Below are 219,246 nucleotides of genomic sequence, written 5' to 3'. Positions count from 1 at the left end.
TTGTGGCGACTGTGACGGTGCCCCAGGCCACCCATGGACAAGCGTCACGCAGTCATGCTGTTGTGCAACAAGGAGTTGTCGGAGCGGCAGGCGCTGCCGTGGGCCCGTTGCCACAGGCTGGTTCCCACGGCCAGGCTGTCTCGGGACCTGGCCAGCTACCGCAGCCCACGCACTTGGTGAGGCAGAGGGACGTCCCGAGCCCAGGAGCGGTGGCCTGGCTTTGCAACGAGGCGTGGGTTTAGCTGAATTACTGTGGAATTTCCTCGCCCACTACAACTTCTCGTTGCAAATACAGTAAGAAGTCCCCACAGAAACGGTTGGGTGATGTTTCTTCTGAGCACCTCCCAGAACTTTTTTCATTGATTGCAGTGCTCCAGCTCAGACCCTCAGCAGCGTTATGTCGGCAGATCCATGCTTGGCACCTTCTCACAGCAGCCCACGGCTGTGTTTCCTTCCCTCCCTGTTTCTCATAAGCCCTTCAGCTTTCAAGCAGCGCATGGGTGGTACGGAGCTGGGCTGTGGAGGTGTTGAGGCCAGCTCAGAGGAAGAGCAAGGGCACAAAATGATGCCATGACTTAACCAGACCCTACCAGATCTCACCGCAGAGCATCACACAGGAGACGACTGCACCGGAGCAGCAGCACCCGCGGCTCTGCCACGGCTTGAGGTGCTCCTCCTCCTCATCCCTCCCTGAACCCTCCCATCTGGGCATCTCCACCTCTGCTGCAGCACACAGGCTGAAGGACGTATCTGGTTCTTCAGCTGATGCACGTGCAGTTCAGCCAGCTCAGTGCTCTTCTGGCGTTGCTGCTGCTTTGGGCTTTGCTGAAGGCTAAACCGGAGTGCTCAGCTGGGACGGCGAGAGCTGGGAACTGCGTGGGAAAGGGGAAGCGCGAGGGAGGGCTGTGCAGGGCTGCGGGCCCGGCAGGTAGCTGCAGGGGAAGGGTGGCTGCACCAAGGGTTGAATGGAAAAAAACCACCCAGAGCGGAGGAAGAGGGGAGTTAAAAGCCACAGCAGCCTGGCCGCTCTCCGAGAATGGGGAGACAACGTGGAGGAAGGCTGAATGGGGCTTCTCAGCTCGTTTGAAAATGGCCCAGGCTAGTGAAAAATGCCCTTTGGGCAGGGGAGGCAGCTTAGTCCCTGTGGAAACTTGCTTTCTGAATGCCCCGGGGTGTCCGCGGGAAGCCAGGGACAGCACTAGGAAGCAGGCCCCGCGGAGCAGAGCACGCGGTATCAGCTCTCCCCGCTGCGCCAGGGCTCGGCTCAGCCCGTCGGCCACGCTATCCCCAAATGCCAAATCGGGCTGCGGAGGGTATGGGGGGGGCACGGCTGGTAGAAACCGATTTTCTCTCCGGTGAGGTGTTGGTCCTCGGTGAGTGAGGAATATAGTTTTACTTGTTATGTTTTCTTATTATATGCTAGAGATATAAGCTGCCCTTCCAGAGCTTGCTCAAACATACAACAGAGAAATACCGAACAGACTTCACTAGCAGGTGAAGTTAATGTGTTTACATACATTTATTAAGCGGGACTAATTGACGAACTTCATTATGTGCGAAGAGATTTCCATCCATCAGAGCCCTCCTGTACTCCCACCCCTCACGGCTCCTGCGCATCCCGCCTTCGTTTTCATTCAGCACCACCCTCCTGCCTCAGAGACGGAAGAAAATTGGGAACGAGCACAGATCTTGGAAGCGCCTTTGATGCCCTGCAGCGCCTGCCGTTCGCTGCGGGTATCGGCAGAGCCCGTGTGGCTGGCAGGAGATGAGGGGAGAGTGGAGGGTTTTGAGCTTAAACCCCCCTGAGAGAAAGCTCATTGCTTGTGTCAAGATTGGACATAATCTTCACAGTTCAGCAGTGAAACACAGGACCAGTGTGGCAGAAAATATTTTAAGGTTACAAATGATGCTTTCCCCCGATTTGGTTCCTCCAGAACCACAGGAAACCTTGTGGCACTTTTCCGAGATGTCTGTTGACCCTGACACCATCCCACACTGGTAATGCCACAGCAAGGGATGCGAGTGGAGCTGTATCCTGCACAGGCAGTGTCCTCCGGGGGCCTTTTCAGGCTTGAGTTCATTTAGGAAGCCTGGCCAGGCCTTTGGGAGAGAGCATTAGCCATGTCTCTGGAGTCTCCTCTATTCCTCATTGAAGCTGGATTTGCCATTGCTTTGGGAAAGGGACTTAGGAGAAGAAACTGAGTATAATCATGTTAAATGTAAATTTTTAGTAGCATATAATGGGGTAAGATGGAGTAAGAGTCTGCAGCGGTATCTGATTTGCTTTGCAAGAACATCTATAACTCTAGCTGGTATTGCAGGAAACAGCCTTGTTACAAGTGTCCAGGGCTAGATTTGTGCCGTGGTTGAGCATGTCAAAGGCAGCATAAGTTCAGTGAAAGGAAAGCAAAATAGACGCTGTGCAAAGCCTTCCTGAGGGGAAGATTTTCTCTTTTGCTTTTGTTTGACCACAGAAATCACTTGCTTCTGCAGCACCTTATGCTGCTGCTGGACAAGAAGAATTGCTTTCACTGTCATCAAAATTGCTCATCCGAGTAACCCTGATGGCTTACAGCCAGGGAGCACAGCCCAGCACCACGCTGCCAGGAACACCGCTGCCCAGTGGGACGTGGTCTCGAAGGTTTAATCCCACATATAACTTCCATATAAATATACAAAAACTCCACGGAGTGATTCAGTAACAGTGCTCTCTGTGAGTTTGCATCTCTGATTACTACTGAGATGAGCAAGTCTGAGATTTCAGCAAGCTATGCCCTGTACAAGAGAGAATTGTTGAGTTAGCATTTATTTAAGGGAGTGCTTTGTGCTGCCAGGAGCAGCCCCACGTGCAGGCAGTGCCACCGTGCTGGGTGCTGCACAGCCGCCAAGCAGGGCAGCTCCTGGCCCCAGGCGTTTCCCTTTCGACAAAGGTGGGAGAGTTGGGAGCCTTCCTCCAAGCCTTCAAACCAGCTGGTTGGGGGAAAATCATCTTTCAGACAGCGATTTTACATGCCTTCCCCTCAAGGACAGCCTACTCCAGGGCCTTGGCTAGGCTGAAGCACACTAGTACCAAAACAAGAGAGGTATGTAAAAGATATAAGATTATCTTTAGAGGTAAGAGGTGATAAACAAAGCCATATCTAAGTGCAGAGATTGCTGGAAGCTGATTTGAAGCTGTGCCACAGAAGAGATGGACTTGGCATTGGACTATCCTGAAGTGGTGCCTGATACTGTTAAAAAGTGACTGTTTCCTGCCCTGAGGCCAAGAGGATAAATTCATAAAGCCACTAGGAGAGCAGCACTCCTGCACCCAGCCACCCCTGCTGCCTGCAGCCCTCCTGTTCTTTCCTGGGACCTCCATGGGGATGATGGGCTGAAGCTCGCCTAGTGCCATCGGGGATCTGCCAGGGCTGGCAATGTGGTCCAAGGCCCTCCAGGGCCGGTTGCTGGAGACCAGGCAGAGCATTTCATCATTCCTAAAATGATATCAGATCATCATATCTAGATAACTGCCACGAGACGTGATACAAAGCGGGAGCAGGTAGCACCGCTGGCTTTTGGAAGCTTGTTCTTTTGAGCAAATTCTTTTAAAGACCAACATGTTTTTCAAAGGAAGAACCAAAATGTGTTGAAATGAGGTGGCAATCTGACACAGCTGCACAGAGGATAGGGGCAATTTGCAATTCATCGGGAGAGTTTTCCTCATTCTTGTTCTTTTGAATGCAGACTGTGTAACAGTTTCACTCTGAACTCAATGCCTCATATTTTGCAACTGAAAATTTGCTAATTGGTGGCTCATAACACTGCAGCCTTCAACCTTGAAATAAAGGAATGGAAATGAAGAAGCAATGCTGGTTATTGGAGGTGACTGCTGAAAAGCTAGATGTCAATATGCAAGCCCATATTTTAGGCACCTTACTAATCCCCTTGGTTTCCAAAACTTTGTGCACATACTGATTCCAAAGATGGCAGGCGATTTGACAACCAGCTCACTTTTCAGGCTCTCAGAGAAGCCCCAAGAAGCTTGATTCCAGCCATCTGTTTTAGTGCCACAACACTATGGATCACTGGGGACATGAAATGTCCTGGAGCATGGCAATTTATTAAAGTTTGATGAAATTCTCATGAAATGAAGTCAACCAGGCCACAGTTTGTGCTCAGGCACCTCAGCCCTTCGTATTGCTTCCCAAGCACTGGAACAGAATCACTGAATCTGGCTTTCTTTGCAGATGAGGACCAAAGAATTGAATTCACTGGAAGAGATGTTTCCAATGTGCAAATGTAAGGATGAAAGAAGTCCCACATTGCTGCACTTTTCCTATTTGTATGCTGTCCCAGTCTAACTTTCTGTAATTCCTCATCTTACTTAAAAACACAGGAAAAATATGCTTTACTTGTGCGAAGAGATAGAAGCCAACTCTGTAAATTCATTTCCCCACAGAGAATTTGAAAAAAAAATCATTTAAGTCAACAAAAAGTTATGCTTGAAGTATAGTGCAAGATCCTAGGAGGAGGGAGACGAGGGCAGGTGACCAGTGGAGGAGAACTGGCAGCAAAGTGCCTGCTGGAGACGCAGCCCGGGGCCGCCTGCTCCTTTCCTGGTGTGGTGCTTCCGTTATGGCTTAGCCGCAGAGATATGGCCAGGGAGATATTATCTTGGACCGGGGGTGATGCCTGGCTTTGATGTTAACTTACCCTTTGAAGCAGGTTGAAAAACCGAAATGACCAAGTTCAAAGGCTGATACCTCTTCTTGCGTTAGTGAAAAATATGTCCTGACCATTCAGGCAGCAAAGCAGGGACTCCGAATGGCAGCAAGGAAAGAGTCTCAGACACGACGCTGCAGAGGGCTTTGCAAGGCTGGTCTCAGCTGTGGTTTCCTTTCCCCATGGGAGAGAAAATGCTCCACATGCCTGATCCTTTGTACTCTGTGCTTCCAGGGCATTTGGCAAGGCAAAATTTGCAAACTGAGTTAGATGAGAGTGCGTGTGGGAACTTTGGTCCCCCTGGCCATGTCCTAAAGGGGCACCTAAAACCAGCCTGCAGTTCCCTTCCCAGGAGCCGATGAGGTTGCACCCGTTGGCCCCGGCTCCCCGGAGGCCGGTGGTCATGCTGCGCCCGCGCTCACGCAAGGAAGGAGTTTGCTCCCCGCGCCCTGCCTCCCGTCCGCCCGAGCAGGGCACCTCTCGCCCCAGGGCGCTGGTGGCAGCAGCACGGCGCCGGCGGTAAGGCTGCTTCTGCCGCTCCTCACCCCACGCCACGGCTTGGGGCATGGAGCGACTGCACACAGTGGCAGAATTAGTGGGTAAGGCACGGTCGTGCAGCACCGAGGCACGGCGGTGGGTGGACTAGAGGCACTTGCCACTCTGTGGCAGCAAGGACAGAGATGGAGGCTTCAGCCAGAAGCACTCCTGCGCTTCAATGCCCAGGAGACGGTAGATCCTACAGAGCAGTTGGTCCCTGAGGTACATTTAGCTCATCACCAAGCGTGTGGGAAATCACCTGGGACAGAGAAACGCTGGGGGCAAGCCTCTGCTTCGCTGTGACTCCCATGGGCGCATGAGAGCTGCGAGGCGCTTTGGGGCTGAGATTGCGGGAACAATACAAAACATCTCCCGTGGAAAGGTGGGCTGAGGCCCGATGCATCCCAAAGCCCAGCCCTGTTCATTTGCCCTGACTGATTTGTTTTTCCCTGCCTCTCAGCTCCTCTGTCCACCCCATGGGACACTTTGGCTCTTTTCTTATTCCCTAACCTCTACCTATGTAGAGGGGTTCAGAGTGGCAGGGGATTTCGGTAGCCTCAGCAGGGCCAGCGCTCTTCAGCAAAGCCTGCCCAGTGCAGGGGTGAACTGGCCTGGGACAAATGAGGTTGTGTTGACAGCCCCTTTCAGTCACCTTTTTTGATGATGCTTCAAACTTGGCTGTGTACAAGTAGGCGCACGGGCCAGCAGTTTGCAGACACCGTCATGCACAGCACAGTGCCAGGGTTCGGACTCTCTAGTCTTTCAGACACAAGCTCAAGTGAGCACCTGGATATTTGTACCAGCACAGCCGAAGTACTCAGAACTTTCGACACCCCCTCACGGACGTAGTGCCGCTGCCCAGACGTTTCTCCTGGCTTGGCGCGGCTCACGCACCGCGGCGCGACCCCCTGCACCCGGCTGCCGAGCGAGGGCAGCCTGGCTGGGGCTGGACGCCGCCTTCTCACCTCCGGCGGCGGTGGCGGAGGCAGGAGAGCCCATGCTGCCCCGCAGCTCTGGCGCACGCCTGGGGCAGGTATCTGCCAAGCGAAGGCAAAGCCCTGCTGCCCCCCGGGGCGTTCGGTCGCCGTGGAGGGATGACGCCCTCGGCGGACGCCAGCTCCGTGTCCGGATGTGCGCGGGTGCTGCCGAGGGTTGCTTTACGCTCCAGGTCTGCGAGAAGGGAGAGCACAGATGCAAAGGCGGCTGCACCCCACTCCACGGCAGGGTTAATCCACTACGTATCGCGGTAGCCGAGTGCTTGTTGTTACAGCATTACAGTGTTGACATTTAGATGCCACAGAGCCTGAAATAACTCATAATTACAATCAGATTATTCTGCCAGCGTTTTCTTCTTTCATAACATCGTATGTAGAGCTTTTGTCTCCCCTCTGCATGGTCTCTGCTGCTGCTCCTGCAGGACGCCCCGGCAGCTCGTCCACACTGATCCCTGTTTTCAGGAACGGAGCATTTCTGGCCCCAACCCCATGTGCGTTTTGCCCCACGTGCTGCCTGCGGGACGAGCACGGGGCAGGCAATGTGGGTCGGACGTGATGCAGGCAGCGCCCAAAGGACAAAAACCACGGATGCCCCATTTTGAACATTCAGCCGCGCTTGGCAAAGGCTCAGCTTTGGTTCACCAGCCACGGGCTCCTCTCAGAGCCACCAGTCCCTGCACTGTGGGAGAGGCTGGGGCTGCTCCTCGCCCGCAGGGCTTCCCCACCCCTGTCCTGCCCTAACCCTCGGCTCCGCTGGGTTTTTAATCACCCAGGCAGGATTTCTGTCCAGTCTGTGGTGCCTGGCAAGCGGCAGGGCTTACGGGACAGCGGTGTTGATGCACTGTGGGTGATTCCTCGTGCCCTTGCCCACGGCTGCCGGCTGTTGGCCCCCGGCTCGCGCTCCTCGGCCCCCGGGAATTTGTGTTGTCGCTGTAGGATGCGTCCGCGTTTGCCGTCAGGACCGAGCCACTGGCTTCAGTCCTCTGCAAACAGCCCGATTCTGCGTTCCTTGGCGTGCAGGCCAGGCCGGAGGAGACCGCAGCTGGGCTGCTGCTGCCACGGCAGCATCCTGCCCTGGCCACTGAGATGCACCTTCTTCTGGGTCAGGACTCAGTCATTCCCCGTGCGATACTTTGTCCTGGTCTGGTTGTTCTGTGTCTTTTTTCCCCTCAATTATTTCTTTAAAAACTGCCAAAATTCAACTGCCTCCCAGAAAAATAGGCGGGAAAAGCAGTGCGCGGTGCCTAGGACCAGCGGAGCCCCGGGCAGGAAGGCAGCGCGGCGCGAGGGAGGGGCACGCTCGGGCTGGGTGGCACCCGACGCCGCGGCAGGCAGGGCCAGCGGCGCGGGGACGCGGCGGCGGGGAAGGCAATCCCCCAGCACGCAGGGTGACATCCATTTTCCAAGCGCTGCAGAGCTGCCCTGTGTGCAGCGCGCGCTTGGCCTTGCTCATGCCGAATGCCTGCAGAAAGGAAGCTTTAAGAGTGAGGGGAAAGGGGCAGCTCAGAGCTACTTACCTATTACTGTGCTAAAAATTGCAACAACATATTTCCGTTTGGCTGCTAGGGTGTGCTGAGTTTTGCTGTCTCTAACTCAGGTCACATTGGGAGTTCACGGGAGATGCTTCCTGCCCCCTTCCCGTACCTAAGCGCTTTGCACTTAAGTACATCCTTGCTTGTCTTTGAGCCCAGTTTGGTTTTCGCCCATGGAAATCTGTACCACTGGCCTTCTCTTCATCATCTACCCTTCCCTCAGCCTGCCCTTCCTCCACACGGTTTCTCCGTAGTGACCACGGCTTGTCATCTTCGAGACCACCGACAGCAGATGTGATGGAGCACGGGTCTGGGCAGGCCCCTCTGGGCTCTCCCAGAGCTGTGGCCCTCCAGGGATGGTTCCTGGCTTGTGGGAATATTTAGGAAACTCTCAGCTAGCTAATTTTTACACGCATGTAGCAGATGCCCCTGTTGATTTTGCATCTTTGTAATCTTATGATAGCTGTGTCTTTGCTTGGGTTTGATCTGGTAGGACATTAACCCACAAGCACCCAAAGCTATCTGCTCTAAGCTGTGACTCTGAAACAAGTCAAGGTGACTTTGACAGACCTTCTCCCTCCTTTGTCTTTCTGAGCCAGCAATAACTGTTGATTTTTAATAGACTGACTCATACCCCTCTCTCTAATGGCACTTGTCAACAGCAGAGCTCAGGCTGCTCTGCAGAGCAGACAAGCACCTTTTCTCTGTTTCTTGCTGAGAACCAGGGGTGCAGAGGTGGGAATAACTTCCTCATGATTGCTCAGCAATTCAAAATTTGGCAATTCTCCCCAGATTCTGTAATCCACTCAAAAAAACCCCATTTGTGGCATTTTTGTGATTCATCTTCTCTCCTTTCACCAGCACCAAGCTCGGTGTTCAGAGGCAGCCTCTGTGCCCAGCTCTAACTGCAGAAGTTTTATGGGTTTAATATTTGTAGGTTATAAAGCACCAGAGAATAGAGAGATGTTTATCACAAATTTGGGCAAGAGAATCGATTTCTCTCAGCTTTGTTTATTAAACATGCTAAGCCTCAAAGGTTTTTTTCTGTCGATAGAGCTAAATAAACTGCTCACAGATGCTGCGTTAGAGAAATCAGCTTTATTAGGGGTGAAGGAAAGTAATGAAGTCGGGTTTGGACTTCAATGAGCACCAGCCAACCTTGCGCAGGGGTCCGTGTACCCATCTCGTTTCAGAAGCAGCCCTTGCCAGAGCTGCCAGTATGGGCCAGGTCATGTCCTGAAAGTTATAAGCTACTGAAAAGAGAAATTATAATGGGAACTGTTGGTCAGTCTTTACAGAAAACCTTAACATTTTGAGAATGTGTAGGAAATACTACACAGCTGTGCGTGCTGCACATAGACATCAGCCCTCCTATACACACTCGTATATCTACATGCAAATTAGATACCTCTTCTGGGACTCAGGCGAGAAGTGAGTTGGGTTAGCCAGATGATATAATGTTATTATTACTGGTGTGCTAATAATTATTGACTTGTCAGTGACACAAAGCAAACTATCAGGGGAAATAATTATCCACAACGATCCTGCAAATTTTTCTAGGTTTGAACCAATACGGAGTGTTTCCCCAGTCTCTGCAGGAGTTCATTTTATTTCTGCTTCCTGATCCCAGACAGATGGTTCCTGGAACATGTTTGAGGAACCAGCTGAGATGAAATACCCCCTCATGACATTTACTCAGGGTTTTGTGCCTCCTTCTCCTCCCCTCTACCATGCATTGCCACGAAGGCTGCAGCTCTGCCTTCCCTGTGTTTTGCAGTAGAAGATGTGCCAGGGATACGCTGCGGAGATCTCCCAGCTAGGAAGCATGCATAACATTTTGTTCGTCTCTCAGTACCGCTCAGCCGACTGCTCACAGCTCACAGCAAAGGTCTTTGTGCAGAATTTGTAGCAGGCTGCTGTGGGGCGTCCGATTCGGGCTCGGCCTGCTGGGCTGTGTGGCCACGTGATGCTGCCGAATGCCACGTCCAGGGCAAAGGAAAGGTGAGGAAAGGGGAGACGCGGCCCTGTGGGTCAAGCACAGGACTCAAGCCGGCTCCCACAGCTCGTCAGTTCGGTAGGCGGCGAGGTTAATAGGGGGGAGAATCCTAAATCTGCTGGAAAGCAGAGGGAAGGTGGGGATAGGAAAAGAGTGAGCTTTGTGGAGAAGAATAACCCTAATTTGAAATAAGTAGTGATCATTTTTAATTAACTCATGAAAAACAGGCACTAGTGGTTTTATTCCTGAGGCTTTGGTTGTCTCTGCCGCGATCTGAATTTGGAGGATCCCCCCAGGACTGCTAAAATACAGCAACAGTCTGTTTAACTGCTGGAAGCCCGTTTGTGCTGGAGTCACCCTGGAGTAATGGGAGGATGTAAACCCTTGAATAATGCCAGCAAACATACGTGCCCACACTCCCCCGCCTTCCCACAAACACACGCAGTAAGATTAAGTCCTGTCATTACTCATCTATCTTCTGATACTTTCTGCTTGAGAATTAACTCTCTGTGCCACCAAAACAGCCAAGACCTGTTTCTGGCCATGGGGCTGCTCAGATCCGGCTGTTTCCCGGCAGCCTCCGCCGCGGCCGGTGCAGCCCGGGGGGCTGCCAGGGACATCAGGCTATTTTCTATTGAAAATAGCTGCACAGCGGCCAAAATGAGCAATATGCGGCACAGGGTATTTATTCAGGCTGGAGAAGGGTCGAGGCAGATGACAGCTACAGTGGGACCACAGGGCAAGCTCTGCAGAGGAATAATGTGTTAGCTCCGCTAATGGCGCAGGATAAATAACCACAATGCTGCAATTGTAATAAACAGGTTGTGTTCTTGCCAGAGGACAGCAGTGCTGCTTATAATTTTTATTGTGAGTGATAACTGTAATAGTGCCTTTTATCTGACAGCTCCAAAGCATTTTCCAAGCCTCAAAAAGTCTTGTATGATGGACACCACAGAACCGGCTCCTTACGCCAAGATAACTGGTATTTGCACACTTCTGCAGCGTGTACTGTAGCTGCTGCCAAGCCCAAGCGCCGGGGTGGGAAGGTGCGCGGCTGCAGCACGGGCTTCGCTCGGCCTCCCTGCACGAGCGGTTCCCACCCCGGCCTCGCTCAGCGTGCCCCCCGGAAGGAGGGCGAGCAGCCCGTCTCCTGGTGGGGGGCTACAGGACGACGCAGGGAGAGAAGCGGGAGGATTAAGGTTGTCCAGGTGACTAGATCTGGCACTAACTCCAAACAGGGGACTACAATCTAGACAAGTGAATATAGCCTAAATAGTCTCTAAACATCTCTAATTACTTGTGAGATTTTAAAGTGCACATATAAAAAGGCGGAGGGGGGAAGGGAGAACAAAGCGCATCCTGAGGAAGACCATAAGGGCAGGGAAGGGACCTGCCACCTACACAGATTCTCCTCCATGGAGCAAAACAGAGGCACAAGGTTTCCACTGAAAAGCAAAAAGGATTTTCAGCCCCAGCAAGGCAGACAGCCCAGGGACCAAGCTACTGTCCCTGCAGAGAGCAGAAGGAGGTGAGGCATACTGCATTTTATCCACACCCACTTGGTAAAGCTCAGGTGCAGAAATTGGCCTTTAAAACCCTGCGCTTGAATCACCTGGCCCCAGGATGATCCTTCACGTTTTGGGTGTGGTGTTAATGGGTTGGCTTTGCTGCTAGTCGAAATCCAGCCTGACAGGGGAGCGAGCTTCTTCTCCTGCTCCTTCCCTCTGCCCTGTAGGTTAGGGGACTGTTAATGCTATCTCTACAAACAAAACTGCTCTTTCAATCTGAAGATGCCTCTTCCGAGAGACTCTGCAGATCCTGTGGAGGTGCCTGGGGCAAGCACGGAGCTGACAGCAGATACTCGGGCTTTCAGGTATTATGCTGCCCGCTGGGCAACGCTCTTGCTGGATGGTCCAGCCGCAGGGCTAGGTAAGCTCTTCCCCAAGGCCTGACCCTGGTGTGCTTGTTTGGGAGCCAGGGTGGTGGTAGGAAAGATGAGGAAAGGAGGTGGTTACCCCACATTTAGTGACCCCCAGGGAAGGGTCCTCTAAACTTGCAGCCCCAGCCCAAGGGAAACGGGAAAGGCCATGGGTCCCCCTGGCACGGCTGGTTCCCACCCTCCTGGGGATGAGGAGGGGAAGGTGGCCTCAGCTCTCCCTCACTGGAGAGCAGTGCAGCCTGAGGCTCTCTCGGCAAGCCAGGACGCCTGGGTCCCCCGAGCTAACCCCCTGGTTGCTCCGGGTGTCCCGGCGCTCCGGCACCCTCCAGCCCCCCCGGGAAGAGGTGCCAGGCAAGCCCCTGCCGCTGGGCTCCTTCCTCCTCCTCCTCCTCCTCCTCCTCCTCGGCTCAGCGGCGCGCTAGGACCCGGCGGTGCGGGCGGGGGAGCGCCGCGCCCGGCCAGGCGGCGGCCCGGGGGGGTCCCGGGGGCTGGGGAGTCCCGGGGGCTGGGGGCGTCCTGGGCGGTCCCGGCCGCTCCCCGCCTCTCCCGCAAAGGCGCAGCAGCGGGCAAGTTTGCACGACGGCGGAGGCGCGGAGCCGGCTGCGAGAAGGATTTGGGGGGGGAATCGGGCAAAAAGGCGAGGGAGGAGCCGGAGCCGGGGGCGCGGGGGCCGCGGGCGGCTCGGCGCCGAGCTCCGCCCGGGAGCGGGGCCGGGGCGCGCAGGAGCCCCCGGCCACGGCGCCCATGGACAACGGCACGGCCCGCCCGGGCCCTGCGCTGGGCCCCCCCGGCGGCAACCAGACCCTGGGCAAGATGCCCCAGCCCCCTCTGGAGCTGCAGGTGGTGACCATCCTGCTGGTGCTGCTCGTCTGCGGGGTGGGCATCGCGGGCAACGCGATGGTGGTGCTGGTGGTGCTCCGCACCAAGCACATGGTGACCCCCACCAACTGCTACCTGGTGAGCCTGGCTGTGGCCGACCTCATCGTCCTGCTGGCAGCCGGGCTGCCCAACATTTCAGAAGTGGTGGCTTCTTGGGTGTATGGCTATGTCGGCTGCCTTTGCATCACCTATTTGCAGTACCTGGGCATCAACATCTCAGCCTGGTCCATCACCGCTTTCACGGTGGAGCGCTACATCGCTATCTGCCACTCCATCAAGGCGCAGCTCCTGTGCACCGTGTCCCGAGCCAAGCGCATCATCTCCTCCCTGTGGCTCTTCACCTCCCTCTATTGCCTCATGTGGTTCTTCCTGGTGGACACGTCCCAGGTCACCTTTTCGGATGGGGCGCAGGTCAGCTGTGGCTACCGGGTCTCCAGAAACCTTTACATGCCCATTTATTTCTTGGACTTTGCTGTCTTCTACATCATCCCGTTGGGGCTGGCAGCTGTCCTCTATGGGCTCATTGCCCGCATCCTCTTCATGAGCCCGCTGCCCGCCACGCTGCAGCACGCCTGCCTGGGCTCCACGCACCAGGGCGGCTCCCGCAACCTCCCCTGCCGGGGCAACAAGGGGGCCCTGAGCTCCCGCAAGCAGGTAGGGGCACCGTGCCGGGCTGGAGGCAGCGCTGAAAGGTCTCTGCTTGGGGGGGGGACCCTGGCAGGGCTTGGGCACCCTGGTATTTTACTTCCCTTGGTGGGGGGTGCTGGGAGGGGTTGGTTCTCTGCAGAGAGGCACCTCAAAACCCAGCTGGGACCTGGCGGGGCAGATATGCCCCCCAGCTCTGGCTGCGCTCCAGGGAGCAGAGCCGGGCTCTGGTGTGACCTGGGAGAGGCAGGGCAGCAGGGCTCTGTGTCTCTTGAAGCAGGGATGATTGCTGGATAATTAATGATTAATTGGCCCCCTGATGAAGGGAGTGTTAGGTCATGTTATGCTAGCGGGACTTGTTCCCCAGGCAGGGTCCTGCGCAGGTAGCCTGCGATATAGAGGAGCAAAGGGAGAGCTGGCACTAACCCCTCCCTGCCCTCCGAGCCCAGGCACCGCCACAGCCCGGGGCTCCCTGCAGCTAGGAACGCGTCTCTGCGAGACAGCAATTCGTTTTTGCTCTAAGTGACTCCTCTGCTGTTTGCCTGACTTTTTTTTCCTCTATCTCTTTTTCTTCCCACGTTCTTTTGCTGTTGTTTCTCCTGTCTCTCTCTGCCACATGGACAATTTACTGTCTTGTCCCCATCTCCTTAGGGAGGAGGCCAGGCTGTGGAGATGGGACTCTCTTGCCTGTTAGCTGGCAGCTTGCAGGGGACCTTCCCATTCAGGTTTCAGACTTTGAATAAGCTGAGACGTGGGCTATTTTAAAAGAAAGGCATGGATCTGGGAGTTTGGCTTAAGCCTCTGACACTGTCCGTTCTGCTGTGATTCTGAGCAAGCAGGACCCGATTTCCAGCCAGCCTTGGATAGAGCCCTCTGGCTTAGAGCTCCGACTTTTACAGTTTGGTATTTCATTACCTACCTAGCACAAGAGCCTCCACTCCCTGGGAGAGACAATTCACTGAGAGGGAGAGAACAGCTCAGCAAATGTGTGTTTCTTTATGGACTTCTAAGTCTTTCCACTTCAGCTTTTTCTTTCCATCCAGCACAAAAGGCTTTGTGCAAGTAGTGATTTCTCTTAAAATGCTTGGCTGCTCCCCTGTAGTCTCTGGCTACTTTGGTAGACTGGGCATGGTGTTTGGCAGCCAGGTCTCTAGTTACTCCCAGGCAGTCCCAGAAGGTGTGTGTCTGGAGGGTCAAGAAACCTGCTCTATTTTCTGTTACACCAGGGGTTTTCCTTCATAACCTCCCAAAACATCTGGATGTGCAAAGACTCCCTCTGACTTGCCTTACATCTCAGAGCTAGGATCATTAGCAATAGATATGTTATTGAGCTTTTAAACTGTAAAGCTGGAGGTTTTTTGTAAAGGTGGAGTCTCATTATCTCCATTATACGATCTGCGCCCACCTCTCTATATCAATATATGTGTGTAGTGATAGTATTGATTATCATAATCAGTATTCTGATCATATCAATGAAAGAAAAAAGAGACAGAGTCACGGGGCGCCTCAGGTGAAAAAGTCCAAGTCGTTGCCAGAGGCTGGCAGTGCCCGGCTGAGCTTTGCCGACCCTGGCGGCCGTGCAGCTCTGCCCCGGGGAGCCTGGGAGGGGCGGCGGAGGGTCGTCTCACTGGCCCCAGATCAGGCAGCGAGCAGTGAGACTCCCTTTGGACGCAGCGTAGGTCCTGCTGCACCGTTACACGTGCTTTTTCTCCCCTTGCTTTTCTGGCCAGCCTTGATGGAGGTGAGCTTTCACCTGGTAAATGAAAAGCTCTAGCACAAACTTGGCAGGCTCTTGAGAGAGTTTTTTATGGTCCTAATTACAAAAGTCATCTTCTCAGTCTAACTGAGCAGATGCAGAGGAGAGCTCATACAGGACAAGCATCAAAGCAGACAAATTTGGCTTTTAACTGATGTATTAGAGTCATTTAGCAAGATGTGAAGTTTGGTGGGATGCCTCATGCTGCCCCAGTCCCTTCTGTGGCTCTGCTGTTGTTCAGTAAGCCTCCGAGATGGAAAACCTCCCCTTCGGTATCTAGCTGAGAGCCATCCAGCTTTAAGCAGCAAATTGCTAGGGCTTGATTTGATTATTAGAGTTTACGAAGAGAAATGGAGGTGAGTTATTAACCCCAGAAGCAGGGAGCTAGGTGTTGACTTGTGGAATTAGTCTCTAGCTTTTTTTTGCTTTATAAAAAGCCCTGCTGAAGCACCTGAGAGCCTGCTGTGAGGCAGCCGCTCGTCTGGGGGAGAAAGCAGCGGCTCCCTGAGAGCCCTGCTGTAAATCTGTTTGATCCACACCTTTTAGAGGCAGTCCTTGGAGGCGGGTGTTTGGAAGCACTTAGCTCACTGGAGCCCTTTGAAGTCCAGTGATAAAGAAGCAATCTAACTTGCACCCAGTTCAGGACATGTTTTTAGCAGTCATAATGCAGTAGTGACCTCAGACCAGCCTCCTGTTAGATATTGTTACTTCTTTGATGCTGCAGCAGCTGTCAGCGTAAAATAAGTGAGTATCCTGGACCCAAACTAGTTGTTGTCTATCTGTGAAGCACAAATGCCAGCTAAAATCCTGCTTGGCAAGATGGACCAGAACATCCTTTCCCAAGCTGCTGACAGGGCTGAGTCCCGGGTGGCTGCTCGGTGTGGTAGGAGGTGAGGGACCATCCTCACGTGGCATCTGCGGGGGCTGCGAGCTGCCTGCCTGCCCCAGCCCACTGGGGGAAGCGTGCCCATAACTGAGGACTAATGCCAAAACTGCGCACGTGGCCCAGGGAGCGGGATTTCCTCTGAAGGCTAAAAAAGCCCAACCAGGCATTTGTGAATAAATGCCAGCATATGTGCAGCACTCCAACCATTTCTGTATCCCCCGCTGAGGTATGGGGAGACTTCATGCCACTGCTGTCTCTCCCCATCTGGCTGCTGAGGAAGCTGCTTTGCAGGAGGGAGCGGAGGTGGCGGTTTTGTGCCAGCTCCACAGCAGACGCTTGTTTGCTTGGAGGACCTGGGGGCTGCCGCAGAGTGCTTTGGTGCTGGTTCCTTGTAAATGTTTCTTCTTGCGGTAAAGGAAAGCAGAGATGTGCGAAAACCTGTGTGTTGGGAAGCATCTTGTGCCAGACTTCTCAGACTGTTTTATTTCCCAGGGCTTCCAGCCACGTTTTGTTCAATTCGTACTGCTGGCTGCACACCTGCAGCTCTCTGAAGCAGTCTGTGTCGAGGCAGCAATGGGGAAAGATCCACGACCGTGCCATCAGCCGCTTATCCCGCGGCCGGGTGACGCACTGGTTGGTCTGGGCCCTACAGTCTTGCTAGCGAGAGCTTGAAAGGTGCTATCAAAGTCTGTGTTAGGATAAGTCAAAGCTAAAATTTACTGTTGTTTAAGCAGTGCTTTTGTCAGGAAAGCACAGTGACCCTGGTGCCCAGCTGAGTTTCTGTTCAGATTGCTGCTGCTGTGCCTTGCCCAAGCCGTGGCATCTCCCCCCACCCCCTCCAAAAAAAAAAAAAAAAAAAAAAAGGAGGAAACACTGCTGCATCTCAGGTCGAACCATGGATGCTGCTTTACCATAGCTGACGCTGGCTTAGGAGCTCATAAGCATGTTTACTTGTTCATTAATCACTTGTGGCCAGGGTAGAAAGGAAAGACCCACATGTTGGGCGGTGCCTTTGCCTGGCCCACTCTCCAGGGGAGTGCTGACAGCCCCTGAAAGCCTCACCGGGAGTTTCCATGGGGGACCTGGGTGAAGAGCCATGTCGTGAGTGTCAGAAGGGTGGATACGGCGTCGGCAGCTGCTCTGCTAACAAATCCTGGAGGTCTCCAAGCCGAAAGGGTGATGCGGAGGCTACAGAAGTGGCACGTGTGCTACCGGTGAGATAAAAGTGACCAGTAGGATTAAAATGCCTTTCCTGTAGAGGGTGTAACTCCTGTAAAAAGGTGACTACCATATAGACTGAACTGCTAAAGACAACGTTAGAAACTACTTCTGCAAGCTCAGCTGCAAAACAGCAATACTGCCATTGCCGTCTGGCAGGAGCCACAGGGGTAGTGAGTGCTTCTCGGGGACGTGCAGACGGCAGGTTGTTTCCCAAGTGAGGTGACACAGCAGGAGCCTGACCCTGCAAACGGCTGTCCGAGATATAGACACCCCATATGCCCCGGTCCGCTGGCCTCTCTAGCCAGTGGGGGACAGGCTTGTCCAGGCACCATGCAGAGTCCCCAGGAGATGCCTGGAGGGGGATACCCCAGAGACGCCCTTTTTTCTCCATTGACTATACAGAGCCAGGGTGGCTGGGTGTGTTTTGCTGTGGAGATCTAGAGTTCAGCCGTAGGACTCGCCCTGTGTGCTCCTGGACAGTCCCGCTGTCACACCGCTTGATTTTTTTTTGGGTGTGAAGATGCTGGCTTTCCCTCACGGCTGCCTCTAAACCACCCAGCTCCAGAGCAAGGCAAGGCCCAGGTTTCGCTATATCTGTGGAAATGAAGACCTACAGAAATGAAGTGCTGCAGATGTGACCACCAGACACCTCCAAACGTGCATTTCGTCTGCTGGTGAGGGCCCACTAGAGGGAGCAGGTTTGCTTAAAAAAAAAAAGGATGCTGAAATTCAAGATGATGGTGTCCTGGCCGAGGAAGGGTGACACTGGTGGGGATGGACATCTGTGGCCTCTAGCAAGGCAGGGTGAGGCTGCATGAAGGCAGTTTCACATGCACACTGTAAAAAGGGATAGATCTAAGGACTGTAGTGGGACCCAAGCTGCTGATCACTTTGTCCTGAGAAAGGCTGATTGCAGGGGATTTGTTCCGGGAATTGTACCTGGCTTGGCCCATTGAGCTGCCTGGTGGGCTTAGAGCTGCCCCTTAACTTTGGCATGCAGGATGTAGTCAGGAATGTGTACACATTACAGCAAACACCTTGGTCATTCAGCATTTTAAAATGCTGGCCTGCCTGCTCAAGTGTTTTTTAGTTACATCAACTGATCTAGCAAAATATCTCATCTTTCTCTACAAAACCTTGTGCTGCTTCTCTTTGTAGCTCCTTTATTGCTGTTGTAACTATGCACCACCTAACACAGTTGTAAAATAGTTGTTGGAAAAGTTGCTCTCTGCTGAGCTGGTGCTTCCCTGAAGGATGCTTTGAGGCTACAGTAAAGGTCTGGCTTTACTGGATCATAATGCAGGACTGCCCTACATAGGGATAAATGTCTTCATGTTCTCCCAAGCCCATCCCAGTGCTGATTAGGTTTATTTTTCACTAGAGCACTAGAAGAGGTTAGGAAGTCCTAGATCATTATGGTTCCTCAGGACACTTCTTTGATGCTTGTGTGGTTCCCCCCCCCCCCCCCCCCCCCCAGAAAAGTTCTGCTTTCCTCCATTAGCCTAGGAAAGGACATAAATGAGCTGCCTAAAGCATAGCCACAGCACAGCTTAGCTGAGGTGTGCTAGAGTTATTCTCCTTGTTGAGGCAAAGTGAGGTAAGGCATGGAAACAAGTTTCCAGGCATAGAGACAATGATGTTGGAGCATTTCATTCCCCTTGATGGAGATGTGAAAGTGAGTTTGGGATAGACTACTGTGTTTTAAGCAGAGGAGGCGTACTGTGTCATATACAACTTTGCTCAGGTGACACCCAGGAGAATGTGGTCTGTATCGACGGCGGGCTTTAAAAGGCCCATTTCAATATTACAGAAGGCTCAGGGCAGGGATGCCCATCTCATCTTGCAATCTGGATGCAGTGTCCTAGGAGAGGACTGGATGCATTTAGTGAAAGAAAGGTAATAAATCCTTATAGTGTTGTTTCTGCAGCCAGTTTCCTCTCATGGGACAAAGATAACATTTTTGAAGGGCTTTAGGATGTGTACTGGGAAGTACTTGTTTGATCACAGAGCTTCTGTGGTCTGAAAGTAGGTGCTCTGGGAACAAACGGATGCTAAATCAGGCCGAAGCTGCGTGAGTGCATGCTGGGTCTGCTGGCATTTCCATAACAACCGGCTGAAAAGCAGGGGCAGTTACAGCTAAAAGGCAGATGAATCACTAGTTCTTTTACATACTTAACTTCCATTGGTCTCAGAAATTACTGAAACCAACTTACTTTTCAGCCTTATTAAGATACCCTCCCTCTGTCGCTGTTGCTACTATTAAGCATGCAGATTACTGTTCACAGATGTTGTGGTTCTCTGCTCAATAAAACAAGGCGGAGAGTTACAAGAGTCAAAAAGTCAAAGATGTTTAAGGCTCACAAGAAAGCATATGAGCAGCATTAATCTATTAGCGTTAAAGGAGCCATTTCAGCCCTACAGAAAGCTCTTATTCTGAAGTGACACCTGCCAGAGAGCAGAGCTAAGGGCACAAGTCCAGGAGGTTACTCTGCGCAGCCCCGAGGTGGGTCATTTTGCACCTTGGGCACCAAGACAACTGCTGTGGTGAGTGACAAGTGTCTGTGTTTCAGTGAGGATCTGTGTAGGTGTAGTATTTCGCTTCCCTGGGACATATTTTGCAGTAAACCTGCTGCTGAGGACTGCTAAAGTTGACAGACTCTCTCCTACCTCTCCTGTCCCAGAGATGTCCCTTTGACAAGGGGCCACTTCAGGCTGGACTAGGGGGCCTGCGGTCTCCAGATCAGCTGGGTGAAGCATGGAGCCTGCCTGAATCTCCCAGGAGAATCAGTCTGGATAAGTTCCTCAGCGGAGGGGAACTAAATGCCAACTGAATTGTACTTAGGATTGCTTACGATGGGTAGTTGGTTGCATTTTGCTGTAGGGTTCAGCTGATTATCACCATTTTGTTCAAACCGGTTGCATTCAGGTTCTCGGGTGTACCAAAATATGGCAAAAGCAAGTCTCTACAAACCTGAGAAATGGGTAAACATAGCTGGGTTTGACGGTATGGTCTGAGCTCTTCTTACATAGACAAAAACAGCCTCAATAGCTCTGCTGTGGGGTTGGGTCTCTGCACTCAACTGCTCCCTGTCCGTCTCTTCCAGACTAATTTCTCACAATAACCATTACTTCTCCCAGTGGTGTTTAGCCTCTGCCATGTTGTGTATCTCTTTCCATTAACTGATAACAATTTTTCTTGTGGTTATTGTATTTTTTCTTTTTAACCGTTACAAACCTTTAGCATCAAGTTCATCAGCTTCATTGTCATTATCAGTAAAAACACCCTGGGTGACATCTACAAAGACACATCAAGATTGCTATGAAATCCATCTCATCCTCATCCTCGAGACATCATTCCTCTTCTGTCACCAGCTGGGGTAAATAGCATCTTTTATTTAAAGCTTTTGTATTTATGCTGGATGGTCCATCACTGTCATCCTATATGCCTATTTGCTATAATCGCAGAATCACTGATAAAGATGGTTGGAGAGAGAAGCAGAGCACGTGGGTCCTGATCACGCGTGCTGCCTGTGCAGCGTACGGAGGCGAGGCAAGACCTGCCCCTTGCTGTGCTGGTTTGGCACCTTGGTGCTCTCCGTTCCCAGGTCTCGCTGTGCAGACTGCAGCGATACGGTCTCACCACCGATGTGAAGACACCCCTGCTCTTGGCACGGGGCAGTCGAGTCTGCCTTGCCCAATGTGAGCCTCGCTGGTTACAGCCACGCTGGCAGTTAGAGCTGGTCATGGTCAACTGTGCACCAAGTGCTGCTGAAGCCGCTGCTGTCTGCTCCCGCAGCTATCTGCTGAGGAGTATTTCTGAAAAACAGACAGGCATCGCCATAGCAGTTACATGCCAGATAGGATGTCTTGGAAGCAAAAGCTTGCGAGATGGCTCTCACTTTTGTGGGTCCAGACAGCCCTTACAAGCAAGGCACTGAAAAGCTCTGAAGTTACTTTTTACTGACACATCTTGTAACATCTCATATCTTTCCCAAAAGGCTGCCTGTGGCAGCAAGCACATTGCAGTCTTAGCAACAGCCTAAGAACTCACGGTATCCTTGTAATATCTTATTCTGGGAAGTGTCCTCACATTCCCAACAAACCGCACACAGCAAAACACTTCTATTTTGGCTTCAACTTGACAACAGTCCCTCTTTCTTGTGGGGAAAGTTTTGTTGCCTCTGCCAGACACCCCTGATTTCCACTCAAAGCATTACAGGAAAGCATAGTTGCTTGTAACAGTAAATAAATGTATTACAAGAAAAGCTGAGAGAGTATGAACATGATCTAAGTGCTTATTTCCTTATAGAGAATTGGAGTCACTGCACAACCCCCTTTTTTGACGTTTGAAATGCCAGTGCCTTAATATGCATGAGGCATCACTGTTTACTCGTGCTTCCCTCCCTGAGGACATGTGTATGGTGTATTTGCTAGAGGATGATTGTCACCTACCAGAACTAGCTATCAAAATTATTTGGATCACTGGAGTTTCAGTGCAAAAAACACTTTCTTAATCAAGCTTGAGTCCAGCTGAGGGCAATTACTGCCCACTTCTGAATTCTCAATGTCTCCTTGTTCCTAATATGTTAATGTAGTACTTCCCTAGAGCACTGCAAATTAAAATAACCCATACCAATTAGCTAAGTATCTCCCATACCAGCATGAGTGAGGAATTTGTGTAGGACTCCAGGCACTCTCGTCTGCTGCCAGCGCTGCTGCTCTGCACCGGGAGGCTCTCGATGGAAACAGCGTAGGGGGTGTAGCAAGTCAGTCGACCCAGGACTGGGAGTTGAGACGTACTCTGCAGTACCCCCAGACCTTGGGATCCCGCCTTTGCACAGGTTAGCTTCTCCACTGATTTCTTATGGGCAATCTTCAAAATTGCTTTCTATTACAGAAATTCCCTTGATTATTTCAAACTCATTTCCAGGCTAGTGGATGCTTGTCCTAAAGCATTTTAATAGCTCAAATGATAGGTGAAAACCCATCTTTTAAGGGTTTTATTTAAGCAAAATTGGTTTCATGGAACAAAATAGATCCAGAGGGGAATAGAGTCTGTGCACCCATTTAAATCTTATTTATTATAAATGCTTAAAGAGAGATGTGAGTGCTACACAGACTTTGAGTTAGCTGTCTGCACAGTTCTTTCCAGGTGGAAAGGCTCTGCTGGAGATCTAGCCTCATCTGACTATTTTTCTTTTTGCATAACCGCACCTGAAAGGTGACCAAAATGCTGGCTGTCGTCGTGGTCCTCTTTGCCCTCCTGTGGATGCCTTATCGCACGCTGGTGGTGGTGAACTCCTTCATGGACCCTCCGTACCTGAACATCTGGTTCCTCCTGTTCTGTCGGATGTGCATTTACCTGAACAGTGCCATCAACCCCATCATTTACAACCTGATGTCCCAGAAATTCAGGGCTGCTTTTAGAAAGTTATGCAAGTGTGAACCGAAGAGCACTGAGAACCATCCCCCGTACGCTGCCCCGGTGTACTACAGCGTTATGAAGGACTATTCTCACAACAGCTCCGATCACAACGCTACTGAACAGGAAGATCTCAACGGTCTCCCTGCACTGGCAAAGAAAAGCAAGCCTGCCAAAGAAGCACCAGGACCCTGAAACAACCCAGGCAGTGGGAGCTATGTGGCTGTGTGCACTGTGTTGGGAAAGCGCCAACAGAAATTGCTTTGGCATTGCAGCAAGCTTAATTTAATACCTCTCTAGGGCATTTAAAACAGATTCTTACAGGCAAAATAATTTGCTTTTCCTTAATGCTAATTTATTCTCGCTTGGTGAAGTGGTAGGCACAGGTCAATGTTTAGCATCTTTAAAGAATCTACAGTTAAAAACAGCATTGCAACGCCATTCTGTGTTATGTGCAAATGCAGCTACTTGCTCAGTTGGGCCACGGTGCTGAAAGGAAATCCAGAAAGAGAAAAGCTTGCCTGGAAAAAGCCCTTTCTACCGGACCAGTTTTTTTTATAGGGTGGGATTCACTCATCCAGATTTAGATGCCTATAACATAAACTCCCATGTGAGCTGCTCCACTAGAATCCTGCTATAGTTAACGGAGATAATTAGGTGCTTCCAGAAAGCGGCTCGTCTCACCTCAGGGTAGTCTGAGGAAGGTACCTGCCTTAGGAGATTCCTCCTCCAGCCAAGTGACTCCCTAGAGGTGACTGTTTCTCTCCGCTGACTGTAAAGGAACCAAGCTGACCGTCTCAGATGGAGAATCCTGTTTGCAGGTCTGACACTGGCTGTCCTGACTCTCACCCCTGACTCTCACTTCTGGGAATGCTGCCGTGCTGGGAGCATGTAAACCCAGGGTCCAGACTGGCTGCATCTGTTACAGGAAAAGCAAGAAACTAATACTAACTGAGCGCTCCTTAAGACAGTAGTAATATTTCCAACATCTTAGTCTAATTTTTTCTGCATAATTTTATCTTTTCTGCCTGAATTCCTGCAGTTGTTCCAGTGGGACATTGCAGCTCTGTTCCGCTCGACGCGGTGCGGCAGCACACCGCTGCTCAGGTGCCGTGCTCTGCCCCAGGTATAGTTGCATTACAGTGGCAGGTGAAGCAATTTGCTTATTTTCTGAGAAGAACTTGTGAAAATTTGTAAAGTGTTTTGTGATAAGTGACAGTCTAATACAAGACACTAACAATACACATTGATGTTACAATCTAATAAGCATAGTGGATGCTCATTACCCAACACATTCAAGAAACCAGCCCAAGGACACTTGCCCCAGACTTGCAAGAGACTATCTCGACTAGGAGTAAAATGTAAAAGATTACATGTGAACCAAATGCTAAGGCTCTTGCCAAATAAAATAAATGTCAGCCACCAGTAACCCTGAAGTGACTAAAAAATTCTTCCCAGAACAGTTAATTCAGCCTCACTATTTAACGTTGTTTTTAGCGTTAATTTAGCATTAAATGATCTTACAATTTTACTTCCACTTTGGAAAAGACCTGTGTGATATTTTTAAGAGCATAAGGCTTCAGATAACCTTTGTATCTATGGAAAATAACTTGTGTGAGTCAGAACAAGACCTACACTTTCCACCAGGGAGCAGAGAACTGCTCAGGATCTATTGCGGTTTGGTGTAAGGTGAGTTTGCATGATTCGTATATTGTGACTTACCAAACTACCTATTCTGGACCCAAAATAATTGTAAGGTGAAGAAAAAGAATATTGTTTTTGCAGATGTATGTGAAATACTGTTTGTTGGGAATGTAGGGATTGATGTCATTTTTGTGCTTTTTTGCATATACTAGGACTTTAGGAAAAAAGATCCCCTTTATTGTTGTTAAGGGAGCTTTGCACACAGATTTGGGATTTGCTTCTTGAAGAAAAAGAAGATGTCGTGGCTACAGCATGAGACAATCATTCCACTTAGCAAAAGAAACGAGGAAAAGAAATGACTTGCTGGTGACAGTCTTTTCTCTAGTACAGACACTTTTTCCCTTAGCACAAGTTTTTCCTCAGCAGCTTAGAGCAAACCATTGGCAAAAGTGTCAGCAGCCAAAAAAGCCTGGCAGCACAAGGGGCACCTCGACGTAACGCACAGGTTGAGGGTAGCACGGGGAAGGGGAGCCCAGGGGCCCATTGCAGGAGCCTGACGGGGCCCATGGCTAGATGCGCCTGCATGCACCATGCACGGTGATGGATCATTGCCGTGTTACAAAACTATAACCACAGCACAGACAAGTGGAGATCTGAACTGTGAACTCCCGTATCTGGGAGATGATCCCTGCATTGCTATCTAGGAGCTGCTTTTTGCCCCCTTTAACAGCCTCTGTCTAAACATATTTGACAGCCAGAATGGCAGCTGGGTACTCCACCTCTGCAGCTCAAATAGCGGCTAAACTTGCATTTGTGAGGTTGAAAGTGAGCAGAAAGCCACTAAAATCAAAAGGACCTTTAAGTGTCTGGAGGAGTTGCCTGACTTGAGTTATACCCCACAGCATCTGTGCTGCCCAGCTGGCTGAACAGCTTACAAGGGAAGTAACTTATTTGTACCATGTGAATTAAAGACTACACTTCAGCTCAAAGGAGGTTAAAAAACCTCTTGGTGAGAGGTTTTTCAATGCAGCAACCTGAGAGAGGATCTCATCAAAAGAAACCAGATTTCTAATCTATCCCACGGATAAAAAGCACTGGGCCGTTTGCCCTGTGGCTGCGTGAGCCGCTGTTCCCGAGCGTTGCAGCAGCTGCAGGGGATACGTGCCAGCACAGTGCGTCTCCTAAGCCCTGGTCCTGGGGGGTCCTCGTGGAGAAGCAGTTTTGGGTAGAGTCGTATCAGAGAGCCTGGGCACACGCTGGCCTTATCCAGCCCCAGGCGCCCGGGGGCAGCAGGGGAGAGCGAGGCAGGGAAAGGCCGAGAGCAGCCGCCTCCTCCCTTCCCTCCCAGCTCTCCAGCAGACCCACGCTGCTGTAAGGGAGTGGGGCAAGGAAAGGGGGCAAGAGAGGGGCAAATGGGCCCTTGCTAGCAGTGTGGTAAATTGGCAGTTCCCTGTGAGCCTGGCAGGGTGGCAGAGGAGAAAGAGCTGGGACTCTGCATCCCCCATTTGTATTTTTTTCACACAATAAATAGGTGACAGCAGGAGAGCAGCCACCGGCCCCCAGCGCAGCAGAGCGGAGGGGACGGTGGAGGACAGCACCTGCCCGGAGGCATCGAGCGTGCGGCCTGTCCCTCCAAGGACGGGCTGTTCTGCCCCTTTATCCCGCCTGATCCTGCGGCAGGTGCCCAGGGAAGAGCAGTAGGAAATCCAGCTTGGTCCTGTGGTCGCATGGGAGGAGGATTTAGTGTCCAGGCCTGGGAAGCCTTCTGCAGCCTGACCTAGGGCATTCCTCAGGCGTGAGATATGCTGCTTGACAGACAGCTCCTATCTCTGTCAAACCAAGTGGCAGCTCGGTGTCAAAGCATTTCCAGCAGGATCTTTTCCATCTCCCCAGTCTTTGCTGTTCCCCTTTATGCTTTTTTTCCCCAGACAGTGACAGAGACACTCTAAAAATACTGTTCTCTTAATTAAATTTCGGCCTCAGGCCAATGGCTAATTGATGGTCCTGAAAGTTTTGTTCAACATACATGGGATTCAATTAAAAAACAGTCCTCTTTTCCCCTTTTTGCCCTTATCTGCCAAATCCTGGGTGACCCTTTGTTATTTCTCGAGGAGTAATTGGCAGATAAATTCCTCCAGCACCACGAGATCTCCAGCAAACGCGCCGGAGCATTAAACTCAGTGGAGCAGCAGCGAGTCCGTGCTCCTCCTCCTCCTCCTCCCCACGCTTATTCTGACATGACAGGAGGGTTTGAGAGCGTTTTAGGGGGAGGTCGTGGAGGAAGGTCAGTGTGCAGCTTGCTAAGGAGATGCTGGTTGAGAGGATGGGCAGCTGTGTGCTGTCAGGCAATAAATCACCAGCAGAAAGGAATCGAAAGGAATAGCTCTGCTGCTGGAGGCTTCGGCTGATGGCTCCCCGGCAGAGGGGGGTTGGAGGCAGGCAGCCAAAGCTCGAGCTCTATCACACCACTTGGTAGTTTTATACCACCAGCGGCAGTTTAACATCAGCGAAGCTGCAAATCTGCGGTGGTGGATTGGCATGACAGGAGCCAGGGACAGGATCTCAGCTGGGGTTTTTTGGATTCTGTTGGTAGCTGAACTGATTCCTATCCACAGCCAAAGTCACCAATCCAACCTGCTTCTCCTGTGTGTCATTATTGTAAAGTAATACAGACTTTCAAGCAGTAGAGATACATGTGGCTTTGATTTGGAAAGAAATAGAGGTCTCCCCTTCATTCTCCCTCCTCCAAAAGGCACTTGGTCTGCATTATGCATCTGCATAGTGCTGCTTGCTGTTTCTGCTTCTCTTCCTCTTTAAGCCCTGATCCCTCTTTCCCAGTTGCTTGCTGCCAGCCCAAGAGAGAAAGACAGCTCTGCGGCCAGCACTGAAGCTAGGAGGAGCCTAAGCCCAGCCGCCGCAGGGTGGGGGGCTCAGCTCGAGTGTTATTTGCTCCATGCAAGTATGTGAAAGTAGTGTCCAGGAAGGACAATGAGAGAAGAAGAAGATGAAAATCAGAAGTTGAGACACTAGACTGAAAAGCAATAGAGAGAAAACCTAGACTCTGGAACAGCCTTGCAGAGCCCTGGAGCCACCTAAACTGTTTAGAAACTCCTGACACTTGCTCTGCCCTGGTGTTCTGCTGGTTCAGCGAAGACATAGACTTCAGTGTTTTGTTTCCTCTAAAAATCCTAGTTTAGATGAAAGGAAGAGATCAAAGAGGCATTTGAGAAAGAGATTATAAAGCTCAGCCTCCTCCATGTCCACTGCCCAAGCCCCAGCCTGTCCAAGCCGAGCTCCCAGCTCTGAGGGCAGCATCCCCACTGAGTCATATCCCCTCTGGCAGGGTGGAGCTGATGAGACCCACTCCATGGAGATCATAGTGATCCACTGGCCTCGCCTGGGGAACTGGGGCTCCTAGATGGCTTCTTTCAGCTGCAGTCCTGGAGCTCGGGGCTCATTTGCTCACACTGACAAATGCTTTCATTTCCCGGTGTTGATGTGTCAGTAATCAGTACAAGATCTCAGATATGCAATGCAGAGACAAGCCCAATCATCTCCAGAATATATGGCTGTGGTGTCACGTTTGCTGATATCGGATCCGTGTGGCCACAGGTCCCTTGGTATAAACTGGATGTGGATCAGGCAGGAGCACGTGATGGCATTTCTGCTGACTCAGCCAGAATTCACCCTGTGGTGTTTAGCCCCGGGTGCACAGCATCCTCAGCGCTAGCCTTGTGTCCTGCCCCGCTGTGTGTCTGCCCACTGGCTGCCTATTTCTGGCCCAGAGCAACCTTTCAACATCTCTGTTCCAGCCTGGTGGAGGAAACCCCTGGGGACAGGCTGGGCCTTGCCCTCCACCCGGGAAAACGCCGGGGGGATCCCATGCATGTGGGTGGGAAGGGAGGGAGGGGTGGGAAGGAGAGGCTGCACAGGTATGTAATCCCATGCGAAAGAGAGAAAGATAGTATGGTGTTCCCACAGACCTACCTGCTGTAACTTCAAACTTGAGCTCAGAACTATGTAGCCTGAAAAGCCCCAGCGTTCTCATAAAGACTGAAGCTGCGTTTTACTCTGAGCATTTATTTACTCTTGTCAGCACAGATGTAGGCTGCAAGTGTATAAATATGCCACCAAATAAATAGAGACTCTATTACTCCTAAATTATTTACCACACTGAAGTTGCTCCTTGATTTGATCTAACTTGTTAGTTTTTTAATTAAAGCTCATTATTTCTAAAACCTGCCCTTTCAGTGCTTCTTGACGCAGTAAAATGCCATCTGCTTTCTTTAATTACACAGCAAACAAGTCTCCTGGTAGGAGAAAGGGTGCCGTCATGTGGCTCTCAGTTCATACTGAGCCCCTAGGTAGGAATTTGTCAGCAACGCAGGGAGGATGAGGATGGAAGAGGAATGGCTCAGGGGAAAGAGCTGGAAAGGGTACGAGCGAGGTTTATGGACACAAAAGGTTGTGAACCACCCGGGGACTGAGCGCAGACTGGCACGGCTGGTCCCTGGGCGGTCTTGGTGACAGAGGCCCTGTGTGTGCAGCCTGCGCGGATGTGGACAGGTCTCAGCAAGGGCTATTTACTGTTGCATTGCACAAAGATTTAAATAAGTTACTGAAAGGATGAGTTTAAGCCCCGGTGAGGGTGGCAGCTGGCCTTCTTACGTTCCCCATCGATGCGGACCAAGTCCCTTTGGCGGGTAGCCGGCATCGCAGCTGCCTGGTTCAGAGGACCGGAGAGCCTCTCTCCCCTCTGCTCAGAGCCAGCGCCTCGGGCAGCAGCCAGCCCCAGGGCTCGGTTAGAAAGTTGCTCACAAAATGCCAGCAGTTCCCTCTGAAAGGGAGGGAAAGAGCACGCCAGGGACCAGGCATTTCCCTGGAACTGGAGCAGGTTATTGGAGCTTGGCTTCAACGCTGTGGTACAACCCTGCGAAGAATAAAGAGCACATTATTAAAGCTAAAATAGTGATACCTTTAACTTAATGATGCACAGGTCACTAAAGACTGTACTGAACAACTGTGACTTTCTCAGAGGCACAAGCGAGAGTTGGCCACACATTAGGGAATGAAGTAAAATACGGCCCCTTTTCAATCTGGTCTGGCCCCTGGCTGCTGCTTTGAACTAATTAGTTCAAGCAGGCCCCAATCAAGGAGCTGCTAGTAGGGCTCAGGGGACAGTCCTACAGCAGTATTAATGTGATGGCTCAGAAGCTGCTTCTTTCTTTTGCAATCTATATTTTGCAAGGCCTCCTGAGGACTTGTTGGTCAACACTGCCCTCCCGGGGCCCTGCTCCTCCCTTCGATTGCTCAGCGCTTGCTCTTCAGCCCTCTTTAAATCAGGGCATCCATTTCCAGAAGTGATACGCAGCTTATCAAAGCTTGCCAGCCCCCTAGGAGCAATTCGAACAGGGAGCAGTTTAATAAAACAGCTTGGCAGTTTGCTCAAGCGCTTGCACGGCAGGAGAAGCACCCTGCGGTGCTGAGAAATGCTTTTCCACCACCCTGCGCCGTGCTGCGGGAGCTGCAGGAGCCGGGGCAGGTATCCCTCCCGGACTGGAGCCCGGGACCCTCGCTGCTGGCACGGAGCCGGCATCGCTGCGCCGGAGCGTGGTCCTCCTGGAGCAGGTGCCCACGGCGGGAGGAAGCAGTCGCTGCCCACGGCCTCGGTCTGCACGCCGTGTGGCGAGTGCTCACCGGCCCCTGCGCTGCGGGAGCAGCTGCTGCCGTCCTCCAACCGGACACGGTGCTGATGGCTGCTTGGAAGAAATAGGATAATGGCAACTTCTTCCAGCCGTGCTCACATCTCCAGACGTGCTGAAAATCTTGCCGGCCGGGGGCATCGGTTGCTGCTGACGGATCTGCAGGTGCTCCGTCTCCACCCCAAGCGTAACAGGGGCAGAGGAGGATCCATTCCCCAGAAGAGGCGATGCCAACTCTCATCACCTGATACCACCAGGCATTCAAAAGAAAAAAATGTCTCTCTCTGATGGGCAGCGTGGAGGATTTGCAATGCTTCTCAGACAGAAATAGCTCAAACCAAGCCAGCTGCGCACCATGCCGACCCCTCTTCGAATGCCTCGCGCCAGCCCGCAGCTAGTGCTCGGCCCCGTGGGGGGGCTGACCCACCAGCCCCGGCACGTGCGAGGGGTTTTGCTTCGTGCTGGCACGCAGGTACTTGCACATTGCCCGTAGCTGCCGCTTGCCCTACCAGAGAGAGGGGCCATGGGTTAGGATCCTCTTGGCTCTCGCCAGCACCAGGGCTGCTGCTGATACCTTTGCAGGGAGCGACCTCGTCCCACCACCCTGTCCCCGGAGCACAGGGCTGCGAGGGCAAAGCAAAGCCCTTGTCCCGTATTTGCTCTCGTCTGCCTGCCCCACAGCAGCATCTCCCGGCACAGAGACGGTGTGTGCCGCAGGCTTTGCCCACATGGATGGAGGAGCCCAGCTCACATGGAGAAGATTAATCATTAGAGAAATAAAAGATTTGATCTCACTTGAGGCAGGACTCATTTGTGCCTTTTGGATCATCTTTTTCTTTTTAAGTTGGATCAGTGGTTTAAGAAATATGTTTCACATTAGAATCATTTGGAGACTGTCAAAACCCAACCAGCTCCTCTGACTGATTTTGATCAAACTCTCCCAGGAAAGGCAGAGGGTCGGGAACGCTGCTGTGGGACCCGAGAGCCTGCCTGGAGCCCGCTCTGCTCCCCGCTGCTCCTCACCAAGCCGCAGCGCGGTGCTGAGCACCCAGATCACCTGCCAAAGGCAGCAGCACTGGGGAAAGCCGTTCCCCCCCCCCCCCCCCCCGGCCCCAGCACACCCTGAGCGAGGCGCCCGCACCTCCATGGCCCTGTGCTCGCTGGGTCCAGCGTAACTTCTGCTGGAAGACACCTTATTCCCGCCCAAGCCCGGCAAGGTGAAACGTTCACATCCTTTATACCACCATCCGCCTGCCCTGCACCGGGGAAACATGTCCTGCGGATGTGCGGCTTCTCCGGGCATGAGCAGCGCCAGCCTCCGCTGGGAGCCAGGTCTGGCCCAGAGCACCCTCGGGGCAAGAGGAAGCCAAACGCGCTCCCTTTCTGGCCTCTCTTTCCTTTTCCTCTCCGCTTCTCCTTCCCTGGCCTTGTCTCTCCCACGCTGTCTCTTTTTGAGCATGAGCACCCTGATGTGCAGCAGAACTAGGGGAGGTGCCTCAGTTTCCCACGGCGAAGGGCCATGCCCGCTGTTCCTCCCAAGCCCCCCACATCCGCGGTGGCGTTTAGCTCTCCCTCGCCCTGGAAGCTTTGTAATGGCTCCATCAAAGCCGCCCCGGCTCCTGGGGATGCAGGGCAGACCCACGCAAGATGGAGAGTGGGTCCCGGTCGGACACGGCATGCCAGCGGCCCCGGGTCCCGTGGTCGGCACTGGCCGGCTAGAGGCTGTGCCGGCCCCGATGAGCGCCAGCCGCATCTGCCCGCGTCCCGCCCCGACGGCGGGAGGCCTCGTCCTACATGCCGGAGAGACCGCCCGCCCACGGGGCAGCAGCACCCTGGCCCCGCCGGGCACCGGCCATCTGGGGGGAGCCCCTGTCTCCCGTCCTGGCTGCGGGGATGGGAGGGCAGTGGAGGACAGGCTGTGGCCTTCGTGGTCACTCACTGCTGCTTGCTGCGTATTTCTCTTCTAGGATATCAGATCAAAATTTACCCGTCACCCTCCATCTACAGGGTGGGGATTTTCAGTGTGAAGTGGCCCTTACCACTTGCATAAGCCATGTATACACTGTGTAAACGCCCAGCTCTGTGCTGACTGATGCAAAGCTCTGACTTGCCGTCCTGGCTGGTGGCTCAGGTCTCTTCAGCGTTCCTGGTGGACAAGGGCAGGAGCTACGTTACAGCCTGGGGGCCCCTTGCTGCCCCCGCAAGGCCCTGTCAGCCACATCCCTTTGACTCTCAGGCTGGGCTCGGTGGCCGTTCCCCACCGCGCTGACGCTTCCTTGGACCTCATGGAGGTGTCCTCAAGGATGAAGGTGGTAGTCCGGAGCCAGCCACTTCCCAGCTCCTGGGACAGACAGGAGGACAACAACCCGCTCTGCGGTTCCCATCACCTATTTGCTACTGGGGCCACTTTTGCCCCAGCGCTGGTCCCTGCCCTCGCACAAAGAAGCAACAAGGGACGAGGGATGAGAGCTGCGATTGCCTCCAGCGTCCAGCTGCCCCGCTGCCCTGCTAGGGTGGTGGAGGATGAGTCCGGCTGCCTGGGCAGGTCACTCTCGAAGGGCATGGGGTCTCAGATTGCACCCTTCCCGCCACCTCCCACCGTCGGAGACTAACTGCTGCCCTTCAGTCACAGGATCAGACTGGTGCCTTTATCCCAGTTCTCACATATCGGACACCTCGCTCCCTGCACCCAGGGCCACATGGCCGGGAGCAGCGTGGGGGACATCACCCTTGGAAGCGGCAGCTTCCCAGGCAGAAACCTAGCATGGTTCCCCCCTCCAGGGGAGGGCCATGCTTTCTATTTTACAATTATTAATATTTTTGAATCAGTATGTCATTGCTTTTGCAGTAAGCCCACCTCTCTCCCTGCTGCCTCCACCATGCGTGGAGCAGAGCTGCTCCATTCATCAAGCTGAGATTAATGAGGTGCCAAGGACTCAGGTTACCCTGCTGCCCCGGCCACCTCCCCAGCTCCATGAATGAGACGCTGCTGTTTCTTCTGATACCAGGAGCAGAACCAGCACAGAGCAGAGCCCATCGCAGTGTAATGGAGCTCATCTCCTCAAGTCCCCATCAGAGAGTGAATCTTCTGCCAGACCCCCTCACGCCCTGTTGAAGCCGTTGGAAGCGTCTCCTGCCTGCAGAAGCCGAGCCTGTGCCCTTCCAGCCTCTCCGCACCGCCGGGCTGCATTCATGTGAGGCGCTCCAGAAATAGAAAAGGGATTGAAGGTTTCAGCTATTCTGGACTCCTCTGTCCCCCGGACCTGAGCAGCCCTGGCGCTCATCAGCGCTCTCCTTTCCTCCCCCGTAAGCCCCCTCTTCCCCTGGCTGCTGTTTTCTTGTTCCTTACGGCTGCCTTTCCTGTCCATTGGGCAAGTCACTAAAAAATTCAAGGGGCTGAGGCAGAGGACTCTCTCCCTGGCAGGAGGCAATGGGAGGTTGCATGTGGGTGGTTGCATGGAGGTCCACCACGGCTCCAGCACCATCAGAGGACACGGTTTTGCCCTGATGGGGCAGGTTTGCCAGGAGACTGCACCAGCTGCTTTGGCCCCACCAGGATACTCATCCCGCGGCCCAAAGCCTGGAATTCAGTGCACAACACAGATTTAAGGCAGAGAGAGACAGAATTACTCCCAGGAGGATTAGCCGGTGCTGGGGGAGCAGGCAGCGATGCCCAGTGTGACCCCAGCCTCGCCAGGAGCAGTGTCCCCCGGCTGCAGCTGCAGCGCTGCCCCTGTACTGCGATGTTCCTGCGGGGCCATCTCGGGGGCCTTGTCCCCAGTGTCCCACCAGGGCAGGTGCTGGTGGCCTGGCCCAGGCTATACAGCTGAGGAGAATTGGGGAGGAAAACTCAGTGGGGCTGCTGCCCCTCGCGACATGCAAATTTTGGTATTTCATTTTGGTATTTTCATCACATTTCAGTGTGAAAAGCTGAAGCAGATTGAAAGGATGGGACGAAAGGAAAAGCATGAATTTTACTGCTATAAACAGTGAAATAGTAATAAAACAAACTAATCATAACAGTTCCTACTACAGGCCTCTTCCAAGCAGAGATGACAGTATTGGGGCATCGCTGACTCTCGACATTGACTGTTTTTGATACCGATGGGCCTTGATGAGTTTTGATTTCCATGCATTTCGTGAGGGCATGACATCCATAGCTAGTGATGCCTCAGTACACATGGATACCTCTCGATCTTGAGAGGCATTGCATCCTGTCGTTTTCCGTACCTTGCTACGATAGGGAGGGGAGGGATCGGTAACTGCCGATATCAATCCCTGCTGATAGCCATCGCTATGTCTCGCCCTCGACAGGCATCTCTGGCTTCTGGTCTGGGGCCAACGTTGCTCTTGGTAAGCATCGAAGGGTATCAACATGGATCCCTCTCAGTATCACGTGGCATCGATGCCTGTGGAATTCCAGACCTATCGATAGGCCCCAATAGTGCTCATTCTGGACAGGTGTGCATAGCTTTTGGTCTGGGGCTGATGTTGCTCTCGACAGGCACCACTGACTAGCGACCATTTTTGATACCGATGGGCCTTGATGAGTATTGATTTCCATACATATTGCTGGAGCATGACATCCATAGCTAGCGATGCCTCTCGGTACGCACTGATACCTCTCGATCTCGAGGGGCATCATGTCCTATTGCTTTTCCTTGTAGCCCTGGAGAGCTGGAAGACCTCTGGGTGCATCAGTGACATCTCCAGGGAGCGGAGGAAGGGATAGGGTCCAGGGGCCGCCAGAGCGACGTGGCCAGCCTATCCTGCACTCGAGCTACCCTCGCACAACAGGTCTTGCAATTAAAATATCTCCCTCCTTAGGCCCTCTTCTCCTCTGCCACACACATGCACCACAGGTTATTTATGAGAGAGGCTCTGTATACTGGCGCCTGCTTGGTATTTATTGCAAGGGTTTCTGCGTCAGTGCTGGCTTGCGCTGGGCTCGTGTTGTGCAGTGCACAGGGGCTGCTCAGAAAGCACAGTGGGATTTCTGCACTTGTCTGCAAACATCTGGCACCAAACTTTTAAAAAGCCAGAACTGAAAACAATTCTCTTTGAAAAGCACCCCTCTATTAACAAAAAAGCAGATTAGACTAGATATTAGGAAAAATATAAAAATGAACCAGATCCCACCTGTCAGATCCTGGGCCACACACTTGTGAGCTCTCCTCTAAGACTGCAGTCAGTGTGTTGATGCAGAAAGAAACCTTGAGATCCTCTGGCAAAGGTCCACCTTAATACAGTGCGCAGATAACTGTTTATTATTGCACGTAATCCAGCAGAACAACCGACAGAAAACTCTGGACAGTATTATACAGATTGTAGTAAACGGCTTGCAAAATCTGTGATGAAGGTATTTTTTGTGAACAGTGAAATGTATCTGCATCTTTGTAAGACCTGAAAAGTTTAACACCATATCCTAGTCAGTTTTGAAAGCATGCAGTTTGAGGTAAATTTGTTATTCTGCATCTAAGAAAACAAAATCCCTAAGGGGCTATATATTTATTTTTATACATCCATATCTCAGTGCAATATGGATATATTTATACGTCACATAAAAGCAAATCTACCTACTTTTCTCAGAATGTTCCTAGGAGGAAAGCACATAACCGAGTGCACATCACATGCATACAAAACTGGGGTGGGAGGGGGGAATTGCCTTAGCATTGTTGAAAAATATCCATTTTTGTGCTTAGTGTTAAATAAAGGCCCCTCAGGTCTCTCAACAGAAATTGTATTGGTAATTAATGAAAGCAGTTAGCATATCAAAACTGCAGAGCTGGCAAGTATGTGCCAGCAAACAGGGGTAAAGCATCAAAGGCAATAGAGCCTGGGGTTTGCAATACATTTATATCTAAGAAAAGAAAAAGAAAGCAGCAAACTGCTACTAAATGATGCTCTGTGGAAGTGTAGATGATGCTGCACAGCTTTTTCAGGACTGGTACAGCCGCATGGCTTTTGGAAAGGGATTGAATTCACTTCTCCCACAGCTAACACCATGTATTTGCGACTGCAGCAACATTCCTGAGCTAAATAAGGTTAAAAAATAAATGTGGTTCACAAAGAAAAGTACTGAATTATTCTCACTCTCTTATGGCATAATTAGAGGAAATAAATTAGGCAGGTTTTGCCCTGTGTCTCCAGGCAGTGTAAACCGCTGCCTGTCTGCCACACCATCTTTGAAATCCTTTCAGATTGGCATTTGGAGCAGACTGGGCATCTGGTTTTTCCTTATCCATCATTTCCCCACTGTTTACAGTCCCTCAGATTTTCTCAGCCAGTCCTGTGCTGTGGGACTTCAGGATACACAGAGGTGCACAACTGACTATAAATAACATTTCCGATTACCTTAAAAAGAGATATAAAATACATATTGCTTTTAAGAAGAAAGAAACATGTCCAAGCGCTCAGCCTTACACTAAACTGTAACTTCATCTGTGCTGATTTTCTAAGCTCGCACTGCTGAGGATCAGAGCAGATCAGGGTGGAAACATCTCCCTTCAAATGTCGCTCTCTGTCACAGTTCCTGGGAAGGGTCAGTGCATATTGCCAAGGCCTCTAAGTCTCACACGCAAGAACAGCAGCCAGAATTTCCCCTCCATACTCGACCACTGATCAAAGTCTGGCTGCTACATACTTTTCAGCCCAACACCCAAATACACTCAGGTTTCTGCACCTTTTTGCTTTCAGGAATAACCTAACCACTCCCACAACGGTAACCCCACATCCCCTGGCTGCAAAGTCAGCTCACTGCCTTGGTGAAACTGCGCCCGGGGCTTCGACGGGGAGGAACCTGTGGGTGTGTGGGCTGCTTTTCTGTGAGCCACCTCCTTTTAATTATAACTCGCACCATTTTCATAGAAAAAGGGGAGAAGGGGCAAATTCAGCACATCCATTTCCTTTCCAATTACAGTTTGATGTAACCTGCGGCAAGATGCTCCTGCAAGGACAGTTGGTGGTGGCAAGAGGGAGCTGGGAGGGTGCCTGGCTCCTGCGGGGTCCCGTCTCCCTTCAGCACTCCCCGCTCGCGTGGGCAGCCCTGGCTTCACCAGTCCCGTGAGCCCGCACGGCGCAGCCCCCGCCTGTGGCTCCTCCGCAGCCACATCGGGGGATCCGGCTGGAGTCTGCTTACACTTCAACAAGTCCAACTTCACTTGCTCCCCCCTCAGTCCTCTACACACAGAAAACAATTCCAGACGACGGGGAAGAGGAAAGGCTTTTTGTTCGGCCCTTTGGGGGACTTCCGAGCGCGCAAAGCTGCGCTGTCCATTCCCAGATGTCGTGTGGCTCTCACAAGTCATTTTGGTTGCTGTGTATTGCTTCATCTCCAGGACATGGATGATTTTCTTTGGGAAATCTCTGACACTGAGTCAACCAAGGGAGTTAAAAAAACACATCTGAGTGTGCATGGATGAGACCTTCTCACTCACTTTCCTACAGCTATAGATAAATCCCTCATCCCTGGCATGGTAGGACAGTTGCTGGCTTTGGTGAGAACAATTTAAGGCAACTGCTATTTCATACAAATAAGAGAAGGAGGCTGAGTTGCAGAAATCCTGGCTTTTTCTTGGTAGACTGCAGAGGCCAGCCACAGACTGGGAGCAGGGAGGCTGAACAGATCTTCAGGAGATTTCGTTTAAGGTTCATGTTTGCAGTGCAACCTTGGGATCTCAAGCCCTCCTCCTAGATGTTTCCAGGTGGCTGAGAGTTTAATCCCTGCAAGGTCTGTGGTCTCCATCAGCAGCAATGCCTGTTCCAGACACAGATGAATGGAAAAGTCAAGAGGGAGCGAAACACAATGGCCACGTAACCATCCCTGGCTACCAGAGTGTGCTGGGAGAGGAGGGCACCCCGCTCTGCATGGGGCAGGCTGCTCAACACTGTCCTTTGCGTACCACAGGATATCTGTGGACAGATTCAAATGGAATCTGAAATCAGACCCTTGCAGAAAATATTTAACAAATGGTTGGCACATTTAAACTAAGTTGACCACTGAGATTTGCTGCTGATGGAAGTCAAGAGCAACAAAGGCCTTCAATTCATTTCCCCCACGGCTTTCATCCATGCAGTCTGAACACGGATTAATTAGACTTAAGAAAGCAGTGTCTAACTGAGTAGTTTTATTCCCCAGGGGAAGGCAGCTCGGTACCCCGACAGGAGCTTGGGAGGAGCCTCTTGTATCATGGTCCAGTGTGAGGACCAACGGTCAGGTACACTGAAGTTACTCCACAAATCACTCTTGGAACAGACAAGGGATAGCTGAGAATCTCAATGCATATGCAGGAAAATTACAACCAAAACAGAGAAGTAGCACCTACTGAATAAATGCCGCTGCATTTTCATCATCAGTGCATCCATCAGTGAATGATTTGCATTGTCCGTAGAGCTAGTCAACCGTAAAATGCCCACAGTGAAGTCTACAGAAGCCCTCAAATTGGGGATAAAATCTCATTTAGTTGTGTTTGCTCTTCTTACCTTGTCTGAGGGGCACATCATGTCAAAAAATGTACAAATAAGATGGCCAGACCAATGTTCAATAAGATGACCATGCAGATCACGATTGTGTTAGGTCCCTGAAGGAAAAAGCCAAAACAAAGTATTATACACAATTTTTCTGATTTCCAACCAAACTATTTCCAAGCAGTGCTTTTCTAAAGTCACATCTAAATGGACTGCAAGATAAGACTGCAAAATGAGAAGCAGCAGGCTAATAAAGTGTAAGGCTTTACAGGTGTATTTGATAACAGCAAAATGAATTACAGTGATTATTTTTTAAGCCTGGGAAATCAACCTGTGATCTGATACCACGATTCGGCTCATAAGGTTCTCCTATTGCAAAAGAGTAGAAGGTAAAAAAAGCAGCTTTTTTTTTCTGTCCTACATTTTCCCCCAAACTTTTCAGATCTATACTGGTTGGAAAATGGGAGGGAATGGAAGAAAAGTGTGACAAATTTATCATAAGATGTCTCTTTTCCTCAAATTTTGAAATTCCAGATTTACCTCATTGCCCCCACCAGGGAAGTCCTCACTGCAAAGGACACAGGGAGGACTGGATGAACTGTCCTTTAAATGTCCTCCCCAGATTTCAAGCGATTCTCCAGACTGAGCAGCGTGGGAAAAGTTGACTAGCGTATTTCTGAAATCCCCGAGGACCCCAGAAAGCTCAGTCTGGAGCTAATAGGGTGCCAACTTTTCAGTCTCTTGACCGAGCTCTGCGACCCAGCCTGGAGCTCCCTTTGCTTCCCCACGGCTGCACGTTGATGTAGCACCAACGTTTCCCATCCGCCGACACGAGGGCTTCGTCCCCGCTCGCGTCCGGCCGAGCCGGGCTCTGGGAGGGCTGCGGGAGCACGAAGCGCAAAGCAGGGAGCATCCCGGCCCTACGTCGGCTTGCTGCCAGCAGAGGCAGGGTTCCCCTGTTGTATCGTATAGGGGATGTGTCTCAAGGGAAACACAGTTACGTCTCTCCCAGCACAGGAAGGAAGGTGAAAAAACAGCTGGAGAAGCGGAAAGCTGTGTTTTAGTGGAGACGGAGGTTTTCTGTGGTTGTGTGACATTGCTTGATGTTCTCACGCTGCCCGAGGGCCAGAGGAAAACGATTTCCCTTTCCTGCTAGGTGAGGCGAGGGATTGAGCCCCAAAGCCATGGCAGGACTGCCTGGCAAGAGCGGGGATGTTTCTTCGGAAGTTGTCACACCGTTTCCCTGGGTGGCAGGGGCATGGCCGGCTGGGAGAGGATGGGAGAAAGAAGTCCTCCAAAAGGCTTTAGGAGCCAAAAAGAGCCCCTGGAAGCCTCTCCGGCTCGGATCACACTGCCGCCCTGGTGCTCACCAGAGCGCGAGGGGAGCCCTGGTGGCCCTCAGCGCCTGGGACCTTGGGGGAGGGCAGCGCACTGCCCAGGGGTGCCGGGCGCAAACCGTCGGCAAGGGACAAAAGCTCCTTGTCCCCCCTCTTGCCTGTGCTGGGAGGGTGATCAGTGGGGAGAGAGGGGAGGGGAAAAAAAAGCGATTTCCCTCTTAAACCGAGAAAGGACCTGGGACACTGCAGAGATGCCTCCCTAGGGGCCAAACCGCGAGCCCGCCCTGCAGAAAGGCTGCCCCATGTCCCCAGGCGCTGACCAGGGCAGCATGGGACCCGACCCCGCTGTGGCCCCGTGCTGCCACCGCCAGCCAGGCCACGTCCCCCAAGGCCGGGTGGCTGCCCCACGGCGTCACCTCTTCGCACTCCTCCGCCTCCGGGGCCACCGCTGCAGCAGCTGAGGGGGGCCCCCTTCTCGCCACCCCCTTTGGCTCGGCCTTCACCAGCGCCTTGGTCTCAGTCTTTCTCTCAGCCACGGCTTCGGCCTTCGCTGGGGGCCTGCGCTCGGGGCTGCGGCGCTGCCTCAGCTCCTTGTGGTGGGGCTCGGGCCGGGCCTGCTCCTGCTTGGCCTCCGTTTTGGGCACAGGCTTCTCCTCGTGGGTGGTGGCGGCGGTGGGCGTCCCCCCGCGCCGCCGGGCGTCCCCTGCGGCCTCCGCCTCGGCTCTGGGCTCCAGGGAGACGGACTTGGAGGGGGGTTTGGGCTCGGGGAAGGGCTCGTCCTCATAGTCCGCGGGCGGGGAGACCGGGGAGGTCCGCACGGCGTAGCTGTGGTAGCCCTTGTAGAGCTCGACGTCGGGCTCGCGCGCCATGCGCTGCAGGGGTTTGATCTCCATCTGCTCGGCGGGCGGCCGAGCACTGCTGGGCCGCCCTGAGCCCTGTGAGGGGGGACGGCTCTCGCCCGCCGCCTTCCCCCCTGGGGCCGGGGCCAGGGCCGCGTCGGCTGGCGTGCCGGCCCGGCTGCCCTCGCCGCCGTGCTCCTCGTCCCAGCCGCCGGGGCGGAGGAAGCCGTCCTTGGGGGCGCTGGGCTTCGTCCGCTTGGCCTCCGGCGGGGTGGCCGCGGGGCTGGGCGCTGGGCTGGCCCGGCGGCGCGCCGCGTCCTTCTCATGGAGCTGGGGGCTGTCGGGGGGCGTGGGGGGCGGCGGGGCGCCCTCTGGCCGGGGGGGTTCCTCCTCCATGTTGATGGTGTGCTCCGTGTTCTCCATGATCTCCTGCAGCAGCTTCCTCTTCTGGTACTCGGGGCCTGGGAGGGGAAAGAGAGATGCTCAGCGGGGGCCAATGTGTCGGCTCAGCCCCCAGACCTGCCGGGTTTGGGGCAAGAGTGTGCTGCTCCCATCCCGGCCCCACGGAGAGGCTACAGAATGGGACAGGAGCTGGTGGATCCTGTGGTACGAGCAAGTGCCAGACGGGTCTGGTCCCCCAATTCCCTCTGCTGCGGTGAGCGTGTCGGCATTTGGTAGAGGACAAAATACCCCCTCCTCCCCCCGACTCCACTTTATCCAGTTACTTCACTTTCACCTGCCTGTTCCAGCCTGGACATGCCCCCCTTCTTCAGAAACGAATGCGAGTGTCTCACACCTCGTTTTTATAGCTGCAAACTCATTCTGCATACTTCTCCTTTGGGGCCAGATCAAAGGATGTGACTGACTCCCAAGTGACTGGAGCGAGGATGGACTTTCTGCTGTATATCCCAAACCAGAGTGTGTTTTCAGAAGGGATTTCGCACATTACTGGCCGGAGGTGAGGACGCCCTGCTCGTGCCGTCCTCCATAGGAAGAGCAGAGGGAAAGCAGGCAGGAGCTCCAGATGAAAATAAAGAAACAGTGAAAATCTGCAGCCCCATTTTTTGTGGCTTTGAGTTGCATAGATGGATTATCCTGGGCCTAAAGAGGATCAAGCTCCCACCTAAGCTTTTTTATGGCTGGGAAACTGTTCCATGTGGCTTCTTTGGTGTCTAATAGTGTGGCTGCCCTTTCCCATAGTGAGGAGAAAATGGTGATTTGGGTGTCTTCCTCTCTACAGACACCTCTGCTAGAAAATCTGTCCTTCATTCCTCCCTGTGGGAAATGCAGGGCTGGCCGCGAGAGCATGGGCATTTCACAGACCTCCTCTCCGTGCTGATCCTGGCACTCACGGCTTGGACATCCCCTGCAACAGCAGCAAAATCACCTGGCACCATCACACAAAATGATGCAGGGCTTCAGGTTTCATCCTGTCCTCATCTCACACGCTCCTAGCAGCTCTTAGCAATGTTTGCCATTGCCTCAATTATTCACCTGTCTATCATTAAACCTTTTCTTCTTGTTAACCCTGGGCCATGTCTGCAAAGCAAATTACAGCCCAGATGGGGCCAGGGAAGTCAGCCAGAGCCTGGTGCTGAAGATGGCCCGCTCCCCGAGGCTGGTTGGGAGCAAAATCCACCAGAATGACTGGGCAAATCCTGCTGAAAAACAACTGCATGCAGTGCCCTGTGCAGGGGGACCCACACTGGGATGAGGGCCCTGCATGTCCTGCAATGGACGTAACAAACAACAGCAATGAGGGACGATCGTGGGCTCCTTAGGGGCAATGTGGAATTGCAGAGCAGCATGTCTGAAAGAAAAGAACCAGCTTTCGAAAATGGCTTTGGCCTCATTCTGCTGAGCCCAAGCAGTGCTGGGGAGAGCGGAGGCATGGGGCTTGGTCTGTGCTCCTGAGCAGTGCAGACCCTGGACCATGCTGTCCCTGTGGCCTGGCATCTACCTCCCACCTCTCTGTTCTCCCTAGGACCAGCAAAGACTTGAGTTGGGTCTGGAAATTGGATATGGGTGCTTCGTTCCCTCTAATAAATCAATGGTGTGATTTGCATGCTGCTAATGGGCACTACCTCCCCTTTGAGCGGCAGTGGGAAGAAGCAGGAGATTTATTTTAGCTGCTCTCCCCTGCCTGCACGCTCCCGTCAATCAGGAGGCAACCCATTCAGGGCCATTTATTTCTGGCTGCAAGTAGATTATTTGGAAGCCATTTCAACAGTTGTTCAGTCTCCTCAAAATAGGCTGCCTGCAGCTCCTGGCTCCTTGCTATCAGCTGGTGCTTTCTTCTCCTCCTAAATAATTCACACCAGAAAAAAAATACTTTCCTGGAGGGCACTGCACAGCCCTGATCCTCTTCTCCTCCCCACCCTGAGCACTGCCACCTCCACCTCCAAGCACGACATTTCAGTGAGGACTTTGGCTTATGTCACTCCTGCCTAAATTGTTACAGCTGATATCCTAAATGAAACCCAGGGCTAAATAAATGCCTATTAAAGAGCTGAAGCCTGCTGAGCAGGGCTTGTCCTACACCAAACATGGGGAGAGCTGGTGGAATTTATCTGCCCAACGCCATCAGGCTCTCCTGGCTGTAAGACCAGCTGCCACCTGAGTCCTAGCGACATCCAAGGTGGATTATTGTATTTTTTCATGGATGATGCAGCCTTCCAGCAAGACACATTTCTCTTTGTTGAGCTCTGATCACACTGTAAATTTTGAGGTTAAAAAGAATCATAGGAGAAAAATGTGTGCACCAGCCGGTTACATGTCCATTGAAGGAGGCCAGGACTTGAGTGAAGCTATACACAAAAACATGGAGAGCATTCAGGCACCTGAGCAGCAAAGAGCCGAAGACAGGCTGGTCCAGGCATTTTGCAAAGACCATTTCAATTGTCTCATTGAATTGCCATGGGTGGAAAAAATAATCTAGCTATATGTCAAAAGCCTCCCATCAAGAATTCCAGTTTCCTTTGCCTCTGTGCTATAAATACCTCAGAATGCAAAGGGTGAACGTGGAGCTGTGAGTGACAGCTGAGGGGCTTATGTTAGGATCAAATGACGTTAGCTATTGTTAAGCAAAGTGTCACACACTGGCTCACACATGTGCCAAGGCTCTGCGGTGATTCCCAGCTTACAGCCAGCAGAACTCGCTGTGCTTTGGGGAGACGTGGGCAAGCCTCCAGGGCAACGTCTCCCAAACCGTGAGAGCCCGGGATGCGGCAGGAGCGCAGGGAATTTGGGCAAATCTGTAAGCATGACTCTGTCCAGGCTGAGTGCTGGGAATAAGCCATTCCTCTTTCCCGTTGGGTGCCCTGTTAGCACCAGAGACCTGGAGGCACTGAAATCAAGGCAGGAGTAAGCAACAAGTTTTGGTGAGTGGGAAACACAGTGGTGGGATCCTGCTCCCAGTTTCACCACTGGCTAACGTATCGCCCTATGGTCCGTTGTGATCCTGCCTTGGCAGCCCCGGGGCAGTTGTTCCAGGTAACAAAACCAGATAATAAGAAGGACAGGACACAGATGTAGGCATCTGGAACCCTGTTTTCTGCTCTATTCCTACTTTCCCTCTCTGGAAAGATAACTTTCCAGGAAGAACACATCTCCAGCTAGCTAGACCTAGAGAAAGGCAATTCATAATACTGCTTCTAATATTACACTTCCTATCTGCTAAAGCCCAGTGCTTGATATCACAGAAGGAACCTCACAAGTGTTTTCCCAGTCAAATAATTACCAGTGATGCTACTGAACAAATAGGAACTCAGAAAAATAGTATTTTGCATGAGCAACTTTCTTATAGGCTATTAAAGGCACTAATTAGCTCAGTCTGATCATACCCTGGCACAGCGCGGAGCCCCACAGGATAAGGAATATGAGTCAGCTGCGCAAAGCTGTTCCAAGAAAAAGCCACGTCTGCTCGTGGGACGTGTCAGCAGGAGAGCTGCAGATAAGACCTGAGCTCACAGCTCTGCCTGCCTGGCGCTGGGAAGGCTTCAGCCAGACCTGGCTGGCCAGGTCAGGGGCAGACTTTACCATGCACAGATCAGAGAGGACCTGGAGTCAGCTGCGATGGGTAAAAAGTATGGGAAACACAGGGAGAGGTCGAGGGACTGTGGGGTTTTCCTCCAGGACATGTTGACATATTCCAAGAGGTAAAACGTTGGTGTAAGGAGGACAGCAATCATTTATACTCCATGTGCAGGGGCATTGGCTGAGCTTGCAGGAGAGCAGATTTAGGATAGACAGGAGGGAAAACCGTTGAGATATAAAGCAGGGGAAACATTTGAACAGATTCCCTGAGGAAACTGAGAAAGCCCTCCTACATGATTGTAATCTTACCTGGCTGGTAGAAGTCTGGAGAGAGCTCCCTGGCCATCATCCTGGCTATGCCTGACTCGTTGTTAGCTGCCTGGGCTGCCTGCTCGGACCCTTCAGCCTTGGCTTTGGCGTGAGTTGTCCTGCAGAGACAACAGGGGCGACAGTCAGTACCGTCCCAGCTGACATCAGCCTGGCTTGAGCACAGGCTACAGTGTCAGCATCGAGCAACAAAATTAAATCAGTCCATCTGGCACAACTAGACGGAGGCTCTGCTGCTGAAACCCCCAGGATGACTGCGAAGATGCAGGCAGTTACCAGCCGGGGTCTGAGCACTGCGGCTGCTGCTGCAGAGGCACCGGGCGCCTCTGCGTGGCTGCGGCAAGGCGTGCAGGTTGCTCTGACGAGTGACACCGAAGACTGAGCAGGTAGCACGCAGATCCTGCCTGCTGGGACTGAGAACCCAGCACTTGAGGGCAAAAGACGTTTTCAGCAAATAAGATGCACAAATGCTAAAGGCTGGTGTCTGTGAAAGTTGCACTTAGCCATGCAAGGAAATGGGGCAAGTATATTTGCAAATGCGACTGTGTTAGATATTGCAGCTAGAAGGCAGGGGTTGCAAACAGGCTTGCCGCCGCGCTCCTGAGCACTGAAACACTTGCTCAGAGGGAAACCTTCAGCACACACCCTGAGAAACCGAGGCTTGATGGTGGCCTGTGGCACGCGGTGTTTTCCAGAGCTGTCCCCAGCGCAGGCATGTGGCCCCAGCAGTGAAAGCCAGTGTGGTAGAAAAGCTGCAGGTGAGACACAGCAGCTGGACAGGACCTCCTCCACCGCAGGCACCTCGTAGACCTTCTCCATCCCATCCCATCACCCAGAATGGCTTCAGAGCACAAGGCCAGTGATGGGGACAAGGATGCAGCAGCTTAACACCACCAGCCCTGAGCTGTCACATCTAGCCAGCGCCAGCTTAACTGCACACGTGTACCCTCTGCCCAGCCCACAGGGATGCATTTTATCCTGAATCTCTCTCCTGCAGCTCTCCAGCAAACAACACAGCTTGTCCATGGGCTCCTTTCCTCACTCTGCCTGGGGAGCCGCTCTCGTTGCAGAAGTGCTAGGAAAGGCATGGATATCTCCTCCACTGCAACCTGGCACCCCGCGCCTGCTCCCCTGCTCGCAGAGCATGCCCTCCTTGCTCCATACAGCTATCCGAGGTATTCAGCGCCGGCTGTCGTATTCCTCAGATGCCTCGCGCCCGGGACCCTGTGATCTTCATGCTAAGAGCAAGGCTCACTTTGCAGCCCAGCTGCTCGCTGTCTAGGAGGAAGCTGACTTCAAACAGCGAAATCGCACCTTAAAATAACGGGAGGGCGAAGCACCATGTCCCCAGCTGTGTCATTCCACCCATGGCTTGTGGAGACCTGCTTTCCCAGGGCTCTCCCCGACATGTTTCCACAGGCTCCCAGTATCTCCTGCTCTGCACATAATGGAGCAAACACTGGTTGCACATTCAAAGCCGCATTATTTTTGCGTGGACAGTTAGATGTGCAGTTAGCAGCCTCCAAACACCGATTCACTATGAATTACAACCTTTAATGCAGTCTTCTGATATCTGATGAGCTATTTAAATGACACCCAAAGATCTTTTTCAGATTCAGGTTGGTATCTGGTAGTGTTTTAAGACAAAAAATGAGGAAAGATGCAGTTCCCGCCCCTGTAATGAGAATTCCCTGGAGGACAGAAGTCAGCCACAATACCAGGATTCCTCCTTTTGCACATCAGAGAAATGCAGTTCGCAGACAAGAGCAGCTTTAGTCTGAATACTTTACAGGTGCAATGAAAAGTGATGGAAATGCTATTGTGAAACCCTTATAAGGTAGAAGATATATATATATATATATATATATATATATATATATATACACACACACACACACACACACACACACACACACACACACAACTCCGGGTGTGGGGAAAGAATTACGTTTAGGGCATCCATCCCAATTGATAGGACTGGCAACAGTGTGACTTGATGGGGAGCCGAAAACGCTGTGCAGGGCGCTGTGACAGGGAAGCGGGAGCAGAGCTGCTCCGTTTCAGCCTGTCTCGCTCTGGGACACTATCCCGGTCTGCCAGAGACATGATTCACCTCCCTGCCTACGCTGGCGCATTATCTCCCCACTTTCTCAGCAAGCCGAGTTGGCTGGGATTGCTGTCATTCTTGGTCTTTTCATCCAAAATTATTACAGCTCCTGAAACACCCAGAGAGGCTAAGTGATGAGGCAGAAAACAGCAATTTTAAGCCTCTGCTTGCAAGCAGGAGGTCTGAGGCAGCTCGGATCAGAGCAAGCACCTCCTTTTTTGGTAGTATATAATCAGCGTGATTAATTCCACTATAATCTGGCAGGGGCCAAGGGGGATGTTTCTGTGCTTACTATGCCGGGGGAATCAGAGTGGACTTGGCACGTGGTGTTGAGCCCCTGATGAGCCTGCGGGCTGGGAACGGCCTGCCCGATGCCTGCCTCCAAGCAAAACACCCTCACGAGCTCTTCCAAGGTCTCCCTGTTTCATGGATGGGGAAGCCACGGCCCGGAGGGGGCAAAGCAGCAAAGTCCCCTGGGGATAGAGGCAGGTCTCTGGGGAGAGACCCATCCTGTCCATCTCGGCATAGGACATTCATCATATGGCGATAAAATCCTCCCTTTGGACCACTTGCTGAACATTTGCATACTGGACACTTCCCACCCAGACCAGTAGCCACCAGGCTCCTGCTGGGAGGGGAGCAGCAGCTCCTGCAAGCAGAGGGATCCTTCCCCAAAGGGGACTTCCAAAAATTTAGTCTGGGAGCTGACATGGGGCTGGCAACTGCCCCTCTCCACTAGCAGGGCACAGAGCAGGACTCATGCCCATGCGCTACCAAACACGGGGTGCAGAGAGCTCCCCGCCGGCTCTCCCATTGCCCGGGGACGGGAATAAAGCAGAGGAGCTGCCTGAGGGCGCTGGATGTGACACGGCAGCTCCTGACTACACTAATCTCCTGGAAGCCCCTGTCTGGTAGCTGGAGATTTCCTTTCCCCCAGAGAAGCTGGTGGGTCTTGTCCAGCTGCTGTGTGGAGCTTAAGTAACCCACCTTCCGCAGGCAAAGAGGCAGCAGCACCAGGAGGGACCACGGCCGGGGCTGCTGCGGCTGCTGCAGTGATGCCGCAGGTCCTCGTGGGCTGCCTGGCTCGGATGAGCCGAGGTGCCGGTGGCTGTGAGTCACCGTGGCCGAAAGCCCAGTGGGCTCCGCGATGCGCCGCCTCGGCAGAGACGGGCACGGGGCCAGGGAGGCCGCGGGGCAGCTCCCGAGCCAGCCCCGTGCGAGGCAGGAGCTGGCGGAGAGCCTGCCGCCCTCTCCAAGGGAGCGAAGGAGGACCGGGCTCGGTGCTAGGGCAGGGCAGGAGCAGACACCGTCCAGCTGGCAAGGCAAGAAGGGCTGGTAGCTAGTCCTCAGACGCAGCACGGCCGGGCCCCAGTCTCAGCTCCCTGCACCCATCGCAGAGCTGGGCCTGCAAATCAAACGGCATCCGACTTTGGGATCCTCCCTGCTCTGCAGACGTGAGCTACCGCCCAGACTGCCCGGTCTGCTCGCTCTGCGTGACGTGCCTGACCTCTGCTCTCGTCCCACTGGTTGCAAAGTCCTCCAGAAGCTCCTTGTTTTGGGGGAACTAAGATCAACACAGCTACAGCGTCAAATCTGGCACCTCTGCGGCCCACGTGGTGGCCGTGCCGGGCTGCCGGCAGAGGCAGCGGCGCAACGCGGGCTGCCCCGAGCCCTCCTCTCCTCTGCCTTGGGGCCCGGAGCCTCGTCCCTCGGCAGCGATGCTGACGCCCTGCTCTGGTCCCACGGTCACTTAGATCATTTATTACAGAGGCCGCCGGGTGACGAACGTCTGGGTGGCGGAGACATTGCGCTGCTGCCCAAGGCCACTCAAAAGCTCTGCTGAGCAGTTAGTCACACGGGGACAAAGCACAGCCTGCAAGAAAGGGCCCAGCCGTAATAACAGCAACATCCAACTTTTATAGAGCATTTCTGGATTTAGTATTTATTTGCATGCCTGGCAGTGCCTGGCAGCTCACCGCAGAGGAAAAACTCGGTCTCGGCTGCAAAAGAGGTAGAGCAACACCAGCCGCCCGGGGGGAGCCCAGCTCCCACGGCAGGCAGCAGCGAAGCCTCTCCCCGGCCCCGGCCCCGGGGCTGCAGGGCACCGTGGTACAAAGGAGGCTCAGACAGGTCTGAGGGAAGCAGTAAGGTGATGTTTGAACCTTAGGCAGGGAATATATAAGAAGAAAAATTTCTTCTTAGGCAAGATCTACTCCAAAAAAATAGAATCAGCTTTTGCAAGTAGAAATATGCCAGCTTTTCATATAAATTCAACATATATAAATTCAAAGCTTTTCAGGCAGCACTTGAATCAGGGCCACATTTGTTCGTTCAGTGGTACGTGTGCTGTCAGCCCTCAGCAGCAAACAGCCTGTGCGAAAACAAGCAGAAGAGAAAGTCTGAGGAAGGAAGAGGGAAGGGTGAAACCTCAACAGGACCAAGACTTTGACAGCACCCAGCAAGAGGGCTCAAAAGCCTTTTTGCACAGCAGTGCTGGAAAATCAGCCATGAGCGTTAAACACATCCAGCGGAGGACAATGAATACAGAGGGGCCTTTCGAAACCAGTGCCAGAGCTCCCTGCCCCAACGGAGACCGCAAGGGCTGGGAGCAGGAAGCTTCCTAATTTCATCCCTGACTCGCTCCCCCGGCAGCACAGTTCAAAACAGCTCTGGGGAGCTTTTTGGAGGGATGAGCCAGTTGGCAGAGATGGCTGCGGGGCCGCTGCCTCCCCGGGCAGGGGGCTTGAGCTGCGGCCGCACGGGTGGGAGATGGAGGGTTAAACGCATCTGCCCTGTCGTTTGCTCCTCTGGCACAGCTCTGATGCGCTAATTGTTTTTGTATTAGCGTGTGGACAGAGCTCCGCTCCTGTCCTTCCTGGCCGTCTCCCAGAAATGCTGCCCAAATCATTCCTCTGACTGCTACTAAAATCCCATGTGGACACACAAGCCACAGCTGAGCACAGCCGCTAACAGGTGAGACCCAAAGCCAAGCCCATAAGCCCGTCGCTTTGGACGGTTTATGTGGTTTTGCACATCCACATTGGATTAGACTGTAAATGAGACTGGAATTAGTAGAGAATACTGCAAATACCAGACGGGCCTGGGGCACCTACAGATGCAGAGATGACCTTGTAGCTAGAAATAGGGGAAGAGCTCAGCTCTCTGCCCAAGCTATTTCTCATGCACATATTAAGGAAAGGACAGATGCATCCAGCACTGTCCTTCCTTCTCCAGTGCAGACTGGTCGCGGGTTTCTGAGGAAGCAACATGTGCAAAAAGGCAGGTAGAACTGCACACACGACTGCTGCCATGTCCGACATGGATACGTGCCTGTGCCAGCGGTTTGCAAGGGGTCCCTCTCACTGCACAGCCCTGCTCAGCAGTGATCGATACGCGTTGTGCTCCAAGCACACCAATAATGCAGCACAGGAACACAAACAAATACAATGTGTTTCCAAAATCAGGTTTGTGGCGATTTGCTCTTCCGAAGAAATTTAAGACGAATAATTTGTCTTGGCAGAGATATTTGTAGTACTCAGGGATACAAGAAAGATGCAGAAGCGGTTTTGCTAGCGTTAACATGGTCATTTCTGCGTTCGCATTGCAGAAGGAAAGGACACACCGCAGCACATCTGACCAGAGCAGACATGCTTTCTGGTTTCTCTCTTTTCAGCACCATCTTTGTATTCACGTTGCCTCTACCCTTGGGGCAGCCTTTTCCTCCTGCTCACTCCCAGTCCATCTCCCTCTCGCCTCTCCCTCATGTCTGCCTCCGTACACATGCAGATACCAGCAGACCTCCATCACCTGCTCCCCTCGTTTGCCTGTACCTGGTCCACGGCACTGCATCCCTTCTCAGTCCCTTGCTTATCCTGTGGTCAAACCCATCTGTCCATCCTGCCCTAAGAGCTAGACATCTGCTTCACCACCCATTTGCTCTTTTTGTTCTGCCATTTGTGCACACGGTATCCATCCAACTCAGACTCTGCCAGCCCTGGAGAGAGTCTTTGCTGGTTTGCATTAAGTACTTTGCACCTGCAGGGTATGATCTACATAATGAATTACAGCATAAATCAACACAAACCTCCTCCTAAAGGAAACACCCCCATATCACTAGAAAAGAAATCCAAAAAGATAAACCATCCCGACCTCGTGGAACTGCTCTGCCTTCCAGTCGCCTCTGCCATGCAAACAGCTCATGAAATACCCTAGGATTTTCACTCAGTGAAACTCAGCACTTATTTAAAAGTGATGGCCCTGTGTAAATACTCGGGCTACTTGGCTGGATAAATAGGACCTTTTCTCCTTCCTTTTAGCATAAAGGGCAGCGCACAGGCCATTCGCTTGGGAGAAGAGCACCCTTTTCTGTGGAGCGCTGCAGGAGCACAGGCCTGGCACTGCAACCTAACAGGCTCAGCAAGCATTCGTCTTTATGATTACTTGGTGAATTTTTAAAATACCGAAATGCTATCCTCGGCTCTAAATAGCTCAAAGCCACTTGCATCTCTCACCAAAGGATACGTCCCCACGGCACAGTTACAGTGACATTAATCTCCCAGCCGACAGATCGGCAGCTGTCCTCGGCAGGACGACTACCCGAGGATCCCCGTCCCGCACGGGGGGACTTGCTACTTTAACTTTGCGTGGCTCATCCCGCTTGCTCCACGAGCTGAACGATGCCAGGAGGGAGCAGCCGTGGCAGCGTGCGGCCGGGACGGGCCGGGACGGGACGGGCGGCAGCTGCTCGGCTCCTTGAGCCACAGCCCCGGTGCGGAGACCTCGGATTCCAGCTGGCAGCTGCCCAGAGCTGGCTCGAAATGGGTCGGTGCAAGCCGGGGCCTGCCGGGGTGCAAGGCTGCGGGCGCAAGGCCCCACGCAGCCCCCGGGCTCCAGCCCTGCGGCCGTGGGGTGTCGGAAATGCAGCTCCACGCTCTGCTTTTGCTCCTCTGGCTATCAGGGCCGTGCGGAGAGGCTGGAGGCACGCGCCGGGCTGGGAGAGACGTCGTCTCTCAGCCTGGCTGGGAAGCGCCTCGGGAGGCCATCAGCAGAGAGAGCTGCAAGGAAAAGGGGGGATTTGTAGCTCACGGCAGGACTCCCTCCTGCCCCGATTTCTGAGCCTGCTCCTGCCTGGGGAGAGCAGGGAGCGGGACACAGCTTGCATGACCGCGGGACACGGCTGAGCACGGAGGAGCGAGTGGCCTGCTTGCAGTTTTGATCCCCTCTTCAGTAGCTGCCGGAGCTGCACAGAGCTGAGACTATGCACACATGCCGCTGATTTATACCCGTTTATACCACAACACAACAAAAGGGGCCCAGCTAATGCTCTGGAGACCCATATTTAATTAGCTACTGCAGCTAGATCCAAGCAGCCTGCTTCTCCCCCTGATAAACACATCCAGGCTTCGTTACGTGCAGCCAGGGTCTGCCAGCCGTTGGCCCCGGCATACCTGTGCCTGCCCACACGGACCAACGCTGCACTGATTTAGGCTGCTCCTTGCCAAGGGCGGGGGGGATTAATTCCACATTCCAAGAAAAAAGCAAGGCAGCAGCGTTCATCCATTTCATGGGAGCCCAGGCTGACCCAGGAGCTCCTGTCCGGCCACTCTCAGGCCAAGCAGGTTTTACCTGATTGCCAACCTGCCAGTCAGCTCCAAAATGGGTCAGAAAGGGTTTTCTCCGTGACATTGTTTTTCCCTTTAAAAGTTTTAGCAAATTCTAACTCAAATGTATTTCAGAGTTCAGCAATCCAGCCCAAAACTCAACAGGCTGAAAAAAAAGCGGGGAAATACAGTATCTGCTTTGCAATTTTTTTCCCCAGCCAAAACTGAAAACCTGGAGTTTTTTGAGGAAACGAAACCAGGCAGATTTCTTAAAATATTGCATTTGGTCAGAAGCCCAATCATTCATCAAAATTAAAAGCAGAGGAATTTTTCTACCAGTCCTATGAGGCTCTCAAGCTGCAATTCGCAGATTTGAAGCCCAGAAGTAACAATTACGACAACTATGCAGTGAGCCGAGACAGCTCCCAGACCACCGCCCAGGCCTGCAGCGCCAGCATCTCCAGCACGTCCGCGCCGAGAGCTACTGAGGACACGCAGGAGCGGGGAGCCGCCAGGTCCCTCGCTGCGCTCTGCGAAAGCTCACCAGGCCTTACAGAAGCAAAACTAGAAAAACTCATAGTCGGGAGGCCAAAGGGCTCTGGCTCTGTACCAGGGTAGGTTGAAAAAATGCACAAACCCCCCTGCTCCAGGCGGAGAGGGTTTCTGTATCTCAGATTTTATATTTAAATTGGACATTTTACTTAAATATATTTTATTTTTAAAGATAAGCCTGCTTCACATTCCACTGAAATGACGATAACCTCTGCGCAAAGCCTGGTTGAAACGGATGATTTTAAACCACGGCATTTGGACGGGAGTCAACTCCTCCCCGTCCCGCACAGAAGATCAACTGAGCAAGAAGCTACCATTTTCCATAGTCATTTTGCAGATTAAAGCCGCACTTCATTTTTCCTTTTCTTGTGTTAGTAAGCTGTTGAGATAAGGATTTCCCACTAGGTCAGACTTAACAGGCCATTAATTCCACTTTCTCCGCGTGGCTGGCCATCTGAGGCGTATCCATCTCTGGGACCAGCGTGCTGCTCTCCTGACTCTGCTTCTCATTAGAGGAGCGAGAGCCTCAGCTGTGCCAGGTTCAAACCGAGACACCCAAGAAGCCATGGAGAAAGCAGTCTGCTGTCCAACAGATGCTTTGTCCTTGGAGCTTCTGGAAGTGCACGTTCCCTCTTACCCTAATAGGGCATGAACGAGTCTAAGGAAATTCATGCAAAGAGATAAAGCTCTGTGCACCCTCCTCTGAAGGCAAAATGCATCTCGGCGTAATAAACATTCAAGATCAAAAATGTGTCGGCGTTAGTGCTCCGACTCCACAAGAGCCACAGCCAGCTTGGGCTGGAGATGGGGCAGTTCTGGGAAAGAGCTGAAAAAGGCTCTAATACATCGTGTGCTCAGAGCCCCGCGTGCACTTCCTCGTCCGCAGAGGAGCGACGCCACAGAGCCATCGGACGAGTCGCGTGGCTCTGCCGGGTCTCCTGATCCCAGCTCTGCTACCTGTCCCCATGCCCTGCACGTGGAAGAGGACGATGAGCTGCTGACCCCCATCCCAGTCTTGTCCCTGCTGAACTCCAGCAGCGAGAAGGCAGCGGCTCAGTGGCGAGGCGGCGAGGGGCGAGGCGGCAGCGAGGACGGCCGTGCCTGCGCGCCACAGCAAAGGCGAGCCAGGAACCGCCTCTCGGAGGCTGCGCCCTTGGCCGCCTGCAAAGCAGGTGCAGCCCACGTGAGTCTGCTGTGGTGGCAAGCCAGGTGCACGGGGTTTTTTGAAGGGGTACCAAGCCCTCCGTGGGCAGCGTGCACCTTCCTCCTCCAAAACCAGGCACAAAACCAGCCTGCGCATCGGCCGCTGCCCTGTGCCCTGTCCCGGAGCCGGCTGCACGCGACCCCCCTGCACGCTCAGGCCGCCGAGGGAGAGCAGCAACCCCGAAGGCCACTGTGGGCTGGATTGCTAGTGGCATTTAGACCTACAGATGCCAACAGCTCCTATTGTTTAATAACTCCTATTGTCACCTTCATCATGCGCCCACCGGTTCCAGCGAGGGAAATACAGAGTGCTGGCCCCGGGCGTGCTCTAGGGACGCAGCGGGGACCGAGCGGCACGGGCACAGCGGGGGCCTGGGAGCGGAGCAGCCGTGGCTCCCCGCAGCCTCTCATCACGTCTCCGACACCGAAGCCTCCGACGCCTCCTCGCGCCCTTCATCCCGGCCCCTCCATCCCCTCCGCTGCCATTAACGGCGGCGCCAGCGCCAGGGAGGGGGGGAGACGAATCAGCTGACGGGTGGGCAGTGATTTGAAACAGGGGACTATTTCTTAAGAGCTAGATACTGGTGCTCTGGGGAATCCTGAGAGATAACAAAGTATTTCCTGCATTTACTTTTTGCTTTAGGAAACAGATTTCTTATTTCAGCTCCTTTTTTATTGGGGTATGTTACTAAAAGGAGCCTTTGTCACCTTGAAAGCACAAGAATTGTTTCTTGGGATTCCCGGCAAGGTGCTGTTTGCTAAAACAGCAAAAACAAGCCCCAAAGATGCCTGTTAGCCAGGATAGCAAAGCTGCAGTGTCCAGGCCCTAGGTCTGGTCCAGGAACCGGGTGCCCCCATCTCCAAGATGGGTGACACAAAGTTGCTGCACTGAAGTCACCGTTTAGGGTGTCAGGGAGGCTCGTGTAGAAATCCTCCTAATCAAAACACACGCAATGGCCTAGCAAAGCCATGACGCAAGGTGCAGGAGACGTTTGCGTCTGTGCAGAAACACAGCAGCCTGGAAAACCGGGGGCAGCTCCCACAGCCATCGCATCCGATGCTGGCCTGCGGGAAGGCTGGAGCGAAGGCTTGCCTCCTGGCATTCATCCTTGATCTCAGTTTATCATGGGAAGCCAGGCAGAGCAGGTCATTTGTGCTCAGCAGATGCAAATGGGAAAAGATCTTCATTCATTTTGCTTCACGGGAGGGGAACGAGCATTTCTGGCACTAGTGCGGGGGAGGAAGCGGGGGAGCACGGTGCTCCCAGGCACAGCCCCAGCCACTGGACTTCACTCAGTGTGGAAACAAATGCCAGGGAGTGAATTTGTATTAATTGAGAATTAATTAAACAAGATTATCTGCTTTTTAAACACACCAAGTCTTTTGAGAAATGCCTTTGCTGGGTGAGCAGGAGCAAGCAGCGTGCCCAGCCGCTGCAGAAAGGCCACCCTGACTCTTCGGGCTCTCGCTGGAAGGTGAGTCGCAGCCAATATCCTGCACAGGGCAAGGACATGGTTCTGCCCTAGCAAACACGGTCACCTTACACCTCCCCACCTGCTACACGGATACGTTTCTCCTCATTGCACACCCATCCATCACGTGCTATTCAATCCTGCTGTGAAGGAATCGTGAAAATGGGACAGCAGAGGAGGATTAGGCGCCCCTGTGCTGGGGACTGGCCCGGCCAGGAGCACCCAGCCCCTGCTGCAGCACGGTGCGGCCCCCTGCTCTCCCCTCTCCTCCCTGGAGGAGACAGAGGGGGACAGTCACCTGCAGGACGGCCAGCGCTGGCCACCCCCGGACGAGCTCCGAGGGGCGCTGGCGCCGGACAGGGCGCACGTCCTGCACCTGAGAGCCCAGAGGACAACGTTATAGCTGCCTGCCCTCTCCGCTGGGCATGGACCCCTGGAGAAGCCCGGGACAGAGGCCCCGGCGGCTCCCCGGCCGGCGCGGCGGAGCCGGGACGAGCGAAGCCCTGCAGCGGCAGGGGCGGGAGGGAGCCGCGGCCCCGGCTCTCCACTGCCGCGCGGGTGAAGCACTGCTCTGCGCTCCCTGATTCAGGCTGGCCACGCTGCTGCTGCCGGCCACTTCCAAGACAGACCAAAAACCCCCTTGAGCTTCAAAACCAGGCAAGAAATTGTGTCATGAGCGAGGCCTATGTGAGGCCACCGCAAAATGTCAATGCCGAACCCTGCTGCGGCTCTGCGACGTCCTAATGCACCCCCAGACTCACCCTGAGCCATTGCTTGGACGCACTCAGACAAGGAAAACCCTATATTAAAGGATATCAATGCCAAACATTTCAAAATCCAGTTTAGAGACATCTTTACAGACAGCTATTCAAGTGGCAGCATGGTAGGACCTCTGTAGAAAGTACAGTTAAAAAAAAAAATCTAGAAATACACTCGTTTTTGGTTGTGCTCTCCACTCACAAAGCATCCAGCCGCTCGCAGACTTCAGGGCTGGCATCTAAAGATACACAGGTGAGGCACAGCAGCGATTTCTTTATTGCCCCTTACATTTTGACTTCCTTCTGGTCCTACGACATTTGACAGCTATATTTTAGACACCGGTAACAGGATGCACACCCTTCAAATGCTCGCAGGGACTGGCCACATCGCCGCGTTGCAGGATGCACTGCAAAGTCCCCCACTGACCGTGGCCCAAGTCACCTGGCAGCACGAGGAGACACAGATGGAGGAGCCCAGCCAGCGCCAGGCGAGCGGGGCAGAGCTGGGACTGAGATATTCGCACCGCTGACTTCGTTAGTTAGGAGGAAATCCGCTCTTGCTCACGACGCAGCTCCTGAGTGTGCAGATGTCAAAATCTACGTCCATCCCCCCGACCCAGGCTGGCACTCTCGAAATGCAGCCAATCCTGCACCTCCTCTATTTCCTTGTTTCATCTTATTTTGAAGAGACTAAAGCCGACCAGTCCCCAGGTCCCGCTGCCCGTGCCGGGAGGGAGCCCGTGTGCTCTGTGGTCTCAGGGAGCCGCCGCAGTGCAGCCCGCGCCCCTGGGGCATCGCGACGGCTGGGATAGCCCTACCCCACGCTGAACAGTTTCCACTGAAATCATGAAAAAAAACCTCCACTATTCCCTCCGGCTGCAGCGAGGCCATGCCAGCTCTGCCCACCACCCGTTGCACGATGCAGAGAGCAGCTGGATTTCCACCTTGGAAGGAATTTGGGAGGGACCCGGCGAGGCCAGAGGTGTGCAGCCTGGAGGACAAGGCCATCAGCGGGTCCAGAGCTGCAGCCAGAAAACTCAAACCGAGCACGCGGAGGGGAGGACCTGCAAACCAAAGCCCAGGCCTACGGGCACCCTTGCACTGGAGACACCCACAACGAGAGGAGGAAGAGGACGATTTTCTGATGGCCACTGAACACGCGTTCCCGGTCTGCCACCTCGTTCATATCCATCGTCACGCACCAGACACGTGTCAGGCTTTGAAAGCACATCAGCACAGCCGTGCTGCAGAGCACTGCAGCCTTGCGTATCTTCATGTTTTGGTAGCATGCCTGAGATTCCTAAGGTGCAACTGGCAGCGGTTTGCGCAGCTGCCAGCACTCGGGCTTGTTTTTCTCTAGGTTTCTTTGCCTTACAGAGCCTTTTATGGTGCAAAAAGAGTGAATTCTGGTCTTCCCTGGACGTTGCACTCCCAAACAGTGAAAGACTGGATGTCACATTAGTTTGGCTCTGCAAGGGGCTTCCCCAAGTGCCATGAAAATCAACTTTCCTACGCAACAGCAAAGGTGCATGGATTTAGTCATGCTTCTGCTCGGTCAGGTTGCTTGGCCACGGTAATTAGTTCCTAATGATAGTCACACGTAGAGATATGTCATACCTTCCCCCAAGGAAGGACTCGTGTGGCCTCAAAGACGTTTCTTTGGGTGAGGTGATCTGACAGCGGGAGTCTTGGTTGGGTGCTGCTAGCAAAGTGATGCCCAGGGCTCGCAGGGGCTGGGGGGGCAAATCCCCCATTTTGTCTCCTCTGAAATCTTGGCACCATTTACACACACTGGGACTTAATGGACACAGGAATTTGACATGAGCACTGCTTCTCGGGTAATCCTTGAGTCTCAGCTCCTACCTCTGAGACCCGCCAGCCCCAGTGAAACCCACTTCCCGCTAAGGTGAGGCCAGTTGTTCCTCGTCCTCACACACGAAAGATCCGCTGTGATCTGGTGTGTAATGAGTTTATCTTGCCTTGGGTAGCCAGCCCAGCGGTGAAATACAAGTGGCTTTCATCCAAGGACATGCTGGGATGGGCAGCTTCGGCAGCTGGTGTCCACAGGCTTCGGGACACAGCATTTGGGATACGGACGGCGGCTGAGTGGGGAAGGCAGAGATACTCCAGGCAGCTCTGGCTGGAGACAAGGAGGTGGGGGGCGTTCAAAAGCAGAGGTGTATTCTGTAGTTGCCATGGGATTTGCATCAGGAAAGGATTGAGACCCACCAGGGATGCACGGTCATCAGGGCAGGACCTAAAGGACGGGAGCCAGGCTGTGGTGCAAAGCTCCCGCGGCTCCAAGCAGGACGGGTGCAAGGGGAAGCGTTTCGGGCACGCGGGTTCAGCCCGCGCCCTCCGGCACATGCTGCAGTGGCAGGAGTAACGCAAACACCCAGGCCAGCAAACGCTGCCTCGCGGTCAGGAGCCAGGAGGGTGCTGGGGGTAGCACAGCCCTTTCATAAACCTCGGCGATTCATTTCCAAAATCCGTACACAGTTACGTACTGTCCTGGGTGTGGAAACTGAGGGAGGGGCCAAGATCACAGAGAAAGCTGGTGACAGAGCTGGGATTACACCTGAGGAGCCTTTCTAAGCAATATTTAATATATCTACTCTTAACGACAAAGCTGAGCTACAAGAAGAAGGGGGCAGCAGGTGAATCAGAGCTGTAAAAGGCAGCAGGAAGGAGCAGCAGCTCTGCACAGTGCAGCCTGCTCCAAGGCGAAACGCTGCCTGAAACAGTGAATTCAAGTTTAACGAAAGCAAAGGCAATCCTCCCCTTGCAGCAGGTCCGGTACCAGCTGCAGGCAGAGCTCTGCCTGCCGAGGCCCTGGATATCTGAGCAGCACCAACTTCGTCCTGCAAAATGCTTTTTAGCGACACCCGAAGGGGGAAACCCAGATGCTGCTGCCCTGCACCACCAGCCACCCTCCCGGAGCCGCAGCAGTCACCATCCTCAGCCGCACACAAAACCGCACGCGGAGAATGAGGGGAATGCGGTCGGAGGCGATTTATCGCTGGGGAGGGCTCTGTCCTCTTCCCTGGCCTCAGCGGCTGTGTTACACACGGTCTGCGAGGGGAGGACTCCCTGAGGAAAACGGCTGTAATGTCTTATTTCCTCCAGCTCCAAGGCTTCCTTAATAGGAAATCATTCCCAAGCTGAGCTCGCGAGGGCTGCAGTCCCCCGCGAGGGCAGCGGGCGCATTCCAGCCCTAATGCAAGACACTGCAGAACCGCGCTTGATCCAATGTGTAAATAGTGCATAATAAAGAGAGGCTTATATAAACCGACCGAGCTGTCAGGGAGCAGCTTTTGCAGCTTTAACCTCATTATTTATGGCCGGGGAGCAGCGCGGGCGCGCGCTTCGCCGGGGCACCGCGGGAGCCGCTGCCGGGCTGAGCCCGCTCTGCCCCTCGCCGCCCGCTCACGCCGCGGCACGCTGGTGCTTTTATCATAGCTGTCCCTGCACGGCGTTCGCCCAAAATCTTGCCGGCTTCTCTCCGCCGGTCTCCAAGGCAACGGAGCCTTGCTGAAAACAAGCCCGCTCCCGCAAAACTTGGAGCCGAGACGGCCCTCCGCGAGGCAGAGCCGGGCTTTCTCTAAGGGCTTTGTGGAGGGGCAGAGACGGGGTTGCAACAAGGCACCTCCCTGGGTGCAGTCACGTCCCAGGCAGGCTTGGCGGTGCCGCCAGGGTCATAAAACGGCCAGGGGTCGGGCACGTCCAGCCTGGACGGCCCTGGCTCTGGGGGACGAAAAATCGCCATCGCTGCTGGGCAAAACCCGGGCAGGGAAAGGGCTCAACAGAGCGGTGAGATGAAACCGTGACGGCTTTCATGACTGCATCTCCCTGAGGAAGAGGAGGAGCGAGGAGGCTCCGAGCTTCCAGCCGCCAACGCCCCCGTTCTCCCTTACTGACGTCTCCGTCCCCCACCGACCAGGTCGGGCACTGAGCGCCTGCTTTAGCAAATCGGACCGGGGACCCGCGCCCACCGCCTCCGTCCCCCGCGGCCGCGGGAGGAGGAGGAGCAGCCATGGGGACGGGGCCCACCTCCGCTCCATGGCAGCCGCCTCCTCCTCGCCCCGGCACCCGGCGGGCACCTGCCTCCCGACGTCTGACCGGCTGTCCCAGGGCGCCCGTTACAGTGACCTGCTAAAATTAAATGACGATTAAAATCAAATGCCATAAAGTCACCGCCGCGCCGCAGCTGGGGGCTGTTCCTGGCCTGGCGTGCCTACCTGGAAGCCGCGATCTCCGACTTCTGCCGGGCGATGGCGGCTGCCCTCTGCGCCCCCTCCACGCTGCGGTCCACCTTCTGCCGGATCTTGGCGCTCTTGAGGGGGATCACACGCTTCTTCATGCCCTTGACGAGGACGTTGTGGCGGTACTTGCCCTCCTCCTTCTTGCCGTCGGGCAGCGTGGTGCAGCCGTAGCCGTGCCGCAGGTTGTCCAGCCACTCGCCCTCGTACTTGAGGCCGCTGGACCTCTCGCTCACGCCGAAGCCCGAGCGCTTGTCGTTCTTCCACTCGCCCATGTAGGTCTCCGTGGTGGTGGCGTCGATGTCGGACTCGAAGGGGGGGAACTCCTCGCCTTCGGCGCCCTCGCCCAGGCTGACGGTGGAGGTGGCGTCGCTGGCGGCCGAGCTGATGCCGCTCTCGCTCTTGAGGAAGCTCACGCGGCTCTTCTGGCTGGCCAGGGACGACTTGGACTCGGACTTCTTGAGCTTCCCCAGCAAGGAGCCCCTGCGGAAGAGGCCCCCTTTCTTGGGCTTGCCGGCCTCGGCGTCCGCGTAGAGGCTGAGGGCGAAGCCGCCGCGGGTGATGGTGGGCGACATGGGGAGGCTCTCGGGGTTGGCGGCCGGCGAGTCCTGCTGGGGCAGGGTGCCGTTGCTGTGCTCGCTGCGCAGGGAGGAGAGCGAGGTGCGCAGCGGGGAGCGGACCACCGAGGCCATGCCGTAGGGCACGCTCTGCCGCACGCCATAGCCGTGCCGCATGCCGTTGGTGAACTGGCCCTGGTATGTTCCTATGGGAAAGAGGAGGGACCTGGTTAAAAGACATCTTTTCCTTTCCCACATGCATTAATCCAGCAAAAGAAAACGTGCTATGCTGCCATGCCCGCTTCGGATGAGAGGCATCCACCTTTGCCTTCCCTAGAAGAGAGAAGCCCAAACCGCACTATTATTTATCTGTTTGCAAAAGCCGCAGTCCCACGGTGGAGCCCCAAGGGGAGCGAGGACGGGGGATACGAGCCAGAGCAGGTGACAGGGCTCCTGGAGCTCACCAGAGAGGGGCCAGAGCACCAGGCTGCACCAGTGCAAACCCAAGGCAACCCGGATGCACACGGTCCAGGTTTGCACCAGGGCAGCTGGGAGCAGGAGGCAGCTGCGGTGGGGCTGAGCCCGGGCTGCGCTGAGCGGGTGGCAGCAGCCCCGTGCAGCACAGCTCTCCATGGCTCGGTGGCAGTCCCTCCCAGCCCCTGCTGCAGTTTGTCACTCGTGGGCCTGCCGGGATGGGCTCTTGACCCAAGAGATGGGACCTGGCCATCGCCCAGGTTCCCCAGCACACCTGCAGCAGCAGCACCTTCTCCCTGACGTACATTTTGCCCACAGTCCCAATGCCAAGAAGTGAGCCGCGCTGTGCAGAGGGAGAGATGGGCGGGAAGGAGAGGACGAGAGGGCAGCAGCTCTGCCAAGGGCTCCCCCAGCTCTGCCCCCAGCTCCAAAAATTGCAGCCCTGTCCCCCTTCTCCTGACCCAGCTCAGAGACCACGTGTGACGGACGGGAGGCCACAGAGAGGGACATGCTTGCTAGGGGACTGCACCCAGGGGCACGGGACCCCACTAAGAGCCTCCAGCACAGCTTGAAGGACAGGTGACAGGACATTGTTCCTCTGCCGGCCAGACCCTTTCCACATCTGCGCCTTTTGTCAGGGCAAGAAGGCAGATGCCAGTGCCAGAACGGCAAGTCGAAGGCAGCAGCTCTGACCTTGCTCAACAGGACGTCAAGGGACTTCGACTATCGAAACCCTGCCCAAGAAGAGCTCCTAGGAAGGGCTCCTAAGAAGAGCCGGCCAGCCAAGGGGGGGAGCCTTTACCCAGCGGCGGGCGCTGAGACAGCGGCGATGTCTCCCCGCCGCACAGTCTGCCAGGGCCAGCGCGCCCCCGCCGAGCCCGGCCGGCCAGGACTTCCCAGGGCCAGCCCTGGGGACCGTGATGTCCCCCAGCCCCGGGGACCGCGACGGCCCGGCAGCCCGGGGTTTCCACGCTCCGTAGATACAGTTGCCTCAGTAACCGGCAAACCGCCCCAAACAAAAGCGGCATTCAGCTCCGCGAGGCCGGGACGGGCCAGCCCGGCCGGAGAGCCGCAGCCCCAGCCCGGAGGCAGCCCGCTGCGCCACCACGCAGGCACAGGGCCAGCTGCGCGGGGGGCGTTTGCACGGGCACCTGTCCCAAACCGCCCGCGTTTCATCCCGCAGTGACGCTGACGTGCCAGGATGGGCTCACTCCCAGGGCCGCGCGCCCTTCCCGGTGGCGGCGTCCCCCAGCTCCCCCCCAGAGGAAGGGGGTGACCTGGCCTCCAGGCACTGCTTTCCGCACGCAGACGCTGCCGTGAGACCAGGGATGACCCCGCTCCCCCGGGATCGAATCCCGGTCCTTCTTTGGTGGCGGTGGGAGTGCATATTTTAACAGGCTCCCAGGCCACTTCTGCGGCATGATCTCCCAAGCCTCAGGTTTCGTCGCAAGCCGCTTTGGCCCCGTCCGCGGGGTGTTGGCTTACAGCACTGGGGGCCGGGAAAGACAAGACGGGCCCGCGCCCGGCAGCACCTGCTGCCCCGGCCGGCAGCCCCCGGTGTGGGGGCCGTGCTCGCCCGCCCCACGGCTCCGGGACAGGGCTTTCGGGCTCCCTGCGGCTTTGGTCTCCCTGCTGAGCCTACCAAAGGCAGCGGGGGCTCAAGCTGTGCGGGGTGTCTGCACGCTGGGGCCGGGTGCCCGAGGGGAGCCGTCTGCCGGAGCAAGGTAGCAGCGCCCCGTGTCTTGGCAGAGCTTTAAGTATTTCTATTAGGAAAAAGTAAGGAGGGGAGGGCAGCACAGGTTGGTAGCTTGGGCATGAGCTGGAGGCCAAGGACCACCACCTGAGGCGTGCTGCACCCCTCCGGTGTACGCACCCGGGCAAGCTTCGCACCCTCCTGGGCTCCCAGGTCCCTCTCTGCAGAAGGGTGACAACTCATCCTCAGAAACTACAGTTAAAGAGCTGCAAAGAGCACACGTACTGTCCCTGTTTCCCTCCCCCCACCTTCCCCACGTGAGCTGTGAATTCAGCGCTTCATCTCATGCAATGGCTGCGAGCAGGGCTGACGGGCAATAGGGGTGACATTAGAGGCCTCCGTGCCTCTAATGGGTGGGAGACAGGGGCCATGCTCCGCGCCCGGCTCCGTCTGCTCTCGCTGCCGCATTAACTGTCTGGCAGAGGCAATCGGGGACCGTCCTGCAGGATGGGGAGGCTCAGCGCTGCCTCCGCCCTCCAGCGAGCCCCTAACTCCATCCCTTCTTCCCAACCGCTGCCAAGGCCACCTCCCGGCCGCGGGGGAATGGAAAAGCCACGTGGCAGAGTGGGCCTTCCAGCAGCAGAGATTTGGTGCTCCTTGGCACACGGGTAAACCCCGACCGCACGTCTACACGATATGTTGGGCAGATCATGCCGCTAGGCTGGTTTAGGCTGCCTGATTTGAGCCCATATTGGACACGCGACATTTCCTCTCCAGCGCGTGGTGCGACCACAGCTGCCACCACATCTGGCTCAATGGAGGGTGCGGAAACACTGCCGCCCCCCAGGAACGCAGACCAAACGCGGGGCAGGCAGAGGAGACCCTCGGCACGCGGCAAGCAGCCGCCCCCGGGAGCAGCCCGCGGCAGAGCGCCCGCCTCGCCCTCCGAGCGGAGCCCGCCAGCCCCGCGGAGGGGACGTCTCCGCTCAGCCCCCCGTCAGGGTTGCTGCAGCGAAATACAGCCGGTTCTGTGAGGGAAAAGCAGCCGCAGCGCTGGGAGGCACGGCTGCTGGGCTCCAGCCCCGGCGCTCCTGCCGAGTCTCCCAGCTCATCTCATGCTTTCCTGACTCAGTTTCCCACCTGCTCTCCCAGCTCCACGAAGGCTCCGGTGGCTCAGCCGCGAGCTTGTCCCCACCTCCGCGGTGGCCAGGCAGCAGTGTCCAGCCAGGCAGTGGTGCCCGGCAGCGCTCGGCTTCCCAGCCGGACAAAACCGCTGCTGGGGCGAGCTTCATCCTCGCTCTGTAGCCAGAGGGTTTTTCTCAGGGCATGAAGTGTCCCTTGCTGTACGAGCAGGCGGACTTTAAATCACACCTGGGAGCAGAGGCAGGCTCCTAGGTACCAGTGCACTGAGCTCAGTAGGGAGCAGGGCTGCACCCGCTCGCTCCGCATCCCAGACCCGCTCTGAGCGCACCTGCGTGCATCCCACCCCCACCTGCCTTGGGAGCACCAAAGCATTCCGCAATTAGAAATAATACACATATATCAAAAGTTTTGATACTAAAATATACAAGCAGGAGCTAGGACGGTGCAGGTCTTTTTTTCTTTTTCCACCTGGTTCAGAGTTGTCCTGACTTCAGTGAATGCTTTGGTGACAAAGTGGCTCTTCCCAGGAGTTTGATTTTGCCGGGGATAGTCAGCCCGCTCTCCCCTCCCCCAGTGCTCTCCTGCCCCAGCCCAGCAGTACAGCCCAAAAATTTTGGCTTAGAAATTTTGGCTTAGAAATTCTCCCATGGAGTTTTGCCCTCTTTCCATTTTTCTTTAAAATTGGAGCATTACAATGTGCATTTTTATGGCAAAAACACACCTCCCTGTGTCTGAAATGTGCTTTTTGCTTTACCCACGTAGGAAGAGCAAGGAGACGGAGCGGAGGGGTGGGCCGTGAGGACGGCAGCGACAGGGCTCGCTCCACGCGTGGGGCTGCAGGCCAGGCACGGGCACACGGGCTCCAGAGCTGCACATGGCTCAGAAAAGATGATGTCAAATTAGTCTTTAGAGTTGCATAATGACAAAATCTTCTTTGCATGAAAAACTGTACGTAACTGGACTATCAGTTTTGTCCGGGGCACGAGGCTGAAGGCAAAGGAGCGAAGCCCCGGGGGGGTGATGGTGGGGGCTGCGGCAGGGTCTTTCCACCCGGCTCAGTAATGCACTTCCCTCCCTGCCGGGGGGGGATGCTCTAGCACGGAAAGGTGGTCGCCTCCCCACCGCTCTCCCGTGGAAACGCAGCCGGGGCCGGCCTGAGGGAGAGCCGATGCTCTCCGTCTCCTGTATAACGGTGCGCACACCCTTCCCCGTGATAAACCTGCCCTGGGCATGATGTGACGTGGGACGGGCAGGATGCGGAGCTGCAAGCCAACGCGGCCATGCCGCTCACAAGTGGCACAGGCGGCAGGAGCGCAGCCCTGTGCCCGAGGCGCTGCAAAAAAGCGGAACCATATTCTCACGTGAAAAAAACCCTCTAGGCTGAAACTGGGACCGAGCCTCTCTCCCTGCCTCCCCGACCCTGTCTCTCACCGTGGCAGCCCGAGCTTGCACGGGCCGAGCCAACCCGCTGGCAGACGAGGTCTGCCTTCTCCAGGGTCTGCCCCCGAACAAAGCGGGGACGGGGGACCCTCTCTGTGCAGACTCAGAGGACGGGAAGGAGAGCACTGTCCCTGCAGGCTTCCCTCCTAAACACTGATTCACAGCAGACGGGTGGTGGCAGCCTCCCTGTCACCTGGCAGCACGTCATTCCTCCTGGCAGTAGCTCGAGGGCAGGATGAGACGGTGCCCAGCTGCGCCAAAGACAAATGCTTCAGCTCCCGGTGTGCACCCGCCCCGCCAGCCAGAGCCCGCTGACAGCCGCCGTCCCCTCGCCCCTTCCCCGGCTGCGCCTCAGCTCTCGGTGGTCAGCTATGGATGTAAATAATGCAAACAGCAGGGTAAATAACGTAGCAATAGTGTATCACTAATGTAGTGATACTTACTACCACTTGCTAATGCAGCAATAGTATCGCTCTTACAATCACCTGCTGTCACCCTGATGACAGACGTGCTAGGAGAAGGCAGCACGAAAGGCCAGACGCATTGAACCAGTGCACGGAGCCACGCGCAAGCCGGGCAGCCCAGTGAGAGCCTGGTGCTCGGTGGTGGCGTCAGTGCCACCAGGGGAAGGACCGTTGTAACACTGTCTGATGGTTTCTGCTGGGAAAGAAAGGGACAAAAAATGGGGAGAAAGAAAAGACACAGCATTAATTCCCGGGTTAAGTTCAGCCTTGCAGTAGAGCTGCTACAGAGGCAGCCTGGGCTGCAGGACTTCAGATGCCGGACCAGGACACGGGGATTTGAGGCCCTGCTCCATTTCTGGTGCGTGACGTGACCTTTGACAGGTTATTCCGTCAGTCTCGGTCACAGGGAGATAATCCCACCGTTCTCATAAGGCCCCTGGAGATCTCCGGAGGAGACGTGCTGCAGACGGGGCGCCGCCCCCAGCCCCTCGCCAGAGGTGCGCCAGGCCCGGTGGGCTGCGAGAGCGCCCGGAGCCGCCAGCACCCACGGGTGCTGCCCCGGAGCGGCTGCGAGAGTGCAACCGACCCCAGCGACCGCGCTGTCCGCCGGCCACCCTTGGGATAATGCAGCGAGCAAAACCTGTTGCCCTCACTGCTCCAGCTCCAGCAAACCCTCCCTGCCTTTCGCCCCCGGCGGTGGCTCCTGCCGAGCCCTCGGTCTGCACCGCCGGTCCCGTACGCCTGGGCACAAACCAGCACCATCTCAGCTCTCTGCGGAGCATATTCCTGCTTCCCCATCATTCCCGGCGCTGGCTGCCCCCTCGCCTGCCGAGCCCCTTCCTGCAGCGCTTTCGGCCTTGGCCCCGCCGGGGCAGCGTCAGAGCTGCGCGCCCCGAGGCTCCGCGCCGCCTCATTTCACATCTGCGTTGAAAGCACGCTTCCTTCTTTCTTTTCCCCTTTCCTGCGGTCTCGTGATCACCCAGTGGTCCAATTGTTTCCGCACACAGTTAATTGACACCACTATTTTCTTTCAGCTCCCAAGAAACCAAACTGCAGCACTGGAAATAAGAAGTTGGTTTTAGGATGCTTTGATTGAAAGTGAGTTCTCCCCGCCATACATATACGTTTATATAGAAGGTGATTTGTACAGCAAAGCACAGGTTTGGTCCCGAATCCTTTGTTAGCAGTAATATTCTGCATTAACAGTGATATTTTTTTCTGCAGTAAGATTTGACAGGGTCAAGCACTCAGAATCAAAAGACAAAAATGAAATCTTCCTTCCAGTAGAGATAAAATTTAGAAGTGAAAGTCAAATAATTAGATGTTTACTTCTAACTCATGTTGTAAAGTGGTGAGTTCCTTCATGCAGAGCCTTCCAAAACCCAAATCACCTTCTTCTTTAGATATCATATCCTGCCCCTATAAGGGGCTCCAAGCCCTTTCCTGGTAATAGAAGCAGACACACACACATATATTTAGCTTGGATACCTAAAGAAATGTATCATAGTGTTACTGTATCTGCCTGTCCATACCCAGGGAGCTCTGAACCCCTCCCTGATTTCAATCAACTTCACAGAAGGAGAGTTCTTCAAGAGACTGACCTCCCAGGGCTTTCATGAAAACGGGCATTTGGTAGAGGAGAATAAGAGGGTGATACAGCCAGTGACTGGGCTAAACCGTAACATGAACTCACTTCTTACTAAACACCAAAAATCTACATGGGATTTCACAAGAAAAGCTTCATTCCAGATCTGGGCTTTATTTAGACACCTAACACAGCCAGCCACAAGACACAAATCACAGGCAAGCCAGCTTCCTCATACACTGATTTAAGTGTATTTTAAAAGATTAGAATCAGCTGCATCTCCATTAACTCTGCTTACGGCCCAACACTGACCTAAAGCTTCTAGCGAACTGGCAAGAGCCCCTTCTTCCCAGCGACCTCTTTTTGCATGGCTGGCTTCCAAGGGGCTTGTGACTCACATCCCCTACTCGAGGGAGGGCAGATTTCCAAAGGGTTTCCAGATGTTTATCTTGGCAACCTCTGATTCAAACACTAACAGGTCCTATTAACAGCCTGGCCACATCTGGACCTTGCAGATGGTTACTACGCACAGGTGAGAAGACAATACAGGAGCAGGTCCTGCAAGTTAATAAGGTAATTCCACCTCTTTCCCTTATACTTGATGTTGGCCAACAATCGGAAACTTGGCTTCAGATGTAGCCTTCTACATGTTCCCTTCACATCACAGACGTTCGTACACTGAATGAATTGCTCAGACACAGACCAGCCGGGACCTGACCACCCAAAGCAACGAGCAGACGCTTGGCAGCTGGAGCCCTCTCTGTTGTGAACTTCTCAGGCCTCACGAGGTGGGTCTGGTTGGGCACTCGGGTGGCTCAGCTTCCCCACTGCCCACAGTGGCTTTGGCAGGTTACATCTTTACAGGTCAGGGCTAAACTGCCAGCTTAGGACTGCTGCAGGGATCACGTAGACAGCACATTCCTGAGTATCGGACAACACCCAGGGAGGGCTGGGAAGCGTTATGCTGGCAGAAATGCTATCCTATAAATCCATATAGGATAAAATCTTGACTCATGTTTCCCTCTCTTCTGTTCCAAGTGCTCAGTACAAGATCTAATCAAATTCAAACTCCTATGTCAGGTTTTGCCTCTTTAGACTCTCCTGCACAACATTAAGCCGAGATTCTGTAGCACTGTGCCCTCAGAAAAAGATGCACGTTAGTAATCAATGAGGAAATGCCTGTGAAAACGTGTATGATACTTTGAGATCTTCAGAATTAAAGTTATTGCATAGAAGATATTCAGCAGGCAACTGTTGCTTACAGTTATCAGATCACTGCACATTATTAGTCAGACACAGCTTACACGTAACCTACAGGTCTTAAGTCAAGACGTTCAGTTTTTGCAATGCACAAGTGCATTGCAAGTACATGTATGTTTTAGCCTTAACTTTTGACATCTCTGTGCAACATGCACAATTTGAGTGTTTTAACAAATCCATGGCCACATGGCAGACAAGCTAAAATTTAAGGAGCTGGAGAGATGAATCAGTTCTGGTCTGCATCTACACCAACAACCTCAAAGGGCACAAACGGAATGAGTCAACTAGAAGACTATGTTCCCAAGCTTAAAGTTAGCCAAGTACCTAGGGAACTTGTTGAGAAAAATCTATATATGAAAAAGCCTAACTCTGACAGCCAGTATCTTGAATTAATCCCTTTTTCTGATGTCTATAAATCAGATGCTTTTTATTCTGAAGATATATACCATTACTGTTATTTTTCTTTATAAACAGACTCCATTGCATGGCCTGGATAAATATAGTTGCAATTCTGATACATATTTTGAAGGGTATTTCTTTCAAATCACCCTCTTTATTTAGCTATCCTAAATATGGCAGCCTGGAACATCGCAGTATTGAAGAGCTACAGAATTACTAGCACAGAGATTCTTGTGATGTTCCCAACCCAAAATGTGCCACTAATGCAAAAACACAATTAGACTAAGCATTTACGGAGGGTACAACAAACATCTGACTACTCAGTGCATTTGTGTACTAGCAGGGGTTGAGAGTTTCAAAGTAATCTAAGGGGTTTATTTTGGGGAAAGACGTGTGACTAAGCATCCTAAACAGCTTTGATAAACTCAACCAGAATGTTTCAGCAAAGCAGATGTTCAGGCACTCGTTCAGCGACACGCGAGTGGTATTTAATACACAAAGTGCACTACGATGCTGTAGGTGGCTTATATCCAATGTGAAAACATTCACAACGCACAGGCCAACGCGAAAGTTAAGGGCTTGCTGCAGTCGCTAACCAGCGAGGAGTTTCTCGCTTAGTTCAGCCATGAACTGGAATAGTCTATCACTGGAAAATCCGGAGTCATGGACTACATAAAATAAAGAGTGCTGATCTTTACTATCGATCCTGGCACTTGAGAACAGCTCTCAAGTGGGCACTTGAGCAGCTCTGGCGGGGGTAACACTCAGGGCTCCCCCCTCACGTTCGGAGCAGGCAGGCAGCACGTGTTGTGCCTTCCCAGGGGACAGCTACACTGCCGAAATCAGGGCACGGACACACTTTTAAAAGGCAGTTCCACCCCTGTTTCTCCAGCTGAAGCACCCAGCACCAGCAGGGCTGGATGTCGTCCCTCGTGCCTGTCCAGACCTCGCTGGCAGGAACAGGGTCGGGTAACCCCTCCGTGGGGACGGCACGCAGCCTCCGCCGGCACAGGCCAGGAACCGCGTTGCTGGTCGCCCTCTCAGCCCCTCCAGAGCCACCCTTACCTCCGTCGGCGTACGTCTCGGTGCCGTAGCCATCCTGCAGCCCGTTATTCCAGGTACCTTCATACTTGGCTCCGCTGCTCATGCTCTGCCTCGTGCCGTACCGTCCCTTAAAGCCATGGGTCCACTCGCCCCGGTAAACCCAGCGTCCTTTGGTCTCGATTCCCAGGCCGTGCCTCTTGCCTTGGGACCAGTAGCCCTCATAGGTGTTGCCGCTGGGCCACGTGTATATGCCCACCACCTCGAAGCCGTAGTTCCAGGAGCCCGAGTACTCGCCCTGGCCCTTGGGGCCGGTGCAGATGCCGTGCCCGTGGGCTTTGCCCCCTTCCCAGCCCCCGCAGTAGGCGCCTCCATCGTCAAAATCAAACCTGCCTCCGCTCATGGTACCCGCCCGCCCCTCCGCCTGGCTCCTCCGCCTCGAGCCCTCCCCGCTCAGCCGGGCAGCTCTGCCAGGGGCGAAAGCCTGGGCCGAGGGAGCGGCTGCCGCATCGCCCGGGAGCCGGCGCCTGCCTCCCGCCTCGCCTCGCCTCGCCTCGCCCGGCCGAGGGGCCGGGGCAGCGGGAGGAAGGAGGAATTGGAGGGAGGGGAGGGGAGCGCGGAGGAGGGCCGGGCCGGGCCGGGCCGGGGGCGGTGAGCGCCCCGGGCACCGCGGAGGGGGAGCCGCGCCGCGCCGAGCGGAGCCGCTACCTGCCCCGGCGCCGCGCCCCCGCCCCGCCCGCCCGCCCGCCGCAGCGGGGGGGCCGCCGGCACCGGCCGAGGAGGCGGCCCGGAGCCGGGGCCGGCCGCGATGCGCCGCCGCTGCCCGCCCGGCGCCGCCCGGCTCGCCGCCCCGCCGCTCTCCTCCCCCGCCGGGAGAAAGGTCAGCGCTGCCCTAACAAGGCCATCGGATCCCAGGAGCTGCTCCCAAAAATAACCCCCCGGAGCCCGGCCTCCGCCTCGCGGCCCTTTTATGAAGGAGGAAAGAGACACACCACCCGGGCGCCCCCCCTCCGGGCAGGCATCCAGCGAGAGAAGAGGCTGGGAAAGTAAATGTCTGCCTAAAATAGACCCTGGGAAGGGGGCGCCTCGCTCGCTCCGCGCTGCGCTGCCCGGCCGGTGCGCGGAGCGGCGGCGGCAGCCGGGCGGCCCCGGCGAGCTCTCCCACCGCTGCCCCTCTCCCCTCCCTGCTGCCCCGGCGAGGACGGAGCAGAGCCGGGCTCCCGCCCCTGCCCGGCTCGACGGAGCCGTCGAGCTGGAGAAGGGAGAAAAACGCTCCTTCAGGTAGAGCTTCAAGTCAGCTTTGCTTGCCCCTGGCTGAAGAAAGAGTACTTAACTCTGCTGAACTAAAGCCAAGGGTAAAAGCAGAGCGATCAGCCAGATCACAGCGTATATCTTAACTATTCAGCTAGTGTCAGGTGAATCCTCATTCCCTCTTTGCTACATTTAAAGTGAATTTCAAGAGCTTCTTTAGGGTCGTTAAAAGAATCCATGAATAGCAGTCTCCTCCCTCCCCCCACACAAAACAAGAAACGCTACAGAAGATGTCCAGTGTAACAGATGGCAGCATCGCTTAGTGTGTTTGGAGAAAGACAGGTAGGACCTTACCCCTGGGACTGTTACTACAATTCATAACATCAAATATAGAAGGTAGGGAGAAGACAAGGAATGAGATACCAGTGTAACAGTCTAATCCAACCTGGCCCAACTCCTACGAGCCTTATCACAGCAAGACTACAAGCAGACGACTTTCCACGTGCCGTCTCTTAGTATGTGGAAGAAGAGGCACAGGAAAAATGCACTATATATAACCGCAAGAGTAGCTGAATGTGCATACATAGCATATAAACTGTAGTATCTATATATCTTCCTGTGCAGTCAGGTAAAAGGGGCTAATTTGTGCTTTAAGCATTGCAATGCCAAACCTCATGGAAAAGTTAACTGTCCACTACAAAACTAACAGGAAAAGGCCTCGTTTTCACTCAGCCACATGAAGGAAGGAATGGCCACTTAAGTAAGGGACTTTGACAAGACTCAGAAGTGCCGCCTGGCAGAGCTAGCCCTCTAAAACATCTAAGTGAATCAGGTCTTAAAATCAGCCGAAGATGGAATTATTTAGAATGAGAAGAAACAAACGCTTGTTTCCTCATTTCTAAGCCTGCAGATCACTCAAACTGCTGAGGCTCTCTGCACCAGCAAGCATTAGAAATTCAGACTTTCTTAAAGCAAAACCATAGGATTTTGTTTTGTGGCTTCTAAGTAGACCAAAGCATCTTAAAACTACTTGTAGTAATAGAACTGAAAGTGTTAAGGCAGCAGTTGCAGCTATCCAGAGACTTCTACTTCATGGTGTTCCAGGATTTACCAGCCCAAATATGTTGTAACCACCCTAAAAAGACGCCAAGCTCAGGACCATGTAATTATTTACTTAGCAACTCTTCCTAATTACATAGCTGTTTTGAACTGAGGGAATGCTTTGTTTAAGTGTTAGCAAGTTATGCACATGCTGGCATTTAGAGGCCCATATCCCGAGCTGACTGCTGTCTAAACAGTCAAACTTTAGAGAAAACACACATTTCGTGCATATTAAGGCACCACTCAGATCTGGTCTTATTTCTTCATTTTGGCAGAGAAACTTGCAGGCTCCTTCCAGAGCTCAAGAGGCAGGGAGGAGTCAGCCGGCATCCCAGCCAGGCCGGGGCTGACCTCTAGCGGCCCGCCAGCGCTCGCTTCCCCTCCCCAGGCAACCCCGGCTCACACCTTTCCACTCTGCTCCTTTTAGATCACATCTCCTGGATTTCAATCCGCTTTCTAGAATGTGGCATCGAGCACTTCACATGGTCTGTGAGAAACAATCAAAAAAAACAGTGAAAAGCCATGCCAGGTAGAAAGGTATTCTCATCCCCCAAAGTGATACCTGCAGCGTTGCATGTAACAGTGCTGCAGCTTCTACTTGCAGATATTTGGGAATAAAGAGCACTTCTTTGAGGAGTAAGATCATTCACACTTTGGCAGTCCAGTCACATGCAGTCACAAAAGAGTTACCATGAATTCAAGATACAGGTGGTAAAGATACAGCTATCTTAAAGCAGGGAAATGGGAGACATGGGACCCAACCTACAAAAGGTAGATGACACTTTAGGACTTCTGGCAACAACAGCTAAATTAGCAAGGCCCCTTCACCCATGTAAATAAGTTTTCAATCAGACAGACATTAGGTACTGCCTCAGAGATGATGAAGAACAAAAAACAAAACACAGGAACACCAAAGAATTTAGCTGGAAAGTGCTTGTCTCAAATTCCTCTCCAGAGCTTTGCAGGGGAGGAAAGTTTGGGGACAACCAACAGTGAAAACTGAACACAGTTCACCTCCCCCCAAAACAAGTCATATCATCTGATAGCATGCTCCTTTGCTATGCACATATGGATGTATAAAAGACAGATTGTGTTGATGCATATAAACTATGGCAAGTTTCTGAAAATACTTCAGAAAGAAAGCAAGGTTCCACCAATATTTTGGACCTGGATGAGGCATCCAAGATGATGATAGTTTAGAAAAAGAATGGAGGACAGACACAATGCTCAAGACTTCCCTACTTTGCAGTTGTCAGCTATTCACTGTTAATATTTCAATGGTAATACTTGGTGTTTCAGAGCAGGGTGAAAGAAGTTGAAGAGTGTAATCAGTGATCCACTGAAGCTGGCAAATACTGCCTTTGCACCCCTTAAAAAATACCCCAAACTTCAGAGTCCATCATCTTATTTTTCCTTTAGTTAACTCAAGAAGCAATTCCACTGAAGAAGGCAAGGTATTTCTGCTGCTGCAGACAAATCTCTAGGGTCTGTTGGACATTCAATAAAAAGTTAGGCTTGTTTTACATTTTCCACTTACAGGGAGAAAAAGAAAAAAAACACACTGCAGAAATCAAGATAACTGAAATAATCTTGTTTTGATCATCCAAGTTACTTTCTGATCACGCAGCCTAGCAGGCAAATACTTCATTTGTTACCTAACAGCATCTGACTACTTTAACATGGAAGACAGGGGAAGAAAAGTGCCTGTTTAGCCAAACATAAATAAAGCCTCTCTTCAGGCACAAAGAAATAACAATGCCTCTTCCCCAGAAAAGCAGATTCAGTTCCCTGACTTAGCCTAGTGCAGTAATACTAAGAAGGATGGGTAAGGACATGGTCGTACTCCTTTAGGGAATAAAATTAGAGGCATAAGCATCCAAAAATGGAAGCATAAGTGTTACAATCTGAGGTCAAAGTGATTTGAAAGGAGCTGAATTACACCAGTTTCTCACATAAAGAGCTCTAATCACCAAGAGATCTAGAGACTCCTCTCTTTCAAGAAATCAAAACAGGGCTATTTTGAAAACAGAGTAAAATTTCCCAAATGTTAGGTCTCCTAAGTATAAAGAAATACTCTCTAACCAAACTCATTATGTTTACTTCACTATCTATGCAGAGCTTAAACTGTAATGCTTAAGCTAAAGTGTTTGTCCTGCTTAAAATAATGAGCATTAGTTAAGATGCAAAGGAAGTGTTTTTATTGCAAGCACAGTGAGCAGGGAGTGGGTTCCATCTTGCATGGACGTGACAGAGGGCAGAGTTAAACCACACGCCCTTCTGTGTTTTTAGTGCTCATTGCTGTCAGGTGTACATCATTTCTGCCATGTGAGACATTTTCTTTGGAATATACAAGTAATATTCCATGTAGCCTGAAAGATCTTCAATAGTCACATCATCCACAAAGGCCCTGGCTTGCTCAGAGCAAGAGCGTGGAGAACTTGAGGGAGTTCTTGATGGCAAAGGCTGGGAAAGGTCCTCAGCAACTGTTCTTCTATCAGGTGCCAATGGGAGGGCATTCTGCAAGCCAGAGAATTTGTACACTTCCATATCTTGCCATCGTTTACACTCACAGGCCTTATCTGCACATGAACATGGCTTATTTGTGTTTAGCTTAGACACAGATTGAAAGTCAGAAAGCTCCGTAGTCTTTAGGCCTGCTTTGGACACCAGAGAAATGGCAGCAGGAGACTCTTCCGATTTGTTCTCTGACACCAACTCTGTAACAGAAGCTCCCAAAGACTCAACATCAGCTCCCTTCTGATCAAGGTCAGGAGCTATATGGCATCGTTCATGTGCACAAGTCGCCTTTGGGGCTGGCATCCCAAACCCAGTGCTGTCATCTGGGGCATCAATCTGGCTTTTGCGTACCAGTTGGTTGCATGTGGAATGTGATTTTGTGCTGCAATGGATAAACTTTGGAGGATGAAGAATTGGAGACTTGGAACGCCTGCGACGCTGGGTTCTCACAGCTCCTCTTGAAGGCTTCTTCACAGACCTGCCATGAAGAGATAAAAAAGTGATTGCAGAGTCACTAAAAGACTTACCACTGGGTGTCAAATAACATTGGGCAACATCTCAGGTGCATTTATATTGCATGCAGGAGCTTTAAGCTCTGGGTATTTGCATAAGACCCATATCTTGGAATTTGACATTGCTCAAGTCAAGTATTTGTATAAAATAGAGAAGTATCACCTGAGAACTGAAACCTAAAGCTTATGCTTTTAAGGATGGAAAAAGTAAAGCATGAGGGACATTATTAATAAAAACCTTTAAAAGAAGAACACCATGACACCAGTGAAACAATGCAAAAGGACAGTTTTGTTTCAGTAAGAGATCTGAGTGCAAAGTTTTGTGTAGACACTCAAGAAACCAATTCCATATTTTAAACTAATTCGCAAGGCAGCCTCTGCAATGCCAAACAATTATGGAAACAGACACATTCATGATTGTCTGATTCAAAAAAAAAAAAAAAAAAAAAAGAACAGTTCACATTTGTGTTACAGAAACATGGATCATGTTTCTATTCCTAAAACTGAAAAGCATTTCACCTCAGAAAATTGTATATAAGAACAGTCATATGTGAGCAGAAAGGGGGGCACAGTGTATTTTAAAAAGAAATCTTGGGTCCCTCATTTAGGGGCCTAGTTACTAAAATACTTGGCTATTTAAAACTCAATTTCAATGCAATCACATTTGAAGTAGTTTGATAATCCCTAGCTTCTCTTACCCATGCCAGGTTTCCTTAGAACTACACACATTCTTAGGTTTGGCTTCCTCTGCAGCTGTTCGAACTAATGCTCTTGGACTCGTCCCTTCACCCACAGAGAGAGAAGCAATAAACCTGTGAAATGGAGAGAGGGGGGAAGAAAAAAAACAAGAATAAAAAGTTAACAACAGCCTAGACTGTTTTGGGAAAGCAGATTCACGAACTTTGTTATGCTCATAATACTGATCAGAATACCTCAAGTAATTTATGACATTGTCCTAAAAGACCTGCCCACAAAGACCACGCAAATCAGAACAGCATTTACATGTTCACACATCAAAAGCTGGCGTAGCAAACGCTTTTGCCAAATACGATACCAATCAGCAACTAGATTTCGAATCCAAACTTCACATATCAATAATGAAGCACAAAAGCTAAATCCGATTTTCCTGGGGGAGGAGTATAGAGAGAGAAAAAAAAAAATCACTGAACACACACTCCTCTTTTTCCAGAGACAAATAAGCTATTCTTTCCTAAAAATAAATGTTCTTTGGATATAAATAGACTTTGTTTATCAGAAGAACCCTTATGCCTCTGTCTAGAGAGAACGTAAGCTAAAACTCTTCGGACTACTGCAAGTTCAACCACTTGAGCTACAGAGTTGCATCAGACCATCTTCTATTCAAGCCAGAGATCCTGGATTTACTAATGTCTCTGGTGCTACAAATCCATCCCAAAGTTCCATTTCAATAAGCTGTGATAACCTCAGGAACACTTTTTTCCAAGTTGAGATGTCACATGTTGAACTAGATTTGACAAAGAAATTATTTTCCAAAACCTATGTTCAACTGGTTTATAACATAATTTCATTTTTTGGAAAATCAGCTAAGTCTGTGCACACTGTCCTAGGCCAGGGTCAACTAACACTTAATAGAAGCCAAACTATTACTGAAGAATCTGCTATTTTCTATTTAAAAACTACAAACACAGAGCAGCAACACTGAAGGCCCACAATAAAAACTCTACCATAATTAAAGCGTCTGATATGTTGGGGGAGAGGGGGAGTGAAAGGGAGGCAGACTGGAGATACTGATGAGAAGAGAGGCACCTAGCTGGTGATAGATTTCTAATGAGTCTGATCAGTTAAATGAAGGATAATTTTAGAAGTCCCACTATTTGCCATTTAAGTTCTAACATAATTCATATTTACACAATGCATTTCTTTTCAGTCACCAGCATAACTGCACCACTGCCAATTGCTTACTAAAATGCAGTAATATATATGTAACATGCAGTGACACCTGTATACCAGCAGAAAGAGCATGATAGGCTAACTTTTTATTTTAGACGAAAAAGGTTGTCACTAACAGAAGACACATGCTGCTTGTGTTCTATTGCCTAGGGCAGTGAAGTTAAGTGCCACATGTGTCACATCTCCTAGGTAACAAGACAACACAAAAAGCATTCTTCCCCATTTGGTGTTTTTAGTTATGAACAGGAAATACGTTAATGATATCAATGAAAATAGCTGGCATGAAAAATAAGCATTGCATCTAACACCCTTCTTACTAACATGGTAAAAACACTTCTCTGCAGGGAGAAGGGACTTTATATCCATGACAGGCCTTTAGAGCCTTCATAATACACTGACTACAATAGCAGTGCTATGGACACGTCTCTGGCAACCATGCCAAAACTCATTTCATAATGATAGCCAACAGTTAGCAGCATATAAATTTGTTTGAAGCCTGCTGGGAGCTAGCAATCAAACAAATTACAATTCCTTTAGGAATGCAACTTACAACTAGTGAATTTATTTCACATTTGCTTAACTAGCATGAAGCCTTTCAATGCCTAACCTTTTGGAATTATCTCACTGCTTCAGATTTAACGGTGTTTCCTTCCAGTCCATTTGCGACATGTTAACACTGTACCTGCCTACAGTCTTACTTACCCAGCTGTGTCAACTCTTAGCTTTTTGAAAGCTGTCTGCAGGCTTTCCTCTTCTCCATCCTTAGCTTCTGTTTTCATTATTGGGATGGTCAAAAGCTGACAGAGTTACCATATACTGCTAAAAGCAGAAAACAGACATATGAAAATAAGAACCAATGCCTTGTTAAAAACATTAGTTGCCCAGCACCATCATAATACACTAAAAATAAACTCGAAATAGCACACTGAGTGAATAAAGCTGAGGTCATTGGAGAAGAACATTTCTGAAAGTTGTTCAGAACAAGCTTTAAGATGCCCAAGAACGGAACAGTCTCCTGCATAACTGCATAAATGAATTTGCAATTTAGAGTAAAATCTGGTGTGAACAGTGACTTGCCTATCCAAATAAAGTCTAGACAGATTCTTCTATTTGTCTTAAAGCTATTATCAAAATAATTCTAGGAGAAGAGATGGAAGGCAAAGAGATACACCACCACTAGAAACAGCCAACTTCCTACAGGCTGCTCTTTCTCACTTTGGGACCCGGTGCTATAATTTTTTTTTTAATCAGATTTGTCTTAAAACAAGACAGACAAGGTGTTAAGATAAAAAGAATTCTTGATTTATTTCTAGGTTCCAGACATTTGGTTCAAGTTCTCCTCCTCTTACATTACAACCGTTTTACCCAGTGTACTACCTCAGTGGGTCATATTAAAAAAAAACTAACTAATGTGCTCTATGATTGACTGTAACTACTGCCAACATGAAGGTGGAAGAGGAAGGGAAGGATTCTTTTTAGAGTGCGTTAGCTTTTTTATTTAATCTGTTTAAATTTGGATAACATTCTTCATTTTAATTATATTCAAACTACAATAAAACAGTGTGATTGAGTTAAAGTGTAGCTATTCTTGCTTATATACATTGAACTGTTGGAAGAATAATTTCAAAGCAGGACTCAGAAGTTGACAAGTCTGCATGTTGCACTTCCTAGACTTTACAAGAATTTTTAAATGTTAGTACCAATCGAAAGCATTTTCAGGTTCTCCTTACTCTTATTTTCAATTTACTATATAAGATGCAAGTATACAGTTTTGAGTTAAATGATCCAGAAGCAGTAAACTAAGAAAAATAGCTCCCAATACTTGGCAGAAGTGGAATCCATTAGCAGGTAAAGGTTGTGGAAGGACCTAAACAATTATAATCCTCAAAATCACTTATGCCATCCAAAAGAAATTTTCTAACTATTTTGACAATCCAGGCAATCCTGATTTGAAATGATTTACTACAGTTTGTACTTTCCTTCCATGATCTGAAAGCCCATTTAAAGTACTTTAATAAAAGCTATTAAAGTTATTTGTATACATTTCAAGTCTAACCCCTATCCAGTGCAGTTTAGTAAATACCAAGTGAAAAGTCAAAAGTAAGCACAGAAATGTATGAATTTCCATCTTTATGTAGCTTGTATCAAAGCACATTTTATATTGGTGTAATACTCCCCTGCTTAGCAAAAGTAATACATTTCTGTCAGAATATGGTATATGGATGCCAAATGGCCATTAAAAACTGACTGAGGTACTTCAAAAAACAACAACAACAACAACAAAAAAAAACTATCCTGGCCATTATCTACCCTAGTTGCAAAGGAATCTTAAGTCTTACTATATTTGTTGTTCTTCAGTACCTTACAGTTTTGTAATCATTTGCAAATGTTAAATCAGCCATTCTGCCACTGTAAAATATTTCAAAAGGCTTGCTTCATTAACACAGGGTTTGCTTTTGCTGAGCAGCACCCCTGGCAGTGGCAAGTCTCAGAGTACATCAGAGTACCTCTAGAGCAGCATTTGACTAAGTTTACCTGGCTGATCAGTCAGATTTGTTTGCTACTTATTGAAAAGCCTACACTTCTCATCTACGAAGTCTCTATTAATGTGCATGAAAGAGACTTGACACAGAAGTATTTTGTTGCTCAGGTCTCGACAAAATTGCTCTTTAATAGGATACAAATCAAATATATCTTCCTGAAGCTTTAAAATCTCAAGTCATTATGAAGGTAACTATCCAAAAATCAGCAACTGCTAATAGCTGCTGTAATGCAAACACATTCATACAGACCACTAACTCTACCTAATTACAGAGCAGTATACTTATATTAATATTGCTTTTATCAACTAAGTTCTAGCTCTTGTGATCTGGAAAAGAAGAAAGTCTAGGTGAAAAGAGACAAGTAATCAGAACATGAACAGATCAGTTATTTCGGTAGATACAAAATGGTAACTTTGGCCACCTCATATTCTCATTCAAGCCAAAGGTGGTGGCTCCCCAAGCTGTTGTTTCGGCTGCATGCTCTACCACGATTCCATTCCAACAGCAGCTATTATGACACACAGGATGATGCATCACAACAGCTTTAGAGGCACACGCTGTCCAGTGAGTCATACAGCAAGTAAACATGAGATGAGGAGGCTAATATAGAGACTGACAATATGACACTCATCTGAGCAGGTTATTTTTAGATACACTCTTGGTTAAATACTATTACTTTGGTGAAACATAGGGTCTCTTCTTCAGTACAGTTTCTCCTTGACCCAAAATGAAAGTCCTTTGGAATTACAAACTCAGTCTAAGATCATTTTTAAAACATCAAAACCATTATTACATAGACTTAGACAAGAAAACAAATATTTAAGGAGAAAAAGATACTAGAAATAGTTTTAATCACTGCACATCACTCAAAATGTACTATCAGTTCTAGACAAACTGTTTCGTCATGTTACCCTTCATCACTGAAGCAACAAACCCTCAAAAGGATACAGAGTTTACTCTGAGAAAAACCTATTCATTTCGAAAATTAAATATAAGCATATGCATTCCACATACATCAACCAACTAGTACCGATTTCACAGAAAACTCAATTACTGTGCAAAACAACCAATGCTGCTTTGGAAAGTTTACAGAAAACTACTTGTTATTTCTCTACTTTCTAGAGAAGTATACATCTACTCTCCACTAATTTATTTTCAACTATTTCCTAGCAATGCTGGACTACAAACCTATCCTGCACTGCAAGACACCCACACTGCTCATAAAATAATGATATAATGCATAAACACACACATTTCATTTTAAGAACAGGCACACAGACACAAAGGTTATAAAGCTCAAAGAAATTCATAGTCAAGGACTTTATAAGTGAGCAAGTATACTGCACGGGAATACAACTTGCCCCACTTCAGTGGGGCCGCACAGGGGTCAAGAAACCAAAAAGCTAGGAGTTGCAACGAGGAATCAAACACTAGCGGTCTTCCCCTCGGGGGGGGGGGGGACTCTCGCCATCCTCGGAGAGTTGGCGCAGGGAACGGCTGTTCAGGCACTTCACAGCCTTCCGCGTCCCCGGCACCCGCCAGCCCTCGGCCCCAGGGGTGCCAGCAGCACCTTCTTTTCACCTGCCAACCCCGGCGCGGGTCCCAGCGGACGCCCCGTGCCGCAGCCCACGGCGAGCCCCAACACCGCCGCTCGGTGCCCACCTCGGCGCCTGGCCCGGCGGGGACCCCGCTGGCGGCAGAGGATGACTCAGCAGAGCCTCCCGCCCCACCAGGACTCCCCCGAGCCCCCCCCCCCCCCCCCCCACACACACCCCACTGGGGCCGCATCGCCCGGCGACGGCTCCGCAGCCTGTGGAAGTCCCGGGAGGGCGGCCGGGCCTGCAGCAGCCCCGCCACAGTGGCGCAGCGGTTCCGGCCCCGCCACGACCGACCACACCGGCCGGGGGAGGACGGAGCCCCGCGCAAGCGGAGGCGGAGAGCGCGGGAGAAGGCGCCCCGCCGCCCGCACACTTACCGCGCTCGGCCCGGCGGGCACAGCCCCACCGCGTCCCACTGCCGCCGCCGCCGCGCGTAACCCGGATGAGAAACAGCCGCCCAGGAGGAAGCGACGGCGGCCGGGCGGGGACAGGCCCGCGCACGCGTGCGCGCTCGGAAGAGAAGGGGACCGCCTCGCTCGCTCACGCCGCGGGAAGGAGGCCGGGACGAGCAGGGCGTGCGCATGCGCCTTTGAGCGCGGCGCCTCCAGCACTGAGCTCACTTCCTGTTGATCCGCTCGCCCCCCTCGCCTGCCCAGAGCGAGGCTGGGACGCGGCGGTGAGTGACGCACGCGGGGAGGGCCGGGCTCGCCCCCGCGCCGTGCCCCCCGCCGCGGTTCCCCCTGCCTCGGGCGGGCGACGGGGCGGCCGCGGAGGGAAGAGCCGTTAAACGGCCGCTGGCGGCGCGTGACGCTGCGGGGCTGGCGGCGGCCCGCCACTGGGCGCGGGGCTGGCCGCTGATTGGCTGCGCGCGGCGGCGCGCGGGCCCGCCCGGCTGCGGGGCGGGGGGAGGGGGCGCGGGGTGGTGCCGCCCCCGCCCTGGGGACGGCGGCGGCGGCGCGACGCCGCTGCGGGAGGGGAGGAACAGCCAAGCAAGCCGCCGCGCTCAGGGACTCGCTTCTCCGCGGCCGGGTCGGTAACTGCCGGCTGCGTCGCGCGCGGGCCGCCGCCAGAACAGGGCTTTCCGTGGCAACGGTGGTCCTGGAAGCCGCTGGAGAGAGGAGAATGGTGCGGTCTTTCCGAAACGCGGTCTTCGGGGAGAGAACGGTGTGTGGTGGGGGAGAAGGGAGGAGAGAGTACATGTCTTCTAAACTATATGCTAAGGTTTTTTGTATATATAAAGCTTTCAGTTATATGTATGACAAGGAGAACTTGGTGTAATTGACAGAAAGATGACAGGGCTTAAATACTAGAAAAACTTTATACCTGTAAACTCATTTAAACGTTGGCCTTCCGGAGGTTTCAAACCCCGTTGGTTAGACAGTGATCTGTCGCGAATGGCATGGGTGCGCTTCTGTCTTTCAGGCCTTGGGATTAGTTTCTTTGTGCCTCATTGATACACTTTTCAGTTATCAGTAGCTGGTGTTAAGAATAGCGGAGTTAGAAACTATTCAACATGGTCTATCTCTGGCAGCATCTCTTTCTGTAGTGTTATGTGCACAGGTGAAATTCAAATACATATATCTTCTGTTAACCCAAGGAAAAGAGATATGTCAACATTTTTGGCCAAGCCCTTGTGTGCTCTGAGAAATGTAGACTTTACAGTTCATGGTAAAAAGTAGTGGAATCGTTCTAATCTGAAGGCCATGAGATTGACGCTACAAGAGTGGGCAACCATAACACCTTTCAGAGCCCAGTGTGTATTCAGATCTCAACATCAAATCATAATCTCTGTATTTCAGCTTATTTTATATGGCACAGCTGGCGATACGCTGATAGCCTATCAATGGACTTAGATGCTAAAGATGAAGAGGAAGAGAGTCTGCAAACAGCTTTCAAAAAGCTGAGAGTGGATGCAGCAGGGTAAGTGAGCAAGAAAAGTATCATGTAATTTGTTGTTTTTTATTTAATGTTTGTATCTGGTTTTTGTTGTTTTGAATCTCACAACGAATGTCATTTGGTAAAAGGTCTTACACTCCCAGAGAGAATAAGCAGATCACTTCAAGTGAAATGCAGTCGTTATAGCCATCTAATAGGCAAAGCCATACTTTATTAACTAATTTAGACACAATATCAACTGAAATTACACAGGGACTGTAAGAAAACGTGATAGGACTTGCACAAAACAGAGAACCCACTCTTAACAGAACTGTTGTGGTAACTTTAGTCCCCTTGTGTCATACAGAACTTGTTTGTCCATTTCAAGCAAATGCTGGTGTCCTCAGCCACGTTATTAGCCTTTACGGTAGCGCTGGAATACCTGCCCTGAAAGCGTCTGAAGCACAGTACCAACCGTCTGCTCTTCCATAGTGTTCTAGAGAGTCCAGTCTGGTTGGAAATTGTCAAGCTAAATATGAACACTGATAATCTCGTACTTCAGAGGATATCATAGAGTAAAATGTTTGCAGCAGTTGTTTTACTAAAAGGTTCTGTAGCACACTGGGTATACTGACAACATATAGTATAAGCCTGTTCATGTAAAGTATGAGTTAATAAAATTATGCAGTCTAGCAGCTCTGAGATAGTTCACTTGATTGTATGTGAAGGGAAGTTTTTTTAGGCATTCCCAGACATGAGGGAAGCCCTTTGTATCGATGATAACTATATTTTACCATATGAACTCATTCCTGTACATATCAGTATTTTGAACTCATAAGCTCCTCCACTTGTTAAAATATATTTTTTGTCTTACTACTAAGTTTCCTCTACTTGATGAGGTCTGTTGTGAAACAGGGAAAAAAACAGCTTTTCTCTAGATCAGAGAAGCAAGAAAATTTGCTTATAAAACATACTACTTTTAATGTATTACCAATGACAGATTCTGTGGAATTAGGATTCATTCCTATGATATCTCTTCAGGCATACAAAGATCTGTGTTTTGCAGGCATGTATCTTGAACAGCCAAAGTCTAGTGACTAATCCCTTAAAATCAACTTCGGGTGGAGTATCTGGACTCTTCTGCTTGAATCTCAGCCTGATTTCTTAGGATTTCTTTTCCCATGCTGTAATTCACATGTATAGTTAGCATAAATACAGGTTTCTATGCTGGTAGTTTGTTAAATATCTCAGTAATTGCTTGTACTTGCTTATAGAGCTACGCACAAAGCACTGTGGTGAGGCATTTATGTTTGTTGTCTGGCCCTGGAAGTCCCGAAAGAAATTGTTTTTCATTCCTGTTCATCTGGGAAATTTGATAATAAATAAATAATCTTTCCTTTTCTGTTATTGTACCTCACCCACTTCTCCCTGGACTCTTTAGCCTGATGCTTTGTGTTCCTGACCTTGCATTTGAAATGAAGCAGGAGTCTAAGTTTTAACAATTAGTGTCTGAAAAGAACAATTGGAACATGAGTTTACATTCCTTTAACGCATCCCTTTGGTACAAATAGAGCATGACATCAGCTGCTGGACCTTTTGGCTTTGTTTCATCCCACCTATCTTTAGACACTTAGCTGAGGTCAATAAAAAAGAGAGGTTAGTAAAATCTCTAAGATCCTGTTTCTAACCACTAACTATAGAGGAAGTCAAGGCTGAGAACTTAAATGTCTTAGATGAGCATCTAAAGCTTTGAGGCTCAGTCTAGACTTTTGAAACCATACGTTGAAACAGTATCATAATGTGGCATTTTCCTTTCTACTCAGATCTGTTGCAGCTCTTTCTGTGGGTGATGGGACGGTTTTGAGAACACCGATAAGAGCAGCTATGGATGGAGCCAAACAACAGTCTGTCTGCTCTAAAGAAGCTTGGCATGGGTAAAACACATCATTAACTGCACTATGCATGTATTCTTGTTTTGTTTGAGACATTTAAAACTTTCTAATGAAAATTGTTGTTAGTTAAATGGTTCTCTCCTTTTTATCACAAAGCTTTAGCATAACCATTTGATACAATATTTTTAAGAGGCTTTCAGCAAAGATTTTGACAATGTTGCCTCTTCTCTTAGGGTACCTAAAACTTTCTTTTCCACTGATTGCCTCAGAGGTCCTTCTCTTCAAGTTTTGTACCATTGCATCCTCTTTTCACTTCATGTTCTTTTTATTGCTGTATTGAAGTACCTGGATATTCAGTGCAATTCTGCCAGCACCTCTAACTTATATCCAGATTCTGCACTACAGTTCAGGCTGGGGTGACAGTGGCAAAGACCAGAGCACCTTCAACAAAGTATCATTTCCTTAATGCAAAAGACTTTGGGGGAAATATCTTTAAAATAGGGGTGCTGGTATGTATCTTCTCTGTGGGGGAGCCCACATTTCTTCTGACTCCTTCACTGTTCCTGTCAGAGATTTTAAGTGACCTATCATCTGATTTTTGTAAACAGCAAAGTCTTTTGAAACATTTTTAGTCTTATTTCAGAAGCTGTTGAGCTGTGGTGCAGATTTTGGAATTACCTACTTGTTCACCTGTTATAACCCAACAGGTGCTTGAGGAAGCCTTCAAGAGGGTCAGCAAGAATCCCACGTCGCAGACGTTCCAAGTCTCCTGTCCTGCATCCTCCCAAGTTTACGTATTGCAGTATGAAAGCTAACAACCAGCTGAAACACAAAACCCAGTCAGACACTTCGAAGAGTAACGTCAGTTCAGACATTTTTGTTGCAACAGAACATGGTACAAAGGACAGGCATGATTCTCAATTTGAGGCCAGTGATGACAGAAGAACCAGAACTAAACCTTTGGAAGCTTCCACAGCTGAAGAGCTGTTGGAGAATTCAAGGGAGAATTGCCCTGCTCTCTCTTCAGCCTTTGAAACTAGCCTGGATTCTAGCCAAACTTCAGATTTCCAGTCCTTATCCATGCTTAGCAATGGCAAGCAGTGCCCTTGTTCGGACAAGAAATGCCAGTGCAAACAATGGCGAACCATGGAAGTGTACTCTTTCTCTGGCTTGCGGAGCGTCCTGTCAGAATGCGAAAAAGCAGTCCTAGGAGTCCACTGTCAGTCTCTTCAAAACAGATCCCCTTGTGGAGCGGCCACATCAGGTTCTCCTAGATCTTGTTCTGAGCAAGCTCGAGCCTTTGTGGATGATGTGACTATTGAAGATCTTTCAGGATACATGGAATACTACTTATATATTCCCAAGAAAATGTCTCACATGGCAGAAATGATGTATACTTGACTGAAAGCAATAGAGAATCATGAATCAGAGTTTGTGATATTGGTTGGGTTAAATGCCTTGTCAGTGCCATGGCTGTTTACACTGCTGTGTGTTTGATCAAATGTTTCTTTGCATCGTACAGTTTAGTTTTCTAATAAAATGAAAAATGGAATATAGTTTCTGAGCTTAGTTCTAAAAAGAATGCACTAAAGTCTCTGAATACCTTAACAAAAGCACCGTAGATCAAATAAACTCCCTTTGTTTTTTGGTTTGTGCTGTGGATATTCAAGCTCTGTATGCTGTTTTCACTATGTCTGGGAAGAAGAAGAGCTTTTTAAGCTTTGTTCTGAAATTTTGCAGGGTTTGGAAGATTCATTCTTGATGTGTCCCAGTACTTAAAGAAATGTTTTATAGTTCCAGCTCTGTGTTACTCATCCTGCTCCAGGGATTAAAAGGGGAAGGCCTTCAGTATTTTGGATAGGATACATATCCTTGAACACTGCCTGGCTTTTTTTTCATTTCAATCAAATTGTGAAGGCTTCTGCCTCACAATTTTGTTAGGAGGTCAAGAATGTGCTGGAGCATGCTTGGACCCTTTCATAATCTAATTAACTCACACTGTTACATTTATGTACAGATAGTGAAGCTCATAGAAGCAAAAATATATGTCCTTATGTATGCTTTACAGATGGAGTAATTTAAGGGAGAGTGAAACAGGCTAAGAGAATTAAGAATAAAATTTCCTTTGGGCCATGCAGTCTCCAAAACTGAGATTGTGAAGCCATCTACACTGATTATTTCCAGGTATGTTTGATACACAGAACAGGTTGGAAATGGGGTAAACAAGAAGTATATATCATACAGGCTTTGTGGTGTAGAACTACAACATTCCATCTGATTGAAAATACTCAAATAAAACACACTGTTGCCAAGATGTGCATTAATAAATGTTTGTCTAAGCCCAGCATATTTAAAGTATAGCCTGAATAATATAATTTACACTGATTTTACCCCCCCCAAGAACTTTTCTTACTTTCTTTTTTTTTTTAAACTAAAGCATGGATTCAGTATCAGCTATAAATGCATACTGAACAATTGTGTTTGAGTAGGATAGTGCAATTTTTACTTTTACATTTCAACATCTGTGGTCAGCAAGCCAAGGAGTCGCAAGCAGTTCTATAAAAATAGAGAGCAGCAGGTGTAGACAGTTGACCTTGCTTTCTGTGCTAGGGAAGTCTCAGAAATTCTAGATGATCCTCACTTATTTTCTGTAGATTTTATTCTAATTGTCCATAAAACTTACTTTACAAATCCAGGAAGTACAGATTTAAAGTTCAAAAAAATCCAAAATAAGTTAGCATGAGAATACAACAAAAACTATTACTTTGCTGTTAGGTGTTGCCACTTCATGCACTTAGCATGCAGTATGGCATGTTGTCTTTGATTACATTTAACTGATTTCTAAATTTTATCTCACTTTACACATCTTCCCCCACCTACCTTCATATTACAAAACAGGAAGATTGATGTTGTTTGGGTATTTTAAATCACATGTTAGGAAAGGATGACTGTTTAACGTTAACCATTATTCTTGAGCTTTTAGGGTCTTTTTTGGTCTTGTAATCTTTGATTTTGGATAGTGACAACAGCTGTGTCATTATTTTACTTGTAATTTATTGATTACATTTTTCTTTTTACCTATGAGTTACTTTGTTCAAATATTCAGAATTTTGTATGTGAACTTACTTTTCCCTGTTTGGTTAGTATTTTACTGTCCCATTCCCTTCTCCTTCCTCTTCTAGTGCTGTCCTGCATACACACAAACAGACAGACAAGAGTTTTCATCACATTTGGTTGTGCTTTCCTCACTTTGTCCCCTCTTTCTCCCTGCAGTAAATCTGGTATAGTATGTACTTTGCTTTTAAACCTGAATATTTAGTACTAGTTATCTTTGCTACTGCTGTTTTTCAAAGGATATTTCTGCTTCAACGGGGGGTGTCCACTTGTGTTTCTGTTCATGTTTTATTTCTGTGCCCTCTTTCAAAGTGTTTGAAGATATTGTTGCTAAATGCTGTGTATTTCTCCCTTTTAAACCCTTTAAAATTACCCCTGCATCTCAGTGAGCGTTGACCTAAAATGTGTGCTTTTGAAGATGGGGTGTATTTCTTTAGAGTGCACAAATGAAATTCTTTAAAACTGGTATTGGTTGTCTGCAAAGGGAACAAAAAATGCTCCCCTTTGCAGCTGGAGCACTAGCAAGCAGTACAGCTAGGCTCTCCCCTGGATCTGTGGGATGACTGACTGACTCAAGGTCACCTTGATGCAGTTGTTTCTGCTGTGGAATACAGTGCTGCTTCTATTTAATAAAGCATGTACAAAACTCAGAAGTGTCTCGGCCTTCAAGCTGTTGTTACATAAAACTAGTAGTGAACTCAGACAGTGCAAGTGCATGAGACAGTTTTCAGCTGAGGAACAGCTACCACAGTACAGCATGCATCAGGCCTGATGTCCCTGGGGAGAAGGGGAATTTAGGAAATAATGGAAGTTAAACTAGTACAAGATATATCCTGGAGTTGAGGGCTGAGAATTGAATTCAAATTGCCACATGGCCAAGAGGGGAGGAAATAGTATGAGAAAAGGTTTCCCAGTGACATTTTCAGTGTCCTGTGCAAGAGAGAGGTAAGGGGAAGTGGGGGGAGAGGGAGGAGAGACCAAAACTCAGTAGTTTCCTATTCTGTCTGGATTACCATATCTGCTGGTGTTCAAGCATATCCAGTGCTGCCTGCAGTAGAGGAAGGACATGTATCTGGGGTTCTTGATTACTACAGTCATACTTGTAGCAGATTTATTGAAACATTGCTGCTGACATTTTCATCACTCAAACCACCTCTTTTTGGGGAAAAGACAAGTTCTAAATGAAGGGGCCCAGTCTCAAACTTAGCTTCCTTTAAAGCCTTCCCAACTTAGCTCATACGCTCAGTTTCTCTAATAACTCAGTTATTAGATAATACATACTAATAACTCCTGCTTTCTGCCTGACTGAAGCCTCAAGCTTCATTAGCAAACAGAATCTTCTCTGGGAATGTCTGCACAGCACAATTAGCCTGGGCGATGAGCACCAACTCTTGGCCTCAAGCTTGGCTCCACATAAGCATCACTGGGCAAAGCCCTGCCAGCGTTGCTGCTCCTATGCCATTTCTGTGCCTGCATGCATAAGCCGAGGGATTTTTTTTCTGGGCAGAGATGCTCTAGAGTTTGCCCCCAGTCAATCTGCAAAAGAATTTGTCTAAAATTTGAGATGACATTTTTCTAAGAAAGCACTGGTGGGTTAACAGTGCTCCCAGGATTGTCCTTGGAGCAGATTCTACCGAGAGCTGGTTGCTCCTGGGCGCTAGCCACACAAGCTCGGCTGGCTGAGCCCCTCCCAGCTCAGATTTCTGTGCCAGGAGGTAGGACTAAAGCTGACAGTTGAGTAAGAACGTTGGGGAGTGAAACACATGAATAACTGTACTTCCCACTGCACCACAAGGGAAAGGCTCCCTTGGTAAAATCTGAGGTGTCTTCCCTGAGAGCTCTAAAACCCCACTGGCTGGTGGTGACTAGACAAGCGATAAGCTCCGAGTTCTCTTCCCCTTCATTTTTTTTGCTCCAGATTTTAAATCCCTTATGACATCCCTGTTCTTTGCCATTCCACCACACACAATTGAAAATAATGACTGTGTAATGTACGTAAAACCAGTGGCAATTCTTTACCATGTCTCTCTGCTTCCATAGCACAGACCCCTCTGGCCTCTGAGGGCTGGGAACACCTTATCCAGGAGAGACCCGATGCCAGCTGAAGCATGCAAGTATTTTCCATCTCACAGTAGCCTCCGCACTTCCTGCGTCAGCAGAACCAGGATGGTTTTTTTTAGCATGCGTGCGGGCCTGCTCTCCCCCCCCCCCCCGCCCAATATTTTACAAGTTACTTCATTATCTAGTTTCAGGAACAGTTCAAGTGAAGCGTGATGCAGAAGAGCACCCTGGATCAATGAATTTATTTCACTCCTTACAAAAGCTGAACCCAGTCCTGCCTAAGCATTACACTGGCAGACACTGACTCAGGCCACCTGGGAAAAATCAATGCAGCTGAATTCCACAACCTAAGCCCTCCCCTGCCCCCTGCCTTGCTAAAAATGGGACATGTTTCTGCGCCTGGGAAGTCCTGGAATCGACTCTTTTTGTCTTCTTTCCTCATCAAATCTGACACAAGACACATCAGCTAGCAAGTCTGCAAAAAAATCAGTGCCCACAATACCTGCCCTAGTTCATGCCTTCCACCAAGGCTTTGCCAAATGCCAGCAGCCTCAGCGTCGTTGCGTCCCACGAGGCAGCTCAGCGTTGGCCCCTTTCACAGATGGGAAGGCCGGACACGTTCCCAAGGTCACGCAATGTCAGGGAAGAGCTGAAGGAGGCCTGCACTAGTCCTGTCCCTCAAGCCTTTGCTCAGCTTAGTAAGCAGAAACCCAGCTAAGTGCCAACTAAATAAGTGCCTCCAGAGGAGGTGGATGCCTGCAGGATACAGACGCGTAAAGCGACTGTCATTTTTTTTATTCCCAACTGCGCAGCATTAATTCATCACAGCATTTGCCACTAGATGGAGCTTTCTGGACAGCGCTCCACAGCAGGGAGCGTTTTCTGTTTATCCCAGGCTGCTCCTTTTCTTTCCTAAGCCCAAAGCGCTGGCCTTGGTTAATGGTGCCCCTTTCCAGTGAAAAGGGCCCGGAAAGATGCTTCCTCGACAGCGAGTGCTCATCTGTGCGTCTGGCAGGAGGGAAGGCTGATGCAGCGAGGACAGGCTGGCACCACAGCTTGGGTCTTCAGCCGAAGACAGAGTTGCTCAGAGTCTGCAGCAGCCAAGGCCACCACGGTCATTTGGCAGGTGCCCCAGCGCGGCGCCCCACTGGCCCGCACAGCCCCGAGCCCTCAGCCTGGCTCTCATCTGGAAAAGCGAGCACGGAAGGGCCTTTCCCATTAGGACGCCCATGTCCCCGAGGCCGGTGCGGGGAAGCTGGGCAGGGAGGTGGCAGAGAGGAGTGGGGGCAAGCGACTGTGCTGCCCAGCCGTGCTGCCCCCTCCATAACCCCCACCGCACGCTTGGCACTACGGTGAGCAAGGCACTGCAGTGCCAAGGGAAGAGGCTCATTCATTTTCAGCTCCCTGCCCCCAGCAAATTGCTCCTCTCACTATGCTTGTGGGGGCCAGGTGCCAGTTCCCCCCCCTTCCCTCCCCTTCCAAGGGTCCTTAGGCGAAGGGTGGCTCTGTCTCCCTTTGGGAACAGCTCTCGCAAACCCGCTCCTCCGGGTGTTCCTTGCACGTACCCAGAGCCTGCCTAAGCCCTGGGCACACGAAGAGGCCCCACTGCTCATCGGTCAGGGTAAATCCAGCCGAGTTACAAAGGTGCTTCGCTTTGCTAATTCCAAAAATAAGCCTCAGCGTCGAGGTGCAGCCATACCTGCTTTGGTGCAGGACTGTCTCGTCCCGCCTGGACGGGCGCCCCAGGGCTCCAGCGCACAGCTGGGGCTCCCAGGTGCGAACCACGCAGCACCGGTTAGGCAGCAGTTAAGCCGTACTGCCCCCCCCCCCCAAAAAAAAAAAAAAAAAAAAAAATCACTGACTCTCTACAGAAGCATTGCTGCTGCTTTGCAAGCAAGGCTCCGGGCAGGCAAACCTCCTGCTGGCCATTTTAAAGCCGGTATCTCCTGATGCCAATGCTCATTACCTATCTGCCACATGTAAAACGCCCACAAGCCTCAGGCTCTGCTGCAAAATGCTCCTAGCGAGAGGCAGGGGCTGGAGCTGCCCCGCATTCCCGGCTCGGCAAGCAGGCGGCAGGGGCGGCCGCTGCTGACTCGGCTACTCCAGCGGCCCGTTTCCATGGGGGCCCCGAGAGCAGCGCGCCCGGCCGCGGGGACCCGCGCGTGGTGCCGCCCGGCGCGGCCCGGAGTGATGCTGTTGGCGGGAGCCATGTGATTGATGCTGGGTAGCGCGGCCCGCGCCAGCCCGGCGAGCGCGCGTCCTGCTCGCAGCCCGTCATGGCGACTCCCAACAACGTTACTCCCACCAACTGCAGCTGGTGGCCCATCTCCGCGCTCGAGAGCGATGCGGGCAGAGCCAAGGAGGGGGAGGAAAACCAGGACCCGGCAGACCCCGCGCCCGGAGCCCAGGACAGGCTGGTTTTGTATCACTGGACCCAGTCCTTCAGCTCGCAGAAGGTAAACGGCTCGGCCGGCTTCCCCGGGAAGCATCGCCTCCCGCACCCAGGGCGCATCCCGGCCGCCGGAGCGGGGCTCGGCGTGCGGGAAGGACCATCGCTATTTCTCAGGGCTGGCGAGGGAGCAGGCTGTGCAAATAGCGTCTTTTGTACCTGCATTTCTGCATTTTAACAGGATCTGCCCGGGGAGGGGATGGGAGGAGGGGAAGGGGGGGGGAGCAGCTCGGCCAAATCCTGCTTTCACTCTGGGGTCAGGGTTTGGACCAGGAGCCGCCTCTGCTTTGTGATGACCCGCTCCCCGAACCCCACGCTGCTCAGCGGGACACCGAGCGCAGACAAAGGCTGGAGCGGGGGCTGCGGGGACCAGCCTGCCGCCAGCGCCCGCCCGGGCCCTGCGCATCCCGCCGCGCGGCTCCGCTGGGGAGCGGCCGCGGGGCTCAGCCCTGCGCCCGGGAAGGGTTTGCCCCTGACATTGCAGCAGTGCCCTGGGAATCCTATTCACCGGGAGCTTCCGAGGCTGCTGCGCTTGGCACTTGGGGCTGAACAACAAGAAATCACGTTTTCCAGGCAGCAGCGAGTGTTCATTTTGCAGCACGGCGGCTGTGTAACAAAGCTGACCTTCCTCTCCCGGCCCCGAACAGGCCCTGCTGTTCTCGTGCCATTAATCATACGAGGTGGACGGGGTGCTTAGAGGGCATTTAGGGGAGCGCGAAGCTTTCCCCCGCCAAGGGCCATGCCAAGCCCCGCAGCCGGGGCAGGGAGGCTGGGTCGCGGGGCCGGGCGCCCGTCTGCGCGCACAAAGGGACCGTGGCGCCCACCCAACGCGGCAGCGTGCCGGCACGTGGCCGGCTCCTCTGGCGGCAGGTGACTAATGGGCTTCTCCTAGACCTGCACCACCGCCGGGCTCCCCTGGCTGCACCGAGCCACGGCAACGCCTTTGTCTCTCGCTCTGCCCATCTGGCCACCAGCAGCAAGGGGGACGCGGCTAAGCTGCCTCTTGCACGGGGTCCCCCACAGGCAGCCTCAGCGCGGGGGGGATGAGGGGCCCAGGGCACCCCCAGCGCCGCCGGCCAGGCTGGCACGTCGGGCAGGACACCCGCGCCCAGCGTCGGCTTTGAGGTCACTTGCAAGGAAGGAGCCTTCGCAGGAGCCAGGCCCAAGGAGCGAGGCAGGGCGTCAGCGCACCAAGGGCCCCATCCGCAGGGAAACCCCCGGCAGCGGCAGAGTATTGCTCCTGGTCCCCAGGGTTCAGCTTCCCCCGGGAGCTGCTAGATGCCTCCCTCAGCGGGCGCTGGAGGCTATCTTTGGGCAGGCTCCTGAGCTCCTGCAGGGATTTGACCCCTCCTGCACAGGGAGGGATGCAATTTACTGCCACTTTGGGGTTTTTAGAGAAGATGCCTTAGCACAGCATGTGCCCGAGGTGCCAGGACTGGCTGGCACAGTGCAAGTGGGGCCTGGGGCCTTGCTGGTGGGCAAGGAAACAGCCACAGCATCCACAGCTCCTCACTAGGCCAGCAAGGTCCAGGCCTTCAGCTTCTGCTTCTTGATAGTGCAGGGGGACAGGACAGACAGCGGGAGCTTATGGGCTGGACACCCAGGATGGTCCCCATCAGGTTTGGCCATAAGATGGGAGGAAAACACCAAGAGCAAGGTGCAAATGTAGGAACTAGGCTTTTACTTGTTTCACTTTAAAAGAAATAATTAATTTGTCAGGCCTGTAAATAATTAATGGCTAATTCCACAGGAAATTTGAAGTACTTGTAGAAATGCTTATATTTGTTAAGTGGTATTTTTAGCTGCTCCTAGGTGGAAGAAAGCAAGCGCTTCTCCTTTTTCCAGGGGTTCTGTAAGAAGTGGCTCTCTGACGTCCCTGCAGGGTTTTTTTTTTGCCAGTTTGATATCCTTAGTACGTAATGGTCAGTTTTTCTTAAGACCTGGGTACCTAAAATGAGATTCTTGTGTGTGGGTCCAAAGGGCAGAGGGGGGCTGCTTCCCATGGTGGGTGCTGGGCCCTGTGACACCAAGGGGCAGGGAGGAGGAGGAAGAGAGAGGGAAAAGGAGGAAGAAATACCCAGCAGCACTATCCTCACACAGGCAGCTTCCAAGGCTTCCTAGGGCCCAACACCTGCTTGAAATCCCCACAAAGCAAAGCCGTTTCCCTGCTCCAAGTCTGCCCAGCACAGTCACAGAGCCCACCCCAGGAGCAGCACCTACCTGAGCTGCTATCGCTGCCTCCTTCTGCCGGCCGCAGCACCCACCAGTGCAAGGGGAAGCATTGCTGCCGCCTCCTCCTCTTCTGCTCCCTCCTCCTCCTCAGGTCGCACCTGGGCGGTGCCAGGTGGTGCCAGCACCCGGGTGGGGCCCACAGCAGCACCACTGATGCCCCCCAGCTGGGGAGATGCTGCCTCCCCTCCCGCCATGCCGGCCGTGCTTGGCCTGCTGCTGACGGGAGGGTTTCGGTCCTCGAGGACCTCCATTCCCCTCTGGCGAGTCAGCAGAGGGAGGACGGAGGCAGCAGGACACATCCTGCCAACCCTGAGGCTCGCGTGGCTGATTTGCAGCCACCGGGACTGTGACCCATCCTGCCTGTGTGACGGAGATGTGATCCTGCAAAGTTAGGGTGGTGCCTGGGGTGAAACTGCTCCGACCTCACACCCACCCGGGAGGGTGGTGACCGCTAAGGCCCTTTGCACAGCAGCATCTGCAGATCCTTCTGCATCTGGTCTGGGTGCCAGATCCCAGTGCTGAGCTTGGGGATGTGCAGGGCACCCGCATGTGACACCGCTGTGACACCTTGTGCTCGTCGCGCCCGCCACGCAGGGGCTGAGCGCTGCCCAAGCAGCCAGAACACCCTGCAGCGTGCCGCCCGCAGAACAGGCGCGCGGGGCTGTCCCCACTGTGCAGGCACAGCGGACACGCACCAGGACTGCTTGCACAGCCGCCTGCGCCCCCAAAAAGTACCGAGCCCAGGCCTTGGCAGCAGCTGTACAACACACACAACGGGCTGACTTCTGTCGGGCAGGCACCGGGCATCCTTGGGTCTCATTTTTGCCTTCCCTTTGATACCTGGGGGACAGACTCGGTGGCTATTTGCTTGGCAAGTGAGACCTTGGCTGGAGATGACTTTTTACAAGGTAGTAAATGAACATTCAGCTTTCCTCCCTGTGACATGTCCCTCCGCTTCTGGGAATGGAGATACTGGGTGTGCTGCCTGGATTTTGCTGCTGCCCCACGCTACGAGTGGCTTGGCTTCTTGCAGGGAGGGTGGGCAGCCCCATTTGGCACGTCTCATGGCAGGCCGTTGTGATTAAGTGGCAGGTGAGGGACACCGAGATGCAATGGAAGGTCAGTGTGGCAATGGAAGGTCAGTGGGTTGCTTCTAGGGCTTTTGGAGACCTGGTAACTCTTCCTCCACCTTTCTCCTTAGTTAGGAGGGGAGAGATGTGCATAGCGGGTCTGGCTGGCGTACGGGTCCTCATGCATCCACAGCACAGGAGGTGTCCCTGCCCTGAGAGGCAATCGTGGGGTGAACGCCCTGCCCGGTGGTGGGGGAGGCAGGTGGGGACAGTCAGCGCTGGTAGCTGAGTCTCCCTGTCCGGCGGCCTGTGGGAGACCTGGACGCGTGAGACTGAGCTGCTTCTGCCCTGGCCTCCTGTTCCAGGTCCGGCTGGTGATCGCAGAGAAGGGGCTGCCCTGCGAGGAGCGGGACGTCAGCATGCCCCTGATGGAGCACAAGGAGCCCTGGTTCATGCGGCTCAACCTCGGCGAGGAGGTGCCCGTGATCATCCACAGGGACAACATCATCAGCGACTACAACCAGATCATCGACTACATGGAGAAGAACTTCACGGGAGGTAAGGGCGGTGGGCAGAGACGTCCTGTCACACTGGTTCTGGGGGGCTCTGAGGCCTTATTCAAAGATGTTGCTGGCTAAATGCATCCACTTTTTCCTGGAGAATTTCAGCTTCTCCCCAAACAGCAGCAACCAACCAGCTCTCCCCAGACTTTTACATTTTGCTATGAGAAATGAAGGATTTCCACTAGAAATCCCCAAATGTCCTTTTGGAAATGCTGCTGTGGTGCCTTGGAGGAGTTGTGGCTGTGTCTCCCTTTCTGACGTAGAGGCTATGCTCCCAAACCGGACGGTTTCCCACCGGACACCGCTGCTCGGAGACCCCAGGGTGCCCTGGAGCTGCTCACCCGGAGACCCCACCCCGCTGCGCCCCAGGAGGCACAGCCTGGATGAAAGACTTTGGGTTTTGTCCACGTTTTTCCTGACTCCCCCTTCCCTCCCGCGGCAATGTGGAGGTAACACCACATCTGTAGCACAGAGAGCGGCAGGCGCTCAGGTCATACCTGTAAAGTGTGAGCTTGTCTCCTTCCTCGTGGGGGGAGATACTGGCACGAGGAGATGGAAGCAGATATGAATACAACCCCAGTGCCCCCAGTCACAACCAGTTGCTATCCAAACCCTTCTTCAAAAATGTTGGTATTTCTTGAGGTGTCTTGCGGGATTTCCATGCTCTTTTGCTTTTGGCTTGGCTGTAAGAGCTTCTTTTTGAGCTATTTTGGACTCTGATCTTGAGTAAAGGCGTGAAAAACCCAGTGTCTTGCCACAGTTCACCCAGCTGAGGGAAGGTCAGTGCAAGTTTGGCCCTGCTGTCCCTCTCCCCCTCCCTGGGATCGCAGAGAGCCGAAACGGGATCTGGACGCACACTTAAATGTTGCCCAGCTGTAAGACAGCTCTCACTCAGTTAAACCAAAAGCCTGCCAACAAAATCAGGCCAAATCAGATGTTAGCTTTGGGTTTTCCTCACCACAGTGCCTGGGGATTTCTGCCATTAACCCAGAGGACATGAGCACCTACAAAATGACAGGTCTTTTCTGGGGTGTCCTGGCACCCAAGCTCTCTGTGCCGCCAGTCTCCATTTACGCCTGGACGACCTGGCGTGTTTCAGGTCGCCAGCATTTGCCGGCTGTGCACGCGCGACAGCTTTTCCCGAAAAACATTCGTACGGCAGCGGCAGGGATCAGCCTGGGAGGGGAGCGGTGCCGGACGGGGACCGAGGCAGACCTGAGCCCACCAGTGGCGACCAGGGCAGACCCGCACGGGAGCACTGTAGAGGTTTTGGTGCCAGGCCGGGGCTGTCGGCGCTGCCTCCCCAAGCAGCCGCCCTCCCTCCCTCCCTCCCTCCCTGGAGTGGTGCCGCATCGGAGGGGAGGGCTGGGAGGAATCTGCCCCTTCACAGTCCAGCAAAGCCGGCAGCACCAGGCAGCACGGGAGGATGATGTGACGCAAATCCAGAGCGGGGAAGAGCCGGGAGAGCGAACCCCTTTTTCCACCCGCAGAGCCGGGCTGCGGTGCAGTGGCTGGCAGAGCACGCTGCCCTATGTCCCGTGGTGCCTGGTGCACCAGGACACGGGGACGGCACTCGAGGCCACTCGCTGCCCAGCAAGCAGCATCTCTCCAGCATCTCCTGAGTCCTGTCGCCCTCATTTTCCCGCATCTGCAGGCTGGGATGCTCCGCCAGGGAGACTTCAAAGTTAGGAGGGAGCTCTGACTGCAGCGTCACGGCGCTCGCCCCAGCATCCATCACCCATGGAGCAGAGACATCAAAAACACCTCAAAATAGCTCCCGAAGCACAGGCGTCTTGCCAGCTCAGCGCTGTCCTCTCCTGCCTTCCCTCGCCGCCCCGAGGCGGCACGCGGCAGAGATGCGCTGCGTCCCGCGAGCAGGACACGCGCGGCCGCGGCCTCGGCCAGCCCGGCCCGTCTCTGCTGCGGGAGACCCCGCGTTGGGTGGCCCCATGGCGGAGACGGTGGCTGCTTCCCCACCGAGCGGGAGCCGCGTGTTCGTGGCCGCGAGGAGCCGGGGTGGGCTGTTCACGGGACTGCAGTCCCCGCACCGCGCGGTGGCTTCACCGCGAAGGGCAGGAGAGGTGGCGTATGTGACACCAAGCTGTCACATCAGCAGGAGACGTCAGCTAACTCGGCGATGGGGAACAGCTCTGGGAGTGCTGGATATTTATAGCTCTTCCAGGGGATCTGGGCAAAGAACAGGTGGAAAGAGAGGGGAGGGCAGCTCTGTCAACCCTTATAATGCTGCTTTTCCACTTCAAACGAACGTGCAGCTGTGCGCAATGTCCCTCCTGCACCGACGGCGATTCCTCCTCGCAGCAAACATCCTAGAGACTGAAAACCAGCATGTTTGCTGGGGAGACCTTTCCTGCCTCGTCCCTCTCCCTCCTTCCAAAACATGGCAAGTTTTTTCTTTGAGAGTTTGCATCGAAATCTTTCCACTGTCACTTGTGGTTTATTGCCAAAGAGGAACACGGTGCTCCCCCACAGCCTGGAAAACTCCCGTCTTAGAGCTTTTCTGGCTAGGTGCATTCGCTCACCTTTTCACTGAGAAACACTACAGGTGAAGTATGGGAAGAAGGAGCCAGGCCCAGGGCATCACTCCTCCTTTCCAGACTAACGGATTCGGGAGTCATCAACTGCCAAATTTAGCTGGAAAAAGTATTACTGCAATGACAGCGCGTCGGGCTGAGGTGGGATCACCCACCCCGCAGAAACATGGGGAGTCTGGAAATGCCTTTACCTGAAGGGTGTATTTACAGAGCTTTGTAGTTCTCAGGGCTTGGAGCCTTCTTCTACTGGTTACGTGTACTCTGAGGGTCAGCTATCATTAAAGGACAGCATGCTAAGTGATATTTTCCTTTCCCAAGAAAAGCACTGAAGAGCATCGACATGCTCCGTTTAAGGGTCCTTCTCGGCAGGGCACTGCCCAGGAGCAGCAAGAACCAGCTGTCAGCTGGCTGGTGGCGACACGTCTCGGTGCCGGGTCACAGGGTGGCTGCGGTCCTGAGCTCCCAACCCAATTGCACAACCTCTAAAATCTCCCCAGGTGCTGCCTTTGGACTAGGTGCCCCAGCTGGTGACTATCTGTCTGCAGCAGCACCACGCAGCCCGTACGTGCAGGCCCTCTCAAGCATGTGAAGGTGGCATGAATGCCGTCCCACCGAACAGCTGCCTTCGGACCCTGCTGAAGGATGCTGGCCCATGGCCAGCACGCGTCTAGCTCACTGCGGCCTCTCTATCTCTCACGTCGGTGCGAGATGGGACAGTCATTCTCAACGTGCTGATTTCCAGCCTTGGCACCAAGCAACGGGATGTTGGCTGGGCGCCATATGGAAGGAGCACGCAGGCCATAGAGTGGTTATTGTTATTTCATTCAGCTGGTCACTTTTCTCAGATGGAAAATCCCAGTTTGGAGAGCTGGAGTTCAGGCATCTCTGTATGGAGGCAGCTAGAGGCAAAGAGCAGCCCACGAGCTCCGGAAGCTGGAGGAGCAGCTCCGCTTCGTGGAGGTGACGGTAGTGCTGATGCCTGCTGGTCAGAACGACCCGAGTCTGGTGCACACACGGACACCAGCAGTGCTGACAACCATTTAGTTTAGGGGCAGAATCAGTCTCCCCTCAGCCTCCCAGTGCTTGCAATGTTAACAACAACATGAACAGCAACAACACTGCACCTACAACACAGACAGCACTCTAGAGTACCGTCCTCCTTGCAAGAGTCAGCTGCTTGCCCCGAAGGGCGGCTGCGCACCTCTCTGGGAGCTCTGTAAACCCACCCTGATTTCGGGGCCTAGGTGCTTCAGGCTGATTTCCAGACAGCCCCCGACCTACGTGCAACCCTGTAGCAGTGACACCGCATGAAGACACCCACCTTCGGCGCTCAGGCAAGAGGGGCGTCATGGGCCCAGACCTCTAGCAAGCTTTGAAAACTCCCCGGCTCAGAGCTGTGAAGAAGTTTGCAATACAGGGACCGCCAAAACGTCCCTGGCCTTGTGTCCAGGCGACGGCAGTCAGCAGGTTGGGGCAGGCGCCGTGTTGCCTGCACCAGCACACCGGGCAAACTGCATCTCCGCCGAGCAGACCGCGTGTCGGCTCCCACTGCCTTGCCCACGCCGTGTTAGCACTGCCGTCAAGTCAGGCCCTGAATTAATGGGCAGCGTTGGCCAGGGTTTGCCCTTCACCTTGGACCAAGGATCCGGCCTGCGGTGAGCTCTGCACTGCAGGCAGCATACGGACAACTTAGTTTACTGAGTCCCAGTGGTGAATTTACTCACTGCCTGTTAACGGCTCTCTGCAAAAGCCATAAACATTTATGATCCCATAAAAAATGAAGCTGATATTCCTGGGGGAGACAAAAGCAACATTTCCTTTATTCCGGTGTCAGCGGCCGTGTATTTTGAACTGTAGGAACAATAAAAATAGCGCGATACAAACTGCCATCCACCCAAGATGAATAAAACCCAACAAGCTGAGGACACGCAGAGCCCGCCTGGGGCGACGGGATGCGCCTGCAGCGTGGGCATGGGATGAGCGTTCGGGAAAGGTGTGCTCCGCTCCTCATTTTGTCATCAGCTCCCAGATTACCCATTCTGAATGGGATTTTCCAGAAAACCTAAGGGAATTAGTTACCTCATTCCCGTTGGTGTAACGAGTGCATAGCTCGGGTGATCCCCACCCCTAGTTCTTGTAGCTCTGCTCTTCTCTGCAGAAAGGGAATAGTTTTTTCCACGTTTGAGAGATGTGAAACCAAAGCGTGCACATTCAGAGCCCGCAGAGGTGACACACTTTATACACTGAGATCCTTGTAAACGAGAAACACAGAGAGCGCTTTGGGCGAAGACACACGTCCGCGCGGAGCTGTGGGTTTGCCCTCCGCTGCACGCGGGCTGGGCAGGTCCCGGCACGGCAGGCGGCGCGGGGACATTCACCGGCCAGCTGGGAAGCGGCAGAGCCGACCGCAGAGTGATTAATGCTTTTGCAGCAGCCGTGCTAAACGTGGGTGCTGCTGTCGGGCTCGCGAGCGCGCGGCAGGGTGTGGGGCAGCAGGCAGCTGGAGCAGAGGTGCTGGGCGCGCGGACGGGGGCAGAGCCGACCGGGAGGGGAGCACGCGGCGCGGCGCTGCTGCTGCCCGAAAGCCCTGTGCGCAGAGCACCCACGTGCCCCCTGGGCTGGGCTCCGGCCGTGCGGGGCTGAGCGGGTGGGAGCACCCCGACACCCCCACCCAAAGCGGAGGGCAAACCCACGGCAGGGCTTTGCCGGAGCCGTCCTTGCAGAGCTTCGGATTACCCAACGCTGATGGCAGCCCTAATCAGAGCTAGGCCAAGCCAGCGTTGCACACTGCTCTCCTACATGCAGGCTAACGAACCGTTAACGACTGTCCGACCTCCCTCGGGCCGGGCGCCGCTAACGCCTCTCCCGCTCGGCATTTCAGAAAACGTCACCCAGCTGATCCCCGAGCCGGGCAGCCTGCTGCACTCGCGGGTGCTGCAGTACCGGGAGCTCTTGGACTCGCTGCCCATGGACGCCTACACGCACGGCTGCATCCTGCACCCCGAGCTCACCACCGACTCCATGATCCCAAAGTACGCGACCGCTGAGATCCGCAGTAAGTTGCCTCTCCAGCAGGGCTGCCTAGAGCCAGTGCTCCCCTCGGCGCTGGCTCCTCGCCTGCCTTTGGGTGCAGGGTGACAGCGGAGCCCGCGAGCGGGGCAGGACGGACCTCGGTGCCCCGAGCCCCCTGCCCCGTGTGCAGCCGCTGGCCGTCCCGCTCTCGGGGGTCTCCTCTTTCCCTGAACGCGGGTGGGGGGAGCTGGCAAAGCCCCTGGGGGGCTGCAGGGGTCCCGGTAAGGCAGCCCCTCGCCCCGCCGTGTCCGTCCGTCCTCGCCCAGCCCTGCCTGGGGCGCGCACCTCCCCTGCTCCCCGCTCTCTTCCCCGCGCGCTGCCTCCCTCTCCTCGCCAATAACCTTCCGGGCAGAAGTGGAGCCTACAGAGGGATTGAATTGCAGATACGGGATGAATCTGCATAAGATCGTGTCCCCGACCTTCAAGCACTCATGAAACATTGACGATGCTTAATATAACTCACCTGCAAGGAGCACCGCTAAAGCGGGCTGCTCTCCAGGACGTGACCTGCCCGCAGCCCCCAGAGGCGGCCGCGTCTCCCGGCTCTGGCCCCACGTGGCCCCCTTCGCAAGCAGAGGCTTAATGCGAGCGGGCCTGGGGTCAGCCTGGGCTTCGCCCCATCCCCACATCCCACCTCGTGCACTGCGAGCCCCTGGGATCCCCAGGCCACGCATCGAGCCACGGCCTCTCCTCCTCACGATGCTGTCGTGCCTCAGCCCCTCTGACTCATTCGCTACCCGAGAGCTCTGCCAAGATGCTTAAAAATATCTCCGAGCCTCTCTGCCTGGTGGCTGCTTTCCCAGCCCTTCCCGAAGGAGGGCTCGCACTAGCCGGGCACGGCGCACGGCATCCCGGGAGCGATGCTCTGCCCCGGGCGGCTCCCTCCGCCCGCAGAGGCAGCCGGGCTGCAGTCAGTGCTGCAGCCGTGTCCGCCGGGGAGGGCGAAGCAGGGCCAGGCTTTCCCGAGGGGCCGTGGGAACTAAAACCGGGTCCAAGGCAACCGCGAGTCCCTTCTCTCGCAAAATGCGGACAGCGAACTGCTCAGAGGGCGACATTCAGGCCTCGCGGCACGGACCCCCGCAAGCTGCAGCTTGGCAAGCACCTTGGTGGGACCGGCAGGCGCGTTTCCGACGGCCGCTGAAGGCTCTCGGTGGAAATCGGGGTGTTTCGTGGTTGCGGGGCTGCGCACAGCCGCTGCCGGCTGCGGCCCCGGCCAGCCCGGGCCTCCCCAGCACAAGGATCGCTCACGCAGCAGCAGTGCCGAGCCTGGTCCAGAGGAGCGAGCAGAGAAAGACAGATGGTCCCTGGCAGGGAGAGATTAGCCCGGCTGCGGGTAGCCTATGTCATCCCTAAGGCGTTACTCTGTTTTGTACTCGTTCTTCCATTTACTCTTTTGCCTCCCTGTCGGCTCCCGTGTGCAGAAAGCCCTTGGCATCTTCCCGCTGCCCTGAGCTGGGGAGAGCGGGCGTCCCTCCAGCGCACGCGATGGTGTTGCGTGCCGGGATGCTCGTGCCTGAGGCAGGCGTGCCCGGGGCTGCGCGGGCAGGGGTGCCAGGGGCCCGGGGCACCCAGCGGCCCGGGCTCGGCTTCCCTGCGGCGACATCCTCCCACCGGCACCGGCTGCGCGCAGAGCCGGCCGGCCCAGCTGAGTCTTGCCCTCGGCTCGAGGGTAGGACTGAGGCTTCCCCGGGGAGGGAGGAAGTGCTCAGCAAAGATCTTAAAACAAGAGCGGACAGAAGCAGAGCGAGAGAGACCCGCTGGCAGTGCTAATGGGAATCCAGGAGAGGAAACAAAGAGCTGAAATCCCCTCGAAACCTGTAAGGCTGGGACTAGCCTTGCAGGAGGCTGCTGGCAACCGAACAGGAGCGATAAAAGCCTCTGCTGAGGCCAGGAGCAGCGGAGCAGCGCAGCGGTGCGCTAACAGCACGCACTTACCCCAGTGCCCCGAGAGTGCATGTGCTGGGGGCCAGGTGGGGGTCGCAGCCGCACCGCGGGGCGCCCGAGGTGCTCCGGGCAGGCAGTGGCCAGGCCCCGGCGCTGGGCCATAGGGCTGCGGCACCGGCCGTGGGAAAGGCAGCGGGTGCACAGCGAACGGGCTGGCCGTGTAGCACGGGCCTCCAGCTTTTTTGTGCACCTCGTTAAAAAATTAACTTCCACTACTTCTTCCGGACCTGTGGCCTGGCTGTTTTGCTTTAACGTCCCCGATGCTGCAGCTATACAAAGCAGCGACTCATCACCCCCCTCGCTGCCTCTGCGCAGCGGGGGTTACAGACCCGCGGGAACCTGCCTGCTGTTCCTGAGCGAGTCTCAGTCTCTTCTGCAGAGCTCCCTCCGTTGCCCCCGCTCGCCCCGGCTTCCTTTTTAACACAGCCCTCGTTGCGGGGGTAGGTCGGAAATCTGGCCCGGTTCGGACCCCCAGGCTGCCCGTCGCAGTGCCGTGCCGCTTCTTTGCCCCCAGGTATTTTGCTGGGTGGCGCGAGGTGGGCCCGGCCCCCGCCAAGCGCAGCCGGTGCCTCCCCGGAGGGGGACGCGGCGCCCAGCCCCGCTCTCCGTGTGCCCGCAGGACACCTGGCCAGCGCCAGCACCGAGCTGATGAAGCTGGAGCCCGAGGAGGAGCCCCAGCTGACGGAGCCGTACCTCTCCAAGCAGAAGAAGCTCATGGTGAGTCGGCCGCCGCGACACGCAGCCCTCGGCGGTGCGAGACCCCCGCGCTCGTCCCGTCCCACCTAACCCGCTGCTCTCCCCCAGGCCAAGATCCTGGAGCACGACAACGTGAGCTACCTGAAGAAGATCCTCGGCGACCTGGGAATGGTGCTGGACCAGATCGAGGCCGAGCTGGAGAAGAGGAAACTCGAGTACCAGGGTAGGCAGAGCCCCTCTCCCCCAGCCGGCGTGGGGCCGTTGCCAGCAGCCCCCTGCCCGGAGGGTCCCCGGCGCCTCCACCCGCAGGGGCACCCAGCTCGGCGAGGCAGGCACGGCCGCCCCGCTTCCCTACCCCCGCGCCTGGCCGTCCTGCGGGGCCCCGGAGCGCCCGGAGGCTCCGCGGCATCACCCTAGCAATTCATTAGGCACCGAGAACTCCTCTTGACTAATTAGGCTCAGGCACTATGTGCACTTGGGCTATGCCGCCGGCAGGATTAGGCTGCCTGCCAAGCCGGTGCAAATGAGGTCGGGTAATTAACATTAATTGCGGGACTCTGGCCTCTCCAGGCAGCCCGCCCACCCGCCTGCCCTTTGCCAGCATCTGGGCAGGGGTGCAACGAAGCCGCCTCTCTGCTCCCCAGCGAGCAGCCGTAGGGCCGGGGCTTTGCAGGCCGTGCTCCTTCGCCTTGCCCGGAGAGCGCGGTGGCCGGCTGGCGCGGAGCGGCGCTAACGGCACGGGGCCGCGGGAGAGCCCGAAGGAGCCGTGGGGTCAGGGCAAAGCCCCTCGGCTTTGTTCCCGGGGTCACCTGTTAGCGGAGGCCTTCGATGCTTCGTTATCGTCCCTCCTGCCCAGCATTCACACCCAGCTCCGCTTCCCCTAAAAACCTGGCTCTCGGCACGGGAGTGCGGCTGGCTTTGGTGTCCTGGCGCAGGGTCCCCGGTGCTGGAGAGGGGAAGGAGGCAGGACCTTCCCGCCAGCGCGCGGGGAGAGCGGCCAGGCTGGGCTGGCTCTTGTGTGGTCTCATTCTTCCCTGCAAGTGGTTTTGATTCCTGAGGATTTCTCACATCCCCAAAATAGGACATGTTAACCTGACACTCCTAAAGCATCTCACAATGCCCAGCAGCAGCCAAGGACAAATGCTTTCACTCCCCCTGAGCACTGACATGGAGCAGAAGTGGTCACTGCACCAGATCCTTCTTTGAGAGAAGCCAGCGGCTCTTTTCCAGGGACCTCCTGGCAGGCACGTTGGGTGAGACTAGCCAGCTAGGCAACTGCAGACCCCAAAAGAGTTTCCAGTGCAAGTCTCCACAGAGCCAATCAAATAGGGTATTTTAGTTCCTGGGTCTACATCTCCCAGGATCCACAGGCCCTGAAAGGAAATGACTGACCTAGATGCAGCCTACAGATCTGTGATTGGCTTCAAAATTTAGGAAAGAAAGTTCCCGAGCTCCCCAGCTGGTTTCCTAGGGAGTCACCGGGAAAGGACCGACTTGCTGACACATCCACGGCAGAGCGCTGCCGCAGCTCAGCCCCCACGCTGGGACCCCAGCCGGGCCTCGGCTGGCCAGCCCGAGCCGCGGTGCAGCCTCCCGCTGCTCTTGACACGCAAAATCACAGAGAGGGTCAACAGAGCCGTTTTGCAGACAGTGGTTTGTAGCTTTGTGTGGGTTATCAATGATCACCTCCTGCTCCCAGCCCTGTGGCCCCACATACCCTGCATCACGTAGCCCGACAGAGGGGCTCTGATTTCTTGGGACAGCAGAGAGCTGAGAACAAAGCACCTCAGGTCTGGTCCAAACTCCTTTGCTTTTGTGGATCTTTTGAAGATCTTCAAGATCTTTAAGTGTCCACCCAAGGACTTATTCTTATTCTACCTACTCTGTGCCTTCTTTCTCCAGGGCAGAAGTGTGAACTTTGGCTCTGCGGATGTGTCTTTACCTTGGCCGATGTCTTGTTAGGAGCTACCCTGCATCGCCTCAAATTTCTAGGACTCTCTAAGAAATACTGGGAAGATGGCAGCAGACCTAACCTACAGTCCTTCTTTGACAGGATACAAAAACGCTTTGCCTTCAGGAAAGTTTTGGGAGATATACATACCACGCTCCTCTCGGCAGTGGTACCCAATGCCTTCAGGCTGGTCAAGCGGAAACCTCCCTCCTTCTTTGGAGCCTCCTTCCTTATGGGATCTCTGGGGGGAATGGGATATTTTGCTTATTGGTATTTAAAGAAAAAATACATCTAATGCTGGCTGCTTGGTGTTTAGTTTGGTGTCTCTGTGCTGTGTGAAATTATGATGAAGCCTCAGTAACTGTAATGAAATTTGAAGCAAGGTATGAATAATTATATTGTTTAATGTAACATTCCATAGTCTAGAAGTAGAAACGTATACTGCAAGGAAATAAGACAACAAAAAACGTGTCGACTTGTAAATGCCTTTTTTAGGTTTAAGTATTCAACTCTAGAGAGGCGTGTGTAGTGCTCGGGGGCCGCGGGGCTCACCCATGCCCACCGGGAAGCAAGACAGCCTCCAGAGCAGGCCAGCTCCAGTGGGAGAGACGGGAACCCCGGGAAGTCTCCTCGCGCCCATGTTAAGCAATGGGACTGGGATACTCGGGCCTCTACGTTTATGTTTTCAAATCGCTCACTGGCCACCTTTCACACATACGAGCAGTGAGGACTCCTTCTTCTAAAAGCCGCTCTGTTGCTGTGCTCAGAGGCCTCTCCTGGGAGCAGGGAAGACACAGCCGGTTGGGACGGGGTGCAGTAGCTGGTCGCAGTCAAGGTGGATTAATGTTCTTTAATTATCCATTTTTCTATTATTTTCACTAAAGAAATATTTTTTATTGAGCTGTTCTTAGAATGTATCCACTTTCTACATCTGGTTTTGGTGTGGTTTGGGGCTTTTTTTTTTTTTTTTTTTTAAGATTTAATGTCTGTCTTTAACTAAATGCCGCACTTTTTTCCTGAGATAAATAATTCTGACTTCCATCCTGAATTTTGTCACATGAAGGGGATTATCAGTATTATTTGTTTTAGCCTGGTGGCTCTTTGCCTTGAATTTCCTTTCATGGATTTGCAAAGCATCTTTCACCGACTGAGCATACTGGGACTCTGAAAAAGTACAACCATTTTCAGAACTTTTCAGCACTTTCCTGAAGACACTTTGGCTTTCTCTTCTGTTGGGGGCTCTTTTCTGTCATTTCCTCGCTGTGTATTTTCTTAGAGACACTTTGCACAGAATCACATTTATCACTTTCTTGTGCCTTTTGCATGTTGGAAAGAATAAAGGGCCTCACTGCTACTCACGCTTTGAAAACTGAGATCCTCAATAAACCATATGGGAGGAGTAACCGCTTCACATTTCTAAACGTGTTCAACTTCCTTCTAGCCTTATTTCAAAGCATGCCCACATGCAGAGGGATGCGCAGGTGGTTTGTGCCATTTCTCACACACTGCATTGATATAAAAGTCACATGGAAATGATATGCTTTCCTCTTCCACGGCACATACTTCTGGGAGCACTCGGCCTGCTGGGACCTCCTCCGGCCGGTTCTCAGAGCGCTCCAGTGCTTCCCAGCAAGCTGTCTCCAGGCTTGGTAGCTTGGGCCAAGCATGGCTGAACTGACAGGAATTGCACTGCCTCTGACTCAAAATGATCTTTGTGCATTTGAGAGCTGCAGGATTTCCCAGCAGCTTTGGTGCTCTGGCAGTCGTGGAGTTGTGAGTATTTAGCAGGAATTACAAGGGATGAGCACACAGGGCTTGGACAAATGCAAAACATACAAACTTATGCTGTGCTTGTCACGACTGTACAGGCTGGTCCAACACACTTTTGGTGTACTATCACCTGTGCTGCTGCAAACACGCTACCCATGTCACCTCCCAGGGATTAGGCCCACACTTCATACTGGTGCATGAGAGCCCCCCAGCACACAGGAGAACCCAAATCACCACCTGGACGTGCTTGTTGAGCACCTACAGCTTGGGCTGCTCAGTGCAGCCACAGGTTCCCACAAACGTGGTTGCATATTTGCTTCATGGTATCAATGACTTTGGAAGAAGTAGATATTTTGGTGCATTTTGAGGAGGGGAACAGCACTGAAATGGGAGAGTCTCCCAATATTATCCACCTTGTTGAGTCTGAAAGGTACAAGAACATACACTTTCTACACAAAAAACAACCCATGGTCCATCTGGTCCAATAGTTCATGCTGAATCCCCAGAAGCAACTACAAATACACAGTGACATGAAATGCTTGCCTTGTCATCCTGTCTTTTGCCTTCGTCAGTTTTCTACATACACATTTCCTGGTGATCTCAGAGAACTGACGCACCCACCAAGTGCAGAAAGAAGTATTAATAGGGCTACAAGGCCAGGAAACCTGGAGAATGAGAAGAAATACTTCCATAGTTCCCAGGATTTTGCCTTGAGGTTGAGGCAGAAGAAAGATTCTTAGCAAGATTGGCATTTGTCTTTCTTTTTAAAAGAAATAATGAATTTTAAATCACACAGAGCACACTGCAAACACTGCAGAATATATTCCTTTGTTTTGAAACATACTGTTATGATGCAAATATTACAAGGATGCCAGATAGAGCCAACGGCTAGAACCAGGCACAGGTCAGGTCAGGTCAGTGCACGTGGCAGTTGTCCGTCACGTCGCCTCATGCGTGCCGAAAAGCTAAAGATGCCATCGTGGTCCGTTCCGCATAGGGATCTCAGTAGAAAGCGGGGGGGCTGGCTAGTAACGTTCACTAATAAGCCTTTGTTTTGGACCAAATAAAGAAAATTCAGAGAGGGCAGGAGAGGCAGACAGTGTTCCCTGCCACTGAGCCCTGTTTCCCTAAGCCAGTAATGAAAAAATAGCACGACTTTGCTCCAGGGAAAAGGAATCCGCAAGAGTGATAAAAGACAATTACTGTGACGGGCAGAGGCTGGACTGATTAAAGACCACGCTGAGCCAGGAGATGAATGCTACCACTCCGATCGATCCAGATTAGCCAATTACTGTGGAGCAGCCCTGTGGTGATTACAGGCTGTCAGAATAAGAAGTTGCTTTGTTCTACCTGATCTGAGCCTAATCAGACTTTTTCTGCTCCAGTTCCATTTAAAAGGGGAGTCTCCAATTTCCACACCTCCATAAACCAGGCACTGGCCCAATGCTCGCTGTCCAAGGCACTTTCTGTACACAGAAATGTCAGAATGAGTGCAAAAGCTGCTTTCTCACTCCAGGACTTTGTGCTCAGCTCTCAGCAAGGTGTGGGGTAACAGCAGCACCGAGGGGTATGGTGGAAGGGGAGGCACCTCCAAAGCACTATCTGGTGCAGTACTGATAGCAAACTGATACCACTGAAATGCTGGCTTAGCTACACTAGACAACAGAGGGAACAGCTTGTGCTCTATCATCTCACCTTGTACGCCTGCGTGCCTGATCTGAGCCTAGTAGCCCGTTTGCATTCACCAAGGCCCAGTCTAGCACTGAGGAACAGATTCATGCTACATGTCTTTATTTATCCATACATATCTTCAGCTTTCAAAATGCCTGGGTTTTGGAGACAACTATGCTTTTAGGCAGCTGAGGGCCATCTCATCTGTGCCGAGATGCTGAACTTGCAGTTATGAGAGCGCAGAAAATCAGGGGCTGCGCATCAAGTGCAGGCCCTTCAGAGCACCTCCGAGATGGAGCTTCACCTGAGAACGGCAAACACCAAAAATGGAGCTTGTGAAAATATTGAACGCTGGGTTGCATTGTGTATCATTCACTGCCATCATCATGATCAAAGCCAAATGCACTCAAACTGTTTCCACAGTACAGACAGTGGCACTGACTGACTAAATCTCCCAGGTTCCTGAAAGGCCTTTTAATATTGATAATATGGGATTTAGAACTAAATAATCAAAGAACCAGTAAACAGTGTACAACCTAAGAGTTAACTATTGTAACTCCATAGCAGCAGTCATCTGTGAAATAGGGGAGGATCAGAGGGTAATTCTGCTTCTGTTTGTGCCCTCAGCAAAGCTCCTTCTACTACAGGAACGTCTGCAAAAGCTACTTTTGCCTTGGCAGGACAGAATAAAGCCCCAACCCACATTCAGTACACTGCTCCTAGACAACAAAGAATGTGAACTCCAGAGACAAATGGGAATGAAAGCATCTGTGTAAGTATTTTGTGAACAGGGACAGACTTCATACCCTTAAATGATCTCCTAAAGCAGGGCCTCAGTGTCCAAAATATAGAGGATTCAGACCAAGCCATTTCCCACACTGAATCTGTTTTTAAGCAGTAGTGGAAAACCACTGGAACTTGTATTCTCAGATAAATCAGTCTGTCTTAATGCATTTTATTTCCTTTTTTCCCCCCCTCACGCTGATTTCCTAATATGCTCAAATGACATTTATTATCATCTTTCCATTCTCTCCATTTTACATGCTTTCTTCTGAAGGATTAAACAGACAGAAAACAGTCTATCTGCTTTAAATACCTCACAGTGAAACAAATACCACATATTCCACAAATAATTTAGATGAACAGTTGCTTTGTCAGAACACAGCTGTCTATCACTAACTGCAGGTTGCAGTGAAGGCAGTCAGCACTAACTGGGGGAGGCAGAGGCTGCAGACGGGAGCGACCTGTGTGCTGCAGCCCAAGGCTGTTTGCACAGAAAGTAGTTGCCGTTGCCAGAGCAGATTATTTCTTTCTCCATGTCACTTCAGTGATGAGCAAGATTAACGAGCAAAGAATCAACCTCCACCCACGCCTTGGGAGCGTGGGAGCTCAGTGGTTTCTCTCTCTCTCTTTTTTTCTTTCTTTTTTTTTTTTTGGTCTTTCTCCTCCGCACCATGATCTACTTTCCGCTCTCCAGTTCATCCCTCTCTGCCTTCCTATCCCTTTCCTTTCCTGGACTCCCCTAATTTCCTATCTCCTGCAGCAGATAGCTGGGATGCATGAGCATTTTTACAGAGATATTTCTACTGTCAGGAGCCCATGGGTTGTGAAACACTGCAACAATGGACAAAGCGGCTCCAATATCCACCTTCTGAGAAAGAAAAAGAAAAAAAAGGAGACAGTCTTGCTAAAATAAGCTTTAACATCACAGACCAATAGATGACTTAGAAATAACTGTCTTTAAAAATAACATTGTCCATTCCCCTACTTTCACTGCTTCCTGCCTCATCCCTTTCCTAACAGTACCTCATCTTCCCCATGACCTAAATCCTCTTTAGCTCCAGTTGAGTTATCCAAATAAAGCTACTTTGCAATCAGAACAGACTGTAACCAGGTTTGAGGGTGTATGAGTGCTGCAGGCGCTTCTTGACACAGAACTAAGTAATTTGTAAAAAAAAGTTTAGAGCTTTCACACATACTCTTTACATCACAGGGTAACGTCACTCCACTGCAACTCTTCTGAAACACCTGCTTTCTATTTTCGCTTATGAAAAGCAATTTCTTTCCATTCCACACCCCAGGATCCAACCTTTGCAGAAAAGCAGTAAGGAGGACTCTTGGCCACAAAGCTTTTAGCTAAAATGGTGCCAGATTTTTTTTTTTTTAATCTCTTAACCTTCAAATTATGACAATCAATGAGGGGGGGACAGACCCTTCAAAATCCCAAGCCTCCATCACTTCCACCCTTCCAAAAAGAAAGAAAAAACCTGCACCCAAATGGTAAGGTCAGGCTATGGCAATGCTAGAGCAATGCTGCACAGATCTGAGAACTGGTATAGAATCACACTCTACCACGCACATTTTAAATTGGTGCTTGTTTCCGTCATCTGCAAACTGCAGAGGGCTGACCCTGACTGTCGTTCAGAATTATACCACAATCCTACTGAGTTTGGGTGCAACAGTTCACACACATGGAAATAAGGCTAACAGGCCTTGTGGATCACAGTCTATCATTTGTGGTCCACATCTTTATCTTTAATTAATGATGTGGTCTCATCTTTATTTTTAATTAATTTGTACAGCTTTCTCCTTCACAGTCAACTATTTTGAGCCACAGTCTCCTTAGCTCAATTTTCTCCAGCGCTGAGACATGGTCTGTTAAGCTCAGCACAGTTACAGTCACATCTTGTACATCCTCTGGACAGTGCTGTTCTCTTCCCTTTCCCATGAGAAGGTGCAAGCTTTGAGGGATAACAGCAGCACAGGATTGAGGAAAGAGATTTCAGTAGAGAACTGACATTTACACTAAGAACACACCCTGACATGAAAAAACTTTTCCCCACAGATTAAAAGCACCAGACTACATGACCGAGGAAATACATGACCTAAAACTGCAAAATCAACCTAGACTGGACATGGAAAAAAGCTTCAGAAGTGCGAGAAAAAAAAATCGTTTGTTTTCACTTTTGTTCCCTGCTCCTCCTGGTCAGCCTTGCACCAATCGCAGACCTTCTACAATTGGATATATTTGCAGGAAAAGCACAATTGTAAAAGGGCATTTTTTGAGTAATATTTTCCTTTGATATTCAACTCTCCCAGAAGACTGGTAAAGCTCTTCACCTTCTGCTGCTTCTTTGTGCCACGTTACAGTTCCAAAGCTTTACAGAAAATGTGCTCAGCTTGTTACAAGGCACACAGCATCGCTCGTGTTTTGCGATGGGCTGAAGGCAGGTGACGAAATCCTTTGGACTAAATATTACCACATGGCTGTCTGAAACTGCAGGAGCTGCACTCAATCCAGATAGTCCTTTTCATTTCTGGTCTTTCAGCTTGTAACCTATTGTCCCCATACCCTTCTCACATCCAAAGGAATTAATAAGTATCTGGGTGAAACTACTCTTTACAAAAAGATGCAGTGCTTGCTCCCCGAGAAAACCACAAAGTTAACTCCCCCAGTGCGCCAGCTGGCACTGTCAAGTTACCTTCCCTTTCCTTCCATGATTTCACACACATCAGACCTAGTTCTACATCAATAAATTAAATTAAACACATGTTTTTTTCCAGGCAATTAAACACTATTACAGTGACCGCCCAACTGCTTTTAATAATGGTTACATATAAATTCAGAGTCACAACAGCCTTTTTCGCTAGTATTAGTTATTTTCATCTTATGCTTTGGCAAAATACTTCAAGGGGAAGAAAAAGAGAGAAAGAGTGCATTTAACAGAGGTGAAGAGCATTTATTACTAATCCGATCTTTGGGAGGTGAGAGGAAGCTATGAAATGAAATAATCCGAGGAAATAGGTTTCTGAGCGAATAGAGATAAATGCAGGCTGATCAAAGGCAAAGAGCTGGAAAAGGCTGATTGCAGAGAAGCTGCAGGAATATCTGCTGTGAGCTGCAGTCGGGGTGGGGGGGGAAGTGTTACTATTTCACTCAGAAAACTGACCACAGACTTTTGTTCAGAGCCAAAGACTCAGATTTTCCAGGCCATTTAACACATCACAGTGGTCTCTAAAATTTTTCCATTAAAGTGCACCACAGGGCAGAACTGGGTGTTTCTCACTTCATCATGAATTGAAACGCATCAAAACAGAAAATAGGATTCTTGTATTGCAGCTGCTCCACAACCTAAATTTCAGTGTCCACAAATAAACTGGCAAATCAAGATGACCACTTAGCACCAGTGAAGCACTCACAGAACAAAGACTTCCAGGAAGGACGAAACCACAATTTCATTTTTTTAAAAAAGTTTGAATTGTCCAGATGGATCTTACCAAAGATCTAAATCTTTGTCTGATCTTGCCTCCAACAAAGCAATTTTTTTAAAAAGTTCTCAGGTAAGTTAAGAGTGAAATGAATCCTAATCCCTCACTCTGTTCTAGTTGAGACTCCCTTCCTTACTGGCCCAAGCAGAGGAGAATGCTTAAGGCACCAAGACCAAGAACTCCCTCACCCACACCACTCAGGCCACGTGCTATTTCTGTGAAAGCACTGTTATACAGAACCCACAAAATAAGCTACAGACTTCAACACGTGCAAGGAAAAGTTAGCAAACACATTAAAGTAATACAGCTGTAAGATGTTGGAGAGAACTCCATAGGTCATTCTACAGACATGGAGACACATCTCTGCAAGAACAAGAGAAAAGCTGTACTAAATTAACTTTAATGCAGAAAAGCCAAAAAAATACCAAGTTTTTCCTCATGATTACAGTTGCTTTCTTTTGGAATCCATTACAAAATGTGAACATTCACCTTTAAAATACGTTAACACTTTGTTTTAAAAACTTAAAACAGATTAACAATAACTGTTGACAGTTGGAAGAAAAGATCTGTCCCTTTGGCAGAAGACATCAAAAACAGCTATTCAGAGCACCTTTTTTTGGCTGCAAATCCATCACAAATAGGCCACATTTTTATTTTAATGACAAAAGTATATTAACGGTGGGGGGAGAAGGAGAATGAGGTAAAAGCAATGGCAAATATATAAACAGAAACAGTTAAAGTACAAGGAAACTAAGGCTTACACTGAAATAGAGTCAAAAGGTGCAAAGGAAAGATCGGGGTTCAGGGGCTGTTCTAAGCTAACAGTTAGCATGTGGTCTCAGGGTACCAAGAAAGAAACTTAGGACAAGATTTCCAAACTCATAAATAGCATTACAATGCATAGGAATTTTTCCACATATTTCAATGGATTAGGCTTTTGCGTTGTTACACTGAACGCATGCCTAAATAATCAACTGCCTGGCATAACAGGGACACACTAGAAATCTTTGTTGGACATTTTTTATGCCCTGCACTTTTGAGAATTTGTGCCATATCACCTTGTTCAAATACTGCAGAATTATCAATGACAGTCTGATTACGTACCTAAGTAATCCCAAGAAAACCAGGAGCTTGGATCATTCAGGGACACGATGAGCAGCAGCACTAACTTAACAGACTCCAGAAAAAGATTCTGAAAGCCACAACCCCTGATAAGTTTTTCAGATGTCTTTAATTAGTTGTTTAAATAAAATTGTGAGAATAACCATATTGAACATTATTCAAATAATAAATAATTTGTGTGACACTAGTTAGAAGTGGACCGAAATATCCATATAGTGATTGCACAAAACATATTTGTAGAGCTGAAGATAACTTCTACAAGCCAGCTGGTTAAACAAATAAATAGCACTTCCTGTTTATAGGCCTTGTCTATTTAGCAAAACTACATAAAATAACCTAAAACAGGAACTCAAATGAAATTAATTAGAAAACCATCTGCATATATAATCCTATTTCTGGATGAAAGTGACTTGCTGTCTAGCTTAACTCTACTGGGAGCAGGCTTATGTTACATCAAAAGAATGTCTGCAAAGGAATCTGCATTGTTTAAACACAATTTTAGTTAAACCCAATATGAGTTAAATCAGTGCAAATTTTCCACAGAGGCAACTTAAAGGCAGTTTAATGCAAAAACAAAAGGAGGAGCTCAATACCAAATACATAACCTCCTGAAACAGCTTCTTTCTGTGAGATGATCTGTACTTTGAGAATGCACTACAATTCCCACCTACCACTCAACTCAATGGAAATTCAAGGGAGGTCAGCACTCCTCAGGGGCAGGCCACAAACGTGGAATTAACACTGTTATATTTACTATAAATACCACCGCTCTCTTGCTGGAAAGGAGCTGTTGAGATGGCAAAAAGATTACAGTATGGCATACATCATACTCTAAATTCAGTAAAATAATCAACTTAGAGATGAACATTATAGACTGATCAGGTCAGCTACCAAATTAATGGACACTGTCCACAGTATCGACCACAGACAGGCTACAGAACTTTTTGGTCGTCTGACTCATCACTACAACTGTCAAACTAATTTTGTGCAATTGCAACATGAATAAGTTTTTATGAAATAATAAAAAGCTTCTAAAGATAAAAACTATAACAAATGTTTGATTGATACAATTATAAAAACCATCCCATTTCATACCAATTCACTGCATCATAGTAGTGTTTTATTCAGTAGCGGGTTTCCAGCCACATCAGAAGCCACCACAGTTGTATGTGCAATCAAAATTAAAGTAGCTTATTGATACTGCTGGATAAGTAAGAATAAATATTGCTTTAAGCATACTGCTTTGCAGCTCTTAGGATAAACATTGTTTCATTCATTACCAAGCACTATATTCAAGAAATAACTGGTTAAGCTAACATGTTCACAACACCAGAATTTCATTGTTCTTCAGGAAGAAACACACCAGACAGTACTCTTGGTTGCAAAGTGCGCAACTCTCAAGAAAACAAAAATTAAGACTTGTTTTTCCAAGAGTTTCCTTTTCAAAGGCAGGAGTGAATTCAAAGTTAAAACCTCCTTAAGACACCAGATCTCAGACTCACTCCCTTCACTGCAGAATACACAGATAGCTAAGAACTATTTATGGCAAGTTAGTATATTTAACACTTGGTAACACCAAATGTTCAAGGGTCACAACTAAGCTATACTCTGCTTCACCAAGTGAATGCTGATAGCCAATTGTCTTTTGCAACAGTGAGCAACACTGTTGTAAGAGTTTTCCCTAAGGCAATACAAGTAGGAGTACTGAGAAACAACAGCAATAAAGAAAAAAAAGGGTGTGTGTGTGGATCATCCATGGTATTTTGACAAAAATAAACCAAAAGGGAAGAGGGAGAAATAATTTGAGACCAGTTAAACTCTTAAGAGCAAAGCCCTGTCAGTCATGGATCTGTTCTTCCATTTTTTGATCAGAGAAACAGATCAGCTTCTGGTTCTTTGCCAAGAATGTCAGCAACACAGTAACTCCCAAACAGGAGCAGCCCTTTTGCAATACCAGTTTTTTTCCCTCACCAGGAAACAGCTCATTACTATCTGCCAGCCCGTGAAGATCAGCTAGCAAAGATTTGATTCTCTTCTCCAGCTCAGCACCTTGTTCTTTACAGTGGAAATATTGTAACCATTCCTACATTCAGCTATGCAAGTATTTTAAAACAAAATCCAAAAACTTTAAAACCTATCTGCTATAATTGTATTTCTTTGAACTTGAAGGAATATGTGGGAGAGGTAGTCCAGGAGAAAAGGGTTTCAAGTACCAGAACTTGTACGTCCCATACCAAGCTGTCAGACCTATCAGTACACCGAGAAGCTTTTGGCTGAAGTCATGAAAATACACAGCAGTACATAAAAACATGAACACCCAGATCATGGTCAGAAAACACAAGGCAACAAACAGGCCGTTGATCACAGCACGCAGCCTAGAGTTCTGGTCTACGGACAAACCTTCCAGCACAGACATTTCCTCCACAATCATCAGAGCACAGTACGAGAGAAGAAAACAGTGCCCCGAGATATCAAAACCGTTCCAGACCCCGTTGTCCTTGTGGCATTCCTGCTTGTTGGCATACAGCCGTCGAGGCTCATTGAGTTCACTCGAGGTAGAGCACATGCCAGTGAGATTCTCCACATACATGAAGAGTCCAGTGCACACGTACCAGACGGCAGTGCCCACCAGCAGCGCACTGAGACGCCGCAGCACTATCAGAACGCTCTTGGTGGGACCATAGAGGAACTTGCTCCTGGCAAACTGGTAGGTGGTGACTCCGATGAAGGGCAGCAGAAGCAAGAACGTCCAGGCCCAAGCCACCTTGACAAAGTACCTGCCAGAGAAAAGCCAAAAGAGAAACATGTATGTGTGAAACTTCATGTGGGCCAGGAGGGAACTCGCATAAGTAGCTTTTTAAGGTCACTGTTCAGAGATGCCTAATTTAGGCACACGTCCCCTCCCCTCAAAGTACAGCATAGCTAAAATGTTAATCCTCTCCCCATTACTTCCTTTCTCAAATATCATGGGATACCTGCTCCACCATCTTTCAGGCCCAACACCTGAATACTTCCTCAGCCAAGTCTCCAACTGTTTCTCAGGCAGCTTTCCCTCGGACCTAGAGCCCTCACGCAGACTCTGAACTGACTCACAGCTTGGTTACTGCAGTTGCCTGTACCCTCCAAACCCACTCAACTCTGCCCTATTCAGAATGCAGTTGCAAAGAACATTTTCTCAGCTTGCCGCCCTGACCACAGTAACCTTTTCTCTGACTCTCAGTCTTCCTCTCCTTCTCCATGTCAAGTCATCTTTTCTTTCAAAGCCTTCCACAACCAAGTGACAAATTCCCCCACTCACAAGGGAAAACAGAAATTTTAGCTTTACTTTCTGATCTACAACAGGTAGAGCACATGTGTACTGGCCCAAGATCATTAGCTTCCTCACTGCCCTTTAAAGTGTTCAAACAACTGCTCTAAAGGACCAGTGAGCCACTCAAATCATTGCCTAACCACTAGGAAAGAACTGCAATAATCCTGCTTCCACAAAAGAGGCTGAGACTTATTTTCTTTAGCTTGGTTTTAGATCAATTCAGTTACTATCAGTTTACTCAAAACTAACTGGGAGCTAGAGGAGGAGAAAAAAAAATCCTCATTCTCCTCTTCCAATCTAGCAATAAAAATTGAGCAAGAAAGGCCTGTGGTTCTGAAATCTTCAAGTCCTGGAGATTATGCAAGATGTGAGATCATAAAACCTAATAGTCAGAAACCAGCATTGCAACCCACAAGTACAGGCCTAGCGCACAGACATTACTTCTTCACCTATCACTAACACAAGCTTAAGAACCTACTTTCTCTTCCACAACCACATGGCACCAGAGATCTCTCTAGGTGACTCAGAGCTATTTCAAAGCCACCTTCAGCTGAGCGCTGCCCTCTTGGAGGGCAGGAGCAGCCATGTGCCCCCAGCACCCTCCTCTCCCCTGGCCACTGCTGCCAGGCAAGCAGCCTGGCTGGGCCCCCGGCCTCCGGGTGCAGCCCCCTTCCGTCCCAGGAGAGGGCAAAGAGGGTCGTGAAAGGCTGGTGCTGCCCCTGCCCCCCACCAGCTCCCTGCAGGCACCCCCCAACTCCCAGTAAGACAGGAACCGCCCAAGCTCTGTGAGACCCTCACCCCATGGGACCCCCCCAGCCCTGTAGCCCCCATAGGGCCGCCCCAGCCCTACAGGATCCCCACTCCCACCCCAGGGGACACTCCCAGCCCTATAGGACTCCATTTCCGCCCCACAACCCCCCCCCCCAAGCCTTGGGGGATCCCCACTGCCAACCTATGGGTCACCCCCAGCCCTATATGACTCCCAACCCCAAGAAACTCCCTCCTCATGGAACCCCCCTGCCCTCTGAGACCCCCACTCCAACCCCCTCCCAGCCCTACTGGACCCTGCTCGCACCCCTTAGGGCCCCCCCAGCCCTGTGAAACCCCACTCCCACTCCATGGGACTTCCCAACCCCGCGGGATCCCAACCCCCTCCCCAGGGGCCCCCCAGCCCTGCGGGACCCCACTCCCGCTTCACAGGACCCCCCCAGCCCTGCAGACGCCCCCAACCCTATGAGACTCCCACCCCACGCAACTCCCCCTGCCCTCCGAGGGCCCCATCCCGGCCCCACAGGACCCCCCCCCGGCGCCCCCCGGCCCTCCTCACACGTTGAGCAAGTTGCGCTTGTTCTGCATGGGCGTCTCGGGCACCAGGCCGCCGTCCTTGAGGGCGGACCCGAGCAGGACGATGGCGAGCAGCAGCCAGGGCAGGCGCGGCCGCACGCGCCAGGCCACCAGCCCGGCCCGCAGCCACCGCCCGCACCGCTCCAGCCGCTCCATGGCAGCCGCCGCGCCACCGGCCCGCCGCCGCGCCGCTTACGTCACGATACGTCACCGCACGCCGCCAGCACCTCCCGCGCGCCACCTCGCGGCGCCTCGGCGCACGCGCAAAGCAGAGACGCGGGAGGGGCCGCATGCGCACTCCGCGGGGCGGCTCGGGGCGGGGGCCGGCTCGTGCGTCCGCGGCGCGCGAAGGCCGCGGCGGGGCGGCGTCTCGCGGCGGGTCCGGCCGGCAGGGCCCCGGCAAGCGGCCACCATGGCGCGGTCACCGCGGTGGTAGCACGGGGTCCCTGCTGTTGTCCTGCAGCGAAGGATAAAAGATCCGGGACTCCTGAGCATAGCGCGCCCCGTCCCGGCGTTCTGCGAAGTCCCACAAGCGCACACGGAGAGCGCAATGAAGTGGAATATCGGCTCCAAAAGCACCCGATAGGTGACGGGAGAAACGTTTCTTAAACCTAGTGAGATCTTTGGTGTATGTCCAAGAATACAGTGTGCACTCAGAGGCTCGCATTTACCTGAGTTTCCCACTCTAACCTGTCAAAATGAGGACAAGGATCGCTTTTTGCTTCCTTTACCACCTGCTAGGTTGCCTCTGGACCAGGAAATCAGAAGAGACATACTCAATGGGCTAACGGGCTGCGCTAGCTGTACTGAAAAGTGACATCCATCCCTTCTGGAGTCATACACCTCGCTCCCCCTAAAGAGCATATCTTACTGAAATATTCAGGAGAAAATTTGAGGATTTCCTCATTCGGTAGGACTTCTGGACTTTCTTCTGGGCCTTAAGATAGAGGGAGAAGGTGTCTCTGGAGCTCTAGGACTCCTGCTTCTCACCATCCATGCTGACAGCTGAAAGCAGTGGTGTCAAGGCATTACCTCTCTGTCACCCTATGGTGTTTGAGACCTATTTCATCTGCTGAGCTGCTGGTGCTGTAATTTCACCTTAGTTTTTTTAAAAAATATAAAAAGCAGCACCAAGCAGAGGAACTGCTAACTGAACAAAGAGCCTGTGTTCACACCAATGGCTTTGGTAATAAAAATGTGAGGGGGGGGGGAAAACTAGACTCCATCTGAGGCAGGATGAGAAAATATTTCTTACCGGAGTGCATTTCAAAGCCTTTTTTTCCAGTCATCATCAGCAAATCTATGACAACATCTAGGCTGAAAGAGCAGAAGGATACATCAAAGTCAATTGACATAGAGGAAACTCCAGTAGATAAGGAGAGTTTCAGCTAAGAAGGCAATCCAGGGTAAATGGCTTTTGGCAATTTATTATATGTTGTTTTTAATAAGACTGCCACGATCATGTCTAGTACTTCTAGCCACAGCATCATACCCCTGAATTAGAAAAGACAGACAGCTGCGTTCACTCAAACGAGTGAGGATAACGGGGCCTGGGAGCAGGTTTCACAGAGTTCAGCATTGTCTGCCTAAATCCCCTTCTGTGAGAGTCCAGCTGCCTTTGAAACTTTTCCTCCTTTGCTTCACAGGTCTGAGTCTCTGATCTTCAGATTGTTTTCAATGCCTGTGAGCTGGAGATGGCAAGTTGCTTGGTTGGCTGCTAATGAAGCGTGCTGTGGAGTCTACCACATTGCAGTAAGATTTCATAAGCTTGGCACCTGTTCCAGATGAATGGAGTTGATGGCATAGGCTGGAAATTTGTCTGTCTTCAGCCCAGCTTGAAATGTCTGAGGATTATCCCTGTAAATCATGAATTCTAGCAAGTGCAATGGGCAAAACTCAACTAGGTTCCAGGTGTCCTGCAGCTTTAAAGTAAATCTCTATTTTTCTTTCCATGCATCTGCTGCCATGTGCCACCAGCCAAGGCCAATAATCCTTCTGAGGAGCCAGTCACATTTCCTTAACAGAGAACCAGAGAAGGAGAATTTAGGTGCTTTAAAACACCTAAGAAACTGCTTTTACATCTTAAACAGAGGAATAGGGTATATGCTTGCGAGGGGGTTGCAAAAGATTCCCAGAGTCATCACAGCCAGCTGGTAGAACTGAGACAGATATAAGCCATACTAAAAAGAACTAATTTGTCAGGTATAGCAGATGTGGCTGTCCTCACCTTTCTTAGAATCTTTTTCTGTAACCAGATCATTGCCTGATTCAAGTTGAAATACTCCACACTAATTGATGAAACAAGTTAGTTTTTTCTGGTTGAACAAAAGGTTTAATTTGAACCAAAACCCTCAAACAAATTGTTTCTCTTTCACTGAGAAATTACATTTTGCATTCAAAGTGCACTGGAATAGATGCATTAGGGGATGTAGCACCACTTACAGAGCTGAAGAGAAGCTCTTAAGCATTGTCCCCATATGGCCAGTCACCCAAAGTTCAGGGCACTCACTTGGACATATGATGTGGAGGTGCAGATCCCATCTGCCTGAGCAGAGGTTTGAAATAAGATCCAATGGGCCTTGTGAGAATGTCCTTACTCCTGAGCTGTGGCAGGTTGGGAGGAAATCTTTCCTGCTCCTACAGTTCCATGTTATGTCAGGTACTCCACTATTCATTGGAGCAAGAACAACAATGCTCTGAGTCAATGTTTAATTATTTTAAACCATTTAGTCACTTTGAAAATGCATTTATCTCATCTCAGCAATTCTGTTGAAGGTCTGTTTCACTTTGATTGCACCTGATCCAAAGATAAAGGAAATCTTTTTTGCTGATGTGAGACTGTGGAAAGAGTACCTTCTGCAGAACTCAGGATCCTAATCTAGGAACCTGGTCACCCTAATCTCAGTAAACAGGCAGTGGAGGGAGAACTCAAGCCTTAGCAGCTCTTGTCAGGAGCCTGGGGCAACTGTACACCTAATTTGGGTACCTAAAATTAGATGTGGAAGAATTCAGACCTTCTTGCTTCTTCCTTGCTTTTTGCAAGACTGTGACATTTTGCTCAGAGTCATGGTGCTGCATTGTGACTGCTGTCACTTAGATGCTGAGTAAATGATGTTGCATCAGAATATGCTGCTGCAGTTTAAGTCTCATGCCTAAATATCATGAGACTGCAATTCACAACTTCTTCATGCTAGACACACTGCAAAAATGTTGCCTGTCACAAGGAGGCAAGGTCATTACTGAAAAGCTGATCATGCCTTAGAGCCATGCCCAGAATGAGTTGCTGGAGCTTTCATTTTTCAGCCCTTTGATGAAACCCTGCAGGAACTTCAGCTGTCACAAGCATCCTAGCAAAGACACCTTCCAGCTCTAAGCTGTTCAAGACTAAAAAACTATGCAAGGTCTGGAGATCTGCTATGGAGAAGTACCTAGAAGCTTGACTTTAAGCTGAGAATTCAGTTCAGCCTAAGTCTCCTGAATTTGGCAAATAGGATTCTCCTCTTCATGGGATTTCTAGGTTCACTGCTCTCTATTGCAACCAAAGAAAGGTGTGTGGAAGAGAAAGAAATATCACACATTTTTACAAAAAGCAAGTGATCTTGGTTCTTTTCTGACCCGAGTTTGGGTTGAGGTGGGTCCTTACAGGCTGGTCTACACTTCAAGGAAGACATGCTCCAAGGAGCACTCTCCAGACATCTGGACCAGGGTTCATGTTGGTGTTCACTACAGCTGCCTGCCTGCCAACACAACTGAGTCTCTCTCCTATGGACACCACAGCACATGAGTGACATTTTGGACCTGGGCCTCATCCTCACAGTGCCACAGAGTACACTGCTCTGCAGGACAGGCAAAGCCAGCCTGTGGTCAGACATTTGGTGGAGTTGAGCCATCCCTCTCTTCCCAGCTTGCCCTCCTGTCTCATAGGGTTCCTGCAACCCAGATAGCATCTGCTTATCCATCATGTTCTGCCTGCTTTTCAGCTCAGGGGACCCCTCTTACTCCTACAGTGCTTTTCAAAGGAAAATCATTTGGAAACCATGTGCTTTTAGTGGCTGTGCCACTCATTCTTTCCAAGCCTCACTTGTTCTGTTTTCCTTGGTGAACTCTGCTCACATCTCCATGATTGATTGTGTTTGAGTTTGATTAAGTGTGCTGGGATGTTTGCATGAAAGGTGCTACCTAAGCATAATTTGTGCTGTATTTTCTTTGCCTAATGGGAGCTTAAGCCTGAAGTTTAAGATCATTTTGGCCCTCTGCTGAGACAGTGTCCTTCAACTTCAGTGCTTTCAGCTCTGCAGCCTCCTCTGTTCACTGTCAGCTTGAAAAAGAGCCTGCTTTCTTCCCTTGTGCATCAGCAGTGCCTTTGAACATCTGTCTGGGGCAGAGGTGTGACAGCCTTCCCAGCACATGGGCCCTGCTCTTTTTTGCCCCTCTCTAGTGGCAAGGGATGCTCTCCACACAAGGCTCTGGCTGGTCTCCGTTCTGTGCACAACTAAGGGTTACTCACTTGTGAGTGGACACAACATTTACAGCAGAAATGCTGAATCAAGAAACAGAAGAAAAAAATAGTATTGCACAACCTGTGTGGCTGTTCAAACACATAGGAAAGGTCTTTCCCAGTCTTGAAACCCCAAGAATTTTGGAAAAAAGCATGGAAATTAACCCCAGGTAATTTTTACAGACTAAACTATCCCTCGATGCAGCATTAAAACCTTTGCAGGTCATACATTTCCCCTCAAACTCTTTAAATGAATAAAGGGTATGATCTTAGCTGAAGGGAATTTTCAGCATATTTGGTGGTTGTATCCAAAGATCAAGATATTTTGGGACACAGGGCAAAGTAATAAAGAACCAATTCAGTTTTAAAGTTTGCACCACTGAAAGCTACCAATTAATACCTACTGCTACAAAATATTTATATTTCTTGTTCTGCACAGCCAGATTTCAGCAAAGCAGACTAATAACAGGTTTAAATTTACAGAAGACAATGGTCTTGTGATTAGGGCCTTGAATATGGATTCAGAGGATCTGGTTTTAATTTGTCCCTCTGACAAACTCCCCCTACAGCCATAGGCAAGTTCCTTAAGCTCTATATTCCCATATCCTGAGTGGGAAGTTGGGACAGTTGTATTTTCCTCCCTCCTAAGTTTCATTAAGCTTTATAATTGTGAGGTTCCAGAGGGATACAATAACTGTCTGAAAAGCTTAAAAATAACCACAGTTCAAAGATGTAGATGTTACTTTTACTACAGTGCAAATTAAACAGCCCATTAGAAAAAATGGGCATAAGATGACAAAAAGTGTATGATTCATATTAATTGTACATGCATTTGGGAATAAAATGATCTTAATTAGCAGTGTTTATCTATAATTATCTGACTTTCAAGTGCAGCTGTGGTAGTTGTGTGCATAACTCCTTGCATCATCAAGCCCAGTTTGCTTTTTTGCACAGTATGATGTATGCCTTTTATGTTCAAAGAAAATCCTCACTTTCTAACACCTGCTATTTGAAATAATTTGATTCTCAGTGTTGTCTTTTGGAGGTAGCTGCTGTATGTTTTTTCTGCAGGCTTAGCAGACAGTACTTTCAAAGCAGCATGGTTACTCATAAGCAACTCCTGTTCAGTGTGATTTAGCATTTGTTAGTCATGTGCTACAAGTGTTATTTGTTGTTTCCATTTACTCACTTTCTATAATGATTATCACAGATTTAATATCATGAAAAACTCATAAGTTTCCATGGATCCTTTTGCTGCATGGCCTTTGAGCTACTGCTCTGTTGTACAATAATTTTTTTTTTTTAAGGAAGAAACTACTGTTTATTGGAACTGAGCAAATATGGAAAGGAAGTAGTCTGTGCTTTTTCATTCAAGTATGAACTTTTTAAACTTTACTAATGCATAATTTTGGCCCATATGTTTGCTGGAAAGAATCAATCATATATTTGGATGTAATATTTGGAACTGACTGTGTTGATTAGCTGCAGGGACCAAAGTTACACTTGCAGTTTCTTGACTGGATAACTGGTACAAACCACACAACAAATAGCTGTGGCTATTTCAGTCAAATATGATTGCAAATATTAAATGCAAAATTTAATAAGTGTACATAATGTCTAATCTGAGCTTTATTGGCTTGGTTAATTATATGATTTCAGCTGAAAGTGTGATTTGAATTTGCCCTGACAACAATAACTTTTGAAGTGTTCTCTAGATAAAATATAATTACAAAATAAATTCAAAGGGCATTTTGAATAGCCAATTGACCTATTGTCATAGTCTTAATTTGGATAGCATTATAAAGATTAACAAATTATTTTAAAAGTGATTTGTTCAGTGTGTTACCTATTGATTTCCTGTGTTCAGCAAGCTGAATGTCTCCTGTTTGCCTCACCCACACTTTCCCTGTAGGTCTCTGTCCCACATTTAGACCTCCATCAGACCAGGAGATGAGGAGGCCCAAGGTCATCAAGTTTGTCACTGTGCAATAATCAACCACAGGTAGTACCTGAAAGACAGGATGGAGAGAAAGACAGTGAGGTGACTGCAAAGATCAGCCTGAAGCATGCCAAGCAAGCCTCAGGTCAGCCATTGGGAAGACCAGGACAGTGGGATTTGCCCCCAAAAGAAGCCAGAACTGTGCTGATGCCAGGGCCACAAGATTTGGGTTTATCACAAGTCTTTCCAGAAGCTAGAGGAAACTGTCCTGGCTGGAGAAGATTTGGAAACAATCGCATTGCTGTGGTGTACAATTCAGCTTTCCTGGCTGCTCGGAGGGGAAGTCCCACATGCATTCTCCAGGTATAAGAGAACAGCAATTTGGATTAAACACTACAGAAGGGCCAGTTAAGCCTGAAGCATTCATCATGGAATTCCTAATGAGGTTTGACTGTCAGGCATAAGGTGTCAGCAGGGCAATTCCTAGTCCACTGTGGTCTGGGCCAGCTCTCTGACCAGAAGTGGAACAGACTGTGGTTGCTTTTCAGCTCTGATTGAGGCAGTGCGTCAAATTTTGCCAAGAACAGATCCCAAAATAGTGGTCTGTTCTGCTCCTTGCCAAGGTGGGATGAAGGGATGGAAGGCTCCGCCATTTGGTCAGCATAAATCAAATCCAGACTGACAGGTGACCATCTCTTAGCAGTGGGAAATTAGGTGCTGGGTCTCAGGGCAGTTCAGAGGACAGGTAGCTGCCTTACAAAGCCACCATCCTCAATGGTGCCTTTCAGCATGGGCCTTTGGCAGAAAGGCTGGTACCTGAAGGCTCACAGAAATTCTACCTACAGCCCAAGGAGGAGGTGGGCAGAGAGGAAGATTGTGCTGCCACTGCCTGGACTGTACCTGCTCTTAGAATAAACAGTTTTCTTACCTTTTTTTAAAAAAAACAAACTAGCATTAAGCTTGGTAAAATATAAAGTCAAAGCCAAATCCTAGTGCTGTAACTAAATCAGAGCATTTACCAGCTTCCCTTAGAGAAACAGGATTCTTTTCAGAAGTATTTATTTGTACAATTCAAACAAGGTATTTTTTTAAATATGAACACACCACAGATCATGACTTGACCCCATCTATGTTGACATAATTTAGAGATTAGGGAAAATACATGAGAAGTGTGTTCTCCTGCTTTGCTGAAAACACCCCTTTTTGGGGCTGTTTCTTTAACACAGGCCCCAAACAATTGGCAAGACAGTTCTTACCCAGTGTGGAGGGATCAGCAGGACCCTGTGAAAGATTATACCAGATGCCAGCACAGCACCAGGTGCTCTCCAAGGAGAGCCAGCAGCTCAGTGTCCATCTTCATGGAGCAGCATTTTTGAGCATCAGTGAGAGCTCAGAGCCCCAGAGATGTCAGTGCTGCTGGGGCTTTGAACTCCACTTCAAAACTGGAACTGAAGCAAGGTTTTTGTGAATTCAGAGGAACAGGTAAATATTTGTCAGAATCGATCAACCCTCCTCATCACTTCAACAGTCATCTGTACAAGACAGCTGGAGGGGTTTCAGCAGGCCAGGGGTGAGCTGTGCTGACTTACTGAACCACTTCATGAAGTGGATGGACACAAAAATCTGCAGCACAGCAGCCTGCAGCTCTTCCCCCTTAGCACACTGTGCAAACTCAAAGGGTCCTCATCCTCCCATGCATTGAATGGGCAGGAGGAAGGTCCCTTTCTTCCCATCCACAGAGAAGGCAAGAGGACCAGTTCTGCTCTCAGCATAGCTAATGTAATTTTATAACCACTTTGTTCATGCCAGTTACTCCAGATTCATATCAGCTGTTCATAGGAGCTGAACACATTGCATCTCCCTCCTGTTATCACAGATTTTAACACCAGACATTGTAAGCCATCAGTACCACAAGATGCATCACATAAGCTTTTCATTAATTTACAAAGTTCCAGATTGCCATTCCCCAGCCCACCCTCAGGAGTCCAAGGTGTTGGCCTTGCAAAGCGGGTTTTGTTGGGCCAGACAGCCTCAGGCATCTGTATTGCAGCAGCCCAGGGTAAATGCCTGCTGCCTGGACACCCAGCAGTTTGCCTCAGACACCAAACCATCCACAGCTGCTGACAGGCTGCCTCTCATCAGCACAGCAACTCCGGATCACACAGTGCACACAGTACACAGTAACTGCAACAGCAGGGTTAAATGCAGGAAGAGCAGGACTCGCTGATCTGTTCCTGCCAGGCTGAGCAGCAAGATGCTATTTGCAGTCCTCCACACATGTTTAAAATAGGATGTATAATCCAAATTCCCCAGGGCTGGCTTCCTCTCAGCTTAGCTTGGACATGCCCAGGGGGCTCTGCTGGGCAGCACAGTGACAACTTGTTTTTGATTAGAAGAAAAAAATAATGCCAAGGATCAGCCAGAGCACCACAGTTGAAGCATGACCCCTGGGAAACCACATGGATTGGAATGCTTCCTCCCTGCTCATCCAAGAGAGGAAATCACTCACAGTGAGACCTATCCCAGGACCCCAGGTCTGAACCCCTCACCACTTCAGCTCATGTCCCAGAACTGTTGCTCCACACTTCTGCAGCAGACCTGTTTCTGTAGCCATGCCCCTTGAGGTTTTTTGTATCTATATACACCTTTTATAAACTATGTTGTGCAGGAAGCTGCAGAGATGAGAAAAATATTCAGCAGGATTTAATGCATCCCTCCTTTGGAAACAGTAAGGAGTGAAAACATCAGCTTAAAAAAAGGGAAGACATACTAGAAACAGCTGAGCATCAGATGAAGAAGGTACTGATGGACATGAATAGGCTCTTGCCCCCATCTCCCAGCCCACATCCAGCTGCTGAGCAGCTGAATCCCTCTGCTCCAGCATGGATCCCGAGGCAATGCCACCCTTCATTTCTTTCAGCAGCAGGAGTCTTGTAGACAGATGTGACAAGAACAGAGGGAAGCATTGGGGCTGTAACTGAGTCAAGTTGAGAAACATGTGCAGGCCCAGAGGGTGCCTCATTCCCTGGCTCCCACCTGTGCTGCCAGCAGCTAGCACCACCATCCCAGGACAAACGCAGCATGCAGTGTCACACCAAGGGGAAGCAGCAACTTGGGAGCTGTGTGCTTTCTGGAAGCCAAGGCACAGCACCTTCTGCCCAGCTCACACAGCTTCACTGCAGCAAGTGCCCAGGCACAGGGCAGCCAGACCACTGCAGTGAGCTCAGCTCTGTGACAAGGCAAGGAGCCTGGCTCAGCAGCAACGCAAAGGCAGCAGCCAGGATGAAACCAGGCTCCGTGTCTGCTGCTTGCAGAAAAGCAGAGAAGTGAACTGGAGCAGAGAGAAAGACATGCCAAAGGCAACAGCTGTGTCTGTGACCTCAGTGTTTGCTGTCCTGCAGTGCAGATGGGCTCCTTCCTTTCATTCACTAAACAACTCCGTCTTACCTGCCAGAGCCATCTGTGGTGACCAACACCAGCACATCTATTTGCAAAATGAAAGCTTGATTGTACCATGCTTGCCCACACAGGCCAATTTAAAAAAATAAAAATCACACTGTATTAACAACAGAAGCAAAGACAAGGCAGGAGGGTCTTTAGCAGCTTATCAGCTAACAGACCCAGGTTTCCTGAAGAGTTTGTCCTCTGACATTTCCTCATCATTGTTCTTGGGCAAGGTCATGCTAGCACATACACGTTAGCACAAGGCACAATCAAACCTTCATTTTGCTATGAAGACACAGCCTGAGTGACAAAGTTTCAGAAGAGCTGCAGTAGTCTGCTCATCTGTCTCTGTACTTCAAAGGCCTGATGTGGAGAAGTGTGGACTCTGGAGCTGCCAGCATTCAGACCATCAGACAAGATATTTATTTTCAAATGAGTTGTCCCAGTTCCAAGATTTTCAGGGATTCACATGTTAGTGATTCCCCTGGTCTGGAAGAGCTAGTCCACAGGGAATGTATCTCCACCTGGAGAGAATTGCTCCCATTTTGGGTGTGTTCAGTTAAACTTCAGGTCACTGCTTCAGTCCTTCGAAGGCTTGGATTAGACTTCATTTCCTTCTATATCTTCCTATATATTTCTCCCCCCCCACACAACATATTTTATACTCATTCATCCCTGGTAGGTCAAAGCACACATGCATGAGGGAGTCATGCCCTGATGGAACAGCCACCCAGGTGTCCACTAGTGTCAGACATCCTGCCTGAGACAGAGCCAGGAACTGAGGCAGTGCACCAAAACACTGACCTCTTCCCAAGGGCTGGCTAAGGGACACTTCCCCTGCACCACACAGGAGTTCTCTCCTTGTGCAAACCCCCAGGGATTATCCTTCACCACCCCTAACTTGGGATCAGCCTGCCGACACCAGTCAGCCAGCACAGGCTCCCTTGGCAGGCAACCACAGTGACACACAGCTCTATTCATCCTGCCACACACACAGGAGAGCCCAAGCCACACATGGGTTGTGCTGGTGAGCAGAGGAAAGCACTTCAGGTTGTTTACAGCCATGCTTCAATCTCTTTGGGCTGAAATAAATCACTGCCAGTCAGTTCAATCCACAATTTAAGAGAGTTCCTGTGCTTCTTGTTGACATTAAGCTCCCACAGGGCAGTATCTGCAAGTAACAGCCCCTGCAGTCGCTATTTGGCTGTGGATGGTGACCCCACCTCTGTCACTTACTAGTATTCAAGGAAATGCACCCCAGCATAAACCAGACTAATATCCTAAGCAGAGAAGTAACAGCACAAGCCCATGAACCATTGTGCACCACTGAACAGGCACTGGATTAAGTTCAGAGTCTCAGGTCTTCTCTCTCAAGTCCAGTGGCTCGATCCCAAGACACTTTCGTGATACCCCTGCTCCAAGACAAGGCCTGCAATGACTAGTGTATTCAGGCATATGGGACTTCTGCTGCCCAGGTAAAACACACGCCCAGGAAGCCAACCTGCTCAGATCCTATTGCAGCAAACACTCCTCACAAGTGCCGCCTTCTTGAAGGCAAACACAAGGCAGTCAGATTTATTTCTGCAAAAAGCCTAATGCTATTGAATCATTACATAGTGCACACACACTTCTGGGCTAGGGCAGCTGGAAGGATGCACTCTGCATGCCAGGTACTTGTCAGGTTTAATGCACTTGTGAAAGGAGCCCAGACACACTGTAGCTGAAGGTAGCAAGCAACATATTTGAAAGAAAACAGGGAATGGAAGAAAGTTGCTTGTATTAAGAAACATGTCCAAACCTTTCCTCAGAGCTCAGAAGACAGCAACATCATGAGCTGGCAGGCACGATGAGCAAGGATCAAAATGGAGGAACTGGAGTCTGTAATGCACATCAGCAGGCCGATACCTGTGTGCCCTCTGCACTGTGGTACTGGGACAAGAGCTGCTGCCGTGACCCCAGACACCTCCCCTCAAGCATCCCCAATGCCTCTATCAACTGGCCACTGTCATTAAACACCAGATAGATTTGGGCTCCTTGAGATCTTGCTTAAGGGCATGTTTTGCTGAGGCTGTTACTTGCACAGCATCAGGCACAAAGCTTTGCACTCCAGGGCACTGCAGCCTCACTCTGAGGGGCAAATAGAAGCCTGTCTAGTTTTTTCTGCATTTCTGAGAATGCAGAACATATCACACTAGGAGGGAGGTGAGCGAGTGGTAGATGACAGTGAAGGCAGTCTTCTGGTCACTTGAAAGAAGGGGGTTGTGTGATACAGGCCGTGTGCCAAAAGCAATGTGTTCATCTGTTTTTCCTCTAAGCACCAATGAGCTATGAGAAGGTTGTGCTTTTTACTGCTCCTTTTCCATTTCAAAACCCTCCCTGATGGCCCAGCATAGAAATGAGACATCATCAAGTTCCTTACTGCCATCTTTGGCTCTTCTTGCTGAGATCCTGCATCCCTGTTCCACAGCATTGCCCCATCTCCCCAGCCTGACCCTCTCCCAGTTTTGGGGACACAGAAGACTCCAAAAGGACACCATGACAGCAATACAAACATTTCACTGGGACCTTCAGACTCTTACTTGCTTAAAAAAGTTACTTATAGCAGGTACAGCAGCTAAACAAATGCAGGGTTTACAGCTACTTCTTGCAGTTTCTGACAAGGGCCAAGTCCAGAGAGCTTTCTTTATATCACCAGGCAAATACTTTTAGAGTCAGAGCTCTTGATCTCTGCTCCTTTATACCTCACATATGTCACAAGTTCAGGGTGGGGAGAATTCACACGCAGCTCTTACACAGTGACAGTGATTAGCAGGCCTCAAAGCCCCTTAACAAACACTCAGACAATAGCATGGACTGAGAAGTATGCATCAAAAGTGATTTGCCCAGCATCACTGAGGAGACCAAAACCTTTAGGATCATACCCCATCTTACCTGTGGGAGTCAGTGCTGTCTGCTCCCTAAGGGAAGGGAGGCCAGGAGCCAAGGGGAATAACATGGCCAGCAGGACAGGGATCTCACCAAGCAGGACTCAGCCCCACAGCACTCAAACAGGGCAGACCAGAGGTGGTGGCTAGGTCCAACCAAGAGTCCAGATCATGAGGCAATATCACAGTGACAAGGCAGGTCCAAGGTCAAGCTGAGAAGTCAGCCCACAGGTCAGGATTAGGATCAGCTCCAGTGATCACCAGGCAAGTCCACAGCAACAAAGCAGGGCCAAGGTTATGCTGGGAAATCAGTCCACAAGTCAGGGTCTGGATTAGCAGGGCCCATGGCTGGGCAAGGCTAGATAGCAGTACTCCTTCAGCACAGCTCAAAGAAGGACTGAGGGGCCCAGCCTGAGCTTAAATAGATCTCCAGGGCCATGGGCAGGTGTGAATGAGGGCCCCAGGTGAGCCTGGTCAGGGCCATGAAAGCCTGTTAGTGCTTTCGTGGTCCTGACAGGTGCTTATTCTTCCAGGAGCCCTGAAAGTGATAAGCACTGTGGTTTCCCAGCCTTGCAAAGAGAAGAGATTTGAACACGCAGTGAGCCTGTATGGGCACATCTTTCTTTTCTAAAGCCCTCCCATCCTGCAAAGGTGACTGTAGCCCACCTAGCTTCTCCCAGCACCCCCAGTGAGCTCCTATGTTTGTGTGTCTTTCCATTCTGGACTGCCTTCCTGCTCTCACAAGTCTGGGTTTTTAAGGCCTGGCAAGCTTTCTTGTTGGTTAGTTTTAGACATTTTCTTCTGGACAAACTGTTGTTGTAGACTCAGCAGGGACGAGAGCTGGAATCATCTGAGCTGATGATTCTGGAACTGTCCTTAGTGACACCTACGGATGCTGTATGATAGACAACTGTCTGAGCAGTGTCCTCCTCCTGGCCTCACATGCCCTAGACAGAGCCCTGGTGAGAAACAATGTGTTCAGGAGATCCCATCCCTACATCCTTGAGGAACAATAAATCACTGCCAAACATCTCCATCTTCTTAACAGATGGGATTGAAAAGAAATGTCTTTTATCACCACAGTTGTTTTATTCTGAGCCAAACAAACAGCAGCAATCTTTTCTGCAGCAAAACCATTTTGCAGCTAGAGAAGGCAAAATTTGCTCTTGTGGTGGAGGTTGAAGGGCATTTCCCGGTGCTTTGCTGGCAGAGGCCAGACATGCGAGCACCAGGCACCCTGACCTGCCAGTGTGATGGGAGCCCACTGGGGCACCAAGGGAAACCAAAAAGAGGAACAACGGGAACAAGACCTCCCTGTGCAGCGATGAAAAACCTGCCTGTGTACTGCTGCCAGATGCTCAATTTCTATCTCAATTTTGGTCTTGGAAAGAAAGTGAACAAACTGAATACACAGGGGCTCCAGTCAAGCTGAGGCACACACCCTTCCAAGCAAGAAAATTACATGTTATGGTTGCCAGGGTGTCCTGACTTCACTTTGCTGGGTCTGGGTTTTCCGGGCTTTGATCCGATAGCCCCCAGAACAGTAGCTGATCCAGCCCTTTACTGGAGCTGCAAAATTTCCCGACCATTACACAGGTAGCATTTTCTGTGTCAGACGCTGGGAGAAGAGATGATCTCAGCTCTCCTTGGAGACGACCTGGGATGATATGTTATGTGCAGGCTGGTTTTGCCCACGCGCTTTTGCACCCTGTGGACTCAGCCCTGGTCTTGCTGCTGGGGGTGCTTGGAAGCGTTTGCAGGAGCGGGCGGCTGGTTGCTGTTGCTGTTAGTTGCTCTCCCCATACTCAAGTCCGAAACCCAGATGCAGCAGGTTGCAAAGTGCTGGGATGCCAGAGCAGCTCCTCTGTGGAGCTGCAGCCCAACACACTAGAGCAACCTTTAGCTGCCCAGGAGAAAAGCAGCAGAAAGTGGCAGTTGCCTGGAGGGGTCTGATCATGGCAGGGCATGGGGAGCTCCCGCTGGGACTCCTGGGTACGAGGCATCTGGGCCCAGAGACTGACCACGGATGCTGTCCCTATACAAAAGGACTGATGATGTCTTTCATACCCTGGAGACTGAAAGCTAGAGAGTCAGAGACCGAGCAATATGCACATTAAAAAAATGCACAGAAATAAGCCAGCAGCATGTTTCTGAGGCTATTTACTCTGGTGCACGCAGGCTGGGCTGGATGAGAGCTGGCGCTGGCGCAGGAGCCTGTGGATGGGCAATGGGGCAGCCAGGCCTTGCCGTTTCCTCCAGGCGAGGCATCGACGGGTGCGCGGCTGCTCTGGGCAGGGGTATCCTGGCACCCGCTCTGTGTGTGGCTGGCAAGGAGGTCACAACTGATTTTTCGCTCTCATTTTTTAATCTGTCTTGGTCTCGGCTGATTCATAGTCGGATGGGCCCTTGTTTTCATTTACCTGTCAGATTCTTCTCAGGTTGGCAGAACGCAGTGAGGTCATCACATGCCCACAGTGGTGGGCTAAAAAAATACATCGTTAGCAAACAGCAAATTAACTAGTGACTCTTTTGAATTGTGCTGATAGTAGCTTCGATGTTATTTGTTAAGTGGATTTCTAAATTTAGTCCGGTTACTGTAAAAAATACCTTTGCAAGATACTAGAGTCCACACCATACAACTTCAGAGACATTTATTTCTAGAGACTGCAGAAAAATTTCTCGCTTTTCAAAGGCTCCAATTATATCTTAGGGCTGAGTGGAGCCAGTGGCCTTCGCAGCTTCCTAACACAGAGTCGTGGGCTGCTGGTGGGGACCACAGCTCCGACAGTGCCGTGGGATACCATGAGAGAACTGGTTTCTGTAAGTCAATCCCAGGGTTAACACCCCCCCATTTACTAAAGAGTTCACTTAAGATCCTGTTAGCCTGCTAGACTTGCCCTTTGATGGACAGCATTTGGACATCTCTGCCTTAGTTAATACCCCAAAACAAGTGGTTTTTACGTCGCCCCATAAAAGCATTTGCTCCGCCGCATTTTCAACCACAATTGCAGCTAGCACTAATGAATCCCAGGATCCTAGCAAGGAACTGGCCCACTGCGCCAGCAGGAGCAAACAGCAGCTTGCAGAGCTGGGGCAATGCAGATTTGGTAGCTGGGCTGTGGGCAAGCTTGCTTGGTGCTGCCTGCTGAGTCTGCCGTGGGTGGTCAGAACCACAGGGACCGTGCACTCCTGCCTGCGGTCCTCCTTGCTTGCTGTGAGAGCTCAGCAGCGACGCTAAATATAAAATGGGAGAGGGTTTTTCACCTTTATTTTTAGCTTTTCTCATATCCTAGCAAATATGCAAGCGGAAATGATGGGTTATGAGTGGACATCTCACCTAATCTAGAGGTGGCCACGAGGCATTGTATGACAGGCTCTGGGAATGCCCGCACTGCCACGGAGAAGTCTGCTCTGGCACAGGAACAATCCCAACTTGTTCCAGCATAGATGTTAGACCGATGCCCATGGGTTGCGTACAGTCCTAAAAATCAGCAAGAAGTTCAATGTCTTTGTGATTTTTTGATGGAAAGGCCAGCAGGGAGTAGTGAAGCATCTTGCATTTAGGCTGTGAAAGGCTCAAGCTAACACTGTGTTAGCATACTGTTGTAGGCAGGATATGATGCCTTGAATAGTTGAGAGAAAAACTGGATACGATTTGGCCATCTCCAACCTATCCTTTCTTTTACAGCTTGCTGATCTCCCAGCTGTGTCCCATGCTCCCAGGACTGCATATTAAGGACAATATTCATCCAGTTAAGAAATGGAAGTGATCCCAGAAATGATCCAAGGGGAGGCAAAGACAGAAGTTAAACAGGCTCCAGTCACTGTTATGAGGTGATGGGATTTAGGGGAGAAATATATGCATGTAGGTTGCTTGTTGTTTCCCTCTTCCCTCTCCTGTTTGAATGCCTTGCAGCAGTAAAGAAAGAACATTTCTGGTTTTAGAAGATATTGGTCCATATGTCACTGACTGTTACCCCAAGTATGGAAGAGCCATCAGTTCCTATGGTTGGAGGTTACAAGAAAACCAGCAGAGATTCACTCGGTTTTGAGCTGTGTTTCTAGGGACAGTCTTGGAGCAATAGTACATCACACTTTCATCTCCCACTGCAATTCTCATGCAGGGCAAGAAGGTTTGGAGCCCAGCTGGTCAGATGGAGGACAAACTGGGGGACAGGAGTCTGCATATACACCTCTCTGCAGGGGCCTGCACGTGGTACAGCACTAGAAAGGACAAGGTGGAATAGCTCTCCTTCCCATCTTCAAGCCAGACAGTGAATTTCCAGGAGGGCTTTTCTCAAAACCACCTCTCCAGCACTGGGCACCATGCTGTGGCTTGCTGAGAGATGGCCAGGCTGGGAGCAGTGGCTCTGCTTGTCTGGAACGTGGTGCCCCAGACGTGAGTCTTGCTGGCAGCGGGATTTATTGTGTCCCACGGCTGGCTTGGACATTCCTCCCTCCCCGCCATCCAGTAATTACAGACACAGCAGAGGTGAAATGTTCACTCCCTGAGGGGCTGTTAGTATACGAGCTATGCTGCACTGCTGCCTGCCAGCTGGCCACAAACAGCAGAAATGCTGTCCAGGAGACGTGATCGCTGCCCAAATGGGTTAGGAGGCAGTCTCCAAGAACGAGATTCGGCATGAGCCTGAGGTCAGGAAAAAATCCAGTAGAAATCTGTAACTCAACCCTTAATAAATAATCCTGTAAGCTCTGGCAAATGCATATGGGACATCTTGGTTCAGGTTTACTCCAATGGTACCTGTAATGCCCAGAGTGTTGCAATTTATGGCATAGCTACCAAATGTTTGAGGAGCTATGGGCCTCTGGCTGGTGGGGCTTGCTCCACTCTCGACCACTCTGGCTAATGTGCCTGTTATGTTCCAGCAGCCTGGAGCCCAGTTTGTGTATTTATAGGTGAAAGATCAAAGATTTGTCTGGAGCATTATATGGATTGTTTTGTGCCATGTTCTCACTAAGCCCATCATGTTAGTGCATGCAGCAGGAGCTAGGGAAGTCCATGGTAGAAAGTCCGTGGTAGACCTGGAAGACGAATTAGCAAAACCCTTTCATTTAGTGGTGAGCTTAGGAGTCCGTTCCCAACTTTGCCTCCTTCCTGATTTGAATGTACCACACTTGTGTGTTGAAAGCAGATTCTTGGGTATGGAAATGTCCTTGTGGGTGCAGGGAGGTGAAGTGAGATGAACAGTGTGAAATATCATGGTGAGACTGTGAAGAGCCGAGGGGAGGCAGCCCCCAGTGCTACGCTAGGTCTCCGGGGACAGAGCAGAACAGAAAGGTGTTTACTTACCTCAGTCTCGTTGCAGCTTGGCTTTATACTTTGAACTCACTTCTGCCAAGGCAGTTTAGGAATGCCTATTCCTAGGTTTTAACAATGAGCATTAGGAACAGTTCAGATGACCAAAATTCACAATTCTAATCACTTTTTACTATAATTGTGAATTTTCCATTGAGAAACTTGTCCTGTTTCTGAGATGCCTGCGGTACAAGGGAGAAGGCATTCAATATCTATCAAACTTCTTTTATTTTAATGAAGAAAGATTATATCCTTTGGAAAAGCCCATCCCACTGTGATAGCCCAGCATTTTGGCCAAGAATGGAGCAGTTCTGATGGCACCTGTGGTTTTATCCCACTGTTCCCACAGCCTGGGGTGTCGCCTTTTCAGTGTGAGCTTTGACTTTTCTATACCTCTTCCTTTAAGGCTCAGCATGGTTCAGAAGGAGATTCAGCATTTACAAGAAGCTGATCCTAATTAATCATAAGCATGACGCTGAAGTCCTTCAGGATTCATCTCAGTCCGAGATGATGAGTAGGACCAAGAGGACAGCCCTTGTGGGAGCTGCTTGTTCCCACCTGCGCCCTTTGAGTTCTCCCCTTTCCTTGCAGGCACCTGCTGCTGGTCACGGGGAGACCCCAGCTGTGCTCCGGCTTTGCCTTTCCAGCACTCTCTGACTAATTATGTGTGAAATTTTGGCTTTCTTGAAGCCCGTAGGAGTTCTGCCATATGGACAGGGTGCTACCAGGAGGCCAAACACTTCCCCTACCTGGTGAGACCAAAGTGTTGGGTCTCCCCCGTGTCGGCTGAGAGGCAGGCAGGGCTGTACTAGCAAAATGCCGTCACCCCCCGAAGGCTGGATTTTCACCAGATGAAACAAGTGATGGGGATGCTTTGGAGAAGTCACTTAGAAAATGTAAGTGCCTAGGTTGCAGCTTAACTGCGTATTGCACTGCAGAGAGTTTGCAAATAAACACATAAGTAGAAGAGTTCAGTCTAGGTTTTCTCATGCCATAAAAATATAGAGATTAAATCTTCTGACCTATAGTCAGAAGGGAAATCTCCCTTTCATGATCCGTGAGGAGGAACCAAGCTCCCGATGCGCTTGGTGTCTAGAGGGTTCTAGAAATGCAAAAAGCCGTCAAAAGCCCCACTTTCCTTCACTCCCAGGGTTGGTAGCGGGGAGTGGGAGCCATCATAGCTGTTCAGGGCAGGGCTGGGGAAGACGAACAGCCTTCAGCAAGTCGAGTCCTTCGTCCCCACTGCTGGCAGCAGTGAGCCCTGCTGCGCGGGGCCGAGGCGCTTTCCTGCAGGGGCCCAGCCGTGGTCCGTCACCTTGGCGCATCGGTGACAGATGACACCTGAGGTCAACAGACAGGGAGAGACAAATGTGACGGACGAAGTCCGCGAGTGCCACTGTGGGTTGCTCTGGAGCAAGCTGCTGCGCACGTCAGTCTAAAAAGCACCGGTGCGTGTCTCCTCTGCAAGCCCAGTGATTTATCTCTTCTTCTTTCCCTCGATGGTCATTAAAACAAGATTTTGCCGGTGCTGCTGCTGCATCCAGTTGAATGCGTGTGCTTCTTGGCTCCCCGTGAGGTCCTCTCTGCAGATAGCGTGTGCTTTGGCAGACAGGCCAGTCTAGGCTGCAGGATATTACGCCTGGCAGGGACGCAAGCCCTGTCCGGTTCCTGGAATTCAGATTGTCTCGCGGAGTGCTGATTAAGCAGCACTTTCAGTCTGCACCCAAGACAAAACCCTCTCCCTGCCTCCGAGCGTGATCCTTTCAAGCTCGGCTCCCTTTGTGGCAGCGGGAACCACAGCAGGTTTGCACTCTCCAAACCCTTCAATCTAACACATGTCAAATTGGGAAATAAAAGCTGTTTTTTCAAATGCAAAAACACACAGTTCACAGTGCTGGATGAGTATTGACTTCTCAGGGCTCTGTCTTCTGTGAAATAATAAATCATTTTAAAAAATTCCCCATAAAACAGCCCCAAAGCCCTTTCTACCTGTGTGTGCACTTTGCATTTAGGTCAGATGTGGAGGTAAATACTCTGGCAGCTGCTCCCCCCAGTCTGCCCAGGACGAGTCCCCAGTTGGCCCAGCAGCGGCTGTCGAGCTTGTGGCTTTGTGCCCCGGCTGCGGCCGCGGCTCCGGCCTCGCTGCTCGCTGCTTGCCTTTCTCAGCTGCTGGGAGTGAAACCGTCTTTACAGTAATGAGGGATTTGATAGATCAGAGGCAGTTTCTCTCTTAATTTACAGTAAATGCTGTTTTCCCATTTCATCCAGTGCAGCGGGCAGAGCCCTGTGTGCCGCGGGCGCGGGGCCAGGAATAACACAGCCCGCGGTACGCGGAGCGCGTTGGTGGCCACCCGCTGCCAGCGCCTGGCCTGAGCCCGCTTCGAAGGCTGGTGTTTCTGGAAGGAGTCGGAGGAAGTCCAGACTGAGCTGGACTGAGCGCTCAGCCGAGCTCTTATCCAAACCTGGGAGCGAAGCACAAGCTGGAATGAACTGAAGCTGCCTTTTGGACAGATGGCTTGCAGGGCACGTGCAGGTCTCATGTGTCCTGGTGGCACTTCCATGCAATGGTGGCAATGGGGACTAGCTGTCCCGGGACACATGGGGAGGGACCTCGGGGACCCCTGCAAGGAAGCACGGTCCCCCATGCTGCTTCCCCCTATGCTGCAGGCAGCCGGCAGCAGCTTCCCAGGGCCACCTCCCGCGTCGCCGGAGCCATCTCCCCTGATGTTCACCCCGAGGACAGGTTCGCAGGAAGGGTTTCACTGTCTCCTCTTTGGCACGATCATTATTCCAGCTGCTGAGCCTGGGGTGGATGGAAATATCCCTCCACCACATGTCTCCAGCCGTTCGCCAGGGCCCCTAGCAGCTTGATCCACTTTACGGGAGAGCTGCTTCCAGGAAAGCTTGAGCACTGGCAAAAATATACTCAGGGGAATATTTCAGCGGCATCTTGCAGCGGGACATTTGAGGCTGTATTGATATAACACATCAGCTCACGATCTGGGTGTTATTTACAGTCCATGCTTGGGTCTAGCCCTCGCAGTGCTCCTGTTTGACTTTCCTTGCACTGTGGCTTTGCTGGAGTTGCTGGTTTTATTCACTCAGACTCAGTTATTGGCCATCTCCTGCCCTTGCTGTAGAAAACTTGGGCCTAGGCATAAATCTCATCCTTGCCTCTGGGAGACCCCCCCCCCCAGAAACATCTTCTCCAGAGCTCAACCTGGAGCAGCGTGGAGCTGCCCTCCCCTCTCCTGTCTGTCAGTCCGGCACGGGGCAGGAATTACATGGGTGGGAGCAGCGTGGGAGGAGAGGACAACCACCGAGGTGATGGAATCCTCTGGTTGAGGGGTCTCAGGGCAGTACGTCGCCCCTCGCTGACACCTCGCTCCTCATCCCAGTCCCACCAGCGAGCACGAGAAGCCGTGATGGGCTGCTGCTGTGGTACTGCCTTCTGCTGCTGGGGGTTGGCTTTTCGTCCCCTGCTCCCCACGGGACACACGAAAGGCTTCTTCACTTAATGCCTTTGCCACGATACTCGTGCACTCGCGGGAAGGGCAGCGTGCTCCCCTCTTGGGGAGGTTGGAAGCATCATTCGTTGCAGTGACTTGGTGCTGCTGTGAACAGACACCCTAGAGACAAGACCGTGGTCCCTGCAGCCTCCTCTCCTGCCTTCCTGGGCACCAGCTTTCTGCTCGGGTCTCAGCTCCAGCACCTCAATCTCGGTGTCTCCACTTAGCTCAGGAAAGGTAGTTTGTCCTCAGAGCTCACCAAGGAGCCAAACTCTCAGCTCCAAACCGCCCGTGCCCTGGCAGAGCCAGGCCGCTCCGTCAGCGCTGGCTCAGAGCAGCTCCGGCGCTGCGGGACCCTCGCTCGCCGTGCCGGGCTCGCCTGCTCCCAGCTGCGGCCCCGCGGGTCAGGGTGAGAACGGCAGCAAGCCCCCGTGGTTCGCAACACCGCTCGCTCCGGCTCTGCGCAGCGGCAGGGAGAGGCGATGTGACAGGCGTTGCAAGCAGCCCCTGCAGCCTGCCAGCACTGCATTTTTGTGCCCTGTAATAATCCAGCCCGTCCCCGGGGATCGGGGCTGCTCAGGATGTAATAGGAAAATACACTTGATGCTGCAGGACTGTCTACAGCTTTCGGACTCATGCAGCGATTTCCCCTCCTGGGAGACGGAGACCTGGACATCTGCCGGGCTGTCCTGGAGGGCACCGGGGCTCTGCAGAGACAGGGCTGTTTCCTCCCGATGGGCTGTGCCTGGCTGGGCTCCACCAGCCCAGGTCAGTGGTGGGGACGGGGCAGAGCCCACCATGGGCTGCAGCGAGCCCTGGTGCACGGGAAACCCATGGGCAGCAGCACCCAGCCCGGGAACGCAGCTGCACTGCTGATGGGGAGCACTGGTGGCCCAGGGACACCAGGGGACACCCTGGGGACTCTATCACCGGGTCCTCTCCTGGCCACCCAAGGGAAGGAAAAGCCCTGCTGTCTGCTCCAGTTTGCCCCAATTCGGGTCGCCCTGGGGCTCCTGGCCAGCAGCCAGCCCCACAGTTGGCTCCTTGGGGCAAAATCCTCCCCCCGCCTCCCTCTCCCCACCCAGGTCTGCTTTTTTGCCGACAGCTTCCTAGGAGGATCCGAACTGGGGGTGTCCGAAGGGGGCAGCGAGGTCTGGAAGCTGTGCGTCCCGTAGGAGCCCCGCAGACGGCGGCGCGGAGCAGCTGCTCTGCCCCGGGGGGGCTCAGCCGACGCTGCCCGCTGCCGCCTCCCCGCCGGCCCTCGCGGGGCTCGGCAGCGCTGGGGGCTCGGCAGGGCCGGGCTCGGCGCCCGCGCGTGCCCACCTGCATACACAGCGCGGGGCTATAAATCGCCTCGGCGAGCGCTTTGCAAACTGCAGGCCGTTCCCCGGGGGGGAAGAGTTAAGAGGCAGCTCGTGCGTCAGATGCTCTCGAGGGCTCCCCGCGCCCGGCGAGGTTAAATCTCGCCGCCACATGTGCGCGAGCAGGTTGTTTGCAAAGGTCAATGCGCCGGGCTGCCGCGGCGAGCGCGTCCCAGCTGCTCTTGGCTCGCTGCGCACGGTATGTAGTCTGGGAAGCGTCCTCGGCTTCGCTGGGAAGGGCTCTCGCTCCCGGGCGAGAAGGTGCATCGGCTAAAAGACGAGGAGATTAGGGTGGTTTTTTTCTTTTTTTTAATAATCTGGTTTTGCGGTGCTTTATTTTTGTTCCTCAAGCTAAAGCCTCTTTAGGCTTTCTTGGTGCTCCTTTTAAGACTTGCTGTTCATTTCTTTATCTCTATAAGATTTCCGTTTGTTGTGGGGATTTACTCAACATACCAAAAGCCTGCAAAATCACAGGGCAGGCGACTGCCGCTAGTATCTCAGCATGTTCTTAATTAGCCCCTGTCTGGCTGGTATGTGTGATAATTGGAAAAATAGGGGGAGATTTTGCACTGAAACTAAGAAAAAAGGAAATAACAAGAAAAATTCCCCAAACATCTCCCTGCTGGTCCCAGTGAAGTGACTGTGATAAATGAGCAGGAATTACAGGTTATCAAACAGATCAAGTTTCAAAATCTTTTTAAAAAAAGGAAAAAAAGAAAATGTATTTCCATCCTATTTGGGGAAATGCATTTTACATGTGCAATGCAGAAACAAATGGTGCTTCTGTTTTTTTTTTCTCTTTTAGATCCACACGCCGGGAGTGAGGACCGGAGCTCTGCCTTATCCTTACCTGACTCTGTGTTTCAGCCGCAAGCAGCCGACTGACTCGAACAGCAGGGCTATAATGACTTTACTGCACTTGCACCTCTGTGTCACTGGCTTGGTCTTCTGGATTACGCAGAAATCCAGCTCCTTGGTGCTGCCCAACGCCACGGAGCTCCTGCAGCCCCCCAGCAGCGCAGCGAGCGGCCCCGTGGCGGGCGTCGGGGTGCCCGGGAGCCGGCGCAGGCGCCACATCTCCCCCCGGGACATGAGCGCGATTCTGGACTACCACAACCGGGTGCGGGCGCAGGTGTCCCCGCCGGCCGCCAACATGGAGTACATGGTGAGTGCCGGCGCCGCGCGCCCCGGGGCGGGATGGGGCCGGCGAGCGGTGCCGACCCGCCGCTGCAGCCTGCCACCGTTTGCCGAGGTGGCGTTAGGGGAAGGGAGGGGGCTACGTCCCCCATGTGCCGTCTGCGCCCCCCCTGCAGTGCTACGTGCTGCGAACAGCGGAGCTTGGGCGTTTTATGCCTTCTCCCTCCGTTGGCACATGCCCGGCACCGGGAGGGTCCTGTGTTCACCAACTGGGAATAGCTAGGAAAAGGAGAGCTAAGTTTGTGTGCAGATAAGCTGACGTGGTGTCTGGGAGCCTGGTTTGGCCACGGTGCGCCGGAGCCTGGGGCATACGCTGCCACCGGGCCCCCTCCTCCCTATAAAGGCAGCCGCTGCTGGACGCGGTGCCAGGCAGGACCCGCTGCATCAAACCCAGAGCCGGGCACGCGTGCAGCTCTCCCCCGCTGCCAGCGCGGCTGTCCTGTCCCCGTCCCCGGGCCATCTGCCCTGGTGCCCTGGGGGTTCCTCGCGGCAGGGCCAAGTCCAGGCTCTCGGGTGCTTGCAGGTGCCCCAAAAGCCTCGTGGCGATGCTGCAGGAGGAGATAAAACTGCTGGCATCGCTTCAGCACCCTTAGCTATCCGGGCAGGATTGGATTTGAGCCACCTTCGCTCTGCTCCTGCACCGGCCCCGCAGGACGGGGGGGAGGGAGGCAGGACTGGCCCCGAGGAGCCACTTGGGAGCAGCGGGGTGGCCCTGGGGGTGGCCCCAGGGGCGGCTCCGGGCCTCACTTGCTCGGCACGCGGCACGGGCAGACTGGCCCTGGGGTGTCCTGCACCGCTGCATGCTCACCCTGAGCTCCAGCCTTCCCGGGAAAGGCCCCAGCTCTGCCCTTCTCTCCTGGGCACAGCCAAGCTCAGCCCCGAAGCCGTGCAGGACGGGCGAGGGGGCTTTAAATAATGCGTGAAGGAAACAGCTGGGCCGAGCAGTTAGAGTAACCGGGGCTCAGGCGCGGGGCTGTGGCGGGACGCGGGAGGTGCCAGCAGCAGGATGCTCCAGCATCCCGGGAGGTTTTGTGCCTGTGACTTGGGCTCAGCTTAGCAGAAGAGGGTAACGCCTGGGGGGTGAGCGCGGTCACCTCTGGGTCGCTTCACCGCATCGTGTCTTGCCCGAGCAGCGTGGGCTGGCCGTGACCGGGGACCGCCGCTGCAGCTGCTCCTCGGCGCGCAGCCACTCCTGAGCACCCTTTCCAGGCCCACGGGCCAAGGCGGCGCGGCTGGACGCGGGGGTGGGTCAGAGAGTCCCCTCCCGAGCCCGGGAGGGGGGTGCTCCTCGTCCCGGCCCGCCGAAATCCCCACCTGCTCTTCCCCCTCCCCGCCGGCAGGTGTGGGACGAGAGGCTCGCCCGGGCTGCCGAGGCCTGGGCCGCCCGCTGCCTGTGGGACCACGGCCCCCCGCAGCTGATGAAGCACGTGGGGCAGAACCTCTCCATCCACTCGGGCAGGTACGTGGCCCCGGGCGCCCCGCTCCGTTGCTGCCGGGCAGCGCCGGCGGCGCCCGGCGTGAGAACCCACGCGGCGCTGGATTTCCCTTGCGGAGGGTCGAAGCGCAAGCCGAGGGCAGGACGGACTCGGCCCCTGCGCGGGAGCAAAGCTGCGGAGCGCCTCGCTGCAGGCTGCAGGGGAGGGATGGGGCTGGGGCAAGGACGGGGGGCCTGGAGCCAGGCAGGATACGTGGGGGAAAGCAGAGCCTGCCCGCTGCTCGTGCGGGGGATACGGCGTTTGCTCCCTCCTCGCTGCCCGGCCTGGCGCACGCACCGGGAGAGCGTCGGTCGTGGTCTCCCAGCGCGCTGCTGAGCGCTCGGAGGTCCCCGGAGAGGGCCAGGCCTTCCCAGGGGCTACGTACATCCGCAGGCGCAAGGGCACTTGGTGCAAGCAGGCGCCTGCGCCCTTCTCCTCAGGCCTGCTCCCGACCGGCCGCGCAGGCGATGCCTGGCGCCGTGCCCCCTTCCCTTCCACCCTGCCGCTGGATGAGCCGCAGCCTCCCTCCCCTCCTCTGCCCTCGCTCCCCTCTGGGAGACGGAGGAGGAGGTTGTCCCGCTTGCATGTCCCGACCCGGGTGGCCCCTGGGACGATGCAGAAGGTGTCTCCTGGGAACCGCCGGTCAGAGCGGGCTGCTGCGGGACTCCCGCTCCGCGGCGCGCGGGGTGCCGGGCTGACAGCGGCCGTCTGCGTCCGTGCCCTCCCGCAGGTACCGCTCCGCCGTGGATCTGGTGAAGTCGTGGCACCACGAGAAGCAGCACTACTCCTTCCCCCACCCGGGGGAGTGCAACCCCCGCTGCCCCGCCAAATGCAGCACCTCCGTGTGCAGCCACTACACGCAGGTGAGCGCCGCGGCCCCGTGCCACCAACCGTGGCCCTGTGCCACCAACCGCGGCCCCGTGCCACCAGCCGTGCGGGCAGCCGGCACGGGGCTGTGGCACGCAGCAGCAGCGCAGCATCCTCCGGGGGAGGACGGAGGCACCGGGGAAATGCCGGGAACCCAGCAGCTGCCCATCCTGCCTTTAGGCCAATTGGCTGGACCTTTTTTTTTTTTTTAACTTCTTTTCCCTGCTTTGCCCTCGGCTTCTCCTTATCACCCCAATAGCACCTCAAAGGTTGTGAAGAAAAGGAAATTAAACCCTTCCTGCTCTTGCTGGTGACGAATCAACGCCATCGCAACAGAGCAGCTTTTTAGTGCGCAGCGATGTCCGGCTCCCCGTGAACGCAGCCCCTCCATTCCCCCGGCACATCCAGCGGGCGCGTTGCCAGGACAAGGTGGAAAACCTCCCTCTGCCTCCCCGCTGCGTGGCAGAGCACGCCGACCTCTCACCGCCGGCGCGCTGCCTCTGCCGCGGCGGCTGAGCCACGCTGCAGCGTTCGCCCCGGCCTCTGCCTACAGGCAGAGAAGGGACATGGAAAAATCACGCTCAAGGGACAACACAGTGCCCAAGGGGCCACAGCACCTCACCCGAGAAACTCCGGCCAGCAGGATGTCACTCCCCGCTAGGACAGACCGGCTCCGAGGTCCCTCCGCGGCGGGCTCCGGGCCGCGCGGGTTTGCACGCCCCGGCTTCGGCGGAGCCTGGGCAACTCCTCTTTTCTGCCTCGGCCGCAGATGGTGTGGGCGTCCTCCAGCAGGCTGGGCTGCGCCGTCAACACCTGCGCCAACGTCAGGGTGTGGGGCAGCACGTGGCGCCGAGCCGTGCTCCTCGTGTGCAACTACGCCGTCAAGTAAGTGCGCGCCGGGGAGCGCCGCGTGCCGCCCCCGCCGAAACAGCAAGCTCGCCCCGGCCACCGGCTTGCCCCGGCTCCCAGCCCGCGGCCCCCGCGCACCTCAGTGGCACTCCGACAAACCTGCGCCCCAACTCGCACAGCCCTGAGCCCCAAATCTGCGCCCTGCACTCGCACAGCCCTGAGCCCCAAATCTGCACCATGCACTCACCCAGCCCTGAGCCCCAAATCTGCACCCCGCACTTGCACAGCCCTGAGCCCCAAATCTGCACCATGCACTCACCCAGCCCTGAGCCCCAAATCTGCACCATGCACTCACCCAGCCCTGAGCCCCAAATCTGCGCCCTGCACTCGCACAGCCCTGAGCCCCAAATCTGCACCATGCACTCACCCAGCCCTGAGCCCCAAATCTGCGCCCCGCACTCTCCTAGCACAGCCGTTTCGGCAGCTGTGCCTGACCCCGTGGGTTGACCCAATGGCTCGTGCACGCGCGGGACGCAGTGAGCCCTGGCGGTGGGGGACGCTCCCACCCTCCGCCGGGACGCCCAGCCCGGGAGGCAGTCGTGAGCCGGCTAAATTCACCCCGGTGGCAGGCAACAGCGCGCAGAGGCAACGCCTTCCTCTCTTTTCCAGGGGCAACTGGATAGGCGAAGCGCCGTACAAGGTGGGGAGGCCGTGCTCCGCCTGCCCGCCGAGCTACGGCGGGGGCTGCAGCAACAACATGTGCTTCGCCGGACTCAGATCCAACCAAGTGAGCTGGTTCTAGGGCTGCAGCACGGTCGCGGCTCCGCAGCGAGGGGAGAAGAGAGAGAGAGAGAGATGGAGAAGTCCCCAGCGACAAGGGTTGTGGAAAACCAGGATTGTTTATAACCCCGGTGCCTCTGAGCTGCTTTTTCATCCCTTCAGCCCCCTCTGGTCCCCCCCGGGCTGCTGCAGGAGGCTTTAGGCAGCGCGGGCTCTGCGCGCCCCGCGGTTAGTGCAGCCTGCTTCACCCCCGTGGCGGGTAGGGGACGGCCGTGCTGCCGCTTTGTGTCTCCTTCTTTTTATACCCCTCCGCAGGGAGCATTGCACTGCCCGGCCGCTGCTGCCTGAGGTGGGGCGGGGGGCCGGGCGCCTGGCTGCCCCCTTGGCTGCCCTGTGGTGCTTCCCCGCGGGCGCGCGAGGCGGGTGCAGACGGGGGCCCGGAGCGCCCCGCCGCGCTCCCAACGGCCCCAATAAAGACGTCTCCAAACCCCGGCTCGCGTCGCTCCTTGCATCCCGCTGCCTCGTGCCGCAGGGCGACGGGCTCTGCTCCATCCCGGGCAAGGCCCCGCCGGGGGCCCCGGGGGCCGAGCGGCGCTGGGACGGGGAGCGGGGCCAGGGCAGCGGCGGGGCTCCAGCGCCGTCGGGGAGCCCCGGGGCAGCGCCGGCGGCGGGCACACGCCCGGGCGCTTTGCTCCATCGTGTGGGAGCAGGGCAGCACTGCCGGGCACCGCGCCGTGCTGCTCCGCGAGGGCCGCGGCTCTCGCCCGGGCTCCACGCGCGAAAGCGCCCTGCGGGGCCCCCTCGGGGAAGGGGCAGCCTGGGGGCGGCTGCACGAGCCTGGCCCCGTGCGGGGCCCCCTCACCGCGCCGGTGCTCCCCGGCTGCCGCCTCCTCCGCCTGCTCCTGAACCTGCCCCTCGCCCGCCTGCTGACGGCTTTAGCCCGGCCCAGGGCAGCCGCGGGGCCCAGGCGCAGCAGCAGCCCGGTGCGGGCCCGGGGCGTGCTGGAGCTCTCGCCTCCACGAGACCCGGCAGAGGGCTCGGGTTTGCACCCGCGCAGGGCTTCTGCAGGTGACAAACATCCTGCAATGGAAGGGAAACCAGAGGCATTTGGAGCTCACCCCCCACCCCTGCTAGCGGGTGCTCTGTGTGCAAATCCTAGCTGAGCCCATCAGTGCAGCGAGCGTGGAGGGTCTCAGCCAGCTCCCCAGGGCAGTCATGTCGTGGCCTCTCCTCCGGGACGGAGTGGGCTGGAGGCAAGAAAACCTTGAGGAAGCATGTCCGCAGCGGCCGTGGAGCACGGATAACGCCCAGTTCCTGCACGGAGCAGCGAGCAGGGGGCAAGGCCCCATCCCGTGCACAGCCAGCCGCAGCTCAGGGCTCTTCATCTTCTGGCAGGTCTGGGGCCTGCCGGGAGACCCCTCGCTCCTCCCCGCGAGGCAACAAGCCGGTTCCCACGGCGGAGGCTTCGCCTGGCCTCCCCCTCGCTGAGCAGCGGTGGGGTAGAAGGTCACTGCGGGCAGGTCTGGGGACCCCCTTCCCCTTCGGGAAGTCCCCTTTGGGGACTCGCTGAGCCCGGGGGCAGGGAGGGGACCCCCGCGGTGGGGTCGTGGGGCAGGGCAAGGCCAAGGCGCTGAGATGCACCAGGGCTGGCTGGAGCGGGGCAGCTCCAAACCTCCTTCGCCGTCCGGCGCATCCCTCGGCGGCGGCGGCGGGCGCACACGGGGCCCGCGTGATTGCACCCTCACGGCGGGCGGCCGCAGCCTTTGTTTTCCCACCGCGGCTGGCGATGGCAATAAAAGCGGCCGCGTCTCGGCTGCTACAAAGCCGGGCGCTGCCCTGCCCTTCCCGCGCCCGGGCGCTCGGCTCCTCTTTCCTCCGCAGCCGAGGGAGGAATAAACCCCCCGGCCCGGGGGCTGCCCTGGCCTTGACACTGGGTGGAAATAGGAGCCCCAAAACAGGACGGGAAAAGCCATGTTTGAGTTTCTAGCTTGGCAGCAGTTACTATAGCTACAGCAACAGCACCTTGCAGATTGGTTTCCATAAGAGCTTGGTTACTATTTAACATCTCCACCCACATTAGCCCTGATTAAGCGAATCAATAAGATAACAGGAGAGGCAGGTTTCCTTGCCCTGCCTCTCTGCACTCCCTCCTGCCTTCACCTAGTTCCTTAGTGATAGACATTTTTTTAATTTTTTTTTATTATTATTCTTACACTTCCTCTGCTTTTCACCCCAAGTCCCCATAGCAGTAGCCGGCGAGACATGGTCAATGTAAGCACCCAGCTAAACGCTAAGATGGAGGCGCCATATGGTGAGTACAGCGTTACCATCTCCCTCGCCGCCGCTCCGGCGTCGCTAGCGGGGCGGCAGGGCCGGCCGGGCGCGGGGCTGGAGGGGGCTGTGGGCACGGCCCCGGCCCCGGCCCCGGCGAAGCCGCCCGCGGGGTCGCTCATGTGCAAAGGCTGGCGAGAGATGCAGAAAGAGGGCTCCTGAGTTTTTATAGATATATACATATATACCTATATTTTTGTCTCTCTTTCACTCTGTTTTGCTCGAAGAAGCAGCAGCCTGCTGAGCGGCCCGGGCTGCCCCGCGCGCAGAGGGGCTGTGGCGCTCTGGCTAGGCAGCAGGTTTTCGGCAGGAGTCGCAGCAGTTGTGAAACGACACGACGTGTTGCCGTAGGACAAAAAGCCAGCCCGAATGCAAAGGTTGCGCGAGGTTCGCGGCGTGCGCGAGCCGGGACGGCGGCAGCCCGGGCGCCCGGCAGAGCCTGCCTCCTCCAGCCGCCAGCCGAGGGAAGGGGCCGGGCTGTTGTCGCTGCTGAGCGGAGGAGTCCCCGGCAGGGAGGTTAGCCCGTGGACCAGCGGCGGCCTCACCTCTCGCCCGTGCAAAGCCCCAGCTGGCACGCTGCTGTCGGGGACGCCTGGGTCCCGAGGGAGATGCCTGCGAGGCCTTTCCCACGCTCCCGGGGCCGTGAGCCAGCCCCGGGCCGGGGCGATCACCGCTGCCCTGGCTTGCTTTGCCAGGTGTGAACGGCCACCACGCGCACACGGCCCCGGGGGGACGGACATCCCCTCCCAGAGCTGTCGTCATCCCGCCGCTACCCGCTGGGGCCGGGTCAGACGTGCACGTGCTGCGGCTGTCCCGCGAGGGCAAGGGGCTGGCACCGTCCTGTGCCATCCGGGAAAGCCTGAGCCCAGCAGCAGGCGTGAGGCACCTGGAGATGAGGGCTCACAGTCAGAGAGTCTCCATCATGCCACCACGGCTCTCCATCATGCCACCATGGCTCTCCACCACGCCGCCGTGGCTATCCTCGCCGTACTTTTGGCCTCTGCTCCTCTTCTCCCAGCTCCCGTACTACATCTCTTGCAGACACACACAGCTCTGACGGTCCTTGCTGGCCATCGCATGTGCTGTCGTCATCCCCATCGATGGCCCATTAGGCTTACAGGCCACCTCTTGCTCAAATCCTGCTCATGCCAATGTTTCAGGTGACTCTTCAGGTCCTCAGTCCCGTAAGGTGCCCGGCTGCACTTTACTGTTCTCTGACCGAGAGGCAGGGGCTGCCTCCGCCACCATCAGCCCAACCCACGCCTCCGCGCCATGAGCTCGAGGCCCAGCGTCTCCAGCCACAGCCGCAATTACCGGGCTCCTCTCCAGATCGCTTTGCTTCAGGGCTCCAAATGCTGCCTTGCACGGCCCCGCAGCGAGGCCGCGTCCGGACATGGGATGTGTCCGTGGGCCCTGCTCCTTTCCGCAGGTCCGATGGCGACGGATGCAGCCTGTGCTCCCGTCACCCCAGCGTCGCTGGGCCGTGCGGGGCCCAGCAAGGAGCGGAGTGCTGCAGCGGAGCAGGAGAAATAAGATAGTTACCGAACGCTTAGGTTTAGCCTGTTTGTACCCGGCTGCTCACTTGTACCTCCTAGGCACGCAGGAGCTGGGGCTGTTGTCGCGGATGGAAACCCCCCAGCCCCGCTGAGCAGAGGAGTCAGCAGCAGGATGGCAGCTCTCACGTGAAGCTAGGTGCTAAAATAAAATGCTTAGTTTTTTGTCCGGACCAAAGTATTAGGTGCAGATTGTGTTTTGAGTCCAGTTGGTGCTGTTTTGGGAGTGTGAGAGGAGACGTTGTGTGATCGAGGCTGTTTGCTCGTGAGCAAAACGAAAGCTGCAGCGGGCCTGGCCTTGGAGCATGACACAGCCTGGGCTGTGCCGAGGAGGATGCTGAGCATGTGTGGGGCTGGAGCCCCAGATGACTAACCCTGCGAGAAGGAGCACTTCTCCCCTCCGGCCAAATGATTTTCTCCTGCTCCTGCTCCTCACCCTAGATCCACTAGGGTAACAGGGCCTGATTTGTGCCCAATTTGCACAAGAAGGGGAGGATGAAGTGATGTTTCTAGTGGACGGTGATGGCACAGTCTGCAAAACGCAGCAGTGCAAGGTAGCAGGGCCTGAACGTCCCCAAATTCGGGGCGTCTGCATGCTGATTTGTCCTGGGGCGCAAAGCCAGCTGTATTTCTGCAGGGAGCAGCCGGCTTTGCCTGACAGATGTTATTCAGGGAGCTGAACAAGCTATTTAATCACTTATGATTAAGTTATTATGTCCACTCGCATCTGGCTTCAACACGAGCAGCCGTTTGCCAGCCTCAGCACACGGATGATTTTAAGCAAAGGCAGGCAAATACTTCTGCAGCTGGTCCTCTCCTCGAGTCCAGCCCCCACGGAGGGCGAGCGGGCGGCTGAGCAGAGCTGGTCTGCCGCGGGACGCGGGGGAGCCCCGGGGCAGCTCCTGGCCGCCCGCGGGCCGCTCGCCCCGACGCCGTCGTGCTCCGCGCGGCCGCTCGCCATGCACCAGCCTGTCCCCGGCACGGCCCGCCAAGCCCGGGGCCTTGCAAGGGGGAGGGAAGGGAAAAATAAAACAGAAAGAAGGGCCTCCGAGAGCAAAGCGAGAGGAAACCCAGACTGTTGGCAGAAGGAGGGGAGTCCTCATAAACGGAGCGGGTGAAAGAGTTATCCAAACATTGGCGGAGGAAGGGCTGGCTGGGATCGGGGACCGGCGCGCGTCGGCTGCTCCCGGGCGCTGGCGGGCAGGGTTTGGGGGGTTTGGGGGGTTTGGGGAGCAGGGCACAGCCCGAGCTGGCACACTGCGGAGCAGCACGGCCAACGCCGCCGCCGCACGGGTGCTGCATCGCACGGTGCTGGCCGGTGGCTCCGTGCCAGCTTCACCCGGCGGCGATTCAGCCTGCTGGTGGGGCATGTGTTTATTTTTGGAGTTTCTTTTTATGGAAAGCTTGGTCTCAGGTATTTTCCATCTCTCTGTCTGTCTGCAGCCTTGCAGCAGCAGGGTCCGTCTGCTCTGAGCTCGGGGAGAAGCGGCAAGGGGAAAGCTCGGCTTTCCCGCAGATCACCCGTGCGGGCTGCGGGCGCCCAGGGTCTGCTGCTGACGGCTGCTTCGAGCCGAGCGCAGCACAGCCTCGGGCCTCGGCCCCCCGTGTGCAGACGGGCCCGTGAGCGGAGCAGCGCTGCGGCGGCGGCTGCGGAGGGGGCACGGTCTTGCTGCCCCGCACGGCCCCGGCTGCGCAGAGCCCGGCCGTGCCCAGCCCAGTGCCGGCGTCCTGCGCCCGGTGCTGGCTGCATCGCACGGCCAGGGCGTTTTGGAGCGGGGGGTGCAGCGGGATACGGAGCAGGGCGTCCCCCCCCCGCGGCATTAGAGCAAGCCTGGGAAAACGCAGCCTCCCCATCCGCCCTGCCCCGGGCTGCCTCGCACCCTCCCACAAAAGCGCATCTCGGAGGATGCCCGGCAGGGAGGCTGCGACGGTTTCTCCAGCTTCCCGTGGTCCTTCCCGGGACCCTCTGATTCCCTGCCAGCAGGGAGATGGGAACCCACCTTCGGCGCCCTGATAAGACAGGCCATAACATGGAAACTGCTCCCTGGGGGGGGTGTCAGCCAGCCGGCTCCGGGAACGCTAAAAAGCCGGAGGGGGAGGCTGGAGATAGGTGTGTGAGAGGGTAAGGACGGAGACACAGGCGGAGCAGGGCCAAGGCAGAGGTCAGGACCCGGCCAGCAGCCACCTTCCCTCAGGGCCGGCGCGGAGGAGACATCCCCTGTCTCCACTTTTATCCTCCTGGAGACTCCGGCACAGCCAGGGCAATTCCCCTTAATCCCAGTGCAGCCAGCAGCATCCCTGCGTGTTTGCCTGGTGTGACGGCGGCGGCGGAGGGAGCTCGGGAGCACGGCTTTGCTGCTTAACTCGGGAACGCCAGGCCTCAGAGCTGCTGAGGCATCTTGGTCCGATTTGGTGAACAGTTGCAGCTGGCGAATATAAAGGAGGCAGAATGCTGAAAGACTTTAACTTTGTGCTGTAAGACAACTATTTTTTTCATTTCAAAATGTATCTAAATTTGAATAGGTTAAAGAAAAGATTTCAATAAATGTGAAAATTCAGTAACATAGTCAGTACATGGACCACACTTGCTACATTGACTAATGTTTCAGGACAATTCAAGGCAAAATTTGTATTTCTTTTCATATTGCTGGAAACTTCTCAAATATGTCCGCTGGGTATGACCCAAACTGAGCTTTTTTGCCTCGGGGCAGCATTGCACCCTGCGGGAAGGTGGCTCTCAGTCCCCCTCCTTCCCTCCCTGCGCCGCAGCCAGCGCCTCACCCCCATGGTTTATCGCAGCAGGTAGCACATGGCTTCAGCTCTGCTTTAAAACAGGCTGGTCTTTTTATAAGAGGGAGTGAGAACGTTGTTACTCTGTGGCAGGGAAACTGGGCTCTGTGAGCAGGCCGGCACAAGGCCGGCGGAGGTTCGAGGAGCCCGTGAGACCTGTTCTGAGCTCTGCAAGGCAAGTGGAGGCCTGTTCTCCAGATTCACCCGAGGCTGGGAACGTGCTTGGTTATGCTACTAGCTGCCCTTTTCTGTAATGCTTAACCGCGGCGATATTTGCAGTGCCAGGGCCAGCAGCAGAGGACGAGGTAGTTAATGCTGCAGACATCCCGCTCCCGCCACCGAGCTTTCCCCTGCCCTCGGCGGCTGCCTGCCTCCGCTCTCCCGCGGCCCCGGGCTCTGCGGAAAGTCCCGCGGCAGGACGGACCGCCAAAGGATGCCCCGCGGCTCCTGGCGGGCGCTCGGGTGCCGAGGGCACGTCTGGCAGTGTCTGGGCTGGCTGCTGTCGGAGGTAGGGCTGGGCAAATACCACGAGAAAAAGTGCATGACTGCTTGTGTTCAGGCCCCTCTCTAATGTTTGCTTTCCCCAAATATTCAAGCAAACAAGTTTCCTGGCAGAAATGTTTGTGGAAATGGCAAATGTTGCAGAATATTCATGGAAGGCAAGTTTCAAGTCAGTGGCTGTGTCATAAACCCAAATGTGACAGCTCTGCTCACCTAGGCTGGGCAAAAACACCACCAGGACCTTTGCGCCAAGCCAGGTCCCAGCAGGAATTAATCCCAGAAACGGCTTGTGTCCAAGCTTCAGCCTAAGCATCAGCAACAGAAATTACCTAGCAAATCCCTTCAGGAAAGAAATATATGTCTCAAAAAATAATGACCTGGCCTGGCTAACGCACGAAAGAGAAGCAGCTTCGTTCAGAGCTACCAGCGATGGAAAGATGCCAGCAGCTGAGTCACCTGTGGGGAACCAACGCTGGCTCCAAAAAGCCATAGGTCCCACGGCTGGACTCGACTTGTTATCCAAAAATGCCGTAGCCACTAGAGGGACCCTGGCTGCGTCCGTGGGTGCCGGGAGCCCAGCTGCCAGGGGAGCCTGGTGGGGATGGCTCAGCCTGGGCTCAAGCCCCCTCAGCAACCCCATGTCTCAGCAGACTCAGCCCATGGTGGCATCTCCACCACGGGAAGATGATTAGAGGTGGCCTTCTCCCCTCCCTTGCCAGTGTTGGGTTTTCCTGCAGGCCTTGCAAATAAAGCCTGCTTGGGGCTAATCCGCTGATACGTATGCAAACGGTGCAGGAAGGATCCGTGCTTTACAGCCCCTGATAACGCGGTGCCTCTCAGGCCGGGGCAGCTGCAGTTCAAACACTGTGATCCCCCCTCTCCCCAGCTGGGGCACAAGCAAACAGGCCCCAAATGTCCCGCGTGTCACCAGTGCCTTTGCAGAGCTGCACAGCGAGGGGCCGGGGTCTGCCTGCGGGACCGGCAGCGGCTGCGGCAGCGCTGCACAGTAACTGCTGCCGGCTCTCTGGGGGCTCGCCTTCATGCCAAGGGGCACGAGCCGCCTCCAAACCACCGACCTGGACCTGCCAGCAAGTCCAACGCCTGCAACACAGCAAACTACGCGAGCGGCCCGAGCTCAGCTCTGCGAGCAGCCCCGGCCGGCTCTCTGCACGCGAAGGAAGAGAGCCAGGAGCCAGGTGATACTGCCGGCCTCGTGCCTTGGGTCACCACACCCGCATCGTCTCCTTCACTGCCAACTCTGCAGAGCTTGTTCCTCCTCGTACCTCCATTGCCCCCGGCTGTTTGCACGCGCTGATTTTCACCGCAGCCCTACAGATGCTCTGCCAGGTCTCCCCTCGCCTTGCTCATCCCTCCCCAGACTGGCCAGGCCAGCGACCCCCCAAGCACCTTCCCCAGGGCTCTGCCCATGCAACCCCAAACTCGTCCTTCAGCGTGGCTCGCTCCACTCCCGCCACCGCACCCGGGGCACCCAAACCCCCGCAGCGGGGAGCCGACAGGCACCTTTCACCTGCCTCGCGCAGGAACCCTCCTGCTCCCAGCCATGGGCGTGAGCGAGATTTCACAGCCGATAACCGCCGGGAAGGTGGGAAACGCGGGCAGAGCTGTACACTCAGCTTCCTGGCAGGGCCAGCGCTCTGTTTAAGAGCGCCAATGTCAACAGACAGACCTGAAGGAAGGAGCAAAACCAAATAGGTGAGCACTTCTCAGAACAAGAGCTGTAAAACCTGCGCAAACCTGCACGAGTGGCACGACACTCTTTTATACGGTCAGAATCAACAGTCGAGCCCACTCGACATGTTTGCTGACACATAAACGACAGCCACTGCGCTAGGTTTACGACCCAGCGCCTTAAATGGAGCCTGCAGAGTCCGGTTATGTCTCTGCGCCTTTCTCGGAGGGGAGGCTCGTAACCTCACCACGCGTCCCCAGAGCCCCGGCTCCGCGTGGCCCAGGGCCGGTGAGAAGCTGCTGCTGCTCCTCTCCGCCGGCCGCCAACACGGGCCGCCCAACGGCCCCGGGCTCCAGCCGGCTGCGCGAGTCCGGCGTCCTGCCCGTCCCGTCCCTCGGGGCGCCGACGTCCATCCCAGCGCCCTGACGGGAAGCGGCCGCCCGGCCCGGGAGCCGATCGCTGGCGTCAGCGTCGCCCAGCCGCCGGGAGAGGTGCCGGCCAGGCGGGAGGTTGAGGCCAGGAGCTGGGCGGAAATCTGCCCTGGCTGATGCTGCGAGGGCAGGTCCATCTGCAGGGCCCCGGGAAGCGGCGTGGCCCCTCCGGCGGCAGCCTGCGTGGTCTGTGGGCAGGGGGGCGTCCTCCCCCGGGGGGGAGCAGCCTCAGCCGCCTGCAGCCCTGCAGGGAGGAGCGGAGAGGCACCGGGGGTGCCGGCCCCCGGGGGACACCAGCCCGCGCGAAGAAGTGGAATAAGGAGGCAGCATCTGGGGGGAGAGGGGCAAACAGCAGGACTTCGGATCCACATCCCTGCCCGCTCTCTGCCTAGAAACTACCGAATTCAAGGAATAACTGCAGGGGGATGGCGGTGGCAGCCTTGCCACCCCTCGGGCACCCTGACAGATGCCCGGCGCGCAGCTCAGTGCTGCCCGCAGGCAGGAGCGCCCATGGGTGTGCGCCCAGGGACTGCCGCCGTCTGGGAGAAACCTCTGTTGATCTAGGTGTGTTTCCCTACTGCAGACGTTAAAGCATCAGCGCGGAAACAGAAAGGTGAAGGGAGGTGTCACAAGGTTCGCGCAGTTCAGCCCCGGCCCTTCCCTCCAAGGCGGACCGCGATGCTGCTCCTCGCCCCGCTGGGACACGCGCCGCCCCGGCGCCCGCCGCCAGCGCCCAGGCTCGCAGGGGCTCGGAGGGTCAGCGCGCGGTGGGACCCCTCTACAGTGGGGACATGGACCTCCTGGGGTGTGAGACCCCTTGCTGTCTGCTGGCCCCGTCTCTCATCCAGTGCATTTAAAACCTTAAAGCCGGACTGAAACTTGCTTTCATCTCAAAACAGATGGTTCTGTTTGGACCAAATGTTGTCCCTGGTCCCCAGCTCATCGGGAGCTGGCTGAAAGCTGCTGGAAGCTGTGTGGGTTCAAAATGAACCCGGGGGCGAGCGGAGGCTTGAGGAGGGGAACAGTCTGGGCCATCGCTCTGTCAGACTCATGCCATATTGATCGCACTCAGGGCCTGAGACTTGGGATGAGCAGAAAGCAGCTCTTCTGCTAGTGGCAGTGAAAGGCCAGGCAGCCTCCGTGGGAGGAAAGTCTCCTGAGAAGGAAGGAAAATGCAGGAAGAAACACGTTTGTGCTCCTGATGGGATGCGGCCCGAGGGCCGGTTCCTTCAGGCACAGAGGCTGAGCACGGCCACGCTCGCTCCCTGCCTGCTCGGTGCAGTTAGCATGCAGCACATGGCTGTGTTGCAAAGGTGCCCAGCTCCTCGCCGTTTCAGCATTAAATTCATTGCTCTGAACATGGGAAAACTCGGTGAAGTGCCGCTCTAATCTCTCACCTAATTGTACTCCCCCAGGCCGAGCAGGGTCACACATGCCAGCGCACACTCCTTGCACAGGAGAAAAATCTCAGAGCTCAGCAATTGCTGCTCTCCCCACCTGGACCGGGGCCAAATAAGTCAACACCAGTGTCAGAGCAGCAGTAGCTCCACAAAGAAATAGAAACTTCAGCTTTGCCGTGGCAGAGAAGATCCTGTTGTAGTCTGGCACTTCTTCCTAATGGGTCGACTTGGCCCCGGCCAGGGTGTAAGGAACAGCCGGGGACCGCTGTGGCTGAGAGTTCAGGCTCCGCAGGACCGGAGGCTCCTGCGTTCCCCATCAACTTGAGGAAGGAGAGGAGGTGGGAGAACCAATGTGCACAACCTACTAAGAAATGTCAGCCTGGATGGTTTCCCAGGTCATAATTCGTACATCTTCCGTCTTTGGGCTGAGTCTGGGACACACAGCAGAGCCCTGAGCTGCAGAGCCGGTCCCTGGCACCCAAAATGCCCAGGAAGGAGGAGCATGGGGCCAAGCGGTCGGCAAAGCCTCCCTGCGCAGCGCACTGGGTCCCGCGGGCCTCACGGGCTGCCGCAGTGCCTTGGTGGGAGGAGAGGAGAGGAGGGTCCAGGCTCTCGAGAGCTGGTGGGTGATGCCTGGCCAGCACCCTGCTCCAAGCCACCACGGAGGCCCTCAGGGGAGCTCCTTGATGACTCCAGGGCTGTGAAAATCATTTTGCGCTGTTATCTAGGGACCTGAAAGACATAATGCTATAGGCTGCACAGAGACTGTTTCGAACACTTGCGCAGTTCTGCGTTCTTCATCTTCACGTCTCCCTTCTCAGGGCTTTGCAATGGCAACTGCACAACTCCTGATTCCCTGCACAATGCAGGAAGGTGAGACAAAGGTTGTTTCTCAAGGATATTGTGTTATGGGTATTTATATAGAAACATTTTAAAATGAAAGCTGCCAGCTCTTCCCAAGAGAGGGGGTTGGACCCGGTGCTGCCATGAAATGCACAGGCACATTCCAGAGATGCGGGTGCAACTCTGCACCTCCTTGCACGGCAGCAGCGCGACGGCAGGCCAAAGCCCGGGGCGAGGGCACTTTGGAAAGGGGGCCCAGAAAGCACAGCCACCGACCCCAGCGCGCAGACCCGGAGCCACCTTATAATTCCCATCCGGGCCATGGCCAGACCCTTTAAAACCTGTAGCTCTGCGGCACAAACTCCTGCTCCCAATCAAATCTCATTGTGACCAGCATTAAGGGATTAGCTGATCCCTGCAGCCGCACTCCAGGCAGCTCCTCGGCGCTCGCCGGGGGCATGGCTCGCGGCTCGCGGCCCGCCGGGGGCTCGCTGCGTGGCGGTGCCCGTCCGAGGGCCCCACTCCTCTAGCTCTGCCCGCGGAGCCGAGCGCCCCTGGAAGATGAATGGCAGCCGCTATGACCTGCTCCAGGAAACGCCAGGTACCGCGCGCTCCCGCTGCTGTCACTCAGCCGGCGGGGAAAGAGCCGGTGCGCAGGCAGCGCTGCAGAGCTCGCGTGGACGATAGGGCGTCGGTAACCCTGCGGGCTCCCGCGGTGGGTGCCCCGGCAGGGCTGCTCCAAAGCCCCCGGAGAGGGAAGGGGAGCTTGGCGAGAGCTTTTGGCAAGGGCTTGGGATTGCTCCTCGGGTAGCGGGCCAGTAAGAGGCTCTCCATGGTCAGGCAGCTGTTCAGGCTAGTGTCTCTTTCTTGGATGCGTAGTCAGGTGTCACAACATCTCCTCCAGGAGAGGAAACCTGAGGCTGATGTTTCCCTTCTCTCCCACCTCCTCCTCCTGTTTTCCCAGCTGTTTGCAGGTGACACCAGCCTTGGTGGCTCTGAGGAAGCCACCAGGAACCATTCATGTCCATCCCTTAGGATGGGCATCAAGGCCTCTCTGCTCCTGAGAGATTCCCACTGCCTCAGGCCAAATCAGCACCACTGTCCAAATTCAGCATCTCTCTCTTTTACTGTCCATGGAAATGTGCTCAGTTCCCACATATGAACTGCTGATAGCCTCCAAGGGCACTTGAAAGAGACCCTGGAGTCTTTGGTTTTGGTTTTGCCCCACGGCTGCTGAGCAAACATGCTTGATACGTGGGTGGCACTGACTGATCTCCCTGAACTCAGCTCTGGGGCTCTTGAGACACATACGTGAGCACGGGGAGAGGGTGGCGTGACTCCTTTGGTGGGGAAGAGATGGTGGCCCTGCGCTGGCACCGCATGGATGTCCCCTGGAAACTGCCCGAGCCTCTGGGGAAGTGAATCGGTCGTTCTCAGTCCAGCTGCTGGTGTCTGGTGACTTTGCTTGGCGCTGATGTCCCCCACACGTGCGGCCTCAGCAGAGGTGCCACAGGGTGGCCAGACACAGGGTCAGGCCCTGTTAACTCACCAGGTAGCTTCGGTCCTGCGCTGCTCCCTGCCTGCTCTGCAGCCCAAGAGGTCTGCAGTGGTCTTACATGGCCCTCAAAACTCAAGCTAAAAAAAAACTGAGAGAAAAGCATGTGTGACCCAAACATTATTGGTTTCACAGAACTATTAGAAAGGTTTCTTTGGTGTCCGTCTACCATCTCCCCTCCAGCACAGGTCTTCCCCGACATCTGCTTTAGACTCAGCCCCGTTGGCCCTCTGCGCCAACAACCACTTGAAACCTCATGGTAGCGGTGGGACTGCTATACCTCGCAAAGGTCTTCCATGAACTGTTTCTGATGGTCTCCGCTTGACTCCGGGGCAGAGAAAAAGGTCTATTCTGGGCCTTCAGGGCTTCTCTGAGCCTCTGGCCACCTCGGGATGAGCCCTCTGTGCTGGCACGTGGAGCTGGAAGTGGCTTTGGGGAGCCATGTGCTGGGAGCTGCTCCTAGGTAATAGCTGCCTTCTTTATCAGCTGACAATTGATTTAGAAAAGTTCATGGCTTTGGCATGCCATGATACATTTACTAGAAATGGTTCATTTCCTCAAATGATGTAGTTTATGGTCATAATATATTTTAATTTCTTTATGATAGAAGAGGCCAATGGCACTGGGCCCTGCGGGAACATTAAGGGGTAAATAATAATGTTATTCTGTCTTGGAAACTTAGGAGAAATGCTCAAAAGGGAATTGGTGGTTTGCAGTGCTGTTTGTTATCTGGCAGCTACAGTGTCCTGGCCCATGTGGCTCATGGGATTGCGGAGGCGTGTGACCCCAATCCTTCGCCGGCCCCACACAGCAGGATTGAGCATGCAGCAAGCCCAAGCAGCTCGATACCTTGCTGCCTCCCCACTTTTTATTTCTGTGGCAGTAAATGGGACGGGAGTGTCACATAGGTGAGTGCTGTGACGGGCGTTGGCTGCAGATGTCAGCGCTTAGCATGAAGCTGCTGAGATGAGAGCTCTTGGTGACTTTTGCTTTCTGCTTTCACCACTGACAGTTGCTTTGCTCAGATCTGGGACATTAGGAACAAGACAGGCTATTCGGACAGGCTAAAGGGGCCCCGTGCCGTCCCTCTTCCCAAACGGGTCCATCTGCTCTAGCAAGATGCTCCTTGAGGAGCCCTAAAGCAGCCTGTCCCTCTGCTGCCCTCATGCTGCTCCAGCTCTCCCTTCGCACCCGCAGCAGTTTTGCACAGTCTCTTGCCTTAACTTCATCAGCCCTCCCCCAGAGTTAGCGAGGGCTGATCCCAAGAGCGCCAGGCGCGACTCGGGGTCACTTCCAGCAGGCATGGCATGCTGATGAAATCCACCTTTGCAGAAAGATAAAATACATACAAAAAAGTAAAACTTGCTTTGTAATCTTTGTTGATTTTGGCTGTTCTCCTCTGCCTATTGCCCCACCACCTGGAACGATTCAGGCACTGCTTCATGTGTGTGCAATGAACATCAGGCATAAAGTAAATGAAACCTAAACGCACTGCAAACACCTAGCAGGGGTAAGCAGAGACATTCATTTGTCTGCCACACTGTGAACTGAGTAGGGATCTTTTTCCTGGGAAATTGTAGGATTACTTAAGTTCCAAAGGGATTGTATTTATCTGCTAAACAAGTTCTCTATAGATCCAGACGGGCTGCCGAGATCCCTGCCATATGAAATGTGTGAGTTGGCTAGGCAAGGAGGGCCATAAGTACTCATTGCTCTTTGCTGAGTGGAAAATATGGCAGCAAACTTTCTCACTAGTGCATCTGCTTCCCTGGGACTTCTGCTTTCCTGCAGCTTGGGGTTTAAATTGCTGGATTCAATCTGCCAGTGCAGACAGTGAATTTGGAAAATCACATGGCAAAGCCGCTCCAGAGCTTTTCTTGAATTTCTCTCAAATAGGCAGGAGAATGTTTTGCTGGAAAGCATTTGGGTTTCTGTTCAGCTGGGTTTTGGATTTAAGGAAATGCTTACTAGTTATATGGATTTGGGGGGAGCGAGTGGAATCTGTAACTTGGAGGAAGCTGTGACTTGGGCCAAGTTGCCCAATGTGGTGCAATGGAACAAGATGGAGCTAATGGCTCCTCTTCCTGGTTTGCTTTTGGGCTCATCACATGATTTTTGTGTAAAAACACATCAGCCAGATTTTCAGTTACAAGTGCACACTTGTGGGTATGAGAACGCACATACTGTTTGGGAGGCTGCAGTGTAGTCAGAGTGACTGCAAATACAGAGCAGACAGGCAAAGGCACTGGCATTTCTGAGTGCAGCTGCCATTCTGGGAACAGCTCAGACTTTCTTTGCTTCTACTGTCCTTGCAAAACAGCAGCTCCCAAGAGTAATAATAATTACTTCCTCAAGTGTTTAGAGCCTTTGTTCGTCAGCATAATAAACCCCTTTCTGATCCGGGGATGAAAGGCGAGCACAGTGTTATCGCTGAAGCAGTATATGCTGAAATGGTCTGTGTGTCCCCGTGTTTGCAGTTCTTTCCCTAGCCCTTTTGCATAGCAGCTCTTTATTAGGCTCCATGGATTACATCCAGCTCCAACAGCCTTTCCAGCTTCAGCTGAAACGCATGTGTTGTTTTTGGAGACGATTTCAAGAAGAATCTTCTACCTCCTTTGAAGTGTGTCTATTCCACATGTCCAAAAATCGCCTTGATCCTCAATAGAGGGATTTTATGGACTGGGGGACCTGGACTGATTCGGTCAGTTTGGCCACTTTTTGAGAACTTCAGCACAGGTGAGAAACAGCCTGAGGTTGGTGTTCAGCTGCCGTCACCCCCAGCTCCCTGTGCCGTGGGGAGCCCTGAATCCTGGCGCACGTCAGGGAGCTCTCCAGCGGCAACGTGTCCGGTGTCTGCTCAGGCACCACCAGCCCTTCTGGCTTAGCCATCACACCATCCTATACGGCGTCCCAGCCAACGCACGCAGCACCTCACAGACTCAGCAGTCTCCAAGCAGCATCTATTCCAACCAGACCCACGGGAACTTCAGCACTGGGGAAAATAAATCACCAAGAGAGACATTTGCCATTGAACAGCAAGCTAAAATGACCACACCTTCCCCAGGGCACTGTTCACGCTCTGACACGCTGCTGTTGTCACCTCCTGGCTCTGGGCTGGATCTTTCCGATCCACTCCCCAACGAGAAATGCCTCCCCAGGCGCCCACGTGCATGTTTTGCTGGGGCAGGGATGTGTTGTGTGTGGCTGGCAAGGGGCAAACAGACTCTTAACCACTTCTGCTGAATCGTCCATGTCCTCGGAGACTTTCTTAGTGCCAGGGACGCTCTGGGAACGGACACAGGAGCGGACACCCCTCCGGGCATCAGTCATCTGATTGCCAGCAGCCAAGACGCAGATCCTCGGCTTTGAGCAGGAACTCGTCTCAGCTGGGCTCTCAGGCTGTGCTGACCTGCATCCCTCCACAGCCCTCGCCAAATTCCTTGGAGCTGCTCATTAACACACTGACGATTCGGCTCTGTAATTGTTCACGGCACACATCGAGGCAAAAGGCAAAGGGGTTTGACAGTGTGGCCTAAATATGCAGCCCTGTTTACAAAAAGTCTGACAAAACACAAGCCCTTGGCTTTATCTTTCCCATTTGGAAACAGCCACAGAGCAAATATACTCAAGGCATGAAGGGAGGGGGATTTATATTGACTTTAGAAAAAGCTGTTCTTTAAAAACAGGAAAAAAAACCTCATCCTCCAGCTGTGCAGACTGGGTGCTAGATCCAAAAGTCCTGCACAGAGGCTTAAAGCTTGCCTGCTAATCTGCAGCATTTCTGTGTGAACAAGTCATGCAGTAAACTGCTCTCTGTTAATTTTTTAATGCAGAATAAACAGGTCAAGAAATGATTAGCATGAGAATAAGTTCAGCTTAATCAGGAGAATCAGAAAAGATGAGAGGGAAGAGACAAACTGGAGTTATCAGTTAACTATTTAGAGTGACTCTGCTTCCAAGAGCTAATGTTCCCTCTTGTTTTCCATCCTCTCTGAAGCTGCCTTTTTTCCCCCCCTTCTCTAATTTAAATGGTGACCTAAAATTGCTAGTATAAGCACAATGGAAGCCCTTGTTTCTTCTCATTTTCCCTCTGTAATGGCTGCCTAGATGAATTACAGGCGATAAGGATCCTACCTGATTATTACGGACGATCCTTCTCCATTCCACGTTTAGAAAGGAAGCTGCTAAATTGAAGTGTGCAAATCCATTTTGCGCAAGCATGAGAGCTCTGTTCTGGTGCAAAAGTTTCGGTGTGATCCCAGCAGATCCGGGGACTGAGTGGAGGGATCCGTGGGCAAGGGGAAAAGCAGACCTCGAGATGTGCTTGGAATGGAGTTTGGTCAGTGGTCGGAGATCTATATTCTCAGATAGGCAGGACTTTGTCCACAAACTGGAGTTTGAAATTTCAAAGGGGAAAAAAAAAAGCAGAAGGGACCTTTGCATGTGTGGAGATGACTATGCTGGCGAGGTTCCCCTGGGACTTTTGTTCTTTGTCTTGTAACTCAGCCTCAAGTTTCCCCAACCCTGGTGAGACGGTGAGGAGAGAGAAGGGTTTGCCAGTGCCGTCCCAGAGCAGGCACACGGGGAAGCCGGGCCGGGAAGCCGAGATCTTGTTCAGGACGTTCCAAGGCCAGAGAGGTTTCAGACCCAGAGCTCACCTCTGCTTTACTCGCATGCCAAGGCAAAGCCACTTCGGCTGTGCAGTGGGGCTTGGAGCTGCTGAGCGATACGTTACAAGCGATCTTTACGTCCCCTGGCAGCAGCCACGGCTGTGCGTGGTACCAATGGTATCGCTAACTCTGTAAGAAGAGCTCAGTCCTCCCGGCTCCTGTTTCTGCTGGGCATTTCTTGAGAGCACAGGGCTCTACAGGGAAACCAAAGGCCAGGAGGGTCAGAGGTGCCTGGCTGCAGCCTGGCCAGCGCCTGTGCTCAGGAAGTCTGCGGGTGACAGCCGGTGGGGTCCGTTGCGATGTGTGTGAGGGCAGCGCTGCCACCCCACGGGACCGAGGCTGGCTGGAGGAATGGGCCAACGGGGACCATGAGAGTCACCAAGAGCCAACGCAAACCCTGCCCCAGGGAGGAAGAGCCCCCCTGCAGAAAAGGCCCCGGGGGTCCCGGTGGACACAGCTGAGTGCACGCCAGCGGCCGCAAAGGCAACAGCGTCCTGGGCTCTGTGGGCAGAGCCCTGCTCCTCCTGCGCAGCGGCACAGCCTGTAAGCTGGGGGCGGTGATTTTCCCACTCTACTTGGCACTTGTTAGACTCCATCCAGCTACTGCATCCAGTTTTGCCCCCTGCTTCCCCCCAGTATAGGAAAGACATCGTTAAAGTGGAGCAAGTCATCGGAGGGTCACCGAGATGCCCAGGGGGCTGAGGGAGCTGGGCTTGTTCAGCCTGGAGAAGTGACAGCTCGGGGGGGCTTTGTCACAGCCAGCTGGGACCTGCAAGGAGGGTGTCGGGAAGATGGAGCCAGGCTCCTTCCAGCAGTGCATGGCGGGAGGATGAGAGGCAATGGGTGCAAACTGAAACAAGAGAGGTTCAGACAGGATATAAGGAGAAAATTAACCACCATGAGGACAGCCAAGGTGGCTTAGAGAGGTTGAGCAGTCTCCAGCCTTGGAGGTTTTCAAGACAAGCCTGAATAAAGCCTTCAGCATCCTGGTCTATTTGCATAGCTGACCCTGCTGTGAGCAGGAGGTTGGACTTCCAGCCTGAATTACCCTGTGATCCTGGGATATACTATTCAAGCAAGGCAGGCAGATCTCTGTGAAAGAAGCCTTGCTCACCCACTTGACATGAAGAGCTAGCAAGCACGGTAGCTGACGGTATCCTTACCATAAGTGCTTTGTTAAATACTCTATTCCTGTTACTTATTTACTAAGAGGTATAGATCTTATTTTCTGGGAATCCCCTTTTGCTTTGGATGAATCTGCCAGTCAGAAAGATCTATTGATGGGGCAGAATTAGTGTCATGATGTACTAGTGTGGAAAGAGACAGAAAGACTTACTGCTCAACAGATAAAAATCAAATGATCACTCAGTGCAGAAATACTTCATTTCCTGGAACTGTAACAGTTTCCTTTACAGCCATCTGCAGGAGCCTGAAATGGTGGGTAGATGACATGGAAAACTGGGAAAGGAGGAGAGAGGAAAGGGTCTGACAAGCTGAAGTTCCCCTGAGCACCTGGTCTGGGAACAACCTTTCCTTTACCAGGGCTCTCCTTTAGGATAGAGCATGGGGTCCCTCTGTGTCCATGCTACATAGCAGAAGCTGCTCCAAAGTGTCCTTTCCTCCCTACAGCTGCTGTGACATGCCAGCCCTGGGCATTCTTCCAGCTGTGCTCCTGTCCATTGATACAGGCTGCTGGCATGAACATCTACACCCTAAAAAGTTGTAGCTGTTAGCTATTATAGGCCATGACTACACTTGGGAGCTGTCCCAGAAAGCCACCAGATAGGGCCGTCATGCAGGGACAGAGATGCCTTAGGGACTTCTCAGTCTCCTGCAGCAAACCCGAACCTGGGGTGCAGACGATGCATTCCCACCAGGGGTGTCTCACCCCCATGTCGGTGAGACCATCTCCAGGGGCAAAGGAAGTGCACGGTGTCCTTGGCCCTTCTGGTCTTCGACCTCTATGCTGAGACAAGAGTTTTGCGATGGGGGCATTAGTGATAGGCAGAGAACACCGGTAGTGAGAAAATGACAGTCAACATTAGCCCACGGGCGGAAGGCTCCATGTCCCATTGACAATTCCCGGCCCCTTGAGCCACCTAATTCTCTCCAAACTTCCCCACACCTTATCTCCCTCTTGCTCATACACACTACCTCTCCGTTTTCTATTCCTAGCATGGTTAATCCTTCCTGCCCTAGGAGCAAACGGCCTTTGCAGCCTTATTTGGTCAGCAGGCTATTTAAGCAAAAGGTTTGTTTTGCTGAACAGAGCAAAATGGACCATGCTTTTATGATATTTTACTAGACACTGTGGCAAACCCTGCACATATTTGACCTAGTGTCTGTAGCATTTATCTAATCAAAGGGATCACTGTGGCCCGACCAGGATCGGGACGGAGGTCCCTGGAACGAGGCCACCGTGGGGCTCTGCTCTACCTTGCCATCCCCACCCTGGGGCACACACCATTCAAACAATTTTGGGTTCAGGGCTGTTCAAAGTGAAGGGAAGAACAACCAGGCACATGAGGTCTGGTCTATCTTTCCAGAGCACGGAGCAGATGACTGCTCCCCCTGCAGCAAAGGAAAATTTAGCACCAGTCTCAAGTCAGAAACCTGCGGCTTTTCCATCTTCTCAGCTTAGTTCCTGGAGATCTGTAGCCTTACGGTCCCAACTCAGGAGCCAAAAAGAGCTGCTTGGAAGTGCTATGTAGACCATATGTAGCTTTTGGGAGCTAGGACTGTTTGAACAGCCCTTCCTTGTGCTGCTGAAATATGAATAGCAAATTGTCACTGCATCTAGCGTCACTTGCCCAGAGGCACGTACCACTGTGGAGCCGGGGACCTGGGTGCCGCGTTGGACAGGGAAGTCTCCATGGCTAGGATGGCTCAGGGAGGCAGCAGGGCCTGGGCTGGCTGGTATGGGTTTGCCTGTGAAGCCCAATTAAATCCAAGTTTAGGGCCATAACTGGCAGTGTGCAGACTCAGTCCCCCGGTGCTGACTGCAAAATAATGGGGATGTTTCCAATGCGGAGCGAGCCGATACTAAATCATTAATTATGTGTTCTTCTGTGCACGCCAGCTGATGCTGTTCAGTGATAACTTAAATTCCCACTTGTTGATCATGCATTTTCATGTAATGGAAACTGCACTGAAACTTCTCAGTCCTTTCTAATGCAGAGGAGTGAAGTGCCCAGGGCGAATGGGGGCCCAGAAAGTACTCAGATGAACAAGCAAGGAGAAGACAGACAGCTGTACCAGGTGCTCCTGTTTGTATTACTGGAGGGCCTGATCCCAGCTCATATCCAGGTGGCAGAAGGACCCTGGTGATAGGGGCTATAGGTCAGCATGTACCTTGGGGGAGAGCACTGGCTGGCTGAACGCATTAAAGGAAAAATCACACTGCAGAATAAAGTTCTGCTGTGCTGTGAAGTGCCCAATGAAAATTTTAAGATGCTTCAGCCTAAAAACCTGGCTGGGGTGTGTCTGACTCATGGTGGCTTGAGTGCCTGGACAGGCACTGCCCCAGCTGGCACGAGGCACCCGGGTGGCCGTGCCACCCTCCACGCCAGCCCGCCCGCCCCCGCGGCCGCTCGTCCCCCCTCGCCCCTCCGCTTGCGTGCCTGGCGCTCGCAGGCAAATCCTCACCCTGAAGGTTGTTTGGTCACGGCTGTAGAGTGGGATCTGTTTATAGGGCAGTCAGCCCCTGTAAAACACAGTTTATAGGGAAGTAAAATGAGTCCTGCGTTGTTACTTTGCATAGCAACGTGTAAATTGCAATGCAGGCTCTGACCTTCTCTGAAAAGGAAGGGAGGAAAAAAGGAAAAGGCGTGGGAGGGAGGGAAAGGAGGGAAAATCAGGGGGTGAAGCGAAGGAGAGGTGGAGAGGGGAAGGGATGACAGAAGAGAAGAGCAGCGTTGTTCTCCAGGCAGGGTTCTTTCCAAGTTTTCCACTCCGGGTACAATTAAGACCAACAACAAGAGCTCAGCATCAAGGTCAATAGCCCCGGGAAGGTGTTCCCCTGGTTGCAAGGGCGCTTCTCCTGCAGCCCTGCAAGTGCCTGGGAGCTGAACTCAGCAAAGTGCCTCTAGATTCAATAATAAACAATCAACAAGAATCACTGCTGCTCCACCAAAAAAAAAAAAAAGCTTAGCAGCATTCGGCAGTGGGTGAGATGATTAAAGATTAACCCCCTGCCTCCACCCCTCTGGGGAGTATAGGCCTTGAGGCTCAGCAAATCCTTTCAGAGAAATATTTGAAATAAAAGACGACAACAGACAACAGATAGGGGACACAGTGAAGGCAGAAGGGCCAATAGCCTCGGACAAGGGAATCAGTACAATCTGCCCCGTGTTTGCTGATGATAATGCGCCTTTCCAAAGCCCTGATAGACATGGAGATGGCAGATTATAGCGCAGCGCTAGACCCGGCGTATACCACTCTGGAGTTTGAGAACATGCAGGTGCTGGCTATGGGCAATGGTAAGTTCCCTCGCGCCTTTCTGTCCCTCGCCGCGGGTGGGGAGAGCCGGGCCCGCCGGACCCCGCGGCAGCAGACCGGAAGGGTTCCCTCCACTCCTGGAGAGGATAGAGCCGGCTGCGAGACGCACTGCTGACACTGCTTGGGTGCTTACCTGTAGCCCAGACATCTCGGTGATGGGCTCACCATAGGAGCTAGGGAGAGCACGGGTCTTCCCACCGGGTATTTGGCCGCGGCTGAGGGAGCAGGGCCTGAGCCGAGAGCAGACGGGTCTCCGCACTGCCAGACTCCAAGGGAAAGCAAATACCAGGCAAACGTTTCAGGGGGCAACGCTGCCCGTGGCTCAGCGGAAAGGCTGCGGAGCTGGGGACTCGAAAGCAAGTCCCGAGCTCGGGGAAGCTGCCGCTTGTTTTTCCCCAGAGCAGAAAGCTGTGCCTGGCAAAGGTGGAAATCATTGTAAACAGACACCCAAGGGGTGCCCAGGAGCTGTGGCGGGGCGATCCTGCCGGGAAGGTGGAATAGCGTTTAACCCACCAGGATTTGCAATGTTGGCCCTCCAATTTGGGGACCAAGGACAGCCCACCACCCTCCCTTGGGGTCTTGGTCCCCCTTCCCTGCTCCCAGCACTGGCCCCCACATGCGTCCCCCAGGCGCAGGGTGCCAAAAGTGGCTGATCCTGGTCTAGACCCTCAAGGATGAGCCCAGGTTTTGCTCCTTCTCCATGGTCCTCCCACCAATGCACACACGGGGCAGGGTCGCCCTGCAGCCCCGGCTCCCACCGCGGGGCAGAGGGACACACAGTTTTACATGACTAGTTCAGGTGCGATAGGAAACACCCTGGAGGCGATGAGTCAGCCGGGTTACAAGGAGCTAAACACCTCTCCTCCTCATGTGCCTGGCTCCAGATTAGGAGTAGGTCACGCCTCCAGGACTAGTTTGGCACCCTGGCATCTTTCCACTGAGACAACAGCGCTTGGCCCGCAAAATCCCTCCCTCCACCTTTTTCCCTGGCTGCAGCCTGCAGGACATCTTGGCACTGCTCCACAAAGCCCTGCAATGCCAGCCCAGAGGTGGCTGTGCAGCAGGGACAGTTTGCCACTGTCACAGCCCCAAGGACAGAGTTTGCCACTGCCACAGCTCAGATGTATCCATCCCATTTCCAGGCACGCTTTGGGACCTTTTGGGGAGAGACCATCCTTGTAACACAAACAGCCTCAGTGGTCTCAAACTTTCAGCAATTTTTTTCTTCTTTCTTTCCTCTGTTTAGCTTGACTACAAATTGATGCCTGTTAAACCCACATTTCTGGCACTACAAAAATAAACATCATTGGAAAATTACCCAGTACAAAATAATGCTATTTTTGGTTGGCCTATTAGACTAAGATTTTGTAATTTTTCAGATAAAGGTGACTGTTTTTTCTGTTACATATTCATCTGCATATAGCATGATATATCCCTAAAAGGGATTTACCTGTCACAGATTAGCTCTTTTCTCCTCTCAGCTACAAGTTCTATGTTTAGATGAAACTAAAATCTAACTTTCTAGAATGCCTTTAATCCAACCGAGCACTCGGGACGTGCTCAGAGGGACAGGGGTAAGCTGCTTGCACAGCCCTGGGAGATGCTGGGCTGGCAGAGCAGGGAGCAGCCCGGACAGAGCTTGCAGCCTCAGGCACAGGGAAAGGGCTTTCTGGGCAGCAGCACAGCACACATAGACACACAACTCCCTCCAGCCCCAGCACACGCTGGGCAAGGAGACACAACTGTGACCCAGGAAAGAAACCCAGGAGGGACACAAGGAATTCAAGAGACAGAAAGCAGGCAGGGAAATAAAAGCTGCTGCCAGAGTCAGGGAAGGGGCTCCTCAAGGTCCCCCTATACCACACACTCCCAGGTTACTTGTGCTCACACAACTGCACCAATGCAGCTGGGCAACCAAATGCCAAAGCCTGGCTCTGCTGTACCCAGGATTCTCTCACGAGAGCAAACTCCCCCAGGCTGAGCTTCAAACCTCACTGAAAGGCCCGACTGGTCCAGCTGCTCAGCAAATACTGAAATCAGAGCCCTCCTGCAGCAAGACACCTCCCCCAGCAGCCCAGCTCCAGCAAACAGGCCAAGCCCCCTTGGGGGGCCAGCCTTTTATAGGGCCCAGCTCCCTTTGCAGCCCAGTTTCTGCTGGCCAGGGGAGCTGGGCGCCAAGTGGAAGCAGCTGTGGCCCTTCTGGGGCAAGAGTTAACCATATCCCTGCCAAATCGGAGGGACTTGAGGGAGATGGTGTGAGGGGCTGCCCACCCACTGGGGAGATTAGGAGCATGTGTACCCAGCCAAGTGAGCTGCTGCCCTCAGAGCTGACTTACTGTAAGGTATCCTGAAATGAGGAGCAAATGTCTTTAGAGGGGTTGCTGTTCATTTTGCAATGCTGGCCCCAGTGTTACGGGGTGGAGGCTGGGTCACGAGTGGTGGCTGAGGATGTCATTTTAGTGCCTCTGCAGAGGTTTCTGCTGTCTTGGTCAGAATCTGCACCCAGCAGACCCTGTTGATCTCCATTACTGCCCATTAAAGAAGGTTATTGGGACCAGTAGACTCAGGTATTAAAAACCTAGCAGGTTTCTATGGCCTCTTAGATCCTGGGTATCATTTGCAACCAGGATTTCCACGGAGGAAGGGAAATGTGCCTATGCTGATACAAGACAATGTGCATGGGAGGTGACAATTAGATCGACTGAGTTAAGAGCTGATCCCTTCAGCCTTGAGGTCTGTTTGGCTTACTGCAGGGATTTTAGTGCATGGCTTGCATGGTTTTGAGCCTTTCAGATGTCCTTTCCTACAGAGACTTCTGCAATCCCCCATCCTTCCAAATGAGCACTGAAAGTGCCAGCCTCCCCCTCAGCATTTAAGAAAATGACACATTGGTCTCAGCCATGGTGTTACAAGACCCTTGCAGATACGCAGCATACAGCCTCCTCAATTTTATAGTGTCACCCTTTCTTTCTGGGTTAGTTTGATCAGTCCTTCCTTGCATGGGTAGTATTTGCCCACATGAGTTTTTCAACTGAAGTCACTTGAATTTATTGTGTATTTAAAGGCTTGCTCACCTGAAGAAATGTTGTGCAGGCTAGTGCTCCATCTCTGACGGAGAGGGCTCTACAGCAAAGGTGTCTGGTCACCTCATTTCTCTAATAGCTTCTGCTCAGGGCTGTCTTGGGCTCTTAGAGGACTATAATACAAAAGCCTGCCTAATAAATCAGCAGCTCACTCTGAGCCCTAATACCTCAACTTACCTCTGCACTAGCTCTTTTCTCTGGCCATGCTACTGAGACCCAAAGCATCTGCAAATCCCAAAGGAATTTTGGCTCTGCTCTGTGACAGTGCCAGCAGGGTTTCCATTTAGTCTGAAGGTGTCCCTGGAGTCGGACCTTTCAGAAGAACTGTCTCACCCTGGCAAACAGGGAGTTTTATGTACTCAAGTGAGGGACATGATTTAAGACACTCTCAGCACCCACCACTCCTTATGCAAGTCTGTGACCAGGCCTCTACTGTACAGTCTGACTGCAGCTGCCCAGTTCCTCAGAAAATCAGGTCTTTCACTGGAAACTGAGTTAGCAAATGTTGACTGGAGGCCTGGTTCTCATTGTCTTCCTTCCTGTGTCCTTCCCCAAGCAGACACATCTCCATCGGAAGCAGCCAGCCTCAACACTACCAACAGCATGGGGGTGAGCGCGCTGTGTGCCATCTGCGGGGACCGTGCCACAGGGAAGCACTACGGGGCTTCCAGCTGTGATGGCTGCAAAGGCTTCTTCAGGAGGAGTGTCCGGAAGAACCACATGTACTCCTGCAGGTAAGGACAGATGGGGTCGAGCTGTGTGGCAGGGACAAAATGGTCCCCAGGAGCTGAATGGAGAAACCCTCAGGGTGCAGCAGCATGATTCTCCATCTTCTCCCTGTGTCCTCCACTGCCTTGTCCTAACCTCACCCTCCAGCTGGGAAGGGCCAGAGACAATTCTCACTCCTGGATTGCCCTCAGGTGGTCACTGGGAAAAGACACCAGGTGGTCTTGCCCCATTCCTTAGGGGCCAAGCACGTGCTCTTTGCAAATTGATGGTGGACATCACCAACAAGCAAGGCAATGGTGGCGGGGAAGTTCTGCTACAGGGAATGAGAATGTTTCTACTCTGTGCTCTGAGTCCTGTGCAAACCCCATTCCTGCCCCAGGCGCAGCATGATGGCCCCCTGTCCCTTCTCTGTCACAAGATGGGAGTACGTTTGCCATCTACGTAAAATGCTGTCACTGCCTGTTACATGACGAAAGAACATCTAAGGATGCAACAGGTAGGGTGACATAGCATGCACATGTCTGCACATCCCATTCCAGGATGAGGTATGCATGTTGCTCGCCCAACAGAAGCACTGCAGTTTGTGTCATTGGCAGTAGGCCCATGGCTCTCCAGTGCCGTAAGTGGCTGTGACATGCCATCATTGCTTCTGAGGAACTGAGACCGAGATTTGCAGTGGAAATCAAGGAGTCCTCAGATTCTGCATGTCTAAATCACTTAGGCTTTTTCACTTCGGCTTTTTGAATGATTTACTTCAGAGGTCCTGACAGCCACTTGGAGAGTGTAAACAGCAATGTGACTCTAAATTCTGAGTGATAGAAAGAAGCCCCAGCTCTATGAGTGCACATGAAGCGCATTAGTGCTTGCACCCCAGGGTTATTTAAACTAGCTGCCCAGGTAGCCCCCTCCCAACATGTCCAGTGGGAAAAGCCAAGGTTCCTGGTTCTTTGGACACTAGGCCTTTTATATAAGTTCTAAACAAACACTTTAAAAGCTGCTTTTGGGCATCCATTTTGGGAAATCTTAGCTTGGGGCTTTAAAAAGAGCAGTGGAAAAAAGCCTTTTCAAAAGCTACCTGAGTCTGCATGGCTGGGTGCCCTTCCCCTTCACAGCAGCCTGGACTCTGTACGCCTATGTCTTTAGTTCCGAAGCTTGATCAATCAGCAGTAAATTAGAGCAGGATCATACAAATGTGCAAGTGAAATTCATGCTGCAAACAGCTACCAGGCTTTTGCTGTGTGCAAGAGCCACGCACAAGGGAGATCCATGTTTGCCCGCTGGGTTTGATGGATTTAGTGATAGAACTGTGGAGGAAGAAGGTGGTTGCATCCTATCTCCTCTCTGAAGAGCAGCAGCCAAGAAGCTATTTGCACACCAGTGACACTGGCCAGGTCAGAAGCAATCTGTCTGTATCCCAGACACAGCTCCGGAAAGGCTCGGCGACTTGAACCCACTTCTTAACCTTATTAGCTCCAGAACAACCTTTTTTATACAGAATAAATATATTCTTCCTCCATTCTAGCTGAGACCTAACTTCCAAGTAGAGATTAAGAAGGTGACTCTGACCCTCCTGGCACACACTTCTAACTGCACTGGGCTTTGTTGCTCCATCTTGAGCATCCTATGCCTAGTGGTTACTGCACATGGCCAGCAGCCTGAGCTCCTGCATGCTACTGTCAGCTCTAGCCTGTCCTCATTGGACATCCAGGGGTAAGTCAGGGGAGATTTTCAGTGCCAACTAGGAGATTTAGCTAGAGTTTCCACTGGCAATAATGGGAATGGTTCATTTAGATCCCCAAGAATTCCTGCAACCATCATGTTCAGGCATTTTTCTGTTAGTCATGGGGCACTGCAAGCAAAGGAGGAAACTCAGATTAAAGTGTGGAAATGGCATTGACTGGGGCTCCTTTCTAGGGCTGAGTCTCTGGGAATCTGCTCTAAGCATGTCTTGGAGCGTGGGACTCTGAACTGTCCTGTCTTTAGGATCAGTCTTGTTGCTCCTCACACTTCTGTTTCTTCCCAGGTTTAACAGGCAGTGTGTGGTAGACAAAGACAAAAGAAACCAGTGCCGATACTGCAGGCTTAAGAAGTGCTTCCGAGCAGGAATGAAGAAGGAAGGTGGGTCACACCGTGGCTTCCCCGTACTGCTTCTTTAGCAGCAGTCACGCTGGCCGTATGTTTGAGGATGCCTGTGCAGCTGAAGGCTAGTCCCTGCCATTTGATGGAGACTCTTGCTCAGCCAGCTGAGCCTCATCTTCCCTCCACAGGGCTCTCAAGTGCAAAGATCCAGATCACCCATCAGAGGAGGTTTTAGGGAGAGGATGAGTCCATAGGCATGAACCCTGCACATGCCTCACCTGCCCAGCTCCCATCCATACAAAGGTCTCACAAGCAGCCATCGTACTAACTGATTAAGCCTCCAGGCAAGGCACAGGGGTCCCGTGTGCCCCCAAAGTCAGAGTTCCTTGGGGCTCCTGGGCTTTGCTGTCCATACGGCCAGCACATCCAGTTTCAGGACCCCTTCTCATCCCCATCCATCAAAATGCCAGCAAAGACATACCCATGAAAGAGCCACGGAGGCATTCTCGTGTCCCAGACCTGCCCACCCTAGTACATACAGATCATACCTACAGCTGCACTTGTGCTCTTTAGCTCATTTGCCCTCGCACTGGCTCACACATGTGCTCCCACATAGCCAGGCCATCTGAACCATTTGGGAACAATTCACAATGTCAGTGAGAAGCAAAACTTCAGAGATGGTCTGGATATTTTGGAAACTCTTTGGGAGAATTACTCTAAGTGCTGGTGCCCCACAGTCACTGTGAAATCTGCACCTAGACAAGACAGTCCAGCAAAGGGTCCAACTGTCACTTTGCTTCCTCTTTTTCTCATGTGTATATAGGGTCTTACCGGCCCTCTGTAGAGAGCTTAATTTTACCCAATGCACTGGCCATGGTATAAAGGACCCAGAGCAAAGTGGAGCATTTTGGCTATTTAAGCGCAAGTGGACATATCCACCTTCCCAGGTTCACCCCACAAACCTCCACACATCTCTGCTGCTGCAGTCTTTCCAGGTCCCCAGGACCCAGACATGACGGGCCAGGACTCAGCCCTGGTTCAGCCCCACTCAGCGCTCCAGAGCGCTCGCGGTGGTGAGGAAACCTTGGGCTCCTAGTGGCCCTGCTGATGGGGAGACCAAGGCCCTTCCAGGAGCCGCCCCGAGGAGCTGCCCGTGCACCTCACAGACAGCTCATCCCCACCGATGTCGGCAAAGGGACGCTAGGGAGGTGTTTGGCCCTGTTGTTTGGTGTTCAGAAATTAAGCCCCACACTCCCCCCAGTTCACACCCCCTGAGGAGAAACTTAGGAGAAAAGGGATCTTTCAAGGCGACTGGGAAGTACCACCCCATACCTTGGCTGCTTTAACTGACATACTGGCCTGTGAGAACGCCTCTGAGCAGGAATATTTCTCCCCTTTTAAAAGGGATGAGGTATCGCAAGGAACTTGGCTTGACTTTTCTGAAGAACATAGGAATCCTCCTCTCCCCACAGAGCCCGCTCATCCCATGCCCAGCACTTCGCTGCTGTCTGTTAATATTCAATAGAAGTTACATTAGGTGCATGACCAGCTAATACTGAGCAAACATTTGGAAAACATCATGGCATGACTGAACTCGGGGGCCTGCTACTGATAACAAGCGGCATAACCTTGGGAGCTCCTATTTACAGCCGCTGACTGCAGGGCTTTTCTTCTGGCCCAGCCTCATTATTGCTTTTTATCAGGCAGATTTATACATGGAGAACGTATCAATTCAGAGAGCCACCAGCCTCAGGCAGAGACTGTTCTGTTTTCCCTGCCATCGATCAATACCTTATTTGAGCAGATGGCTTTGGGTGACTGGTTTGCCTGCAGTGAGTTATGGCTAGCCCACAGCCTCACGGCAGACAGAGAGGAATCCTCCTCCTCAGCATTACGGCTTCTGCTTTGGCTCCTGCCACCTCTTAGACTCAAAGCCCAGTCCCTTCTTGAGCGTAAACCAAGTAGGGAAGCATGCTGGGCTCATACCTGTCCTGGGACTCTCTTTAGGATAAAGTATGAGAAAGCTCAATTCCTCTGGATAGGTATGTAGTATCTGTTTTGCATCTCCTTCCTCATTCTAGCTTAAAGAAAACTTTTCAAACTGCACCTACCGTTTCCGGGTGCATGAGAAGCAAGAGCTTCCAAATGCAGCTCACAAAAGTCATATGGACAGACAAAACAGGCAAAATAGACAGGCAGAGTGCTTGATTTCACACACAGCTTGGGTGGTAAGCATAGCCACAATTTCAGAGATTCCCTTAAGAAACTGCAATCAAAAGTCCTAGCACTAGATTCTTTGAAATGCAGTTTTCCCACTCTACAGGCTTTGAGCCGAGCGCTTGGATTCTGAAATAACTCAGTCCCAGGAAAGCCTAATAAAGTGAACGTGAAAACAGAGCTACCAAATGCAGTCAGGTCTCTCAGGCATCATATCACAAACTAGGCACAGCTGCACCTCTGCCTTGCCAGGCAGGGGAGCTGTCAAATTGCAGCTAAGTGATCCAAGGCGCTGTGAAAGGGAACGCCAAAAGAGTGTGATAGGTTTTGGTGTGTGTTTCTATGAATGAGCTGCTACTGAGCCAAAATACTCTCTTGCAGCTGTACAAAATGAACGGGACCGAATCAGCACCCGAAGATCAAGTTATGAAGACAGCACCTTGCCTTCCATCAACATCTTGTTGCAGGCAGAACTCCTGGCACAACAGGTACCTCTTCTTTCCTCTTTGGCAAATACAAAAACACCAGGCATTGTGTGGCCAGTAGGTCCAGGTGAGCATTTAATAGCTGAGTCGTCAAATTACCACTTCTTTTCTAAGTAACTTGTCTGCCGACTCAACACTGTTTTTTCAAAGGGATTTGTTACCTGAAACCATTCCTTTAATGCTCCTGGGTCTGGAACTGAGTTGTAAGTAACGTAGCGCACTCAGATGCTTTGATGGGACACACAAAAGCTGGAGTGCTTGCTGGTGTAAAATAGGGTAGAATCACTGAAATCCAAGGAGCTGCAACTGTTTATGCCAGCCAAGGGACTGGCCTTGCACAAGCGGTCTCTGTTCCCACTGGCTCTTCGTAACTCAGATTCTGGCTTCCTGCACAGCTTCATGAGGAATCAGTTTCATGCTTGTGTTACGCAAATGTTCGCTCCAGTGTTTGCTTAAAATTCACCATTTCCACAAACACATGGTCAGGAAACTCATTTCCTAGAATGTCCACTTGAAAAGAGGACTCCGATTTAAGAATCTGAATACTGCAAACAGTGTGTGTTAAATCAGCATTGTCTGGGAAGAATGGAGAGGGCAGACTCCAAAAAAGGGGAACCCTGAGATTTTTCTCCTGGTCTGTCTGTTCAGAGAGGAGCTCACATGGTTTCCTCTCTTGCCAGGCAGCTCGAATCCAAAACGTGGCCAATAGCATATTGTGCAGACAGGTATGCTTAGTTCAGGTCATTATTAGTGCTGTGCAAAGAAGGTGCTCATTCAAAGCTAGGCATCTGTCAGAGCCCTGTCTATCCTGCCACCTACTGCTTCAGTTTCCCTTCATCTCTTCTGACAGGTATTACTATAAATTATTCCATCCTGCTCCTTATTTCTGGACTGATCTTCCCAGCCTGACAGGCCAGATCATTTCCCTCACCTTGTTCCAAATCCTCCTCCTGAGAACTCATGGCTGCTTGAAGCCTAGGAGAGAGGTGAGGGGAGACACGCAGCAGAGGGAAGAACACATCCAGGCTGAGGCACGGATCAGATGAAGGCGTGAGCTGGGCTGACTTTGGGAGACCAGAGGTTGCTCAGTGCGATGGAGCAGCTCAGCCTGTGACCATGAGATCCTGTCATCCTTCCTTCTCCCTTTTTGGGGGTGATACCCCTGCAGATCAGGCTACATTCCCGTGCCAGGGCTGTGTGTCTCAGGATCTGCTGTGTGTCAGTTTTGAAGTGCCCAGATAGAGACAGTGGATTGATTTCTTAGAGGGTGCAAACTTGTTAAAAAGAAATGGAGAGGTTCTCCAAATCATCTGGATGGGTTAGGCAGGTGCCAGAGGCAGTGCAGCAGGGACCCTGTGTTGTCACTGCCAGCCTCTGTCTAAGCTCAGAGGGCACCACCACCCACCACTACCACCCTCCACTTGAGCAGGGGCAACGGGGTCTTCAAACTCCTGCTCAAGTAGGAGCGATATAGGGCAGCCCAGAGAGACGAGTGCAGCCAAGGCAGTCGGCAGGGAGGGAGCTGGCACTGGAAATTCCCCAGAAAAAGCATGGAGAGCTCAGGGTTTATGCTAAGTCTCCAAAACTGGAGTGCGCACATGACGTGGGCTTCAGGACATGGAGGGATTCCTAAGGGTGCAGGAAGTCTGGACCCCGGACAGGACAGGAGAGCACATGCTGCTGGCGGGTTTCTGTGGAAGAACAACGATGATGAGGCAGGAGGCAGGAGCTGCCATCCTTCGTGGGAGCTGAGGAGAGCAGCACTTCTTCTAGTTAGAGCAAAGGCGGATTCATGTTGGCAGTCTGCATTCTTCCTTGCTTCAGGAGTCACGTTTCCCTGAAGATGCTCTGGGACAGGACGTGCCAGTGCTCTGGGCTTCATGCTAGGGCCCAGGGTCAGGCTTTAAGGTTCATTTCCTTGAAAAGGGGATGTGCCAGGCCCCCGTGGGTGCCAAGAAGACAAAGGGCCAAACCTTTATGCTGGCAGCGTAGCCTGTCTCATCCCGTGCCTCACTTTGTGCTGCACAAATCCTAATGTATTTATATACTCTCTAAAAATAGTAACGGTGCTGTTCCCAGTGAGGTGAGATAACGGGGCCTCAAGTCACCAGATCTACAAGGGAATGACATTTCTGGGACTCTGAGTCCTGCAGCATCATCATATGTAAGTCTTAAGGAGGGTCTGCTGATAAAAACCACAGTCATCAACAAATCCAGGGAAGCTGTTGCTCTCCTGCAGAGAACAGACAGACTCATTAGACAAGGAAGGCTCCAGCACACTAATTGGTAACTTTTATGTGCCTGGCTAATTAGAACAAGATACTGCTGAGGAGTTGCTTTCTCCAAGACCTCAGGTCACTCACTCAGAGGTCTCTATTTATTTGCTAAGCCTTCCGGGCTCTCTGATTAGGGTAATACATGGTGAGATTTTTACAATCTTATTTATTCAATAATAGCTTCAGAGCTGGAAAACTTCCAAGTAATGCAACCTGGGAAAAAAGTGCAGGTGGCATTTGAACTCCATTTCCTTTAGGAGGCTGGCAGGGGCTGAGCTGAAAGTGCTGGCAGGAACAGGCCGGGAAGAGCTGATGTTGTTCAAGAGCAGTGAGGGCAGGCAGAGGGCAGTGATGGGGTTGAGTTAATTGATCACAGAAGCATGAGGATAAAGCAGTGACGAAGGGCAAACTTTTAGATGAGCTGGATGAGCAGCTATGCATGAGAACTGGGTGTGAAGTTGGGTGCCTGGTTTTGGGGGGATGTTTCTTCCAGCTCATGTGACCACTGACTTGTGATACCCACAGAGTTGTCAGACTTATCCCTTGCAAATGAAATGGCCCCATTTGCCTCTGCAATCATAAATATTCTCCATGCAAAAGAAGTGACCTGTGTTGCTGTTGGCATGTTTGCACATGTGCAGTTTTGCAAAAAGGGCCTAGATGTTGGGGGGAGGGGGTTGTTTTCTTTAAAGCTTTTCTCTGGCATTTGTCAAATATTAATGACCTGGTGCTAATATCACAGAGATCAACTTCAGATCTGGAAAACTGTCTTCAGCAGACACTTCTCATGCTCCTACTAACTGGGACAGGACGAGAAATAGAGCCTACCTGTCTTCTGTTAAAAGCAAAGCAAGGCAGTTCTGGCCGAGCCCCCGCTCTGGAAGGGGGAGCAGGTCTCTGCCTCGTCATGCGACTGGGTGGACTGGACATGTCCTTACTACTGGGCACAGTGGGACAGCAAGAGGGAAAGGCTGACTGCCTTCTCCTGTTGTTATAAGAGCCCCTTTGTTCCCCATTAGATCTTGAATGAGCACATTCTTTCAGTGGAAATTCATCTTGGCTTTAGAAATATTTCTCCTGTGCTTTCCAGACTATTCAAGGCACAATATCTTACCTGGGTGATCCACAGTCTCAGCTCTGAAGCATTTCATATTTACAGATCCTGAGCCGATCTCAATCTGAAATGAGCTGTGCTGGGCCAAATGTTGGGTGGGGCTGGATATGCAACAGTAAAAAGTAATTGCGTCAGTGCTGGAGTCTGCATCACCACACATTCCATGGGCCTTCCCGAACCCGGGGATTTTCCTGCTCATGTTCTTTCTGCGGCTCCTCCCTGCAGATATCAACCCCAGTTCCTGTGATGAATGCAGACATCCGAGGGAAGAAGATTGCCAACATCTCGGATGTGTGCGAGTCCATGAAGCAGCAGCTGCTGGTGCTGGTGGAGTGGGCCAAATACATCCCTGCCTTCTGTGAGCTGCCCCTGGATGACCAGGCGAGTCCTCCCCATCTGCCCTCCTCCCTCTTCCCCAGCAAAGGCAGTGGGGAGCCAAACGAGAGCGAAACGGCCGACAGCTTCAAAGAAAATGTGCATTGTTCGCTCTGTTATCACGACTGCCGGAGCTGACTGGGGAACAGCATGCACACAATGCCCGCACGGGCCACTTGCCTGTGCAGTCAGTCAGTCGATGAGCACAGTCATGATAACAGTGAGCTCAAATTAGATACGTAATCAGGTGTGCATTTTGCATGGATCCATTGGTCAATTATTTGTTGATTTATTGCAGTTTGTGCAGCACTTTGAAAACCTGAAGTGCTATAAAAATGCTTACACTTATTAGGAAAAAATCACTTAGTGTAAGGTCTGCTCAAGACTTGAAAACAAATCTACCTGTCTATATTTCTTTCTGGTTTGTGCCTGGGGATATGTTTGTATCCATTCTCCTAGTGTGGAATTATTGAAGGTAAACACTATTTTCCTGACATTTATAGTTCAAGATCCCAAGGCAATAAGAAAATCTCTCTGCAGAGTTAAAAAATAGAAACATATTTGCATTTAAAACAAATTACTAAAATGACATTTGCTGATTCCTCTACCAAGATCAGCATTGTGGGTTTGAATTCTCCTATAAGATGGTACTGTGGGATCTCAGGAAGCCTCAAAAAGATACAAGGAGTTGTCTCCTGTTTAAGTCTAAGTTGCAGAAGTCTGCAGCAGACTTTGTAGGACATGATGTGTGCACAGGCTTGAACAGCACTTGTGGTGGTGGGGTGGCTCCCAAGGGCCAGGGCAAGCAGTTCACTTATGACGGCGACCAGCACACTACCTGTCACAGGCAGGAAGGTATTTCCAGTCTAGCTACTGTTTGGTCACAAAACCAGATTGGTCCTCTTCAGCTAGGATCAGTCTCCAGCCCTGTTGACCTAAACTTAATTTTTGCATCATGAAGAAAAATGATATGTAGCAAGTGAGAGTATCCAGCTGATCAACTCCCCCCCGCCGCCCTAAGTCCTAACACTGAGATCTTGAGAAACCATCCCGCAGCACAGAGCCTGGGGGAATTCAGTGTTTTTTAGCAGCCCCAAGGAGCACTTTTCTCTTTTCTACTGTGTGAAAGTGTTAAATTTTTTACAACTATAAGCAGTTTGCTAAACTCCTAAGGCAAATATAACTCAAAAATTATGGAAAACAAAATGGAGTCCAATGGCAAATTATATTTACCCAACAAACAGGCTGCAGCCCAGAGACGGCTTGGGGCAGCTCTGCATATCCCATTGGATCCTTCTGCCACTTGGAACAGAGGCAGTAAACCTGGTTAGTAACTTCAGAAAACCACAGAAATTTGCACATGAGCTCATTTTAAAATTGTAGTGATGAAAAATTTTTGAAAGAATAAAATAAAATCTTAGGAAGAGATCATGTGAACCCTGCAATCCCACAAGGGAGAGGCCACTCGCAGCTTGCTCCATGGGCTCTTCTCAACTGAAACAGGGCTTCTGCTAGGAGTAATCATCCCCCATCATGAGCAGTTCCCAAGCTGTCCCAAAGAGGTTTGAGAGGAAAGACTGTGCTGCATTAAAACTATGTAATTAATGACATCCATGCTTTCGAAGGATAGTGTGTGAGAACAGAGACAACAGATACTCAGGGGAATGCAGGAAGGAGGACAGAAGTGCCAGGAAGCAGGGACGAACAGAAATACGTGCAAGCCAATTTGCCCAAGGGGCATGAGAACTGGCAAGACATCTCCAGTGGGAACATTTAATGTTGGGAAATACTGTTACATTGCCATTAAAATGTTGCTTGAGAATGAACCATCTCTGCCAATGTTTTTACAGGAAAGGTCATATTCAACACCTTGTTTTTCCTCTGCACCCAAATGTCAAAGTACTTGCTTTGGTGGGGCAAAGCCATTTCATTTCAAGGTTAAAGTTCTACTTGGTTCAGCTACAACTTTTATATTTATTCTGGTTCACAATAGAATGATGTATCTGAGGTTAATCACTGAAAGAACAAATATCAAATGAATGGTTTTGCTTTGTTAAAGTAATATATTTAAACCACACTCAAACAAGTGAATTGTATGGAAACAAAAATGGTGGATCCAAACTGAGCTTTTCCTGAATTTGCATTAAGTAGGAAGTCTCTAATGAGAGCTTTGCTTTCCCTTGGGAGCTCCACTTTTTCCAACCTTCTCAAATACTCAGCAGATGGGAAAGCTCAGTTTTGTGCAGCTTTGGTAATCATGAGCAGCCTCAGTTAACACATCCACCCCTGTTTGGATAGTGATAGAGAGAGGCTAGATTTTGGCATATAGATAAGGGTTCCAAAACATCATGTGTGCGTAGTCTTTTTGCGAGGATCTCCACTTTGTTTATTTTGCATAACTCTTTTACGCCGTCTCAAAAAAATCTCTCTCAGATATCAGCATCTTTTCTAATCAGTTCTGTACCATGGATGATGCATTCTCCTGACATTTCTGGCAGGGTAGGACTTCTCTTGGCTTTGTCTGATGCTGAGAGATAATGCACTAGAAAACGGGACCATTCCCATCAGGACACGTTTTTCAGAATCTTTCCATTAATGTTTAATAATTGTTTTCTTCAGCAGAGGTTTCTGGCTGGACATTAAGAAGCCTCCATGTCAGGCTGTCCAATTGTTAACTTCTGTTTCTGCCTAAATCTTTGAAATTTTTAACCGAAGGAGGGCAAAAGATTCAGAACATTCTCAGGAACCACTGAGGGGTGTAAAATGAAACACTTCAATCATTAACATCAGTGCAGAAAAACACCCCTCTAGCTTCCCTGGCCTGAATGTCCATTGTCAATGAGGGAACAAATGACCAGAAGGTGATCCCACCTGCCGATGGGACATGGGTCCCCATAAGACTCATTTCAGTGGGAGAGGGGCGCTGCCTGGAGGTGCAGCAACCATCCTCCTCACTCCCATGAGATAAAGTGAAAGGTGTAGTGTCCCTTCACACAGATGCCTTGGGGAGACTCATTCCTTGGCCTCCAGTCCTGGACCAGAGTTGTTTATACACAGGAATAAACCATTTTTTGGCTTCTTCCTCTGACTTCGGGCATGTAACTGGAAAGGGGATCTCACCCCACAACCTTAAGTGCCATACAGGAGTGCTGGGATTTCTCTCCTGTTCACATGAAATTGGAGCCTTCTCTCTGTCTCTCTGCTGCCATCACAGAAATAACTTGTCCCTGCCCTTGCAGGTGGCACTGCTGCGAGCACATGCAGGGGAACATCTGTTACTGGGAGCTGCCAAGAGGTCCATGGTGTTCAAGGACGTCTTGCTGCTAGGTAAAGAGTGCACTTCTGCCCTCCACCAGTCTGCTTCTACTAAGCATCCCTTCCAGGGGCTGGAGGAGAGGGTGGGCAGCCTTTTTGCAGGATAGTGGCTTGAGCATCTGTGTTTTAGAAAGTCTAGCACCACCTTGGCGTGTAGCTAGGCTTGGCTCACTTCACATCAAGGTCACGGCATGCTGCTCTGGCAAAGGTGGGGGACTATGCACATTCATGCTGCTGTGCCAGGTTTGTGTAAGCAGGCCATGCTGGAATTGAGAAAGAGGCTCTTGCTCCTCAGTCAGCTTTTCCTCGCTTGAGTGACTCCTATCAGCCCTGTGATTGAATAAGGAGAGGCTGTTCTGGCATCACAGATCAGCATTTCTGGTGGGCAGTGCTAGGGAATGGGCAGAAGTGAGAAATTCCTGGGACCCAGCTACTACCCCCACCCCAAAATCATCTCAACATTGGTTTTCTGGGTTTAGAAAGTTTGGAAGCCCTTGCCACCTTTGGTAAGTCTTAGGCAATGACAGGGTGATGGTCTCTGTACTGCTTATCTAAAGGAAATGACCACATCATCCCACGGAACTGCCCCGAACTGCTGGAGGTGAGCCGCGTGGCCATCCGCATCCTGGATGAGCTGGTCCTTCCATTCCAGGAGCTGCAGATAGATGATAATGAGTATGCCTGCTTGAAAGCCATCATCTTCTTTGACCCAGGTATGCTCCAGCTTGCAGCAGATGATGGTCACCGTCAAGGGGGACTAGTCTGGGTTATAGTGACTGGTGCTGAGTTATGTAAATGCTACCTGGTCTCCTCTCTGGGCAAAACTGTTCTTAGCTACAGGGGAGAAGTCAGCCTAAGAAGAGGAAAAATATCTGTAGCAGCATATACACAATCAGAGACAGCACACCTCAGCCTGAGCCTAGAGCTCACGCTATTACTGAAAGGCAGTTCCTAGGGAAGCAGCCTGGACAGTTTGCTCTGTGGATTGTTTCAGATGCCAAAGGACTGAGCGACCCCTCCAAGATCAAGCGGATGCGGTATCAGGTGCAGGTCAGCCTGGAGGACTACATCAATGACCGGCAGTACGACTCACGGGGCCGCTTCGGGGAGCTGCTGCTGCTGCTGCCCGTGCTGCAGAGCATTACCTGGCAGATGATAGAGCAGATCCAGTTTGTCAAGCTCTTCGGGATGGCTAAGATAGACAACCTGCTGCAGGAGATGCTGCTGGGAGGTGAGTACTTGAGGGTCCTGCAAGAGGCATCTCAGTGCTCCCCAATCACCATCCCCTTAGGACTCTCCATTGCTGCCACTACCCAGCTGAACAAGACAGAGTCCCAGACTGTGTGCAGGTCAGCCCTTGACTAGCCCTCAGCCCTGCCACTTGTACAGTGATAACAAAGGGTGCTCCATTGCTATTCATCTAAACAGCTGTGCATCTATTTGTGGAGAGGCATCCCCAGGCCTCAGCATGTAGATGAGTTTTGCTGTGCAACTCCCAAACACGTACCAGCCAGCCATTTCACTAACTCTCCTCTGTGTCAGAAGGGATCCATCAGAAAAAAAGGGCTTGAAAGGTTTGGTTGAAAGAATGCCCAGATTTTCTACTAAAAGCATCCAGTGGGACAAAACAAAATGAGAAGTTGCCACTGTGCTCTTCTTTGTGTGATGTGACTCAGGAGGAGAGGAACATAATTCTCTGTAAGAGGAAATACAGGCAGCAGGCAGGGGAACTGAGCCCAAGATGTTCATGGAAGATGGGAAGGATGTGTTCCAATCACAAACATACAAGCAGTTCATGCACAGTTACTGAGGCTTGGACATTTTGGTGTAGTGGGTCTATGCCCATCTGACCTGTCTCCTGCCATCATGGTAATGTTATATGCATGGTTTTAGGGTCATCAAGTGAAACGCCGCATGCTCACCACCCTCTGCATCCTCATCTGATCCAGGAGAACCTGGGAACAAATGTCATTGTGGCCAACACAATGCCTCCTCAGATGCACAACGGGCAGATGTGTGAGTATCACCAGAGTGACTGACAGCTCTCAGGAGAAACTGTGAGCCTTCCAGTGTTCCTATGGAGGTAGTTTCTACCTTGCAAGGAAATTTCCATACAAGACAGTCTCTGATAATGAGTGTGTGAGAAATTCCTATGCAGAAAGGATGGAAAGACAAATAGAGAAGTGGGTCAGATCAAATTAGGCAAGATTAACTGATTCAACAAGATGTTCCCTGGCAGACTGTAACTTTTACATAGCTGTAAATTTAGGAACTAATGGTCCCATCCAGTGCCTACTGGAATCAGTGGAAAGGCTCCCCTTCCCCTGAATGGTTCAAACATATCTCATTTTGCCCTCTGCAAAAACACAGGAGAATCAGATCCATGATGCAGGGCCACCACCTGGGAATTTGGGGGTGAGACAACCCCAGCTGATCAAACATATGGCCAGAACAGGTCATTTTGTGCTCTTCTAGGGCACCTAACTGGGAGGACTGTGTGTGGACCTGTGTTAGGGCTCCGTTGCAACAAATATACAAGCCATCAGAACCCATGTTTTTGCTACAGAGCCTTTGTCTTGCTTACACCTGAACCTCACATGAGTGAGGATTAGATCCCAGTGCTTTCAAGTCCATGCTGCCCTTCTAATTTTGTTTCTCTCTGTAGCTACTCCAGAGACTCCACAGCCATCTCCACCTGCAGGCTCAGGGCCAGAACAATACAAGCTACTGCCTGGAGCCATTGCAACTGTGGCAAAACAGCCCACCTCCATCCCACAACCTACCATCACCAAACAGGAGGTCATCTAGCAATCTGCAGACCAGATGGCCTCTTTCAGAAGACTGTGTGGGAGAAAAGCCCGAACTGTCTCTGTCATTGTGAAAAGAGAACCATCGAGAGGTCCTGGGGCACAGACACACAGACTTGCTTATTGGACTAGACCACCACCACCAAAAGCTGTCTTCCTGCAGCTATGGATAGCACGTGCCATGGGCAGCCCCAAGTCACAGAACTAGGGTTGAAGCCTTACTGAAATTCTCATTGCTTATAAGAAGCCCAGATTTCTGCCTCCCTCAGCAGGGAGCTGCAGTGGCCAGCTGGGACAGTGCAGCTGGCTGTCTCTCCATTGCCATCTCTCAGAGTTGGTTCAGCACACACAGACCAGGCAAACAAGTTATTCCCCAAACAAGGATGCTGCGCTGCATGATGGGGCGGTTTGCTTCCCCAGCCCTGCCAGTTTCCCAGATAGCCTTCAGTCCAGCCAGATTTCACAGAGCTGGAAACTCCCTGGGAGGCATCACTGCAGGTGAAGCACACTGGGGTTTGCCCAGGCAGCACTGACAGTATCGCTCCTCAGCCTTGGCTCACGTCCCAGATCTTTGCATGGTGTCACCCTCCAGCAGTGTAAACCCCCAGCCAGGTCTAACACATCTTTTAGCTGATACTGGGGCAAAGTCTGGCCCACCAGGATCCTTCATTATTTGGATCCTTCTGCCTTTTGAGGGGTTTTGTTATTCCTGTACATGAGTACCCTCCCACCACAGAGCTCAGAGGAGGCAATCACTGCCAGATCCTTACCTTACACTGCCACTGCCTACATGCTGCCTCGCCTGGAAAGTTGAGGGGACTGTGAGATTCATGAGTTTTCAGCTAATGGGATGGGGTCATCCCCACCCAGGCTGGCTGTAAGCTGCTCTGCCCAAAATATCACTGGCCCCTCTATTGCTTCTCAAATTCATCAACAAAGGAAGCTCTTCTGATGCCTTTTGGGAAGGGAGTAGGGAGAAAGGGTAAATGAAGGGGAGAAGTCTGTGAGGGTGACAAGAGTCCAAGCCTCACAGACTGCACTAAGGTCTCAGGCTGCCCAAATGCTGGGAGTGTTGTGACCTGGGATTTCAGTTCAGACAGAGCTTTAATGCTAGCACATGCCATATAATCTACCTGGTCCGGTCCAGCGCCACTCCCTCTACTTAGAGTGAGCGGCTGATACAGATTTATGGGGCTTTATAGTTTGATAAGAATTCATTATGACCCCTTCAGACCTCAGAGGGTTTGAGGGCAATAACCTCAAACCATAAAGCTTCAAGTCCTACTGGGAAGAACTACAGTCACTGTCTCACTTGAACCTCTTGGGTCTGTACCTGCCATAGGTCTTTGCCATCCTTGGGCCTGCACCCCCCTGCCGCAATCCCTATTTCTCTTTGCATACATGTCTTCTTTGCTCACTGAAGTCTGTCAGTGCTGAAACCTTGCAGACTTCATGTTTGGTTTATCCCGAAGTCAGGAAAGCAGCCCACCCCATGCCCAGCATTTGCCTCTCCAGGAGACAGCAGCGCTGGAGCTGACAGAACCCTGCCCGACTTCAGGCCTCGGGGAGGTCCCTCTGTCCTCAAGCACTGCCTGATTCATTTTTGGCAGCACTATGGTAAAGGTTCCAGGAAAACTTGGAACAAGTTTTTACGAGGGAAGACAGACAGCAGATGCATGGTATCTGTGCCCGGGAAAATCGAGCAAGAAGGAAAATAGCCCTGCAGTTTCCCTCTCCATCAGAACTCAAAGCATTTTATTCTGGGGCAATAGCAGCTCTAACCAACCCCAGACTATGTTTCTGTGGGGTCCTGGCCTTGTGGGAAGATGAAGTTGGTGGAATCACAACTGCCAAAAAGGTCTGGGAGAAGTCCCTGGCAGGGATAAATCTGAGCTAGTCTAACCAGAAGAGCTACAGATCTGTCCCTTGATTTCCAATGCAAAAATGAAACACCTGGCCCTGTGCTGATGGTGTCAAAAGTATTGTATTTTTTCCTCAAAGCTGGTGGCATTATACTGAGTAATTTATTGCAATGATGTATCCAATCATTTTCTGTAAATTATTTTGTAAATCACATTGATTATTCATAATCAGGAAATTAAATGAAAAAAAAAACCCCATAATAACCAGGCTGTCTTTTCCAACTGCAGCAACCTTTTTTCCCGTTTGTAGAGATACTTTGTGGGGAATCCTTTTTGGTCCATTTGCACCAAGCATTCCTCCATGCTGTACATTAATTTTTGCTGGTTACTGCCTTCCAATGGAAACAGAGGAATATTTCTTCACTAGAGTTTGTATTCATAAAAAAAAAAAGAAGAAATAAATACAAAAATATTTTCTAACTTTTCCCAGGCAGATGGATTTCTTTCTTCTGGAAGGATTTTTTTTAAGCAAAGGGCTCACCCCGCTGTTGGTCTGAGCACAAAGCATATGTGTATTGAGGAGAAAGCCCAAACAAGTGTTTGATGCTGTTGCCAGCTGTCACTATTTCATGGCAAGCTTAACGTTAGCTGGTGTCTGTCCTGAAGCCATATGTGCTGGAATCATAAGACTGAATGAGAGCCCCAATTTTCATTTAAGAAAAACAAACAAGAAGAATAAATGTTTACTTTCATGATTCCAGAGAGCTTAAAGACTTAAAGTAACCACACTCTGAAAGCCAAGCAAAGGAAGCCAAAATGTGCTATTAGCATTTTTAACCTGTTCATTTTTAAGTCCCTCTTGTATTTTAAAGGTAATTTCTGAGCATTTTGGAGTGATGATTCTCCTTTGGTTCACACCCAGCCAACCTACTGCTGACAGCAGGTGCAGCCAACTGGGCACAGTAAGATGAGAAGGTGAAAGTCAATTTGTCACCAGCTGTAAAGGTGAAGAAATATACTGACAATTAGAGAAGGCTCTTAATGATCTGCTCTGCTGATCACAGGAGCCTGCTCTAAGCTGTAGCATGCCCAGGAAGATAATGGGATGAGGGGAAAGAGGTCTAGATTGCTGTAAAGATTAAGTATCTGGCAAAGATCAATATCTAGCACTTTCAGTTCTGATCTGCAGGAGATTCCTCTTATGTGCCCCCACCCTGATGTGCAATGAGTTGGGCAGTCTCATCCCAGTTACAAGGGTTTGAGAAGCAGCCCAATTTTCTACCCTGCTACTTGCACCATGAGCCTCCTTGCACATCCAGTGACAGTCATGCTGGTGAAAACTGTCAGCAGGTATGAGACGTAGGTATGAGATTCAGAGCTGTGTTTGAGGACTGTGTGGAGACAGCTCTTAAGAGTTTGTCTCCATCCCAGGGTCAGGACCCAAAAGAACAGGACAGACCACATTTAACGTGCCTTCGCTACTTGGGGACCTTCCCTAGCTGAACATCCAGAGCCCCAACACCACAGCTGAATTCCAGACCAAGGTCAGCAAAGGCAGTTGCAGGACATGCATTATCTCAGCACAGACACAGAGACAGAGTGGTTAGTCCAGTCAGGAGAAGGAAAAGGAATTAGTTCCTTGCCTCTGATGATGTGAAATAGACCCCAGGACTCACTATGCCTGCCACAAGAACCCTGACTGATTTTACCTAGGTGTATGCCCTAATAATTTCACATACGCAATATCAAATCTTTGAAGCAATAAATTCTCCTGGATTCCTTCCCATAAACTGCTCTATCAAGGTTGCCCTTTACCTGGTTAATCTTAAATCAGCACAGTCCCTACAGGAGGTTTCTCATTGCTGGATTCAGCTCACTTGGAAAAAAACCACAAATTGCTCCAGAGACAACCTTGTCCTTAAGTGGTGTTCTCAGTCACAACGTTTCCCGCTTCTGTCACAGCCTGGAACTGCCCTGAGACACTAATCTTGCCACAAATGGGCTGTGTTTTACCCTGCTGGGCTCTGTGGAGTCCACAGGCGATGTCTTCACAGGAGATGGCTACTGTAAGGACAGCTGACATTGGCCTTTGAGAGACAACCTGCTTACACTATTTTTGGATAGGAGGTTTTTTTACTATCGTCTTCTGTGCTTGCTATTTAGATTAAGGATATTTTCTTGGAGAGCAATATATCCAGCTGCAAGATCTTTTCATGAGATCCAAGCAAAGATCTGTGAAAGCAGCATTTTTAGGTACTCTGGCTACTCTGAAATGCATTTTTATATTCCTTACATAACCCTGATCCGAAATAGCCAACAGGCTTTGGAACTTCTTCCAGAGCTTTCATATCTCAGTGGAAAAAAAAAAAAAAAAGAATGGCAAACAAGTTTTATGGCCTGTATATCATCTCTGAGAAAAGCAACTATTGCTGCTATTAAAATTGCAAGTACACACACAGGCACAGATAGTCACGAGAAACAAGAGGCAGCAGAGACAGCTCAGCGACGTGGCACTGCTGAGCCAGGCAGTTCTGAGTGCCAGGCTGTCCAATTTCTTCAAGGCTGAGTGCAAATATCACCAACCAATTTGGGAATCCAGGCCATGCACTGCATGGTCCCTTTCCATCCAGAAAGGCTGGAGGAGGAAAGGTAAGGTGTGGGTATGTTTAACATCCCTCTCCCCATTCCTAATTAAGGTGTGACACTGACAGTCATAAACACACCTAGCACCTTAAAAATTGTCAGCCAAGCCAATAAAAATGGCAATACACTGCCAGCTTCATTATGTGTGGAGTGAACAGGAGAGCTTGGCACCAACAAGTTTTGCAGTGAATTCCTTTAATTCAGTGTCCCATGTAAAATAGAAGAGGCTGCTGGAGTCAATGGAGCACTCCCAATTAAAGCAGTGGAGGAGAACAGCTCTGAGCCAGACCTGAGTCTTGGGAAGGAAGATCTTTGGGAACCATATTTCCATGGCTTGCTCTGGTTCTGGACCTGGGGTGATACCAGATTTCCCTGACCTTGGCTGCTTCATCAGCTTTCAGAGACCTGAGGGCCACCCCTAACTTGGGAGATTACTTGGAGAAGAAAGTATGGGCTATGCCAGGCTGCCGGTCCCCCAGGCCATGATCCATTGTGGTTCCTGGCATCTGGCAGTGCTGCCTTGCTGGGATGTGTAGTCCCAGCAATCCCCTGGACATATGAAGACAAGGGAGCCTTTCTGACCCTGCTGACCCACATCCAGACAACTCTGGTCTGAGGGAGCTGTTGTGATTCCCTGTCTTCACTCCTAGATACTGCCACAGGTGCAATAAGCAGTGCAGAAACTGCCTGAGGCATATGTCTGGATATTCACCTACAGCAGAAAGCACCACAAGCTGGACTATAATTCCTTGCTGCAGCTGCTAGCCCAGGTGTTAGTCTTGGCTGGAACATGACCTGTTCCCGCTCACTGACCGGGAAAATCTTTACAATAAAATAACTCAATAACATACTTCTCTGTCCTTCTCTAGAACTCTCCAAAACCTCACTGTACTTTAAAAACACCCATTAATTAATCCTGCCCATGGCTGAGTATTACCATTAACTGCAGACATGGAGCCCAGCTAGTTCATGCATATGATAGGCTCTACTCAGAGCTGATTTGCAGAGGATACAGATTCTTAAAGGCCCACCTAAACAGGCACAGTACTTTGAGAAGTGGAGGTCCCCAGCTCATGAACCAGCTAAGATGACAAGCAACTGAGAAAAAAGTTAAGGGCAGAAGCAGCAAGAGAAACCTTGGTGCCAGAGTCCCTGCTTCTGATTGACAGTGTTTCCTTCCCCACAAAGGGTTCTGGTACAGATGAAGAACAACCTTTGGGATTCTCTGCTCCAAATGGTTTTCAGCTCTCTCTTAAAATCACCTTAACCTATGGGATTAAATGCCTCTGAGTGGCACCCTCTTCCCAGGACAGCATACCAGAGACTGGCTGTGCTGCATTCCCATGGAAGAGGCAATGGAGACAGCTCCAGTACTGCAGGTTCTTCCATTTCTACTGAAATTCGATTATTTCCTGTGCACAGTGCGACTCCTCTCCTCATAGCCCGCCATGCAGCTGCATTCCCTCACCCCAAAGCTGTGCAATGACTGAGATCCTGACTAGGGGTTACTGCAACACCCAATCCTGCTTCCCTGCTTCCCACTGCAGCGTGGGCTTGTGAAGGTGCCAGGCTGAAAGTCTCCAGAGCAAAGGTGCCCAGACCACCCCAGGGGACAGCAGTGCCTCCCTCCCTCTGCCCCGAAAAGGAGTCTCACACCGTTACAGATTGGATTCTTGTAGTAGCGAAACAGAGCGCTTCTACTGCTCTAACAGCAGCTCTGCAGCCATTGCCATGAAAGTGCTGGCAAGAAACACAGGTTCCTGAGCAGCATGTTCACTGCCCCCAGGAGGGCTAATCCTTCCAGAGACCCATCCTACCATGGAGACAACTGCTTTCAAAATGTGATGAAAGACTGGGAAAACACTGTCTCAGTTCAGAGTAAATTAAGCTACAGAAAACCCGTAATATTTAAGACATTCAGAAGCCCTGCCAACCACATTCCTCACCAAGCTTTTGCAAAAACACTGCAAGTCTTGACGCTAGTAAAGCCAAGGAGAGGGGTGAGTCTTCTCTCAGACCCTGGGCTAGACACGGCCACGTGTCTGTGTTGCACTGTGCACTTGGCTTATTGATTGCCAGGGCTGTCTAACTGCACATTTGCACGACTTTGTATGTCTGGGTGGGGGTGTCTGCCTGTGTACAGCTGCTTCCAGGCAGATGCTGTGGATTTGTATGCATTTGCATACTAGTGCCTGTTTCCATAGCTTTGCATGGGGATCTGGCCTGCTGTGTGTGGGGGGGAAGCGGGGGGGGGGGGGGCGGGGGAGTTGCTGAGCTGGGACAGTTATCTGCCACACGGTATTTACTCCTCAGAACTAAAGTTGCCTTCTTTGAAATCCCCTTCTCACAACCGAGATGCGGGGCAAGAACAGACATGGAAGCCTGGCTTGGAGGAGTTTGCACTTCCAGGCTTTGAGACCACATATCTTCATAGCAATTTAGGGCATATTCACTTAGTCACTTCAGCCTCTGAGGGCCCTTAGGAGCCCAGGAATAGCTACTGGACCGTATCACAGCCAAGCACCGTACGAGCCAGGCACTGTGTCTGGAGCGGGCTTACACCAAACTAGTGTGCTCTTGCCCAGGCAGCATTATTAGGGGCTGCCATTCCTCTAGGGCCCTTTTCATGTTGCCAGACTGGTGGGATAGCAGAAAATCAGGCCCAAGATACACCATGGCCCTGTGGTGAGCAGGCCTCACCCAGTGCTATAGGACTAGTGACATCCATTCCAATATGGAGCTACCCCAAAAGGCCTGTATAATCTGTGGGGCCCAGAGGCTCAGCCGGCACCCTAAGGGCTGGAGCCCCTCTTGGGCTGAGCTGTATGTAGATTATCTTTATTACAGGACTGTTATGTTTGCAGTTTAGTGATTTAATATCAGTTTGAAGCTTTCTCTGCTAGCAATGCTGTTTGAAGTCAAGCTTTCTTTTCGGCCTCAGACAAATAACCCAACTTGCCAAGACTGTAAAATGTTTATTGCTAATGGTGGAAAATCTTAAAGAAGCCAAGATAACTTTCCCAGGCTGGGTATTAAGACTGTTTGGATAAGTAAATGAATGAAGAGTATTACATGGCCTTCATTAAATATCAACCAACCCCAACAGCCATTCATTTATAACACAACGGCAGGGCACGGGCGCAACCAGGAGCAGCAGAGCTGAGACAAGCATGCATCACATGTGATACGAGATATGAACATGAGAAAGGCTGGATCCCCCACAAGGCTCCAGGCGTGGCCTCCAAGGTCAGGCAACACAACCCTTGACTGGAAGTCCTGCAAAACACTGCAGATTTGGGAGCCAGTGAAGTGGCAGAGTAGGCGCAATTGCTCTCCTCTCAGCTGGGGAGGTTTGCACGCACACGGTGCATTCTGTCCCTCCCCTTCTGCAACTGTGCGTAAGGACAAAACTTTCCAGCTAAGAGAGGACTGTCAGTGCCTGGATGTTTGTTCCCCCCCCCCCCTTTTTTTTTTGTTTTGTTTCTGCTTCCTTATAGATAGGTTCTGCCTTTACTGGTTTCTAGCCACAGGACACCAACACCACTTAGAAGTAATTAATAGAAACTCTTCCTACCATACCTGTGATTTCACGTACCAGTACTTTCAAAACTCCCCCTTTCACTTGGCTGGATGCCTGAATTCCTCATTTCCAATCAGCGCCCACTGTTGTCCTCCAGTTCAGCATTCTCCACATAAGGAAAACTGAGACAAGATAGTTACTTAATTTGGGGGCCATCCCCAGTTCATATTTCATCTCTAGTCCTTCCTCACTATACAGTTTTCTCATTTCTACTTTTCATATTCTCTTTTACCTGCCTGAGGCTCTTTTTGTTCTTGTCCCAATATCCTTTTCCACATTTATCTCAATTTGATTGCTAAAAATTTGCATTTATTTCCTGCCCATCTTGTCCCCCAAAACAAACCTTTCTTGACACATCAGTGCTTTCAAATATCCCTGCTTAACCCTAACACACTATTACAGTAGCTATTAACCAGCTAGGTCGGGAATTATCTCCCTGCTAATTTTTCCTCCTTTGTTTGTGTTGCATATTCCAAGCAGGTTTTATACCTTGCAACATAAATTCCTGTTTGCAACTCCAGTACTTCCTGGCTGTTTAGCGTTTTAATCCTTTTCTCAGGTCAGCCCTGCCCCCTATTAATTTCAGTAATCAGCTGCGATCAGATGCACCAGGGAATCTCCATCCTTTCAGCTGTGAGGCCACAGACTTGCCTTCCAAACACACACCTTCTCCCTCCCTTGGGACCGGACCGCTCCTTCCTGGAAACAGCTTCCTCTGAAACACTTCTGCAACTGCCAGGTTTAGGCTTGTGCCTCTACCCTGGGACACCAGGCCCAGTTCCCAGCTTACTGCTTGCCTCACGCTTGTGCCTCAGATCTCTGTACCTAGAAGCTTTAAGAACAGAAACAGGAGCAATGTATCATCTGTGTCCTCCTGAAGTCTCTGAACCTCAGTTATTGTATGATCTACTGAAAAGGGCAGGGAGTAGAGTTACAAACCTGTCTAATTCACACACAACCACACTGAAGTCCCAGCTTAGTGCACCTTCTCACCTGGCTGCACCCGCTCTGAGCTGGTTGGACCCAGACCAGTGCTGAACTGGAACATCAGCGTGGGGACAAATCAATATATTCCACTCCTCTGAATCATCTCTCTGCAGGTAAACACCTATGACACATCAAACTTGCTGCCGTGTTTGTGTACTTCTTCCGACTGCATAAATTGGCCAGTCACTGTGTCACTGCAATACTCAGCTTTGGAAGGATGAAACCCTGGAACAGAAATAAAGCAGAGCTGAGTCCCACATGCTAGAGAAAGGCCATGTTTTGCATTGAGGGCTCCTGGGCTTCCCAGTCTTTGTCTGTCTTTGACTCCCTCTCCCGGCTGAAAATACAGGTTACAACCAGGAGAAAAGAGCAGAGACCAGTGAACTCACTGGGACACTCTCCAGCCTGGGACAGTCCCCAACAGCACACTGAATCCCTTTTGCAATCTCACTCTTTGTCCAGTGAGGTGCAGTGGGGCTGAGCGTGTGTCATTTTTCCCCCGTCTCTATTGCTCCCTGTCAGACTCTATATAATCTGGCAAGCCTGGGGAGTGGCCACCTTTTCTATTATTCCTGTGAATTTTATGCAGTGAGGTCCGGCATAGCGATCAGAACTCCAGTATGCTGGATGCTGTACGGCCGTCCCAGAGCTCAGCCTCCAGTCCTTCAGCCAGCCTGGGCAGGAAGGAGCTCAGATGGAAAAGCCCAGTCTTCCTGTACTAGCAAAGGACGTAAGTTTCTCTTGTCTCAAAAAAAAACAAACCAAAACAAATCAAATCCTTTTCTCCATTTAAATTCTGACTACAGTGTTGCATGTCTCTCAGATGCCCTCCCCTCTCCCATCCCACCACAAAAGTCACTTGCACTTCCCTGGACAGAGCAGCACTACTTTGAGGCTCCTTTAGCTTTGAGCAGGTAATTAAGTGATTGCTCCAGGTTTCGGCTCACTCATGAGCTCTTGCCCGGAGGGAAAGCCTCCCAGGGCCCATAGATGGTGCTGTGGCCCCATTTCTCAATCCACTTTCACAGCTGTTGTATTTTCAGAGATCGTTCCTGTCTCAAAGATATGTGCTAAACTACAGATACTAGGGGCTGTCAGCGTGGCTTTAGAGGAAGGCCCTGCGCTAGGCAGACAAAGGGGCCTGCGAAAATGACATTCTTCTGTTTGCTGTTTAGCAACAGCACTCCCACCCTCTGCAGATCAGTTCAAGGTATGACTCCATCTCAAAAAAAAATAATGTCATTAGTCAATAGTGGTTGGAAGGACGATATGAAGTTAAAAAGCAGGATGAGACATAATTAATCAGCAAAGCTGTCCTCCATGAACCAGTATTTTGGATTGCCTCGCATTATAACGTGTAGACACTAGCAATGGAAAAAAAGCACATTCATTAATCCAAGGTATTTCCCAAAGCCAGACCAAAACTTGCCTTATTGGTGTTTTGTCCCGTCTACGCAACACCATGATGCAACGCCACTAGAGCTTGTATTACCCGGATCGAGAGTCAGCTTTTAGGGAGGTTCCCAGAGGAGTTCCTAACGGGGAATCCCTGCTACGCAAGAGAGCTGCTGCTCAGGTTTGCAAGGACCAGCCCTCATCTTGTCAAAATGGGCTTCACACACCATACGCAAAGCTATCCGCGTAAAGGGAGACTCAGTCACCCAGGTTTGCAATTACTACAGTAGGATTTTTAGAGTGAGAACAGGAAGCCAAGAAGAACGCAGACCTTCCCGCTCCTGGATGTCCTCGGCGCAGAAGGGGCCGCGGCCCCGCAAGGCAGCCCGGCTGAGCACAGGCGACTCTGCCCAGCGCAGCAGTAACCGCCCGCCGGCGCAACGGCTCGCCCGCCACGAAGCCAGGCGAGACCACCTAAGCGGCACCTCGAGCTGCGTGCACCCGCGCTGGCGCAGCTCTGGCCCCTGTCAAGCAGACAGGAGTCAGGCATAATGGCGCTTGCGCGAGCTGCGGCCGACCGCGCACTGCTCTGGGCAAAGGCAAGGAGACGAGCATCGCCAACGCGCGCCCGGGGCCTGGCACCTGCGGGGCGGCGGCGGGCGAAGGTGGGGGCCGGGGGACAGGGCAGGCCTCCCCCAGGAGCGCGGGCAAGGGCCTGCCCCGGGCTGCGGCCACACCGGCCCCAGGGAGGCCGCGACCGGGCCGCGGGCGCCGCCGCTTTCCCGCCCGCGCTGAGGCGCGGCCCCTCCGCGGGGCCCTGTGCGCATGCGCGGCGGGGCGGGGCGGGCGCGCGTCGCTTCCTGGCGGCCGCAGTGATTCCGGGTCGCCGCTGCCTGGAGACGGCGCTGCTGCGCGGGGCCGCGCTCCGGTACGGCGGGGCGGAGGCGCGGGGCCGCGGCCGGCGGTGGGTCGCGGAGCTGCGGGGCCGGGCGGGGGCGACTGCGGTGCGCGGCGGGCCGGGAGCCCCGCGCCAGCTCTGCGGCGGGGCCCGGCCCCGGGGCTGCGGCGCGGGGAGCCCCCAGCGCCCCGCTCCTCCCGGGGAAGCCGTGACAGCTCGGCCCCGGCGCCGCCGCGGGCCCCGCTGCGCCTCCGGCCGCGCCTTGCTGCCGGACCGCCGGGAGGCCTAGCGCCGGCGGCAGCAGCCGGGCAGAGGCGCGCTTCTCCTCTCCAGCCCCAAATCGGGCTGCGGGGAGCAGGCCCGGCTCGCAGTTTCATCGCTTTCCACTCATCTCCATCCACTCGCTGTCGGACTTTGAAATTTAGCCCCTGGTTTAGAAACGCTTGCAGCACGCTGAAAATCAGATCAAGCCTACTTTAATACCTGCAGAGTGTTGACATAAGGGTCCCTACTGGTTTATCCAGTCTGTGAGCTGCAGTAATTTCCCACGTTCCTGAAGCGTACTTTTGGGAATGCTGCTCCTCCTAAATTGCCGGAGCTTGACTGGCTTTTTGCGCAGAATCTGAGAATATCCTCACTAGAGACCTGTTTTCTTTTCTATTTTCAACTGGATATAAGAAATAAATGTTAAACAAATTAAACTCTGTTTTTTACAATGATGCTGTGTAATTTTCCATGTTAAAATAATTTGATTGTCTTACACCCCCTATGTAGGTTATAAAGAGACTGGAGAAACCTGCACGTTGTCATCCCAGGAGGAGAGAGTGTCTGAGCTGTACTTGTGGCTCTCGTACTGCTTCTGACAGGGTAGTCTCTTCATCAGAGAAACTGGGGGCTACAGAACGTAATTACGTGCTTTTGTCGGTAATACGTATGATTGGTAGTTCTTGGGATTGTTTGTCACATGTGGTGCTTGATTCTTGACAGATTCCTGCTACATTATGTCGGGAGACAGTGATTGCACCAGGACAAGCCCATCAACAGGGTCACCGTCAGACATTGAGTTCTTGCCAGATCGTCGAAAGTATGTGTGCTCACTATCTCCTGATCTCATTACCAAAGCCCGGGAAGAGCTCCAAGAGAAACCTGAATGGAGGCTTCGTGATGTGCAAGCGCTCCGAGACATGGTGTGTAAAGACTATCCTTCCCTGGGGACCTGCCTGGACGATGCTTTTTTGTTAAGATTCCTCAGAGCCAGGAAATTTGATTATGATCGAGCACTTCAGCTTCTGGTGAACTACCACACCTGCAGGAGGAGTTGGCCTGAGGTCTTCAACAATTTGAAGCCTTCTGCAATAAAGCCTGTGCTAGAGTCTGGTTTTGTCACTGTGTTGCCTCACTTGGACCCAGAGGGACGCCACGTTGTCTGCATCCGTCCAGGTATTGAAATGCATGAATTTCTTCGTTCTCCATCTTTGAGGTGTGTCTGGGCCAAAAAGCTATTTCCTGCTCTCCTTTGAACACTGGTTATTTATGCAGAGTACATGGGTTCTCTTTGAAATTTGAAAAGCCAGCTCGCGAGGGAATGTGTGTGTTGTTAGCCGACGTTATACCAATTCCTTTTCCTGTTTTAGCAATTACTGCAGTTGAGTAAAAACCAAAATGCAGTGAGGTGGGTTGAGGAAATTGTTAGGCAATTCAAGAAAAAATTAATGTGTAGTAACTGTTGGAATAGGTCTGCTGTCCTCCAGTCAGAAGCTTTTAATTTGCTTTGACAGTAAGTGGAGAGAGGAGCCTCTGGCTTTGACTCCAGTGTAAAGAGTTTTTAATGTGCTTTTGGTGCTGCCAGCCTTGCTGCAAATTTGTTTTCATTCATTCTCCTCTTTTCCATTTACCTGCTTTCTTTCTGAGCTGAAGCTGCTTCTAATAATCTCTGCTGGGTGGAGAATGGGGTTCTAAAAACCATAAGGAGTATTGAGCCTTTGCTCCCTGAACTAAACATGAGTTGCCATTTTTCTCTTGCTTAAGAAAGGCTGCTCTGAGCTAGGACAGTGGCTATTAAAGACTAACTTTTAAGAGATCAGGAAAAGAGAAAATGAGGTTTTGGAATGTGTATTGTTAGCTTATACTTACTTTCCGACTTACCATCCATGTCTTGTAACCTCAGACAGATGGACACCCAGTAATTATCCGATTACTGAGAACATTCGTGCCATATACTTAACGTTAGAAAAACTCATTCAGTCCGAAGAGACCCAGGTGAATGGAATTGTAATCCTGGCAGACTACAAAGGAGTCAGCTTATCTAAGGCGTCTCATTTTGGTCCTTTTGTAGCCAAAAAAGTGATTGGAATTCTTCAGGTAAGACCTGAACTGGTGGGAAAATAAGCTTGTGCATTGTAAATGACTGCTTCTGTGTCTAGAGTTCTTTACTATGTCACCAGAAACTTAAGCATCTTGGCTTTCACTAGAAGAGTTAAAATACATCTCTGCCCAATCAGTTTCTCAGACCCTTACCAACATACGTTTGCCGTGTTTTGACTTCTATATCCCCCAAGTCTAAATTTGAGTTAGAAATGCAAACTTTGAGGATTTCCATCTGGTCCCTGAGAAGAGAGGCTGCTTCAGTGTCTGGGGGAGCAAGGAAGGCCAGCAAAAGAGACACTAAAAAGCACCTCAAGAGTAGATGTTTGGAGGGAAAGTGTCAGAGAACAAATCAGAGCAAGCATAGATACACAAGCAGAGGTGTACAAAATAGGAAGGTGAAAGGAGTGAAGAGTAATCTGGTCAAAGTGACAGGAAGAACTGATGATTTTAGTTGTTGATCCACCATTCTATCTGAAGGAGTGAGATGAGGAAAACTTCTCTTGAATGGGTTCATTACTTTTATTCTAGCTTTATTCTAGCCTGAGCTGGTTATGTTCTTTGTTGTATCTGTTGGGATCCTATGGAAAGACGGGGGAATCGGGAGTTTATTGAGATGAGACTAGTGGGTTTAAGAAAAACTATAGAAGAACTCACATACTCCTTTACATTATGATCTAAATGTTTTGTAAAACTGGCTGAACCCATATTTAATTTGCACAAATAAAGTGATGGGTGTCCTGCTATTATCAGTGGAAGCTATTAAAAAAACAAAAGAAGCTGAACCTGGGTGAAGGATGTAACATGTTTATACACTACCCATACCTTTATCTCAACCTAGCTGAGCTGCCTCTCCTGTAAGAAGGAGCCAATTCACTTACACTCATAGGGAGACCAATATGGCTGCAGTGCATGTGTCTGCTCTTCAGTCTAAACACTGACTAGTTTATTTGTATACATAGAGCTGGTTATGGAGGAAAGAAACTTCACTTAGGCATGTGGGACCTTAATTGCTGATCATGAACTTTTGCTTTGGAAAAAAGGTTTAGCCAGTAAATCTTTTCAGTAGGCATCCCTTACATAACTTTTGTTTTAAACTGTCTTACATAGGAGGCACTGTGTGTTCCATTGGCACCTGATCTGCTTGTCACTCTTTGCTGACTATATTAAAATGCAGGGAAGGGATCTGTAGTTAGTACGTGCCTAAGCATGTTTCAGGGGAGATGAAGAACAACATAAGAAATGAAGACTTAATGGTAGCAGTATGTCTCCCAAGGTCACCATATGTGTGACAAGTTTTCTTGTCTCATTTTTATGCCCGCAGCTCTCTTTCTAAGGCCATTTTCTATCACAAGGTGCACTTCTGTTGCTGCATTGGTTTATGTTGGCTTCTCAGGTGGCTTGGGAGCCAGTGGGTTGTGCTGGCAGTCAGGCTCAGGAGAGTTTAAACAGAGAAAGATGGCAAACGTTTTTTAAAATTGTACTATAAAAATCTTCTTTACCCTTCAGGATGGATTCCCTATTCGAATAAAAGCTGTTAACATAATAAATGAGCCTCGTATATTCAAAGGCATTTTTGCAATCATCAAGCCTTTTCTGAAGGAAAAGATAGCAAACCGGGTAAGGATTTATGTCATTTTAACACTAATAAGAACATTAATGATAAGCTCCTTGCTTGGCATCCGCATGTAAAATTTGTTGAGAAAGCTCACAGCTGGACAAAGCTAGGTGCCATTGATCTAACTGGCCCTTTTCACCTTCTGGATCTCTTTTTTTAAAAATACGCCTGTTGAGGAAATTCTCCATGACAGAGAGAAGGCTTCGAAGAATTTAATATTGGCATAACATTAATATGGGCCTTTAGTACAAATGTTACATATGCAAGACATTAATTTGATCTCTGGGGTTGGATTATCTGGCCAAGGTAGCATTGGTGTGTTAAAAAGGTGGTATAACAGGAAATGCTGTGTTGCTTTTTTATACAAATGTCCAGGGCACTAGTATTCTCACCACAGGACTGCCTGTACCTGCAAAGGATGATGCCTTTCTCTACACAATTGAGTGCTTCCAGTCCCATGAATGAACTGGACACAAGCTAAAGTCAGAAGCTCCGCAGAGAACAGCAAATCTAGATTCTCTCTTTGGGGGATTTAAACTGCACTAGACTTGGAATATCTCAAGGTTTCCCTCAAAGATGTGTCTAACTGCACCTGCCCAGTGCTGTATGCTGCCACTTGCAGTCATGCACATAAAGGCATCATTTTTAACATTTGCTCTTTACTAAAACGGTCAGTGGCTTATTTTGAGTTAATATGGTGTAAAATGTTTAATATGTGCTATTAAAGCTTTTGTTGGCTTTCTTCTTTAGTTTTTCCTTCATGGCTGTGACCTGAATTCCCTTCATCAAAACATTCCTCCAGTGATCCTTCCTGAAGAGTATGGTGGTACTTCAGGGAAGCTGGACATCTCGGCATGGAATGAGTTGCTGCTAGCCTCTGAAGAGGATTTTCTACATGATTTCTCACAGCTGGTTCTCCCATGTGACAGCTCTCCCCATGACATGCTAGTGAGTGGGGATGCTGATGAAAAGCAATGTGATGATTCTCTGCGAGGCATGAAACCTCAACTCTATTACTGTTATTAACCAGCCAGTAAAGGGAAGCTTCCCAGCACAGTTAAGACCTCTTGTACTCTGATAAGTGATGTTGTGAACTCTGCCTTACTCATAAACCTGCAGTTTAGGAACAGACTGCTGAGGCACTTTACACTGTAGAACCAAAGGAAGCTGAAGAGGGCACAATGGGGGCAAGGCAGAGTTTGCGGAGGATAAAGGCAAAGAGCACATAGCTGCCAAGTTATCTAGACTATTTAAGGTTCATAACCTCTGTGTGAATGATGCAAACTGGCATATTCCTCCTATTGGTAAAGACAAAAATATACTGCAGTAGGATAAACTTGATAGTTTCTCCACTCCCATCTCCCCTCACCTCCAGGTGAAAAGTGACAACAATGATTTACTAGCTTGGTGATCATCCCATCCCTTCCCTTCCCCTTCTGAAAACACTGCTAATCCAAGACAAGAAAACTGCTTTTGCACCTTGCAAAACATAGTTCTGTCACTGGAGGTTGCTTAAAAAAATCAAGTCTGTGCTCTGTCACTTGGTCCAGATTGTGAACTGGCTTTTCAGGAATATCCAAGATGAATTTTGGTTCACACTAATACAGAGTAAAACTTTCTCATCCATGAACGTCAGTATGGAGATTTTTCTATGATACTTCCTCACAGTAGGAAGAATTAGACCTGGTGGACTAATTATTGCAACATTTATATCAAAGCTTATTATAAACAGATGCAATCTCCATTTTCAGAAAAGAGCAAGTTTTTCAGGTCGGGCAGTAAGGCTTTTTGATTAGATAGAGTTTCAGGTTCTGAGGTTCAGGACCAAATGATAAAGAGCTATGTCAGTCACCTCACATTATCAGTTGCTCTTTACTTCAGCTGGTTGTGAAAAGGAACTCAATAGGCTTTGTAGCAGCTGGCATATAATGTATAGAAGGCAATATTTCATATAAGAAAGCAAGGTGCTTCTTTAGCTGTGTTACTTTGGCAGAATTTGAATTCAAGTCTTTGTGAAACCAAATGCAGACAGGGTATTTGAAAGCACATTCATAGATTTCCTGACATGGTAGCATTTTGTTTGCTGTGCTTGTCTGCTCTTTTGTGAAATGTTACAACTTTGGTTTCAGCTTTGTTGACCTCTTTTGTCTTTGGTTGTTATACTCCTGTATGAAGTTAGACTTCAACCACCTCTGTAATATTTACCCATAGCTTGTGTGCCTGTGCTTTTAGGTCCTTGTCTAGAGCCAGAACCAAGACTACAATATGAAATCAGGATAAGATACCCTATGTCTGAATAAGCTGTTCCCACTTCCCAAGATCATTCTGTTTAATAGTCTTGAATTAGAAATTAACTCTCAGCATACTCTTTGCACATATTTTTCTGCACTAAACTAGTGCAGAGGTGGGAAACCTCACTAGGAAAGAAGAAAAGCACACCCAACTATATCAAGGTGAAATATTTCACTATTTGGTGAAAAAGAACAACCCTTCCAATTGGAAACCTCATCTCTAGAGCACTTTTTCTGGCTGAAATCTTTATTTAGTGCCAAGTATGATATAGATACCAGTTATGTTCTGTAAATGCAAAGCTATAACATCTTGAGGACTTGAGACATTCATCTTTCAAAGTGCCAAACTGTTTTGAATGTCTTTTTTCCTCTCAGTCCCCCTAAAGCATGATTATGTTGCCAAAAAAAAAACCCTCTACCACCATAGTAATGACTTCCTGACCTGGCAGCAGACCTCATTCTGGAACAGGGGGATGGCAGATGCCAGGCTTGTCATCCAAGCATTATTAAAAGGAAACTGGGTTTTGAAAAGGAAGCAAGCATGAAGCTTTTTCCTAGATGGCAGTTCATAGTTTTAATGGAAGCAAGGAACCCATCACTTCAACTGTTTTAGAACATGGGTAGGAAGAAGGAAATTTTCCTCACTTTAGGCATCTGATTTTTCCTACCTTTATAAGTCAAGTATTACTCTTTGACAACTCTAACCTTAAGTGCAGAAAAAAAACCATATCACTTTCTACCACTCAGGATAAGGCAGAAAGGCACTGCTAGCCACTTCCTCCTCATTTCTGACCAGAATCTGCTGCATGTTTTGCAGAGATCAGTTCAGTTTGTGCCATCTAGCAAGACATTAGCACAAAGCACCAGGATTTAAGAAAGGTAAGTGGCCACCCAGGCTGTTTAACTGCCAGAACAGAGAAACTGATGTTTATATTGCTTGAGTGCCTATTAATTCCAGCCACTGTGTACAATTAAAAAAATTAGGATGGAACATTTTTCCTAGAGGTGAAGGTGTGACTGGTATTTGGTACTCCATTAATTTTGCTGCAGGGTTTGAAGTGGTGGTATTTTGACAGCTCACCTATAAGTACAGCTACTTTGACCCGCTCCAGGTAACTACTACTAGAGAGGAAGGTTGAATATTCAAAATTCAATTTAGAATCTTTAACAAAAGAAATGCACAGGTGTTTAGTAGAAGGCTGCACCTGAGAAATATCTACAGAAACCAGGCCTCTGGGCCTTTTTTCAGGCTTTTACATTCTTTTCCATGCCTGAAGTGATAGGCAAACTAATCTATCTACCCCACTTTCTCTCCTGCTCACAGAGAAACTAAATCAGTTGCTTTATTCTTAAACAGAATAGATAAGTGGACATTATTCAAGTTGAAAATAGCCTGTGTGACCTCCAGAACATCTTGTTCCTAAAGCTAGATGCTTTGCAGTTGATATCAGGATGCTGGAACTAAGCCACATTTACCTGTCTCAACAATTTAAATATTATGTCTAGATTTGCCCTTTTTGGCTTTAAAACTTAAGTAGACAAAGCAGCATCCTCATTCAGCTGTCTCCCTCACCCTTTCTAGGTTTTTTAACTGGTGCTTAGCTTGTCTTACAGAAAGCACAGCTCTGTCTTACATGCACCTGACTACTGAGCTGAAAGTGCTCTTTGAGCTTTAGTACTTACTAGCAAAGAAATGAGTTTTGTCCCCAAATTTCTCATGTCAACATTTGGAAAATAAAAACTTGCTTTAGGTAGAGTCTCCTTATCTGCAGGTTAAGAGATTAGATAGGAAAAGCTGTTTAGCTTACAGCCTTTTTTTTTTTTTTTCCACAGCACTAAAACTGATGTGATTTTTTTTCCCCACTTGAAGAAACTTTAACTGTTTCCAGAGGTTATAAGCTTTGCCTAGTACCTAAGCCATTCCTGCCAAATTCAACACATAAGGGAAGGTACTCAAACTTCATTGGGCAGCCATGGCTTTTGGCATTAAATGGGACAAAACTTAGCTGCATATTGTAAATACAAGTACTTGAATTTATACTATCACAAATGGGTGTTACAAACCCTGAGGTATTTTCAAGAGTGGGTGATTTTTTTTTTTGTTTGTTTTAAATCTCATTTTGGCATGAGTTAATCATAGTGTTGTTCAAGCTAATAATTTTGCCTTCTGTTGTATGTGGGCCTAAAGGTGTTGGGTTAAGTGTACATCTTATTTTGACAAAATTTATTTTTATATTGCATTTTATAAAATAGAGTGGTCAAAGTGTGTAATTTTATGATGCATGATTAATTAAACACACTATTGTAACAGCTGCTAGTTTGATACTTTAAATGTTTACCTTGTGCCTTTTTGTAGTATTTTACTATAAAAGTGGATAGCAGTATATACTTAGTGCCACACTAAACACAGTTGCAACCAAGTATAATTGCCACAGCCTTGTATTAGAAAAGGTGTGGTTTTCTATTACAGTACTAAAATTTTAGTACTGTACTAAAAAGCAGTACTTGCTGAACATCTTCAGGAAACTGGATTCAACATTCAGAGAATCTCATGGAAGATGCAGTTTGTTTCAAAAGAAATACAGTACTGACATTATGACTTAGTATTTGCTGCATGGAGGAAACATCCAGTCATGTCAACTGGCCACTGTAGAGGGTTATTAGCATTTTGTTATATGTTAGATCTTGCATTAGAGGATAACTGCCCTGGTCCTTAACACCTCTCAACAGAGCTGAGACAGCTTCAGTAGTTAGTCTGTTTTATTCAAATGAGTTTACAGTGCAAATACTTTAGTGCCAATAATGATCACCTCATACACATCTTAGAAGCATACCAGACAAGGAGCTCTATTTTTCCATCATAATCATGAAGTTAAGCTAGTCATACACTTACCACTTAATATTTGGCAAACATACTAAAAAAGAAGTTACCATAGAAGTTGTGCCTTAGAAAGGACAAGTTTGTTCTTAACAACATGAATTAGAGTTAACAGCTTTTCAACCTTAAAGTCGTGTTCTTCTGGTGAAGAAATAAGGGCTTTTTTTTTCCCCACAAGACAGGAAGATAAATCTCATTTAAATAAGCTTTTGCAGTGGAATGTAGAAATTAAGCAATATGGCTTACAATCCCAGGAACTGAAGCATTAGTACACCAGTGCATTATGCTGAATATAACTTGTTCTTTAAAATATATTACTTCATATTTAGCTAAATGATACTTCAGTATTAAGGTTGGGGCTATTAGACAGTACAGGGTGGGGGGGCTGTGCTTCAGCAGCACAATTGTAGTGAATTTAAAAAATGCAATAATAAGGTAACCATGGCTGAAGGTTAACATGAAGATAATTGATAATAATTTTGATCCTGCATCAAGCATTGTGCAATTCATTAACTTTCTATCCACCTGCATGTTAACATAAGAAAAGACAATACTTGCCCTAGTAACTAAAGCAATACATGAACATTTTGGCTTTCAGCAAAAAGTTCCCCACTCTTGTATGCTCGGATAGATGCAGACATTTAACTGAAGTCCCGATTAGTCAGAATAAGAGGAGCCACTAAGGTCCAAAGATAGAGAAGGAGACAAACCCAGCTGGAGGTTATCTTCACCCACACGGCTGGCCACTTACTTGTCATTGTTTTAAAATCCGCATCAGGGCTAGAAAGTAAAGAAATCAATTACTAGATATTTGAGACACCATCCACACTTCTTTGCTACTGCTCAAACCAATCTGAAATTAGCAGAATCATTTGGGAAACCCCAATCCCTTTGTGGGAGCATGGTAAGACAACTAAACCAGCAACTTCCTGTGGCTCCTTTGTAAGCCTCTTGCTCTTGCCACCCAGCTTTTCAGAACAGACCAGCTTGCATATGTTGATGTACTACTCTTAAAGCAAACCTTTCAATAAGCTATGCAATAGTTTAGATTCCTGATAGCAAATATGCTCACAGAGCAGCAGCTATTCACACAGTAGCCCAATTCCCCCAGTCCTGGGGAAAGCTATTATAAGCTGCAGCAGCAGAGCATATGTCCATATGCTCCCAATAGATATATATCTTTAAGAAGCATGTATGGCTGTCCCTGCACGTCCTTCCAGTCCCAGGGTGAAAAGCTGGTAATGTTAGGTTAGACTCTCATAAACTTCCCAGGAGGCTACCTCAAGCCAATTTCACATACACCCTTCCTATTGCCTGCATAGCTGAAAGAGGATAACCAAGCTTTTTGTTCTCTTCTGTCCTTGGAGCTGTGAAGCAGTCTGCTAGGACTACAGCTGTTGATTTTGCTATTTTGTATATGTCTTTTAAGTCTGAATTCAGCAACACAAAATAAGAGAGCCACAATTCTAATGCAGCTGTCATAGGAACAGCACCTTAAACAGCTTGGCACGAATAGACTATAGAGCAGGAATCTCCTGGCCACCCAGAAATACTGCCTAGCACATACAGCCTATCAGTTTCTGTCTTGTTCTTACCTGTACCAGTTTGTGAGCGTCATCATAATGTAAAGAGAGGCAAGAAAGAGCATGAAGTGAAAGAAGGCATAGCTGTACTGAACTCCCTCCTTCTCATTATCCATGACACGGCGCACTTCTCCGTCCTCTGCAGCCCCACTGCCTGTTCCCACAGTCTCCTCCAGAATGGCACTGTCACTCCCAGACAGTGTAAGCTTGTTCACCTGGCTGTTACTTGAAGAGCGAATGCTGCAGCATAACCCAAAGAGAAACATGATTAAAAACTCACTTTTAAAAAGTTGGCCATGTTTGCTAACAAAGCAAGCAACAGATCACATGAACACCTGGGACTAGCAAATAACATTTTTTAATCCATCTGGAAACATAAGGAAGCTCCTTAAACAGATTATTTCCATCTGAGCTTTCTTTAACCTAATTAAGCAGTGTTCCCAGTCCAAATCTTGTAACACATTTTGTTTTAGCTGAATCAGGCTAATAAAGCCCATACTCATCCACAAAATAGAATGCAGTTCTACTAGCTGTATTTGGTCTGGGTCTGAGACCATCTAAGCTGCACGTGAGTGAATGCAGTTACATTTTGCCCTGGACCCAGATCCAAGTGAAATAGGCAGAAAAATCCCAATTGTTTATCATTTGTAAGCAATACAGATCCTACCTGGAATATAAGAGGCAAAGGACAAAGATAACTAATCCAACAATACTCTGTGCATCCCACCACTGTAAGGACTTGGGTGGAGCTGAAGTAGCAGGTATGACAGTGGTATTGGCTGGAACAAGTGTGGGTGTAGCTATCTGCGTAATGATGTTCAGCAAACTTGGGTTACAGTTTCGTTCTGAAAGGGATTTAGAGGCAGATTAAGAGAGATGAGATTTGACAGCATGTAGCTAAGAAAAGATGACAGATAAGCTTGCAATATATCATTTGCTTTAACTGCTGATCTCTTTAATTCCCCAGAGGCAGCACTGGTATGGAATATTTTTCCTTTGTGTGAGTTAGGCAATGGTGTACTACAAAAAACAGTCAGAATACCCTGACATTATTTCCTTTCCCCTCACAAATAGCCCCAGCTTAGTTCTGGAAAGAGGCAATTCCATGGTTTTTAGTAGAATCAGCTTTACTCTTTCTCACTGGATTTTATCTAGACAGAAGATCAGCAATCCCCACACAGTGATCTCTAATAACTATATGCCCCATCAACAGGTTCTGCTTTCACACCAAAATATGTTACTAAAGACAGCCAGTTGCTTACCAGGCTCATTAGACATGGCCGACCAAGTGAGATACATGGTGTAGAGAGTGATAACAGAGGACTGGAGGAGGCCAGAACGAGGCTGATGTTCCTGTTCACAGACAGAACCATCCAAGGTCAAAAGGGCAAGTTTTACCTACAGTTGGACTTAATCCCCATTGCTACAGATTTAACAATTATTGGCATAAAAAAAAAAAACTTTGATTTTTAGAAATGCACTGGGCTTTGTTCTATGTTTAAAAGACATGTATAAATTGTATCACTCTAAGGAGTTTCTACAAGTAACTCAAATATGAAAGGATCAAGAAAACCAAATTGAGGGTTTTTGTGCCCCCGACTCAGTTCTTACTGAGTAAATCCCAACTTGCTTAACAATTTTGTGGATACAAATCTAGCCCATGATTTACCTGAGAAATAACCAGTTCAGAATCAAGTAACATGCAAGCTTCCTATTGATATTAAACACTTTTATCCATAATTTGGAAGCCACGGTACTAAGCCAATAAATTCCCAGCTTATTTTGCTCCTTCCTAAGGGGTATCTCTGCTCTGCCAGAACCTTGACCACTACAGCTATGCCAGCAGTGCGCTCCATGGAAACAAAGCTCAGCATTCAGAACAACGTTAGCCAAAAAAAGCCTATCTACAGGAAACACGTCACTACATAGTGCGTTTCAGAGCAAGATATTTTTAAATATTCCTGGCTAGCATAGCTGTGACAACCAAATCGGTACAATCACATGACTTCCTTGCTTTGTATTTCTGAAGAAAATAACAAAATAATACCTGAACTTTTGGAAGGATAGAAACAATGGAGACAGCAATGCACAGGATCATATTAATGCTTATGAAGAACTTGTTCTCAGTGCAGTCATCAGGTTTTGTGTAGAAAACATAGAAAAGCACAACAAAAACCAGTGACAAGGCATAGAACAAGCTTGTACAGGACAGCAGAGCTGGAGGGGGAAAAAAAAATTACAATAATGGTGTAGTTTGACAATACAATACATCTAAAGTGATCTAATGGCTAACTACGACTGTAAAGGGACAGTCCCCCTTCCTCACTTGGAAGTCTGGTTCAGAAAGCTGGACTGGCAGAATGTGTTCTTATTAGGTATTATTAGGCTAATTTTCTGGTTTTGCTCATTAGGTTCTATAGTTGAGAGGAAAGCCAATTATTGGTATCAGGGGAAGAGGACCTGTGTTTCAGCTGCAGTTTAACTGGTTTAACAGTATTGTCAAGCCACGTAGCACCAAAAATTAGTGCTTTTTGCACACTTTAATGGGATATTTACATTTCCATTCTGCTGTGTTCTTTGTAAGAAACCACAAAATGCTGATGCAGCATTCCTAGCTAGGAACAAAGAACCACAAAAATGGGCACTTCGTATTTGCAATGGTCAGCTCAGGCGCGCAAGCTGAGGCAGGCTTGCCATTGTGGTACACTATCACTGACATAACTAACTTCCTGAAGATGTCTGTACAGTAGGTGGCAAAGCAGAGTTAGGATTTAAGAGCTCTAGGCTACTGGTTCCGCACTCACAGTACAGGTATGCAAACTAGACAAGACACTTAAGTGACTCACAGTGCAGGTATGCAAACTAGACAAGACACTTAAGTGCTGTTTATTATGACTATCAGATCTACCAATCACGAGTCTAGAATATGTTGTGTTTTATTTAATCAGAACAGGGCAATACTGCAGCTATTAACTCCAAATATTGATTCAAGGAGGCTGTAGAGTGTAATTCTAGGGTATGTTTGCAAACTAGTAAGTGATATTATGCAGAGTACTGGCCATCAGAAACAAATCCTTTCCAGTTAAAGATTCCTACCTGCATACCAACATTTAGAATTTCCCTCCTCCATTCTCTCAACCCAGCTCTCATTCCAGGAGTGAGCAAAGTCCACAAGAAGCACTAACTGGATAAGAATGAAGCAGAAGGCTCCACAAACACCAATAGCAAACCAGGCTAGAAAAGAGAGAAAGAAAAAACAGGGTTAACTTTCATCATTCACACACTACCCTGGAAAGAATCAGCTCCTAATTATACTGCAGAGGAATAATAAAAAACCTGAAGCTATATTTAGAAATGCAGATGCTATTATTCACTCTGGCCTCCATCCTACAGAAGCACGCAAGGCAGTCTCAGCTTCTTTAAGGGGGCAGCCTGTGCTAGTCAACCTGAGCATGAGAACGTGTAGCCCAGTATGCGTTTAGAATGAGTTCAAGATCTAACGCAAGACATCTTTGTGTACCTAAGCACCATCATGCCACGTTTCTTTGAGAATCAACAAAATTCTCTAGATTCTTTGAGAATCAACAAAATTCTCTAGCTAGACGGTAAAGGTATCTTGCATAGATTTGTCAGAGACGTTGAGAAGTATTCAACACTTGTCACAGGCAGTGTGCCAAGATGCCTCTAATCTAAACAGTGTCAGAAGACTCAGTCCACTAGTGGTTGTGTCATGGAGTACTGAATTACTAATACACAGCACCTATGCACTTGGAAATATATTGCTTGACCCCATTACTTCAGCTGGTCACCAAAATATTTGGTGACCCAAAACACCATGAAGAAATAGGACAGACTCAGTCTTCTACAAGACAACTTTCACTATCACAACTATAGGCTGGTAGCCTTTGAAAAGTTTTGAGTTTATTAAACAGAATTCTATGATTATGTATTAACTGTACCTCTTGTGAAAGGTCCTTCAGGAATGTAAAAAGCTCCAACCATGATACCCACAATGGCAGCTATTTTGAAGAACCAGAACCTTTAAAAGAGAAAGTTTGAAAACACTGGTATTACTCTGCACATGACAGCCATGTTTTACATGACTTGCAAGCAGCTTGCTTTACACAGATAGAAATAAAACAAGAAGTTGTATTCAGTGGGATTACAGGTAGAGATGTTCACCAGATTGCGAGGAAGCATGGTCAATACTTTGAAGAAATGGACTGACAGAAGCCTCATGAAGTTCCAAAAAGGCAAATGCACAGTCTTGCACCTGGGACAGAATAACCCCATGCCAGGTCGACTGGCTAGAAAGCCACTTTGCAAAAAGAGCGGATTATGCTGGACAACAAGCTGAATATGAGTCAACAGTGCATCCTTGCAGCAAGGAAGGCTAACGTGGCACTGTTCAGACTGGAGAAGAGAAGGGAGATATGACTGCTGTCTTCAACTACTTAACAGGATGGTAGGAATAGAGATATAGGAATACAGAAGACAAAAGCAGACTCTTCTTGGAGGCGCACAGTGAAAGGACAAGAGGCAACAGACAAGTTGGAAAAAGAAGTTACAATTAGATATTGGAAAAAATTGAGTGAGTTGCCCAAAGAAGTCGTGGAACCCCCATCCTCAGAGATACTCAGCACTTCACTGGACAAGGCCCTCAACAACCTGCTCCACGTTGGCCCTGCTTTGACCAGGCCGTTGGATCAGATGATCTCCAAATGCCCATTTTGACCTAAATTATTTTTACAATAATTTAGTAATCTGACCCAAAACCAACCCAGTTAAATCAGTGGGTAATTTCTGCTGGATAACTGAGTCAGACTGGCTCAGTGAACAGCTCAATGAGCGCTAGAGTCAGCACAAGGCAGAGGATAAAATAACTGAACATCAACTTTCTGTGGAATCAGAAAGGGGTAACAAGAGCTCCCCCTGCTTTTGGTTACCCAGTTTCAGAGTATTTACCCAACTTCAGAGTATTAGCAATGACATCTAACTTCACATTATCAGTACATTGATCATGTAACATGAATAGAAAGTCTTTTATGAGACTGAGGCATTAGTCTGTGTTCAGTTCAAAAGAAACTTAAGACTATCAATGTATGCTTAAGCAATTTGCCACTGTTTCTGCAAGGAAGCTTAGGAGGGGGGAGAGAGAGGAAACAAGTTAGAAGACAAGATAGCTGGCTTACAAACATACCCATTGTGCACTGAGGCTCTTGGATCATTACTTGTTTTCACTTCTATCATGAGCAGAGAGAAGAGAAAGAAAAACACTGCCATGGCAAAGCTGATTCGATAGACAGCTCTGTATCCAACAAACACATCACAGCTGACAAAGCCATTCATATGTGGTATCCGAGTATGAAGCCCCTCATCACAAAATCCAGGCACCTGAATAAAGACACATTTAATTGCAAATACAGAAGTAATTTCACAACTACATTCTTCAAGCACTCAAACAGATAAGGTTTGCTGCTAGCTCCCTTCTGGGAGAGATGACAATGCTCAGCCAGACAGCAGAGACCTTCTTATCATCTTTCTTTCCCCATGTCATCACTAAAAACATTTGGGAAGATTAAGGTATCAAAGCTGCAGGCCTGTGATAATGACTGACAATTTCCAGGTCTGGTCTGGTGAAGTATCAGAGACCAGGCACGTGCTTAAAAACATGCACTCACTGTTTCAGCTAGAAGCCATTCAGTACGTCTCATCTCTTAACTCCAGGGTCATTCCCTCCACAGACAGCCATAACTGGGTGTTTGTGTCCCTTGTGTAATCCATTCCAAGCAAAAAGAATCAACAGTCACCGGCACAAGGTACAGTCTGGCAAACAGTTTAAAAGAGGTTTTCCCCTCCATACCTTTTTCAGCTGCTCTTCCATCCCTGGCGCCAACATAATGCAGGCCAGGGCCGTGCTGAGGAGGAGGAGGAAGGCATAAATGAGACGCGTCACGGTGGAATTCTTGCTGTTGGGACAACATCGGCACAGCAAACACGAGGCTCCACTGCACAGACAGGGAATCTGCAGGACAGGCACAGACACGGCCACAGTGAGGGCCCCCGCCTCCGAGCTGCCGCAGGGCACACGGCCACACCGGCACGGCAAAACCCCGCTCCCGGCCAAGCCTCTCGGTGACCACGGGCCGTGCAACGCTCCAGCCTTGGGGCGGGCGGCGGGTCCGGCGGCGGCCGGGGATCACCTAGCCCATCGGCCCGGGCGCGGCCCGGCAGCCGCCGTCTCCCGCGAACGGGAGTGTCAGCTCCAACCCGCCGCCGCGCTCCCGCCCTCAGCGGCGAAACCGCCCCGTGGGGCCCCGGCAGGACCGGGCCGGGCCGGGCCGGGTCGGACCCCCCCCAGCCGCCCCGAGCTGTGAGGCCGCCGCCGCGCGGCCCGCCCGCCCCAGCCGGGCCTCGGGCGGAGCCGCTGCCCCAGGGGCCCGGGGGCACTCACCCAGCTGGCCAGCGAGCAGACCCCCAACACCCCCCCCATGATGGCGCCGCCGCCGCGCCCCCGGCCCTGCTCCCGGTCCCGCCGCTTCCTGCTTCCGCCCCGCGGCGTCAGGCAGCCTCCGGCCCGCACCGTCGCCGCCGCCACTCATTGGCTGCCGCCGCCATGCTGGCGCGCTCCGGGGGGCCGTTGCCCGCCAATGAGAAGGCACAGCAGAGCCGCGGGTGGGCGGGGAGATGGGAAGCGATAGCGCCGGGGATTGGTACACCTGAACTGTCCTTCCGCCGTCTTCGACGAGGTGAGATCATAGGAGAGGGGACGCTGATTGGTGGAGATGGCAATGAGCGGGCGGTCCCACCAGCAGCAGGTGACTGGCAGGACTTCCAGCCATTCAACACCCCCGTCTCCGTGAAGCCGCGGGGGCGCTGAGGGGCGCGCTCTCGCGCCGCGGTTGCCATAGCAGCGCGCGGGGCCCTGCGCCTGCACGGCGCAATGGCTCCTCCGCCCGCGAGGTA

At 51.5% G+C, this 219,246-nt stretch overlaps 10 protein-coding genes and 2 long non-coding RNA genes across 22 annotated transcripts; 7 read left to right on the top strand and 5 right to left on the bottom strand.

The window, feature by feature from the left end:
* Positions 1–12,447: 12,447 nt before the first annotated feature.
* LOC112979064 (thyrotropin-releasing hormone receptor-like) lies at positions 12,448–24,049 on the top strand. Its single transcript, XM_026092958.2, has 2 exons — positions 12,448–13,236; positions 22,312–24,049. The coding sequence occupies exons 1-2, from the start codon at positions 12,448–12,450 to the stop codon at positions 22,705–22,707; spliced, it is 1,185 nt and encodes a 394-aa protein (XP_025948743.2). The 3' UTR covers positions 22,708–24,049.
* Positions 24,050–35,102: 11,053 nt separating this feature from the next.
* JPH2 (junctophilin 2) lies at positions 35,103–71,869 on the bottom strand. The gene is made up of 6 exons (XM_026093060.2): positions 70,894–71,869; positions 60,793–61,576; positions 44,845–44,963; positions 40,078–40,961; positions 38,340–38,437; positions 35,103–37,614 (listed from the first exon to the last, which is right to left on the bottom strand). The coding sequence occupies exons 1-5, from the start codon at positions 71,270–71,272 to the stop codon at positions 38,357–38,359; spliced, it is 2,247 nt and encodes a 748-aa protein (XP_025948845.2). The 5' UTR covers positions 71,273–71,869; the 3' UTR covers positions 35,103–37,614; positions 38,340–38,356.
* A 3,527-nt stretch (positions 71,870–75,396) lies between these two features.
* Positions 75,397–82,844, bottom strand: LOC112979120 (oxidative stress-responsive serine-rich protein 1). 2 transcript variants are annotated; one of them, XM_064521445.1, is made up of 4 exons: positions 82,698–82,844; positions 78,882–78,998; positions 76,949–77,062; positions 75,397–76,216 (listed from the first exon to the last, which is right to left on the bottom strand). In XM_064521445.1, exons 2-4 carry the CDS (start codon positions 78,956–78,958, stop codon positions 75,523–75,525), a joined length of 885 nt encoding a protein of 294 aa, XP_064377515.1. In that variant the 5' UTR covers positions 78,959–78,998; positions 82,698–82,844; the 3' UTR covers positions 75,397–75,522. The 2 variants fall into 2 exon arrangements, with proteins under 2 accessions (XP_064377515.1, XP_064377516.1); XM_064521446.1 differs by having other exon boundaries at positions 78,882–78,995; positions 82,698–82,830.
* Positions 82,845–82,859: 15 nt separating this feature from the next.
* Positions 82,860–89,854, top strand: LOC112979112 (oxidative stress-responsive serine-rich protein 1-like). 2 transcript variants are annotated; one of them, XM_064521447.1, is made up of 4 exons: positions 82,860–82,996; positions 84,120–84,240; positions 86,019–86,129; positions 86,795–89,854. In XM_064521447.1, the coding sequence occupies exons 2-4, from the start codon at positions 84,164–84,166 to the stop codon at positions 87,486–87,488; spliced, it is 882 nt and encodes a 293-aa protein (XP_064377517.1). In that variant the 5' UTR covers positions 82,860–82,996; positions 84,120–84,163; the 3' UTR covers positions 87,489–89,854. The 2 variants fall into 2 exon arrangements, with proteins under 2 accessions (XP_064377517.1, XP_025948814.1); XM_026093029.2 differs by lacking the exon at positions 82,860–82,996 and adding an exon at positions 83,216–83,484.
* Positions 89,855–93,142: 3,288 nt separating this feature from the next.
* GDAP1L1 (ganglioside induced differentiation associated protein 1 like 1) lies at positions 93,143–109,215 on the top strand. The gene is made up of 6 exons (XM_026093037.2): positions 93,143–93,721; positions 97,382–97,574; positions 103,013–103,186; positions 105,767–105,864; positions 105,952–106,066; positions 107,746–109,215. The coding sequence occupies exons 1-6, from the start codon at positions 93,542–93,544 to the stop codon at positions 108,087–108,089; spliced, it is 1,104 nt and encodes a 367-aa protein (XP_025948822.2). The 5' UTR covers positions 93,143–93,541; the 3' UTR covers positions 108,090–109,215.
* Positions 109,216–115,888: 6,673 nt separating this feature from the next.
* FITM2 (fat storage inducing transmembrane protein 2) lies at positions 115,889–121,513 on the bottom strand. The gene is made up of 2 exons (XM_026093028.2): positions 121,264–121,513; positions 115,889–119,403 (listed from the first exon to the last, which is right to left on the bottom strand). The coding sequence occupies exons 1-2, from the start codon at positions 121,434–121,436 to the stop codon at positions 118,761–118,763; spliced, it is 816 nt and encodes a 271-aa protein (XP_025948813.2). The 5' UTR covers positions 121,437–121,513; the 3' UTR covers positions 115,889–118,760.
* A 154-nt stretch (positions 121,514–121,667) lies between these two features.
* LOC112979065 (uncharacterized) lies at positions 121,668–127,541 on the top strand. The gene is made up of 2 exons (XR_003258080.2): positions 121,668–122,190; positions 122,927–127,541. It is a non-coding gene; the product is annotated as an uncharacterized LOC112979065 (long non-coding RNA).
* A 17,513-nt stretch (positions 127,542–145,054) lies between these two features.
* Positions 145,055–149,854, top strand: R3HDML (R3H domain containing like). Its single transcript, XM_026093018.2, has 5 exons — positions 145,055–145,437; positions 146,810–146,928; positions 147,675–147,807; positions 148,581–148,696; positions 149,330–149,854. Exons 1-5 carry the CDS (start codon positions 145,177–145,179, stop codon positions 149,460–149,462), a joined length of 762 nt encoding a protein of 253 aa, XP_025948803.2. The 5' UTR covers positions 145,055–145,176; the 3' UTR covers positions 149,463–149,854.
* A 1,732-nt stretch (positions 149,855–151,586) lies between these two features.
* Positions 151,587–192,528, top strand: HNF4A (hepatocyte nuclear factor 4 alpha). 3 transcript variants are annotated; one of them, XM_064521440.1, is made up of 10 exons: positions 151,587–151,751; positions 175,344–175,518; positions 177,537–177,631; positions 180,191–180,297; positions 183,910–184,065; positions 187,299–187,386; positions 187,932–188,087; positions 188,369–188,605; positions 189,268–189,390; positions 190,040–192,528. In XM_064521440.1, exons 1-10 carry the CDS (start codon positions 151,703–151,705, stop codon positions 190,180–190,182), a joined length of 1,329 nt encoding a protein of 442 aa, XP_064377510.1. In that variant the 5' UTR covers positions 151,587–151,702; the 3' UTR covers positions 190,183–192,528. The 3 variants fall into 3 exon arrangements, with proteins under 3 accessions (XP_064377510.1, XP_025948747.1, XP_025948746.1); XM_026092962.2 differs by lacking the exon at positions 151,587–151,751 and adding an exon at positions 171,434–171,682; XM_026092961.2 differs by lacking the exon at positions 151,587–151,751 and adding an exon at positions 171,434–171,682 and having other exon boundaries at positions 175,341–175,518.
* On the bottom strand, positions 161,229–201,478 carry LOC112979070 (uncharacterized). 4 transcript variants are annotated; one of them, XR_010391879.1, is made up of 6 exons: positions 200,980–201,478; positions 199,206–199,478; positions 198,933–199,098; positions 198,266–198,388; positions 166,669–168,054; positions 161,229–165,526 (listed from the first exon to the last, which is right to left on the bottom strand). It is a non-coding gene; the product is annotated as an uncharacterized LOC112979070 (long non-coding RNA). The 4 variants fall into 4 exon arrangements; XR_010391878.1 differs by lacking the exon at positions 198,933–199,098 and having other exon boundaries at positions 199,260–199,478; positions 200,683–201,478; XR_010391877.1 differs by lacking the exon at positions 198,933–199,098 and having other exon boundaries at positions 199,260–199,478.
* On the top strand, positions 201,465–210,129 carry TTPAL (alpha tocopherol transfer protein like). Of its 4 annotated transcripts, none has more exons than XM_064521443.1 (6): positions 201,490–201,576; positions 202,321–202,413; positions 202,534–202,986; positions 203,714–203,907; positions 205,420–205,530; positions 206,279–210,129. In XM_064521443.1, exons 3-6 carry the CDS (start codon positions 202,548–202,550, stop codon positions 206,552–206,554), a joined length of 1,020 nt encoding a protein of 339 aa, XP_064377513.1. In that variant the 5' UTR covers positions 201,490–201,576; positions 202,321–202,413; positions 202,534–202,547; the 3' UTR covers positions 206,555–210,129. The 4 variants fall into 4 exon arrangements, with proteins under 4 accessions (XP_064377511.1, XP_064377513.1, XP_064377512.1 ...); XM_064521442.1 differs by having other exon boundaries at positions 202,321–202,450; XM_064521441.1 differs by lacking the exon at positions 202,321–202,413 and having other exon boundaries at positions 201,465–201,576.
* A 432-nt stretch (positions 210,130–210,561) lies between these two features.
* On the bottom strand, positions 210,562–218,855 carry SERINC3 (serine incorporator 3). Its single transcript, XM_026093009.2, has 10 exons — positions 218,735–218,855; positions 218,144–218,305; positions 217,481–217,674; positions 216,240–216,319; positions 215,377–215,514; positions 214,328–214,497; positions 213,543–213,633; positions 212,948–213,125; positions 212,293–212,520; positions 210,562–211,477 (listed from the first exon to the last, which is right to left on the bottom strand). Exons 1-10 carry the CDS (start codon positions 218,771–218,773, stop codon positions 211,339–211,341), a joined length of 1,419 nt encoding a protein of 472 aa, XP_025948794.1. The 5' UTR covers positions 218,774–218,855; the 3' UTR covers positions 210,562–211,338.
* Positions 218,856–219,246: the final 391 nt, after the last annotated feature.

Source organism: Dromaius novaehollandiae, chromosome 16 (assembly GCF_036370855.1).
Source record: "Dromaius novaehollandiae isolate bDroNov1 chromosome 16, bDroNov1.hap1, whole genome shotgun sequence".
Classification (NCBI taxonomy): Eukaryota; Metazoa; Chordata; class Aves; order Casuariiformes; family Dromaiidae; genus Dromaius; species Dromaius novaehollandiae.
The sequence above is the reverse complement of the archived record's forward strand: the minus strand, read 5'-3'. Positions and strand labels throughout refer to the sequence as shown.

Excerpts from the sequence above, each read along its gene's own strand:
- LOC112979120 (XM_064521445.1), bottom strand. The coding sequence starts at position 78,958 with ATGAAAACAGAAGCTAAGGATGGAGAAGAGGAAAGCCTGCAGACAGCT. Across the intron at positions 77,063-78,881 it reads CTAAGAGTTGACACAGCTGG|GTTTATTGCTTCTCTCTCTG; the intron begins GTAAGTAAGACT and ends TCCATTTCACAG. Across the intron at positions 76,217-76,948 it reads TCTAAGGAAACCTGGCATGG|GTCTGTGAAGAAGCCTTCAA; the intron begins GTAAGAGAAGCT and ends TCTTCATGGCAG.
- LOC112979064 (XM_026092958.2), top strand. The coding sequence starts at position 12,448 with ATGGACAACGGCACGGCCCGCCCGGGCCCTGCGCTGGGCCCCCCCGGC. Across the intron at positions 13,237-22,311 it reads CCCTGAGCTCCCGCAAGCAG|GTGACCAAAATGCTGGCTGT; the intron begins GTAGGGGCACCG and ends CGCACCTGAAAG.
- R3HDML (XM_026093018.2), top strand. The coding sequence starts at position 145,177 with ATGACTTTACTGCACTTGCACCTCTGTGTCACTGGCTTGGTCTTCTGG. Across the intron at positions 146,929-147,674 it reads CTCTCCATCCACTCGGGCAG|GTACCGCTCCGCCGTGGATC; the intron begins GTACGTGGCCCC and ends GCCCTCCCGCAG. Across the intron at positions 148,697-149,329 it reads GTGTGCAACTACGCCGTCAA|GGGCAACTGGATAGGCGAAG; the intron begins GTAAGTGCGCGC and ends TCTCTTTTCCAG.
- TTPAL (XM_064521441.1), top strand. The coding sequence starts at position 202,548 with ATGTCGGGAGACAGTGATTGCACCAGGACAAGCCCATCAACAGGGTCA. Across the intron at positions 203,908-205,419 it reads AAGTGATTGGAATTCTTCAG|GATGGATTCCCTATTCGAAT; the intron begins GTAAGACCTGAA and ends TTTACCCTTCAG. Across the intron at positions 205,531-206,278 it reads AGGAAAAGATAGCAAACCGG|TTTTTCCTTCATGGCTGTGA; the intron begins GTAAGGATTTAT and ends TTTCTTCTTTAG.
- FITM2 (XM_026093028.2), bottom strand. The coding sequence starts at position 121,436 with ATGGAGCGGCTGGAGCGGTGCGGGCGGTGGCTGCGGGCCGGGCTGGTG. Across the intron at positions 119,404-121,263 it reads AAGCGCAACTTGCTCAACGT|GTACTTTGTCAAGGTGGCTT; the intron begins GTGAGGAGGGCC and ends TTTCTCTGGCAG.
- SERINC3 (XM_026093009.2), bottom strand. The coding sequence starts at position 218,773 with ATGGGGGGGGTGTTGGGGGTCTGCTCGCTGGCCAGCTGG. Across the intron at positions 217,675-218,143 it reads TGGAAGAGCAGCTGAAAAAG|GTGCCTGGATTTTGTGATGA; the intron begins GTATGGAGGGGA and ends GTCTTTATTCAG. Across the intron at positions 211,478-212,292 it reads ACGCTCACAAACTGGTACAG|CCCTGATGCGGATTTTAAAA; the intron begins GTAAGAACAAGA and ends TTTACTTTCTAG.
- HNF4A (XM_026092961.2), top strand. The coding sequence starts at position 171,562 with ATGATAATGCGCCTTTCCAAAGCCCTGATAGACATGGAGATGGCAGAT. Across the intron at positions 184,066-187,298 it reads AGCTGCCCCTGGATGACCAG|GTGGCACTGCTGCGAGCACA; the intron begins GCGAGTCCTCCC and ends CTGCCCTTGCAG. Across the intron at positions 188,606-189,267 it reads GCAGGAGATGCTGCTGGGAG|GGTCATCAAGTGAAACGCCG; the intron begins GTGAGTACTTGA and ends GCATGGTTTTAG.
- GDAP1L1 (XM_026093037.2), top strand. The coding sequence starts at position 93,542 with ATGGCGACTCCCAACAACGTTACTCCCACCAACTGCAGCTGGTGGCCC. Across the intron at positions 93,722-97,381 it reads AGTCCTTCAGCTCGCAGAAG|GTCCGGCTGGTGATCGCAGA; the intron begins GTAAACGGCTCG and ends CTCCTGTTCCAG. Across the intron at positions 105,865-105,951 it reads CCAAGCAGAAGAAGCTCATG|GCCAAGATCCTGGAGCACGA; the intron begins GTGAGTCGGCCG and ends GCTCTCCCCCAG.
- LOC112979112 (XM_064521447.1), top strand. The coding sequence starts at position 84,164 with ATGGACTTAGATGCTAAAGATGAAGAGGAAGAGAGTCTGCAAACAGCT. Across the intron at positions 84,241-86,018 it reads CTGAGAGTGGATGCAGCAGG|ATCTGTTGCAGCTCTTTCTG; the intron begins GTAAGTGAGCAA and ends CTTTCTACTCAG. Across the intron at positions 86,130-86,794 it reads TCTAAAGAAGCTTGGCATGG|GTGCTTGAGGAAGCCTTCAA; the intron begins GTAAAACACATC and ends ATAACCCAACAG.
- JPH2 (XM_026093060.2), bottom strand. The coding sequence starts at position 71,272 with ATGAGCGGAGGCAGGTTTGATTTTGACGATGGAGGCGCCTACTGCGGG. Across the intron at positions 61,577-70,893 it reads CGAGACGTACGCCGACGGAG|GAACATACCAGGGCCAGTTC; the intron begins GTAAGGGTGGCT and ends TCTTTCCCATAG. Across the intron at positions 44,964-60,792 it reads TCGGAGATCGCGGCTTCCAG|GACAACTCACGCCAAAGCCA; the intron begins GTAGGCACGCCA and ends TTGTCTCTGCAG.